General features: G+C 37.1%; 6 protein-coding genes and 1 long non-coding RNA gene across 13 annotated transcripts; 6 read left to right on the top strand and 1 right to left on the bottom strand.

The window, feature by feature from the left end:
- The first annotated feature begins 915 nt into the window (after nucleotides 1-915).
- LOC132279001 (uncharacterized) lies at nucleotides 916-3,793 on the top strand. The gene is made up of 2 exons (XR_009471194.1): nucleotides 916-1,144; nucleotides 3,622-3,793. It is a non-coding gene; the product is annotated as an uncharacterized LOC132279001 (long non-coding RNA).
- A 12,284-nt stretch (nucleotides 3,794-16,077) lies between these two features.
- LOC132275862 (protein ECERIFERUM 2) lies at nucleotides 16,078-20,303 on the bottom strand. Its single transcript, XM_059777030.1, has 2 exons — nucleotides 19,706-20,303; nucleotides 16,078-17,428 (listed from the first exon to the last, which is right to left on the bottom strand). Exons 1-2 carry the CDS (start codon nucleotides 20,132-20,134, stop codon nucleotides 16,559-16,561), a joined length of 1,299 nt encoding a protein of 432 aa, XP_059633013.1. The 5' UTR covers nucleotides 20,135-20,303; the 3' UTR covers nucleotides 16,078-16,558.
- Nucleotides 20,304-26,887: 6,584 nt separating this feature from the next.
- On the top strand, nucleotides 26,888-32,475 carry LOC132276886 (VIN3-like protein 2). Of its 2 annotated transcripts, XM_059778521.1 has the most exons (5): nucleotides 26,889-27,265; nucleotides 29,239-29,391; nucleotides 29,509-29,902; nucleotides 30,697-31,016; nucleotides 31,227-32,475. In XM_059778521.1, the coding sequence occupies exons 1-5, from the start codon at nucleotides 27,217-27,219 to the stop codon at nucleotides 32,165-32,167; spliced, it is 1,857 nt and encodes a 618-aa protein (XP_059634504.1). In that variant the 5' UTR covers nucleotides 26,889-27,216; the 3' UTR covers nucleotides 32,168-32,475. The 2 variants fall into 2 exon arrangements, with proteins under 2 accessions (XP_059634503.1, XP_059634504.1); XM_059778520.1 differs by having other exon boundaries at nucleotides 26,888-27,265; nucleotides 29,239-29,902.
- A 13,731-nt stretch (nucleotides 32,476-46,206) lies between these two features.
- LOC132278652 (double-stranded RNA-binding protein 1-like) lies at nucleotides 46,207-53,420 on the top strand. The gene is made up of 3 exons (XM_059780496.1): nucleotides 46,207-46,397; nucleotides 47,998-48,260; nucleotides 52,108-53,420. The coding sequence occupies exons 1-3, from the start codon at nucleotides 46,373-46,375 to the stop codon at nucleotides 52,918-52,920; spliced, it is 1,101 nt and encodes a 366-aa protein (XP_059636479.1). The 5' UTR covers nucleotides 46,207-46,372; the 3' UTR covers nucleotides 52,921-53,420.
- A 1,224-nt stretch (nucleotides 53,421-54,644) lies between these two features.
- On the top strand, nucleotides 54,645-63,354 carry LOC132276284 (geranylgeranyl transferase type-2 subunit alpha 1). Its single transcript, XM_059777637.1, has 8 exons — nucleotides 54,645-54,891; nucleotides 55,005-55,173; nucleotides 55,482-55,642; nucleotides 55,722-55,826; nucleotides 59,118-59,915; nucleotides 60,010-60,202; nucleotides 62,228-62,414; nucleotides 62,703-63,354. The coding sequence occupies exons 1-8, from the start codon at nucleotides 54,776-54,778 to the stop codon at nucleotides 63,086-63,088; spliced, it is 2,115 nt and encodes a 704-aa protein (XP_059633620.1). The 5' UTR covers nucleotides 54,645-54,775; the 3' UTR covers nucleotides 63,089-63,354.
- Nucleotides 63,355-103,675: 40,321 nt separating this feature from the next.
- On the top strand, nucleotides 103,676-250,321 carry LOC132279629 (BEACH domain-containing protein B). Of its 5 annotated transcripts, none has more exons than XM_059781656.1 (41): nucleotides 103,676-103,952; nucleotides 104,354-104,620; nucleotides 113,138-113,201; nucleotides 115,027-115,261; nucleotides 121,873-122,049; nucleotides 125,584-125,910; nucleotides 127,711-127,933; nucleotides 140,046-140,114; nucleotides 140,532-140,990; nucleotides 141,165-141,492; nucleotides 145,598-146,056; nucleotides 146,163-146,321; nucleotides 146,449-146,598; nucleotides 161,876-162,031; nucleotides 162,219-162,260; nucleotides 162,432-162,776; nucleotides 172,293-172,466; nucleotides 172,680-172,840; nucleotides 172,955-173,270; nucleotides 173,361-173,787; nucleotides 173,922-174,258; nucleotides 174,400-174,588; nucleotides 192,509-192,770; nucleotides 192,945-193,136; nucleotides 193,212-193,430; nucleotides 193,525-193,701; nucleotides 208,832-208,947; nucleotides 223,372-223,836; nucleotides 223,972-224,185; nucleotides 225,006-225,227; nucleotides 225,361-225,837; nucleotides 225,915-226,253; nucleotides 226,374-226,823; nucleotides 227,135-227,181; nucleotides 227,293-227,386; nucleotides 227,678-227,884; nucleotides 230,079-230,204; nucleotides 230,298-230,669; nucleotides 230,753-230,984; nucleotides 232,905-233,671; nucleotides 249,446-250,321. In XM_059781656.1, exons 2-40 carry the CDS (start codon nucleotides 104,499-104,501, stop codon nucleotides 233,603-233,605), a joined length of 9,831 nt encoding a protein of 3,276 aa, XP_059637639.1. In that variant the 5' UTR covers nucleotides 103,676-103,952; nucleotides 104,354-104,498; the 3' UTR covers nucleotides 233,606-233,671; nucleotides 249,446-250,321. The 5 variants fall into 5 exon arrangements, with proteins under 5 accessions (XP_059637639.1, XP_059637638.1, XP_059637636.1 ...); XM_059781655.1 differs by having other exon boundaries at nucleotides 103,677-103,952; nucleotides 104,404-104,620; nucleotides 249,462-250,321; XM_059781653.1 differs by having other exon boundaries at nucleotides 103,677-103,952; nucleotides 104,401-104,620; nucleotides 249,462-250,321.
- A 9,170-nt stretch (nucleotides 250,322-259,491) lies between these two features.
- LOC132278640 (GATA transcription factor 25-like) lies at nucleotides 259,492-277,413 on the top strand. Of its 2 annotated transcripts, none has more exons than XM_059780478.1 (7): nucleotides 259,492-259,998; nucleotides 260,543-260,626; nucleotides 260,707-260,837; nucleotides 264,288-264,386; nucleotides 264,674-264,779; nucleotides 276,971-277,030; nucleotides 277,156-277,413. In XM_059780478.1, the coding sequence occupies exons 1-7, from the start codon at nucleotides 259,678-259,680 to the stop codon at nucleotides 277,210-277,212; spliced, it is 858 nt and encodes a 285-aa protein (XP_059636461.1). In that variant the 5' UTR covers nucleotides 259,492-259,677; the 3' UTR covers nucleotides 277,213-277,413. The 2 variants fall into 2 exon arrangements, with proteins under 2 accessions (XP_059636461.1, XP_059636462.1); XM_059780479.1 differs by having other exon boundaries at nucleotides 276,971-277,054.
- The last annotated feature ends 10,945 nt before the right edge of the window (nucleotides 277,414-288,358 follow it).

The following is a 288,358-nucleotide window of genomic DNA, read 5'->3' as shown; positions in this document are numbered from 1 at the left end:
GTTGAGCAATGATCAAACGTTTCGAGGGAGGTTTTTGTAGGTACTAATATACATCATTATGTGGGCCACCTCAATGTAATGACCCGGTCATTTTCTTCCTTTTCCATTTTTCTTCAAATTTTGCTGATAAATTTTTTTTTTCATTATCTTTTCCTTTTCAGGTTCGATTTCCCGCCTCTTAGTGTCGTCTCGAGTGCTCGGAAATGGTTTCTGAAACTCTTTCATTTGGATTGACAACTTCCTTTGAGAACCGAGTCATTTCCACATTTTTTTTGTTTTTTGACACTATTCATTTTTCGTCTTTTCCTTATTTTGTCATCTTCTCGTTTTTCACTTTTACTTGCATAACCTCATTTTTTGTGCTTGGATTTGATTCCGGTTTTGCATACGTTCATGATATTTAAATTCCATGACATCTACATTTTTACTTTTGTAAAAATGCATATTAAATGCTTACTTTTTTTGTAAAAGTCATGAAAACAAGACTTTTTGCAATTATTCATAACTTGAGGGGCTTTTGGGTAATTAATTAAAGTAATTATTTTTCGTCTTAGGGACCATTTTACAAATTAAATTGAAAGATATTTTCAAAAAGGACATTTTTGTAATTTTCAGAAAATGTGACAAGTGTCACATTCCTATGGTGCCACTTGTTGATTTTGTGGTGGAATCACTTGGAGGCTTAATCTCATGACACGTGGAGGTTGGAGATTCACCCACTTGTTGTCCTAGGATTGGTGCACTTGTTGGCTTGGATGGTTGACAAGTGTAGGTGTGGGATTAAGCCTAGGAAGGAGCCATGGATTGGTGACAAGTGTAGGACTCACCTTTAGTCTTGTATTAGTGTGTGTGTGTGTGAGGTAGTGCAAGAGCACCTAGTGAGTGGAGAAGCCCACCAATTTATCTTAGGGTTTACACATTTTAATTCATTCATTACTTTCCTCTTAAGAACCCTAAGGAAGCCACCATTGGAGAAAAGCTTGACTAGTAGCTTTGACTTCATTTTTTGTGCCCTTTCACTCACCTTAGAACTTTGAATTTGGAATACTCTTTGTTCCTCTTATCCTCCTTTTCAAAACCCTTGAAGGATCTAGCCTAACTCCTAGTTTTGCTTTGGTATCTAGAGATTCAATTCTCTAGTGAGGTATTGATCTATTATTTTGAAGTATTTTTATGTCATTATTGAGTGTTTTACATGCATGGAAGAGAATGACTTGTATTTTACCCTTAAACTGTTTTAACTTGAAATTAATCTTGTCAAACTAAATATAGAATATGAAAATATACTCAATTATCTTTCATTTAGTTTTGGTTTCATGTAATTTGGATTTAAAATGAATTAGTTATGAATTTTTGAAGTTGCAAGCTAGTTGCTGGAAATTTGAAACTTTTCCTTTTTTGTCCAGAAATGAATTTTTATATGGAGATGTGTTACTTCAATTGGCATGAAATTTTTACTGGAACTTTCCTCATGGGTTTTACACTACTCAAATTTTTTTCACAATTTTAGAGCATTTCTAAATTTTTTTAAAAATCTGAAACTATCTGCTGTCCATGTTTTTATTGCAGTTGGAAAACATATTTTTAGATGATTTATTTCACTAACCTTTTGACATTAGATCATGGCTTAAATTTCCATTTTTATACTCTCATATGTTTACTTCCAAAATAAATTAGGTTTTCCCAATTTGGATCTCAAATGAATTTTTCATAAATTTTCAAAGTTGGAAGCTACAGGCTGAAAATGTGTTTTCTGGGCAGAATTTGTTTCAAAGTTGTGGGGAAAAACTATTTCAATTGGGAAAATATTTTGTTAAACTAAATTGATATTATCAAATTACAGTGTTTAAGATTTCATTGGGCTTTGGATTCATTCAATTTTGGTTAGAATTGAATTTTTTATGAATTTTACAAGTTGAAGGTAGCAAGTTGAAAAATTTGTTTTGCGGACCGAAAATTTGGGGCGATTTCATTTCGGTGGTAATTGGGATTTTCATTTCAATTGAGGTAGGGAATGTTTTAGGATTATTTGTGTGTTGTATTGTGTGTTTGCCATGATTATACAACATATATGTATGCCTTGTATCAAATTTAGAAAGTTAGTAATTTTTATTTCTTTGTATAAGATTTAAAATTTATGATGATGTATAACTTTGATTTGAATTGTAACATGTTAGGAAATTATACTTAGATATGTTGGTTAACATATATTAAATTTGGATCATTTGATTAAGAATTACAACTTTTATTTAATATTTATCTTTAATGAAAGTTTAATTCACATGGTTGTATCAAACATTAAATCAAGTTGTAATGTGGTATTTAAATAGGCCTTGGCATGTTCTCTAACATAGATTAAATTGAGGGCATTTAGAATTGTTTAAAAATCTAGAGGAAATTAATTAATTAGCTTGATTAATTTGGTTTTAAGTGTTTTAATCACTTAACTTGTCATTTGATGTTATATATATGATGACCATGATATGTCTTTCAATATATATTAAATTGAGGTTATTTGGATTAACTTGGAATTTAGAGAATTTAATTATTTATGTTTAATTAAATTCTACTTTATTACTCCATGGATTTAATTGCATTTTGGAAGTTGTTTCTATATTTAAATCATGGATTTGGATTTGATGTATATTCACTTGATTACTTTTGAGTATTGGATAACATAGTTGTTACTTTTATATTCATGAGAATATGTTTTTCCTTATTGAATATATTGTTGCTATGTGTAAGGAATTGCACACTTTGTATTTGACATCTTACATGCCATAGTAGTTGTGAATTTTGAGCATGTATTGTATAAGTTTCCAAAATTTGGATTGTGCTTGGTAAATAGTTAATATCTTGTATATACATGTTGATATATATACGTTGTTGCACAATTTGTAGATTTTGGAAATTTGGGGATGTCGTTGTTTGGTTACGGCTAGGACTTGGTTCTAGTACGGGGGATTATCCCTCTATATAGTCTAGTGCGCACATAGGGAGGTTATCCATGGGCTAGTAACCCTAAAGTAACTATGTTGTCGGTCTGATCCGGTGTGACGTCCGAGTATCCACTTTGTTTGATTTCGTATTTCATTTCAAGTTGATAACTAGATGATATCGTAACTTGTTTTTCCTTATTTAATTTCCTATTTTGAGCTTAAGATGTAGCTTTGTGAAAGCATGCTTCATGCGTTGTATTGGAAGTTCTATTGTTGGTTAAATTGCATCGATATCATAATTTGTGTTTTGATGTTCAAATATAGTTTAGGAATGACCTTATAGATTCATTTTGAACATAAACGTTAGGTGGCATGAGCCACACTTGTTGTTTTCGTAATTTTGGATTTCAAGTTGAAGACTTTGAAAATCTATATTTTGTTGTCTTGTATAACATGTTTCCATGTTGTTTGAATTGCATGAACAATGTGATATGATAGAAATGATCTAGGTAGCTTAGGATGCTCCCTGGGTCTCATCTTGATATAGACGTTAGGTGGCATGAGCTCCTTTAACATGTTTCACCATAAGGTGATAAAATTGTAAAATGCTAGGTCGATGCATGCTCATCTTCTACGAGTAGCTTTATGTTACTCACCCCTACGATACTGGGGCATATTTCAGGTACAGGACTCAGGATTTGAAGATTCCATTGCTCCTTGGATGGCTTACAGTTTCTAAGTTCTATTTTATGCAAGTGTTAGCATAAGATGCCTCTTTATAGCCCTATCTGTTTAAACTTGTATTCGTTGATTCGTATATGTAAAGTGTACGTAAGTGCACTCTTTTCAATGTATTTAACATATATGAGATGAGGCCGGAGGCCAATGACATGTATCTCGTTTTCTATGCACTTTTGTTTTCAAAGTTTATTATGAAAATATTGGAAAATGTTAAGTCATTGCTTCAGAACTTTCGCATCGGGTGTTGAAATTTCATATCTTTTCTGCTCGGACTCAGAATCAAACGATTCTTGAGTCTAATTTTGTTCATTTTTCGTTTCCTTCCAATGGTGTGCACGGTGGCACCCTTTTCAGTGAGAAATGACCATTTTGCCCTTAGTTCATCTCTTTTCGGGTTAGGCATTCTTGCTTCATTTGCTTGGCTCATTTGAGTTCCGTGGCTTCATGGAGAGTCATTTTGGGGCCTTAGGGATGACGTATATCTCTTGAGGTCATTTGACTTCTTTCGCTTCCGCATTTCGGGTCAACTTCCGGTTCATCACTAAAGCACCGGGTTAAGAAATCCGGGTTGTTACACTCAACACCTTGAAAGCAACTCAAAAAGCACAAACCAAGTTTTCACTAGCAGGTTCATTAGGAATGCAATTAATTCCAATACAACCTACTGCCACTTATTTTGGGTATGCCACAAAGCTGCCGCCGTTCATCAATTCTCCAGAGTCATTTCTTCAATGCTATGAGAAATTAGTGTGTTGCGTTAGTAACAATATGTTGACTAAGGTTCACTGGGGAGGCAGGTGGGCCACAAATAATACTAGTTTCAAAGTGTGCATTTTTCAGTATTGCGATTGAAGAAGCTTCTTATGAGGCATCAAGTCAGTGGCACATAATGTTGTCCATGCTCATATATTATCAACCCGAAGTGAAACACGAGGGAGTTTTCTTAAAATAGAGAGAACTGATGTAGAACATATTTTAGTAATTTTTTAAATTAGGTTTACTTATTTATTTTTATTTTATATTTTTAGAGAGTTTTTAGTTTTAGGTAATTTTCTTATATTAGATTTTCTTATATTTTTAGTTTACTTAAATAATTAGTTTCTTTTATGTTATTAGTTTCTTTTATGTTATTAGTTTCTTTTACAGTTGTAGGGTTTTATTTATTATAAATATGATGTACTGCGAGAGCAGAAGATTCAATTAACTTTATCAATAATATTTCAGAATTTTGTACGGATTTTCTTCTAGTTTGTGGATTCAAACTACACACCCCACCTTGTGGAATTAAGGTAACCCCCGTTCTATGTGAACATTTTAACGATTCTATAGATCTGAAATACTTACATAAAAAAAAAAATAAAAAAAAAATGTAAATGTAATATATATTTGGTTCCATATGGATATGCCTAATGTATATTTTGGTATAAAATAAGTTTATGTATAAATAAAAGAACATTATAGAAAGTAATGTATTTTTCATTAAGTGCATAAAATGAGAAGAAAAATGGTAGAGGTTGAATTTGGGTTTGAGACTTCCCTCCAATGTGGACTTTCAATAGTAGAGTGTAAAATAACTCAAATTAAGGTTCTTACAAAACGTTAAGAAGACATATATTAATTTTTCTTTAGTGCCTTCAAGTTCACTATTTAAAGGTTGTACACAATTTCGACCACACAATTTTTTTTTTTTTCCTTTTAGCTTTACAAGCTTGCCAATATTTTTTGAAAATATTTTCTCAGATCTTTCCGTGAAGATAAAATTGCATACACATGATTTTTTTAGACCTTACTAAGACAGATTCTCCAAAGTTGATTTTTTTAAATTCAGCAAATATTTACAGAGACAATAAGTATTATAGGATTGAAAATAACTAACTAATCAATTAGCCCAAATAAGGTTCAATAGTACAATTAGAACTAATTTTTCTCCTTTTCACAAATTTGGTTACCAAAGTACAATTTTCACTGGCCACCAATTCAACAATACCATACCCTTTATTGCCAAATTTTGGGGTCACAATGTTACATACATATTAATAATTATTAATAATTTTAAATGTTTTAACTGTTATTACTTAGAAATGCTATCATTAGAAACCTCTCATGACCATCTCTTTTTATCTAACCAACGAATTAAAAATTTTATTAAATAATTTATTTGAATTTTCACACATCTGAAAAGACTGTCTCAATCAAGTGATTAAATAATGAGAGTTTATACCTCATGTCATGAAAGGGCTCTCATGATATCATTACTCTTTTCTATTTTTATCTTTTTTGTTTTTTTTTTTTAATATATATATAAATTAAACAAAAGATAAAAATAAAAAAGAAAGAAATTTTATTTCATTTTTCTTTTTAAAATTATTTATTTATTTTATTTCTTTTTTGAGAGGGGACCGCGATACATGGACCCATTATCCGTGTGACGGCACTGGTTTCTTAAGCCAGTGCGTTTTGTGATGAATCGAAATTTGACTCGATAACGGATCTGAATGCAAAAGCGAAAACAGAAATCAAGTCTCTAGAGATGCAATGCATCTCTAAGACGCCAAAGTGACCTTCCTTGAGGCCACGGAACTCAACGAGAACAACGCGAAATAAAAAGATTGGAAAAAGACCAAATAAACTCTCAAGGTCAAAATGGTCTTTTTACATAGAAACAACGTCTCTAAAAGTGTACATCATCCTTAAGACACAATCATGACTTCTCATGAAGCCATGGAAACAAAAGGAAAACAAGCGGAAAAGACGTTTTAAAAACTGACAAGTTTAGCCTCAAAGGCAAAATGGTAATTTTCAGCAAAATTTGGGTGCTACCGAGCACACCATTGGAAAAAAAAAAGAAATATTAATCAAGTTAGACTAAAAAATCACTTAATTCGGAGTCCGGATAAAAGAGAAAAGTGAAAACAAAGTTTTGACGTTGCCGCAGCCATGAATAGTGTTTTGACAACAATGAATAGTGTTTTGACGGCAGTGAATAGTGACCTGGGCAAAATGTTGAAATCGTGTGTCGTTTTGAGGTACTAAACGGCGTTTTTTGGAAAAACACGAAGAAAAAACCCTCCTCAAAATAATTTTTCCAAGCTAACCATGTCGAAAGAAAATTTTATTTTGACCTGAAATCCCCAAAATGCCCTTTCAATAGACTTTTTCAAAAAATACATGTGCGCACAGAAAATCAGATTTGACACGGGGTTTTCTAGACCAGGATGGCATTTTCTGAAAAAATGTTGTGAAGAAACCCACCCTAAAATCACGTTTTCGATTTGACCATATCAAAGCCGAAATTTATTTTTCAAAAAAAATTTTCAAAATGCCCCTAGATCAGGATATGTCAAAAATGATGAAAAAAAATAAACAACTTTGTACCAAGTGTTCATTTAACCCTAAATGGTGTTGTGTGCTAAAACGATCATACACGCAAATGTAAATAGTGATTTTAAGCGCGCGGGAATGGTCCGCGGCTACCAAAAATGCCCGATGCAAAATACGACCCATCCGAACCTCAAAATGCAAAGAAAATGCTTTAAATGGAAAACTTGAGACTAACAAGCATCCATTTCATACAAATGTGATATTTTATGTAAGGTGAGTATTCACGCAAACGTAATATACATATTTACACGCGTTCCAATGGCCTACGGCCTCAATGGTTGTTAAATACAAAATATCATATATTAAACCTCAAATTTTGCCAAAAATGACTTTTAAAAGAGAAACTTGAAACTAAAATTATCAAATGGTCTCAAAAGTCTGTTTGGCCCTTAGCCACACTTCATACATAATTAAAGGGAACCTATGGAAGTGCTAAAGTCCACTTCCCACCACCCATACAAATGCAATGAAGTTAAAGTATGCTATTTTTCTATTTTTCGACAATATAGTTTGAAGATAAAAGTACTTATGATACAAAATAAAAGTCCTTGGCCCATGGCCTCGTTTTATACATATCAAATATTTCACAAAAGGTGTACTTATGTATACATTATATATTTAGAACCAATTATACAAGTTTTGACATATAAAACTACAAATAGCATTTTATGGTAACATTTGCATGAATTGAATACTTCAAGTCTACGAAACTTCCAAGGCATAGTGTAAATCCTGAATCTTGATTCCTGTACCTAAAAAATGTCCCCACTACGTGGCTGAGTAACATAAAGTTACTTGTAGGAGATGAGCATGCATATACCTAACATTTTATAGTTTATTAAATTGATATAAATCAATATATAAGGTCCACGCCATCTAACGTCTATGTCCAAGATGAGACTCAAGGAGCGTCATAAGTTACCTTAAAGCATTTCTAACATAAACCACATCATTCATGTAATTTAAACAACATAGAAGCATGCAGTACACGCAACAAGATATTCAATATACAAGTATACATACACAAGTATACAATCAATATAAAAATACACGTAAGACAAATATACAAGCCACAAGTATACTAAGTTATCTACCTTACTAAATCATCAATATGCAAGTGCACACACCAAGTACGCCAATCAATATTGAAATGGAAATGCAACATATATACAAGTACATATTCACACATATACTAAGCATTTTTGATATACAAGGCATACAAGTATACAAATCCAAGTATATTAAGTAAAAATAAAATATCATACACTAAAGCACAAGTTAAAAGTAATCCACGATTACAACTAGGAATTAAATGTGAAACCAATGGCGGAAAGACAAAGGACATAAAGTCTCAATGACCAAGCAAGTGGTTTCGGGTTACTAACCCGTAAATTACTACCTAGTGCGCACTAAACCTGGAATAAAACCGTTATATTGGTGTTTTTGGGTTACTAACCCTCAGGGTACCACTCAGTGTGCACTATATGAAATAGAAGGAACTCTCATCCCACGTACTACAGCCTTACCCTAGCTATAACAATTTTCAATATCCATACAAGCTTTCTAAAAATCATCAAGTTGTGCAAAATGTGAATATTTACAAGTTGAATCATAACTTCAACTCATGGAATACTATCATATAATCATATAACAATTTCCAAACCACAAATTAAGCAAGAATACAACATCAATGCCTAATTACCTCAATGGGAGCATCAAAGAGAATTTAATTAACTTAAGTAATTAAATTCTCAAGATTACAAAGTAACTCCAAAAATTCTACAAATCATATATGTCAAAGGTCATATCAAGGCCTATTTTAATTTCATGATACGAGTTAATTCTACACTAGGCATCACTAGGTAATTTAAATTTCATGCAAGATATTAATTAAATATAGTATTCAAGACTCATTCAATTATTCTCAATTTAAAGTTTGTTAATGAACTTATCAATGCATAATTTAAAACCACATTACAAGTTAATTATACACTAGTTACAACTAGGTAAATTAAACTCAATGCCAAGAAAATAATTAAATAAAGTTGTCAAAACTTATCCAAATATTTTCAATTTAATATATATGATAGAACATTCCAAGTTCATCAACAATATCAAGTTAAAAATCCATTCAAGTGAATAGAACACTTAAAATAAAATTAATTAATTTTCTCAATCTAATTAATTAATTTTCTCTAGATTTTAAAACAACTCAAAATGCTCTCAATTTAACATAGGTTAAAGAACATATCAAGGCCTTTTTTAATATCACATTACAAGTTGATTTCATGCTAGTTACAATCATGTGAATTAAATTTTCATTTAATAAAATAATTAAATAAAAGTTTTATTACTTATTCAAATAATTCCAATTTAATATATGTAAACAAACATATCAATGCCTAATTTAATAGCATGTCACAATTTAATTCCAAGTTATATACAACCATGTAAATTAAACCTTATACAAGAAAATAATTAAATTAAATTCTAGAATTAATACAAAGTTGTATATGCTTATAAAACCATCAATACAACATACATATAAACCTAAAACATCCCCTACCTCACTTTAAGATGAAATCTCAAATTCCCACCGGAAGAAAACCGCTCCGAATCCAACAATACTTGTAGGTTTTCTCGGAAACAACGAGGGAAGCAACAATAACCCTTGAGGCACCATGAAAATCCAAACACAAACTCAAAACCCGAACTCAAAAATGGTCGGAATTGGCTTCTAATAAGGGGAAAGAACCGCCTCGCCAAGGCCTAAGATAAACACTAAGGTACTATGGCATTTTATTTAAAGGAAAAAGGTTGATTTGGGAAAAGAAGGGTAACAGCCATGGAAGGGCAAGGAATCTGATCTGCAGCAGTGTAGAAGAAGGGGAAAATGAAATGTTTTAATTTTTTAAACCCCCTATTTATAGAAAATCCCAAAAAGTGCCTTAAACAGGTCTCGCCGGGTCCGAAAAAGTGGAATTTGCGCAAACGCACTCAAACAGTAAAACACCATGAACAAAAAAGAACCGAAATGAAAAAAAAATGAACAACTAAAGAAACGGCGTCAAAAACTGAGTCCCGTACATAAAGATATGCCCCAAACAAGTTCGGCGCTAACTAGGGCCGAAAATCCTAAAATTGGAAAAAATGATCAGAAGGAAATTCTAAGAGTACACGACTCGACGAAATGTGAAAATGAATCCCGTATGAGGATCCAGGCTCAAAATGAGACATTTTGCAATAACTTTCGTTAATTGCACAATGGCCCTTACAAAAAGGGATAACTATAAAACTGCCCAGAATGAAAATATCTTCCAAAAGATATTTTCTTAAAAACCCCTAATCAAAATATATCGAAAAGATATTTACGAAAAATACCCCAAGAAAAATTAATGTTTCCGAAGAATCCTTTTATCCACGCCCCTACGGGAGAAAGAAACAACCGGCGAGGTTTTCTCCAAAACTAAAGCTACGCGTTTTGAGAGAATCAACTGGAATGAAAACTTATGAAATCAAAACTCAACTCTGAACACGGAAAGTGAGGTTGTGCCAACAAAGTGACAAACGGGGAAAACGACGAAAAGTGAATAGTGTTGAAAAAATGAAAATGTGGAAATGACTCGATCATTTAAGGAAGTTGTCAATCCAAAGGAAAGAGTCTCAGAAATCATTTCCGAGCACTCGAGATGACACTAAGCGACGAGAAACCAAACTCAGAAAAGAAAAGTCAACGGAAATTTTTTTTTCCGTAAAATCTGAGAAAAATGAAAGGAAGAAAAATGACTGAGTCATTACAATCCATAAACACCTAACTTTGGGTGGTAATAGGTTGTTAAGCAAGACTTAATGAGCACCTAGTTAGTTAATTCGCGTATGATACGCGAATTAAATGCCTACGTACGAATTTTGGAAAAATATTTTCGTTTGCCAATCAGAGTTGAAAGGTACAGTAAAATACGTGTTTTTTTCCATCACCCCGTATTTAACGCGTTTATTCGTTTTGATCACTCCTTTTAATTTGTAACCTATTTTTTTTTTTTGGTTCACGAACTTCATGTTTCTAATAGCATATTTTTCTGAAGCACAAATTACCGTCTTTTCTACCCTCTTTTGCTTGGTATAGCCATTATCTTTCATGCCATCAAAATAATATTAATTATTTGTTATACAATCTTGGGGAAGGTTGTGACCACTCTCTTACTCATTTGTTCTGCATTCAAGGTATCACTTTTTTTTTTTTTTAATCTCTTATTGCTGTCACTCCAATGTATGATCTTTAATCAAGGTAATGAAAGATATATATATATATATATATATATATATATATATATATATATATATATATATATTTGGAACACTATAATCTTGAAGAGTCATAAGTTTTTATTGATATTTGTAGATATTTATAGATTTTTTGTTTTGTTGTGAGATGTTTTAAATTTTGTTAGTATCTTTATTATTATTATTTTAGAAGTTTGTAGATCACCATACTCCCTAGATGTTTTAGTAAAGTATCACATTATATACTTATGAATTTATTATAAATATATAGGCTATCAAGGAAAGATGGGAAAAAAAAGAGATGCATTTTGGGATCATGTTGAATAATTACAAGGTTGTTTCATGTGTAAGTATTGTAACTTTAACTATCTTGGAGGTATTTTAAGAGTCAAATCACACTTATATGGGGTAAAAGGTAGAGACGTTGAAATTTGTTCAAAAGTACCTCAAGAGATTCAAGCAGCTGCATTTTTAGCAATTGGTGGTTCGAACAAAAAAATTAAGACTACAGTTACTCCAATTGATGTTGAGCAAGGTGGGTCTGTTAATTTTTCCTCTTCATCTTCAAAGGGCTTACAACAATCTACCATGCCAGAAACAATTAAGAAGATGGATAAGAGTGATGTGGATAAAAAAATTGCCAAACATATTATTTTGAATAATATTTCATTTAATGTCATTCAAACTCAATGTTTTATAGATTTCTTGAGAAGTGTTGCTGAATTTGGGTCAACATACAAATTACCTAGTTACTCAACTTTACGCACAAAGCTAATACCAAATTCTAGGACAGAAGTAGATGCATACATTCGGAATGTGAAGAAAACTTGGGTTGATAAAGGTTTCACACTAATGTTAGATATATGGAGTAATATGAAGTAACGTGCCTTTATCAACATAATTGCATATTCACCTGGTGGGGCAATATTTATGAATTCATTTGAAATTTCAAATGATAAAAAATTAGGTGTTTATCTAAAAGATATTATGTCATCAGTAATTGAAGATATTTGACCTAATCACATTGTGCAGCTCATTACTGATAATGCATCAAATTTTGAATTAGTTGGTGACATGCTTATTGGTAAATACCCTCACATGTATAAAACATGATATGCTGCTCATGGGATTCAGCTACTATTAAAAGATATTTATTCTAAAGTTTTGTGGATACATGATCTTATTGATGATGCAAAATTAATTGTGACATATTTGTACAAGCACATTATTATTTTGTCATTAATGAGAGAGCACACAAATCATAAGGAACTCAAACATCCTTGTGCGACTAGATTTGCCTCCAAATTTTTTATGGTTCAATCAATTTTAGAAGTTGAAGATGGATTGCGATTACTTGTGGCTTCTTTTGAATTGAGGGAGTTGGATTACAACAAAAGAGGGATGGGACTAAAGGTTGCTAGTATTATTATAAGTGTTGAGTTTTGGAGTAAAGGGAAATAAGTAATACAAACTCTGAAGCCTTTAGTTAGAGTTCTTTGTTTGGTTGATGGAGATGGTTCAACTGCAAGATATTTGTATGAGGCGATGAAAAGGGCAAACAAAACTATTAAACAACGTTATTGTATTAATCAAGCTAATTACATGCAGATATGGGTATTATTTGAAAAACGGAGAAATGAAAATGTAATCCACCCAATACATGTAGCAGCTGCATTTTTAAATCCTGCCTTTATGCATAGCGAGGACTTCAGAGAAAATTGTGAAATGAAAGACGGTATAGATTTTATGTTAGGAAATTTTATTGTTGAAGAAGAAAATTAAGATTTTATTCGAGAACTGCAATTTCACCATATGAAAACCACAACTTTATTCACAAATACAGCAAAGACAATGTTGAAAACATCTCATCCTCGTAAGTTTTTATTTTAATTTTTTAAAGTATCTTGTTAAAATTATAATAAGCTTTATATATTTAGTTTTTTATTATTATTAATTTTTTTATTGCGCGTAGGAGTTTGGTGGGATTATTGTGGGGATTGTCTTCCTGTGCTACAAAGGTATGCCATTCGTATATTGAGTCAGCCTTGCAGTTCTTCTTCATGTGAGTGAAATTGGAGTGTTTGGGAAGCTGCGCAAACAAAGAAAAGGAATAGGTTGGCACCTACAATGTTGGACAACCTTGTATACGTAAGGATGAACACAATGATGATGGAAAAATTCAAGACACTAGAAGCACAAGATTTGGAGCCAATTAATCTCGACAAACTTAGTGAAAATCTTGAATATGTTGATCACGCAGAATTGGAGGATTATTCCTTAGAGACAACAGATGACGTTTCTAGTGATATAGTCACCAATGATGAAGATCTTTCTTGTTTAAATGGTGTTATCTAAATTTAGAACAATTTTTTATTTTTATTTTCGGCAACATAGTTGATTATTTGAATTAGAATTTTTTCATTAATTTTGTGATGAAATTGATCATGTTATGGACATATGGTTATTGCTTCATTATATTTAGATAGTTTATTATTATTTTTTTTATGATTATTGTGATAGTGTCAATTGTAATATATTTATTTTATTATTTGTTACATATTCTTTATTGTCTTTACAAATATATGATATATAAGAAAGTAATAAGATGTGTATAACCAAATTTTTTATCCCAAATTCTTAGTGTATATAACATATTATACACGTACGTATTCGTCTTTGTATTTTTATGTTTTCGTATTTTTTTGTCTAATTTTTTAAACGTATTTAAAAAAAATATATCGAATTATACTTGTACGTTTTCGTACCCAGTATTTTTTCCGTACCGTATTTTATTAACTATGAATGAGTATTTGAAGTCATTAATCAGTCGAGCACATTGGAGTATTGCAAGAAACACTTTGAACTATTGGGTATTGAAAAAAAATTCCCCTGAGTTATAAAAAAAATTCATGAACTATTGTCTTGTTGCAATTTATCTAGTAGCTCATCGGATGTAGTTTTAATCCTTAGAGCATTTTCAGCAATATGTTTAAAATATCATTTTGTGTAAAATATACACAGTCACGTATGATATATAAATTATTTTTATCTCCAGCAGTTTGTTAAGATACACTATCACATCATCAATGTGTAAAATTGTTATGTATTTTATGCAACTTTTTTACAAAGCCACGTTAACATATTTTCTTTTTCCTCCCTCTTTTTCATTCCAAATATGCATATTTTAATAATTTAATTACAACTTTAATAGTTTAAGAAATTTACTTGTTAATTCTTCAATAATTCAGATTTTATTTTATTATTTTACCCTATTTAGTATTGAAATAATAATCATGTTTGTCAAAAAATCATAGTCAGTTATGAGGTGCATTATGAGTGATAATAGTTCCTTGTGAGATCCGGTATTGGTGATGGTGATGGGATCCATTATGAGTGATGGTGATGTGTTACACATGATGTGTTGCCACAATATTGAAAACCATTCGATCATATTATAAACAAGTCCAAGTCTTTAGTTAAAGATACAGAGCTCACTTATAGGTTATAATATATAAAAATATCATTTTAATTTTATAAGACTCCGAATTTTTTTTTTAAATATAATTTTTTGTGTTTTATGTTGTTGAAAATACAATACTCATTAGTTCCAAGTAATGAGTTGTCAACTAAAAATAATTGTGTTATACGTACAATATTACACGGTGCATTTGCAGTTTAAAATGTGTAGAATTATTTATAAAAAATATATATATTTTTAGTATTTAATTGTCGTAAAATATTTACGAAAAAAAAAATTATTAAAACTTAACAAAAATAACTTACTTATTAATTTTCGACAAATTATTTTATATGTCCTGATGGACTCGACCAATATCTTTATCAAACACCAAAAAAATAAAAACAAAGAAAATATTTTACCTAAAAAAAGAAAACAAAATTACCACAAAAATATTTTACGTCCAAACAAACGGACCGTAAAGATAAAAAGAATTAAAATATAAATTAACGCATGATTTAAAATATCACTCGCAACCGAATTGGCTTGCCTCAGCGAGCTAGGTATAATTGGCTTTTAATTTAATAATAAGAACAAGTGGTATATTTAATAAAAACGGTATATAAAATGATTTAATGTCAATTATAGAGTGGTTAAGCCAGAAAAATGAATGATTATTTTTGGTATTGAATCAGATTAATACAATAACGACTATATTATTACATTTGTTCTTACGGGTTAACGTTTTAGGCAATGTAATGTTAATTTTGTGGATGCTTTATTTAATTTATAATATATATATATATATATATATATTCATTTTATTCTTGAAATTTCTAAATTTTCATAATTCTTGTTTATTTTTTAAGCCTTGTACATAATGCCAAAACCCTTTTTTTCAATCTCAGGTCAATGGTTGATATGATGATTAAAAACATGATTCTATTGACAGAGGCATCATATTTAGGGTCGTTTGGCATGGCGTTTTGTTTTTTTTTTTTTTTTTGGTAAAATTGTGTTTTTGCTATACGAGTGTTTCGAAAAAAAAATATCAAAAGGATGTTTGGAGACGATATTTTATTGTAAAATTGTCAGAAACAAAAATATGAATAATTATGATTTTGGGCCATAAATAATTGTTAAAATAAAAAAAATAATAATTTTTTGGTATTTTAGTTTTGAATCACTATTCATGAAGTATTTTAATGCTGTGTAAAATAAAACAAGATCGCATCAAATATGTTTTTGTTACCACAACCCACACCATCCAAAATGTATACAATTCTCGGCAAGCCATCCAATATTTCAAAGCAAATAAATTCTTACACACGCGTCCTGTACCATTACAGTGAACAAGACAACAATATTAGCTTATCCCCACTTGAACCAAGCTGAACCAGCTTGGTGGTTGACTGCTAATAAGATTTTGTCAATTCATAAAGAAGCTATGTTGTAACAATACACTGTTATACATGTGGCTCATTTCATATAAGATCTTGGTGATCGATATGATTTATTTAGGCCAACTCTTATTTTACTAGCTAGCAGCCTAGCATACTAAAATCAAAATAATTAATCACACCCCCAATTGTCTTATTTAGTGATTTAGTTGATAAAGTGTCCAACTCTTCCGATACTTAAGTCCTCCATCTTTTAGTTTGCCAGAAAAAGAAAAGACCCCGACCAGAAACTCGCGCACTCGACTAATCCTTTTTACAACAAGTCAAAATAATAATTTAATCAAATGCTATTGATTTCAAATAATACTCCACTCTTCTCTGAGCTCATTTTTCAACTCCAACATTTGATTTTCCGGCAGGATCACGGTTATCGTTCTCCCTTCTTGACATCCCGTTTCGAGATTTTTCGGCCCTGGAAGCACCAAAACAACCCCTTTGTTGCCGACCCCAGAAATCGTATAATTTACAAAAACCGGGGCATGCCCATTCATTTTCAGCCCGTACATATTTGCCTCTTCCAAATTTACAAATGTTAGGTTTGCCCCGTATACTAAAAAGTCCGATTTTCCATTCTCCATTTCCACCAATTCCTCAATCATTTTTCCCTCGTCCATCCTTTCTTCGTCAATCAGCTTCATCAATTCGGATAAATTGGCATCCTCAATGTAGAAATCCGCTCTAACAATGCTAATCACTTGGCCATTGCTAGGGTTTTCATTCTCCCTCCTGTGAGAATTATTGTTGCAAATTGTCACAATCCTCGGAACCGAATTCCCCCCAACTTTGGCAAAAGATTTCCACATCAAGGCTGAAAGGAGTTCGAAATGTGGGGCTTTGGCAACTTGGTTTAATCCACAAGCCTTAACGAATACGTGGTTGAGCTGTTTTGGGGTCACATGAAAAGAATGTGTTTCCATCTTGCAGTTACTGGCACTGAGCCAATAATCCCCAACAGGGTCCACCTTTTCCACGGAAAATGGTTTCTTGGCAAGGGGAGAAGGGAATTGGGGTTTTCCATCGTTTGGCATGTCGAGGGACTGAGTTGGGGAATTACCTGCCAAGATCTGGCCCCACATGTTGATGAAGTCTGAGGCTGATAAAATATCCCCAAGGATGTGGGCCCAGCTGAGTCCCACCGAGAGTCCTCCACACTTGAACCATGTTAACTGAATGCAGTTGGATACAAAAATTCTTGTTTCAGATCAATGGAAATGGAAAGTTGCAAGGGAAAATCAGAGGAAAGAAATGGGAAATTTTGTGGTATATTACTATGTGTTATTGTTCGCAATGTTCTGTATTATATTTCAAGTGTCTTGTTATCGGAGTAATTGGGTGGACAAGAATCCTCTCCAGTGCAGGAGAGGTCCTGCACAGAATTTAGTGATTGAAATTAAATTGATAAATAAGGTTCATTAGTGATCATGCAATCTCAACTACTGAATTCTTGTAGGACCTTTCCTGCGCTAGAGAGAATCCTTGATCGTAGTTGAATTGCTCCATTTGTTGAGAATCCGTGTTTAGAGTCTTTCTTCATTACTCCCTCTTTTAACAACTAAATCATTAACCCCAAACAATCTTTTCGTTAAAATCGTTAAAAATAAATAAATGCAATACAAGTTTTTTCAGCTTTCTCAACCCTTTGTTTCATGAAGAGACTAAAGAGGTGCCAATTTGACTAAAATTGTGGCCACCAGTGTGCAGTGAATTCAATCTAATGTTTTTTTCTGAATGGTTGGCCATCAATTACATTTATTTGCCCTAATTAACACTGCATTATTTTACTGGAAAACTAGATAAAAAGTTTGCAAGTTGGGACCTGTCACTAAAGTCCTTTTAATGCCAACTAAATGAAATAGCTATCATGGGACATGTGTGAAAAGACTTTATGATAAACACGTTCTTTCAACGTCTCTCCATTCAATTTCAATAATCATCTCTCCTCTTTAAAAGGAGTATTAGTGTGTTGGAGCTCCGCCGGAGTTTGTGAGCTTGTTTAGTTCAGTTTTATAAAAATAATTTTTTATTTTTAAAAAATTAAACACGAAAAAATTATACAAAAATTTAATTTAGTTCACTTTAAAAAATTAAACACGAAAAAATTATACAAAAATTTAATTTAGTTCACTTTTTTAAAAATTATTTTGTAAAAAAATTTGGATCTGTTCGATTTGTAATTATGTTTAGTTCAGTTTTATAAAAATAGCTTTTTATTTTTAAAAAATTAAAAACTAAAAAATTATACAAAAATTTAATTTAGTTCACTTTTTTAAAAATTATTTTCTAAAAAAATTTGGGTCTGTTCGATTTGTAATTATGAAAACATTTTTCTATTCTCAGAGAATTGAAAACAAAAAATTTGTCCAAAATTGATTCAATTTTTAAAAAATTATTTTCTAAAAGTTACAATTATAAAAATGCATGCTTTCAAATAACTATAAAATATTATTTTCTGAGAACAATTTACTAAATTATTGAGATTCAGAAAATTGTTTTCACAGTTATAAACCAAATACTCTGAAAACAATATGTTTGATTTGTAACTCTCAAAACAGTTCTTAAGAATTCAAAAAATAAAAAATTATTCTTAAAGAGAAGTATGTTTTATACTCCTCTAAAAACAAATATTTTTATAACTGAGCTTTCAGAAAATCGTACAATAGAGAGTTTTTTTTTTTTTAGTTTTCAATTTTCTGGTAACAGAAAATGTTTCATAGTTAATTATAAAAATGCCAATTTTTAAATAATTATATAAAAAAATTATTTTATGAGTTCTTGTTAATCATAGTTGGAAAATTGAATTAATCAGACCCATATTTCTAACCAGGTCCAATATTGTCGGTGTGTATAACTTTTAAGAAGAAAAAAAAAGAAAAGAAAAAGACACGAGTTAAGAGGATGCTCATGATGACTAGCAAGTCCTACAAAATATATTCAAACTAGAAAAGATTTAGGAAAAATTACATAAAAATGGAGTTAAAGTTCCATATTTACTTAGAGGCTGAGTCAAAGTTTCATATTTCTCTAAAATGGATTGCTGAGGTGGCACATAGTTTTTTACTGTTTAGAAATTGTGGTGCCTAAAATACCCTTCCGCGAAGGTACTACTTTTTCTTCGAAGGTACTACTTTTTTGAACTGAAGGTACTACTTTTTGGTGTCCAGGTACCATGTTTTTTAAACACTCGCGAAGGTACTACTTTTTCTTCGAAGGTATTATTTTTTTGAACTGAAGGTACTACTTTTTTGAACCGAAGGTACTACTTTTTTGTTAGGGAAGGGCATTTTAGGCACCAAAATTTTCTAAACAGTAAAAAACCATGTGCCACCTCAGCAATCCATTTTAGAGAAATATGGAACTTTGACTCAGTCTCTAAGTAAATATGGAACTTTAACTCCATTTATATGTAATTTTCCCAAAGATTTAACCAATCATATATATATTACCTGAATGAAAACAAGAGGCGAGAAATTGAGATCAGGACCAAGGGCATGGTTGTAAACAAGTTGATCATCAAGACAACGATCCTTCATGCCAAGCCATTCCTCAAGGGTTCTGCTACACTTTGCTTCGACGATCCGTACACCGCCGTCGTTGCACTTGATGAACGGCCGTCCTTTCTCCGGCAGCCGGATCCTCCCGGAGATGGGGGAGTACAGAACTAGCCAAGGAAACATTGCCTCCTTCAACTTAAAGATGTCCGTCCCATCCATTGCTTCACTCTTGAAGAAGTAGAGCCCTTTAATGTAGTGAAGCTTCATTGCCAAGTCCATGTTTGTGAGCTCATGCACCTTGTCCTCTCCGGTAACCCTACCCGGCACCACCGACGATAGCAGAATGTCAGAAACAGTGTTTTCGATATGAGTTGACGCCATGGTAGGGAGAGAGTTGTTTACTGTGAATTTTATGAGAGGTAACGAATATGAGAAGAGATAGGTTGGAAATTTAATTATATATACAAAAGAACTCCTCTCGCATATATACAAATATATAGAGAGAGATATATATATTGCAAGGCTTGCAAGAAAGTCCTGTGATGGAAGCAAATGATACAATATCTGTTATCTACACAAATTAATTAGGGTTGCTACAGAGTGTTGTCAGGTCAGGACTGGTGTGAGTTTAATTAATTAGGGTTGCTATAGAGTGTTGTCAGGGCTGGTGCGAGTTTAATGAAAATCGTGCCGTACTTGAATTTAATTAATAAATCAATGTATTATTGTAATGTCAAAATATGCTGTAAATTGATAATAGACCTAAGAGAAAATTAAATGTATAATAAAATCTTCTTTTTTTTTTTTTTTTTTTTTTTTTTTGGAGAGGTTGGTTTTTCAAGACATTTAGCACCAATAATAATTTATTTTTAATTTTTCAATTGCCATTCTAATTAGATTTTTAATAATTTAAAAAACAATAATAAAGTTGATTATTAAATAAATAAATATTCATACAATATATAACAATGGGAAAAGAAAGTAAAAATAAAAAACATGTTTGTAGCAGTTCAGTCCTCTGGTGGAGGAAGCTCCCATCGACGTAGTGGCTGCTGCCTGAGAATTGCGCCCAGTCAATTTAACCTTCAGTTTCTTTCTTAATTTCATGCGAAATTTTTTCCCTCTTCCAATCCAATTTTATTTATTTTAAATTATAATTTTAATTAATTTTCTGTTTCAACAATATTATTTCCTTACATGTATAAAATTATATATACACAGAAGCAAACTAAATAGATACCCTGTGCAAAATAAGGGCCGTTGAGCAACCACAGTTGCTTTATGTTTTTGTTTTGACTGGAAATAGAAGTAATGTTTCCGCTTTAGAGTGTATTCAACACTATTTCGAAACTTGTTTGGTAAGGTAAATTTATTGTAATATTTTTGAAAGCAAAAACATAAGATCATGTTTAGTAAAAAGTGTTGCAAGTTTGAAATTTTGAATGGTTAGTTAAAAATATTAATTTTGATTTTTTTTTTAACAGTACTTTGCTACAGTGCAGAAGCAAACAAATGCATCTAATTTTGGTCTCAATTTTGAAAGTGCTTCAGTATTATTCAAATGATAGAAAACATTACCAACATGCTTCGTACTTTTTCTTTGCTGCAATATACTAACAAAAACAAAAAACACAAAGCAAAAACTAAATGGTCACATCATTTTCTTTTTTCTTTCCCTTAACCTCTTTTCCTTGTCTATTATTACAATTACTTTTTTAAAAATTTATTCTTTTTAATATAATTATGTAGGCTTAAACCTAGTAGTGCGGAAAGCATAGATGCTTATATATATATATATATATGCGCAGGGACGGATCTAAGAATTTATATGAGGGGAGGCAAATTTATATAGAGGGATTTTTTCATAATTTCAGTAGGAGTAATTTAAATTTTTTTTGAATATAAATGCAAAAAATATAAATTTAAGAATATAAAATGTAATAATAAAAAAATTTAGTTAGGACGCGTGCCCACATTGAACCCTTCACATATCCGTGCCGGGTTTGAAGCTGCTTGTATCAAATTAATCAAAGGGTTCTGCAATTATTATTACTGTTTATTTATATAACTGAAAAGGAAGGCGCGCTGGATATATATGTATTTTTATTTTGTTGTGTTATGCCAAGGACTTGAAATTTGGCATATGCGAGAACATTCTTGTGAAATCAATAAATTTTCAATTTATTTTTTATTTTTTATTTTTTATAATAGTTTTCCATATTCATTTTTTTGGTTCTCTGTTTGAAACAGAGAATACAGTTGCAGAATTAAAATAAAAAATTAAAAAAAATACGTATTTAGGACTAGAGGGAGAGAGAAGAGGTGTAAAAGAATGAGGGTTAATAAACAACATGTGAGGGGTAAAAGGGGAAGATAAAAGAGTAAAATCGGATTTTCAAATTTATTTTTAATCAAAAAAGTAGTAATGGATTATTTATACTCTTTTTAAATATTATGAATTGAAATACATATTTAAAAAAAAAAAACCTTATTGCACACATAATTTATATTACAATGAAATTTTCTGCCCTTAACCTTTGTTTAAAATCATTTTATTTGTTACGAATTATGTACTTTTTAATAATTAGAAATTACATATTTTTGTCGAGCAGTAAAAAATTGAACCACATGTTTGCTTGTTAATCATTAGTGTCAGCATCATCACCTTTAATTCTTGGTTTTTATTTATTTTATATATATATAAACTATATAATTGGAGATAACCCTATTTACTATATATATATATATATATATTTATATTTTCCCATATTTTCCCATGTACATATATATATATATTTATATATTCACTTTTGGCACTTTAACCTGTACAGCAAATGTTTTTTTTTTGTAGCTGACCCTATTTACTATATATAACTGTTGCAATTAACCCACAGTTATCACGAAAAAAATAAAAATAAAAATGTAGGTGATTTTTAAGACGCAAAGAGAAGGATGCTTTTACCATGAACAGTACTCGTGTTTTTGTCGGACACTTTCCTAACAACCGATACTTTTTAACATTTTTAGTACGAGTTTATTTGGTAATTTTAAAAATAATATAAATAAATTTTAAAGTATTTAATTTTTTTCTTTAAAAATAATTTACATTATGTTTGATCACACATTATAAAATTATATTTGTTCATTTAAGACAAAATTGATGACAATGTATATGATATAAAAATCATTACAATAATAATATAATTTTATTTCCTAAATTATTTCAAAACAACTCTTAATATAGAAATTAGAATTGAATCAAAATTTTATAATACTATTAATATTCAATAAATGTATATAAATAAAAATTTATATTTTATATATAAACATCATACCTATGTCTTACTTTTTCAAATTTTGATGTGTAATGTCAGTGTCCCAAGTTCATGTCGGGTACTTATAGAAAATTACTTTTTATATTTGAATATGTATCATCTCATTTCTCAATGACTGGATTCAAAATTTTAAGATAGTAACAAGTGACTACCTTTTTACATGAAAAATACTTTAAAAGTCGGATAATTTTGGCTTAAAATCATTGATCGAATAGTGCTGGTCATAGGTAAGATATTATACATAAGGTTTGTTTGTTTGGATGAAAAATATTTTTTAATTTTTTTTCTTTTAGGTAAATATATATATATATTTTTATATTTAACAAAAATTTAGGTCAAAGTTAAAATCGAATCCATTAAACAGAACAAATAAAATAACTTGTTAAAAATTAACGCCGTAAATTATTTTTATTAGATATTAATATTTTTTTCTTTTAAATATTTTATAACAATTAAATCTTATAAAATAAAAAATATATTTTACATCCCACAAAATGTCACTGCTTATCCAAAGATTTCTTTGCAAATTTCCACTCATTCAAAATTAGTTGGGATGTATCCTAATTAATGACTTGTTTGGTTGGCTGTTACGTGACATTATTAGAGTACGATGACCAGAAGTTAGAAGTGCATGCCACGTGTCTGTCTTTTTCCAGTATTATAGTTTTGCCTTTGGGCGATGCAACGTCCCATTCTGATCACGCATTTATATGACTTGTCGAGTGAAATATCACGGAAAATATCATGGTTTAATTGTCGATCGAGATATATATATATACACCTAGGTTTTGTGAATCACAACTTTTAAAGGTGCAGCGATTAATCACGAACCTGAAGAAAAAAAAAAACAAAGAGAAAAAGAGGAAGGTGATCGTAAAAAAAGAATACGGGAAAGCTCAGCAATCTCTAAAACTAGAGAAAATTTATTTTTATCCTATTTTTTTATTGTACCGATTGAATTACTGCTGGAGAAGAAAACTTATTCAAAACCCCAGATAGAGAGAAAAAGCCAATCCCGAATCAAATAGTGATGTTGTGAATACTCCCGAATTTTTGTACGTGATTCGAATACAAGATGATCATATAATTCTTAAAATCAGATAATTGAATCATACGTAAATCTATTGAGAAATTTGTAGAAAAAAATATTTAAATATTTATGATATATTACTAACATATATGTAATTGTGTGTGTATATATTTCTATTGGTATATACCCATTTTCTTCCGGTCATCTTCACAGTATTTATCTAACGTGCCAAGCCACGTTAGATTCGATCGTTTTTTCGGGGTTATTCTTCGGCCCCCTTATCATTTTTCTTTTTAAAGTACTCAATTATTTTAGTATAGAGAAAGTATATATAAATATCAAAAAGACTAAATAAATAATTTTTTTAACAAATAACCACCAAAAAAACAGTTTAAATAAAAACATGTCGATCTAAAATAGAGTTTGGTAACTTGGTCCCATTGTCATCCCTCCAAATATGGGCCAAAGACCTAAAATAAAAAATAAAAAAATGGTTATTATAAATGTTTTTAAATTACAATTTTTTTTTTTTTTTTTAGTTTTATAATTAGTACATTCTCTTTCTTCTTCTTTTTTTTCTTTTTTTTTTTTTCTTTCTACAGTAGTACTCCATAACAAACAAAATAATGTATTGTCATATTCTCTTATCTTCCATCAAAACAAATAAAAAGAGGAAATGACACAATTTCTTTTCTAAAATGTTTTATTTATCAATTCTTCTCTCCCTTCCATCTAAATTTATTCCATCCTACCAAATCGAGCTTAGTGTGACAATGTGAAATCTCAACACGAATTCAATCCAAACAAAAAACTTTAAGAATGGATTGGGCTTGGATCATTTAGCTTAGACTGGAGGTTCGATTGGGTGGAGTTAAGATGGGTTAGAGTTCAACGTTTCATATGTACCTTCAGTCCGAGAGTACTTATTTATAAAGAAAACGACTGGGCTATACCACCTTCACAATGGCCCAAATTTTTATTTAATGCCTCCTACAACATCATTTGTTTAGATTTAAATATTTTTCAGAAAATATATATATATTTTTATTTTCTAGTGTTTAATTGTCTTTAAAATATATATAAAGAAAAAAATATTAAAATCTAACAAAAATAACTTACCCATTATTTTTTGACAAGTTATTTTACAAGCCCCACCTGATAGACTCGACTTTAATCTCTAACTAAACCTTTGTCAAATACTAAAAAATATATTTTACCTGAAAAATAGAAATCTCTTTTGCCAAATACCAAAAAAATATAAATAAAAAATATATTTTACCTAAAAAATAGAAATACTTTTGAAGATAAATATTTTACGTCAAAACAAATGCAATCGTAGTGCCTCTATATATAAAATAAATAAATAAATTTGTCCCATACTACTAAAACATCACTTTATGTGCGAACTCTGTTTTGAAATTTTCCAAGTCTTATCATCAAATTTATTAATATGGTATAAAGAAAAAAATATAAAAAATACCAACTCTTATCATCGTATATAGTATTACTATATATCTATAATCAAAATGTGATGTGTCAAGTGCTTCTCTAAGGTTGTGTTTGGTGGGAAGGAAGAAAAAAAATATAGAGAGAAAAATAAGAAGGAATGAAGGAACTCTCTTTGTTCTTAGAGATGATACATGGAAATAAATTTTTTTTCATCCAAAAATGGGCCAAAAAAAGGAGGGAAGATAAGATGACTATTATAGAAATATTAAATTAAAGGAATATCCGCACTCTACTTTTCAAGATTTCCGCTGCAATCCTAAATGAAATGGCAATTATAACATTTAATTTTACAAATAAATAATTATTAGAGTCCATTCATATTTTTTCTCCTTATTTCTAATCTTTAATATTTTAAGTATATTTTGACAACACAAATAAAATAAAATAAATTTTGAATAAATTTTTTTAAGGGAACAAAATAAAACAAAATTTTGTTATGTTGAATAAATTGCCTCTTTTGACCGTATCAGAAAAATAAAAGTAACCATTTAAAAAATTATCTCTTCTCACCTAAAAAAAAAAATCCTAAAAAATATATTTATTGAAAAAATTATATTTGTTGTCAAGATCCCAAAATAATAATAATAATAATAATAAGTACAAAAGGAAGATGATTAAAAAAAATTATTTTTTTTGATAAGACCCAAAAATATAAAAAATTTATATTTTTATTGAATAAATTATTTCTTTTGATAAGACCCATAAAAAATTACCAAAAAATAAAGTTACCTCTTTTGACATAATTGAAAAAAAGTTAATTTTGTTGAATAAATATCTTTTTTGATTGTACAAAAAAAAAATACTATGGAATAAATTATCCCTTTTGACTGCAAAAAATAAATTTATTAGTATAGAAAAAATTATTTTCTTTGGCAGGATCTCCGAAAAAAAAAAATTCTTTGGAAAAGATTTAAGATTTTTTTTTTCAAATAAAATATTTTTTATTTTTATTTTTCGATATTTGGCAAAAATCTAGGTTTAGATTGAAACCGGGTAACTCGAGTCACATGACGTATAAAATAACTTGTCAAAAATTAATGAATAAATTAATTTTATTAAATTTTAATTTTTTTTTTACAAAATATATTTCATTAATGGTTTGATGAATAGAGGGTGGTCATGAAACCTAGTAATGAAAAAAAAAAAAAAAAAACAAACAAACAAAAAAAACCTAGTAAGGAATACCCGACCCGACCTGAATTAGGTATGGAACCATATGTCACACCGAGCGCGTGATCTTTACATGGCAGAAGTAAGCCTATGCGTCAGTTTAGCCTTTCGAATCGCGTCTGAGTTTCTGATCCTCAAATCAACCATATCTGACATTCATGGCAACAAATATTATATTATTATTTTAAAATTCTTATTTTTTATATTACTTTCATTCCACTTTTTATTATTTATTTATTTTCACTTTTCTCTCTCTCTCTCTCTCTTTCCTCGATGAAATCACGAAACTCTCTTCTTCGTTCTGTACAAATACTAGTTTTGATTCCATTTATTTCGTGAATCTTTTTTATTTTCTTTTTATGCTCACATAAATTTTTTTATTTTAAAAAAGTTCTTTTTAGCTTTTTAGTGTTTGGGTAATGAGAAAACCAGAGGGTAGATTTTCTGGGATGGACTCTGGACTCTCAGGTAAGTTTCAAACTCTCTCTCTCTCTCTCTCTGGTGGATTTATAGCCAATGCTGATGATTGATGGTTCTTTAAGTACTCTAAGATGTTGATATTTACTCTTGGGTTGTAATTTTTTGGACCTGTTTTACAATATTTGTTACTATCTTTAGCAATTTTTATTGCTTTGTTATTGACAATGCAGGTTAGGTAGTTCAGGGTTAGTACAATTTTCTTGTGGTTCTGTTTTTTACATGGAAAATAGCTCCTAAGAAAACTTTCTGGGAATTTTTTCTTTTGAGTCCCCTTTTGTCTTTTTGATGGATTTTCAATTATGAACTTTGGTAAACATTATCATGTCACCTAGATTATCTCCAGGACATACATCTTCTTAGGCTAGAATATATATATGTATATATACATATTTCTTTTTCTTTTCGTTTTTTTTTTTCTTGGGATTTTTTTTCCTAAACTAAATTTTCGGTCCAACCAAATACTGTGGTTGTATGTGGTTGTATGGGGTTGAGATAAACTTTTAATTTTTGCAGAATATCTATGCAAAATAAATAAATGAGGGTTGAGATAGAACTCTAACATTGATGCAATATAAGTAAATAAATTAACAAAGAATGTGTTTTTTCCCAGTTGTATCTCATAATTAATATTTGTAGTTGTGAATGAAAAATGTTTTTAAGTTGCACCTATCAAATTAACTTTTTTTTTTTTTTTGACACATCAAAAAAAATATTAACCTTTTTTTTCGGTACTAGAGATTTTATTCTAGGATGGTGACTGTAGAAGGATGGAATTAGTAGCCTCTAAGATGAATTGAAGGTGAACTATATGGGTGAGGGGAAGCCTTTATAAAACAGTAACAGTAAGAATTTTCTATATTGTAAGAGAAATTTTTTTATATTTTATTTTTCTTTTTTGATAAGTAAGATTGTCCTCAGAAGCTACATTGGGCCAAATAGGGTCTCTAAATTCTCAAAGAGTCCAAAAAAAAAAAAAACTACCTCCCCTATGAAATTACAATTTCTCCTTAGAACCCTACAAAAAAAGAGTACAATAATGGAGAACTTTAGCGTACCAATAGGAGTCGTCTTTCCTTCAAATGATCTTCTTTTTCATTCAAGCCATAAACACCAGCAGATGCACAAAAGCGCAACCCTCCAGAAATCACAAAATAACTTCAATGGAGGAGGCTAAAGTCAACCTTAAAACAATTGAAAAAAACTGTGGCCTATGATTTTCACAATGCAAATGATCATGACAGAAACAACAATTGCAATAATACATGACATAGTTGAGTTTTATTGACGTAAATAAATTCGCGCATTCTTTTGACACTTCTCTGGTTATCTACTCATATGCGAAACTCAAACAGTAATGCTCTTATTTGATGTCACTTATTTTGACCCTTCTCTGTCTACACTAATGAATTATATATTGAAATTTGCAAAAACAAACATTGAGACACTAATTGAAAATTCAACATGCTATTACATGCATCAGTTAGGAACCGTGAATGTCAGTGATGACCGATGAGTCTTAGTTGATTTTGTTTATTTATTTATTTATATATATTTTTTTGTAACTTATGGCAAAGCCCCACCTTTTTCTTTACATGCAGACGGCCAGGGGAATATTCTGAAACTAATTTGATGACTATCTAAATCATTTGTTGTATGATATGACAAAAGAGTTGAAGATAAAGAAGTTTTTTCTTTCTTTTTTGGATCACTAATGCCGATTCTATTTATACGAGTCTTTTATTTTGGACTTTGATAGATATTTGTTAGCTGATTATAACCTAACCATGCTAGTAGATTGATTATATAGATGGGAATAATTTCATAATATAACTTTGAAGAGCTATGAATGGAAATTTTTCTTGAATCTGGAAGACAATAGTTCTGCATTCATGCTCGACTTTATTTGCGTGTCCAACTGAAATTTGAATTTAAGTTTCAAACGTGTATTCTCCATTTCTCAGGCTCTGTAAATGTTCCTGCAAAATGTAGTCAGCTGAGTTTGGGAGAGAGAAGGGAACTAGTTCACAAAATTGCTCAATGGTCAGAAGATGCCCCAAAGGTTCTTACTTCATTTACCCGAGGAGAGCTTCGTGAAATCATCTGTGCTGAAATGGGTAAAGAGAGGAAGTACACTGGATTTACAAAATTTAGAATGATAGAGCACCTTCTGAAGTTAATTGCTGGTAAGTCCAAGAAGAAATGTATAAATAATTCTCTTGATCTTTCTGCAGCAAAAACTGAAAAAAGATTTAAAAGACAAAGGAAGAAAGACAATCCATCTCCATTACCTACTGAGTTGGATCATTCTCACTGTGGGAGCTTTAAAGAAAATTTAAGAATCTTGATATGTCAGAATCTTGCATGCAGAGCTACTTTGAGTCCAGAAGATGTTTTTTGCAAGAGGTGTTCTTGCTGTATTTGCCATTGTTATGATGATAACAAGGATCCTACTCTATGGTTAACATGTGAATCTGATCCTCCTGATGAGGGTGAGTCTTGTGGAATGTCATGCCATCTGAGATGTGCTTTCCGGCATGAAAAGGCTGGGTTGAATGATGGTTGCTCTACAAAGTTGGATGGAAGTTTCTGTTGTGTTTCTTGTGGAAAAATTAACGGAATAATGAGGTAGTAAGCTCTTCTTCTACACATCAAAAAGTTTCACACACACACACACACACACACACACAAATGCACACACTTGACATTGAGAACTTTACTTGCTGCAGCATGGTACCATTAGGTGCATAAAAAAATCATCATTCCATTGGTTCCTTTGAATCAAGAGTGTTGAGGGCACAGACCCAACATGGTTGCACAAGGTGATTACCCCTTGGGTAGAACTGTGTCTTTATGTTTGGAAATCCAAGCTTTTACCACATCACCAAGCAGTGATCTCTACCTTGCAGATGCATGTTTACACATTAAGTAGTGATTTGGGAATTCATAATAACGACAACGACACAAGTGTTGGTGTTCCTGTCCTACATGACATGGGGTGTCTGATTTGGCAACTTCAGCATATAGATTAACAGTTTTTGACACCGTGTTTTATAGCACTGTAAAAACCGACAAGGGAGTTCTCTTTGTACTTTTGTTGCTTGGTTGAGATGGACTGTTGTTCGGGTAAGGTTTGAAAAATCAGGCAACATGATCTAGCATGTAAACAAACTATAGACACATAAACAAACATGTGTGTTATATGTTTTTATGCTATAATATAGTGGATCACATATCATAGAGACAGTTATGTGAGTAGAACAGTCCATAGAGCAACTCTGTATAATCCGACACCTGTGGAGGATCATTTCATCCACTAGCACAGAAAATGACCAATCAAAATTTGATTTGCTCAGTAGTAAGGAAATGCGAAACATAATTAAAGGCTTTACTTGATTAATATAATGTTTAATGTCCTTCAGAGCCTGGAGAAGACAGTTGTTGGTTGCCAAGGTGGCAAGAAGAGTTGATGCACTGTGTCTGCGAGTCTCCCTGTGCCACAAAATTCTAGAAGGAACTGAGCAGTACAAAGAACTGCTCAAGATTGTAGGAACTGCTGCAAAGACCCTTGAGAATGAAGTGGGTCCTCTTGATCTGGCATGCATGAAGATGGATCGTGGCATTGTCAACAGGCTCTCATGTGGTGCCGAGGTCCAGAAAATGTGCAGTTCTGCAGTGGAAACTTTTGATTCCATGTTTTCCAACCCAGACTCTGGTTATATAAAGCATAAAGATTCACCAAGTAAGTTTCCTTGTTTGATTCATGGTTTAGAGTACTATAATGGCGTTTCAATATACAATGCAGGATTGATCGAACTTTGGTATATGACATTTGAACACTAGTGTTGTATCAAATGAGATTATCATGGATTTGACTAATAGTCTATTACTAATCTACTACTAGAGAGAGATTTAGAAGCATACTTGTTTCCTTGTTATTGGTTGTTGGCAGCATGCAGGATCCACTTTGAAGAATCGTCTGCAACCACAGTAATCGTTGTCCTAGAATACGAAGATTGTCTGCTGGAGGAATTCTTGGGTTGCAGGGTGTGGCACCGGAAATCTACCATGAAGGATTACCCAGAAGAAGCCAGTTACATTGTACTAAAGCCGGAAAAGAGATTCAAGTTGATTGATCTTGATCCCTCAACTGAGTATTTCTGCAAGGTCTCTCTCTTTAGTAACACGGGAACTTTGGGTACTTGGGAAGCAAAATGGCTCACACCTGTGTCAAATGGAAGCTCTGTCCCAATTTTACATGACCATGGAGAGGAAAAAGATGCCTTAATAGTTGATGCTCAGCTATCAAAGGATTTAATGAATTGTAGCAACACTAAGTTAGCATTGGGCAACCATTTTGCAGAGCTTCAATCATTGAATGACATCAAGAAGAACAAGAATGATGGCTCTCTTGTGCTGCATAGCAAAATAAAGTTGGGTGACCGTTTTGCAAAGCTTCAATCATTGAATGACATCAACAACAACAACAATGATGGTTCCCTCGCCCTGCATCCATACACGATGAAGGTTTCATTGGCAAGTCCTACTTTCAATTCTCCTTCTACTCCGTGTAGGTCTGATAAAATAACAGAACTATCAGGCCTGGGTAGCAAGAAGCACTTAAAGGAGAGCGATTATGAGTATTCCGTGAGAGTAATTAGATGGCTAGAAAATGAAGGGCACATAGATACAGATTTCAGAGTGAAGTTCCTCACTTGGTTCAGCTTGAAAGCCACAATGCAACAGAGAAGGGTCGTGAGCGTTTTCATAGACACTTTTGTTGATGACCCTCCAAGCTTGGCTGGGCAGCTTATTGACACCTTCACGGATGAGATTTGCAATGAGCAGAAATTAGTTCTCCAACCCGGATTCTGCATGAGATTATGGCATTAAATATTGAACAGAACATGCCATTTTCTGCTTTAAATAGCCTTTGGTGGAAAACAGTACAGTATAGTTATCAATTTTAGAGTACTAAAGCAAACAGGTATGAATATCCTTGATAATGGGACCATATAGTTTGGTTAGATGACAGGTTGAGATGCATTTTTCTTTTGCAGAACAGAATAGAGCAGTGAATTCTGTTGATATTGCACCACATGAGAGCATTATTCTGCTAAGTGTCTCGGAATATTTTTTACAAATTTTTAAATCTTTTTTCTATTATTCGATCACAGAAGTCGCAAGCATCCATTTCTCAAGCATTTTTTCTCATGGATGATTAATTAATACCTCGACGAGGGATATGCTTTTCTGTCATGTTTAATGTTTTCCATTCTCAATTAAAGCATCTAAGATAATACAATCCATTGTAACATCAAACAAGAACATAATTTTAGAATAAGTTTCAGGAGACGAAATTATGAATGTAAGTTTCCAAAGCATGCCATTCTGCATTTTTTAGTGCCCCTTTGTGGAGTAATTAGGCCAAGGCCAGTGTGTATGCAAACAAGAATATTAAAACATGCAGTAACCTAAATGTCATGACGCGCCCTAACTAGTGTAGATATTGTTAAACCGCGTAGATATTGTCCGCTTTACACTCTCCTCATTTCGTGTTCATAGTTTTGCTCGGAATGCTTCTTTAAAGAAGCTGTCTATTGTTCTCGAGGGATGTAGCTGTCATATGTTACTTTCTTTTCTCTGTTTCTTTTGTTTTCTGATTTCATGAGCTGTACAAATTTTTTTCAGAAGGAAAATCAAAAGTTGTTTTATCGAAGCATCATGATCCATAATTGCCCTTTTCACTCTCCTTGTCTGGAAATTTAAGAGTTAAAAAATATGCATTAGTTCTCTGCAATTTTCTTGGCAACCATGTTGCTCCCCAATTTATTTTGTCATCACCCTAGAAGTTATTGTTGAAAAACCAGGAACCATACATTGAACTAAATAGGCCATAAGAAACAGAAACAATTTTCAGAAAACTGGCGGCTATTGTTTAATATTTTTTCTGTTCTCAAGAAATATAAAAACATATATATTAAAAAGTGGACCAAGTAGTGTCACGACCAGGAAAAATTATTAGTCAATCTTGAACCATTGATACTTGGTAGACTAATCCAAAGAAAATTAATTTAATTTTTTTTTATAAATATTAATACATTTTTATGGGGCCATTTTTTCAATCTTCAATCGGGCGTTTGAATTGAATTAGCTCAACAAGTGTCAATTGTTCAAGATTATTTAATAATTTCTCCAAGACACAATTAGGAAATATCTATGCATGAAAGTCTTAACAACCTCTCCCCCTAAGCAAAACAATGTGAGACGAAACAAATACGCAAGCATTTTCTTGTTTTTCAAAATATAAGTAATAGTATCTTACCATTTTCTTATAAATAATTTAGTTTAACAGAAAAAATCAAATTTGAAAAGTCTTCTTGGTTTATAAATTTGAAAATAGCTTTTTATTTTTAGATTATTGAAAATCAAAAAATTGTATAAAAACTTTGTTTGATTTAATTTTTTAAAAACTCTTATAAAAAGCTTGCTTTTAGAGGATAGTCCCTTAATAGTTATCTAAAAACAGTTTTTTATTTTTAAAATTTTTATTACTGTTTTCAGAGTTACCTTTTGATTAGTAATAGGTTAAGTTGAGCTTCTTGTTGTATACTTTAGGAAAAGCCCAACCAAAGACATCCCCGTGATTTGAAAAACATAGACACCATGTGAGATTTGCCTTAATTACAACAATATACAAGTTAGCCACTTTTTAAACAATGACACCCTCTTAAGGTTTGATAAAATTAACAAAGAAATTCCTGCCGTCACTTGCCACTTCTGACATAAGCTAAAATGAAATTATTGGCCAATGACTTGTGAATTACCTTTTTTTTTTTTTTTTGGGTTGTAATATTTCTCACTTTAATGGACCAATTTAACCCTCACTACCCTATGATTGTTCGCATATATACACATATATTATGTATTACACGCGCATGCACACACCTATTAAGCACCACCCACAACCAGCATCCATTATTTTCTCTCTCTTTAACAACCCCAACCACCAAAATTCAAAAATCCTAACTTCAAAATCTAACCACCCTTTAGAACCCTATCACTCCCTCAACCATCCATTCACCACATTTTCCCACTCATATATAATACACAACAAAATTTGAGCATTAGTTTGCAAAAGATTAGAGTTTTTTATATTGTTTCGAGATAATCTTTCGGGGCATATTGAGTTCCAAAACAAACTTAAGAATAAAACCCAGTTTTGTAATCTACCTAAGCATGTAAACTAAAGAGAACAAAGAATATAGGTCAAATTATGCATAAGAAAAGAAAACCCCACAGCATGCATTGTAATAAATGTATATAACTAAAGAAATATTGTTAGGGTTCTAGACCCTAAAGTGATCTATTGGAGATCAGGCACCAATAATCCTTTGAATTGGGGATTAGCCACCAAAATTCATAACTTTCATTCAATTTAATACCCTAATTCTATTACAATAACATCCTCATATAGGATAATTAAGAAGACAAATAATGAAATAACATAATACGTAAATAAACTAAATACTATTTAGAAAGAAGACTAAATTATATAAACTACTAATAATATTGGTATTGGTTTCCTAACATTACACCTCCTTGAATCACTACTTATCCTCAAGACGAAAAATCTAGCATTATGGGTTATTGTTGCAATAATTGGGTCTTCCTGACAAAGTGCTAATTCAAATGCTTGGGTTGCGAAGCAAGCGAACACCAGTTCTTAATATCAATGCAGCAAGTCACTCAAACTTAGTAACAAATTCACAAACAATGCTTGTTTGAAAGAGTTTGGCTAGTGAACCACAAGGGTCAATATGCTGTCGAGACCCAAAATGAGTATATATTGCACGAGAAAATTGTTACCAATTAAAAATGCCTAGGGATTGTTTAATCCAATGATACCAAGAAATACCATCTCATTGAAGATGCACTGCAGCTAATGGAACCATCTGCTCATCTAAAATACAATTGAGTTGTTGATATTATTCAGTTTGAAACAACCACCCTTCAGGATCGGTACTGTCAAATTTTGGAAAATTGATTCGGAGAGTCCGAACTTGAATAATCGTACCAACCCGTTGATCAACATCGTCGTCGTTTGACATTGTTTCGAGAACACAATCGTCACGTTAAGGATGATCAAGAATAAGTTGAGGATCTTGCCTATTCCGCAACATCATTTGGATTTGTTGAAGAATGACATTGGTGGTTTGTGCATGAACTCTTCGAAATTGATAGGCAACACAGTCCACCCTAGTAGTATGAGGGTCTGCCCTAGTAGCAAGAGTGTCAACCCTAGTAGTAAGAATGACAAATTTTTTTTCGAGTTCTTTGACCGTCATGAGAACATTAAAACAAAGATAATAGAGAAGAAAAATAAAAAATAAAAATAAGGGGTCTCAGATCGAATGTTCTGATACCTTATTGGAGAGCAGCAACTAATAATCCTCTGAATTAGGGATTGGCCACCAACATTCTTAACTTTCATTCAATTCAATACTCTAATTCTATTATAATAACATCATTATAGAAGAGAAGTAAGAAAACAAATAAGGAAATAACATAATACCTAAATAAACTAAATACTAATTAGAAAGAAGACGTAATAATATAAATTACTAATAATATTGGTATTGTTGTTGGGAAACGTGCAAGTTTTTAATTTTTTTAAGGGATTTTGATACATAGATCTTGATTCATCACATAGAGACAAGTTTTATGCAAAAATAAAATATAATGTATCATTCAATTAATAGATTGAATACTTACATCAAAGGTTTAAGTAAACTTTTAAATCTTTCCTCTAAAGTAAATGTTCTCACTTATTGTTGATCCCTTAGTAAGATCATTTCTTCTTCTTCTTAATAGTAATCTTCCCTTTAGGAATCACCAATATACCTCGATGAATGACCTTGGAGGCAAGGCTTGTGGTAGCCTCCTTTAGAAGAGCAAGCAAACCTTAAAAAACTAGAGAGAGAAAATATATTCTTTCTTTTCTTCCAAAAGTCTCCCTTAAAATATACATGGACCCATGTATATATAGGTAACATAAAGATACGGAAAAGAAATAATAAATCCTTCTCAATCTCTAATTCACATATCTCAATTCTAATAGGACTCCAATATTAACTTGGGTTATGGGTGAAAATCCTTTGGGCTTACTATTTTCTTGACAACTATAAATTAATAATTAGTCTGGTCCATTAAACCATGGACCCAATTCAATTAATTTATAAATTAATTTCTACTCCACTAAAAGAAATTAATTGTACTCCAATTAAATAGTAAATAACCTCTAAGTCAATATTGCACTTTGACCCCTCTATGCATAATTATTTATCGGATTATAAAACCATCAATCCGACAACATAATTAATATAATTATTTTGTTACCTTTGATTATTTCCGGCTTGATTACAATAAAAATTTGTTTAACAAAAAATAATAATTTACTAAATAAATATATACAAAACATTTTGTTTAAAACATATGAAGACCTTTGAATTTAATTTTTGATCAACCATAATCAATACAAAATAAATACAACTTGCATTGAAACAAATATCGAGAATATAACCCCCTAACTTTTAATTACATAACTACCCAAAGTGTCGGTCTAAGGATCCCGAAATATCCGCCGAGCAAATCAAAGTAATTATTAATTAATAAAAGAATCTATACTTCTCTCATGCTTGAGAGTCAAAAGCCATGACTGTGATAGAGAGCAATTGCATATGACGGCTCTCGCAATATATCCCAACCTATCATGGACTCGGTTCAAGTCTTAGTTAATTAAATGTCCATCCATAATTACTGACAATGAACAATTTATGATTACTATTTATATTCATGTATCGATCGTCATCACATACATATATAAATATCTCTTGTAATCAAGTGGATACTATTAATTCCATAATGAATCGAAACATAATATATTAAATTCACCAATTATATAAATCATAAATATTTCAGATATATCAGGAACATATGTCACTATAATCCAAATAAGAATTTGCTATGCCAGGGCATATAAATCCCAACAGCTCACACTTGCCCTCATAGCCAATTCAAATTGTATCTAACTCCAATGTTATCCATGTGACGATCAAAACTATTGATCGATGACACCTTTGTTAATGGATCAATAAAGTTATATTCCAATGCAATGTTCTAACCATGAGTACATTTTCTTGCCAAACAATATCATGTAAGACATGATACTTCCTCTCAATGTACCTTATTCCTCTATGGAGCCTTGGGTCATTGGTTTGGACTACTTCTGCATTATTGTCGCAATATAGCTCGATAGGTAAACTAATATGCTCCACAACCTCTAAATCAGTGAGATCAAACCAAAAGGCTTCCTTTGCTGCCTTTAAGGCTACAATGTACCCACCTTCAGGTTTGAGTCAGCAGTTGAAATCTACTTAACAATCTACCAACTGATTTCCCTTTCATTGAGTGAATGCACACTAAGTCATGAACCTCGTAGTATCTACATCTGATTTAAAATCAAAACTAGCATATCCGACTGGAACCACATCATCACATCCAAAAATGAATATGAGATCATTGGTTCTCCTAAGGTACTTTATGATATTTTTCACAACAAACCAGTTATCAAGTCCGGGATTATACTGATATCAACTGACTATCCCTACAATGTAGTGGATGCCCTGTTTGGGATAGACCATGGCATATATGAGACTCCCATATGCCGAAGCATATTATTCCAGTCTCATTTGCTCAATCTCCTCTGCTAATCTTGGGAAACTACTTACTAGAAAGCAATCCATGTCAGTAAAGTAAGAACTCGTTCTTTGAGTCTTGCATGCCAAACTTGGTCAATACTTTATCAATGTAGGATTGTTAAGATAAACCTATTTTCCTTTTAACTCAATCTTGCAAAAACTTAATCCTAGGAATATAGCTTACATCTTGAAAATCCTTCATTCAAAAGTAATTGAACAACTATCTCTTTAAAAATGACAAAACTTTCAATTCATTCTAAATGAGTAGGATGTCATCAATATATATAGAATTAGAAAAATAATGACATTACTCTATACACAGATGGTTCATTCACTAAGAAACCTTTTAGTATCCTCTTGTAGATTAACTTGCCTTCCATAGGTATCACCCTACTAGAAAGTTCTACAAGATCTTAGATTAGAATACATAGATTCTAACTCTGATCTCATAGCAACTTGCCAAAACAATCTGTATCCATATCGGTTCACGCTTCCGTGTAGCTTACTGGGTTCAACTCATGTTTAACGGGGATATATAGAAAGGTCTCACCTAAAAACATGATTTTGTCAGATTGGATGATAATCCTCCCACTACATCAATGTACCGATGCAGGAATCTGTGTACTGAATGATGCTAACGCATCAATAGAGAATTCATATATAATTCTTAATCTCTATAATAAGTGTGTTCATCTGTGGTACAACTGGTACTAATACCATATTCTCTAACATTATGTTACTAGGTGTGTGATTCATAATATGATCCTCCTATAGATAAACAGTGGGTGTAAACAATCAAATTTTATCATTGAGATCATAAAATAATCCATCATAGTGCTTTTAGAGTAGCTATAAAATTAAGCAAGTTTATGATCTGCTTCCAACTTATTTGTCCATTTCAAGTGCACATGTGCAAGACTATCCCATTTGTGCATGTGATTTAAACTAAGATTTAGTCAAAAAAACATAGCTCAAAAGGTATCCTTGAGACAGACTAAGATGGAATGCAGTTCATAATGTGCATTGATATTGTTAAGGCTAAACTTTAAAACGAAAGAGATAATGTAGCATAACTGATCATAGATTTAACCATGTTAAGTAAAATTCTGTTATTCCTATTTGAAACCTCAATTCATTGAGCATCAATTACGAAAAACTGATACACAACACCCTCATTGGCCATGTAGTCTTTTGCACTGTCCCAAGAAATACTCACATCCACGATCAGATCGAAGTGTTTTGATAAGTTTACCTAATTTGTGCTCCACATCAATCTTGACACTCTCGGAATATACCAAAAGTTTAAGACTTGTGTCGCATCAGGTAAATGTATCCAAAATTGAGTAGTCTTGCTTGGATGTTCATAAAACCACACATGTTAGTGTGTACCTACTCCAATTGTTCTTTATGTCTATTTTATTTGGCTCATTAAAGCCTTTCGGGTTATCTATCATTCAAAACAGGATTCACAAGTTGATTTAGGCTCCCCTGCCTCACTAGGTAATAAACCTTCTTTGACCACTCTTTGAATTCCATTTTGACTGATTATAACCCAATAATAGACACTAAAAATACAATGAGTCAAGAGTAACAAATATTCTCTTAACATTCAATCTAGATGATACAACATTAGTTTCTACATCCTGCAAATATTAAGAGCTTGTGGTTATAGTATATTAACCATCTTTCAATACATTAGAAGCAATCGCACATCTATTCAATTTTATAAAATTTTTTTTACCAAAAGTAACAACACAATTTTTCTAAACCAAAAGTGAAACAAGAATGAGATTGCGTCTAATATCTGTGCATAAAGATAGTTCTCTAATACTAATATCCTCATACTCTCTAATTTCAGATGTAATACTTCCACTGACTTAGCTAAAACCTTGACATTAGGTCAAAAGACAAATATATATCCATATCATCGAGGCTTCTGGATTCCTGAAATCCTTGCAATGAATTGCAAACATATTTAGTGGCTCCAGAATCTATCCATCAGGAATTAATAGATACAACCACATAACATGGCTTAATGATTAAATATACATTTTCCAATGCCACGTCGTTGCTTAGACAGTTCGTCCTTTAGTGTCTTAGTTAGCCGCAAAAAAATAGTTTCCTTCGCCCTCAACTTACACTGCCTTACTTCCTTTAACCTTTTAGATACCCATGTTTTGTGTTAGCCTAGTCCTATTATTATCCTTCTTTTTTCCTTTGCCTTTTCACTTGGGCCTAGAAGAAGATGGTATCGACTAGGTTAGATTGATAGGAACACTCATACTTTTGATTATCCCTTCATATGTTACCAATTCTATAAGAATGTCAGCGAGTGTGAACTTAAACTAGTTTCTTATTTAATTCACTCTAAAAGAGTTGAATGAGTTTGGTAACAAGGCAATAACCATGTCAACTTAAAACTTACCACCTAAGTCAGCCCTATTGACCTCCAGTTCAATTTTTAAATAATAAACAATTATTTTTCAAAATTTGATTTTTTACTGTAGATCCTTAGGCTATCTTGATAGTATTTAAATCTGACATAGTACTTAGGCATATGCTCTATCTAATCTCACCTAAACATCTCATTGACAATTAACATGATGCTCGAAGAAAATAAAATAATGTAAACGTTAGCTTTAGAGCGTATTTGAGATAAATTATAGAATATTGCACCAAGTCATATCATTTGCCTTATTTCACTTATTAAAAGTATTAATGTTCTCTTGGGTATCTTAAAGGAAAAAGATTAGGTATAGGAGTAGTAAATACATTTTGTACCCTTACGTTGTAAATAAAATATCTAAGTTCCTTTTCCAATCTGTATTAAAAGAGGTCCAATTGCATTGAATATGTTAGCAAGCAGATTAGACATAATTAATCTGAATATAAATGCATTCATACAATATGTAAGGTGAATTATTAATACTATTATGCATATTTAAAATTAAAATGAGTTTGTCAACCACATAGTATAATAAATCCCAATAGCATAGGAATTCATTATCACTATTGGTAAACAATCCCTTTTAATTAATGTGGGTCCCTCAACTTCGTAACATAATAAATTACACAATCAATACGTCAATAACTTATCCTGATGGAGGAGTTCAATATTACTATTATTGAGATTCATTTGTCATTAGGTGAGTACTTCTATTAAAATAATAATATGTGGGTCTCTTAACCATTGCGCATGAAAAATTGGATAACCAATACACCAATAACTTATTCGGTTGGCGAAGTTCATTATTGCTATTGGCGGGCAAATTCCATCATTTCAATATCTCTTAAGGCAATTCCTTGTCTATATATATGAAATGATTCTCGATTTTGTTCAGCCTTTCTAAAATCACTTAGTGTAGACCACTCCGTTGGAGAGCTAACACTATTGATTTTAGATTGAGTGTATAACGTTATTAATGCTCCAACGAAAAATAAAATATTAAATATCTTGTCATTATAATTTAGACTTTTTAAATCATGCGTAGGGCCTTATTTTTAAAGATCTAATTACAATAAACATTTAATATTTTTATTTTCATGAGACAACCATTCTTGTAATTTTTAGACTCTTCAAATCATGTGTGGTGCCTTATTTTTGAATATCTAATTACAATGGTTATAATAACGAAGGCCGTGGGATAATGTATAAAAATCCCCACTCCCACTCAATTTTTAATTATTTATAATTAGGATTTTCTATTCATGATATAATGCATGCAAAACGCCTTAATTTAATCCAATTAAATTTAGAAAATATCTGAACTTTTAAATGATTTACTAATATTTAATTTGAGGCACACTTTAAAAATAATTTACAAATTTTTTTTTTCGTTTTCCAATAAGTGCCCTCTAATTAATTAGTAATCAAACCCAATTAATTTTCATAATTTAATTACTATAAATCAAGTCATTTAGATAAAAATTATGGATCCAATGCATGAACAATAATAATCAGCAATTAATTATTCCATGCACCACATAAATAATTAAATAACAGACAAAAGCAAATAAAATGGCCAATGGAATCAGCTTTTAACATTTAAATACTATTTTTGTTGTACGGGCGTCCACTAACGGCTTGTTAACACCTGTAGGGAGCTGGTACGTGTCTGGAGAAGCAAACTAGCGCTTGGAACGCGCCCGGAAGACCCTGCATGCGCTGGCAGGCGCTTAGGGGGCACGGCAGCGCGTGGCAAGCGCCTCCACGTACAGGTACGTGCTTAGAAGGCGCGTTAGTAAAGTGCAGCGCGTGTTCCCATGCGCCTGTCCTTTTGGTGCGCTGAGTGTACCATGTTGTGCCGCATGGGATTATTCCCTTCAGTTGAGGGTCAATCCTATGGTCCTGGATCTGAGCGCACGTTACTATGATGTACCGGATCTCAAGCCTTCCTCCGGGGCTGTCCTTGCAGCCGGTGAATCTCCGGTTACCAGAATTTACAGAAAATTCGGAAAAAATTAAATAAAACCCTAAAAATTCTGGAAAAAATCTAGAAAAATCCAAAAAAATTCCAAAAAATTCCAGGGACCTTATTTAATACTCTTAGACCTTCTTGAAGCTTCATAGTACCCATTGATAAAGATTAAATGGCTCTGAAATTAATTATACATATGAAATATAATGAAAAAATAATTAAATTAGATCATTGAATTTTCTAATGGCTAAATCAAAGCCTTAATTACATTTATCCAAAAATAAAATTACGTTAAACCTATAAGCTTCATCCATGACCCAAAAATAAATCATCATTCATTCACAATTATACATACATATCATCTTGTATCAATATATATCAACATACATCAATAAATATATATATATATATGCATATATAATTTGGATCCATGAATAATGATTTTCATAAAAACATGATCTCTAGTAATGAATCAAACCATGCTCTGATACCACTGTTAGGAAACGTGAAAGTTTTAAAAACTTTTTGAGGGATTTTGATACATAGATCTTAATTCATCGCGTATAGACAAATTTTATGCAAAAATAAAATATGATGTATCATTCAATTAATAGATTGAATACTTACATCAAAGGTTTGAGTAAACTTTTAAATCTTTCATCTAAAGTGAATGTTCTCACTTATTGTAGATCCCTTAGCAAGATCTTTTCTCCTTCTTTTTGATAGTAATCTCCCCTTTAGGAATCACCAATATACCTCGATGAATGACCTTGGATGCAAGGCTTGTGGTGGCCTTCTTTAGAAAAGAAAGCAAACCTTAAAAAACTAGAGAGAGAAAATATATTATTTCTTTTCTTCCAAAAGTCTCCCTTAAAATATACATGGACCCATGTATATATAAGCAACATAAAGATAAGGAAAAGAAATAATAAATCATTCTCAATCTCTAATTCACATATCTCAATTATAATATGACTCCAATATCAACTTGGGTTATGGGTGAGAATCCTTTGGGCTCACTATTTTCTTGGCTATTATAAATTAATAATTGGTCTGATCCATTAAACTATGAACTCAATTCAATTAATTCATAAATTAATTTCTACTCTACTAAAAGAAATTAATTGCATTCTAATTAAATAGTAAATAACTTCTAAATCAATGTTGCACTTTGACCCCTCTATGCATAATTATTTATCGGATTATAAAGCCATCAATACAACAAAATAATTAATATAATTATTTTGTTACTTTTGATTATTTCTGACTTGATCACAATAAAAAGTTTATTTAACAAAAAGTAATAATTTACTAAATAAATATATAGAAAACATTTTGTCTAAAACATACGAAGGCCTTCAAATTTAATTAGTGATCAACTATAACCAATACAAAATAAATATAAGTAGTATTGATACAAATATTGAGAATATAACATTCTAACTATTAATTACATAACAACCCAAAGTGTCGGTTTAAGGATTCCGAAGTATCCGCCGAATAAATCAAAGTAATTATTAATTAATAAAAGAGTCTATACTTCTCTTATATTTAAGAGTCAAAAGTTATGACTGTGATAGAGAGCAATTGCATACGACGGCTTTCGCAATATATCTCAACCTATCATGAACTCGGTTCAAGTCTTAGTTAATTAAATGTCCATCCATAATTACTGACTATGAACAATTTATGATTACTATTTATATTTATGTATCGATTGCCATCACATACATATATAAATATCTCTTGTAATCAAGTGGACACTATCAATTCCATAATGAATCGAAACATAATACATTGAATTCACCAATTATATAAATTATAAATATTTCAGATATATCAGGAACATATGCCACTATAATCCAAATAAGAATTTGCTATGCCAGGGCATATAAATCCCAACAGGTTTCCTAACAAATATAGTACCTAATGTTCCAGAAAAATTGCATGCCCAGCTTCACCAAATAAAAATGTACAAAGATTGAACAAAAATAGGTAAAGAACCTACAATACCCCCCAATTAGCCAAAATTGAACAAAAATTGTAATGATCGTCAATTTTTATTATATTTCCAAATTAGCAATTCCATAATTAGGTAAAGAACTTATCTTGATACAAGTACTCAAAAACCACCAATTGGTGAACTTATCCTGGTCAAGAAGAAGTGAGGATTTATTACACAGACATTAGAGGAAAATTGTGGTTTGTATAAGGCTGTGTGACCTTAAAGGGCATGGTGTAGCCAATGTTAGTGTTTATAAAGGAATTGGGTATGCAAAGTTATGTCTATACTAGTAAACATAACCCTCATCTCCTTCTTTGGCATTGATGAAAATACAAAAGTGTCTAACTTCATTGTCAACAATTCTTAGAGCTTCCCACCCGCATTACTCTCTGTAATCCCAGAGCTACTCTCTCTTCAACAACATGTTCCATTCAGGAAGGACAAGTTGATTTAGACTGTGTCCCCTTTTGATTCTTTTAGCTTAAAGCACACAATTTTCCACCTCTCACAGCATAGATCTTTAGTTCCTTGGCATAACCTTGTGTGACATACAACAACCATCCCAAGAATGAAATTTAACATGTGGTTGGCTGTTCAATGCAGGTTCCCCACCCTTAATTATAGAGCTATGGATCACCATGATAACATTTATGCCCTTTATAGTGTCAAAAATGAATCCCACTCTCACCTCTTCTTTAGGTGTACCTTTTCATCCCCTCTTTGGAAGTTTATCCAAGATAGATGCAGATTCTACAAATATTTTCACAGTTGGGAAGAAATGATTATGCGGATCAGTGTTCGATGGAGGTCTAGCTCTCTAATCAACATCTTTAGGAAATTTTGTCTATCAGCACTAGTGTATCACACCTGGGAAGAAAGGAACAGTCGCATTTTCAGAGGGAATCCATCTCGCAGAGCAGGGTTCTACCAAAAGTCTGTAATTCAATCACTTCATTCCTCCGTCTGGGTTGTCTAAAGGATTGCACGGCTTCTAGATCGATTTTGAGTAACTAGAATCTCTCTCCCTCTTGTTGCAGACCGCCTTCGAGACCACCGGACTAAGAGTTGGAGATTATCTATCCGTCGCCGTAGGGTTTGCTCACCGGATCTGTTCTTAAGAACTTCCAAGTAGGCTACAACTGCTAATTTAAGTTATTGTTGCTCTTTGGGTAGCTTTTGGGTTGGCTCTTGGTAGCTTCGGGTTGGGTTGCCTATGGGCTTTGTCTGCCCTTTTGGGGGCTGTTTTGTCCGAAGGCTTTTTTTTTGGTATCTTTTTTCATTTTAATACAATTTGCTTAAAATAAAAAAATAAAAATGTCTATATCAATAGTATAATGGCTCTGAAAGTACCATGTGCAATAATATACAATAGATAACCCCTTTTGTGTTCCATAGAGGGGGAGATTAACCAAATAAGGGAAGCTAAAATAGGCCATTCTAGCCACAAAAGCTTGAAGAATTATGAATTTGTCTGTCAAATAAATACATATACAAATTACATTTATTTAACATAATCAAGTAAGAAGAGAATAAATACCAGTTCCATTCCCCGCATTTGCTTGAAAGCTATCCCCTTTGCTATTGGTCCAACACTGAAGGGTAAATTGGTCTTTCAATATTCTTAAAATTCTACCAGTGGAGAATTAAAATATTGAAGGGCAAATCGTACATGATTGTTATTATGGCAAACTTCAGGGTGTCATCGTAAATTATGCAAAAAACTTAAATCGATGGAATCTGCGGATCCGGATCCTCGACTCTATGGATTTTCATGCTGGTGAGTACCAGATGAGTATCGAGCCCATCATGGTACCAAGCAACTCATTCAGTGTGATTCGAGAACTGAAAAACGAAGAACCATCATCGTATCAGACCTTATTCTGTGCCTAATCTTCATCGAAAAACCGTCGAAGACATGTCAACCAACGATGGTTCCCAAGGTCTCTCTCTCTTTCTCTATCTATATATATATATGTGTGTGTGTGCGCGCGCGCACGCACACATACATAACCTATTATATGTTATTGGGGTTTTGCAAAGAATATTTCATATTATTGTGGATATGTGCACGGTCCACAAAAAATGACACATAAAAAAATTTAAGCTTCGATTATTAAATTTTCTCCTTTTTAAGGAATTTTGGTCTTACATTATTCGTGATTTTCTGTTAGAAACTAGATACACCAACTCGTTGTTAATTTATGAAAAAATTGGTGATTGTAGGTCAATAAATACATGGATTATGAAATTAAGGTTGATACTTCTATTTAAAAACGAAGATTTTAACTGTCATGGATATTTCTTTTATATTTGGATACTCATATATAACCCTTATATATATGTGCGTGTTTGTGTATAGGCAGAAAAATGAATTATGGACTTCAATATTGAAAATTTCAGACATCAGCATAGTAGTGTTGATTCTCTGAACGCTTATTTTTTGCCAGTTGTTCTTCGTCAAATGTTTAATTCCTGGTATTTTGTTAAATTTTGAGAAGGCTGCAAGCAAAAAAGAGTAGAAAAACGATAATTCTTCCAATTAGAAATGGAAAAAAAGAAGAAGAGAGAAACTTAATAGGGATTTGTAGCCTCTTAATCCCACTACAAGATGAGTCTCATTTGACTTGAGCATAGACAGCAGCCCCTGGCTTGGTTTATTTTTTTCTTTCTTTGGATGGAATTAAAACCATGTTTCAATCGAACGGGATTTGGATTCCAATGTTGATGTTACACTTTTTAACTTATTGGAAAATCATGCCTTTTGATTGTGTTTTGGGAAATTATAAGCAATGTATAGACTTGTGTTCCCTAATTGCGGAGAGCAACTGAAATTTGCTTTGTACAAGTCGGCCCTAGTTCATTAAATTATTCTGAAAACCGAGAGATTTTTACTTGAGTTCTGTGTTTGTAGGTCAAAATAAATTTCTCTATAAGGATCAGTATGACAGTTAAGTCATGAAAGAATGATCTGATGGCCAAATTTATTTTAGTGAATGGAGAATTTGATGGAAGTACATTGGCAATCTACTCTAAGAATTACCTAAAAAAATGACTTCCACGTGGTTATCTTGCTCTATTTGACAATATGATGCGGTGAAGTAGTTAAAATTTGGCTTTTAATATCACAGCACGGAAAAATGCTTATCTGATGATTTGGTGATACATATTGTGTGACTGTTGAGAGAGTGATATTGGAGCCCAAACTTCCAAGAAAGATACAATAGCTCGCAGTTTGGGAAAGGAGGAGATTGGAGGGGGGAGAGAGACACCCAGGGGTGGAGATTGGAGAGAGAAAGAGAGCGAAATGTGCCGCTGCCAATGCCCTCTTTGGTTGTTCTGAAATTGAAGTCATGAAAACTGTTTTTAAATGAATTGCACCCATGTTTAATTTTTTATACGAATACTTAGTATATTAGTATTGATCAACATAGAGTCAGAGACATCTATTAACTTGGTATATCTTTCACGATATTTGTGTTTGTTTTGATATAAAACCATTTATAGTGATTCATTTTCACGTTTTTCATTTTCACTTTGCAGGTGTCTCAAATTGCTATGTATTCAAGAGTCAGTTACAGGAGTATGCTCAGAAAGTAGGACTTTCAACACCTGTCTATGATACTATTAAGGAAGGCCCTTCACACGAGCCTTCCTTTAGGTCAACTGTGATTGTAAACGATGTTAGATATGATTCTCTGCCTGGATTTTTCAATCGTAAGGCAGCGGAACAGTCAGCTGCTGAAGTTGCTCTTCTGGAGTTAGCTAACTCTGGCAACATGAGTGAATCCATTTCTCAGCCAGTGGTATTCTTATTAAATTATGTTGGAAAGTTCCATTTATTGTTGCTCCATGCATTTTTAATTTCCCTTTTGATATATATATATATATATATATATTATAGTAAATTGTCATTTCAAATCCGCTCAAAGGGGAGTGAACCCAAGTAACAACTGTACAAAGAAAACATCTCTGTATCTCTACAATCTGAAACTATCGAAAAAATTAATAAAATCCTCCAAAGATATACAAGATCTCCCTGTAATCCAAAAAGAGCAAGCTCAAAATATGATTCTTTAGTACCCATGTCAGCGCCTCAACACCCTCAAAAGACCCATTTCTTTCACGCCAAACCCCCAGCAAATACATAGGGTTCTGGTCTTCGAACCTTCTCAAGCTTGGCCTCTCACCGTACACCCCTTCCATATGTTAGAATTATGGTCGTAGACTCCATTACAATCTAATGTACTCCAAATATAAAAAGAACATAACCCAGACATCTCTAGCCAATGGGCAATGTAAGAGAAGACTTGTGGGTTTTATGTGTTTTATTAGCTATTATGATATTATATCTCGTGCGTTGAAATTTTCTACTTCTCTTTGGTGATTTCATAAACCTCATTTTCCCCCTCCTTTATGGAATTTTTTTTTTTTATTTGTCTGATTTTTAAATTTTTAATAATAGTTACAAAAAAATAAAAGCATATGCATGCAGCACATACTAACCCTGGAGATAGAACCACGACCATTATCCAATCTGTTTCTCATTGGAGTCAATCATCCTTTCAGTCATTAAAAGAGTGTCAAAGTCCGTGAGCTTCCACAAGAATTTGCCTAGGGTCAAATGCCTAGACGTGCCAATTTCAAAGGATTTGCTGAGTGGATTAACTTAGGATGAAGAAATCTTAAGAAAGCAATCCTTTCATTGTTGCAAAGGAGTTTCAAACTACAAATCGTAACAGGCTGAAACTAACAGATGTTTGATTCATAATTAGAATGGTTAATTTAAGGGTTTTTATTTTAAGTTTATAGTTATTGCGGTGCTTTGGCACATCTGACTCTCCCTAGGCCCTGCCATGGTGGGAGCCTCGTGCACTGGGCTAGCCTTTTTTAGTTGTTGTGGTGCTTAGGTGTTAATTGCCTGTGTCCATGTTGAGGATTTTATGGTGCTTACGAATTGTTTGTGGAGTGTTAATTGCTGGGCATTCCCAATTTTGCTGTCTTGGCAACCACTATTCCCTCCTCCAATCAAATATCTCCCAGGCAGCCAAAACTTAAAATATGAAAAGATTAAACTTTTGCCACTCTCGTTGTGAGTTTCTCCTCATAGAGAACGAAATATGACTCAAAACGTATCTGCACGTAATTTGTCTTGACTATTGGAGATGAGCAAATAAAGATAAAATTAGGGATTTGATGTAATTAGGGCTAAATATATTTTTATTATTATTTCAGTAATGTTTTAGAGGCATTGTTGTAGTTGTATTTTCATATTTTAGGGTTTGCTTATGATTTTTCCTATATAAAGGCATGTAACCAAACAATTCAGAACTTGATTATTGGGATCATCGAGCTTTCAAAAATTACTCTCTGATCTTCTTCCATCATTCTTACTCTTCTTAACCCCTCAGTCTCAATTTTCTCACCCTCTTCTTATATCCTTTTCCCTCATTTCTTCTAGGGTCATCATCTTCTTATGCTCATCACCTTCTTTCTTTCTTGTCCTACATTAGTTGGCATTAGAGCAAAAGATGCAAAGTCATCTATCCAAGCATATTTTTGTTACCTTTCTGCCCAACCCAACATACCTGACCAAACCACCAAATCCCACTGTCGGAAAACCCAGAACCACCCCCACCGCTGCATCCACTTCAACAGAAATCCACCGTCGCTGGAACCCAAACCCAAACAACCGAAACCCTTACACAACCCATGCCCATCAGCTTTTCTCTCCCAACCAACCAACCAACCGAGACCCAACCATCACAACTAGCACCAACACCTGCAAGACTGCGACAGCCAACAGAGCCTTACCTTCCACCATTACCGGATACTTTGCTGAAGCAGTTTTTGTTTCTCTCTTTATTTCAAAGCCTTTTAAAATCTCTGGCTCCTTTGTGCATAGTTGTGGAGATTTATAGTTACTGTTAACAACCATCTACTCCAAAAGCTTAAGCTATTAGAGAGGGTATAACTTTTAATAATTAAATCCTTCAACATGCCCCCTCGCGTGTGGCTCTCTTTTGGTCCAACACGTGTTTCAATTTTAATAATCAGGGTGGCGGTAAGGTTTGAACTCAAGACCTTTTGGCTTTGATACCATGTTAACAATCATCTACTCCAAAAGCTTAAGCTATTAGAGAGGGTGCAACTTTAATATTTAAATCCTTCAACAGTTACAAACAGGTGATGGATATTACTTGTTTTAAACTTAATCGAAGTCATAAAAGCCCAAGACCACTCTTTTTGCTGATAAATCTTGTTAGATTGTCAATAATACTAATGATTTCAAGAACTAAGAGAAAGTTATTAGTTATCACAGATAATCATGATATGTATGGGTCTAGTGAATTACAAATGGAAATTAGTAATGCTTGTTTGAAGAAAATGTATGTTGCTCTTTTTGCCTTGAATTATGTATGTATTTGGAATATATGTTGGTGATCTTTGAATTGTAATATTGAGGTGAAATCAGGGTCCTCTTCCCTTAACTACAAAGTTTCCTACAATCCATTACTGCCAAAAACTTCAAGCATATGATGCAATGCTTGCTTTACATGCTATGATATCTTCATATTCTAGCATGCTATCCCATCACTGCTCTATTGTCAACTGTTCTGTAAATCGGTTTACTCTTAATATCGAATACTGGATTTTCAAAGTCTGGTGGCCCATTGCCCAAATTTTCTAGGGAGATATAATTACTAAACCACATTTGTTTCGAAGAAATCAGTGTGATATGGAACAAATCCTAGCAATTTTTTGAAGTTGTACTTGCGAATGGTGGTGAATTGATAGTAATGAGTTGAACTTTTGAAGTAGACACAAATGATGTGGGTAATGTGATCCTTGTGACGAAAGATGCTTACAGCTACCAGAGATGAAAATGGAACAAATGACAGGCTATGGTTGGAAAATGGTAGTTGTGATGTTGCATCCACTTTAAAGTCATTGTCACCTTGATATCTGTTTGTGTTGCATAGCATTGCCTGTTTTTCTCCCGGATCACATGTGCCCACACCCACACCTTCATGCACAAACTAAAATGTTGAATGTGGTTGATAGAACCGTCTCATGATGCATCTATGACTGAACTGCAAAGTCTTGTGCCTACTTGGGCAGATAAAAATTTTAGTTCCCTTCCCTTGTTTCAGTTCATATTTTTTATTGAATAATGCCAGCAGCACATTTGGTGAGATTCATATGCACAGCCATAATTACCACTGTGGAGACATAGACCTAGGCAATGAGCTGAACATCTTGCAAACAAACTTTACAATATCTGAAATAAAAAAATAAAATAAAATAAAGTTTTTTTTTTTTTTTTCCTGAATTCATTTTTCTGGAAAATTAGCTCTACGTACATGCTTTGCCATTACCATAATATTGTTTGGTTGCTGCCATCATAGTCGTGCATTTTTATCCCTCCCTGCTGATTTTGGTTCCTATTTAACAAATGCTATGCACTTATTGCAAAGTGCTTATTTAACGTGGTATTTTAAGTCGGTTAGTTAAATTAGTAGGGCATGTCACTCTTGATGGTTCTCTGATTCCCCCCCTCTTTTGCATTTTGTTTCAGCTTGTAGCCTTTGGTATGCTAGAAGAGTCTTTCAAGTACTGTATCTGACACTGGTTTATGGGTTTGTTTTGCAGCAGGAAACAGGCTTATGCAAAAATTTACTTCAAGAATATGCACAGAAGATGAATTATGCAATTCCATCATACACGTGTCGGAAGGAAGAAAAACCAGGCAAGGTGCCTCTTTTTTCTTGTACCGTGGAGATTGGGGGTTTGAAGTACATCGGAGCTGCTGCAAGAACAAAGAAAGAAGCAGAGATCAAAGCTGCTAGAACTGCTCTATTAGCTATCCAGTCTAGTGCGTCTACATCAGATGAGAAAGATGCTGGCAACACTCGCTACACAGTTATTCCATGCAAAAAGAAATCAGCGGATGTGAGTATTAATCAGGAAACTGCAGCAGCTCTCAAACCAAAGAAAGGTCGTTTCAAAAGGAAACCCAATAAGAAGAGACATGCTGTAGCAGAAGTGGATCAGATTGGGACATCAGGGGGCCAAGCAGCAGTTTCTGGACTTCTGGCCACGATAGAGATGATGAATTCCCAAGATGAGACATCAAACTTTGATGGAAAGGAGAGAGAAGTATCCACTTCGGAAGGGACTTTGTTTTCTAATGATAATGGTGATTCAAAAATCGAGCAATCAAGAGCTTTGAATTCTGAACAAACTGAGCTGCATACTTCCAATATAGGAATCGCCTCAATGTTCTCTGGGGATGATTTAAATGCTTTGGTCAGGGAGGTGAACAAGGTTGCTGCAGTTGAGCAGGTGCCTTCAATGGTAAATAATTTTACCACATGCCAGGGAGAAGTACCAAGTTCCATGGATGGCTTGAAGCAAATGGCGTGCAGCGGAAATGCAGGCTCGAATCAAGGCCACGGGGCTTAGTTGGTGACTGATTTTGTCAGATTGATTTTCACTTCGGGAGTCGTGCGCACGCTAGGGATGAGGAAATGAGATGATTTCTGCATTTTAAGTTAACTATTTGATTAGGGTGTTTTGGGCCATTATTTATAGTTAATTTATGCTATTAGAAAACCACGTCTGCTCTTTTGTCTGTTGCATCAGCTTGTGCTTCCATATATTGAGAATGTTGGAGCATGGGTTATACAAAATACAATTGTTATGAGGTTCATATTGTTAAATTGTACTCGTAATTCAGATTGGTTGTGGATAAACTCTCATTTTGCTGCATTTCTTTAAGTCTATTAGGTTCTTAATTCTTTTCAGGAGCATTTTTTAGTTTTGTGATACTATGTGCCTTTTAGGGTTTTGATTCAATTGAGGGTTTATTCAAGTGTCTAGTTAGGTAAATGGAGTACTTGATTATAAACTTTGATGAGATATTTATTTTGTGAAAACTTATATGCATTGTCTTTTTATTATTATATATTTAGAATGATTTTGTATAATATTATTAGCATTTTTTTTTTTTAAATTATATTATTGAAAATCATCATGGTAACTTGTTCTATTTTATTTCATTTCTAGCATTTGTAACTTCTCAAATCCTGGCTTTGAGGGGCTCATTTTCTTTGTATTGTTGTATCCTCTTAACTGTGATCTATCAGCTTCCTATAATTTTGTTTTAATTAAATTATAAATGAAGTGATCACGCTTTTTGAGCATATAGCTGTAATGAAACCCTATTTTGATTGAGGTTGTGAAGTTCCAATCCAAAAATATTCAAAGTAAAAAGTACTTCAAAGATAGTTGTACATGTATTAATAAAATATTTATTTTATTCTGTTATTTTTTAACTATTTATTTTGTCATTTATAATAATGTCCAATCTTTATATAACAATAATATTATAATGGAATAGGCTTATAAACAATCTTACTAAAAGGAAAGAACAAAAAATATCTTTTGGCTAAGAGCAAAAAATATTTTATTTATTTATTTTTGTCAGTTGCAAGAAATTAACACACATCACTCGCACACTCACTTTGCTACTCCAATCCTCACAGGAATAATTTCTCATATTCGCTCAAACTACATACAACAAAACAATTGCATGTAATAAACTAAAAAAATGTAATGAGCTCAGTAAAAGAATAAGAATAATACTCCCAATTCAACAAATACTCAAATATTATTATTATTATAATTATTCACATAAATATACAAAATATAAATCTCATTTTATACACCGACAGAAATCAACTGGACAAGCAAAAGTTGTAAATATATCATGCAATTTTTTCTCTATTTCAAATTACTATGCCAGGGTGGCACACCCGGATCCGGCTAGGCGCCTGGTGTGATACTAGATTAAGAATTGAGTTTTTATTATGATACCAACTAGTGTTTTGCGATCCAATTCAAAATTTAAAATGATTAGATACGACTAACACACAACTCATGTTTACCAATTTACTTTTTAATCTGTATCTAACATGAGACCTTGCTGAATCTTAATTCCATTTATATTTATAATTAACTTTTTTCTCGTTGGGTTTATTTTCGTGAAATTTTGACTTATTGTATATTAATTAATTCTTTTAAAAAATTGATTTCTCAGGCATGCAATGTATTTTTGGGTAAAAATCGGAACCTCGGTAATGAAAAATTGTTTTGAAAATTTCGAATTTTTAGTAACTGTTCTAACCTGGAGGCCATAGGCGTATGGACTCCGGCTCCAATATCCCTCTCCAAGTAACCTTGACCAGCATCCATATGTAACAGCGTCTCTCTCTCTCTCTCTCTCACACACACACACACTCACACACAAACAAGAAAAATGCACGGTCAACCTCGCAAACCATCTACGCCAGAAGATGAAAAAGCTTCAGCTCTCAAGGCTGCTAAATTACGATCCTTGCAATCTCAATTCCTCCAAAATCATCACAACAAAATGTGACTTCTCTCTCTATATAGTTTCAATTTGAAATTTCTTCTCCGTTCAATTTCTGAGATCGAAACACTGATCTTTTGTGTGTATATATGTGTGTGTATTTTGTAATTGTCAGTTTCACGAAAGAAGCCCTAGAGATCAGTGCGAAGCTTCTCGTGGCCAATCCAGAGTTCTATACCGCTTGGAATTACCGAAAAGTCGCAGTCGAACACAATCTTAATCAATCTGAAACTGAGACTGATCCAGACTCCATCAAATCAATTCTCAACGAAGAACTCAGTCTCGTAAGTTTCTAAAATTTCTCTTTTGCAGTGCTTAATTTCTGTAGGTCCTGTTTGTTTGCTGAGAGACTGTAGATAAAGAAAAAGAACTTCAAAGGTAAATTGAGCATAGGACAACTACTTGGTTCAGTTGGGTATGCTTGAATTTGTACTATTTTTGGAAATTAAAACAATAAGGAATTTGACACACGGATTCAGAATTTATGCCATCTCTTACTCAGCATTCTCAGCGGCCAAACTAAATTTGACTGATATTTTGTTTGGCTATAATTGTTTTTGAAATTTGATACACAGATTAAATATATGTGCAGGCAGAGAGTGCACTAAAAACGAATTTTAAATCATATGGAGCTTGGCATCATCGAAAATGGGTGCTAAGCAAGGGGTACTCATCTGCAGATCGGGAAATGCAGCTTCTGGAAGTGTTCCAGAAGAGAGATGGCCGGAATTTCCATGCCTGGAATTACCGGAGGTGAAGAATTCAATTTGGGTTAAGTTATAGGATATTGCAGGTTGCATTTTGATGCGGTCTCATATGGTTGTGCTTTCAGATTTGTCGCGGCTTTGAAGAACAGATCAGAAGCAGAAGAACTGCAATTCACAACGGATATGATAAATACAAACTTCAGCAATTATTCTGCATGGCATAATCGTAGGTATGCCTGTTAACATGTTAATATTGATTTTTATGTCATTTTTCATTTGATATGATTATTATTATATTTATTGGAGTCATGATGACTGTGAGAGATTTTGGAGAACAGTCTTTAAGTATGAAAAAATTGGCATCTAAGGATAGTTGAATGTGATTAGCAAGGAAAAATATCCCTCTCATATCATTGATAAAACGAAAAATAATTGATGTATATTGTTATTATAACAGTACTATGAATATGTCCAAGCCATGGGGGTGCAAGTAGAGAGAAGGAAATGGACTAATGGAGTCATGATGACTGTGAGAGATTTTGGAGAACAGTCTTTAAATATGAAAAAATTGGCATCTTATGTTCCGCGTGTGGGAGGGGTACCAAGAGCACCAATATAACAGTAGGAGAAAGAGGTAAGATGGAACAGACAATGTCTAGAAATCCTTAAAACAAGAGTTAGAAGGATACTCAGCTATCCCCCTATTTCCAGTATAGTTAAATATGCTGTCTTAGTAGATACAAATAGCCGTATAAGCCATTTACCTCATACAAGAGAGGATAGCAACTACTACTGCTACTGCTTGATAGAAAGTTTGGCCCTTACTCCAGGGTCTTATCATGGTTTTGTTCTAATCTTTTATTTACTTCCTGTCTGGTGCTTCTGCATCATGTTGACTGTGGTGGCAATGTTCCTTGTCAACAACATATCCTGCCCCACTTTTGGTCTATTCCTTGTCTGGTGTATGTGAAACATACATCTGAACTATGCAACTAGTTTGCAATATTTTTTGGTTTGTCCAATACAATTAGTAAGGCAATGACATAGTTGGTTGTTACGTCAAATACTGACAACCAAGAACAAAACAAGAATCACGACATAAAAGTAAACATGCCACACACAAAGATTTACGTGTTTCGACACAAGATTTGCCTACGTCCATGGTGAAGATCCAGCGAAAGATTTCACTATGCTAAAATCAGGAGTTTCTGCCCCCAATCTCTTAATGCCCTTATAAATTGGATTACTAGAAAACCACGACCCGCAAGCAAAAAAACTGGTCAAACATTTTCCTCGAGACAAAACGGGTTGCAACGCCCGAGCTGAAACAAAATTCGGGCCACAACATCACATTGGTGATTGATTTTTTTCCTTTCTTCTTTCTACCAGTCTCGAACCCCTGATATGGGAATTGGGAGTTGAGACCCAAAGCCACCAAGCCAATGGTAGACCGGTGTTGGTGATTGATTTGCTTATTCTAGTCTTTTCTGTCAGATTGTGACGTTTTTTTTTAGATTTTTTTGTCCAATGATGCTCTGCCAGGATGGGTTTTGAGAACTGGGGATGCATATTTATCATTTTATCAAGGGGGTTTCTGTGTTGTGGCAGTATAGTGACTTCTCAATAGGTAAAAAATGACATGCTAATATTTCTTAGTGATACTTTTGACTCACATTGTGTCACTGTGCTAACAAGATATACTGTTTGTGATAATTCTTGCTGCATTATGCTTATTAAGTAAAATCATCCTTTCTCATATACAACATTAGAGAACTGATATAAATTAGTAAATTTCTTTGCTTCTTGATTTACGAGGATTCGAACTTTAAAGGACAAGCCTAGTAAGTATTATTCAACGATGTTGTATTTCTTAGAGAATGTTCACATGTTCTATTATTATATTATTTTTCTTTCTTTCTTTATCTTTTTTTGGTAATAGCATAGACAGTACGGAGCAAATCCTTAGAGCATCTGGCCCTGATTTTTTTTCTGGATTTTGTTACTCAATACAACCTGACCTCTAACTGGGATGCCCTTTTCACCATTGTTGAGTTGTGAGAGACCCTATATCTATTAAATACAATATTCCTGCTTTGTAATGATCTTAGTAGTATCAAAAATGATTTGCTCGTCATTGGGCATCTGACCTGACCGGTATAAATAACTCACAGTGGAAGAGAGGTGCTGTTGGACTTACTGATGACACAGATATATATATTTTTAAATAATTGTAATAAAATGCTACAGATTTTAACATATGTGGAAATCAGTGATTTGGATTAATTGCTTGTGGTGCAAGGTTGACTACCACACTTTTGATAACAATCTTATCTATTGTGTAATTGCAGTTAATGAAATATAAAGCTCAAAGTCGAACCAATTTAACATTTAAAGTATTGGGGATTCTTGCCGGTAAATGAACAGAATACCTTTTGCAATTGCATTTTTAGGTTGCTTGGTGAGGGTTGGGTACGGGAGGGATGGGTGGTAATATGTGTAACTGTGATGTTGAGGCCCGAACTTTAATTCGGACTGGGTCGTGTTGTGACCTGTTTGGCCTGAAAAGTGAGCTTTGTGTGGGCCCAAGGCATTTTGATTCCTTTTTTTTCCACTTGTGGGTCATGGACCCAATTTAGTACTCTCTTGTAGCCCACTATGTAAGTGCTTGTAGTGTTTGAAGTGGGATAACTAGAGACACTGAAAATCGCAGGTAAAGAGAGTGAGAGCTAGAGCTAGGGTCGAGGGGCTGAAACATGTAATATCTTGATTTTCACATAGGGAAACCTTTCACCGGATCTTCACCGTGGTTGTAGGCACAACTTGTGTCGAGCCGTGTAAATCTTTGTGCGTGGCGTGTTTACTTTTCTGTCGTGATTCGTGATTTGTTCTTGGTTTGCTGCGTTTGTTAGAACAACAACTTTTATGTGCTTTTATAAACATTGGATAAGTCCTTCAAGGTGTTTGCCACTTTCTTGTGGTCATTAAAATTATAGATTCCAAATAAGCAACAATGGATGTTCAATCTAGGTCCGTCTTCATTATGTCATTTTTAGTGTTTGTATTCCTTGTTTTCACCATGGTCTTGTATGTAGTTGAGTTCAAATATGGCACGTGTGTGTGGATGTCAACAATGGGGAATTTCTCATCTAGCCTGTATGAAATTGTTCACTGATGTAACCTCTAAATTTGGTATTGAGTTGCTTTTGTAGTATGACTACATGTTCTCGTTTCTGCAATATGAATACCATTCCATGGATAATTTAGTGTTAATTGTATAATACAATTCTTCATGTAACCTTTTTGGAATTCTGTCTGCTCTAGGAGTGTATTGTAAGTGAAATTTCCTGTTCCACGGTGCTTGGCATTATTTTATTCAGTTGAACTCGTATTGTATTATTTAGATATTTACAGCATTTGCGGACAAACCTATTTCTTTGAATGCATGTTTTGCCTTACAACATCCCTATCTCTTTCGTCATCTATTTTTTGTTAATATTTTCCTTACTGAGGGGCTTCTGCAGTGTACTTTTATCTCATTTACTGGAAAAAAGGGCTGAAGGATTTTTCCCGAAGGAAAAGGTTTTGACAGATGAATATGACCTTGTACATCAAGCTATTTTTACTGACCCAGATGATCAAAGTGGTTGGTTTTATCATCTTTGGCTTCTTGATCAAACAGTTAAAGTGGACACTCCCCTGTTGGTTTCTTCTTGGCCATCTCATGGTGCTGATCTTAATGTACTGGTAGATAGTGGCCTTGATGGTTGTACTTTGTCTCCTTTCACAAGTTTCCATCCTAGTAGTGGAACATTTCCTCTCATTCTTTATTTTAATGAAGCGGTTGAAGGTGTTAACTCATCCACAGTAACTGTTGAATCTGCATATGATGCAAATAAAGATCTGATTTGGCGACCACTTTCAATGAATACATATCGGAGTGCCCAAGCTTGGGTAACAAATCTAAGTATTCCTGTTGAGAAGTCCGATTCTTTAAAATCTTATACAGTAAAAGTTAGCCTTGGACATTCTCAGGGCATCATTTCTTCAAGTGGTTGTCGTTGTGCACAACCTTCTTGTTTTACATTTACAGTGTGTGTACAGCCTCACGACATGAAGCATGCTGAAAGGAAAAGTGTTGAGATAATTTATTGGAGAGATGAAAATTTTCATCATGACGAAACACACTTTCAGCAATTAAGCCCAATTAAATCTTTTAATCAGCTAAAAATTGATGAGGAGCCAACAACTTCTAAGTGGAATTTGGAGACCATAGCTAAAGAGATTGATCTGTTCCGTGAATTGTTGTCCGAGATAGATTGGTAAGTCTGATAAGTTTTCGAGTAACTTAACACCCTCAAAGTAGTTTTGTTGTTGGTCAAATGTATTCTTAATGTCTCTTTCTTGTTATTGTAGTAAAATTGGAAAGCTTTCACTTGCAAGATTATTGACGGCACATGATGCTATGATGTTGAACAACAGAAATCCAGATGAGTACAAGATGTTCCATTCTGAAGAAGTTTTAGAATTATATAGTGATTTAATGAAGTTGGACCGACTACACTATCAATACTACAAGGATGAATACAGTTTAGTCTTATTGCAGCAGGTGAATTTTATCCTCTCTTTAGTATTATCTATATAGGAAAGGAAAGAGTAGTTCCTTTAACTTTTTTTTTATTTTTTATTTTTTCTGAATCTTTATCCTTGTTGCTAATGCTGCATTTACAAGTAGTTATTCTTCGATGTTTCTTTGTTCTTATCTGTGGCTACAGTATAAGATCCTCACATTTATGGGTGTGGATGATCTGAACTGCGTTGAGCTTGAGCAATATAGAGTACTGAGGTTTTTGGGGCCTGAGAGGTAAGAGGCAGTGCTCCAGCATGGTTCGAGCACAGTGAATGTGTTTGAGCTATGCTTGGCAAGATTGATGAACTTAACTGGCTGTAATAATTTATGTGGACGACATTAAATGGAATCCTAGGCTAGTTGTGATGATTTATTTATAAAATACTAGTAAGTTAAAATAGTTGTGATGACTTCATGAACCAGTTTACATCTCTTACCTGAAATAATATTTTTATGATAAGTTCGTGAGCCAGTACACATCTCTTGCCTGTAAAATTATGTCCTGGAAACTCTTAATAAATATGCAAAGCCAACAAAAAGACGAGCCTTTTAATATAAAGGGTGGTGCTTATAGGTCATCATGCTTTCAAGGAATAAAACAATCAAAATTGGATGCCCTTGGGATTTCGCAAGTAAATTTTCTTGCTTGATGTAAAGTGATAATGGATTCATGAGCTTAGGGTTCATGTCTCTACTAGGGTTGAGATGAGCAGGCAACTCTCACAATTTTGAGAAATGGCCTTCGAGTGCATGGATGAATTTAGGCAAACTAACAGGGAAGCGATTGGAGATTAGACAATTTCTGGAGACAAGTGCAAATACTTGCTTAGCTAGTTCTCTGAAGTCCACATACTTGAATAATGACCACTATTTACAGTTGTTGTCGAACCGTTCAGAACTTTGAATGCATTCAGGGTTTCACATGTCCTCTCCTGACTCAAGATGCAATCTGTGGCACAATATGTACGTACCTCAGGAACAAGTTCCCATGAGTACAACATAACTGGATTGAGGTCACACCTCAACTAGCCATTTACTTGAACTACCAAGTTTATAAAGCACAAGTTATCCCAAGGAGTGCTTCTATATAGCACACTTTAGCAACATGATAACTGTGGTTACCTTACTGTGGGGAAAAAAAAAAGTGTTGGGATCACAGGTTGTTGCATGGATCACACCGTGATTACGAGTGTCATAACATCTTCTGTTCTCACAATATAACTTTGGGGATGTACCACAAAGAGGTACATTGTAGTCACACGATTGCGATATGATGCTAAATGTCACACCTCAGTTGCTTACCGAGGTAAAGGAGCTCTTTTGAGTAATGCCCCCAAATGCAGGCAAATGTCGGGACACTTGATTGTTTTAATGGAGTCGAGGAGATCCTCAAGTCGCTGATTTTGAGTTAATGTTGGTTGCTGTTGCGGTGGACTTGGAGGTTGACTGCAGGGGCCAAGCTAAGTGCATACATGTCAAGGAGGATGAGATGCGACGTGTAATAATTTCTACATGGCTCATGGGGCCCACATACCTCCAGTCACAAGCTAATTGTGCCGCTTAGAGGGCTGCCTGGGCTCGGCTTGGAAAAAGAAAAAAAATATCTCATAAGAGTGGCTTGAGCTGGCCTGTTTTGCTTCGCTCTTCTCCTATTGCAGTCCTACTAACATTATATGATACCTTTCTTTTTATGTTAACCGGATTTAAAGTAAAATTCACATTGTTTACTTGTTAGTATTGTTTCTGCTGGGTATTTGTTCACTGGCATTTTGTCAATTTCTTAATTATGGATCTTCAGTAAGGACCACCATGTCATTGCACCCAGATATAATAAAGTTTATTTAGCTTATGGCTTCACATTTGTGGTGTGCTCTTCCCATAATTGCTATTGGATGATCTCAACTGTGATGACATGATTTCGCGCAGAAATTTTGTTTTAAATCTTGAAATAGATACTAAATTTCTTTGGAAGTCTCAGAGTCTCACGTTTTTGTGATTTTGCAGGTGACATCCAGTAGGGGGTCTTTGCTGAGACACTGCTGTCATTATAAAGAATCAACTTCTTCAACCATCGATAATAATATCTGTCTCCGGTTGAGTAATTTATCGTTATCACGAATCGGGTCTATTGAGAAGTTATTGTGGGTCCAAATGCTAGACCTCAGTCACAACCAACTTCATTCGATTGAAGGTAAAACTACTTGCATTAGTACATACTTAATTAACATGTAATTTAAACTAAGTTCTCTCTGATCTTAGTTTATGAGCTCCTTTTTCTGTTGGGTTCTCTCTAGTCTATATGGACCTTATTTGTGCCTCAATGACTCGAACATATATTTGAACTTAAAATAGTCCAGTCAACGAAGACATGCATTAGAATTCTGTAGGATTTTTGTCTTTCGGTGTCATTACATTTTTTAAGGCATTTCTAATAATCCAATATTAAAATGAAAGAAACTAAATTGGGCTTTTGTGACAGGATTGGAGGCTATGCAGCTTCTTTCTTGGTTGAATCTAAGTAACAATAAACTAGGTAGTTTTACTGCTCTGGAGCCTTTGAGACTGCTCACGTCATTAAAAGTGCTGGATATTTCACACAACGAGATTGGTGCTCACTCTGTTGACACAAGAAGATATTTGTGCTCATCTCCCCTGTCGCATACAGCAGGTAGTGATTGGAATTCTGACGAATTTGTGATCAGCGCTGCCAAGATGCCAAATTACTGGGAAGCTTTTTTCATTTTTAAAAGTTCAAAGTTGTCTCAATTAGCTATTGCTGGGAATGCCATCTCTGATGAAAAGTTCAAGTCATTTTTGTTCAAGTTACTGCCTTCACTCAAGTGGGTCGATGGTGAATCACATTGATCCTTTGTTCTTTCAAATGGTTAGGCTTCTTATTCTCTAATTTACTTTTCATACGGTTTGGTGTACCATATATTTTATCGGAAGAGGTTTTTTTTTCTCTGTTCAAGACATTGGAGGATCTTCTTACACTCACACTTGTTAAGGATTGTATTATAATAGTTTCATATTTCTACAAAAGGTCCTAAAATGTTGCAGAAAACAGAAATTGTGAAGCCAATGGTATAAGCGTCAAGCTATTGAAAATGTTCCCCAAGCTTTGTTTTGTAGATGTATACTGGATACTCTCTTTTTTTTTCCAATAACCGGGGTATCCGGGACTTTGCCCTGACTAATCCCCTGAGACACCGCTCAAAGCAATTGAATGAAGTTTTCTGAATGAGTTTACAAGGAGGGATTGAACAATGGAAAATCAATAATACAAAGAAGAGATTGATGTAGTCAATGCCACCCAAAAGAGCATGGATGTATTAGCAGGTACGGGTTGCAGTGGCGACGAGTGTCTGAATTGTAAACTTTTTGCAATGCAGAAATTGAGGAATTTGATTGCCAAAGTGATGAAACCATCTTGAATATTTCTTCTTGTAGATTGAACTGCACATTCAGATTTTAAAATGTCAATATAGTTAGGAGAACAATAACAATATTAACTGACCATTCCTATGAAATGTCCAAGGTGAGGCATGATATTAAATGGGTTAACTATGAGAATTTGTTAGACGAAAAGATAATGGGGGGAGAGAGAGAGAGCTATAATTATTATTATTTTTGTATATGCATGCAAGAAAGAAAACCTAACTCACCAAAATTGATCTCAAAGTGGCTTCTCATTTATCTCTCCAAATGATTTAGACGCCCATTCAAAGTAACACTTGCAATAATCCCCAAGAGGGCATACACACAAGAACCTGCTGGTCCTCCTTACTCTTTGTATGTCTAGTGTTTTAAACCCTCCCAACAAGGATTTGACACTCACACTCCTCATTTCCATCTGTGTGTGTGTGTGTGTTCGTCTGTGTGTGTGTGGCTTCTCTTTCTGCCAACCAGTTCAACTTTCACTTGAATCAATGCAATGCAGAAGTGCACATGCAAGAAGCATATTTATAGGTGTTAAGAGCAGAGTCAACATGCTAAGTCTTGCTCAGCACTCCCATGATTAAGGGTTGGAAGGTTCTGTGATTAGGTTCTTCTACACTCTCTGGTCTCTCTTGCTTCAGAATAATACATATAAACCAATAAACAATAAGCCAAATCACCCAAAATAATACCCAGAAAAATAAAAAATAAAATGAAAATAATCTGAATCTGTTGACTATCTATGATCTATAGAATAATACCGCCCTTTCTTGAACATTTTAATCTTATATTTAGGATCGGTTGGTTGCTAGTCTTGCGCAGCAAGTTGTCAACCCAGGGATCATATGATAAACTAATTACAAATTTGGCGACGACGTGTCAACCCATGCCCTAGGTATGCTTCGTCCTAACTTTCCTTTTTATTTTTATATTTTTATTTATAAATTATGAGAATAGCTTAATGTCACGGGCCTAGAGATTTGGCGCAGCGGCACGGCCCGTGCGGCACCAAGGCGTTGCTTCAGCTCGGGCAAGCGCCCTGGTCAACCACCACGACCTGCCCTCCCAAGGATACATGCTGACTGGTTTCGGCCTGCCATGGCCTCGTCAGGGGAACGGCTCCAGCTCCCGACCAGTTTGTGCAGGGATGGCCAACTCCCTTCTTCATAGTCAAGTCCAAGACTAGCGACAAGCACCTCGAACTGAACCGAGTCGACCTGCCTGAACTCTGAAGAGGTACCATCCTGTGGTCCTGCACGCCCCTTCCCTGGAACCATTCCCAGTCAATGAATGTTCTTAGCCAACCAGCATGCGTATCTTCTATGCTCATGGCGTCGTTAGGAATCGGATCGTGACATTCTCCCCCACCCAAATCCTGCGACGCCCTCGTCGCAGTGCGGCGCTGACTCCGCTGCGTCCAACATTCCAAAGCCTGTCTCCTCCAAGTGGTATGCTCGCCTGCCCACCATCGCTTCCTTGTACAACCCCTGGCTGCATTCGCCCAATGATAGGGTTTCGGGCTAAAGGGACGCCCACTTCTTCGGGACGCAACCCCACGTTATGCCGCCTCCGCGACACCCCGAGCAAACAAGCGCCCTCCGACTGACTTGATACCCGCCCTTCACAACGGTTTGCACGTCTCTTGAACTTGCAAGAACTTTGGTGCGCGCGGCCCTCCGGCCATCCGATACGCGCGGCCCTCCGGCTTAAAGGACGCATCTTCATGGGGAGATGGAGGCTCTCCTCCAACAGCATTGATTACCCACCGACGCTTTTTCAGTGCACCCTCTTCATTCTCAAGACCCCCGGATCGACAAGAGGGCACACCTCTGTGCTTTTCCCCAAGTCCTGCTCTGATACCATTTGTCACAGGCCTAGAGATTTGGCGCAGCGGCACGGCCCGTGCAGCACCAAGGCGTTGCTTCAGCTCGCGCAAGCGCCCTGTTCAGCCACCACGACCTGCCCTCCCAAGGATACATGCTGACTGGTTTCGGCCTGCCATGGCCTCGTCAGGGGAACGGCTCCAACTCCGGACCAGTTTGTGCAGGGATGGCCAACTCCCTTCTTCATAGTCAAGTCCAAGACTAGCGACAAGCACCTCGAACTGAACCGAGTCGACCTGCCTGAACTCTGAAGAGGTACCATCCTGTGGTCCTGCATGCCCCTTCCCTGGAACCATTCCCAGTCAATCAATGTTCTTAGCCAACCAGCATGCGTATCTTCTATGCTCATGGCGTCGTTAGGAATCGGATCGTGACATTAAACTCTTTCAAGTTAGATTAATCATGTGTTTAGTTAAACCCAATGTATTTGACTGACGGTTTTTAGAAAACTACTTTTTCAAAAAACTCAGGCTAAAAAAATGTTTGTTGTTAGAAAATGGTTCTCTAAAAATATTTTTTATTTTTTTTCCCAATGATGGTGGTGCGGGGCTCTCTTAGAGCACACTATAATTCATCATAAGGCACGTGTATTCCCTCCGTCTCACATGTACTAAGCAATTATTAGAAAAATTCTCTAGAGTGGCCTGAAGGGGATTCGAACTCTCAACCTCGAAGTTCTGAGTTCACAAGAACTATTTTGAAAACTCTCATTTTTTCTTACTTCTGAAAGGATAATGCAAAATCATTAAAATGTCAAAACATTTCTTATTTATGATGAAATGTCACTCAATACTGGTTCGTGGAAAGTTCGAGGTCATTAGGCGTGGTGGTGTTGCCCGAGTGATAAAGGATCAGACCTTAAGTGCCCCATCATATACTCCTAAGTTCGAATTCCCTTCCCCCTAACCCTTCCATTAACTCCTAAATCTCTAATCATTGTTAGGTAAAAAAAAAAAAAAAAAAAATACCAGTACTATATTGCTCCCACTGAACAACAAACACGTTAATGGATTCAAATTATTCTAATTCATATACTGTCGTCTGATGGATTCACGAATACCTGTTTAGTAACCATTTATTTAATTGTTTATGTTTTTAGCAACGTTTTTGTTATAGAGTGTGTTTAATAGTGATTAGAAGCATATTTGGTAATTTAAAATTTGTTGCAAAATTTTTTGAAGTAAAAACATGTATGGTATAAAACTTTTGCAATATTGAGAAAGAAAATGGCTGCTTAAAAAAGGCCAACTAGATTTTTTATTTTTATTTTCACCACTATAGTGTTTTTACTGCAGTGGGAAAATATTAGGAATTTGGTGTTTATAATTTGGGACTCTTTTCAGCAACAAACACTATACTATTCAAATTGCAACAAAAGTTGCCAGACGTGTTTCAGTATTTTGTTCCGCAACAGTACACCACCCGCACAAAAGAACGGAACAAAAATGATTGCCAAATAGCTTGAGCAGGCTTTTAGTTAAAACTTGCACCAAAGGCCAAAAATAAAAATTAAAAAAAGAAGAAGAAAGGATTGGAAGTAAAAATAAATTGTTATTTCTTTAGTGCCTGTTTGGTTGACGTTTTTGTTTCTATGTTTTGTTATGGGCCGGTTATGGTGGCAATTTTTTGGCCGCAATGTGTTCGGTAAATAATGTTTTATTTTGTACAATGCGAAATGCTTGGTAAATAGTGGTCCAAAGTCGAAACATCCAATTTGAAAAACTTTGAAATTGCCTTTTAAAACTAGTCATTATGTATTTCAAACTTGCAACACTTATTTTTCAAAACATGCTTTCATCTTTTTGCTTCAAAAAATCTTGCAACAAATAGACGTTACCAAATATGCTTTCGATTACTATTCAAAACACTTTACAACAAAAACATTGTTTCTATTTTGGGAATAAAAAAAAATGCAAAACGTTCTCTATTACCAAACAGGCCTTTAAAGAGTAATTTATACGGATGTTATGTTTCCTTTTGGGAAACAAAACAAAAACTCCACTTTTATATACTTTATTTTATTTTTATTTTTGCAGTTATCCAGTGAATTAGTGTCTTACGTGGACTTTGGAGTGCCAGGTTTCGACCCTCTACATCTACTAATATAACATTTAACACTTATTTCCTTCAAAAATATATATATATATATTTTTTAAAGTGCCAAAAAAATCAGCTATATAAAAAATGTGCTAGAAACACCCTTACTATTTAGTATGTAAATATAAATTCTTGTAATTTGAATATTTGTAGCAAATTGACCCATGTTCGTCAATTATGACTAATTTTATTTTATAAGCATCCTAAAATGCCCTTAATAACCAACAGGCTAATGACTTAGCAGTATGAGACCCTTACCTCCCAAAGGTAGGTCAGAGGTTCAAGTCTCAGTATGGAGGCATGTGTGTGTGAGTACCAATTAGGGAAAAAAAAAAAAAAAAAAAACCTTTAATAAAAATTGTGCATACAAGTGGTTTTTTTATATTGCTTTAAGGGCATTTTTTATTTTCCAATCTTCAAATTGAGAAAATGTCCTTATTTGCTTAATTTGAAAAATGTAGGTTTTTTTTTTTTTTAACACTAGGGTGTGTGTTTATTTTTATTTTTTTTTGCACATTCGGTATATAATTGGATTTTTATTTATTTATTTTTATTATTTTTTAAAAAGGTGTCAACTTTGGAGAAAATTAGTTTAAACTTTGTTGTCAAACATAATACCAAAGAAGGACTAAATTTATAAAACCATAATCGATAGCTCTAATGCCCTTGGGTTGTCTAGTTAGAATCTATGTTTGAGTTTGTACTTGAATCACATTATCCCATGCAATTTTGAGATCAAAGATAAAATCTTTTTGCTTTTGAATAATGCGGTACATTTGAACGAAATTTTGTGGTGTTTGAGGTTAAATTTTATTTGTTGCTCTTAGAACTTGTATGTAATGACCTGAATTTAGGGATCTATCATTAACTGGGTCCATACCCGAACCCGAGGACATGCAAGGGTACTATAGTCATTTCAACTTAAATTAATACTTTAAGGCCCAACAAGAGCAAATGGTCATTGAGCACAATTATAAAGGTTATAGGGTTCATGGGGGCATTTCGGTCATTGAGCATGGTTAATCATGGTTGGAGACCCAAAAAGGGTAAAATAGCCATTTACTAAGGTCATTCAATTATTAGGATGAAGTTCAAGGGTAATTAGGTAATTATACTAAAGTCTGGGTCAAAGTACAAATGCTAGTTCAACTAACCGGTTACATTGAATCATCTAACTGGTTAGATGGTTTAGTCCAGTGAACATGCATACTGCCAAGACCAACTGATTCGTTAGATGTCTCATCTAACCAGTTACATAACTCATCTAACCGGTTACTTTGCTTTGCCAGTGAACGCGCAAATCTGAAAAATTGAACTAATCGATTACTTAACTCATTTAACCGGTTACATGAGATCATCTAACCGGTTACTTAACTTACACCAGAAAATTTGTGAATTCCATAAAATCATTTAGATCACCCATCTACTCCATTTTTAACATAGTCCAAGTTGATATAAAGCTAAACACAAGATCGTAGACATTTTATATTACAATATTTACATAAAATCATCAACAATAAGCCGTTTATACATCATTTGAGAATCAAAATCATGTAAGTCCACCATATACAAATCCAAAGAGTTCTATTACATAAATGAGGTAGCCATAGCCGTGATTACATAGCTTTACACAAATGGTAATCCTAACTACGGCTAAGTTTGTGGATGCACATCTCTTGCCATATCATTTCTGAAACCCTAAAAATTTTAATAATAGGGTGAGCTCAGCAGCTCAGTAAAGTAAGCCTAAAATACATTCCTAAAAATCTCGTGAGCCACAACCAAAGAAAGGGAAAACGAGAAGAGGGGATCATGGGGATATCAATGATATCATCATACATAAACTGTAACGACCTATACCCGTGGGTCCGGACTGTTAACCGGGTCCTTTCCCAAACCCGAGGTCAATTAGGTCAAACTGTCAACTTCCCGTGTCCTTATCTGCCATACAAGTTAATATGGGGTCTCAAATTAACTAAGAACATAACCTCACAATAATGGTCAAACATTACAGGTCAAAAAGGAATGATCAGTTGGCTGATGGGCCTTCATCGGCTGACTGACCTACAGGGTCGGTCGGCTAAAATGATGGGGAAAAATGAATGCTCTCGGGACTTTGACTGTACAAGCATCAGTCGGCTGATGAAAAGGGTTCAATCGGCCGAACCTAGGGTTTCGGTCGGCTGATGGTGAGGGTCAGCTGGCCAATAGGCCCTGCGATGCTGCTACCTGCTGTCTCAAACATCAAAATGTTAAGTCCCTTTGCAAGCCAACTTATGTGGAAAACATGATTCGCAACAAGTCCGAATTCACTGCAAAAGAATGAACAATAATTCAAGACTTTTAAACATACATAGCTTGCCCCATTTATCATGAAATGTTTACATAGTCTCAAACTTACATCAAAATTCCATTGAGAATTACAATTACAATACATAGTCAAGGTTTGCAAAAATGGATGCATTTTACTACAGTTTTGAGACTTTACAAAAGAACGGGAAATATACAAAAGGTATTAAAATAGATTTCTAGTCCTCTTCATGCTTGTGGAAGGTCGGCATCCACTACTTCTTTCCCCGCCCCTGAAAAATGTTAAATAATGCGGTGATCAATTTGCTCAGTATGTGATGCCTAAGACACACCTCTTGTGGCCCCGTGAATCCAAACAATGAATAGGGATAGAGAATTAGGGGTTATGCCTTACCGAGAGAAAATACAACATCTAGTTCCAACTCAAAAATAAACAATGCCATGCCATGATGGGTGATGATATGTATGTTGCTCCCCATGCTTCAAATCACTTCCATTCTTCACTTTTCAAACCATTAATGTAACCCGTCCCTCAGTACCCCCTTGGCAACACGAGTGAAGGATTGGCTATTGTCTCTGACCCTTGGTAACCCCGCGGCGTCATTTGGGGCCCAAATAACTCAACCACGCTAGGGCGATCTCCCTAATTCCCTCTAGGCTATACTAACGCCACGGACCCTCAGTACCCCCTTGGCGTCCGGGTTTTCACAAGATTCTTTTATCAAAACTTTTTTCCCCAAAAACCCCTTTCTTTCCATTTTCAAAATAATTTTCTCATTTTCCTTACCCAATGTTATGCATGAATGCATCATGCTATTCCATGTCATGTCATTATCCATTATCATACACCAAATTCAAGTTCATATTACATAGCAAAATTTCATAAGAAATCCCAAGAGAACATCATACTTGAAACTTGGCAAATTCTAAGAATAATAGGCTGGAAGTAATACCACTTGAGCATGTTAATTTGCATAACATCAACTACACACAAAATCATATACTTTATATACACAAATCAATCACTTTAGGGCAAAATAAACACAAATTAGCATGTTAGATCACTAATCAAGTAAGATTAACTCACAAAGGTGCAAGATTGTATGATTTAGAGATCCTTACCTGTAAATTGATGAAAACCCCCAATTCACCTCAAACCCTAGGATTTAGAGATCCCTCAAATGGTGGTCAAACAGAGATTGGCTCCGATCAACTCATATATCTCGTCGTGAGCTTTAATTTGCTGCAAACGGCACTTAAAAACACCAAGTAATGAAGGAGAAATCAAGATCTAAAGATTTAAGGCCAAAGGAAAAAGAAAAAATCAAGAGAAAGAGGGTGAGAGAGAGGGTTACGAGAATGAGAGAGAGATGAGACCATATGTGGTATTTAATTCATTTTAAAAGGCTAAGGTGGGTCCCACTAATTTCTTTTATAATTTTCCTTTTTTTTCTTATTAATTCCCACCAAAAACATATATATGCACCAACTATACAAAAACCACACATAACACATTAATTAAAATGATTATGATGCAAATGGATCCAACTAAAGTCTTCGTACTCGATAATTCCGGTAATGGGTCCCATACGGGACCGTCCGGCCCGAAAAGCTGAAAAAATGTAAAAATGACCACCCTTGCATTTCAAAGAGTTTTGGACTCAATGAAATGCCTCAAACAACTCTAGGACACAACCGGCACAGTCCACAGTGTCCGGCACGTAAAACGACAAAAGACGAGAATGCCCTTGCAACGACAAAAATTTCAAAAAAATGAAAAATGCCAAAAATTGGAAACATCACAATATCCGCAACTTAAAAGGATATCATCCCCAAAATTAAGCCACACCTAGGGAAGAGAACAACTCTGGACCGAACCTCTTGCTCAGGCTCCCAAGTAGCCTCTTCAACTCTATGGTGTCTTCAAGGCACTTTCACTAACGGTATCGTCTTATCCCTTAGCACCTTCTGCTGTGTGTCAAGGATCTGAACTGGTCCCTCTTCATAGGAGACATCCTCATCAGTATCTACATCAACCCAATTCAAAACGTGTGATGGATCCGGTTTATACTTCCGTAGCATCGACACATGAAAAATATTGTGAACTCTGTCTATCTGCAGTGGCAAAGCAAGTCTATAGGCAACCTCTCCTACGCGATTTAAGATCTCAAAAGGTCCAATGAATCGTGGCGATAGCTTGCCACTTTTCCCAAATCTCATTAATCCCTTCCGTGGAGAAACTCGTAGAAAAACATGGTCTCTCACCTCAAAAGATAGCGGCCGTCTTCGCTTATCCGCATAACTCTTTTGTTGACTCTGAGCTATGAGCAATCTCTGCCTGATTAGCTTAATCTTCTCTGTAGTCTTGAGTACAATATCGGGTCTTAAGGCGGCTGTCTTGCCTACCTCAGTCTAACAGACTAGAGACCTACAAGGTCTGCCATACAACGCCTCAAATGGAGCCATCTCAATGCTCGCCTGATAACTGTTGTTATGGGCAAACTCAATAAATGGTAGATGATCTTCCCAACTACCACCTAAGTCAAGCACGCATGCCCGAAGCATATCCTCCAAGATCTGGATGGCATGCTCCAACTGGCCGTGGATGGAATGTCGTACTCAGGTGCAACGCTGAGCCAAACGTTGCTTGAAGTCCTTCCCAGAACTTCGAAGTGAACTTGGCATCCCTATCTGAAACAATGGTTATAAGAACTCCGTGTAACCTTACAATCTCTTTCACATACAGTTCACCAAGTGTTTCTGCGTCATCTGTTGCCTTAATAGGCAAGAAGTAAGCGGTCTTGGTCAGTCTGTCAATGATGACCCATATGGTTTCATTACCCCTTCGGGACTTAGGAAGACCTGTCACAAAATCCACAGCGATCTGCTCCCATTTTCACTGCGCTACAGGCAATAGTTGCAACAAACCGGCTGGTCTCTTATGCTCGGCCTTCACCTGTTGACAGGTAAGGCACCTAGCTACAAACTGTGCAACATCTTTCTTCATCCCGTTCCACCAATACTGGCGTCTCAAATTGTGATACATCTTAGTACCACCTAGATGAACTGCAAAGCGGGAAGTGTGAAACTCCCGTAGAATGTCCTCACGACAAACAGTGGAAAAAACCAACAAATCTTTGAACCGTAAACCTCCATCTGCATGCAAGGTCCAATCTTTCACCGTCTTACCACTGGAGATCAGAGTGTGAATAACATCCAAATCCGGATCCTGTCTATATGACTCAATCATTCATCCAACAAGAGTAGGCTGAGCCATAAAACTAAATAAGAATGCCAACTCACTATAAACATCGTCATCATAACACTGCAACCCCATCTCTGCCAGATCCTTAAGCATCTTCCATTTCTGAATAGCCAAACTGGCCAAAATTTCACGAGATTTCCGGCTTAAGGCATCAGCTACTACATTTGCCTTGCCCGGATGATACTGCAAATCAAAATTATAATCCTCCAAGAATTCAACTCGTCTTTTCTGTCTGTTATTCAAGTCCTTTTAGGAGAAAAAGGTACTTGAGACTTTTGTGATCCAAGAACACCTCGAATCTCTCACCATACAAGTAGTGTCTTGAATACTTCAAAGTAAACACAACTGCCACTAATTCCAGATAATGAGTAGGGTAGTTGTACTCATGAGTCTTTAACTGTCGAGACCCATAAGCCACTACTCTACCATCCTGCATCAGTATACATCCCAAACCATCACGTGAAGTGTCACAATAGATCACATATCCCAAGCCATGTTCGGGTATCACCAACACTGGAGCTGTAGTTAACATTGTCTTCAACTCCTGAAAGGATAACTCACAGGCTTCATTCCACACAAACTTGATTCCTTTCTGGGTCAAGCGGGTCATAGGCGCTACCAAACGGGAGAAATCTTTCACAAATCTCCGATAGTAACCCGCTAGGTCGAGGAAACTCCGGATCTTAAAAACATGCTTGGGTTATTCCCAAGTTAAAACCGCTTTTATCTTCGATGAATCCACTGACACTCCAGCTTCCGAAACAACATGTCCCAAAAACTTTACCTCTTGTAGCCAAAACTCACATTTCTCATATTTGGCATACAATCGGTGCTGACGCAAAATCTGTAATATAGTACTCAAATGGACCTTATGCTCCTCCTGAGTCCGTGAGTACGCAAGAATATCATCTACGAAAACTACCACAAACTGGTCCAAGTAATCGTGAAAGACACGGTTCATTATGTCCATGAATGCCGCTGGTGCATTAGTCAAGCCAAAAGGCATAAAAAGGAACTCGTAGTGTCCATACCGTGTACAGAATGCTATCTTCGGGATATCCTCATCCCTAACCGGCATCTGATAATAGCCTGATCTCAAGTTAATTTTTGAGAAACAACTAGCTCCCCTCAATTGATCAAACAAATCATCTATCATTGGCAAATGATACTTATTCTTGATGGTGGCATGATTCAACTTCCGGTAATCGATGCATAACCTCAAAGAACCATCATTCTTCTTAGCAAATAAGACCGGTGCACCCCACGGTGATACACTCGGTCAGATGAAACCTTTCATCCTTAAATTATCAAGTTATTTCTTCAATTCTTCCAATTCAACTGGTGCAATAGAAATCGGCGCGGTACCGGGCATCAAATCAATAGTAAACTCCACTTCTTGGTGTGGAGGCAACTCTGTCAAATCTTCCGAAAATACATCCAGAAAGTCATGAACAACTGTTGGATAATCCCTTTCTACAACACCATCTTCTTCATCTAAAAGGCTAACCAAGAAGTAATCACCACGCCTCTATCTACGAATCCCATACGATGCTGAAGGTTGGGAATCACTTCGATCTCCTATGAAAAAGAAACAAGATGCACCAGAGTCAAAGAGAACACGAGCCCAAGAACCAAACACTGGAAAGATACCTCGGAGAACTGATGGGCCAGAAGATGCATCAGTCGATGCAAGTACAAAGACACGTCCCTGGGATGCATGTGCTTGAGAACTACCAACCTAAACACCAGACTGCTGCACTGATGCAGCAGGAGTGTCCCTCCTAGCTGGTCGTGAACCCTGAGAAGATATAACAGGCTGTGGTGGTGGCGGTGGTCTGAAACCTGACTGAACTATAGCCAACTGCGATGGCCTCTATCGTGACCCTCTGCCACTACCGGTGCCTGCTCCTTGATTCGGACAATCTTAAATCAAATGGCCCTGCTGGCCACACCCATAACAAGCTCTCGATGGCGTGGAAACTGTGGTCGAGTTAATAGGACATCTGGACTTGTAGTGTCCAGGCTATTGATACTAATAACAAACAACTCCACTCTTATCAGATCCAGCTGGCATACGAGTAGTATGAGCGGATCATGCAGACTGTTGCCCCTGAAACTGAGATGAACCACCCTTGTTCCTCTTCCATGAAGGTCCCTCTGAAGATGACCCTGCATTCCTCTTCTGTCTCCACAGTTCCTTTCCTGCATTTCTGTCTTTGGCCTCCGCTTCCAACATCAATGCCCTTTCCACTACTTCCGAATAAACCTTGATGTACTGTGCCGTTATCAACGGCCTCATTTTGTAGTCAAGCCCGAAGATAAACTTCCGAACCTTGTCAACTTCGTTGCTCACCATCTTTGGAGCAAAACGAGAGAGTAAGATGAACTTGTTCACATACTCTGTCACCGACATATTGCTTTGGATGAGGCCATTAAACTGGTCCTTTAGCTCCCATCTCTTGGTGACTGAAAAGTACTTCTCATAGAATAGTTCCTTGAACATATCCCAGCTCATCTCCTCCACCTTATGCCGATTGGTGACTGACTTCCACCAAAGCTTAACATCCTTGGTAAACTTGTAAGTGGCTAGGATGATTTTCACATAATCATCCACCACATCCATAGAGGTCAATTGAGTTTCCACTTGATCCATGTAGTCATCCACCACCATGGGATCTGTACCACCTTCAAACATTACTGACATTAACTAAGAAAACCCTGAAATTAACTTGAGACACTTCTGTGCCGGCGTCTCCTTAACTTGAACTACCGGTTAAGGTACCCGTTGCGGTACAGTGGCAATTGTTGCCCTCAAGGCATTCTGAAGCAAACGGTTCAATGGCAATTCTGCCAGGCCTTCACCCTCTTCAACGAGTGCTTCAACATCATCACTCCTTGTGGGAACACCTCTAGGGGTAATCAAGTCCCTAAGAAGTGTATCTTCCTCATTTTGCTCCGCTGGATTGAATCTTAAACTTTCACAAACATCACCTCTTGTTGGCATAGAGCCAACACCTCTGGGTTCCCTTCGTGGCGGCATCGTACTATAAAACAAGAAAACGGCTCAATAACATGACGCTAAGGTCCACTGTGGATGACTCAACATAAAATGATGCCACACCAACACTTATCATGCAAAACTATGCAATAAACAACTTAACATGAACATGTAAGCACATAAGCATATAAGCAGTAAACATGCTTTTCCAAATAATAAACAAGTAGTAATTAATCACGTAAACAATGCAAACAACTTCCCCTACAGCCCTAATTAGGCCTCTACCCGTCGTCCTAATGGTTTTCAAACCACAGCTCTTATACCAATTTTGTAATGACCCTAACCCGTGGGTCCGGACCGTTAACCGGGTCTTTTCCCAAACCCGAGGTCAACTAGGTTAAACCGTCAACTTCCCGTTACAAGTTAATTTGGGGTCTCAAATTAACCAAGAACATAACCTCACAATAATGGTCAAACATTACAGGTCAAAAGGGAATGATTAGCCGGCTGATGGGCCTTCATCGGTCGGCTAACAAAGCAGGATCAACCGACTGACCTACAGGGTCGGTTGGCTGAAACGATAGGGAAAAATGAATGCTCTCGGAACTTTCACTGTACAAGCATCGGTCGGCTGATGATAGGGGTTTGATCGGCTAATGGTGACAGCCGGCCGACAGGCCTGGGATGCTGCTACCTGCTCTCTCAAACATCAAAATGTTAAGTCCCTTTGTAAGCCAACTTATGCAGAAAACCTGATTCGCAACAAATCCGAATTCACGGCAAAAGAATGAACAATAATCCAAGATTTTTAAACATACATAGCTTGCCCTATTTATCATGAAATGTTTACATAGTTTCAAACTTACATCAAAATTCCATTGAGAATTACAATTACAATACATAGTTAAGGTTTGCAAAAATGGATGCATTTTACTACAGTTTTGAGACTTTACAAAAGAACGGGAAATATACAAAAGGTATCAAAATAGATTTATAGTCCTCTTCATGCTTGTGAAAGGTAAGCATCCACTACTTCTTTCCCCGCCCCTGAAAAATGTTAAATAATGGGGGGAGCAATTTGCTCAGTAGGTGATGCTTAAGACACACCTCGTGTAGCCCCGTGAATCCAAACAATGAATAGGGATAGAGAATTAGGGGTCATGCCTTACGAGGAAAAAATACAACATCTAGTTCCAACTCAAAAATAAACAATGCCATGTCATGATGTGTGATGATATGTATGTCGCTCCTAATGCTTCAAATCACTTCCATTCTTCACTTTTTAAACTGTTAATGTAACCCGTCTCTCGGTACCCCCTTGGCGACACGAAAGAAGGATTGGCTACTATCCCTGACCCTTGGTAACCCCGAGGCGTCATTTGGGTCCAGATAGCTCAACCACACTATGGCGATCTCCCTAGTTCCCTCTAGGCTACATTAACGCCATGGACCCTCGGTGGCGTTCGGGTTTTCATAAGATCCTTTTATCAAAACTTTTTCCCCAAAAACTCATTTATTTCCATTTTCAAAACAACTTTCCCACTTTCCTTACCCAATGCTATACATGAATGCATCATGCTATTCCATGTCATGTCATTATCCATTATCCATTATCATACACCAAATTCAAGTTCATATTACATAGCAAAATTTCATAAGAAATCCCAGGAGAACATCATGCTTAAAACTTGGCAAATTCTAAGAATAATAAGCAGGAAGTAATCCCAATTGAGCATGTTAATTTGCATAACATCAACTACACACAAAATCATATACTTTATATAGACAAATCAATCACTTTGGGGCAAAATAAACACAAATTAGCATGTTAGATCACTAATCAAGTAAGATTAACTCATGCAAGATTGTATGAATTAGAGATTTTTACCTCTAAATTGATGAAAAGCCCCAATTCACCTCAAACCCTAGGATTTAGAGATCCCTCAAATGGTGGTCAAATGGAGATTGGCTTCGATCAACTCGTAGATCTCGTCGTGAGCTTAAATTTGCCGCAAACGGCACTTAAAAACACCAAGTAATGAAGGAGAAATCAAGATCTAAAGATTTAAGGCCAAAGGAAAAAGAAAAAATCAAGAAAAATAGGGTGAGAGAGAGGGTTACGGGAGTGAGAGAGAGGTGAGACCATATGTGGTCTCTAATTCATTTTAAAAGGCTAAGGTGGGTCCCACTAATTTCTTTTATAATTTTTCTTTTTTTTTTCTTATTAATTCCTACCAAATACATATATATGCACCAACTATACAAAAACCACACATAACACATTCATTAAAATGATTATGATGCAAATGGATCCAACTAAAGCCTCCGTACTTGACAATTCTGGTAGTGGGTCCCACACGAGACCGTCCGGCCCGAAAAGCTAAAAAAAATGCAAAAATAACCACTCTTGCATTTCAAAGAGTTCTGGACTCAATGAAATGCCCTAAACAACTCTAGGACACAACCGGCACACTCCACAGTCTCCGGCACCCAAAACGACAAAAGATGATAATGCCCTTGCAACGACAAAAATTCAAAAAAAAATAAAAAATGCCGAAAATTGGAAACATCACATAAACTCACAACGATCTCAATATAAATGAAATCCAATTCCCTCTTCTTCCTTTCTAACCCAATTCACACCACAATATTCACATACCTCAATCCAACTTACACCACAACCTTCACCTCACTTCTCATTCACCTTTCCCACATTATGACTTCAATTTCTCAAACTCACCCTATGATAAGTATATGAATATCATGCAACTTCTTATCAAAATATCATCCATGAAATACATCATAAGCATCACATCATGATATCCAAAATATGAAATCAATCATATAAATTATACTTCAACAATTAAAGATAGAGATTGGCATGCTTTGACACAAATAGATTGCAATCCTTTTACCCACATCATGGATCAAATAATCATGCTCGCAACATCTCAATCAACAATTCATTAAAGACTAAGCATGCTAAAGTAAACATGTAACAATTCAACAAGATTCCATGTAGGAAACACATAAAAATTCACAAAAATCATAAGACTTGTTGTTTAGACTCCCCTACCTCAAGAAAGCAACCAAAACTCTAAGATCTCCAAACTCAAAATCCACCAAAAGCTTGCAAAACTGGTATCAAAACGAAGCCCTTGAAATGATCTATAACTTTGCTAACTCCGATATAGGTCAAATCTTCCTCTAGCTTGAGGAAATCAAGAGAGAATAAAGAGGAATATAGAGAGAGAAAGAGAAGTGTAAAGAGAGGGAGTGTGGTCCAAAAATGAGAAGGAAAAAATGGGTGAACCAAAATGAAGCCAAGCCTTTTGGCTTCTAGAGTGCTCAAAATCAAAAGTAAAGAAGCCTAAAATGTCTAAAATGCCCACCAATGATCATCACATCCACTATAATGCCACAAAATATCTCTTCAACACTTAACCACACTAATAACCACATAACCACCACATAACTATAATTCTTAATTAAAATAAATAAATAAATGGAATAATGTAAAGGAAAATATTGGAACCCTCATGGCGCATAAATTGAAACGCATCAAAATAAAAAAATAGAAATAACGAAAAAATCCAAAAAAAATACGAAACGTTACATCGTCATTCAATTTTTAGTGGAATAAATAAAATTGAAATGTCTAAGATATTCACACTTCACTTTTTTTTCACTTGTACTCTGCTAAAAAAAAATTAGTAATTAAATAACAAAATTATCTCTCAAAAGTGAATTGCAATTTTATTTTATTTATTATTTGGAAAATGATTTAGGGCCTATTTGGCGTGGCTTCTTGGGGGCTGAAACAGGCTTTCAAACCCAAAAAAGTCCGTTCTAAAAAAAATTGAGTCTTTGACGTATAATGAAAAATGGACTTCTAAAAAAAGTAGAAGTCCTAGAAAGTCCGTTCTGGGGAAGCTTACAAAACTTACTTTTTAAATTCACGTTTCGGAAGCCAAGTGGTTCATTTTATCTAAAATACTACATTATCGATTTTGCCCCCATTTATTTCCTAAAGTAGTTGATCTTCTCTCACTAGTAGAACGAAGAGTTGCAGAGAACGAACCATGTTTTTCCATCTTAAGTTCACATTTTCTAATAGAATATTTTCTTAATCACTCATTGACGTAGATTAGTTTATATATTGTGATCTTGACTTTGTTTTTCCAGTTCTTACTTTCTGGTATAATATATTTTCAAATGCTCATTGATTTAGCAGAAGTCTTTCTGAGTCACATCGATACCCAACAACCCACAAGACGATTGCCGAAAAATATAGCATAGACATCATTGAAAACGCCAGAAGTTTAATCAATAATTGACCGCGCATCGATTCTAGTATCGGGGAAGCATGGAAGTTGCCGGGAAACGATGCCGGAGAGCTCCATGTTCGGTAATTTTCGATGAAGATTGGGACCCATATCAAATTACACCAAAACTGACTAAGTCTCACCCTTATTCCGCCATCACTACTACTCTCTCTCCACAATATTGAAATAATTCTTATGAGTCAGGCAGAAAATTATGCAAAGTTATGGTTGTGAAATTGGGGGAAAAACACACAGAGATTACACTCGGCTATCCTCGAATTATATATATTAAGAATGAATGAATTTGAGCTTTGCTACACTTGTATTATTCTTCATCCAATTCCATCACTGCACTATTTTTTTTTTTTTTCTTAGTTAACCACTATTTGCCTCTTCTATATAGTTGAAGACTCCAATCTGGATCGTGTTTCAGAATGTTCATCTTAATCTTGAATTTTGTGGACCAATGAAGAGATTTGTAGAGTAGAAATTCACTCATATTCAACAAATATCTTAGCAATTTCAATTTTAATGGGATTATAATTCTCTAAACATGTTATTCATATATATTTTTACATTCAATTTACATTAAATAGTCTACTATCAATGGGGTTATATCTGAATTTTAGAGATAGTTATTGCTGTTAAAGATTGATTTTCATAAGTATTTAAAACTGATAGTATTGTTGTGTAATAATTAATTGCTTATTTGAAATTAGTTTTAAAAGTGCTGGGCATGTTTACATTATATGTCATTTAAAATTTATTTTCTTTTTAAAATAATAATTAATAATTTATTATACACTTTTTAGTCCACTAATTACAGTTTTTTTGTTTTTGTTTTTTGTTTTATTACTATATTGTTGTTGATATGATTCAATATTGTATCAAATGTAATAATGTAGGTAAATATTATAAAGGTATTCATGTCAATTTGTAGTTATTTAACAACAAAAGGACTGATAAGCGCCGAATATTGCATATTCAAGCGCCCTTAATTGCATTAGTTAAGTCCATTATTCGTTTAATTATGTAGATTACTTTCATTTGTATGTTTTTGTGCATTTTCAGGTTTAATTACAATAAAGGAGCAAGAAGGGTGTTTTGTAGAGTTTTTGAATATCAATGTGCCAATTCTGAAATTCTGGCAGCAGTGAAGCCTGAACTTTCTTCACCATTTTGACCTACCAAACTTGAGAACTGGACTTCCCTCATAACATGAAAGATTTAGAGCTCTGAATCAGCTTTCCAAATCTTCAAGCGGTTTGCCATTTGGAGTTCGGAGCAGAGAGTTATGATCTTCTTATTAGAGGTGCTCGGAACTGCCTGGCCGCAATGAAAGTCTGCATTTTTCTTCAATTTTGACCAACTAGACTTGAGAATTGGATCTCCACCAAAACATAAAGTTTTTAGATCTCTGAATTAGCTTTCCAAATCTTCAAACGGTTTGTCATTCGGAGTTCGGAGCACAGAGTTATAGCCATTTTACCAAAGTAGGTCCGGGCGAAGCAAAGCAAGCATGGAGCAATTTGCTCCAATTTTGAGTGCTCGAGGCCTTGCTTTGAGTGCTCGAAATTCAGGCAGAATTGCCTTCGGGAATTCTCAGTTTGGCAGCCACTTGTGCATTGGTTTCCTCATTTCTACTTACTTTTTTATGAGGTGGTCGGGGATGTTTTTGGAAGGGAGAGAGAGGCCTTACCTATACAAAAGAAGAGAAGGGAGGCCACACATGATCAATCTCATTTTTGGAGAAGATTAGAGGAGATAGAAGAGAGCAAAGAGGGTGGTGTTCTTGAGTGCTACAGTAGGAGCTCAAAAATGGAGATGGATTCTTCTTCTTCTTCTTCTATTTTTGTATCAATAGAGAGCTAAACCTCCATCTAGGGAGGTGATGAAGCCTCCATTTTGTTCATGTTCTAGATTAGGTTCTATTTTGGGGATTATAATGTATAAACTTTGGTCTTTTCATAGTTTAAGAGCTTATTACTTCTTGTAATGAATATTCATGTTTAAATGATTGATGTAAGTTATTTAGCTTGTCTTGATGATTCTTACATTAGTCTTATTGCTTTTATTTTCATAGTGACAATGAAGATATTAACTATGAATGGTTTTCAAGGCATGTTGATTTTGAAACTTGATATTCCATTGCTTAGGTACCTCCTTTGATGGACTATGCTTGATTCTTACCTTCATGTGCTTCATCATTTGATTGAATGCTTGATGGTCTTTTGCTTAAGTTAATGTATTTGATACTAAACCCTAGTCTAGGTAGTTCAAATGTGTTGTCTTTTGATAGACCATTCTTGTTTTAATTTCATGAACTTTTTATTGGTTATGAAACAACTATGTGTTGCTACATAATTCTTGATCATTACTTATATAGTGTTTATCCCCAATTTAGTCTTGATTTAGCATGTATTTAGGGCGTAGGTGGATTCACTTCCCTAGTTTCCCCTTTTATTATCTCTAACTCTCATTTACTAGCATTCTTGTTTTATGCACACTTCAATTACTAGCTTAGTGACAAACCAATCAACAACTCCTTATTACACCTTATCATTCTAAAATGACTCTAGATACTTAGGTTGCCATAGACTAGCGCAGTTCCAGTGGTTCGACTTACCCGACCAATAGTCCTATTTTACAATAATTCGTGCTATTGCGAAGGTTGATGTATAGTTGATCAACCGATCAATTTTTGGCGCCGTTGCCGGGGACTGTAAACGATTTAGTGACCAAAGTTTTAGGGTTAATTTTAGTTTGATTGTGAATATTGTGTCTTATGAATATTCCTTGTGTGTTTTAACCATTTTTGTGTTTTAAGTGTTGTATGATTCTAGGGACTCGAAGCTCGCCTTGGGAATGCTAGCAAATTGTAAGTCTAGAGGACCCCAGGTAAGTCTCGTGACTTCTAGTTTTGAGTTATGAATATTGTGCATGTGTTAAATTTAGTTTTAGTTTAGTTGTGAAGCCCTTGTTGAGGCTCTTATCCTGTTTAAATTTTGTGTTCAAGCATCGGTCCTTGTCGTGGCCAATTTAATTTTTGTCTTGATAATTGAGGAGAGAGGGAATATCATATGTGGAGGTTATGGTGATGAAGTGTTGTGTTGATTGCTTTGTGTGTTGTTGAATTACTCCTAGATGGAGAATAATTATCTCCCAACTCAATTCTACACACCACATGTGTTTTATGCTTTTTGCTCTAGTAATACACATCATACAAGAGATTGTCTTCCAACGAGACAATTCTCGGATTTCTATCAAGAGCAACCAAATGCAAATTTCTTTGAACCGGGTAGTGATCCATACTTCAATGGTTATAACTCGGGTTCAGGAGATCATCAAAACTTCTTGTGACTTGACATAGGAAATTCCGCCCCACAATCTCTTGGGCAACATTTTCACTCCAATTTTCAACCCAATGATCATTATTTCCAGCCCTCTTCTTCTCCTTTTCTACTGTCTCCATTGGATGAGTTAATAGCTGCCAACGAACAAATGATAGAGTCTATGCATACGCAAATGATGGAGTCCAACAAGCAAATGTTGGATGACATTGTTAGCATGCAATCCACCGCCTATTCTCATTCCCAATCTAGAGGTAATTTAGATGACCAAATAGACCAAATTCAACAAATGGTTGATGTTCTAAATCAGGAAAAGGAAGAAGAATGTCCAATTGAACTTGTGGTCAATCCAAAAGAGAATTCTATGAATGATGAGTTTACTTCTAGTAATTTTCATCACGAGAATGTTCAAGTGGTTACCGCATGTGAAAATGAAGAAATAGTGGGTGAAGATCAAATTGTAGCCACACAAAAAATTGAAGAATTTGTGGTTCAAAATGAGGAAATTAATGATGATGAGATTGTATCCTATAAAAATCCAGCACAGCCCCTACATAATCCCTTGCTTGATGCATCTCCTTTAATGGAGGATCCTCTAAAAGCTTGCTTAGCTCATTTCAATTATGAGGATTTTGATGTTGACAATTCTATTCTGGAGGTAAATTCTTTGTTTGAAATTCCTCCACCTATTCATTCTCTTCCTTGGGCAACATCAAATGCACCCCTCTCTTGGGAGCTTGTATCTCATCCCATTCCCTCACTTGAGTTATCTCAGGCTGTTGAGCCTGAACCGCCGGATAAGTGCGAGGAGGATGTTGAAAGTCTGAAGGATAACTTGTCGAGCATTCCCGTGCTCAATATGACACTTCATCAGTCTTTGCTTGGTGCACCCTCACCTAATCCATCTTCCCATAATCCAAAGAAGCCCCATAATCCAAAGTTCTTCATTGAGGATGAAGAGTGGGTTGAGGTCTTTCCGTTACCTCTTTTCCACTTTTGTCTTCAAGCTCTTCCTCCTCCGCTTTTAAAAGAATTATCCTATTTGGGGAAACATGACTCTCTAGAGAGACATGGTATAGGGTGATAAGGACTAACCTGATCTCGGTGCGTCTAGCTATCGACGTTAACTTTAGCACTCATGGGAAGCAATTCTTTCAATTTCCAAGCTTCCCTCCTTTCAATTGCCTGAGCCTTGAAATTTTCTGGGAAATGGTTTCGAAAAGCCAAAAATTGATTTTTTTGGAATGCTCTTCAGTTGTGTTCAACAATTTTAGACCGGCTTCTTAAACCTTCTCAACTCTTGTTTTCATTCCCGGAAGTTTCCGACTTTATCAGGCAATTTTCTCGGACTTTCGACATGGCACTCACATGCATAACCTCTCATCTTCAATGCATTGTTGAAATGTTCTTAATCTCATTCATGCATTGAAGAGATGTTCCAAAGCTTGAAAATTTTCTCAAAATCATCCATGCACTGTGTGAGGTTTCAAAAGTTGGGAAATCTTCTTGAAATCATCCATGCACTCATTGAAAAAAAAAAAAAAAAAAAAAAAAATTTTGCACAATTTGAAAAATTTTCTAAATTTTCCATGCATTGCAATGAAGTGTAGAGTTTGACAATTTTCCCTCCTTGCATTAAAATGGATTGAAGTTCAAAAGTTGAAAGTTCATCCATGCAATATTGTATTTTTGCATGCATAGACACCTTGCTTGCATGCATTCCATTCATTTCTATGTTGCATGCATTTTTTTTTTTTATGTTGTATGCATTTCTATGTTGCATGCATTCCATGCATTTCTTTGTTGCAATCTTACATGGTGGATGGATGGTTGGAAGCACCATGCATGGCAATCCATCAAATGCATTCATCCATGCACTCAAAATGCAGCCATGCAATCCATCCATGCAAGATCATCCATGCATTCAAGTTGGCTGAAACATTTCATCTCCATGTGCCAATTCATTTACAAGCTACTGAGCCAATTTCGTGCACTCCAAATTCCAATTTGAGTGCTCCAAATTCTTCAACCCACAATGCTGAGCCTACTGTCTTCATTTAGAGCACTCTAGCTACCATTTGGATTGCTCCAAACTTCTCCACCATCATTCCGAGGTTGCTGCTTGTATTTAGAGCACTCTAATTCCATTTTAGAGTGCTCTAAATGTGAACCAATCTTGCATGCACCACTGCCCAATTTTAGAGCACTCTAAATTCCATTTGGATTGCTCCAAATTTTCAGCCCAACTTCCCAACCCACTGCCTCATTTTCGAGCACTCTCAATTCCTGTTAGAGTGCTCGAATTTCCTGCACTAACCATGCCGAGCCCACTGCCTTAAATTCGAGTGCTCGCAGGCTCAGTTCAAGCACTTGAATCTACTTCCTCACTCTCTTGTCCACCACTTCCATGCATGCTCACCACAACCCAAACCAACAACCCAGCTCTCGGCATCCCTCACTTCACTACCCTAACTCCTTTCAACCTCATCAACCTCAACACCAACCATCTCACCTCCACTCCCTGCAAACCAACATCCTCACAACCCACAGCAACCAACCTCACCCCATGCACATCCCAACCCTCCATTCTCACCTCACACACACCATTCCCATAAACCACCACCCTCTCACCATCTCCCACCCCACAACCTCATCTCCATGCAACCCACTCCCATGCATGCCCCTTCCCTCACCACCATGCAAACATACTTCAACCTCACCACCCACACCAAACCACCTCACCCCCCCCCCCCCCAAAACAACCAACCACCCCCTCATGCATGCATTGCATGTCACCCACCACCCACCCAGCCGAGCACCAACTCTCCCCATGCATTGCTCAACCTCACACCTCAACCAACCCCATGCGAGCTCACTTCTAGTGCTCGCTGCAGCAACTCTCTCTCTCGGCTTCTCTCTCTCTCACTAACCAATTCACCATCATTGCTTCCTCTACCACCCTTCGCTGCACCAAGCAACCCCACCATCCCAACCCTCTCCAACACCCTAAACCCATCTTGGCTTCAACCTCCAAAACCCACCACCCATCCAACCTTCTTGCATTCTCTTAAAAAAATAAAAAATAAAAAATAAAAAAATTATTATAGATTTCTATCTTTTATTACAATTCCTGTTAGTCCTATTTTTTGTCTGTTCTCGTTCTCTTTACGAGACCAATGCTTTTACCTGTATATTTTAGTTGTGTTTTGATAGGTCTTCATATCCAAGTTTGGGGACGCCGTTGCGCACTCACATGGCTGAACATCTACGTCATCATCACTCGACTTGGTATTATTGTTCCTTAACCCTCTCTGTTCTTATTTTCATTTACTTGTCTTCTCACATTGAGGACAATGTGACATTCAAGTTTGGGGGTGCATTTATGCATTTTTGGTTTCATAATTTTTACTAAGTAATGATAGTATAACTTAACACTAGTTGGAGATGAAGCATATGTTTAATACTTTGTGTATAGAAGCAATTGACATTTTTGAAAATAAAGAAAAATTTGAAATGAAATGATCATGTGGATTCAAATTAGTCTATATAAATGTCTCAATTAGATTCTCACTGGATTTGACACTCTTTTAAGCTTCATAATGCACAGATGCACATTGGAAACTTAACTGTGAGGCATGCAACTTGATCAACCTTGACCTTGGCCTAGTTAATCTGATTTGATGAACCAGATAGATGAATATCTTTGGCATGATTTAAGTTGTCTAAAAAAAAAAAAAAAAAAAAACTGAGAAAGAAAGAAAATAATGATTAGTTGACATTTGTAGCCTTTCTAACTCGAGCTATTAAGCCCTAGGAGTGTCTCTACACTTAGCACCCTAAAACCGTCTGGTTTGGGAGTTGTTGGCCTAACGCTTGCTATATGGGTTGGTTAGAAAGCTTAAAGGACTTAAACATTGCACGGTCATTCAAAAAAATTTGTAATAAACATGGTTCGTTGGAGTTCGTAGCCTTTCCAACTTGAGCTATTAAGCCCTATGGAGTGTCTTTATACTTAGCACCCTAAAGCCGTCTGGTTTGGGAGTTGTTGGCCTAACGCTTGCTACATAGGTTGGTTAGAAAGCTTAAGGGACTTCAGCATTGCATAACCATTCTATGTTTCACTTATGAGTTACAATAAATTGTCAACAAGTAACAAAAGTTGTCTTGTAAATAAAATCATGCCTTAGGGACCTCATTTAAAGGGGAATTCAATTATTTGAAAACCTGTGCTTGGAAATTGGAAAAGAAAGTAAAAGCCGCATATTGAGAATGCAATTCACTTTCACTAAAGCTAGAGTTGATTTCCATTTAAGAGATGATAATTGAGTTATTTATATAGTCTATGATGTTGATACATGCATGTTGAAATGTGTTTTGTATCAATGCTTCATATATACAAGGTAGTCTTTCCAATGACCCCATTTCCAGCTCTTTTTCTGTTTCAAGTTATTTTTGAGCTATGTATATATCTCATTTTACCATGGATGATATTTTTGTAGTAGCATGCCCATGGTTGTCTTTTCATTAAGTTTTTCATTGTAGTTTTGCTAAGGGACTAGCAAAATGTAAGTTTAGGGGTGTGATAAGCGCCGAATATTGCATATTCAAGCGCCCTTAATTGCGTTAGTTAAGTCTATTGTTCGTTTAATTATGTAGATTACTTTCATTTGTATGTTTTTGTGCATTTTCAGGTTTAATTGCAATAAAGGAGCAAGAAGGGTGTTTTGTAGAGTTTTTGAATATCAAGATGCCAATTCTGAAATTCTGGCAGCAGTGAAGCCCAAACTTTGTTTGCCATTTTGACCTACCAAAATTAAGAACTGGACTTCCCTCATAACATGAAAGATTTAGAGATCTGAATCAGCTTTCTAAATCTTCAAGCAGTTCATCATTCGGAGTTCGGAGCAGAGAGTTATGATCTTCTTATTAGAGGTGCTCAGAACTGCCTGGCAGCAATGAAAGTCTGCCTTGTTCTTCAATTTCGACCAACTAGACTTGAGAATTGGATCTCCACCAAAACATAAAGTTTTTAGATCTCTGAATTAGCTTTCCAAATATTCAAACAGTTTGTCATTCGGAATTCGGAGCACAAAGTTATAGCCATTTTACCAAAGTAGGTCCGGGCGAAGCAAAGCAAGCATGGAGCAATCTGCTCCAATTTTGAGTGCTCGAGGCCTTGCTTCGAGTGCTCGAAATTCAGGCAGAATTGCCTTCGGGAATTCTCAGTTTGGCAGACACTTGTGCATTGGTTTCCTCATTTCTACTTACTTCTTTATGAGGTGGTCGGGGATGTTTTTGGAAGGGAGAGAGGGGCCTTACCTATACAAAAGAAGAGAAGGGAGGCCACACATGATCAATCTCATTTTTGGAGAAGATTAGAGGAGAGAGAAGAGAGCAAAGAGGGTGGTGTTCTTGAGTGCTACAGTAGGAGCTCGAAAATGGAGATGGATTCTTCTTTTTCTTCTTCTATTTTTGTATCAATGGAGAGCTAAACCTCCATCTAGGGAGGTGATGAAGCCTCCCCTTTTGTTCATGTTCTAGATTAGGTTCTATTTTGGGGATTATAATGTATAAACTTTGGTCTTTTCATAGTTTAAGAGCTTATTACTTCTTGTAATGAATATTCATGTTTAAATGATTGATGTGAGTTATTTAGCTTGTCTTGATGATTCTTACATTAGTCTTATTGATTTTATTTTCATAGTGACAATGAAGATATTAACTATGAATGGTTTTCAGGGCATGTTGATTTTGAAACTTGATATTCCATTGCTTAGGTACCTCCTTTGATGGACTATGCTTGATTCTTACCTTCATGTGCTTCATCATTTGATTGAATGTTTGATGGTCTTTTGCTTAAGTTAATGTATTTGATACTACACCCTAGTCTAGGTAGTTCAAATGTGTTGTCTTTTGATAGACCATTCTTGTTTTAATTTCATGAATTTTTTATTGGTTATGAAGTAACTATGTGTTGCTACATAATTCTTGATCATTACTTATATAGTGTTTATCCCCAATTTAGTCTTGATTTAGCATGTATTTAGGGCGTAGGTGGATTCACGTCCCTAGTTTCCCCTTTTATTATCTCTAACTCTCATTTACTAGCATTCTTGTTTTATGCACACTTCAATTACTAACTTAGTGACAAACCAATCAACAACTCCTTATTACACCTTATCATTCTAAAATGACTCTAGATACTTAGGTTGCCATAGACTAGCGCAGTCCCAGTGGTTCGACTTACCCGACCAATAGTCCTATTTTACAGTGATTCGTGCTATTGCGAAGGTTGATGTATAGTTGATCAACCGATCAAGGACCTTGTAACCAAACGCATATTATGCGAGTAAAATGACTTTGTTTAATAAAAAGACTTTTTAAAATTAATGTAACCAAACACCTTTTTATTCCCAAATTCCATTATACAAAGTGATTTTTGTAAGCCCGTTACAGTGAAAGGACTTTCACATCAGGAAGTTCCTCTAAACAGGGCCTCAAGGGCAGGCTAGTTTGGCTTATTTGTTAATGGAGCTGATATTAACACTGAGATATTATACGTTCTTACTTTTTGTTTGCACCCTTAAATTATATTTTTCTATTCGGCTATGTGTAACATAATACAGAGTATATATATTTGATTTGTTATATATTGCCATGTAATTAATGATTCATATTTTAAATACTTAGTGATGAGGTGACAATCATATAAGTAAATAATTCTTTGGAGATAGTTTGTTGAGGGTCACGTATTGGCAAACTAATTTTCATGAAGATAAGATAAGACTGACAGAGTTTTCTTTGGAATTGAATTTAAAATCAAGAGTTTGACTTTAAAACAAAAGTTGGCCTCAATTGACAGGTAACTGTCAGTAACAATTTTGAGGATTATAAAAGTGACAAAAGAAGTTTTTATAGAGGTCCAAGACCACAAAACTTGTAAGTTTCATATTGTTCTTTAGTGCATTGTATTTTATTTTTCAGTATTTTCTTTCCTTGTATTTGCTTTAAGAGTAGTTTCCTAGTTTGTATCAAATTCCTTACTTGTTATTCTTGTAATGGAATTTTGCTTATGAAATAAAATTAGGACGGTTGACATAGTTCCCTCCTTATTTTGTTTCGTGAGTTTATTTTTTCAAGTTGTTGAATGTCGCTTGTGCAATTTGCTCCCTTTATCAATTTTATTCTCTATTTTAAGAGTCTTCTGCATTGAGGCATTGAAAAACCCAAAAACGGAAAGTAGTAATCCTTGTTTTCTAAATAGTCACCTGAATTTCTTTAAAGACCGATTTCAAGGTTGATTATAATTAAGGATAGGTATGGCTATTCTCTATTTGAGTCATTAGACTCTGGCACACCGCAAAAATTTATAGCCAAACAATTGGCAAGTGATCACTTCACAAACTTTTAATATTTATAAAACCTAACACTTTAAGATATATTCAGCAATGTGATAGAGGGTAGCAGCAAACAATCTCAAGTTTAAGTATCCTATTATAACTACATAGAGTAGTGTGAGTAAGGGTCAAACACAAGGACTATAGGCTTGAATTAAATTCAACAACAATGAACATAGTATTGTAACAGTGGTGACATGTTTGAATTGGTTAATATAGAATTGAACTAAATATATTTTGCAATTAAAATGGTGTAAGCTAAATATAATAGAATCAAAAGAGAAAAGGACTTAGGGCGTGGATACCAGCGCTAAACTCATGTAACTACACAAACGACTTCAATTAATAGGGGATATTGCATTGTATAAGAGAAACATGGTTACAAGCACACATCATCATCAAAGAGTAATGCTACACATGCAATCAATAAGTATGAATTATCAACCTTAAGAATGGATTATCCACCTAGCTACTAAAGGTTATGGTATAATTCGTCAAGAATGAGCATAATCCATCAAATTAAATAACAAGTGTATCCAAATTAATACTAATGCATGGCCATCCTTAAACACAATTACAAAGAGAATTCAAGGTAGAAATCAATAGCAATTCATTCAAATATAAAACAATATGAAGAGAATTAAAATGACTATCATTGTTTAGTACAACCAACGAATAATTCTCTAGGCCTAGCAATTACACAATTATAATTTCCTTAAAACTGAAGTCATGAGATATAGTTATACAAACTTAAGGTTCATCCAAACCCTAAGCATGGAGAGCTAGCCGGCCATGGAGAGAAGGAAGACAATCTTTAAGGTGAGTATAATCAGCTCCATCTCTTTCTTCTTCTTCTTATGAGTTGAAACCCTAGATAGAGAAAGTGTATAGAAAGCCCCTAATTTTGATTCCAATAGTGTATATATGAAAATGTGCTTCAATCTCTATTTATAGTTGACTCCCATTGCCCAAAATAAGTCCGACCACATACACAAATATTAGCTAACTCGTGCACTGCAGCTTGGTTCGCAAATCGAAGGCCGAAATAGTTTTTAGAAATCTCAGCCCGACTCACGATCGATCGTGAATCTGGTTCGATCGATCGTCGATGATCGATCGCGGCTCGTTGAGGACCAGTCGTGGAAGATCGATCGTGCCCTACTTGTGATTTGTCATGGATGATGGATCGAGGCTCTGCTTCTTTGACTTCTTCACTTGCTATTTTTTTGTTGCAGTTTGGACGACCTTCTCAAGAGCCTCAAGGGGATTGAAATGACTCTTATTATCTCTGACAATATAAAAATGACAATAAAGTAAATAAATACTAAAAAGGCAGATAAAGATTGCTAGCAAATGCAAGATTAAGAGCTCAAAAGTGCAACTTTCGGCTCTTATCACACCCCCAAACTTACATATTTCTAGTCCCTTAGCAATAAAATAGAAGAAACTAGAAATATGAACAACTAACTATTAAAAACAACAACAAGGTAACATTTTTTTTCCGTAAGGAACACAGCTACATTTAGCACATGTAACAAGCCTTTTAAACCCCTAAGTTACTCCTAGTGGACGAGTGAATTCTCATGAGGGCTTCTATAATTAATACCCACAAACATCAAAGGCTTATTATCACTAATGAAGCATGAAAACACCTTTCAACAATCATTAAAAGGAAATTACCTCAAGTACGCAATTTTAATCCATTTCTCAGTTATTCTCAAAGTTTCAACATCATGCAAGCAAATATAGTCTCCATATATCAAACAAGTCAACCATGCCTATCAAAATCAATTTTAGCATCCTTATTGAGTGAACTGGTATCCTAATATGTTGATATCTTAGGATAATTAATGTAAAGATCACAATCCGGCCTCAAGCTAGCTCACATCTCAAATGTCGGTCATCAAGACCATAAATGAACCTTTTCTTATTTTTATTTTTAAGTTGGGATCAAAGATAAGAACATAGTACAATGTGAGGATCTTATAAGATTTCTAGAACACTCGTGTAACGAGCATTGGGCCAATGGCTCCCAAACTGGACGGCTTTAGGGCATTTGATGTTAAGACACCCCTAAGGACTTAATGTCTCAAGTCAACTAGGCTAAAAGAAAGACAACTCCCATCTCTCATTTCCTAACTCTTCACCTTTTGGTGTGAGTGTTTATTATTTTATTTGGTCCCTTCAGTTTTTGACACGAGAATTCAATACTTAATGATGTAAAAATCCCAATTACTTTGCAAAATAAGGTTATTATTTAATATGCAAGCTTATTATGTTAAGAATGATGACTTCTCAAAGCCTCCTAGCTCAACAGGGATACAACCAAAATAATGATCATTTAAGTATGTACCCCACAATTCGAATGCTAGTGTACGCTTGTGCAAATGTAGTACTCTAGAATTAATCCTCAAAACATGTTCAACAAGCAAGACTATGTGGACCACAAAACAAGCATGATATCAAAAATTTAACATTTACCTCTAAATGACATCCAAAGGCATATAAGAAGTAATAAACTCTCTATGCTAGCAATCCAAGGCCTTTAAACTTCAAAAGATCAAAATCATAGCCATAATCGTCTCAATTTTTCGACATGTAATTTAAGCTTACACAGATGAATATAATGTAACAAAGCTAGCTTACCCCCAAACTTAATCCACGTAACATTGTCTTCAATGTGCAATGAGAACAATAGAAGAAATGAAAAGATTATACCAGTGTGGCAAAGCCAATAAGACCTGATAAAGGAAGGATCCAGTTGGTAAGAAGAAGTACCCCAAACTTTGATTCAACAACCTGCCTGAAAATAACACACTAGCAATGATCCTATCAAATAAACAAATAATGGGGTGCGGGGCTATGCAAGCTAAGGCAATTGAAGCATTTCAGAAAAAAATCTAAGTGTAAATCACGATCGATCGTAAGCTGGGTCACAATCGATCAAAGGCATGTTTTTTTTTTTTTTTTGGAAGCAAATGAGAGCATGAATCATGGAACTAAATGCAAAAGATAAAAGAAAAACAAGGAAGCAAAATACAAGTAAACTAAACTATGGAAATGAAAATGCTTATGAAAACCTACAAAATCTAAGTCATAAAAGAGACACGATGTGTCTCGTGGGTAAGGCTGCAAATGAACCGAGCCTATTCATGAACAGCTTGAGCTCGGCTAGCTAAGGGCTCGGCTCGGGCTCGTTCGTTAAGCAAACGAGCAGTGCTCGAGCCCAATTTTTAGGCTCGTAAATATGAGCTCATTTAGGCTCGTTAATGTTCGTGAACAAAGCTCGTATAAGGCTCGTTATATTTATATACATAATATATAATGTATATTATATATACATGCTTTTATTATAGCATAAGTACCCAAAATAAAAAAGAATAAATTACAAACTTACTGGCTTTTGCACACCTGTTAGTTGCTCAAAAGTCACTTTATCTCTTGGAAATCTTATCTCTTTGGAAATCTCCACGAAGCCTCTTATTATTCTTATCTCTTGAGTCTCAACTCTATCTCCTAAAATCAAATTACCTTATTCATCTATCTAAGAGTCCAAGTCTCAAACGAAGACAATTTATCTATCTGAAACTCCAAGTCTCCAATGAAGAGAATTTATTGTGAGGCCGTTTCTTTAGTTCTTCAGTTCTGTCTTTTGGAGTGAGGGTTAACTCATGAAATTGTGAGGCCTCTTCTTCTAAAGTCCTTTAGGGCTAATTGGTTGCATTGCCTAAAATGTGGCTGTAAGTTTTTATGTATGTTTGCCTGGGATATTAGTTTTCAGTCTTGTTTACGATGTTTCTAGTGGTTGGGTTCTCAATTTGGATGAATTTTTACTTTCCTAGTTTGTTCGGTCGGATCATTTGTAGATATAGTCTGTACTTTGTAGCCTTTCTCTCTAGTAAACACAACGAATATTGTAATGACACAAATATAGCAATTTGCTGTTATTATTATTATTATTATTTTGCATGATAGTGTGTTGTCTCACCGTTATGGCATAATACTAATTAATTTTGAATTTTTTTTTGGTTAAACGAGCTGAGCCCGAGCTCGAACTCAATTTTTTGAGCTCGTCATGAGCCGAGCCCAAGTTGATCCTATAAATAAACGAGCCGAGCTCGAACAGCCTAAAGCTCGGTTCGGCTCGGTTCATTTGCAGTCCTACTCGTGGATACTAAGTTTAACGTCTCTAGTAAGACAGAATGCTACTTTCTACTCTGGATCCAACAACTCGACTACCTTTTTCCTCACCATGGCTTGTATGTGTCCTTGAAATCCACTCAACGGACTACTTCGTTAGAAAGTTGTTAGATTTGAAGCAATGGGAACCGGTAGAGTACCATCGACACCCACAAAATCATATTTAAGCTTATCTACTGGCTTAAGCTCAAGTTTATAAGTAAAATCAAGAGGAGGAAGAATGAGAGCACTTGAGATCAAATGAGGAGGTTATTTTGTTGGAAGAATGGAGTGTGAATCCTCAACCAATTCATCAATTCGTTAATGACATTCACACGAAATTACTTAACTTTATCGGGAGGATGCGGAGTGGTATAGTAGATGTTCAACTTAACTTTCATGTGCCCAAAAAAGATCTTCATATACTCGTCCTACAAGTGATGTTTGCATTTGCGATAACCAGAAAGGGACAGCCTAGAATGACGGGTATATGCTCTTAAGGCTGTGGACCGGTTCCGTATCAAGCACTATAAAGTCTATCGGGAAGTAGAACCTATCCACTTTAATAAGAATATCTTTGATGATCCCACGCGGTTTCTTAATGGACCTATCAACAAGTTGTAAGACAAGCGATGTGGGTTTTAACTCACCCACACCTAATTAGAAATACACCGAGTAAGGAAGAAGATTGACACTGGCTCCTAAGTCCAAAAAAGACTTTTGAATTTCTTGGTCACCAATGGTGCAAGAGAGTGTAGGGGCGCCGGGATCCTTGAACTTTGGAGGAGTGTTGTATTGAATGATTGAGCTTACTTACTCGGTGAGAATAACTTTCTTAGGAACTTGACTCATAGATTTCCTTTTTTGAGTACATAAGTCCTTCAAGAATTTGATATACAGAGGAATTTGCCTAATTGCATTAATGTAATACCCCTAAATTCAAAAGGATAATTCTGATATATTTATTAATTATTTTATTGCATTTTTAAATTGTTTAAGTGTGTATTTTCATTAATTGGTATATTATTTGATTTTATCTGAATTTATTTGAACTACTTGATATTGTTTAATTTAATTGTTATTAGTTGATTTTATTTGAATTAAATGTTTTATTTTTAGTTTTAATTTAATTGTTTTAATTGTTTATTTATTTATTTATGTTAATTGGTTTAATGTGTTTTAAATGCATTAATTGTAACTTAGGATTTTAGGTTTTATCATAGCCGACATTGTTATAACCTAGAATTACCTATGGGCCGAGTGATATCTGTATGGACTTAGGGTTTCTGTAGAGTCTATATATATATATATTGTTTATACGTTGATTTAGGGTTACAAATAAAAACCATATTCACCATAATCACGTATACAGTGTGATAGAGAGAAAACAGAGAGAAAGATTGAGAGGAAATACATAGTGAACTTGAGTGATTCAAGCAGGAGTTCAGGACTGAATTAGGAGCAGCAGAGGCTGTTTGATACAACCAAGGTAGCCAAAGAAGATAGAGACAACAGTTGGGGGTTTTTTAACCAAAGTCTCAAGGCAAGTTCTGTTCTATTCTATCCCTTTAGTCTGTGTTCTGTGCATGCTTAGGAAGACTCCAGGGATTAAACTAAGGCTTAATTATATCTATTATGCATGTTTAATCAGTAATTAAATTGATGGTATTAATCTGTTCTTGGTTGCTTTAAGAAAATTAACTTGTAACCTTGCTGTCGCTGTGAATCAACTTGTGTTTCAATTTAAGTTTTGATTGTATATCATTGTTTGTTGACTAATCTGGTACTGAATTGGAACTCCAGAACAAGTTTAAAATAGAATTTAATTGCACCAAATTTATCTGAATTAAATCTGTTGCAACTTGCTTAGGATTTGCTAACAGAGGTTTTGTAAACGGGGCTTTAAAACTTGTGTTCCTACACATGTTAGGATTAGAACTCAGTGGTTTAAACTTATTTAGTACTAAGATTGAACCTAGAATAAGAATTAGAACACATTACAGAGGCTCTGTAATCACCGGAGTTGAAGAAGATGAAGATAGAACGGACGTAGACTGCAACGGAGAAAGAGCAGGCTTTAAAATCACCTTAGAGCCGGCTCAAAGAGGATGGAGCCGGCTCTATTAGGAAGATGGAGCCGGCTCAATGCTGAAAGAGCCGGCTCTAACCTAAATTTAGAGCAGGCTCAATGTTTTAATTGAGCCTCCTCTTTCTTGAATTGCCCAGAAACGAGTTTTAGGGGCTGTTTGGCTGTACAGTGTTTTCTAAGGCTGTTTAAATGATACTGTGAGATGTAATTAAATGTTAGGGACTTAAATAAATGTTGAAAATATTTAATACAATAATGGTTTAAGGGAAGGAGCAATGAACAGTTCAAATAATAGCTATACGTTGCACTGTTTTTGCTAGGTTTATATAACTGGAACTTGGCAAAGTTTTGTATATAATTCAATTATATATAACTCTATATTTTTACTGTGTTATAAGTATGGTAAATTAATTATATTTATCTATACTTAGTTGGATTTAAATTAATATTTAATTTGTTTAATTTGTATCAATTTATTGGCCGTTTTGGAGGATTTAATTGCTATGTCTTATTCTAGCTATTTAAACTGTTGGAGCATGATATTTAGGTTCTGTAGTGAATACCTAATATTGATATATGTATGAATTTATACAAATGCATATACTGGAGGATGGTTGTTGATTATTCCTAAATCTTATTTTGGATGCATTAATTTGCCATATACATGTTGGACTATATTTATGCTAAATTCTGGAGTGTAGTTGATATATATTTATACTATTTTGTCAACTACGTGTGTATGGAGGTTTGTATGCACCGGTATGGGACGGTGACATACTAGGGACGGCTTAGTTCAAAACATTAAGACCTACCTATGCTAGGGACGGATTAGTATAAAATACTAAGTCCTACCTATTCTGAAATAAGTTGGATTAACTATAAAAGTTAAGTCCTACTTATCTGGATGTATATCCACCGGTATGGGACGGTGGCATATTAGGGATGGCTTAGTTCAAACACTAAGACCTACCTACTTTAGGGATGGATTAGTTCTAAACACTAAGTCCTACCTATTTTGAAATAAGATGGATTAACTACAAAAGTTAAGTCCTACTTATAACTATGTGTCAGGTCAATAAACTTTTTGAATGACACACCTTGCACGGACTTTATACATTTATTATATGTGCCATGGTATGAGCTTGAGTCTCAGGACCATGGTTAGGGTGCGTATATTGCCTAGGATGGATAGCTAGACAGAGGTGTTGTTCCCTGGTAGGTCTAGATACACATGACCACAGTATGTGCGATTTGCATGGTATCTCTATTCAGGCTGAGACAGATCTTTTTGGACTAGTGAGCGTCCTATAGTGTGTACTTATACATATATGGACTACTCTAGATATTGTTGAGTCTTTCTAGTATGTATCTGCGTATCGGATTCCTGTTAGTTTGTAGTAGATCAGGACTTGCATGTGGGCCTGACCCACCCTTATATTTTTCAGGTACTCATCAGTTCCAGGGTTAAAGTTTGTTCGTGCAGAGCAGATACAGACTTCTATTCTACCGATAACGTAGGACTTCTTTCCAGATATTAGATTTGGATTTTATCTTCAGTTTTACTTCCATGCATTTTGGGATTTTATTAGGAGTCCACTAGAGATGGATTCCCAAGTTGTAAACTTGTGGAGTTTGGATTGTCAAGATTTAAATATTTATATTTGAGGATTTATTTTAGTTTCTTTCCGCTCATTATATTATTTCTTTAATCACTTTGTATTCCGTGTTCATTTTAACATATTAATTGTTTGATATCCATCGGGTTTGGGCCTAGGCCTGATCAACCCGTGTCTCGGATCCGAGGGGTATCACAATTAAGAAGAGGAAGATTTATTTTGACTTGTTTGAAGACTTCCTTTATGTCATCAATTTTTCCTTGTTGTCTCCTAAAAGGGGACGTATCTTTTAAAGCTTGAGGAAACGGAGCCTTGGGCTCATATGGTTTCTCTAACGGACGGGGAAAAGATGATTATGGACTTCCATTCCTATCATGCTCACTCTTTTTAGATGGAGTAAAATTAATTGGGGAGTGGGGAATGGACAATCATCTGATTTCACCGAGTCACTCTCTTCACTTAGTTTCTCTTGGACTTTATTATCAATGGCTCTTCCACTTCTCAAGGTAGTGATGGCGTGCACTTGTTCATGGTGGGAAGGTCTCGATGAGGGATTGGCTTCCCTTATGTAATGAGATTTTGGGTTTGGCTTGGGTTAACTCGGAAGTTTCCCTTTATCATTTGCACTCAATGTATTTGCAATTTGCTTAACTTGGGATTCAAGCTTTGCAATGGATTGTGAATGCGAATAAAGCAATTGTGTATTTGCCTCGAGATTACCCAAAGCGGCCAACACCTTGTCCTCAAAAGCGGCATTCCTTTGAGGTGCTTGAGATGAAAATGGATTGAAAACGAGAGTTTGATGATATGAATTTGAAGAAAAGTGACTGAAATTTTGATGATTAGAAAATTGAGGTGGATGTTATGATTGAGATTGAGAATTTTGTCGAAAAGGGGGCATATATTTTCCTTGAGAAGGATTCGCAATTGCCTTTTGATTTCTTCATAAGAAATTTGGATGATCTCGTCACCTGGGATTATAGGTGTTTGAGTATGAATTATTGCCCGGGCGAGAAAATGTGACATTGAGCTCTTGAGGTTCATGTGGGATTGGTTGTCTATTGGGACATTCTCGAGTAATATGATAAGGATTAGAGCAAACCATGCAAGCTTCAGTTGAATTTGAATTAGTAGAGGATGATGGAAGTGCCGGAGATTGGCTTAACAAAAATTGGTCAAACCTTTGAGTAAGAGTTTTAACTTAAGTGGCAACCTTCAAAGAGTTATCAGTTTGATAAAGATTTTTAGATTTCTTTCCCCCAAATGAAGGCATCCAGCCCGACCAAACAGAAGAAGCACGGTGCATTGAATTCTCACTTAAATTTTCAAAGAGTGTCCAAATTTCATCTTCATGTTTAAGCAACACCGTACCTCCACATGAAGCATCTACCATTTGCCTATTTTTGTCGGATAAACTCTCGTAAAAGCATTGAATAAGTTATCATTTTGAAAGTTCATGATGAGGACATTTCCTTAATAAATCATTCAATATTTCCCATGCCTTATGAAATTGTTCCCCATCACTTTGAGCAAATCCCATGATAACCGTTCTCATGTGGTTGTCTTACTTACAGGGAAATGTTTCTTAAGAAACTCTTATTGCATGTGAGTACAAGAAGTGATGGTATTTTGCCCTAGAGTATTAAACCAATGTTTAGTTTTTTCCTTAAAAGAAAAAGGGAAAAAGTTTTATTTTTAAAGCTTCATCCAGTAAACTGGTGATTTTGACGGTAGAGCACACTTCCAATAATTCATCCAAATGCTTATAAGGATCCTTATGTGGAAGGCCGTAAAAGAGAGGTAGCATTCTGATGATTGCAGGCTTGATTTTATAATGATTTGAGAAAAAATTGGACAATTGATAACAAAGTGGAAAATTTTATGTATTTGGAGTGTAATGGTCTCTCAAGACTATTGGAGGATTATGTAATGGGTGCGGTTCGTGATGAGGTGGTTTGGCATGAGGTTGAGGAATGTCATTATTTGCCATTTGATTAAATGAGTGATTGCTAAAGAAGGGAGGCTTCTTGTCATGTCTTTTAAATTCCCTAAGAGTATATTCGATTTCGAAGTCGATAGGAACAAGTGGATTATTAAGAGATCTTCTACCAAGCATACACCACGACAAAACTTATTATCATAATAATTCCAACAACTTCAGCACCAAAACATCCATATACGATAATCCCGTTCTCCTCAATTCAACAATATCATAATGCAAAATTAAAATAGCCACGACAAGGACCAATGCTTGAACAAGAAATTAAACAAAGATAGCCTCAACAAGGGTTATGAAACAACTAAGTTGGTAGAGATACGCTCACAAAAGGTCCTAAACTTATGTGTGACAAGTCCAAAGTGTGCTTCTCCCTTGCTCAAGTACCTAATTGCACATGGAAATGAACAATATGAGAAAATGAGATGTACGGAATCCTAAACACTAGCAATCAAGTACACACCAATCTTAAATTCAATTCAATTAAATCGTAGTCCCCAACAACAGCGCCAAAAATTTGATCGCTTCACAAACTTTTAATATTTATAAAACCTAACACTTTGAGATATATTTAGCAATGTGATAGAGGGTAGCGGAAAACAATCGCAAGTTTAAGTATCATACTACAACTACGTAGAGTAATGTGAGTATGGGTCGAACACAAGGACTATCTTGAATTAAATTCAACATTAGTGAGCATATTATTGTGACAATGGTGATATGTTTGAATTGGTTAATTTAGAATTGAACTAAATATATTTACACTTAAAATGGTGCAAGCTAAGTGTAATATAATCAAAAGAGAGAGGGACTTAGGGCGTGGATATTACTGCTAAGCTCATGTTACTATACAAACGACTTCAATTAATGGGGGTATTGCATTGCATAAGAGAGACATGGCTACAAGCACACATCATCATCAAAGAGTAATGTTACACATGCAATCAATAAGTATGAATTATCAACCTCAAGAGTGACAGAGATGTAACATTGGTGAATTGGTAAGCTTAACATTTTGAAGTAGAAGAAAAAATAAAATATATTTGAAGAGAAAGTTTGATGATGCAATGAATGTGAAAGAGTGTTGATGAGAGAGGGATTCAGGCGTTGTTCGGTCAAGAAGGAGAAGATAGAGCGTGTGGTAAAGAAAATGGAAGAATTTTAGGTTAACATAGAGGAACGAACAAGACATTACAAATATTTTGGGTGAATTTGGGAATTTTTTATACTTTTGTTTTAGAAAAATTGAAGAGTGGATCGCCAAAAGGAGTTAGAGGTGCTTATATATCATTATTATTTGTGAAAGTGAATTAATTAGATCAATGATGAGTGGGATCTCATTTTAGACATAAAATCACACCTAAGATAGTACCATAATTAATTTACTTGGACAAATAGAGCATTTATTTTGACAAATAAAGCCACTGCTCCGCCTTTAAATCAAGGGAAAATTATAATTTTGTGACCAAACCAACACAAAATTGCTGTAAAGTGACCTTAAAGTCGAGAAAAGAGAAATAGTAACCAATTTTGAAACTTAATTACTAATAAATGACCATTTGATAGTTTATTACATAAATATCCTTATTGTAATATATATATATATTTTTAATTGAACAAATTTATTCTCAACATTAAACTTTTGTTGTCTGACAATTAGAGGATAAGATGAAGAGGGAAGGGAATGGAGGTGTATTTGAATGGTGTTGTGATTTTTAGATGTATATATATATAATTCCATCAAACTTGAAAGTATATAAATCAATATAAATTATAACTATGGATATAATATTCTTAGTTCCGTGTTTAGCATGTTGTTCGATCATGGCGGAGAAAAAAAAAGTTAATAAAGAAATTCTAAATTTAAGATATATACATATTATATAAAAAGTTATTAAAGAAATTCGAATTTTTTAATTGGTAATTTACAAACTAAAAAGGGAAAAATAGAACAAGAAAGAGAGAGGAGAATGAATCCACAATTTTGTCATTTAAAATTTATTTTTAAAAATTTTTATAAACAAGGAAGTATTTTTTGACCAAATTATCTTCAAATGATCACTTATTAACAATTAAAGTTTTAAAAATAAATCACTAACCATCTTTTTTTGACTTTAAAATCACCTTTTTTACGTTTGGCCACCAATATTTAATTTCCCCGATCAATATCAATGATTCTTATTTTTTTAAATGATTATAGAGTTTAAATTTCTTATTGAAGTATGACTATGACCATTATGAAACTATTTGGCAAACAAACTAAGCCGGTAACCAATCTTGCCGCTCGTGCAATTGGTACTGCTCCAGCACTCGCAAACCAAACCAATCTGACGGCACCGAACCCTTCTCGAAGTCTTAACCTATCACTTTCTCTCTCTAGATCTCTCTCTATATGTGTGTGTATATATATAATCCATAAAATATATATATATAGATATATATTCTCTTTCCCCGAACTTAGGGTGAGAGACACTGAGACAAGATAAACAGTAAACGATATACATTTACGTCTGTGATACGACGCCGTAACAGGCTGCAATATACCTAGAAAAGCTTTCGAGTCACCGACGCCATATAGTCCTCGCGGGTGGTTCTGGATATTATACGAATTTCGGAGGTCTCCCTTGCAATACAAAAATATTCTCCTGCGACGATTTTCCCCTCTCTCTCTATACTGATCTTACGCCATTAGAGCTTCAAAAGTTGGAGGAGAATCCGAGTTTCAGATCCTGCGTCGCTAAACCCTAGAAATCGAATTGTGCGATCAGACATTTGGATCCGATCAGGTACGAATCACTCCTGTGGCACTCGAATTTTTTCATTTCAATTAATTCAAAAGAACTTCTAATAATTAACCTCCGACGAGTTTTATCAATTCATCATTTTCAAACTAATACGAGAACTTGTAGTGTGTGTATATATATATTAAAATCAATCCTACTAAATTCATATACGTTTTCCTTACGAGTTCGAATCTTCGGAACAAGTTTCATATTGTTTCGTGAAATTTGTGTGAATAAGTATACATATAGGTTTTAGACAAATTTTACGGGTCAGTGATCTGCACTTACTGAAATGTATTTTCCCCCCCAAAAAAATATCTGCTGTTATTATTTTGAGCTTCAATTTATACACTATATAGCTGTAAAACATTTGGTTTGTTTGAATGGTGTCTGCTATTTTGAAGTGTGGGCACTAATGGCAACTTCACAGTGGTTTTACATATGGAAATAGAAGATTGAGTTCGGCTGGAGTGATGAGCTGGAATTATATTTCATGCATCGATTGTTCACTTCTGTAGCCTTGAATGTTTTATAAGTCAGCGTGGAATCATGAACATTGTAAAGGGTGTCGCTGACCTCATTCGGAGGACATCCACTACCAACAATGTAGATTCTGGTTTAGGATCACGGTCGGAGAGGTTCTCTGCTCCTGCTCCTAGAATCCGCTTCAGGTACATATGCTTTCTGATTGCCATTTTTGGTTATGCCTTGCATTTTGAAACTTATGATATCTTAAGAACCTTTAATGTTCAAGCTTAAACTATTGATTGGAAAATATATATGGTAATTGCTGAACAAAGCAAAAGATAGTTGTGAAGACTATTATATCGTTCTATTGGCCATCATACAATTGGACCAGATTTGAACTGGTAAATAACCCATTATTTAAGCAATTCTCGTCCCGACACTCAAATCATCTAAACAAAGAAAACCCAATTGAAATTTAATGCACTTTATCTTCCTATCAGAATCAATATTTCTCTGCCCCCTCTCTCTACTGCTGCTGACTAGAATTCAGGTTTTTAAAGAATAATCTTTATCTAGTTGATCTTGTCACTTGTATGCTGTTTCTCAACGACTGCACTTGAGAATGAGTAGTCTCCAATCGTGTTGTGTTTTTGTACTGTCATCCCTGACTAAATTGGAATTGTTGAAATTGATTGATTAGAATGTGTTATAATTGTAATAATTGTTGGCTTACAGCAGTTTGTTCCATGATACTCATCATATGTTTACCAATGCAACTGTCATATAAAAATGAAAATATAATGCGCACCCATTGAGGGGGTCTATCCATTAGTTTTGCAAACCCAACTAATCTATTAGGCTACAATCTGTTTGTGGGTTTATCTTAAAAGAATGTGTTCAAGATGCAATGAAAAATTAGGATTTTAATGGAAGAAGACAACAATGCTCATTGTGTGAATCTATAAGAACAAAAGCTAATCACAACCACGATGGCTAACCTCTTTCATTTCGGAAGAGAAAAATTCAAATTTTTTCGTCGAGAGAGAGAGAGAGTTACTGATCGCAATACAAATCATTCCACACCCAAGGTCTGTCACAATCAATAGGAATCCACTGGGGCCACCATAGTCTTTGAATCCCTTTCTCCACCCTCCTCAAAATCAGCAATGTCTCCGCCTACAACATAGCCTACCGCCATAGTTCACAAAAATCTTCATTTCTATATTCCTCTTTCACAACATTTTTTTTTTTTTTTTGATAATTAAGCAAATTCATTCAAAAAGGGTTCAAAAGGGAAACACGTCCCAGAATCAAAAACATAAAGATTTAATAAAGGCTGACTTAAGAACAACAATCGAGGATTCCTTTCCTTTAAAGGATCTATTATTCCGCTCCCTCCACCACCATAAACACAAGGGCGCCATCCTCCAAAACCCACGAGCATGACCTCCCACATAGCACCCTCTCCAAGCCTCCATCAATCCTCTTGCAGATCTAGGCATTACCCACGAAACCCCAAACATTCCTAATAAAAGGCACCAACAGTCCAAAGCCACTGGACAATGCAAAAGAAGATGATCCACCGATTCTCTATTGCACTTACACATACAACACCAGTTAACTGTGATTTGTTTTCGCCTCAGCAAATTGTCGAGCGTCAAGATCTTGTCCCACACCATTGTCCAACTAAAGAACGCCACTTTGAGTGGCACCTTAGATCTACACACTGTTTTCCACGGAAACGTAATCCCTGTAGTATCTGAGAGGCATCAGAAAAATGATCTCACTTCAAACTTTCCCCGAGAAGCAGGCACCCAAACAAGCTAATCTCTATCTCTGCCACGAGTCTCATGCCGATACAAACGATCTAACAACCCACAAATGTTGTCCAACTCCCAATCCTGAAAAGCTCTCACAAACCGCACATCCCAAGTCAACCTCCTGCTATCAAGCTGATAGCAGTCAGCAACCGAGGCATGCCTATCAACAACAATCCTAAACAGTTTGGGAAATGAACAAGCAAAGGTACAATCACCACACCAAAGATCCTCCCAAAACCGCACGTCCCTACCATCCTGAACCCTGAATCTAATGTGTTTGGAGAACTCATTCCATCATTTCCTAATCAAGGAGGGCCCTTTTAAATGGCACCAACCTCCTTATCCCTAGGCCTCCAGCATGAATCGGCCTACAAACCTGGTCCCATCGGACAAGGTGATACTTAAATTTTCCTTGTAAGCCACCCCATAGAAAGTTCCTCTGAAGCCTCTCAATCGAAATAGCAACCACGGATGGAATCTGGAAGAGGGATAAAATAAGTAGGGAGGCTTGAGAGCATGCTTGTCAAAAGAGTGACCTTCCCACCTTTCGATAAGTACTGCTTCTTCCACCCTGCAAGTCTCCTTTGAACCCTCTTAACCACCGGTTCCCAAACACCCACAGTCCTCGAAGAAACTCCCAAAGGTAGCCCCAAGTACGTAATCAGAAGCTAACTCACCAATATTCTGCACCTCCCCCACGGGAATCAAGGCACTCTTCCCTACATTTACTTTCAAGCCTGAAACCGCCTGAAAACAAGTCAACACTGATCTCGGGTACCTCATCTGGGACACCTCAGCCTCACAAAACACCAAAGTGTCGTCCGCAAACAATAAGTGAGATATCTCCATATGATGAGCATCATCCCCACCCACCATGAACCCCTTGATAAAACCCAACTTCACCACCCTCCCCATCAACCTACTAAGAGCCTCCATAACAATGATGAACAGGACAAGAGACAATGGATCCCCCTGGCGCAAACCTTGCGAGCTACCAAAAAAACCAGTCGGAGACCCATTAAACATCACCGAAAATTTGGCTGAATATATGCAGGCCTCAATCCAAGTCCTCCATTTATCCACAGAACCCATTATCTCCATCAAGTACAACAAGAACGTTCTAGCTCACATGATCATGAGCTTTCTCAACATCAAGCTTGCAAAGAACCCCTGGGACACCACTCCTCAACCTCGTGTCCACACATTCACTAGCAATAAGAGCTGAATCCAGAATCTAACGCCCACCAATAAAGGCATTTTGAGACTCCAAAATGATATCATCTAGAACAACCCTCAACCTTAATGCTAGAACTTTAGCTATTAATTTATAGATGCAGCCTAACAAACTAATAGGTCTAAAGTCCTTAATATCCGAAGCTCCCCCCTTCTTTGGAACAAGTGCAATGAACGATGCATTCAAGGAACTCTCAAACCTCCCTTGAATATGGAAGGCATGAAACGTAGCCATCACCTCTCCCCTTACCACACCCCAACTCTCCAAAAGAAACCTCATAGTAAAATCATCCGACCCCGGAGCTTTGTCCCCGTTACAACTCCTTAACGCCTTCAACACTTCCTCTTTAGAGAACGGAATCTCCAAACCATCTCTATTAATCTCAGAAATGGAATCAAAGTGCAGATCATCAAGTTGGGGTCTCAATAAATAAGGCTCTGTAAACAAATCATGATAAAAAGAGACAATCCCCTGCAAACATCCTCCTCCCTAACTAGAACCTCCCCATCAATAGTAATCCTCTCAATGTGATTGCCTCTCCTATGAGCATTTGCAAGTTGATGGAAAAACTTACTATTCTTGTCGCCTTCTTTAAGCCATAAGGCTCTAGATTGACGAAAAAAAGAAGCCTATTTCTATGCTTAAGTTCTCTGTTATTTCTACTCTTTTTTGTTGGGTTTCAGGGAGAGATTATAGATCCATGGAGGAAATTATTGTTTTCTTGGCCTCTCTGAAGGTCTAAGGCGCCCTTTGGCCCTTTTGTTTCCATTTGTTTCTTTGGGCTTCACTCCCCTTTTGAGCGTTTTTAATAAAATCTTACTTATAAAAAAAAAGAAGCAGCCATAAGGCTCTAGATTTCTGCCTCCAAGAGATTTCTTTCGACACTGCAGTCTCAGCAATCTCCTTCTGGCACGCATCCCTCCTACTTTTCTGACCCTCATCAATGCGCCCGTACCTTCCCGCCTATCAATCTCGTCAATCTCCGCAAAGGCCCTTTTCTTCCTCCACTCTAGGTTCCCAAACACCTCCTTATTCCACCTTTTAATCTCATGTTTCAATCCCTTAAGCTTTTTCACAAGAATAAAGCTCGGGTTACCATCCACCCTGATACCCTCCCACCAAGACCTCACACATCCCTGGAAATCCTCTGCCCGTAGCCACATATTTTCAAAGCGAAAGGGAGTACTCCTCGTCCTCAATCCAGCACAGTCTAATACCACAGGAATATGATCAGATGTCGGTCTAGTCAAAGCTGCCTGAACCATGTCCGGAAACTTCTCTTCCCAATCTCCCGAGAGAAGAAAACGATCCAATCATGACAAAGTGGGAGACTCTCTACCACTCCCCCATGTAAACTTAGCTCCCTCCAGCAGTAAATCATGCAGGTGGTAACCATCAATGAACTCAAAAAACTGCTCCATGGCTGATGTCCACCTTCTTCCTGTTGATCTCTCCATAGGGGATCTGACAACATTGAAATCTCTCCCCCCACCCCCCCCCAAACACCACACACACACCACTGAAGACACCATTGATCCTTCACTGCCCTCAACTCCTCCCACAAAATGTGCCTCTCCCCATCTCAACTGGGCCATACACACCAGAAAACATCCAACAGAACCCATCCTCCTCCATGGAAAAGAGCACACGAGATAGAAAACCTCCCTCTCTGCACCTCCGTCTTTGAAACCTATCTCCTATCCCACATCAGCAAAATACCCCTAGACACCCCCAAGGCATCTAAAGCCTCCCACTCAATAAACCTCCCCCACCTCAATCTCCAAGTCCATGCCTTTTCATCTTTCTTTGCTTCAGAAAGACACACACACAAAGAAATGAGTTGTAAACGTAAAGTACGGGTTATTCTTAACTGGAAAATTTGTGGGTGGTTTACCTCTACCTTTACTTATCAAAAAAAAAAAAAAAAAATCTTGGGTGGGTATATTTCTTATTTATTTATTTATTTATTTATTTTTCCAATTAAAAAATTATAGACACGTGGAATAATTTTATTAGACTAGCAGATTCAGGGACAGACCCAGAAAATAAGGTGTGTGGGGGGGGGGGGGGGGGGTGTGGGGTTTGTAATAATGAATTTTTTTAGTATTTTTTGCATCGTTGTTAACGGACATTTCAACTGGTGCCCTGATTTACAATTTTTTGATAGTTTAGCGGGTTTTACGCTGGGCGTATCTGCAAAGCTGTGGTAGACAGCATCTAAAATGAATTCCATGTGAAATTCCTGAATTCTTATTTTTTGTTCTGCATCAATATGAGAAAGGAACAAAATATAGAGCTGTTACTTTTGTTATATGAAAGTCTTGAAATATTAAGCGTGTACATGTCGAAAGTTCTGAAGGAAATAGTGAGTGAGATTAAATTTAACAAGCTTGACGATCTTTATACAAAATTGGGTCAAATGTTGGGTGAAAAACATATTCAAGTCTCTAAGTTGTGAGAAAAGAAAATGGAGGTCTTAATCATGTTAAAGGAGACGAGTCAAGGTAGGAGGGTTTTGGGAAGGATAGAAATAACAAGATTTGGAAGAGCTTCTTGTAGAAGTTTTTAAAGGAAAAAGAAGGGGGGATGGGCTTCATTTTAGAATAATTTTGCAACCCTTATGAAGATCAAAGAAAAAATACTGTTAAAAAAAAAAATTTGGGGTCTTCGAGGGTCAGAGATGTTATGAGAAAGATGAAGATGAAAGGGATTTAGGAGTAGATGACATTCTAATTGGGACGTGGGAGTGTATGGTGGTTGATGGCATGCCTTAATTTATGAAATGTTCAATTAGGTTAAGAAGACCAATAAAATGGTTGTATTGGCAACGTTTAAGAGTAAATAAGATGATCAAAGTCAATATCTATTGTGTTATCAAACTATTGTGTCATACACTTGTACTGAGAAACTTTGAACGAGAATGATTAGCAAAGAATATTGCTTGAAATAGTAGTATCAACAAATTAGTTTGGATTTATGAAGAGGACTTTAAAAATGGAAGTTGTCTTCTTACTCAAGTGACCTATGAAAAGGTCTAAGAAGAAGAAGGGAAACCCCTTTATATATTTCTAAGTTTTTTTTTTTTTGATAAGTAAGATTTCATAAAAGGCGTTCAAGAGGGGAGCGTTCCCAAAAGAATACAAATGGAGCCCAATAATTTCAAGCTATCCACAAAATCCAAAAGATGCCCCAAAGATTTACAATTCCTCCCATTGACCCAAAATAATAAAGTAGGCGGTATATTGTATTTGAGAGACCAAATAAGGGATTCCTTTCCATCGAAGGATCTCTTATTCCTCTCGCGCCACAAACCCCATCATAAACAAGGGGAGTGGCTCTCCAAGCATATCTGGCTCGGCTGTCCACTATACACTCTCTCCAAGCTTCTAACAACTCCACCGTGGAAGCGGGAGACACCCAAAACATGCCAAACGCAACCAAGGACATAGACCAAACATCCCACGCCACTGGGCAATGAAGAAGGAGATGGTTTATAGATTCCAGATTCCTCCGTCTTCTTACACATGCAACACTAGTTCACCACTGTATGTTGTCACCTCCTGAGGTTGTCGAGAATGAGAATGCTTCTGAGGGCAGCTGAACAAGCAAAAAAACCCACCTTTAAGGAGGCTTTTGTTCTCCAAATCGCCTTCCAAGGGAAGGTCGGGCCTGGGGCCTCCGTCAGGCTCTAGTAGAAAGACCTAACTTGAAATACCGCTCTTGGGGTACCCACCCACACCATCTCATCCATATAATTCTAAGTTTTAAGAAAGAAAATGGCTTCAAAGAGTTGAATTGGGATGTTGAAAGTCTGTATCATTTTTAAATGACTGTATCGTGAAGCTGTATTATAATAAGATTAGTTCAAACAAAATAGTTCTTTGGCGGAACGGAATAGACATGTGGGTACTGGGTCATGGAGTTAGAGTTGTGTGGTAGGTGATTCCTTTGTGCTTGTGATGGAGCACCTGGTGTAACGTATATATTCTTTATTTCTTTTTATGGATTGGATGGCCTATTTTTAAAATCATAGCACATTGAGCTCCTTATTAAACCTAGAGATCTTTCATTTGGATTGGGATAGATTTTTTATTTATTTTTGGTTCTGTTTTTGGTTGAGTTCAACTTTTGCATCCTTCGAACGTGCATGCGTACACCCTCATTGGGTGCTTTTTAATGATACTTTTATTTATAAAGAATGAACAGTTGATACATGGAATATGAGCCACAAAAGTTGAAAAAGAACCGAGGAAGTGGTGAAGATTGACTGAGGTTTTAATTCAAGTATTTGCTGACATGTGCTTCATTGAATGACCAAGGGAATCGTTTTATAGATAGCTGGGTAGCTAAGAAACGACATATTCTTAGAGTGAGAGAGCTGAGAGATTAATGTTGGATTGATATGTGGAGAAAGAAAGGTCAAAATTAGAAGTGGAACATATGTGAGAAGTAGGGTGTAATTCTTATTGGTGAGAAGATGACACGAAACCTATTTGGAGGGTGGCACCCTTGTGTGTTTCGTGGTGCCTGTGGAAGGAATGAAATAGGAGATCTTTTGAAGGCGTGGAGACTCCTTTTGGGATGCTAAAATTCTCCATTATTAGTTATCTTCTTTGTTGGGTCACTGGGAGGAATTGTAAATCAATGGGGGAAATTGTTCATATTTTGGATATACTGAGAGTTTAGGACCCTATTTGGTCTTGTGTAGCTTTTGCGGGGGCCATGTTTCCCTTTTGAACACTTTCTAATACAACTTTACTTATAAAAAAAAAAAAGAAAAAAGAAAAGAAAAGAAAAGGTTTTTGACCTTGTGCAACAATAAATTGATAACTAATAAGTAGTGGGACAAAGCCACATGGTTTAGATTGAGGCTGCTAGCTTGCTGCTAGGATGAAGAAGGACAAAAATTCACATGGATTGAAGTGGTAACACAAGTTATAATGACATATGGACCAAAGCAATGGCTCTAGATTGAGCAAAAGGCAAAGTAATATTCATGAATTGGCCAAGACTAGTTAGGATAAGGCTTTATTTAGTGGAGTTGGAAATTAATAATGACATTGTGTAGCTTGTATTACTTTTGTATAAGGAGGTTAATAATGAAGTTGGCTCATATTTAGATTTATGATTGTCATTATAAATTTGAAGATAGTATGAACTTAATATGAAACATCTACTATTATTGGAAACCACAAATTAGTGATATGATTTACAATCATTTGTAATGTTGTATTAAGGGCTCCTAGTGTGGTGCAACATTTAAAGTTTGGGCTGCCAGGCGTGAAGACATATGTCCAGTTTATTGTGCAATAATGTTTTGCTGTTTAGCTCTTGCATCATAACTAGCTTATATTTGATTGTTGGTAGTCTCTTCTGCACAGTCGACATGAATCTAACTATGCAAGGTTTTGTATATCACATAAATGACGGTTGCATGAATTGGAACTTTAAAACATAGATTAGTTGTTTAATTATTTTTTTCCCTCCCGATTTTGCTCTTTAATGGGTCTTGGACTTGTTGAAGCTATATCAAAGAAGTTTTTATCATTTGTAATTTAAGTTTCTTTTCTGGGTTGTACATATAGCTTTGCTGAATCCATTGCCGATGGGCTTATTTTTGATCACTCTATGTTTATACTTGCTTGGCCTTCTCCTTTTCTTTTCAGCAATGTTGGTGATGAGGCCATTCTAAATGCACTTTGGGCAAGATATGATGATGCCTTCGATAAGGTATGTTTGGGAATACTTTTCATGTGGTTGGTTCATCTCTTGTTTTTTTCTTGTTGAGTGAATGCTCCTAAAACTTCGCACTAAATTTCCAATAGGCATATTTTATTGCCACATGTTATTGTGGCTTTATTCGTTATACACATCGTTTTTGGTGGTTTTCTTATGGTTTCATTGTCTTTTGGTTTGGGCGAACATTCTTCCCCTACTTGGGGGAGGGGAAATCCAGAGAACTTTATTTATTTATTTTTTATTTATTTTATTTTTTATTATTATTATTTTTCTTTTAAAATTTAAATTATACTATACTTTCCTAGTTTTTGTGTACTAGAAACAACAAAAGATGTTAGCTATGTAGATGAATTAATACGTAGAGAGATACTCAAATCTCGAAAACAGATTAGCGTCAAAGCAAAGGTGCTTCTATGTCATCACAAGATCGTCATCGTCATCGTCATCGTCATCGTCATCGTCATCCTGAGGTTGGCTACATTGGTTCTCTTTTCTATCATAAGCCATTTTTGATTATTCTATCATAAGCCATTTCTCCTACCAGAGTTACTTTTTGAAAATAATTTCTTATCACCTAATTCCATGTTAGATTTGGTCGATTTCTTTTGTCTGGTACCTTCATACCACCCAAGTCTACTCTCTTATTTTCTCACTAATAAGCGCCACACTTAACATCTCCCTGATATTTGATTATTAATCTTTCAATTTAGCTATTCCTAACATCCATCTTAACAATCACATTTCCCCCCATGGACGTGTTGTTTGTGTTTCTTTTTTAATGCCCAACACACTGCTCCATATAAAATATCTAGTCTAATGGACTGTTCTATATACTTTCCCTTTTAACTTATTTAGTATTATTTTAGTACATAAAACCCCATAAGCGTTCCTCCACTTTGTCCAACCTTTTCCAATTCTACTAATATCATCATCCTCCGCTCCGTCTTTTCATATCATTGATCTTAAGTATCGAAAATAATTACATTGAGTTATGCTTTGATCTTGAATTGTTATCACTAAATTATCATTTCCTATAGCATTACTAAATGTTGATTTAAGGCACACAAGGATTGGAGGTTGGAGACATCATCATGCATTCATGTTTCCCTTTTTCTTTTAGTACAAGGTTTGATATTACACTGTGGACTCAGACTTGGCTGAGTTCTCTATAGTTAATTAATCATTTGGCCTTTCATATGTAACATCCAAGATTTCCCATTTTTTTCGGGATAAAGCATCCAAAGTGTTTGGATGTTTATCGTGAAGTGGGTTGTATTTAATCTTGGTACCTAGTGATGATTTCATCTATTAAATAATAAGAATTTTTTAGTAAATCTCTTAAATCTCTGTTGCGGATTTTGCAGGCTGTTAAGTTTGATCTGGCTCTTTTTATTACTCCGTTTATTATATTATATTTTTATTTTTTTATCATTTCTTTTATCCTGGAGTATGTTTAAGAAATTATTCTTCTGTATAAGTCTAGTGTCTGAATCAGTTGATATGGCATACAAATATTATGCCAATAAAATTGTGAACTTGAACTTGGATTCATTGTAGGTCATGTAGTTTGACCACAAGAACACAATAAACAAGGGCCAGGCAATGAAGTTCCTTTGAGAATTTTGGGCATGGTTTTCATTTTCTGCCAAACCCGACATGCCCATGCCCATGCCCATGCCCATTTTCCCATCCCTTTTATTAATAATAAATTGTGAGATGCTGTGGTAGTTGGTTGGAGTATGTGCTTGTGTTACTCTTCATCATTCATAATTCTTCTAATTCTAACAAAATTTTCATGTATTTTTTAAAATTTCAGGTTGAAAAGCGAAAGTTATTTCATATTTTCCTTAAGCAATTCCTAATTATATTCAAGAACTGGGAACCTCTTGATTCTGTTCAATCTCCTGATGCTGCTTCAACTGCTGGTCCACCTGTGGAGCATTCACAAAATTCTGATGATTTAGTGATTGGCTGCTCTGCAGGACATCCTGCTGAAATTATTCTAATTCTAGTTGAAGAAGTCACACATATAACTGCTTTGGTCACTGAATGTAAGTGGATCTTATATGTACCATATAACAGATTGTTTCTTAGAAATTGTGTGGTCAGTATTTATGCTTCTGCTGAACTATCTGGAACTGATGTTTACTCGGTATTTTGTTTGTCCTCTCTTGGATTTTACATCTTACTTATGGTTCAGTTTTCTGCTAGGGGTCCCATGGACCGAACTGAACCAAACTGTTAATGAAATATATGCATTTAATGAGTTTCCTAAAACCTAACACAGTGATATATTATATATATAATAATATATAAAAAATATATATATAGTATATATTTTACTTGAGCCAGTGACGTACAGATGTTGAATTAGGTTGAGAACAAAGTAGAAGATAAATTTAATAATTCAAATTATCTTAAAGGTTAGAATCGTATAACTAAACTGCACCAAACCGTATAACTAAACTAAAAGGTTTTGGTTTGGTTCCAATGGTTCATACGTTTCGGTTTGGTTCTAATTTTCATGGAACCATTGGTACCAGTTTGGTATTGGTTCATGATAGAACCTGTCCAAACTGGACCATGTGCACCACTAGAATTAATCTTTAATAAAACGATGGTTTGCTGTATCTTTGAGTTGATACTTGCTAGCCATGACTACATGTTTAACCATCTCACTGAGTCACTTACCATATGATATCTATTTAACAAAGTCATGTCAACATCTACGGGATCTTTAACTATCTCGTTCACTATGTGATTTCCATTTAACAAAGTCATGCTAAGATCAACGTCAACCAAGATAGAAAATAACTTGGAAGTTGTTAGGGTCTGGAACCCATTTATGATGGAAAATTCCTTTCACAGAGAGATACAAAGAGTTAAAAAATTGATTTTTTTGGGCCTAGGATTTTCCAACTGAGGGCACTAATAGTTATTGATTCTTATATAACAATATAATAGCCTGCACAAAGAAAATGGTAAAAGACTAGGACTGAAGAATGTGTCAAATTTTGCCCTACAACCCAGTGAGCATGGACACTTTTAGGAAGGTGCCCAGGACACTTCTGGACACGTGTTCAACATTTTCAAAGACGTGGAATTTTTTTTTAACTCTTTTTCATTATTCTGGACACTTAAACTGACACATCTCTGCGCTTGGGCTACACATCCTATACAATTGGCTGACACATCTTTGATGCTCTAGAACATAAGTCTTGTATAGTCTGAACGTATCCAAGAGTAGCCTTGTCTAATAATCTTGAAAGGGCACCTCAAATTGTACATTTTTTTTTCTTTCAAAAAATTTGGCATTATATACTTGATTCATTGAAGGTCAAACATGCAATGACATTTCTGAAGTAGGACAAAAATATAATTTTAGTGACAAAGTAAGAATAGTAGCAAATATAATTTAATAAACTTTACAATATTTGCATTACTTTATCTTCTAAATTATGTAACTCGTAGTGTGGAAATACAAGAAAAAAGGGGGTTCTATAATTGTCTTTTTCTATATATTTATAAATGAAGCCTTATATTTATATACAGTAGTATCGATGCCGTGTTTTTGTCCTATTTTTTTAGGATTTGCCATGTGGGAGTATCCGTGCTACTACGTCGACAACCCATTGGGACCATAGTAAACCTTCTTGTTTCTGCAATCGTTGTCTTCATTGGTACTGATTAAGTAGATTTTATTCTGTTGGCAGGAAAGTCTGCTTCGCCTTAAATTTCTCACAATTTGCTTCAGATGACCATTTTGCTACTCCATGTAGTTTCACTCCACTGCTAGGTTGTCTTCTTCTTTGAGATGCTTCTTACTCTGCTCCAGAAGCCTTATTGGTGACTAGAACGAGAATCGCGAACCTTGTCAGATACCTAATATTACCAACTTAAGCAATTTGCCAATGGGCCTTGTCCAATACCTAGAACTTTTTCCTTTTTGGGGGAGCCAAGTTGAGGGGTGGGGTGGACGGAGTTGAAGGAAGATATGTTATTATGTTGTATTTTGTGATATTTATATCATTTGATTGTGTTCAACATCGAGTGAGTTGAGTTCAGTCTTCCTACTATCAGACTCCAAGATTTCTATAGAGGTTAATCCTGCCAGGGTTATGTCGACTTTCAAGTTTTGATGCCTTTATGAATCTCACAATTTTCTGTTGTTTAAATTGTTCTAAGCAAAGTCTCTCCTTACCCTTCAATTGAATTGTGCACATGCTGTAAGAGTAGCCTTAAGTGTTCAACTCTAATATAATGATTCGTAGAGGTGCATCATACCCATCAATATATCGTCTACTAGTGACCATTTCTTATCTTATTTTTTAGCAAGTAATAGGATTGATCGTTCTCCTAGCAGTTCTCATTTTGTGGAAGCACTTGGTGTTTCTTGTTGCTCAAGGAGGGGGATAGAAACACGAAATTCTTTCGTCGGCTTGGGAATGCCCATAGAAGGGGTAATCACATAGGGAGGATTGTGCTGGATGGGGTGCGTTTTTCCAAGGAGGAGGAGGTTTGTAGGGAGAGAGCCTCTTTTTATCAGAAGTTGTTCACAGAAACATCAAGTTGGTGTCCTTTGCTTGGTGGTCTTAAGTTCAATTCATTTTCAGGGGCGTTTTGAGAAGAACCTGAATGCTACATTCATTGCTCTCATCCCAAAGAAGGGAGGCGCTTTAGATGTTAAGGGCTTTAGGCCTACTAGTTTGGTGGGGTGCATATATAAACTAATTGCTAAGATCTTGGCTCAGAGATTGAGAGAGATTTTGGATGGGATCATTTCGGAATCTCAAAATGCCTTTGTTGGCGATCGCCAAATTCTTGATTCAGTCCTCATTGCAGGAGAGTGCAATGATTCTAGAATGAGGAGTGCGGTTCCAGATGTTTTGTGCAAGTTGGACATTGAGAAGGCATACAATCATGTTAGTTGGAGCTTTCTTTTGTATTCATTGGAAAGAAAGGGGTTTGGTGAGAATGGAGGAAATGGATCGAATTCCGCATCTCGAGCGCTCATTTCACGGCCCTTGTGAGTGGAACCACGATGTTTTTTTTTTTGGTAGTTCGAGGGGATTGAGATAGGGGGACCCACTTTCTCCTTTTCTATTTCTTTTGGTTATGAAGCTCTTAGCAGAATGATTTGAAGGGCTGTGGACTTGGGTTTTTTGAGAGGTTTCAGGGTGGGCAGGGATTTTGCCAGTCAGATGGAGATTTCTCATTTGATGTTTGCGGATGACACGTTTTTTTGTGATGCGGATGCAGCGCAGATGAGATTCCTGAGATGCGTTCTGATTTGGTTTCAAGTCGTCTCTGGCTTGAAGGTAAATGTGGGTAAGAGTGTTCTGGTTTCCCTCTAACATATCCTCTTTACCTCAGATTTTGGGATGTAGCACTGGCGCCCCTCCCATTTCTTATCTTGGGCTGCTTTTGGGGATTTCGTCTAAGCGGGTGGGAAGTTGAGATCCTGTGGTAGAGATCCGAAAAGAGGTTGGCTGGTTGGAAGAAACAGTACCTTTCTAAAGGGGGGAGGGTCACTCTTATGAAGAGCACTTGGTCGAGCCTTCCTACATATTTTCTTTCCATTTTTCAGATTCATGCTTTAGTGGTTGAGAGAATGAGAGGTTGCAACAGAATTTTTTGTGGGGTGGTTTGGGGGAGGAATTTAAGTATCATTTTGTGTGCTGGGAGTAAGTTTATTCTTCGATTCGGAAGGGAGGTTGGGTATGAGAGGATAGGAGCCTTTCAACAAGGCTCTTTTGGGGAAGTGGCTATGGAGGTTTGGGGTGGAGAGGCATAGGCTTTGGAGAAGGGTGATTGCAAGCAAATTTGGGAAGGATAGAGAAGGGTGGTGTTCGGCGGAGGTGAGACTTCTTAGCTGCGTTGGGGCTTGGAAATTTATTCGGAAGGGTGGGATGAATTCTCCAAACATACTAGATTTCGAGTTAGAGATGGAAGAAATATACTCCTTTGGGATGATGTTCGGTGTGGTGACCTTTCTCTTGCTGTCACTTTTCCTAGACTTTTCCGGATTGCTATAGATAGACATGCCTTGGTAGATTGGTATGGGATGTGCGCTTTTCTAGACATTTTCAGGATAGGGAGATTGAGGATGCAATTGGTTTTTTGGAGTTGCTTTATAGTCAGGAGATTGTAGAAGACATTTATGATTTTTGGGTGTGGACTCCCTCCTCACATGGTTGCTTCGAAGTCAGGTCTTCCTAGAGGTGTCTTTCGGACGACCCACGGCCACCCTTCCCTTGGAAGGCTATTTGGTGCTCGAAGGCTGCTCCCAAAGTGGTTTTTTTTTTGCTTGGACATCCATTTTGGGGAAGATCTTGACTCAGGATAACCTCAGAAGGAGAGGACAGATTGTGGTTAATGATTCAATTGGTGCTGCATGTGTTAGAATGATGAGGAAATGGTTGATCATCTACTTTTGCATTGTTCGTGGCTCAAGATTGCTGGACTTTGTTGTGTCTTCCAGAGGCTTGGTTGGGGAGAGGTTGTATAGTGGGGGCCCAACCTCGTGACTTTAGGAGGGGTACACCTTTGTGCGTCTAGTGGTGTATTTGGCGTTGAAAGAAATAGAAGATCCTTCGAAGGAAAGGAGAATCCTATTGGGTCGTTGAAATACTCTATTCTATATTTCTATGTACCCTTTTTTGTTGGGTTCTAGGGAGAAATTGTAAATCCTTGGAGGAACTTGTTGACTCTTTGGGCTCCTTGAGGCTCTAAAGGCCTTATTTGGTCTTGTGAAGCTTTTGAGGGATACGCTCTCCTTTTGAACGCTTTTAATTCAATACTTAATAATAATAAAAAAGTATCCCTTGCCATCCCAAAAAGGGGAGGTGCGTGGTTCAAGTCCTGGTTGGGAACTTTTTTCCTTGACCATATCTTTCAAATTTTTTCCTTCATGTCACTGACTCCTTACAACTCCATAACATCTTTGAATTGTTTGGGATTATTTGATGCATGGTCAGCTTTCTTCAACTGCTGTATTATGGTCTTCACTTTTAAAAGTGCATTTTGTGGGTTCCTTCCACCCATGGTAGATTTGGTGTTCGGTCTATGTTCCTTTGTTTGTCCAATTTCATTAATCATGATTTCCCATGGAAGATTGTTTGGCGTTCTAAGGCTCCACTTAGAGTCGCTTTCTTTGTTTGGACTGTCGTTTGGGGCAAGATTTTGATGTTGGACAATTTGAGGACGAGAGGCAACACTATTGTTAATTGGTGGTCTATGCAAAATAGATGGCGAGTCTGTGGATCACACATTCTTATGCACTGTCCTGTGGTGTATGATTGTTGGAACCTCATCTTCGGCATTTTTGGCATACATTGGGTAATGCCCCAATCCTCCATAGGATTGGTTAACGCATGGAGAAGATGCCCAGTGAAAAGCCACGCTCGTGACTATTGGAGGTTAGTCCCACACTGTGTTTGGTGGTGTAAATGGAGAGAGAAATAGCAGAAGTTTTGAAGTAAAGGAAACGTTTGTGGCGACTTTGAAAATGCATATTCTTCGTTCTATTTTTTTGTTATGTGAAAGGAAGCGATTGCTCCTCGACTGTTGATTTAGTTGATCTTTTGGACTCTATTGGTCCTTAGGTTCAACCTTCGTGTTTTGTATTAGGGATGCGTTCTCCTTTTGAACGCTTTTTTAATCGAATTTTACTTATCAAAAATAAAAAAAAAAGTGTTCTGTAGAGGTCCTTTATTCCATTTTAGTTTATTATATGTTTTACACAATTTTTTTTCTTTTTCTTTTTTACTTTTCATCATATTTCTGCAAAAATTTACATTCTGTGCATCTTTACTTTGAATAGTTAAAACGAATTATTTTCACTTTTCTTTTTATTTATTTTTTCCAGAATTTCAAGCCAAAGCTGTTGTAGTACAGTGGAAAGTGTTAGTGTAGCATCTAATAGAGGAATATGATTAAGGATTTGTGATGTAGTGGCCCGGATTTTGTTTTGGCATTGGTCAAAACTTTGACCAGTTTTTCTCTTGCGAGTCTTGGACCCTGTTTAGGACTCTCTTGCAGCCCAGTATATAAGGGCTTTTAGGGTTTGGAGTGGGATATGAGAGAACACTGAAACTGCTAGAAAGAGAGAGAGAGAGAGAGAGAGCTAGGATTTGGGGGGCTGAAACTTGTAACCTCTTGATTTTGGCATAGGGAATTCTTTTGCTGGAGTGTGGATGTAGGCTTTACGCTGAACCACGTAAATCTTTGTGTTCTTTGTGTGTGGCATGTTTACTTTTCTGCTTGATTCTTGATTTGTTCTAGCATTTGTCGGAACAGGATTCAATTGTATATCACAGAAATTCTCATCAAAAGTTAACAAAATAAAATACTTAAAATAGTAATTGATGCATGTGGAGTTGGGTTTAATTCTTAAGTTCTAAATTGCACCCCCTCCCACTTCCACTCCCCTGCTCCTCTTAGCAAATCTCAATTTGAGTGTAACAAATCAGTGGAAACTTGATTACCACCTCATGTCTCAAGGAAAGAATTCAATAACCTCCTAAAACTCGTTGAATGTGGAAACTTGGCACTTTTCTTACAATGCATTCATGTTTTCCATATTGGTCGATTTTGACTTTTGGAAGTTGTTAAAACTTTAAATATGTATTCTAATTCTACTTTGTCTTCCTGTTAATTTTAGTAAACACTGGCGGAGCGCAATCAAGAACAGATCAATTAGGGACTTCTATGAACTTGACTATCACTTCAGAGGGGTTACCTGTCTTGGATGCTTTGACTATTGTGACTCGGTCAATGCATAATTGCAGAGTTTTTGGATACTATGGGGGGATTCAAAAACTTACAGCACTAATGAAAGGTATATCTATAATTTTCTGCTCATATAATTTGTTTCTACTTCCATCTGACTTATTTTAGACATTTATTCATGGTGCTTTAGTTCCATTGTTGTACGTGATTGGGTTTGGGTTAGGGAGTTGAAGATGGAACTTCCCGTGACATTAAATTTATCAATTCACAGCTGTTTATGATGATCTTGTTTTTCTGTCAGTTTTCAAATTATATGTCATAAATGCTAGAGTAGTTGAGATATCTTTCTCAGTTTCATTTTCCATTTTGTTGGTTTTGCATGGTATCCTGTCTGGGAGGGAGGGAGTAATGGAAGGTAGGAGATGAAGGTGGTTTTTATGACAGCCTTTATTTGTTCTTCACTTTTTGATGATACTTCAATTTATATATATTTACATAATCTTTACACTTTTTATTTGTGTGCGTGGGTTTTTGGTTGTTGGGGAGGGGGTAGGTGCTGCTGCAATAGAATAAATGGGGATTAGCTTGTTTTTTTGAACATCCTCATGGATTTCTTTCATGCTGCATTCATCCTTACCTATATACATATTAACAACCATCTACTCTAAAAGGTTAAGCTGTTAGAGAGGGTGCAACTTTAATATTTAAAATTTTTAACACGGCTGCTCACGCGTAGCCTTCTTTTGGTCCAAAACGTATTTCATTTTTAATTATCAAGGTGAAGGTGAGGTTTGGAATCAGGACCTTGTCTACTCTTCTACCATGTCAACAACCATCTACTCTAAAAGCTTAAGATGTTAGAGAGGATATAATTTTAATATTTAAATCATCTAACAACATACACATATACAAGAAATTGCATGCTTGTCTAGCAGAAGTTAGTATTATATTTGTGCTGTTCATATGCCTATGCCTAGAAGCACATGTGTTTTATTATTTATTATTCTAGGATTTACTTAAAGTGTGTGATATTTGACATTTATTTTATATATCTAGAGGGATTAACTATAATTTTTTAGGCTAAAAGGACAAGGTTCTTCTACTTGCTTAGCTGGCAATTCCAAAGCAGTTATGACACCTAAGTTCTGATTCATAAGGAAAGATTAAATGTAAACATGTATTTTGTGGTGAGAACACTTGGATTTTCGGGATGAATTTGTCTATAATCACTTATTTAGGAGTTGTTTATCGCTTAAAATTTGTGAAGGCCAAACAAATCTTAGGGTTTGCAGATGGAAGCAACTGGAGTAGATGAGGACTAACAGCTATAAGTTGTTTTGTTTCCAGAAAGTGGCTTGCTGTGACTCCTGGACAGCAATGGGAATAACTAAAATAAGAACTATTTAAAAAAGATTGCTGAAAAGGAACTTGATGAACAGTAAACAATTTTCATTAATTAAGCTCTTCAATTCAATCTCCGTTCACTCTGGTCTTGTTTGGCACTAATCAGTTAGCCTCTTTAAATTCAACCTCTGTTTGTTCCAATCTTATTAGCTACTATAGTAACTATACAGCTTTATATAATGTGAAAACTTGATAGCCGAGGAAAAAACCTTTTGTGGACCAATCGTATTTGTTCCAATCTTCTTCTTCTATCCTCAACCCCCCGAAAGGAAATTCTTCTGTAAAGAAGTGTCACCATTTTAATAATGGAGTATAACTCAAATTTTAAATTAGAAATTTTTATAGATCTATGGAGGAAATTATTGTTTTCTTGGCCTCTCTGAAGGTCTAAGGCGCCCTGTGGCCCTTTTGTTTCTTTGGGCTTCGCTCCCCCTTTGAGCGTTTTTAATAAAATCTTACTTATCAAAAAAAAAAAAAAAATTAATTCCCTTGATACATCTGATGTAAACAAGAATTAAAAATCCCAACCAGACTACAACCGAAAGACCACTAACCTAGGTACTAGACAATCCTAATCTTTAATGTCATGATAATAGCCTCACATAGATTGTCATCATTCAAGTGGACCGGATCGAGTTGACGATCTTTTAGCATTATATTCATTTACTGAATAAGACAATAAGTTGGCTTCAAAACCTAGTGGTGGGATTTGATTGCTAAAACTTCTTTTTAGTGTTTTAATTCTCAAGACAGACTTCATATATCGATATGAGATTTTCACTTTTTCCCTTTAAAGAATTAAGGAAATATTTGAAACATTGATAGACCAGGAGATTTATAACAAGATCTATGAAGTAATATGTTAGATGCTACTAAAAACAATATATGTTAGATCTAGGTGAAAAGCAGGAAAAGAAGCAAACAAAAACAGAAAAACTATAATCTTAAAAATTATTTGCAAGGTTGGAATGCTTTTTATCAAATATTTGCAACTAATCTTATGTTCTTCTAATCTTATAATTAAGTTGTTTGATGTGCTTGAGGTTTGTTCAATGGCTGAGAATGAACAGAGATGCGAAAAATTGGGAAAAGGGCATGTTTCTATAGTTGGGTAGCAAAACTGAACTCTTGCGGCCATTTTGTGGCTGAGTCTGGCTATGTTGTGGCCATCGTGGTCAAGTCTTGCTAAGACGGATGTGAAACCTTGTGTCACCAAGATCTCGGCTTGACTTGGTGTTTACCCTGCTCGAGTCTGATATGAGTCGGATCAGACTGAGTTTCAAAGCTTTGCTGGTAGATGGATGTGGTGTTGGAAAAATGCCGTGAGTGATTACGAATTTTCTTGTGGAGCGCATTGTCACGCTTGTCCCACATTCCAGATGGGAAGGGTCTTGGGCAATGGGCGTATGGGGGCGGGTTTTAGCACTACCTAATAGCTTAAGCTTTTGGGTCAGATTGCAAGTGTCAGGCTCATGACAAATGGTATCAGCGTTGGCCCAATCCTTGATCCAGTGTCACGCCATGCGCCCACAAGGAGGTGTCCAGGTCGTTACTGGTCCCCCGCAGTTAGGGTGGATGGGTAGGCAGGGGGGACCAAGCGCAAGAAGGGTGTTGCGGGTTTGGGTGGGGGAGAATGTCATGGGTTCTTGTCCCGCATCGGATCTGGGTGGGGAGGGTCTTGGGCATTATAAGCATGTTAGCTTCACCTAATAGCTTAAGCTTTTGGGTCAGATCCCAAGCGCCCACCATGACAGCATGCTAACTTAAGTTACTAGTACTTTTGAGGAGAGCTCAGTCATGGATGTTGACAATGGCAGTTTCTAATTTTTACCCAACAATAATGGTACTTTAACATTTAAGATACTGCACCTATTACTTATGAAGTTGTCATTCCTTTTCTTTAGCTATGGTGTAGTTACTCGTAGTAATGTGATTGATTGCTTTATGCAGACTGCACCCCATCTTTTTATGTATTTTAAAAACCTTTTAGGGGAACCGTAGTTTATTTTACAATCTTTTCTTTGTTTAGCTTAATTTTTACCTTTGTAACTGTATTGAATGGTTGTGTAAATTGTATTAGCACACATTTTCCCTTGTTGTATTTCATTTTCATGCACTTCTATCCCTGCACTTCTCCCCCTAATTAGCTGGCACAAATGCAAGGTTTGGTAATAAATTTTTGAAAGATTTATTAATTTGAAATTTTTTATTTTTATATCACGAATTTTGTTTATTTCAGCTGCTGTTATCCAACTCAAAACAATTACCGGGGCTCTTTCTGCTGATGAAGGTTTATCAAATTTTATTGTAGAGAAGACTGCAATTTTGCAAAAGATACTTCTACATGTGGTGTCAATAATTTGCAGCTTCACTGATTTAAGTTCAAATATATATGGAAAGGCTCATTTGTACAGCAATGGTTTAAAATTTTCTGTTCCAAAAGGTGGCACAACTTCAAATGATTCTTCTATTAGTTCAGATGCTTCCTTTTCTGAAGCAAGGCTATCTTGGCATCTGAAAGCGGTCGTGTCGGTGATGGAGGCTGGTGGCCTTAATTGGTTAGTAGGTAAGGCATTTTCAGTTTTTGTTAGTCTGGTATTGACTTGTTAATTTTGTACTAGTCACATCAGAAATTTTTTAATGTATAGTGGCTGGGATAGTCATGGATATGACCATTAGTGTGCCTGTTAGGTAAGATTATCATGGCATCAGTTTTGAGGTGTGTATTGGATAAGATATTTCATCTTCACGGTAGAATGTTTGACTGTTAAAATATGATATGTATGCTATATGTTCTTTTCTCATTGGGTTCCGTTCAGTCACTAATAACGTCTGATTCAACTATGACATGGGCCTGCTAACTGCTAAGCCTGATGCACTGTTGCACTCCTTTTAGAATCACAATTTCATCTTGAATCTAAGCCTATACAACTGCTGAAACTGGAATTTCCCCTGCAAGTAGCATTGGAAAGGTACATAGTGGTTTTAACATTAGAATACCAGATATGGCACATTCCCCAGTTCTGGTCCCACTACAGCAACATCCTGGGGAGGAAGGTCTTGAGACAGGCCTAACTTTTGATATTTAATAAAATTGTCTGCTTTAAGGCTCGAACTCGTACCAATGGCATGGATGTTCAAGCATTAAACAGCTGAACCAGGCAACGGCCTTCACTAGAATACTAGATATCTAATAAATTAACAGATTTCTCTCTCATGTTTGATGTTGTGAACATAAAAAATTTACAGTTCACCACAATGTACAGAATTTCTCTTGATTATTCTTCATATTGACTTTCATGTTTAATATTTGTGGAACTTTTCTCTTAATTACTTCAAAAGTCATCGATATCTTTATAAATAAAAGAAAAATTCTGATTTTAATATTTTGTTATGTCTTTTCTCCAATGTTTTTTTCAATCCATTGTGTTGCATTGGTGGTGTTGCGTGATTGGAATATATAATTTTATTTTTGTTGATACTTTGTTTTTGGATGATCTCTTTTATGCTCTCTTTTCAGATATTATGCTTTTCTCCTTTTCGAAGCCTTTTTGTCCTCTGTGCTGCTGTTTCTGTTAAGAAATGGTTGTGCATAAAAAAATCACTAGAGTAATTGCATAGTGTGGCAGAAGAAGGAAGAGGTATAAAAGAAAAAGAAAGAGAGCCGTCATCCATGGGCCAAGTGATGAGGAATTTGATAGGGTTGAGTTATAAGTGTAATGCTTTAATTTCCTTAGACTAAGACAACTATTGTTTGTAGGCCAAGGGTTGTGAAAATGTTGGATGTTTGAGTAAAAAATGGAATGCTTCAACTCCCCAAGACTAAAATGGGCCAGATGCTTTGGAAATGGACTGTCATTAGTTGGATTTGCATATTTTTCTCTATGTTCCAAATTTTTTTTTTTTTTTTTCTTAAGGAAAGTTTGTTTCTCCGCCCACTCTGTAAAGAAGCTTTCATGAGCACAAAAAATATGCTGATCTGTCCTTATGTTTTGTGCACCTGTGACAGATTGAACAAAGTAATGATACTGAATTTCTTCCTTGCTTTGTAACTTTATTTGTTTGGCTACCATAAATTCTTAATGAAATTTAGGAACGCAAACTTTGGCTTATATAAAATTGCAAGTATCTGATATGTCCATGGTTGATATTACTCCGAGGGGAAAATTTTTACAGCTGGCCTTAGAGTAGGTGTATCATAGAAGAGAGTTGAGTCAAGTTAAGTTTAATCTTTTATAGCATATAGGTTAATTTTGCATCCTACTACTTTTTTTTTTTTTTTGATAAGTGCATCCTACTACTTCTTTTATATCATGTTTTGTCTTTCAATTCATTCTTTTGTCCAAACAATTTGATTATGTTTCAGAGCTATTGCGCGTCACAAGAAGGTTGAGCATGAAAGAACAATGGCCAGATATATCACTTCTGTATTTGACTTTGAGAACTCTTAGATCAGCATTACTTGACAATCCACGTGGTCAAAATCATTTTAGAAGCATTGGAGGACTTGAAGTTCTGCTAGATGGACTAAGACTTCCATCAAATCATTCTTTGAGATCAAAGAATTCCTCTTATTCCAATAAAGAAAGGTAATTTATTAAAGTGGATTTAGGCCTTTGTCTTTGTTTCTTATTGTTAGATACTATTACATTACACACATCTTTTCTCTTATATATTAAGATGAGCAAAAGTACACAAATACCCTGACTATTACACTAATAGCCTCTTAACACTTATATTTACCCTCTTTTTTCATTCACATTGATCATAAAGCTTGCCAAGCATATATCAAGAGCATGCAATTTTACCAGTTGAGCATTTTAATTGAATAACAAACATTATTGTATTCTCTACATTTTTTCGGAGGAATACGAATGACAAAATCTAAGGCTTGGCTTGGATCTAGTAAAGAACTGGGAAAGGAAAGAAAACAGCTTCCTTTTTACAGCATTTTTGTAGCATTCTCCTCTCCATTTTCTTGCTCTTTCCACCATTTAAATGAAGAGTAAGAGAAACAGATCAAACTAATGCTGCGGAGTATTTTCTGATCAAGCTGAAATTTCTCTTTAAAATTTATATTCACTTTTTTTCATGGTGTTTCTCTTTTAGGTTATTAAGTTGGTCAAGCATGTTAGTGGCATATTTTTCTTTTTCGTCGTTGATTAATTTTCTTACCCCATAATCTTTAGATTTGGGAGTAGTCTGCTTAGATATACGTTACCTGGAATCGATCTTTGTGGTACTTGAAATGTGAGCACACCCGAGAGGGTATGTGGTGCATTGTTTACCACAAACCGTGGTGTGACCAGTGGTTAGGCTTGTATAGCTAAATGGATTGCCATGTACAACTTAGAATGGGATGAGGTATTTCATTATTATTATTTTTCTTCTCAGTAAGTTTAATGAGAGATGATATGTGAAAATTTTCTTTGAACTGCATTAGTTTTGTGTTGAATTTCAATAGCATGTTGATTTCTATGAACTAGGTAAGGGCATAATGCTACTTAACTACTATTTGCACTGTGCTCTTGATTTCTTATGGCCTTTGCCTCTTTGTCCCAAACTTTTGTACTTCATGTCATATTATATTTTTGTTGTTATTTATTAATTTTGCCTTGAAAGAAGTGAAACATGGGGGAACAATAAAGAGAGTTTTTGGTTTGCAAAACTTCCATATTTTGGATCATGCTAATTGCATCACAAATTGATGAGGTTATAGCTGATTCTAGTACCACTGTGTTTGGTGCAGGCTAAGTTATTTAGTGGTTTTCAGTTGCTTCTGTAAATGATACTTTCTCTTTGTTTGTCTAAACCCTATCAACTTTCTCATATAGTGAACATGTAAAAGGCCACGCCAATCCCACTTTTGATATAATTATTGATTCGTCACTGAAAGATGGTTTAGAAAAGATTGTCACATGGATATTTGATCCGAATGGAACCTGTTTAGGGGTATTTTCTGCTTACATTCTATTTTCCTGTTTGACTAGAGACAGAAACTACTTGTAATACTATTATTTGTTTTCTAGTTATTATGTCACCAAATAAGAATTAAATAGATATAGACCGGCTTTGTGGATGCTCAAAACTGGGAGGGCATTACACAAGGCATTCTAGCGTTATGTCAAGTGGCTGTCTTTGTGAGTGTTTTGGTGGGCATTTTTATCTTGTTTTTGAAATAATTGATTACCCCCTTAGTTTGTAACTGTATAAATAATTATTCATGACACAACCTTTAAGAGGTTTTAATAAGAGTTAAATCAGAAGGGATCAGAGAGATCTACTGGTGGGAGATGGTCCGTGTTCTCGGATTTCATTAGTGGCCATCGTCTTTTTGACTTAATGTTGGAGGGCACGGTCTTCACTTGGTCTAGCAGCACGGTTCACGCACTCTCTCCTGACTGGACAGATTCTTGGTTTTTGGGGATTGGGAGGAGAAATTTCCGGATGTTGTTCAGGCGGCTTTGGCTAGGCTGACCTTTGACCACATCCTGTTGGTCCTAGATTGTGAGGGCTTGAGACCTCGTAGCACCCCGTTTAGATTTGAGAACATGTGGCTTAGAGTGGAGTACTTTCATGGGAGAGTGTGGTCTTGGTGGGAGGAGGCTACTGTGGTAGGCACTGAGAATTTTGTTTTGGCTGGGAAGCTTCGTCTTTTGAAGTCCGAGCTGAAATAAGGAGGTGTTCGGAAACCTGGTGTGGAGGAAGAACATGGCTCTCGTGAATGTTGCTGAGATTGATCGGTTGCAAGGGGCGGGTGTTACTGTGGAGTTTCAGTGCATTCGGAGATCAGATTGCGAGGTGGAGATTGCTATTATGGAGGAGATTTCGTGGCGTCAGAAATCCCGGGCTTTGTGGTGTCAGAAATTCTTTCATAGGCTTGCAAACGCCCACCAGAGGGGCAACCATATTGGACGGATTGGCGTGGATGGGGTGGATTGTGACATTGTGTAGGGAGGGGGAGGTGTGCAGGGGATTGTTTTCTACTATCAAAGGCTCTACTCTGAGACTTATGGTTGGAGACCCAGGCGTGGTGGTCTTCACTTTGACTCAATTCCAGCGTTGGATAGGTATGAGCTTGAGATTCCTTTTACCGAGGAGGAAGTGTTGAAGGCGTTGACGAGCTGTAATGGTGACAAAGCCCTAGGTCCGAATGAATTTACCATGAGATTTTTGATGGAGGGCTGGGATGTGGTTTGGAGTGAGGTGATGGGCACTTTTGAGGAGTTCCATTCTCATGGTCGGTTTGAGAAGTCGCTGAACGCATCTTTCATTGCCCTCATTCCTAAGAAGGGTGGAGCTTCCAAGGACTTTAGACCAATAAGTCTTGTGTGGTGCATTTCTAAGTTTATTGCTAAAGTCTTCGCTCTGAGATTGAGGAGGCTGTTGGATGGTGTCATTTTAGAATCTCAAAACGCTTTCGTTGGTGGTCAGCAGATAGTGGATTCAGCTCTCATTGCTAGCGAGTGTGTGGATTACAGGGTGAGCAGTGGTGTTCTTGGAGTTCTGTGTAAGCTCGATATCGAGAAAGCTTATGATCATGTTAGAGGCTAGGAGTCGAAGAGAGTTTGGAGGAGATGGATTTAGGTTTGTATTTCCTCCATCAGATTTTCCGTTCTCGTGAATGGGTCCCCTACCATTTTTTGGGGAGCTCTCGGGGCTTGAGACAGGGTTTCTGTTGACTTTAATGCTATGTTTGGTTGGAGGGAAGGATTGAGGGGGGATGGATGAGAGGAGGGATGGATAAATATTTTCGTGTTTGGTTGGAGAGAAGGGAAGAAAGGGAGGAAATAAGGAGGGATGCTTCATCCCTCCTTCCTATAAAGGAAGGCATAACTACCTATAAATTTATAATTTACAATTTTAACCTTTTCAAAAATTTTGAAATAAATATATACCTTTTATAATTTTATATAAAAGGGTTTATTGGTAAAAATAATATAAGAACTCTCCTTCCCTTCCTTCCAACCAAATAAGAAAAAAGTATCACTCCATTCATCTTTTCTACTATCCATTCCATTCAACTAAACATAAAATGGGAAAGAAACCATCCCTTTCCTAGGGATATCTCATCCATCCCTCCCCTATCTCTTCCATCCATTTTTCCATCCGTCCAACCAAACGAAGCATAAGAGATAGTCAAATCAAGAGTAAAGTATAAGAATAAGAAGAAGAAGAAGAAGAAAATAAAGAGAAGAAAGAGGATGAGAGGAAAAGAGATAGAGATGGGGAAAGAGAGATAGAATGAAAGAGTACTTTCATCCTTCCACCACATTCTATTTATACTAACAAGTTTTAAAAATTACACATAAGCCCCAACATTATATAAATAATAACAAATAAGCCCCTGACAACACTCCCCCTCAAGCTTGTGCAAAGATATCTTTCATGCCTAGCTTAACTAACATATTTTGCAAGTAAGTCTTCTTCACACCCTTAGTTAAAACATCAGTAACCTAATGCTGTGTGTAGACGTATAGAGTACAAATCAGCCCAAGACGAAGCTTTTCCTTGATGAAGTGTCGATCGACTTCAATGTGCTTTGTCCTGTCATGTTGATTTGGATTTTGGGCAATGTTAATAGCAACATTTTGTCACAATACAATTTCATTGACTCACGAACAAGATAACCTAACTCACCCAACATCATTCGTATCCATAACAACTCACAAATTTCATGTGCCACGAATCTGAACTCACCGTCTGCACTAGATCTTGCTACTACGGATTGTTTCTTGCTTCGCTATGAAACAACATTACCTCCAACAAATGTGCAATATCTTGATGTAGATCGTTGATCTGTCACGGACCCTGCCCAATCAATATCAGTATAGGCTTCGACATGCAAGTGGCAATGATGGCCAAACAATATCCCCTTACCAGTTGAACCCTTGAGGTAGTGAAGAACATGATGAATTGCCTCAAGGTGAGTTGTACGTGGAGCGTTCATAAACTGACTAATCACACTAACAGCGCAGGCAATATTTGGGCGCGTGAGAGATAGGTAAATCAGTCTCCCAACCAATCGCTGAAATCTTGCCACATCATCTAATGGGTCTCCATCTACATCATTCGGCTTATGGTTCTGCTCAATGGGAATATTAATAGGTCTTGCTCCAAGCCTACCTATTTCAACCAACAAATCTAACACATACTTCTATTGAGAAATGAACACCGCTTTCTTTGATCTGCACACCAGGATGCCAAGAAAGTATCTCAATGATCCAAGGTCTTTAACCTCGAACTTTGTCCCCAAGAATGACTTCATTCGATGAATCTCTTTTGGATCATTTCCAGTAATAACAATATCATCAACATATACAATAAGGGCAGTGGTGCAGCCCTAGTGCTTCTTAATGAAGAGAGTATGATTTGCCTGACTGTGCTTATCCTACTCTTTTCAGATCAGTGCTGAATCTCTCAAACCAAGTACGTGGCGACTGCTTTAACCCATACAAGGCTTTATTTGGCTTGCACACTAAATTCTGACCATTGGCAAACTTAAACCCGGGTGACATAGTCATATACACCTCTTCCTCCAAGTCACCATGAAAGAAAGCATTATTTACATCCAGCTGATGTAAATGCCAATTGAAATTATCTGCCAAAGAAAGGACACGTATAGAGTTCATCTTGGTAACCGGAGCAAATGTTTCCAGATAATCAATCCTATTGGTCTAAGTGAAGCCCTTTGCAAATAACTAGACTTTATATCTCTCAATTGTTCCATCTGCATGATACTTTATTGTATGGACCCATTTGCAGCCTATTGGTTTCTTACCCTTAGGTAATGGAACAATATCCCAAGTACCATTCTTCTCAAGGGCCTTCATCTCTTCAAGCATGGCTTCCTTCCATGGAGTTTGATTGAGAGCATCTGAAATGCTAGAAGGAACGGATACAAAGGAGATACACGAAGTGAAAGCACGATACGCTGGAGATAAGGCATCATAGGATACAAACTGAGATATGGGATGTTTTGTAAAACTACGAACACCCTTAGGATAGGCAATAGGGACATCAAGATCAATATGAATGCTATTAGGAAAATAATCAGGAGTATCAATATCAACTGAGGAATTACCTGGATAGAGGGAGACTTCTTGGTCCTGGGGTGAGTCAATGATTTGTTTTGCCCTCCTAGTGTAGACAATTGGTTGCTTTCCTGCTATAAATCTTTAGTGTTAAGAGGACTAGACATAGGCACCTCAGTAAGAAGTTTCCCTTGAATGGGAACATGCAAAGGAAGGGGGCATTCCCTTCGAATGGACGACGGATTTTCTACCTGTATAGTAGTCTCCCCCTGTAGAGAATCCCGAGCAGTGGAAAAAAAAAAGGAATAGACTCAAAGAATGTAGCATCCATGGAGACAAAGCGACGGTGAGTTGTAGGGTTATAACACCGATACCCTTTTTGAGTGGCGGAGTATCCAAGAACGACACATCGGATTGCCTTAGGGTCCATTTTGTCCTTGTGATGGTGAATATGAACATAACAAACACAACCAAACACTTTCGGAGGACAATAAACAAGGCAGTGTGATGGTGTAAGACATAGAAGGGGGATTGATAGCCAAGAACCTTAGAAGGCATGCGATTGATAAGGTATGTAGGTGTTAAGGTTGCGTCAACTCAATAACTTTTAGGTACTCCTATCCCAATTAGAAGAGAACAGGTCACCTCCGTAATATGAAGGTGTTTTCTTTCGGCTACACCGTTCTGTTTTGGCATATCAGCACAGGAGGTTTGATGGACAATCCTATTATCAACAAAAAAAGAGGCAAGACCACCATACATAAACTCTCCTCCATTATTAGATTGAAAGATCTTGAGGGGACAACCAAACTGATTACATATCATCTTATGAAAGGTTTTAAAAATGGAATGCACTTTATCTTTGGTTTTCATAAGATAAAGCCAAGTATATCGACTAAAGTCATCAAGAAATACAACAAAGTAACGAAAACCATGTAACAAAGTAGTAGATTCAGGGCCCCACACATCAGAATGAACAAGCTGCAAAGGAGCTATACTTTTATTAATACTAGTAGGATAAGAAACACGACATTGTTTAGCAAGAACGCATGTTTCACAATTTAACTCAAAAGATTCAATAGAAGCAAAGAAGCAATCTGGGGAAGCACATGCTTCAAAACAGATCTAGTCTATTATGCCATCGCATTAACAGATCTTTATTGACATTACTATCCCTAACACTAGATTGATTTGCAACATAATAAGAAGTTGGCCTTGCGTTCAACAAATACAAACCATTGCCCTCATATCCACTTCCAATTGTCTTCCCCGTGTCCAAGTCCCGAAACACACAGGGAGATGGAAAAAAGGATACACTACAATTTAAGCCTTTTGTAATGTGAGTGTCAGAAAGGGGGTTATTGGTAAACTTTGGGACATGAAGTACAGAGGATGAGGTTAGATTAGGAGAGGCAAAAATAGTGCCCTTCCTCGCAATGGAGGTGAATGTGCTATCAGCCACTCTAACCTTATCCTTACTAGAACATAAAATGTATGAAGAAAAATACCATACCAGTCATGTGATCATTGTCTCCTGAATCAATGATCCAGGATGGCCCACCAGATAATGTGGAAACCTGATGTGCCGAATGAGAGGTACCTGTCTGAGTGAAGTTAGGCATTTTGATTTATCAAAAAAAAAAAAAAAATAGAGCCATTTTGAGCTTGTAGATGTCGAAGAGCATCAAGTTCATCCCAGACGAAGAACTCGGTGGCCCTGAGGAGGCATGACCAGTAGAAGCAGTCTCACGCTTTGCAGTATGTGCCGTAGATAACCCCTAAATGGACCAGGCCTTGGCCTAGCATTCGCATGAGTAGGAGCTGGAGTAGGGCAACCGTGTAGATTCTAACATGTTTCCCTAGTGTGGCGCATACGCCCACAATGATCACACCTCAACTTGCTCTCGTCATCCTGCTTCCCTCCTATTGAAGGATTGGGTTTGTTCCATTGTTTTGTGGCAAGAGCAGACCTCTCAGACAATGGTACTTCTAGCTCAGGCTTAGGCTTAGTGTATGCAGGTGTAGACCTAGTCTTCATTCTACTCTCCTCAACCTGGATATATGAAAACACATCTCTAACAGAAGTAGGGGCTAGATACCTGCCTAACACTTGTACCTTTGCATGCTCGTATCTTGGATGTAGACCACCCAAGAACTTGTACTTCTAGCTCAGGCTTAGGCTTAGGCTTAGTGTATGCAGGTGTAGACATAATCTTCATTCTACTCTCCTCAACCTGGATATATGAAAACACATCTCTAACAGAAGTAGGGGCTGGATACCTTCCTAACACTTGTACCTTTGCATGCTTGTATCTTGGATGCAGACCACCCAAGAACTTATAGATTCGATTTCTTTCTACCATAGCACGAAATGCTTTAACATCAGCTGCACACATAGGTATGTAGTCTTGGTAGTGATCTAACTCATCCCATTTACCACGAGAGTGTGGTAATATGTAGCAAAAGTTTGGTCTTCCTCCTTGAATATTGAAATATGTTGTTGGAGTTCATACAGTTTTGCAAAATTACCTACCGAGGAATATGTCTCTTCCATAACTCTTTAGTTGTTTTCATAAACAGAAACCCTTTGCTGATCTGTGGCTGCATTGACTGCAACAACTAGGTCATAACTAGTGCATTATTTGCCCTCCATTCTTTGAATTCAGGATCACTCTTGGAGGAATACACGACAATCCCTTTGATATGGTCGTAATTTGAATTCAGGATCACTCTTGGAGGAATACACGACAATCCCTTTGATATGGTCGTCATCCTACGACCAGTGATTTGCACGCGAGCAGATTGAGCCCACTCCATTTAGTTTGTCTCATCCAGCCTAATAGACATAATACAAGGGCCTGGATGGTGATCACTACTACCTCCCAATACTGGAGTCAGACTAGGAGAAAACCCAACTTCTTTTGAAGTCACCTCTGAGTTAGACATTTTGTTAAATAATTTCTGGGTATTCAATCCTCAGAAACAAAAAATAGCGACCAAATACGTAAAGAACCACCTCTCTAACACACAAACAACTGCAACTAGAAAGATTACCGTCTTTTGAGATGCATAAAAAAGTGACCACACAAACCTTAGAAAGCGACAAAGTAGACCATACCAGAATCGCGTACGATGAAGAAAAAGCTGATGTTGTAGAGCCAAGAGAACACGAAAAAAACACCAGTCGAGACTGTAATCGATCAAAAACAGTTGGATCCGCGGTAGGTGTGGATGTGATTAACAATACTTCCTTGCAAACAAGTCCCATCTTGGAATCTCTTCAAAACCCTTCACACCCACTAGGGTTTACACAAACTTGGCCTAGGGTTTTAACTACACACCCAGGGCTTTACAAAAACCATGCTCTGATACCATGTTGACTTTAAGAGAGAATCAAATCAAGAGTAAAGTATAAGAATAAGAAGTAGAAGAAAAATAGAAGAAAGAGGATGAGAGGAAAAGAGAGAGAGATGGGGAAAGAGAGAGAGAGAATGAAATAATACTTTCATCCTTCCACCACATTCTATTTATGCTAACAAGTTTCAGAAATTACACATAAGCCCCAACATTATATAAGTAATAACAAATAAGCCCTGACAACAATTTCTTCATTCCTGTTTATCATTTTTATGGAAGCGCTTAGTAGGTTTTGACGAGGACAGTGGATCTAGGGTTTATCAGGGCTTCTGGTGGGCAGAGATTTGGTTCATCATATAGAGATATCTCATTTAGTGTTTGTGGATGATACCTTGGTCTTTTGTGATGCGGATGGGTCCCAGTTGAGATATTTGAGATGTGTTTTGGTTTGATTTGAGGCAGTTTCTGGTCTGAAAGTTAATATGGGAAAGACCGTTCTTGTTCCTGTAGGGGCGGTTTAGGATCTTGGTTCTCTTGTCGTGGTTCTTAGGTGTGGGGTGAGCTCCTTTCCCGTTTCTTATTTGGGCTTGCCTTTGGGTGCTCTGTTGAGGATGGGATCCTGTGATCGAGCAGTTTGATAGAAGACTGGCCGGATGGAAGAAGCAGTTTACTCTCTTGAAGATTACGTCGAGTTTTCCCACACACTTACTCTCTCTTTTAGATTGCCTCCTTTGTAGTGGAAGTATTGAAAGACTTAAACAGAATTTCCTTTGGGGTGGTCGGTGGGAAGAGTTCAAGTATCATCTTATCCATTTTGAACAAGTGTATAGGCCTATTTTAGTTGAGTGGCCTTGGTGTTAGGAGGCTTGTCCCTTTCAATAGGGCTCTCCTCGGTAAGTGGTTTTGGGGTTTCAGAATCGAACGACATCGTCTTTGGAGGAGGGTTATTGTGTGTCGTTTTTGGGGTGGAGAGAGGTGGGTGGTCCTCGGACCCGGTTAGACACATTGGAGGTTTGCGTATTTGGAAATTCATTTGGAAGGGTTGGAATGCATTTTCTAAGCACATCAAATTCAGAGTTCGGGACGGCAAGGGCGTTCGGTTTTGAGAGGATTTATAGTGTGGCAATCGCCCGTTGTCTTGTTCTTTTCCTAGACTTTTTAGGATTGCCGTTAATAGACATGCACTGGTTGTCAACTGTTATCGGCTTGATAGCGGTAGGTTGATATGGGATGTGCAATTTCGGTGTTCCTTCCATGATTGGTAGTTAGATGATGTTTGTGCGTTGCTAGATCTTTTGTACAGACTGGAGGTTGACGGTAGAGGCACATACTCTTTATTTTGGGTGCCATTTCTTCATATGAGGTTTGAGGTCCGTTCCTTGTTTTTTGGTCTTTCTGACTTCTATGGGTCTGATTTCCCTTGGAAGATGGTTTGGTGCCCGAAGGCTCCTTTCAGAGTGGCCTTCTTCGTTTGGATTGCAGTTTGGGTTAAGATTTTGACCATGGATAATCTGTGAAAGAGAAGACACATTACTGTTAACTCGTGTTGCTTGTGTAAGAGGGATGATGTTTGTGGATCACCTTTTCTGCATTGCCTTGTGGCTTATGACTGCTGGAGCCTTATTTTTGGTTTATTCGGTGTCCAATGGGTTATGCCTCGGTCTTTGAGGGATTTGATCGACGCTTGGAGAGGCTGCAGTGTGGGGCCATGCCCTTGATTTTTGGAGGGCGGTTCCCCTGTGTTTGGTGGTGTTTATGGATGGAGTGGAATAGAAGATTTTTTGATGGGGAGGAATCTTCAATTGGGGCTTTGAAATTTCTTATTATTAGTTCTCTTTTTAGTTGGGTGATGGGGAGATATTGTAAATCTATAGAGGAAATTGTTGATTTTTTGGGATCCTTGGGGCCTTAGGTCCTTTCCTTTGGCTTCGGCCCTTGTATAGCCAGCGGGATGCGTTCCCCTCTTGAATGCTTTCTAATATGTTCTTTGTTATCAAAGAAGAAAAAAAAAAATTACATATACACACACACACACACAAAGGGATGGAGAGAGGTTTTACTGGAAGAGTAATAAGAGGTATGGCACCGTGATTCTGTTCCTGAGAGAGAGAGTGAGGAAGAGACGGAGCAGATGAAGGAGAGAGCTACAATGCCGTGAAAGAAAGAGGGAGAGGATAAGATAATATTTGATTACAAGGATAAAAGGTTGTGCCTTTTGGACATATATATATATATATATATATATTTTACAGTATTTATATTTTAATAAAATTTGGGCCTATTGAACATTTTGTTTTTCAAATATAATATGGGTTGGGCCTAATTTAAATGGGCTATGTGGAATACTATAAATTAGAAATTAAGAAAAATAAAATTTTATATAAAATTAAATATTGTATTATTATATTGCCGTATCCTTGCCGTTTTCATGTCATATTTTTTTGAAATTTGCCGTATCGGCGTGTCCATGTCATGTCATACTCATGTCACGTGTCCGTGCTTCATAGACGATATCTCAAATATTTATCACCTATATTGGATCGTGTTTCTATATTCAACAAAATTCATTAAAAAGTTGTATAAACTAAAAATTTATTGATTCTTGGTGTTAAAACAACTGTGCCATTACATTTCAGGGTGTTGCATTACTAAAGATTCAGGGTCCGTAGCATTCATGTCCATTATGTAATACACATTGGAATTAAATGGCTTGTTCTCATTGAATGGATGCTCTCTCATAATCAGTGGACAATCATATGTTTTTGTAACATTCTGCTGTAACAGTGGGAAACCTATTTTCACACTAAAATTGGGGACTTGAAAATTGAAATAAAAAGCATTAAAGATGCTGCACATCTTGAAACAGTAAAACGTAGTTGACATGATATCTGTAGTTGTTAGAGTTGGCGATGATAAGATATTAGACTTCAATCTCCAAATCCTGTTGTTCTTCCTTCTTTAGTTTGTGCTGTGACCATTATTTAGTTTCTAGTTTATGTTTTTGGTAGTGAGGCAGAATTTTTCTTGCTCATACCGAGGAATTTTATATTTGCTTTTCTTCTTTTCCTTTTTGACAGTATGTGCTAAAAAAATTTGCTAGGTGTTAAGTGTACTTGCTTCAACACGGTGGAAGTTGGAATAAGCTATTTTTTGTGTGTTTGTTTTTCCATATCTTCATAGGATATTACTCCAAAATTGAAAATTTGAATGTCTCCAACTCAGTTAGCTATTGTTATTGATTGATTTCCTTGTGCCATTTAACTATACATTCTAATTGCCTCTAACATATTGGTTCAATTACCTGTTGCAGAGATGAAAATCCTTTTCTGGGTATTTTTCAGCTCCATGTTCTTTTGTTGGAGGTTCTTAGGGAGGCTGTGTATCCTTCATACCACCTACTTATGCATATTTGGGTTCATATAAGCTCTAATAAGACCATTGGAACTCCTCCGTTGCAAGCATGCTATTTAACACATATAAGGACTTTGCCTACTGAATTGGATGCCCTTTGATCTTTTCAAAAGAATCTCTCTTGTTGCAAGGATGACACATTTCTGCTTTACTCTATTCTACTGTACATCTGAAATGGCAAATTTGGCTTCAAATTCACCACTAATCAATTGTATTTGTGTGGGATTTTCATTTATTATTGTTGTTGTTATATATTTGGTGTGTTTGGGGGGGGGGGGGGGGGGGGGGGGGGGGTGGGTGGGGTAATATTTCAGTGGCCTGAACTTGTTTCTTCTTCTTGTTGTTTATGCACTAACCATTATCTATGTCCTTAACCAGTATCTAGATTTGGGAATTTGAACAACATGCAATTTCTATGTGAGAATGGAAGAGTACATAAATTTGCAAATAACCTTTGTTCGCCTGCGTTCATGCTTCAAGAATACAAGCATCAAAGCAGGGATTTGTCTGGGTGTGATGATTTTCAAATGCTTGTTTCCGACTCTAGAAATATGGATAATTTTAAAATTCATGATGTGGAGTCTTCTGCTCCAATTTCAGCCAATTCTTCTTATTCTCTACATTGGAATGAGTATGTTGCCAATTTGGGTAGTGTCCTTTCTTCTTTCCTTCTTGTAGTGGAAGATACTCATTCTCATCATTCCCAACTATCAGCTGGTATTACCATGCCAACTTCTTCAGTTTATGTTGAACTTTCTATAAAATGGGTCATGAGGGTTCTTCTTACAGTGTTTCCATACGTTAAGGCTTGTTCGGATCAAAATGAGCTGCCAGGACACTTGAGGTGAATGATACTAGTTTATGGAGTTTTCATTTTTAATTTAGTATTGGAAGGCAGAGGATTTACTCTGCTATTTTGTTTCACCTTAATTTATTGTTTTACCTGTTTCTTATGGCTCTTTCACCTTCTATCTTTGTTTTCTTACTATTTTTTCCAATTGTTTATCCATATCTGCAGGATCTTTGTCTATACACTTCAACATTACGTTCTCTCTGCATTCAGGAAAGTTCTTGGTTTTTCACCTGCATTACTTGATGTATTTCGGGCAGAGGGAATATGGGACCTTATCTTCTCTGAGAACTTTTTCTATTTTGGGCCATCTTTAACAGCATTATCTGAAGAGTATCGTACATATAATGAAGTTCACTCTGGGAACTCTGAAATAGGTTGCAGTTCTAGTTGCATTAACAGTCAAGTAAATGCTAGTGGGGTTGAAGGACTTCAAATTGAAGTAATCTCCTTTGTGGAACTTGCAGCTACTTTAAATGGGAGTTCGCATAACTTGGTGGGTTCTTCTTCTTTCTTTATCTTCTGGTATTCCCTGTCTGAGCATTTGAACTTTATTTGTTTTGTCAAAGTTGACTAAGGAGTTTTTATCCACTATATATTCATGGGGTCTATATAAAACTACAATGTGATACTACAGTGTTGCTAGATCAACAAGACAAGGTGTCCTTGTTCTTTAGGTTCGTCAAGACAAGGCTACTCAATCACTATAACTTCTGGCTTGGATCTTCATTGTTTTAGGCGTTTCCGTTTGTTGACTTGGTAGCATGTGTTGACATTCCAATTGATTGAATAGATCTAAATCTAACAAGAAATCCCAATAAGGTAGAATCCCTATAGTATTGCTTCTAATTTTGGCGATCCTACTACACACAACCAGAGAATGTTAATTTTATGTTCCTTTTTGGTAGTTAGTGCACATGACCCAAGTAACAAAATAAAATGAAAGTCACAACACACTTAAATGTCCTTAATACGATAATTAATTCTCTAGAAATATTCATCTCACTTTAACTCTACAACAAATCTTCTCGTCTTCCTCAAGCTAGTCAACTACTTTGCAGCTGATTTAGGCAATTCAATACTAATTTTGACAAGCACGAGTTCACTCCTTTTTTTTTTTTTTATGGCTTGTTACTTTTTCTATAATTCTGTTAAACATGGCTAGTCAATCACTATAACTTCTGGCTTATTTCATTGTTGTTTTAGGTGTTTCTGTTTGTTGACTTGGTAGCATGTGTTGAAATCCCAATTGACTGAATTGATCTAAATCTAACAAAAAATCCCAATAAGGTAGAATCCCTATAGTCTTGCTAGAATTGGAGGATTTCAATTTGACTCCAATTCTGCCGATCCTACTTTACAATCAGAGAATGTTAATTTATTGTTTCTTTTCAATAATTAGCGCCAAAGTCCCAAGTAACAAAATAAAATGAAAATCACGACCCCCTTAAATGCCCTTAATAAGATAGTTAATTCTCAAAAATTCTTCTCACTTTAACTCTGCAACAATTCTTCTAGTCTTCCTCAAAAGTAGTCAACTATTTTGCAACGGATTTAGGTAATTTGATACTTATTTTGACAAATATCAGTTCTTTCCTTATTTTGTCTTTTGGCTTGATACTTTTTATATTGAATTATTTCTTTCAAAAACTAATTCAAGCCATTGACTTCGTTCTCGATAACTCAAAAATGTTTGTTCAAACGAATCAGCCATTTATTCTTTAAGTAGCTTGAGTATCTTTAATTTTTTTCCCTTCGTGTTTGCTTGGAGACTTTCATGCAATGTTTGGTTATAGTTAAATGATGGCTCATGACTCTTTTAATCTTATGTTTTGTATTTAATGTTGTAACGTGCTATTATTATTAATGCTATGTAAATAATAATGTTACCCAAATTGTTAGGAAAAGCCCTTGGAAGTCTTAATTCATATATTTTTAAGGTTTGTTCATGTTATACTATTCAATAATTTGTAAAATGCACAAATTTTATTTTATATTATATATTATTATTATTATTAGTAAAAATGTATTAGAAAGCATTCAAAAGGAAAACACATCCCTAATGCTACACAACTGCCGAAGCCAAGAGGGGCCCCCAAGGAACCCAAAAAATCAACTTTCTCCTCCATATATTTACAATTTCTCCCCATAACCCAACAAAAAAGAGAGCTAAGAGTAGAAAATTTTAAAGCCCGAATAGAAGAATCCTCTCCACCAAAGGTCTTCTATTCCTCTCCTTCCAAATGCACCACCAAACGCAAAAGGGAGCCACCCTCCAAAAATGGGTGTGGGATCCCACATGACATCTCTCCAAGCCTCAATCAAGCTTCTCACAAATCGAGGCATGATCCACTGAACACCAAACATGCCAAAAATAAGACTCCCAGAGTCGGGCAATGCAAAAGGAGGTGATCAACTCACTCTCCACCCCTCTTGCATATAGTATTAATAAATATATTATTATTTATCTTCCTTATAGAATCTTACGATTCTCGACCTCCCAGTCTATCCAAATGAGATCAATTTTTTTTTTATTTTTATTTTTTATTTTTCCAGATCCTTTTATTCAATAACCTTGCTTAGTAGTTGCTTGGCACCTTGCTTTCCTAATATCAATCATTCATTATTTCTTTCTTTCTGTCATTAAATTTTTTTAGTAGATACAAAATGAGATGTAGGGAGAAAGGAACTTGATATGCTTATGTGTGGCATCCAGACATATGCAGCTTTGACAAGAGTATTAAGTGAATGAGTGTGGGTTGGTCCATGAACAACATCTCGCTATAGCATCTGGATGCATGCGTTGTGGTAATAAGCATCCCAAAGAAGTGTTGTAGTGATAAAGGTGTTATATTTATTAGAAATTCTCCAATCTGTTACCCTATTTCTACACAGTTCAACCATTTTCTTCTCTCTCTCTCTCTCTGTCTGTCTCTCTGTATATAGATATATATTTTGATATGTAAGATATCAATTAAAAGCGCTCAAAAAGGGGAGTGAACCCAAAAGAATACAAAGGACGCTCTTAGCGACGCTAAAGTTTCAAGCTATCCACAAAATTCAAAACATCCCCATGGGTGGGCACGCCGAGAGGCGTTTTTGAGGTTAGGGTTTTTTTTTATCATAGTCTTGTGTAGATTCCAGGCCACTCTTTCCGTGGAAGGCGATTTGGAGGTCAAAAGCCCCTTTGAAGGTGGTGTTTTCGTGTGGTGTTCCGCTCATGGTAGCATTCTCACACTCGACAATCTTAGGAAGAGACGACGGATCGTTGTTAATTGGTGTTGTATGTGCAAGAGGTCGGAGGAAATTGTGAACCCTCTTCTTCTTCTCTGCCCAGTGGCGAGGGATATCTGGGCTATGTTTTTGGTTGCACTTGGTAGATGTATACAAATAAAATCTTATGTTTATCCATAGCCATGTTCACTATCCAACCAGAAGAGGAATGGGTGGCACCAGAACTGCATCGGATATCTTGATGTAATGAGGCCCAATTTCATTATCCATGTCCAATAAACCCTTTTTTTTTTTACCCTTCCTAATTTGAATGGGATTTATGTTGGCTTCGTCGGGGGCTCGCATGGTTTGTTATGTCGGCCGTGTCTGTGTACTAGTTTTTGACGCGTCGGCATATTTGTATGTATCATATACGTGTCTTTGCCACTTCAAGAGACAAGTTTATCATCACCTCTAAGGTTAGGGAGGTTAGCTTTCCCCATAATATTATACTGCTCTGTACTTTTCAATTATCATAACTATTAAATTTTTTTTTTTTTTTGATAAGTAAGATTTTATTAAAAACGCTCAAAAAGGGGAGCGAAGCCCAAAGAAACAGAAGGAACAAAAGGGCCAAAGGGCTCCTTAGACCTTCAGAGAGGCCAAAAAAACAATAATTTCCTCCATAGATCTATAATCTCTCCCTGAAACCCAACAAAAAAGAGTAGAAATAACAGAGAACTTAAGCATAGAAACAGGCTTCTTTTTCCCATCAAAATATCTCCTATTTCTCTCAAGCCAAATACACCACCAGATACAAAGCAGCGTAGCCCTCCAAGCATCCCTAATGCCAGCCCCAACAGAGACGCCTCTCCAAGCCTCAATCAACCCTCTAGAGGAATAAGGCATGGCCCAATGTACCCCAAATAACTATTAATTTTTATTTATTTTAATGTAATTTTGTTCTAAAATTCATATTATATACTTCATTTGTGGCTTCTCAGTGAGTTGTTGTGACATTTTTAAATTGAAGGTTCAGTTTGAGTAGCATGAATTATAAAGAACACAAAAGAAACTATTTAATTGGAAAATGGCCTTCTTTTCTAGTGTGCCATATAAGGAGAAAGGGTAACAGTATGTTAAAGAAAAAAAAAATTTCTATTCACTGAACATCTTTTATGTTTTGAATTTCTTTTAAAGAAGTTCTATCTGCCAAGTCTTACCAATTTAGGACTTTTGGTGCTAGGAAGCTCCCCAAGACAACACGATCTTTGAGAAATTTGGTTATTAAGAAGATTCCATTGAACTGCTCCATTTGTGCTTCCAAGTTTTCTGTGTTAGTATTTCTTGAAACTTCTGCTTATCTTTATTTGTTCATGTTATGGCAGCCTGAATGTTCTGTTTTATTAGATGCCCTCGAACAATCTGCTTGTACTCCTGAGATTGCTGGTGTTCTTGGAAAGAGCCTGCTTCGTATATTAAAGTGTTCAGTTGAGAAAACTATTTCTTCTTTCAAGTCACTTGATGCATTTCCTCGGGTACTCAAAGTTGTGTGCATTCAAGCTCAAGAATATAGAAGACTGGGAAATATGAGCCTTTGTCTTGAAAATAATATTGTGGAAGTGGCTTCTCAGAGTTGTGACAGATCTAAATCATCCGAGACAATCCAAAGTTGGTACAAAAGCATGGAAACATCCATGGAGCTCTTCGCTGAGTATTTCTCTGTAACAGATGATGCTAAAAGTTTGGTTTTGCATAGTTCTACTTGTGTTGATTGTTTGTTTGAGTTATTCTGGGAAGAAGGTTTGAGAAATCATGTGCTTGCTTATATTCTTGACCTAATGAAGGTATTCGATCGCTTTCTTCTTTGTTTCACGTGTTATGGATATTGTCACAGTTGGGCAATTCAGTTGATATCTCTCTTCTATGGGGTGGGATTTCGTACTTTTGCAGGTTACTCCACTGTCTGAGGAAGACGAAAAGGCAAAGCTGCAGTTATGTTCAAATTATTTAGAAACATTTACTCATGTAAAGGAACAGGAAAAAAATTTCGCTGAACTGTCAATCAATCTATTGGTTGGGATGAGAGATATGCTTCTAAACAATCAAGTGGTAAATTCTTCTGAGTGATGGATTTGTTAACTTAAATATGGCAATACTTTGAATATGTATGTTTTTTCTTTCCCCAAGTTCTTGATGTTGACAAATTGGCTTTTGTTTTTTCTCCCCATGATTACAGTACTATCAATCTTTGTTTCGCGATGGTGAATGCTTTTTGCATGTTGTATCTTTGTTGAATGGGAACCTTGATGAGGTGAATGGTGAGAAGTTGGTCTTGAATGTCCTCCAAACTCTTACCTGCCTTCTTGCGAGTAATGATGCCTCAAAGGTACTCTCCTTGCTCTTTCCTTGGGTTTTTTACATTTGTGAAATTTACTGTGCTATGTAAAATGTTCCATTAACTTTCTGTTTATTGAGTGCAATTAAGTTGTTGAATTGGTTTCTGGCATATGGTTAATCAGTTCTCTTTGGTTGTTATTCTGACTATTTAATATAATGCGACAACCACCTTAGATCTCTTGCTGCATTACTTTTTTCTATTTGAGTCAATTCAGATCGCTTTCAAGTGAGTTTCTGAACTCCTTCCTCATTAATGTACACAAAGTGCTTTTTTGTATATGCACTCATAAGTACATATATGGTTGTGATTTGAGAGTGTAATTATTCTAGGGACAATGTGAACCAATTTCATCTTACTAGATTTTGGGTAGCTATATGGTAATGCACGAAGAAGAGCATGCAATTTATACTTGGTTTATGTGGTCATTCAGTAAACAAATATCTTTTATGTCCAGAGTCCTCCCTTTAAACTACAATTAATGTTGTCACCATCTGAAAAATACATTTATTAAATTTGGAAAAAAATTATGAAAGATATTTTTTGGAAGTGGAACCAGATCTAAAACACTGTTCGGATCCTGTCCATAAACAATCTGAAAAGGACTCATCTTAGTTGTTCAATTTCTGGATCTGTTAAAGCAAATTCTGCATGAGAGAAAACTTGGTCCCACCGATTCAAATTATTCCCAACATGACTTTGAATCAGATTTTCCAAACTCCTGTTGACGACTTAGGTCTGCCCATCGGATTGAGGATGATAGGCCGAACTGAAGTTCCTATCAGACCCTACTTTCTTCCAGAGATTCCTCCAAAAATGGCTGATAAACTTCCTATCTCGAAGTGATGGACTTTGGCACACCATGTAAACGAACAATTTCTTTGAAATACAAATTAGCAATTTGAGAAGCATCCATACTTTTCCTGCTTTGTATGAAATGTGCTATTTTAGAAAATCTATAAATAATAACTAAGACAGAATCCATTTGCCTTTGTGTTCGAGGAAGTCTGAGCACAAAATCCGTGCTAACATCTGTCCATGGGGAAGTCGGAGTCGGCAAAGGCATGTATAATCCAGCATTAGTAGCTCCACCTTTTGACACTTGACAAATTTTTTTTTTTTGATAAGTAAATTGTATTAAAAGCGTTCAAAAAGGGGAACGCGACCCAAACTATACAAAGACAAAACGGAACCTATGAATTCAAAGAACTCATAAAGTCAACAATCTCCTCAAGAGAGGAGTAGTCTCTCCCCTGACCCCAACAAAACAAGTTACAAATGATAGAAAATTTTAACACCCCAATGGAGGATTCCTTTCCTTCAAAAGATCTTTCATTACGCTCTCTCCAAAGGCTCCACCAAATACAAAAAGGGATCACCCTCCAAAAAACTCTGACCTGAGCCCCCACCCATTGGCCCCTCCACATATCTAACAACTCCCAAGATGTCCGAGGCATGACCCAATGAATACCAAACAGGCCAAACATCAAACTCCAACAATCATGAGCCGCAGGACAGTGCAACAAAAGATGATCCACCGACTCCCCATAAATCTTGCAAAGACAACACCTATTAACAATGATATGTCTTCTCTTCCTCAAGTTGTCCAACGTCAAAATCTTACTCAAAGCTGCAGTCCACACAAAAAAGGCCACCCTAAGAGGCGCCTTAGACCTCCACACCGTCTTCCATGGGAATGAGGTACCATGAAAACCAGAAAGGCACACAAAAAAGGACCGGACCTGGAACATCCCCTGAGAAGAAGGCACCCAAATCAAAGAATCTGCCCCAGACCCCTCCACCTCCTGTCCGTAAAGAAGAGCCAAAAACCCAGTGACATCATCCAGCTCCCAATCCTGAAAGGCTCGCCGGAAACGCACATCCCAAGACAACCTTCCATTATCAAGGTGATAATAGTTAGCAACCATTGCATGTTTGTCAACAGCAATCCTAAAAAGCTTGGGAAACAAAAGGGCCAAAGGCCTATCATCACACCATGGATCCTCCCAAAACCGGATAGTTTTTCCATCCCGAACTCTGAATCTAATATGTTTGGAAAAGGCATCCCACCCCTTACCAATGGCCCTCCACACCCCCACTCCGCCAACAGACCTGATTGATCCAGCTGACCACCCTCCTCTCTCCTCCCCAAAGCGACATGAGATAACCTTTCTCCATAATCTATGTCTTTCCTTACCAAATCTCCAAAGCCACTTACCCAGAAGAGCACAATTGAAAGTGGCCAATCTCCTAATTCCAAGCCCTCCCAACCGAATAGGCCTGCAAACCTGTTCCCATTTGACAAGATGATACTTGAACTCTTCTCCGTGACCCCCCCAAAGGAAATTACGTTGGAGCATTTCTATTCTTCCAACAATAGAAGCTGGAATACGAAAAAGCGAAAGAAAGTACGTTGGAAGGCTTGACAAAGTGCTCTTCACTAACGTAACTTTACCGCCCTTTGACAGAATTTGTTTTTTCCAACCCGCTAATCTTCTCTCGACCCGCTTAATCACCGGGTTCCAACTTCCCACCCTCCTAGCCGAGTCCCCCAGCGGCAAACCCAAGTACGAGATGGGAAAGCGTTGCGTCCCACATCCTAGAACAGCAGCCAGAGTGTCCACCTCCTGAACTTCCCCCACAGGAACAATCACACTCTTTCCCACATTAACTTTCAAACCAGAAACAGCCTGGAAGCAAACCAAGACACATCGCAGATACCTCAACTGGGAAATATCAGCCTCACAAAAAACAATAGTGTCATCCGCAAAAAGTAAATGAGAGATCTCCAACTACTGAACTGATTCAGGGCCAATCTTGAAGCCCCTAAGAAAACCCAAATCCACCGCCCTTCTCATCAGCCTGCTAAGGGCCTCCATAACAATAGTAAAAAGAAAAGGGGAGAGAGGGTCCCCCTGTCTCAACCCACGAGAACTACCAAAGAATCCCGAAGGAGAGCCATACACCAACACCGAAAACCTGACAGTGGAAACACAAGAAACAATCCACTTCCTCCATCTCTCACCAAAACCCATCCTCTCCAACAGGTAGAACAGGAAGTTCCAGCAAACATGATCATAGGCTTTCTCAATATCCAGCTTGCACAGAACACCAGGAGTCCCACTACGAAGTCTAGAATCCACACATTCGCTAGCAATAAGAGCGGAATCCAGAATCTGTCTACCCCCAACGAAAGCATTCTGAGACTCAGAGATAACTCCATCCAGGACCTCCCTCAATCTAAAGGCAAGGACTTTTGCAATGATCTTGTAAATGCACCCGATCAGACTAATGGGTCTAAAATCCTTGATATTAGAAGCACCACCCTTTTTAGGAATAAGGGCAATAAAAGATGCATTAAGCGATTTCTCAAATCGCCCCGTGGAATGAAACTCATGAAAAGTGCCCATAACCTCATATCGGACCACCTCCCAGCTTTCCAGCAAAAATCTCATCGTGAAACCATCTGGACCTGGAGCCTTATCACCATTGCAACTCTTTAAAGCCTTCAGCACTTCCTCCTCCGAAAAAGGATTTTCCAGCCCATCTCTCTCCAAGGCAGAAATAGAATCGAAGTGAAGACCATCTAGACTAGGTCTCCAACGAAGAGGCTCAGAATAAAGTCCTTGATAGAAAGAGACAATAGCACTTAGCACCTCCTCCTCCGAAGACAAAACTGCACCATCCACACACATCCGCCCAATATGATTACTCCTCCTATTAGCATTAGCAGTTCTGTGAAAAAACTTCGTATTACGATCCCCCTCTTTGAGCCATAATGCCCGAGATTTCTGGCGCCACGAGATTTCCTCCAAAAGAGCAATCTCCACACATTCAGCCTGGCAAGCTGCTCTTCTACTGCGTTGAGATTCCGAAATAGCACCCTCCCCTTCCAATCGATCAATCTCCGCAATATCAGCCAAAGCCCTATTCTTCCTCCACACCAAGCTCCCAAATACCTTCTTATTCCACCTTTTAAGATTTGTTTTCAAGATCCGAAGCTTTCCGGCAAGGATATGGCTCGATGTACCCACCACCAGATTCTCCTCCCACCAAGAATGGACAAGTTCCTGGAAGTTAACCGCACGAAGCCACATGTTCTCAAATCTGAAAGGAGTACTGCGAGATACCCCTCTTGACAAATTTGACTGTGATGAACCAGCCTATTGACATATCTCCTTAAATTTGGCCAAAGGTATTTTGCATCAGCTAAGCCATAAGTTTTGTCTCTGCCAAAGTGTCTCTCATTATGTAGCTGAAGTAGAATTTTTTTCTCTTAAAGAACAATCAGGAATGCATAACTTCGCTTCTTTAAAGAGAAAACCATACTGTAGGCTGTAGTCAGTCCTCTTGCTTTCCATTAGCTCTTCATGAATCCTCCCAAAAAATGGATCAACATCATATAAATCCTTGAAAGTGTCAAAACTTGCAACTTGAACTTGCATAGTGGATATTAAATGAGATCTTTGACGTAAAGCGTCAGCCACCTTATTCTGGACAGTTGACTTATGCTTTAAAGTGAAAGTATATTGCCGCAAGTATGTTGCCAATTTGCTATGTTGATGATGCCGTGAGCGGGTGCAGGAGGCACTGGCAGGCTACCACATTGGGCAAGCTACAAGTGCACAATCCCACATCGCTTGGGTGTGGAAAGGTCACGTGCTATATATGTGGGATTTGTACATTTCAATTGGTATGAGGCCTTTTGGGGGTAAAGCCTAAGAGCAAAACCGTGCGGGTTCGGGCCCAAAGTGGACAATATCATACTATGTGGTTGAGTGGGTCGTTACAAATGGTATGAGAGCTTGACCAGGAAGTGTGGCCGACGGGGACTTTGGGCCCAGAGAGAGCGCGGGGGGAGGGGGAGGGGGTTGTTGATTGTGGTGACCTTGTGGGCGGGTGCAAGAGGCATTGGCAGGCTACCACACTGGGCAAGCTACCGGTGCACAATTCCTCATCGTCTGGGTGTGGAAAGGGGAAGTGCTATATAATGCTCCCAATGGTGTATAGTCTACATAGTAGCATATAATTCCACATCATTAGTAGAGTAATTCATTCTTGCACCACTTAACTTCTCGCTAAAAAAATGCCACAGGTCTTCCTTCTTGGCTAATAAGCACTACCCCTAATCCGATCCTAGAAGCATCACAGTGAACTTCAAAGACTAGGTGCTTTAGAAAGTTTTTCCTCAAGTAATTGAAAACTTTCTTAATCTTCAGCGGTCCACTTAAATGGTCCTTTCTTCAAACAACTCATAGTTGGTGCTGCAAGTGAGCTGAAATCCTTGATAAAACGACAATAGAATGAGCCCCTCACGAGTTTCGAAAGCCGTCTTCCACTCATCCCCACGGTCCACTTAAATGGTCCTTTCTTCAAACAACTCATAGTTGGTGCTGCAAGTGAGCTGAAATCCTTGATAAAACGACAATAGAATGAGCCCCTCACGAGTTTTGAAAGCTGTCTTCCACTCATCCCCGATAGAATATGGATAGGAGCTTTAGAAAGTAATTGAAAACTTTCTTCATCTTCAGCTGTCCACTTAAATGGTCCTTTCTTCAAGCAACTCATAATTGGTGCTGCAAGTGAGCTGAAATCCTTTATAAAACGACAATAGAATGAGGCTAACCCATGAAAACTATGAACCTCATGAACATTTGTTGGACTTGGCCACTCGATGATAGCTTGCACTTTGGACTGGTCCACTTGGATTCCTTCTAAGGAGACTTCATATCCCAAAAGCAGCCTTCGATCTGCCATATAGCTGCACTTCTTTAAGTTAGGTGTTCAAGATGTTTCTATTCGGAAGTGCTATACACAAGAATATCATCAAAATATACCACAACAAACTTCCCAATATAAGGTTTCAGCACATGATTCATCACGCGCATATAAGTACTTGGTGCATTTAACAAACCAAACGGCATAACCAACCATTCATACAACCCGTCACGAGTTTTGAAAGCTGTCTTCCACTCATCCCCGGGGCGAATTCTAGCACTTTTGAGATCAATCTTTGAGTACACTTTGGCTCTTGAAAGATGATCTAGCATGTCTTCTAACCGAGGGATAGGAAATCTTGATGGCTCTACTATCAATACACATTCTCCAAGTCCCATCTTTCTTTGGAACCGATAAAGCTGGTACAACACATGGACTCATACTTTCACCATCTCCAATAACTCTAAAACGTACTTATTAAGTTCATCATACTCTTTAGGACTCATTCAATAATGTGGCTTATTAGGTAAAGTAGCTCCGGGCACTAGATCAATGTGGTGTTGGATGTCCCTCATGGGAGGAAATCCATGGGGTAAATTTTGTGGCATAACATCATCAAACTCCTCTAAAAGTGGCTGAATAGTAGCTGGACAATTTGTTCCTGCAGGCTTCTCTTTACCAATTAAATATACCACGCCACTCTCCTCCAATTCCTCCTCAAAATTGGCCATAGAGAGTAAATTAACACCCTTATGCACTTTAGGTTTAGGTGTAACTTCAGCCAGCATGGTGCACTTTATTATGAAATTGCCATGGTCGACCAAACAAGGCATGGCATTCTTCCATTGCCACAACATCACACCATACTTTATCAAAGTACCTATTACCAATAGATAAATTAACCAAGCATCGTTTAGTGACAGATACCTCATCGCCTTTCTTGAACCAGGAAAGTTTGTATGGTTGAGGATGCACTTCCTCTTTTAGCTTTAACTTCATCACTGCTTCTTAAGAGATGATGTTTTCACAGCTTCCGCTATCTATGATCAGCTTGCAAACACGACCGCCAATGGTACAAGTGGTTTGGAAAATATTACGTCGCAGCCAATCCTCAGGATCTTCCTGCCGTGGTGCTATAAAGGCCTTTCACATCACAAGAGAAAGCCCCGTGTCTCCTCTAACAATTACTTCATCACATCAGCATGATCGTAAATAGGTCCCTTTTCTTGTGGTTCTTCTTCTTCTCCACATTCTTCCATAAGAAGTTTTCCTTCCCGACTATTTGCCAGCTGATTTGTGTCTTGGTGCTCCACATTTAAATCATTTAATTCTTGCTCTGCTGGGCTGCAATTTAGCAACAGATGCTCAACCACCTGGCTGTGATTGAGGGGCTGCATTGCTGCCACTTAGAGATTGCCCCCTAGAAGTTTTAGCTCGATTAGACATGACCTTGATTATTTGGTGCCTTGTGTGTCCCTCTTGCTTGCTGAATTTCTGCGGCTTTGGCATGCTGATATTCTTGAGAAACATTCCAAATATCTTACTGGTTCAATATATCTTGTAGGTTGACTTGTAATCTGTATACCGTGCAACCTTTTGTTCCTCACTTTCATTTAACTCATTCATGAGAACTAGTGTAAAGAATTCCTCTGTGTAATCGTCAACAGTCTTGCTTCCTTGATGACTATTGTGGAACCTTTGAAACATTGACTGGGTATAGTTGAAAGGAAGAAAAGTTTCCCTTAGCTTCTTTCACATTTTTTCCCAATCAACAATCTTGGGCTTTCCTTGTCTGTGTCGTGTCATAATGAACTGATCCCACCAAGCTGATGCTCTTCGTCTTTGTTTCACTGCAACCAATTTTACCTTTTTGTCCTCTGGTAGATCCTTTAGATCAAAGATTCTTTCCACAGTGGATAACCAATCAATGAAACCTTCGCCGTTCAAATCTCCAGCAAATTCAGGAATTTCCACCTTAAAACCGCCATCCTAACGCCTTTCTTCAAATGGAAAAGGTGCTGGTTTGGGTGCTGCGTTTCTGCGAAAAGGATTAACAAATTCCTCTTCCAAATTGTCCTCAGATTCAACGCCATCTTGAGAATGGGCTGGGGTTTGCACAACGCGCAGGCCTAAAGCTTCAATCTGCGTTCTTAGATCTTCTATCACATGCAAGCACTTGTTGTTGATCAACTGCTACGTCTTGATCAGGCCGAACGGCGGGTCTGTGAGGTTGGTTACTTCTCCTTGGTGGCATGTTGCAATAAGCTATGAAAGAAAACAAATAAATCTGAAGAAGGGAAAACATAGAGCTAATTCAAGCTAAAAAATAGCGTAAACACCCACAACTCAATCCCAAAAGAAAGGGAGAGGTAAAAGCTGCTACAACAGACTGAATATATTGATAATACGTAAAAATCTACTCATTACAACTTGGAACAACCCTTTATAAGACACAAGGGATGCCCTAGCAAATATTTAATCCTAGCCCTTCAAATAAATGTAATATAAAGGTTAGTATTTTGTCCAGAAGAATAAAGAGCTTAAAAATGACAAAACAGACCTTAAACAGTCTTAAAAAGCACATTACTTATAAAATACAACCAAAATGACAATAATATCCTAAATGTGAAATAAAAACAGATTTAAGACTTATAAATGACTCATACTGAAAAAAATCACATAATCTTACTCATCATCAGCTGCCCCTATTAATGGAAACTCAGTCTCGTCTTCTTAGGATGTTCAACTTTTTGAAAATAGTCTTCTTCCTCTTGCTCTGCAGCATAACTACTAAGAGTATTATACCATCAAAGTTAAAATCATTTGTTTTCAACCTCAATTTTATTTTGTATGAATAATATGGTCTTAAAAATATAAAAAATTAAAAAATTTCTTGTATTTCGGGTACTCGGGCTAGTAAGAACTTTGCTCCCAATTCCACCCAAAACAAATTCGGGCTCTAAACTTTAAACCCATTCTGAATCTCATGATCTCAAATACCTCGGCCTTGCTTGTAAATTTTCAGGCTGGACTAGGGTTTGTCGGGTTAGGCCCACCCAAGTCCCACCATATTCTGACATTAATAAGGCTTTTCCTTCAATTTAAGAAGCCAGAAGACACTCACTCAACAAGTCAACTCTCAGTAAGGATACCCAACTGCCCCCACTAAGTCATTTTGGTAGAGAACAGTGGCAGCAGCCTTTTAAAGTATATAAAAGGCGTGGCAAGGAGGGTTCTAAGGCTCAAACCTTAATTTGGCACATGCTAGACGATGGGGGGTCGACTTGAAGTCTTGCATGATTAGGGGGTTTGGTCAAATTGCATTATTTTGATAATTGCATGAATTATGGTGAAATTTCATTGTTTTGGTAACTTGCATCAATTAGATTAAATTGAATCAATTATGTTAATTGTTACTTTATTAAGCTAGAGTCAACTTTTGATTACCTCCATTGTAGGGTAATCCAAGAGTCGTCTTTTATCATAAAAAGGATATTATGTAGTTCTGATTAGGCAGTCAATGAATGAATAACAAAATATATTTTGAGATTTCTTGTGAGTGATTTGCAAATTCTGAGGGTGTGAGGCCTTCTCTAGGTGTGATACCTAGGCCTTGTTGGAGTGATTCCAATAGGCTTTTCTTTGTTATTTTCAATTCTTCTTCTCCACTAACAACCCTTGAATCTTAGCTTTGTTTTCTGAATTTCCAGCCCACAATTCTTATTTGCTTTCTTCTATTTGAGCATGATCTTTGTCCTACATCACATGCTTTCCATGCTCGGGGATCTTTTGAGAAGATGTTAGGGATTTTCGCCTTGTTAGTTTGGTGGGGTGTATCTACAAGTTGATTGCCAAGGTGCTTGCTTCAAGGTTGAGGAAAGTTTTGGATGGCATCATTTCGGACTCTCAAAATGCTTTTATGGGAGTCCGTCAGATTTTGGATTCAGTCCTTATTGCGAGTGAGAGTGTGGATTCCAGGATGCGTAGTGGGGTCCCGGGAGTTCTTTGTAAGTTGGATATTGAGAAGGCATATGACCATGTGAGTTAGAGCTTCCTTCTTTACCTGATGGAGAGGATGGGGTTCGGGGATAGGTGGAGGAGATGGATTCACTTTTGTATTTCAAGTGCTTGCTTTTCGATTCTTGTGAATGGAGCTCCTACGGGTTTTTTCTCCAATTCGAGGGGTTTGAGATCTCACATTTAATGTTTGTTGATGACACTTTAGTTCTTTGTGATGCGAATGTGTCCCAGATTAGATATCTGAGATGCGTTCTGATTTGGTTCCAAGTTGTCTCCGGCCTTAAGGTGAATGTTGGAAAGAGTTTTGGTGCCAGTGGGGGAGGTCCCTGAGATTGAGGCTTTTGTTGACATTATTGGTTGCCGTGCTGGTTCCTTTCCCATTTCTTACTTGGGTTTGTCTCTGGGTGCTTCTTCGAGGTGTATGGGGGTTTGGGACCTAGTAGTGGATAGGTTTGAAAGGAGGTTGGCGGGATGGAAGAAGCAGTATCTATCCAAGGGAGGCAGGGTCACTCTGATTAAGAGCACTCTTTCATGCCTTCCCAGTATCTCTCTTTTTCAGATTTCCTCTTCAGTTGCGGAGAGGATTGAGAGGTTGCAGCGTAATTTTCTGTGGGGGGGTAGAGGAGAAGAGTTCAAGTTTCATCTGGTGCGTTGGGAGCAGGTTTGCACGCCAATTTGGAATGGTGGTTTGGGTCTCCGTGGATTGGTGCCTTTTAATAAGACACTGGCTTTGGAGGAGGGTTGTGGTTTGTCAATTCAGGGAGTTGAGTGGAGGTTGGAGTTCTTTGGAAGCGAGGGGTCCTCGGGGGGTAGGGGTTTGAAATTTTATTCGGAAGGGATGGGATGACTTCTCCAAACACATTCGGTTTCGACTTAGGGATGGGAGGAGGATTGGTTTTTGGGAGGATGTTTGGTGTGGAGATGTTCCTCTTGCTCTCGCTTTTCCTCAGCTTTATAGGATTGCTTCGGATAGGCAGGCCATGGTGGTCAATTGTTATCACCTTGATAGTGGGAGACTGGTATGGGATGTTTGATTCAGGTGTTTGTTTCAGGACTGGGAGATCGAGGAGGCTATTCGTTTCTTGGAGTTGTATCGCCAGAGGATTGTGGTTGAGGATTCGGATTGTTGGTCTTGGGTTGCAAACTCTCAGGGGCATTTTGAGGTGAGGTCTTTCTTTAGGTGTCTCTCGGTTGATCTTGGAGTTCGCTTTCCTTTGAAGTCTGTTTGGCGCTCCAATGCTCCTCTCAAGGTTGCTTTTTTTGCGTGGACCTCAGTTTTGGGAAGGATCTCAACCTAGGATAACCTGAGAAGGAGAAACCAGATGATGGTCAATCGTTGCTATATGTGTCTTCGTGATGAGGAAACAGTGGATCACCTTCTCATTCATTGCACGATGGCTAGAGAGTGCTGGGATTTGATGATTGGCTTATTTGGGCTTCTTTGGGTTATGCCGGGATCCGCTAGAGGGTTGATTGAGGCGTGGAGAGGTTGTCCTGTGGGGGCTCACATTCAGGATGCGTGGAGGGCTACGCCACTCTGTGTGTGGTGGTGTATTTGGCTTGAAAGGAATAGGAGAATTTTGAAGGGAAGGAGATGTCAATTTCGGTGCTTAAATTCTCGATTTTTTCCACTCTTTTTTGTTGGGTATCAGGGAGAGATCATAGATCTTTAGAGGAGATTGTTGATTTTTTGGCCTCTCTGAAGGCTTAGAGGCTCTTTGTGGTCTTTTGTATTTCCCTTGTGTTCCGCTCCCCTTTTGGGCGCTTTTATAAAATTTTATTTATCAAAAAAAAAAAAATCTTAGTCCTACATCACATGTAAAAATGATCTTGTTTATCTTTTTGCCAATGCTTTTGTGATGTTTCCAATTTTTTGCTTTTTTCATTTTTCTGGAATTTTGTTGGTGCAAGGGCACTTTCGTCATTTCACGTTTTACGCACCAGACACCGCGGGGTGTGCCGGGTGTGTCAGTGAGTTGGTTGGGACATTTCATTGAGTCCAGGACTCTTTGGAATGCAAGGTTTGTCATTTTCACATTTTTTCTGTTTTTCGGACTGGACGGTCCCGTGTGGGACCTGCTACCGGTATCGTTGTGCACGGGGATTTTAGTTGGGTCCATCTGCATTTCACATATTTTAATTTATGTGAATTAAGTGGCATTTACTTGGTGGTGCATGTATTTTTTATGTGGTGCAAATTAAAGTTGAATGAAGTAGGAAAAGTCAAAAGTGGTGGCAGGACCCACCACCCACATACTTAGTGGTCTAGAGACCACCCAAAGCCTCACAAAAATTCTCTCTCCCCGCTGGTTTTCTCTCTTGCCCTCTTTTCCTCTTCATTTTCCTTTTATCTTGCATCAAACTTTGAAGCAAGATATTTCTCTCAATACTTGGTGATTTTGAGTGCCGTTTGAGGCAAAACGGAGAGCACGACGAGCTCTACGCGCGAGTACGATCAATTTCAGCTTTGAGCCTCCCTAGGGATTTCGAATTTCTTGACCCATTTGAGGGTTTTGCACCAAATCAAGGTAGGGGTCCTTAATCCATGAAGTTCTTGTGCTTTTGTGAGTTAACTCCTTATAAATGGTTATTTAGCATGCTTAATTTGGGTAGTATCTAGCTAATTGTTTAGTTGATGTGTGTGTATTTGCTAATTGTGTAATTGTGGGTATTAAATGTTTTATGTGAAGAGCATGCCTCTGTGTTGATTCTTTATATGCCTAACAAGCTAGACTTTTATGGTATGAAAGCATGTTATAATTTTCTTGCAAATTCTTGTGAGTTATACTTTGCTAGTTAATCTGGAGCTAGATGTGGAATTATGAATGTGGACATGACGTTGATGCTTCCATGCATTAGCATTGGGCATGAAAATGGGGAGAATTGTTTTGAAATGAAAATGGGGAATTTTGGGAAAGTGTTTTGATGAAATGGTTTTATGAAAACCCGGTCGCCGCGGGGGTACCAAATGGCTGAAGGGTTAATATAGCCTAGAGGGAATTAGGGAGAATGCCCTAGCGTGGTTGAGCTAGCTGGACCAAAATGACGCCGTGGGGGTACTAAGGGTCAGGGACACTAGCCAATCCTTCTCTCGTGTCGTGCGGGGTCACCAAAGGGCTGGTTATATTAACCGTTTGAAAGTGATGGTTTTGAATGTTGAAAATGGGAGTGACATCGGCATACATTGCATTCCATGGCATGTCATTATTTATATTGAGATTAACTGTTATGTTGAGCTTCCCTGACATAGTATGACCCCGAATCCTATTGTTCTATTCATTGGTTGGATTCACGGGGACACAAGAAGCTTGTCTTAAGTGCCACCTGCTGAGCTTTTGCTCACCCCACTATACTTATCATTTTTCAGGTCATGGAAAGGAATTGGCGGATGATAATCCACCGCAAGCTTGAAAGTTGTTAGAAGACCACTTTGTTATTTTGAACTTAGGCCATTCTTTTGTATGTCTTTTGTTTTGGAAATGTAACAAATGTTATTATTCATGGCCTTGTAACTTAAGTATGAGAATTAGCTTTTATTTGATGTAAATGGAACTAATGTAAGCATTATGTTTAACGCCATATAATTGTAATGAATGATCTTGTAAGATGATTGTGTGTTAGTACTCATGTTCATGATAGTAGAATGTCTCATTTTGATGGGTTGGTTCAAGTATGAACCATTGCAAAGTCTCCTTTTTAGCCCCCCTTTCATTCCCAAAGTGCAGCACTTCAGTTTCAGGATGCAGGGCTCGAAGGAGTCATTTCGGTCGACCAAAATGGCTCTTCGGTTGACCGAACCAATTGCAGCTCTCGGGATCTCCTGTTTCGGTCGACCGAAATAGGGTTCGGTCGACCGAACCATCTTCTTTCTCTCAGTATCTCAACTTCGGTCGACCGAAGTAGAGTATCGGTCTACCGGTTCTTGGAGGTCTGCTTCGGCCGACCGAAGTGTGTACCTGTTTGGTCTTCTTTGTTCCTTCTTCCTTTGTAATCCACTCTTGACTCGGGAGAATTACCTAGAACCTTGGGAAAGCTTAATTTTTGATCTGAATGAGCATGTTTTGATACGTGAAATGATGGGTTTGACCTAGGTGACCTCGGGTTCGAGTAAGAACCCGGCTAACGGTTCGGGCCTCCGGGTTCGGGTCGTTACAGCTTTCACCTACCTCCCTATAGTGGTTTGACCTCAAGGAACCACTGATCATTATCATACTACTGTTCTTTCCCTATCCCTTGAGCTTGCCTTGGGCCACTTTGGATTGTTATCACATATTGAGGAATTCCTACACCACTCTGATCATCATATCAAACCCACATTATGGAACTTTCATGGTGTCTTGAATAATATTGTTCTGACCATCACTTTGAACCCACAAGAGTCTTAGTTGACCTAATGATTTTGACACTCTGAAATGTGTTGAGACATGGAACGTAATATATGGAATGCATTATTTAGAGGTAAAACCAATCAAGGACAAAAGCTGAGAGATTCAGGTATGGTGGTTCGTTTATTTACTATAAACACTGATGGCCACTGGCTACAAATAATATTTGGCACAAATTGCTTTTGTTATTACTTGAGTGGATGGTCAAATATGGAAATTCAGGCTGCAAGGAGAGATTGGCAAACCTTTTGAGTTTATTGCTGATATGTTACCAATAGGTCTGAAAGAAAAACAGGCTTATGTAGCTATCCGTTGTAGTTGGGGTCGTTGGATGCCGTTGAGTTTCTCAAATAGGGTTAGTGTTGCATAGTCAATGTTGTGTCACCCTAAGCGAGGGTTTACTTTTCATTATATTTTGCTTTGTAATTCAAGCTTTTGTAAGTGCGAGGTGGGTTGGGCTTCAGTTTTAGTTTGAATTGATTCAATTGTAATGTAATAAACTTTTAATCTGGTTTGGTAGACTTTTTTTGTCCATTCATTCAATCTTTTCTTTCTTTCTTGTTCTCCCTCTTTCTTTGTTGTTATTTGTTTTTCTTTTTGCCTTCTACATTGAATTTTTTTGTATCAATTGCTGTTATTTTTATGTATATATAGGTAATTTTTCTGTTTCTCTCTGTCATAAATAGATTCATTTCAATCCAAGGTGAGTTTCTTGGATCATCTTGCATAGGTGGTGTTTTCTGATCCGCAAATGATCTCTTGTAAAATTTATTTATATATTTATTATTATATTATAAGAATTGTAATATAGTAGTTGTTATTATCATCAAATTTTTATCTGCTATCATGATTCTTGTCATAGCGGTGCAGTGGATAATTTATATTTGTTGGCTACCTTTTCTCCTGAATGTGTTCTGTGATTCTCAAGAAGGCATGTGTGAGTATGTGGGCTTGCATGTAGTTGCGTAGATAGGTGTGTTGCATGCACATGGTCTATATATGTGGTTTTACCTTTTCTTTACTGTGATGATTTCGTGCAAATCTCACTTTTTTAATTGATTAATTATATTAAATTTTTTTCACTGAAAAGGTAGTTATATCAACTTCTAATTATTTGTAACTGGAAATTGATTACTTTAATGCAGGCTGCATTTAGAGCTCTTGTAGGCAAGGGTTATCAGACGTTGCAAAGTTTGCTGTTGGACGTTTGTCATAAACAGCCGAGTGAAGGGCTTTTGAATGCTCTGCTTGATATGCTTGTTGATGGAAAGTTTGATATCAAAGCTAACCCTGTAATAAAGGTGAATTGACAATACGAACCTTTTCTAGAAAATGGGTGATCCACTCTTTAGGTTCTTTGCCCGCTGAAGCCCTCTTTTATCTTTTTAAATTCTATTTTTAGGCTGAATATGCAGCAATACGGTTATATAATTGTTTGCTAATGTTCGCTTCTCATATAGTTGGTTTTCGTGTTTTCTTTTCTCTCAGAATGAAGATGTGATCTTGCTTTATCTCAGTGTTCTGCAAAAGGTTAGTGATTTTGTCTTTTCTTTTTATTGTTATTATTATATGAGGTTCTCCAGTTCCTCCATTTCTGCGGCCACCCTTCTTTCTTTGTTAAACAGTGCTGATTTCATTTCCTTCAACAATTTGATATGATATCATTCTGATTCAATACTTTTCCATTTAATAACTGGGCAGAGCAGTGACTCTTTGCGGCATTATGGGCTTAATGTTTTTCTTCAGCTGCTCAGAGATTCCATATCTAATCGAGCTTCATGTGTCAGAGCAGGAATGCTTAACTTTCTTCTTGATTGGTTTTCTCAAGAAGATAATGATAATGTAATCCTGAAAATTGCCCAACTAATTCAGGTCACCGGTGGACATAGTATTTCTGGAAAGGATATCCGTAAAATCTTCGCTCTACTTCGGAGTGATAAAGTTGGGACTCGGCAACAGTATTGCTCATTATTGCTAACAAGCATGTCATCGATGCTAAATGAGAAGGGACCCACTGCCTTTTTTGATCTCAATGGAAATGATTCTGTAAGTGCAACAGTGTATTTGGAAGCCACTTTAAAGAAGGGTTTCAGCAGAATGATTACACTTAGTTTAGATACTACTGTTAATGAAAACGTTTGAATTTTTGAACCATGCTAACCTATAATGTTACACCTGATGCAGTAATGAGGAATAAGAAAATCAATCAATATCTCTTTTTAGAAACCTTATGAGAATAAATATGTTCTAGAGTATTTTTCACCTCCTTATAAATCTGGAGAATTGATTTAATGTTTCTTAATGGTAAAGCCGTAAATGATTGATTCTCAAGTGTTGGAGGGTGGGGGGAGCGAGAAAGAGGGTGGGTGGTAATGTTTAGTTATTGAGACAAGGTTGAGGGATACATTTTTGTCCTCTTTTCCAATTTTTTTTTTTAATTTTCGTCGCTCTCCTCGCTATTGACATCGGAGTCTTCTACTCCAGCACCTAATCTGATTTTTTTCGTTTCTGTTATTTGCTTACGCTTTCATAGATGATTTGGTCTAGATCATCATTTTTTTGAGGGATCATGCCCACAAGTGGTTTGCAGAAGTTGCAAGGATAGCTAGCATTCCACGCAATGGAAAATTGAAATCCTCTGTTTTGAGAAGAGGCATTGGCTTCTTTCTGGATGACCAAGGAACTTGGAAAAGGTTTGAAGATTTACAGAGTTGCTTGCTCGGAAAATTTGTCTGGAGGTCGGTGACTGTACGAAGGTTGAGAACTGGGCCGCTAGGGCTTGGAATGTGTTGACAGGAGTTTCTGTGTCTCCTTTACCAGATACTTTGCTTCTGTTTCGCTGTCCTTCATCTGCGGAAGCTTTTAGGGTTTTGTTGATTGGAAAGAGGACTTGGGGTGATACTGAGCTGCGGTTGGATGAGTGGTCGTTCAGAGTAGGATGTTTGGGGATATGGAGGATAGAAAGGAGAGGAGGGTGGTGTTGCATGCCTTGCCCCTGTATTTGTGGTGCAGTGTCTTGTTCATCACCTTCCGAAACACTTGTGGAGGCGGTTGTTAAAGTTGAGGCTGATGAAAGAGTTGATGCAATTAAAGTTGTAATCACATTGATTGAAGGGGGAGGGATCCCAATGTCAATTCTCGTCAACGATGAGAGGTTGTGCTTTAGGGTCTTCTTGTTGGGGGAGAAGCTACCGGAGCTTGTTCCAAAGACGGTGAACCTCAATGGCAAAGACGAGAACACCTTTATTAAGGAGGATGACAGGTTGAGAATGCAACGTAGGGGGATTAAGCTGAGAAAGGCAAGCGATTGTGAGGACTTTGGCTCTGGTTCTTCTCTTTTCTCACAGGCGAGCGTTATGGCAAGAGAAGGAAGTAGAAGTGGATCTCACACGCAGTTCACGCTTGTGCGAAGGGGAGAACATGTGGAGTCACATGCCATGCAGGAAAAGGGTGTTAGCATCGAATGGAAGACAGCTGATCAGTCACGTTTTTGGGGGGGTGGGGGGGGGGGGGGGGGGGGGGAACTGTTGATGATTCGAGAACGATTCTCTGCTATGGTGGGTTAAGGACATACATCGACCAGCATTTGAAGCCCAATTTTTTGAATCAGCCTGGCCTTGATGTAAGTAACAGATTTCCCTTTATGATGATCTAAGTCATGCACAGAATGTGGATTCAGGTTCGGGAGGAGTGCGCTAGCATTTGAAGTCCAAGTTTATGAATCAACATGGACTTGTTTGAAGTAACAAATTTGGCCCCTTTAAATCATGCAGAGAAGGTGGGATTGGTTACGGGACGAGTGGGTTGTGAGTTATTTGGCCCAAGGTGGAGTGGGGGTGGTTGACCGTAAGGAGAAGGCCTTGTTTAAAGGCAGGCTTGAAAGAAATAGGGGAGAAGAAAAAGTGGGTTTTAGATGACAAGCCCAAAGTCGTCCCAGCATGAAGAAATGGTCCAGAGCTGCAAAACAAAAGTGGGTCCCAAGACAAAAGATTTCAAAAGCCAAGAGAAGACTTGTACATCTTCGTTCTCACAGAGGGTGGGTTGTGCAGAAAATTCGACTTCAAAAAGGGTTACACGCAGTTCACGCTTGTGCAAAGGGGAGAGCATGTGGAGTCGCATGTTATGCAGGAAAAAGGGTGTTAGCATCGAATGGAAGACAGCTGCTAAGTCACGTTTTTTTTTTTTTTTTTTTTTTTGGGGAAGGGTTCTCTGCAATGGTCAACATTTGAAGCCTAATTTTTTGAATCAGCCTGGCCTTGGTGTAACTAACAAATTTCCCTTTATGATGGTCTAAGTCATGCAGAGAATGTGGATCAGGTTCGGGAGGAGTGCGCCAGCATTTGAAGTCCAAGTTTATGAATCAACATGGACTTGTTTTAAGTAACAAATTTGGCCCCTTTAAATCATGCAGAGAAGGTGGACTCGATTACGGGACGAGAGGGTCGTGACTTCTTTGGCCAAGGTGGAATGGGGGTGGGTGACCGTAAGGAGAAGGCCTTGTTTAAAGGCAGGCCTGAAAGAAGAAAAAGTGGGTTTTAGATGATGAGCCCAAAGTCGTCCCAGCATGAAGAAATGGTCCAGAGCTGCAAAACAAAAGTTGGTCCCAAGACAAAAGATTCAAAAGCCCAGAGAAGACTTGTACATCTTCGTTCTCACAGAGGGTGGGTTGTGCACAAAATTCGACTTCAAAAAGGGTGGGGTTTGTAATCCTTTCGCCTTTTTCTTTCTCTTTTTCTGGTGGATTGGTGAGAAAGGACATGGAGGCCTTGACAAGATCCATGATGTTGGTCATGGGGAGTGGAGGGGCAGGCTATCGCCGATGGTAGATGACGATTCTGAATTCTGCTTGGTGAAGGAAGATGTTAGGGATGACAACAACAATATGCCAAAAATGGAACAATGTGCTCTGACTGAGATTCAGCATTTCTCCAATGAGGACAACAAGGTAGTTGTTTGCGTGGGGAAGGAAATTCGAGTTTGCTTGACTGACGAGTCGGCTACTGTCTTGCTGAGTTACAGAAGCATAAGGCTTTGAAGGAGCAGTTTATGGGGATGGATTTTGGGCTGCCAACGGAATGGGATGGGCTTACTGAGGGTCATGGATCTCCATCGGTTTGTTGTAGTAGACGATCGGAAGCCGATTCTGATGTGGGTGAGGGCTGAATGATGATCCATTTGTGGGGTGGGAGATTTGTCTAGTCGGATGCCGTGGGTTTCTCAAGAGGCGTTCTTTTGATGTGGGCATGAGGTGGGTGTCCAAGGTGTATGTGTTGGCAGGGAGATTTTGTGTCTCTTGTTGTTTTGCTATGGAGGAGGATGGTTTCCATTGGGTGTTCTTGGGTGTTTATGACCGCTTTGAGGACGGTGAGCAGCACTTGTTGTGGGAGGAGCTTTGTTTGGTTCGGAGGAGATGGCTGTTTCCATGGTGTCTTGGTGGGGATTTCAATGTGATCTAGTTCCGAATGGAGAAGTTGGGGGGGGGGCAGACCGCTGAAGTGGGCGTTGTTCACTTGGTCCAGTGGCAGACTGTTTCCTACCCTCTCTTGGTTAGATAGATTCCTCCTTTTCGGAGATTGGGAGAAATATCCAGATGTGACTCAAAGGGCTTTGGCTAGACCAACTTCAGATCACATCTTATTGGTGTTGGATTGTGGGTGCATTCGGCGGAGGAGTTCTCTCTTTCGATTTGAGAACATGTGGCTTCAAGCAGAGAGATTCAAGGAAAAGGTGAGAAGTTGGTGAGAGGATACAGAGTGAGGGTTTCTCCAAGCTTCGTTCTTGTTGGAAAACTCCGCTCCTTCAAGGAAGACATTAAGAGGTGGAATAAGGAGGTTTATGAAAATCTAGAATGGAGGAAGAACAGGGCTTTGGCTGAGATTGCCGAGATTGATTGTTTAGAGGGCCTTGGAGAGTTGGAGGAGATGATGACGTGAAACAGAGAGGAATGTTAGGCAGAGATTGCCATTTCGGAGGAGATTTTGTGACGCCAGAACTCTCGGGCTTTATGGCTCAAGGAGGGTGAGAAAAACATGCGGTTCTTCCATAGACTTGCCAAAGCTCAACTTAGGGGCAATTATATTGGGAGGATTCAGATTGTTGGGGAGGTGCTTTATATGGAGGAGGAGGTGTGTAGAGGGATTGCTTCCTACTACCATGGGTTGTTCTCAGGGAGTGACAAACGGCAACCTCCGCGTGGGGGCTGCATTTTGACACTATCTAGGATAGTGATTGGATTGAGAGGCCTTTTTGTGTGGAGGAAGTTTTGGCAGCAGTGAAGAGTTGTTATGGGACAAAACTCCGGGACTGGATGGATTTACCATAAGAGTCCTCCTGGAGAGTTGGGTTGTGGTAGGAGAGGAAGTGATGAGTGCCTGTCACACTTATTTTTTGCAGGGGAGATTCGAGAAATGCTTGAATGGCTCTTTTATTGCCCTCATCCCCAAGAACACTTATTTTTTGCTGGGGAGATTCGAGAAATGCTTGAATGGCTCTTTTATTGCCCTCATCCCCAAGAAGGAAGAAGGAAGGAAAGAGGGGAGGAGAGGGGGGGGCGGGGGGGGGGGGGGGGGGGGGGGGTGTGGGGGGGGATTAGAGGGTCAAGTTTGTTGGGTTGTTAAGATAAGATTAGTTGATATGAGTTCTATCTTGTTAGAGTCTTTTTAAGTTTTTGGGATTTATCTGTTTTGAGTTGTTATGAGTCTTCCTATCATTTTGGGATTTCACGTTGTATGAGTCGTTATTTAAGTACATGATTGAACAAAGAAAAGGCGGCTGGTTTATATCTACACTAATGTGTATGCACCGGAGGTCTTAGGTTCCCTCGAAGTACCATTTGTTTTCTTTGATTGGCATACATTTTTTCTTGTTCCAAAATAGGTAAGAGCAAGAGTAACTTGCTTGTCCAGTTTTGGATTGTCTCATTTTGGATTCCCAAAACGCATTTGTTGGTGGCTGGCAGATCTTGGATTCCGCCCTTTTTGCTAGTGAGTGTGTGGATTCTAGACTGAGCAGTGGGGTTCCAGGATTGATTCGTAAGCTTGACTTTGAGAAGGCTTATGACCGTGTGAGCTAGAGCTTCTTGCTTTGTTTGTTGGAGAGGATGGGGTTTTGGGAGAAGTGGAGGAAGTGGATTGAGTTTTGCATCTCTTTAGTGACGTTCTCAGTCCTAGTTAACGGGTCTCTAACTGAGTCCTTTTGCAGTTTGAGGGGCTTGAGATAGGGGATCCTCTCTCTCCCTTCTTACTCATTATTATGATGGAAACTCTGAGTAGATTGATGTGAAGAGCACATAACTGGGCTTTATTGCAGACTTCAGGGTGGGTAGAAATCTTGCTAGCTAGTTGGCTAAGAAGCACGGACACGGATACGGGACACGGATACGACACGACACGGACACGGCGACACGGCAAATCCAAAAAAATTAGGACATGGACATGGCGAATAGTGTATATATATGTATATCAGCATTAATAATTTAAAAAAAAAAACACTGATATGTTTAGGTTGGAATATATATATATCACTAATATGTTAGTATATATATATATCAGCATCTTTAGGACACGGACACGGCGAATTGTGGCATCTTTAGGTTAGTATATATATATATCAGCATCTTTAGGGTAGTACAAAACAAAAAATAGAACATATCAGCATTAAAAATTTAAAAATAAAAAATAAAAAATAACATATCAGCATTAAAAATAAAAAAAATAAAAAAAAAATTCCAGAAAAGTGTGTCCGAGTTGTCTGAGCCGTGTCCAAGCTGTTTGAGCCGTGTCCGAGCCGTGTCCGAAAATTAAAAAAAATAAAAAAATTCTGGACACGTTTTTTGGCATGTCCGACACGTGTCGGGGCGTGTCCGACACGTGTCGGTATCCGACACGTGTCAGACACGGATTCTTCGTCCATTTTGGAGTGTCCGTGCTTCCTAGCTAGTTGGAGATCTCCCTTCTTCTATTTGCTGACAGCACATTTGTTTTTTGTGATGCAGACGTCTCTCATATGAGATATTTGAGGTGTGTTCTAATTTGGTTTCAGGTAAACTCTGGCTTGAAAATCAATGTGAGGAAAAGCGAAGAGTCTGTTGTTCTGATAGGGAAGGTTGCGGAGATCTCAATTCTTGCGGATGTCTGTGGGTTTAGAGTTGGATCCTTCCCTATTTCATACTTGGGATTGCCCTTGGGGGCACCTTCGAGGAGAGTTGGCGGATGGTACCCGGTGATTGAGAGGTTTGAGTGGAGGCTCGCGAGGTGAAAGTAGCAGTATCTTTCTATGGGCGGTAGAGTTACCCTTATGAAGAGTACTTTGTCGAGTCTTCCCACTTATTTCCTCCTCTTGTTCAAATCCTTGTTTCTGTGGCTTAATAGCTAAGGAATTTTTTATAGGGTGGCATGGGGGATGAATTTAAATACCATCTTGTTTGTTGGGAGTAGGTTTGTAGGTCAATTTAATCTGTTGGTTTGGGTATTCGAGAGTAATGCCATTCAACAAGGCCCTTATAGGGAAGTGGTTATGGAGATTTGGTGTGGTGGGTCATTGCTAACAGATTTGGGGAGGAGAGGGTAGGGGAGGGGAGGCTAGTTTTCCCTCGAGGTGAGAATTCCTAGAGGGGTATCAGATTCAGGGTCAGGGTAGGGGCATCAGCTTTTGGGAGGACTCTTGATGCGGTGACCGTTCGTTGGCATGCTCTTTTTCTAGACTTTTCCGGATTGCATTGGATAGGCGTGTGCCTTGGTGGTTGACTGTTATCGGCTTGATAGCTGGAGGACATGGGATGTGCGATTTTCGAGGCATTTTTGGGACTGGGAGGTGGATGATTTTCTAAGTCTTTTGGAGATGTTGTATCTCGAGGAGGTGGTGGGTGGTGTTGCTGATAACAGTGTGGGTGTTATCTCCTCAGGGGAGGTTTGATGCGCCCTCATTTTATAGGCCCCTCTTAGATGGGCCGAGGATTGTTTTTTCATAGAAAGCCATTTGGCGCATGAAGGCTCCTCTTAAGTTGGCCTTCTTTGCTTGGAGAGCTGTCCTGGGGAGGATTCTGACTTTGGACAATCTGAGGAGGAGGAGACATACTGTGGTGAATTGGTGCTGCATGTGCAAGAGGAATGAAGAGTCGTTTGATCATCTTCTGTTGCATTACCCTCTGGCTAGGGATACCTGGGGACTGATCCTGGCTTTGTTTGGAGTTTAGTGGGTTATGCCTGGATCCTGGCTCAACATGATTGAGGCTTGGAGAGGGTGTACTATGGGTTCCTATGGCCGTGACTTTTGGAGGGTGGCGCCTTTATGCGTGTGGTGGTGCCTATGGAAGGAAAGGAATAAGAAATCCTTTAATGGTGAGGAGACTTCTATTGGAAACGGAAATTCTTTTTCATTTCTTCTCTTTTTTGTTGGGTCTATGGGAGGAATTGTCAATCTTTGGGGGAGATTAGGGGCCCTATTTGGTCCTTTGCTTGATTTTGTGCTCTTCTTTCCCTGTTTGAACGCTCTTTTATACCTGGGGATTGATCCTGGCTTTGTTTGGAGTTTAGTAGGTTATGCCTGGATCCTGGCTCAACATGATTGAGGCTTGGAGAGGGTGTACTATGGGTTCCTATGGCCGTGACTTTTGGAGGGTGGCGCCTTTATGCGTGTGGTAGTGCCTATGGAAGGAAAGGAATAAGAAATCCTTTAATGGTGAGGAGACTCCTATTGGAAACGGAAATTCTTTTTCATTTCTTCTCTTTTTTGTTGGGTCTATGGGAGGAATTGTCAATCTTTGGGGGAGATTAGGGGCCCTATTTGGTCCTTTGCTTGATTTTGTGCTCTTCTTTCCCTGTTTGAACGCTCTTTTATGCAATCTTACTTATAAAAAAAAAAATGTTCTGGGGAATTGATGAAAGGGAAAAGCAGCTAATACCTGTTTTTTGGAGTGTTCATTTTTGTTGGGGCAAAGGGCTAAAAGAAAAGTGTTCTGCTCTGCCATATGACCAAACTCTGCTATTCCTTTTGAAATATTCATGTGAATCTGATTGTCGGTATAGCTATCATTTATGTAATTTCTTCATAAGAAGTTGCTTTCTCTACTCACCCCTGCTGACTAATGTTTTCCTTTAATAGAGTATTTGTGGTTTATTCTTAGCATGTATGTAATGTATCTTTCTCTAATATTTTTTCGTTATGTGGGCTGGCAATGATTTTATGGTCTTCTTTTTTAATTTCCCCGGCCAGTCTGTAATACTGCATACTGCAGATACCCAAAGACTTGAAATCAGCAGGCACCTTTGTGAATCTGATTAAAAGATTTATTGGTTGGAGAGCAACACCTGGGGATTTTCAGTGAACTATTTCTAATCAAACTAATTGGAGAGAGGCCTGGGAGAATGAAAATGTCAATTATCCTGCAATTTAGTATGGATTGTTGGAATTTCTCCATTTTGAGCGCCTTTTTCTGTCTTGCAACAACCTTTGTGCCTAAACTTGAAACAAAGATTTGTGTACTGATATGGAACTTGAGATAGGAACAGGGGAAGGGGGACAGATGCTTTGAAGGAGAGAAAGGTAGTTATTGTCTGATATTTTTGCTGCTCTTGGAGGCGTTGCCTGATGTAGAATGTGTCGATTTTCCATAAACTGTGACTTCACACCGGAAATGGCATTTCAGACCTAAAACTATAGGAAAATGTCTTTTGTATTCTTGGATCCTTTCATTATTGGTTTGTGACACCCATTATCAGCAGTCATGGTTTAACTTATGACATTGTTTAAACAAATAAAATACTTCTGTTTCCTATCAGTTTTGATTGGTATGAATTACTTGTTGTATGTAGCAGCCACTTTCTCTAGATCCATAACCATGTTGGACATGACCGTTATTTGAAATTAAACCGTGCGTTAGATATGCACCAGACTTTTTGTATTAGTGGGGGACATGTTAGGAGTTGGAACATATCAGTGCAGACTGCAGAGGATAAATAGTCAGTAGAGAGCTAAGTGCAATAGTAACTCAAATGAACAAGTATTATTCTATTAAAACTTTTAAGATAATAGACTACTTGGACAGGTTGGAGATGACAATGAGGAGGCATGGAAATGGAAAATGATTTGTAGAATCACTAGTATGATTAGTATCTTTTTGCATCTGTAGAAAATTCTAAAAGAAAGAAATTTTCAGAATGACAGATGAACATTTTTAGAGAAGATAAGATCTTACAGTTTTCATGGTGATTATTCTAATTCTCTCTGCAGTTTGATCATAACACTATAACTTTATGCTTCTATGTTTGAGTATGTCACTATATCGTCATCACATCTAGGACTGATTGTCCATTGCTTTTTTTTTTTACCCTGTTATTTATAATGGAGAATTTCGCAGCAATAGGGGGAGTTTTCTAAAAATGTGATTTAAAGGATCATTTATTTGGGCAAAAAAAGAAAAAAGAAAATTCTCTAAGTTCATATTTTTATTTTTTATATGCTGGAAATCTTTATGATATCTTCTTAGAATGCGTTTACCAAGTTTAATTTGTTACCCTGACTTGAACATAATTTGTTTGTCTTTCTTCTTTCCTGTCATTGCAGGGTATTATAATTAAGACGCCAGTACAGTGGCCTTTGTATAAGGGGTTTTCTTTTTCCTGTTGGCTCAGGATAGAAAATTTCCCTAGAACTGGAACAATGAGCCTTTTCAGTTTTCTCACAGAAAATGGAAGGGGGTGCTTGGCTGTCCTTGCGAAGGACAAGCTGACTTATGAGGTAAAAGTAATGTTTGTCTGGGAATTTTTTCCTGATTTTATTGTGTCTTCTGTACGTGAATGCAGCAGTTCCAAAATACTATCTACTTGCAGATTTCAATTTTTGCGTTATGCATACTAGCTCTTTATTCTCTGTGTTGTTTAGCTTATGACTAATGGCTTTACCATTCCACACCATTAATGCCATTTTTCTTCCTTTTTCTTGTTTTTGCAGTCTATTAATCAGAAGCGACAATGTGTTTCACTGCATGTTACCCTTCTTAGAAAGAAATGGCATTTTCTTTGTATTACTCATAGCATTGGTAGAGCATTTTCTGGGGGTAGCTTATTGAGATGTTATATGGACGGATTTCTTGTTTCATCTGAAAAATGCAGGTGCTATGCCACTTCCAAAATAAATCTTGTTTGCTTTTAAAATAACTTGTAAAATTCTCTGCTTTCTCCTGAAATGAAAATATTCCCCCTGACTTTCATGATTTAATGGTTCAGATATGCAAAAGTTAATGAGCCATTGACTAGTTGCACAATCGGCACAAGAATAAATTTGCCACCATGTGATGAAGAAAATGCTATTTACACCATCAAAGATTCTTCTCCTTTTCTTGGTCAGATTGGTCCAGTTTATATGTTTAGCGATGCTCTTACTTGTGATCAAGTACAGGGTATCTATTCCTTAGGACCAAGCTATATGTATTCGTTCCTTGATAATGAAATGGCAGTTTATTCGGAGAACCCATTGCCTGGTGGAATTCTTGATGCCAAAGACGGCCTTGCGTCCAAAATCATTTTTGGACTTAATGCACAGGTTCTCTTTCTTTTCATGAAAATATGTATTTTATTAAGCTTGCTTTGGTCTCGCCTTCAGAGATTTATGGAAATTGATTTCCTTTTACAGGCTAGTAATGGTAGGACTTTATTTAATGTTTCGCCAATGCTGGAGCATGCACTGGATAAGAGTACATTTGAAGCAGCTGTGATGGTTGGAACACAACTTTGTTCCAGAAGCTTGCTGCAACAGATTATTTATTGTGTTGGGGGTGTATATGTGTTTTTTCCTCTTTTAACACAGTCTGATTTGTATGAAAAGGAAGAAAGTGGACAAGATACTTTGCTTACACCAATCACAAAAGAGCGTCTAACTGCTGAAGTTATTGAACTTATAGCTTCTGTACTAGATGAGAATTTAGCTAATCAGCAACAAATGCTTCTCCTTTCTGGATTTTCAATACTGGGATTCTTACTGCAGTCAGTTCCACCGCAGCAACTTAATCTGGAAACACTTTCAGCTTTGAAACATATGTACAACGTTGTTGCAAATTGTGGTATATTTGATAAATTCTTTTTCTTTTGAAGTGTTAAATGTTTGTTTGAATTAATTTGCTTGAAATTTGGTTCTTAACCGCAGTTGGCTAAAGTCATGTGGTGTATATATTAATATTCTTTGGTTCCCATCCAGGCTTGTTCGAGCTGCTCGTGAAAGAAGCTATATCTAATATATTTCTTAATCCGCTTATTTGGGTCTATACTGTCTACAAGGTGCAACGTGAGCTGTACATGTTTCTCATCCAGCAATTTGATAATGATCCGAGGTTGCTTAAGAGTCTGTGCAGGCTCCCTCGTGTTCTTGATATAATACGCCAATTTTACTGGGATAATCCAAAATGTCGGTATGCTACTGGAGGCAGGCCTCTTGTGCATCCCATAACCAAACAAGTTATTGGAGAGAGACCTTGTGAAGAAGAAGTACATAAAATTCGCCTCCTCCTACTTAGTCTTGGTGAAATGAGTCTCAGGTATGTTAGTTCTGCTATCAGCTGCATGCATTTCTTAATTTGTTTTGCCACCCTTTTTAGTGATATTTATGCTGACATTGCAGATTTATCTTTATGTTCACTTTTTCAAATCTTTACTCAGAATATGTTGGTGATATGCAGGGAGCACATTGCAGTGTCAGATATAAAAGCTCTTATTGCTTTTTTTGAGACAAGTCAGGATATGGCATGTATTGAAGATGTTTTACATGTTGTTATTCGTGCTGTTTCCCAAAAACCACTGCTTGCTTCTTTCCTAGAGCAAGTCAATTCAGTTGGTGGCTGTCACATTTTTGTTAATCTTCTTCAAAGGTATGTATTTAACAATATTAAGTATAAGTGAATTTTTATCTGATGAAGAATTCCTGTTTTAACATTGAGAGATGAAACTATTCCGTCATTAGGACATTGCTTCTCATTCTCACAACTATTGTGGCTATTCTTTCTTCCAAGTACTTCTCCTAAGGTGTCACGAAGGCAAATGAATTGGACAGAGAATTCCTTAGATATGAGGAATGATTCCATGTTGATGTGTATTGGCAATAATTGCATTTGTTTAATGTTTTAAAAACTGTATCAGACAAGATGATTGTACAGTCACCCAACCAACTTCATAGGTCATATAACTTCAAAACCATCCCAAAAGAAACTTGTCAATTTTCAAACCACTAATTTGACTGGCAACCCGTGTGATCCATTATTGCTTTTGGTAGACCAGGTTTATTCCTGATATAATTGAAAATTAGCTCTCAAATCTCATTCAGAAAACCTTTGAATCCTGAGGAGTGTATTCAATTTCACTCTCTGCTTTCTTTGAGAGAGGCAAACAGGCTCAAATCAATCTCTCTCTCTCTCTCTCTCTCTCTGTGTATGTGTGTCTGGAACCATTAAAGAACACCGAATAATTTATTGGCACCTGTTCGAAGTATTTCAAATATGGGAAAGAAATTCCATTCACGTAATATTTCCAAAGAGGTTGCAAATGGATCTGCTGGTTCACCAATCATTGATGGTTCTAGAACTGGAAGCCTATGTTACATGTGTGTTTGTGTGTGTGTGTGTTTGGTCACCGGGGGGGAGCCAATGGATCAGTTATGCCATTATGGTATCTCCAACGACCAGAGGAATATGCTCTATACCACTAAATATGCACGAATTAAGAGAAAGGCGGGGCGGGGCGGAACTCTACCCACCAAGACAAAACTTAATCATTCATCTTTTGGAACTACTGACCTGGGGAATACACAACTCCATCGAAAAAATGAAAAAGAAAAAGAAAAATGATATATCTGTGTTAATGACTATGTCCTTGTCAAAACCTTCCAAAAGATAACGCATGTGACTGTTGAAGGGAATGTCCCATTAACAGTACCCAATAACACCTACGGGTCAATGGCCCAATGGTATCAGGCCCCTACTTCGCAAAGGTAGGTCAGGGGTGCAAGCCTCAATGGAGGCTTGGGTGTGTGAGTACCAACTAAGAAAAAAAAAACCCAATAACTGTTTTTTGGAATGACCAAACTTCAAAGCTGCACCCATCAAAGGCCCGTGGTCACCACGTTCTCCCACCTACTATGCTGGCTACTTGTATGCAAACTCCAGCAGCTCTCTATTTCTACTGAACCTTGGACTGTACTTCTAAATGTAATATTCCACGGGACTCCATTCTCCCAATTCCTGTATAATCATCGACCAAACCTCCCCCATCCATTCTAATCTTATTAAGTCTAGAAAAATAATTTGAAGAGCTCCATTCCACACGAAAGGGAAAGATGCGTGTCTAATTCCCAGTTGGGATGTGGGGTAGTTGTATGTGTTTCATACTTTATGAAAAAAGTGATCTTTGTTTCTCTGTTTTCAGTTTCTCTTTGGGGATATATGATTTTGGTAAAGATGTAACCTAATTTATACAACAACAAGAAACGAAGCCTTTTCCAGCTATTTGGGGTCGACTACATGAATCATATTTTTCATTTCGCTTTATATAAAGCCATAGTCTCACTGAAATCACATATTATAATATCTTTCTTTCCTAACTCTACCCATGTTAACTTTGGTTTTCTATTTCCTAGCTTTACACTCATTGTAACCATGTCACTCTTTGTAGCTGGTGCACTGAAAGGTCTTCTATGCACATGTCCAAACCATGCTAACCGAATTTCTCATTTTGATGGTACTTCAACCATCTCATGAATGTGTTTTATTCCAATTCTATCCTTTCTTGTCTTGCTGCACATCCATCTCAACACTCGCATTTCCGCCAGACTCACCTTATGCATATGTTGTTTTCTAACTACCCAACATTCTGCCACATTGAGTGTGGCTGGCCTAGTAGTTCTATATAATTTTTCTTTAAATTTTGGCTGGTTACACTATCACACAATATACTAGATGCACTCCTCCATTTAACCATCTTGTGTTGATCCTATGACTAACATCATCTCCAATTTTCCCTTCATATGGATAATTGAGCCTAAATAACAAAAATGTTCACTCTCTTGTACCTCTTGATTCTCAATCATCACCACATCCTCATTTGTATTTTTTTGATTTACTAAAGTTACACTTAATATATTCAGCTTTATTTTAAATCCTTTTAATTCTTGTGCTTTCCTTCAAATCTCCAATTTGACATTCGCTCCTTCTCGTCTCATTAATGAACACAATATCATTTGCAAGTAACATATACCATGGAATCTCATCTGCAAGTGTCTTGTTAGCTCTTCCATAACTGAGGTGAAAAGGTACGTGCTTAATGTTGACCTTTGAGGGAAGAAGCCTTGAGTAATTGTAAATTCACTTGTTTCCCCCACAGTCGTTAGCTATAGTTACACATCCATCATGGACATCCTTTATTTTGTTAATATATCCCTTTGCGACTTCTTTATTTTCTAAGACCCTCCATATTAGATCTCTAGGTTCTCTATCTTAGGCTCTCTCATAATTAGTAAAGAGTAAAGACCATATGGAGGTCTTTCTTCTTCTCTTTATATCTTCCCATTAGTCTCCTTAATATGTAAATAGTCTCCCATCTTTTACCTCCCCATTATGAATCCAAGTTGAATTTCCTACATTTCTTTTTTATTTTTTATTTTATTTTATCAAAAGCAAGACTTTATGGAAGCAAATTTTGGGATCACCCCTTACATCACCAGCCACATTGTCTTGAATACATAGAGGAATAGCACACACAAAAACTCTCTCTAATCTACCTCTTAAGCCCCCAGCCAACCGATGAACCACCCCATTGGCACCACGGGGCACGAAGCAAACCGAGAAATCTCTATGCTCTTCAAGGCAGGCTTGAATATCCTCGATCACTGCAGCAATACTCATCGGCACCATACTGGAGAAATTAACTGCCTTCATTACTGCTTCTGCATCTCCCTCAAAAATAACTCTTTCAAAGCCCCATTCTATAATGATAGAAATTGCCTTTCTCAACCTTAAGGCTCCAGCAAGGGAAGGATCAGTCACTGAAGAATGGAAGAAAGTGGCCACTCGTAACACAAACCCGGCCTGATCGCGCAACTCCAACTCCACAGTTGCCCGTTGCCAACACCCCCCCCCCCCCCCCCCCCCCCCCCCCCCCAAAAAAAAAAAAAAATACTTTGATGACTTTGAACATAACGCAGCATCAACATTTACTTTAACAAACTCCACTGGAGGGACTCTCCACACCACACTCGAGATCAGATTACCTGGAATTCCATTCTCTTGAGCAACAAAATTCTGAACACCAGAAAATTTTTACCCATAAATATCTCAGCAAACTCCCAAAACATGGCCTCTGCTGAAGTCACAATGTCCCTTTCACTCCATCATTTGTTAAGAAAAATCCAATCATTTCTAGCTCTCCATAATTGCCAACAAATAGAAGCTGCCACACTTTTTAATACCCAAGTATTAGGACATGTATCCCACTGCTCAACCTGTGACCTCCACCATTGACCATGTACCACTTGAACTTCTGCAATTCTTAGAACTGATATCTTCCACACAACACTAGCTCTGTGGCACCTACCCAATAAATGCGCTACAGATTCTGGCTCAATTCCACAAACTGGACAAGTCATCGACTGGCATACTCTCTTCCGGTACTTCAGTCTCCCATCTTAGTCGTTGATGAATCCCTCTCCTGAAGTTTCATAATATGACTCGTTAATTTAATACAAAGAAATCATTACAACTTTGTATGCCCTGTCCTGAAGTTTCATAATATGACTCATTTATATATATATGTGTATTAATATACTTTTGCACCACTCATCAAGCATTCTCTTGGTTATTCTCTTATTAAACAATTTCGCTAACCAAGAGAATCCCCTAAACTCTAAACCAAAACTGGAATTCCATCCAGGCCTAAAACTGTTTTTAATTTCATGTTCCTTAATACGTTTTTAATCTCACAATCCTTGATCCTACGGAAATCATGGTATCCATAAAGTTACTATCTTTCTAAGCCTAAAATACCTAGCTGATTTTCATTTGAACAGTTTCTCAAAATACCTTTTCCATTATTCTTTACTTTCATCATCTTTTACTAAAATCCTTAAATCTTCGCTCTTGATGCATTTAATATGGATAAAATTTATAGTTTTTCTTTCCCTTAGTTTAGCATGTTTATATTTTGAAGCAAACAGAAAGAAATACAGAGTCTGCTCACAACAGTAAGAAAGAGTATATTGATAAAGGCATGGTTACCACAGATATATAGAGCGCTGTCCCTTTTATAATGAAACTATTAAAGACACTTCACTTCTGTAGACTGACTTTTTGGCTGCCCGTGGAGCATTAATAACAGCTTCTACTATTTCCATGACATTTTCATACTCTACGCCATAATTACTACTTAATAAACTTTGACTAGACATTTTTCAAGAAAATATTGACTGCATCACTTCCCAAAACAGCATAAATTATTTGCATCGAACCCTCCTACTTGAAGAAAACTTGCCCTCGAGTTTGAATCTATTTACCATGATGTATTGAACACCCAAACCTGGTACTCCATCCTCTGTTTCTTCGTTCCCGAACTCGAAAAAAACACACTTGTCTTCTTTTCCGTATCCTGAAACTTCACCTGTGTGGGACCAAAATTCAGACTCTTGGGCATGATTCACCATTGCTGTCCAAGTATTCTTTTGGTGGTTTAACTGATGTGGCAGCACCCAATTTTGCACTTTTGAACTGTATATGCTACTGACTTCTTTCTCTAGGAGGCTGTTCAGTCCAATTTTCACTTTTGTACTGCTTATGCTGCCGAATTTTTTCCTTTTGTCTCCTACTGTCTAGATTAAGAGGAGAAATGTTTCCATTTTGTTCTAAAATTGTGCTCAATCGAGAAATTCGATGTTGCAGATTTTGAAAGTCTTCTTTTGTGGCTATCTTGATTCCTTGTCTAGTCATAGATCTACAGTAATCACAGATCTTACTGGAAAGGTTCTGATACCACTTGAAACAAACAGAGATGAACGCAAAAGTCTTCTTACAGCAGTAAGAAAGACTAGGGTTACTCCAATCAACGTTGGAGCCTTGATTTCTAAAGGGAAATCTAGGAAAAGGCTTAAGAGAAATTTGTAATCTGAAATAACTCAAAATGATATTGATTAAGTCTTGGTTACCACAGATGCATAGAGGGCTGTCCCTTTTATAATAAAACTATTAATGACACTTCTTTTCTCTAGACTGACTTTTAAGCTACCCACAAAGCATTAATAATAGCTTCTTCTACTTTAGATTCCCACACCGTAATTACTACTTAATACATTTTGAACGTATCAACTTTCTGAAACACCAAAAATTATTTGCAACATATATATTATTCTCTCCACCTTTTGGACCTAGATTAGAATAAAGATCATCATATTCTCTAAAGTTATCTTCGCTTACGCCTTAGTACTTTTTAAACTTCCTTATTGACATTTTGTAATTTTCAAAGGTTTCTCTATTTCTGTTTTTTTTTTTTGCCAAGTTTTTAGGGCATTCCCGTTTTGTTTTTATGATGTTTTGGACTTGTTCATGCCACCACGAACTTCCCTTAGATAGTGACCCTACTCCTTTTGATTCACCTAGGGCATTTTTTGTTACTCTTTTAAAACGTGCAATCATCTTATTCCACATTAAATTTGCTTCATCTTCTACCATCTTTATTGCTTCATTTTACATCCTATTCTTAAATAATTCTACTTTTTCCATCTTAAACTCATCACCTAATTCTGGGGTTTATAATTATATTTCTCCTTTTAGAGTGTCCTTTTTTATACACACTCTTAAACAAGTAGTCTATATTGTCTAGTTGGACTCTAACCCCATGCGTATTAATTTGGCAATTTCTCAACTTGGCGGCTGTCTTTGTGACCAACTCTTATTTTTATTTTGTATTTTGTTTTCGTTTTTGTTTTTGGCTTTTTTTTTTTCTTTTTTTTTTCTCCTCTTCTTGATGCTTGCATTACTGACCGAATTCAGGCTCCTGGTAACCTGTTCCTCTGTCTCCCTTCATCTCAATACCTCTCTCTCTAGACTTCTTTCTATGAGAAGTACCATTGTTCTCACTTCATTTTTATATGTTTTTGTTTGTATGGTTTTGTACATATAATTCCCCTTGGAAAAAGAAGAAAATCATTAATATGCTTTCTGATATCTTTGTTTAATACAGTAAGACAAATAATCCAATTTGAATTGCCAAAGAGTGGCGTTATACATTACTATAATGTTATATTTTAATAGAAATTGTTTAAATTTGTTACTGAGTGGAAAGAAATTGCAGAATTTTTTTTTGTTTTTTGGTTCTGAAGTATATTATTTTATTATTAAAAATTGATACCTAACTAGTATGTTTAACAGTGTGATGATGTCATAATTTACATGTAGTGGACCAGATGTAAAACCACAAAATCCTAAACTGATTCTTTTCTATTTCATGGTTAGTAATATTTGACTTTTGCTTCTTGCGTTGATAAGGCTTTTGAGATGGCACAAAAAGTTTAGGAGGCATGATTTGTTGCAATATAATGGAGAACTGATAGGACCTCAATATACCAAACAATCCCTCCCCCCTCCCTTCTCTCTTCTTTGCAAAATTACAGTTACCTTATATATTAATAAAAACAATGTAACAGCACTGGACACAATGGAATGACAAGATTATGGGTTGCACTAGTTGAAACTGTCATAATTATGTTATATCTTGAAATAAAAGTCCATGTATGGGATTCTCAAAATATAGTAAAATAGGAGGTAGATCTCACAATCTGGCAAACGGGACTCTTGGCGGTTCACGTTTTGGAGAAAGCTAACAAGGAGAACTGAGCCATTAGAGGTAGGACAAAGTTTAGAATTGGCACTTGCTATATTGTGGATCTCCATGGTTACTGGCTTAGTAATAGTTTTATTTGCTTTTCTTAAATTCGTTTTAGTTTTAGAAAATTTGTATGCTTAGATGATATATTCCAAAGTAGAGGCATCACAATTTTGCACTTGGATATATCTACTTATGCTCTATATATTTTTCCTCCTGAATGTGAAATTGGTATATATTACAAATAAACAATGTAGTACAGATTATAATAGTGAAGGCATACCTTCACTTTAAGACTTCGGAAATGAAAAAGACCGATTCCAGTAAAGTGTTAAACCAAAAAGATACATTGTGCAATCCTCATGTCTATAAAATGGAGTTTGGGTCTTCCAGCCTTAGCCTAATACTGTTCAAGCCTTCCCAAACAGAGTTCAAAGCAATCTCAAAAGATGTATTCATATTCCCATCTAGGAGCCTTGAATTCTTCTCCATTCTAAGTTTCCAAAGAGCAGCAGCAAAAACACACTGAACAAGTTTTGACTTGGTAGAATTCGCAGTAATTAATTGCAAATTTAAACTAGTTTACTGCTGAAAAGAATTCAACTCCACAGTCCAGCTGCAATTAAACAGATCCATACACCATTTATAAGTAGCAGAAGCAAGAGGGGACGGCAAAAACAAATACTCAACAAAATCTTCACCATCGTAGCAGTTATGACAGATAGAAGGAAGGAGAATAATTTTTTCCTCCAAAACACAAATGGATAAACTAAACTGTGTAAAATCAAGCAAGAAGAGAAAATTTGATTTGTATAATTGTGAAACCTTTAAATTTTTTAGTGTACTATACAACTCATATTATCATGAATCTAGTATTTTGTGAAATCTTTTTTTATTTTTTTATTTTACGTACAGTGGATCTCCACACCTCAAAGGGTATATAGTTAGTAGAAATATAAAAAGAAGAAAAAGGAGAGAATTGTGTAATGCTTGAATGAGATGAATCACGAATCCACAGCTCTAGTATTTATAGATAAAAAGAGCACATGCTCATATTACAAGAAAGGAAACTAAATCAAATCACAACATATTCTAAAACATATTCTATGGCGTATTCTATAGCATAATCAAATCACTGCTAATATGGTAAGTCATTCCAAAAATCGTAGCTATCATACATGCCAACATATGCATAGTCAAATCTCTACTATTATGGTAAGTCATTCCATAAATCGTGGATATCATATATGCTAACACTCCCCCTCAAGTTGATGCGTGGATATCTGAAACGCTTAACTTGGATAATGCATTCTCAACGCCCTTTATAAGAATGTCTGCAAGTTGTTGAGAGCTTGTGACAAATGGAGTGCAAATTTGATCAAATATGATCTTCTCTCGAATGAAGTGACAGTCCACCTCTATATGCTTAGTCTTGTCATGCTGAACGGGATTTGCTGCTATGCTAATGGCAGACTTATTGTTGCAGTAGAGTGAGAATGGAAGCGATACTGGAAGGCACAAGTCTGTCATCAAGGTTTTCAGCCATAGCAACTCACATACCCCAAGAGCCATAACCCTATATTCTGCCTCTGCACTAGATTGAGAGATAACATCCTGCTTCTTACTGCCTAACCAGCTCGACGGTGAAGCTTCTCGCTGGCGATTCTCTCCGGCCAACGAAGGACGAGCCACCAACAACTGATATCTGCAAGGGAATTCTGTTATGCATCGACCCTATCTCAGTGTCGCGACCTTACCTCGTCTCAACTTCCGTGGAGATATCAAAAGCTGTTCTATAGGCGATGATTTGGTTTTCAAGGTTGATCATCAAAGCATTAAGGAGCGTGAATCTGTTCTGCGATCATGTCTGGTAGCTCGTTTCAATAGAGATGTGGGGTGTATTGAAGGGATTAAAGCGTGGGCGACGAAAGTTTGGAAGGTTTCGAGCGGGGTGAAAGTTTCTTCCCTTCCCGACGATCTATTTATGTTCAGGTTTTCGTCGGAGGTTAAGGCTTTAAGGGTTTTGGATGAAGGAAGGAAGAGATGGGGCGAAGCATTGTTATCCATCGACATCTGGTACTTCGCGGTTGGATGTTCTGCAGTGAGAGATCGTAACATACGAAGGGTGATGATGTTTGGCTTGTCCCTTCATCTTTGGTGCCATAAGTTATTTGAAGCAATTGGAAATTTATGTGGTGGATTTAAAGGCGTAGAGGCTGACGTTTCGGCGAGTGGAGAGAGAATCCTTCTCTACGTCTCCGCCGGAAAAATGATGCCGTAGTATGTTTTTGTTGAGGATCAAAGAGGGGCCTTTAAGGTCAATTTGATTGAGGAAGTCACACCTCGCATCCTCCCGAAGTCTTACTATGGCGTTGGGGAGAGCCCTCACATCCTACATGTTGCAACGATAATCAAAGGAGGTCGGCGGAATTTACAGTTTCGTCAGGGCCTCAAAGGAAAGAGCCAACTGCATGACCATGCGCCTGAAGCAAGTAGAAAAGGCAGATTTAGGAGCCGTGTCAATCATGCCCTTGATCAATGCCCAACTTCTCGTTTTGACCGCTTCAAAGATCACTAACCACGTGGCCGAGATCGTGGCATTAATGGAGTCACTCGTGCAATAGCCGCTGCTAGGCCTAAGTATGGGCCCGAAGCACATTCTGGGCTTTCTTTGTCTAATGGGCTAACTCATCACGTCCCTCAGAAGATTAAAAGGGTTGTTAATTGGGGGCCAGCAACCAATTATCAATCTCTTTCCTGAATGAGAAGTCCAGCTCACATAATTTGGCAAAGCCCAACCATGAAGCTGAGAGGTTACATAATGGGCCACATCTGAGCAATCCAAAGAGACAGGTTACGCGGGGGCCCATTTCTTTTCTTAATTCAAAGCCCAGCCCACCTTTCTCTCATTATATTAGCACCTCGCAGAGTCCACGTTTAACTGGCATCCCTGGAACTGTTTGGAACTCGCTGGAGAAGAGGAGATGGATAAATCTCTCTGCTGCCGCGGCTGGTGAAAGACCTGTCGAGAAGGGGTCTCGTCATTCTCAGTGTTGTGCCGACATTTCTTCTACATTCTTTTCTGATAATTCACAGCCAATGGGAAGTACTAGATTTCCGTCTCTGGACTCTCACAGTAATCATCATGGAGTTCGATGGTCATGAAAAGAAAAGCAGAAATGGGTTCCTACTAACGGCTCAGGTATGTCTTTAGATCTTTGGAGCCCCTTTACTGTTCCACCCACTTCTTCTACCCCTTCTTGTGAAGTGTTGCGGGGTGACGCAGATGTTATGGAGAAGAGGGGTAGGTTGCTAGTTCTAAATTCTGAACATAATGTTGGGTTGAATGGAAAGGAAGTTTGCGAGTTTGCTTTTCCTGGGAAGTTGGATATCGTTGACAGTGCAGTCAAGGATCTGTCTGAAGAAGTTACGGTCTGTGTGGGAAGAGATCTGCAGTTTCTGCTGTCCGGTGGTGAGGCCGTGGCTTTGTTCAGAAAGCTTCGATTAAATGTTGCGTTGAAAGGTCTTAAATGCATGCCTTTTGCAATGGATGAGGAGAATGAGGTTGGTAGTTTTGTCGGATTGAGAGACTTTGTTACAGATTCAGATTCTGTTTATAAGTATGACAAAAAGATTGAAGAGGAGATGGCTGATGACTTGGGGTCTATCCAACAGGTCTGCTCTAATGATCTTGCACCTTGGTTGGAGAATGACTCTAACATCTTAGTGGAGGAACCCCTAGCAGTGGTGCGACCTGATGGTGAGGTTACTGATTTGGGGAGAGATTCGGTGGTTGACAACATTGGAGCTAGTAGTGATTTGTTGGGAGTATCTTCAGAGGGTAATGATGATCAAACTTTATCTATTTTTCATGCAATTGTGAAAGGAAATGAAATAGCAGTCACTAATGAAGTCATAAACACGAAGCCCATATCGTCTCGGAAAGGGATTCAGGAGATCAAGAATCTCATCTCTGATGTCAATTACAATAAGAAGAAAGGCGTGGTGATGGAAAGGGGTAGGACTAGGAGTAGGAGCTTAAAGAAGGGGGGAGGGGAGTTAATCTTATCTGGTTTTTAATGAAGTTACAAATCATTATTTGGAATGTTCGTGGTCTCATTGACCGAATAAAAGGAGGGTGGTGAAGGTAGCTTTAAGGAAATGGGGGGCCCAGGTTGTTTGTTTGCAAGAAACCAAGATGGCATCCATTACGGGGTGGTTAGAAGTTTGTGGGGAGGAAGGTTTGTGGAATGGGAGGCCTTGGATGCTACTGGTTCTTCGGGTGGAATTTTAGTTATGTGGGACAGCAGATGGTTGTCTAGAATGGATGTGTTGAAGGGGAGATTTTCTGTTTCCTGTGAGTTTAAGATGGAAGAGGATAATTTCAGATGGGTCTTTTCTGGGGCCTATGGACCGGTTGTTGATAATGAGAGACCTATTTTATGGGAGGAGCTAAGTCATGTTCAAGGACTGTGTTCTCTACCCTGGTGCTTGGGTGGGGATTTTAATTCAGTCAGGTTCCCGTCAGAAAGGTCTGCTGGGGGAAGAAGGTCCATAGACATGGATCAGTTTTCCGACTTCATTGATGAGCACCTTCTCATTGATCTACCAATGGAAGGTGCAACCTATACTTGGTCTAATGGTAGGGACCCAATTACTCTCTTAAGACCGGACAGATTCTTGATCTCTGGGAGTGGGAAGAAAATTTCCGATGTTGTTCAGGCGGTATTAGAAAGGGTTACCTCTGATCATGTTCCTTTAGTATTGGACTGTGGGGGTTTGTGTTCTCGAAGAACCCCATTCTGTTTTGAGAATATGTGGCTGAGAGTGGAGGACTTCCAAGGGAAAGTTCGATCTTGGTGGGAAGGTGCGATTGTTACATGTGCGCCCAGCTTCATATTAATACAGAAATTAAGAGCTCTCAAAGTCGCTCTTAAGCAATGGAATAAGGATGTTTTTAGGAACCTTGAATGAGGAAGAATAGAGTCTTTGCTGAATTTTCTGAGATTGATCGACTTGAGGAGGCGAGCGGGAATGTGGAGTCTCTTTGTACTAGGAGAGCTTCCTGTCAGGCAGTTCTTGCTGAGATTACTAGTATGGAGGAGATTTCATGGCAACAAAAATCCCGGGCTCTTTGGTTGAAAGAGGGAGATCGTAATACAAAATTTTTCCACAGACTTGCTAATGCTTATAGAAGGAGTAATCACATAGGACGTATACGGGTGGAAGGTATGGAGTTGTGGAGGGAGGAAGAGGTGTGTAGTGGGATCGTTTCTTTTTATCAGAAGCTTTACACATAACCTTTAGGTTGGAGACCTAAGCTTGATGGACTCCCTTTTGAGGCTATTTTTGAGTTAGAGAGAGATGGGCTTGAGCTTCCTTTTACCAAAGAAGAAATTCTAAAGGCCTTATCCAGTTGTAATGGGGATAAAGTTCTGGGGCCTAACGGGTTTATTATGCGCTTTCTGATGGAAAGTTGGGCGGTTGTGAGAAATGAAGTGATGAGTACCTTTTAGGAGTTTCATTCTACTTTTGTCTTTGAGAAGTCGCTTAATGCATCATTTATTGCCCTCATCCCCATGAAGGGAAGCGCTTCTGATATTAAGGATTTCCGCTCTATTAGCTTAGTGGGTTGTATTTACAAACTCATAGCTAAGGTGTTTGGTCAAAGAAAGAGAGAAGTTATGGATGACATTATTTCAGACTCCCAAAATGCCTTTGTTGGAGGACAGCAAATTCTTGATTCAGTTCTTATTGCTGGTGAATGTGTGGATTCAAGGTTGCGCAGTAGTGTTCTTAGTGTTCTATGCAAACTTGATTTTGAGAAAGCTTTTGATTATGTAAATTGGAATTTTCTACTCTATTTGCTTCAGAGAATGGGGTTTAGAAGTAGATGGAGGACATGGATTGAGACATGTCTTTCGTCTGTCAAATTCTCAATTCTTGTGAATGGTTCTCCTACTGGCTTTTTCGGGTGCACTTGGGGTATAAGACAAGGTAATCCATTGTCATCTTTTCTTTTTCTTATTGTTATGGAGGGCTTAAGTAGACTTATGCACAGGGCAGAGGATCTTGGTATCATTAAGGGATTCCGGGTGGGAAGAGATACTGACCATCAGGTGAAGATTTCTCATTTGCTATTTGCAAATGACACTCTGATTTTCTATGATGCAGATGTGTCTCAACTTAGATATCTGAGGTGCATCCTGGCTTGCTTTCAGGCAGTTTCCGAGCTAAAGGTAAACGTAGCTAAGAGTGTGCTTGTCCCGGTTGGGAATGTTCAGGACATCTCTTCTTTAGCTGCAGTTCTTGGGTGTAGGGTGAGTTCCTTTCCTATTCCTTATTTAGGTTTGCCCCTAGGGGCCTCTTCCAGGATTGTGGGGAGTTGGACTATGTGATTGACAGGTATGTAAAGAGGTTGGGAGGATGGAAGAAGCAATATTTTTCTAAGGGGGCCAAAGTAACTCTTATCAAGAGCACTTTATCAAGCCTTCCCATATATTTTCTTTCTATATTCCAAATTCTATGCTCTATTGCTGATAAAATTGAAAAAATTCAAAGGAACTTCCTTTGGGGCGAAAGGGGAGAAGAGTTCAAGTATCACCTTGTTAGGTGGGAGCAAGTATGCAAGCCTATAAAGTTGGGTGGTCTTGGTATTGGACGATTGATTCCTTTTAATCAAGCTCTTCAAGGCAAATGGTTGTGATACGAGAAGGAAAGACACCGCCCTTGGTGTAGATTAGTGTCTTGTCAGTATGGGGAAGACGTCGGCGGATGGACTATAGGTCCGGTTTCTATTGCGGGAGGAGTCGGGGCTTGGAAATCCATTCGGAAGGAATGGGATGCCTTTTCCTCTCATATCAGATTCAGAGTTCGTGATGGTAGTTGCATTCGTTTTTGGGAAAATCTTTGGTGTGGGGATCAGCCTTTATGTCGTACATTTCCCAGACTACACAGTATTGCAATTGATAAACATGCCATCGTAGCTGACTGTTATCAGCTTGATAATAGTGGGATTACGTGGAATGTCATTTTCGGCATTCATTTTAGAATGGACTTGGAAGAGGAGCATTTTCTTGGACCAATTGTATCGGTAGGAAGGAATTGGCAGGGGTTATGACAATTTGACATGGATTCCCTCTTCTCACGATCGCTTTGAAGTAAGATCCCTGTTCGTATGTTTGTTTAATTTTGTATCCTATGATTTCCCATGGAAGACCATATAACGCTCTATGGCTCCTACTAGGGTGGCATTCTTTGTATGGACCGCTGTTTGGGTAAGATTCTGACGATCAATAATTTGAGGAAAAGGGGAAATTGTTTTGTTAATTGGTGTTGCCTATGCAAGCAGGATGGGGAGTCAGTTGATCATCTCCTAATGCATTGCTCTGTAGCGCACGATTGCTAGAATCTTATTCTTGGCCTGTTTGGCATGTGTTGGGTAATGCCACGTTCTACTAAAGAATTGATTCATGCCTGGAGAGGTTGTCGTGTGAGTAGGACTGTTCGTGATTATTGGAGATCTGTTCCACATTGTGTTTGGTGGTGCATCTGGAAGGAGATAAATAGTCGAATGTTTGAAGGGAAAGAGTCGTCTATAGCGACACTGAAACTTTTTATTATTTGTTCTCTCTTTAGTTATGTGAAGAAGAGTTCTTGTTCCTCTTCTGATGACTTAATTACTTTTTTGGATTCTTTGGGGCCTTGGACCCCGGTTTCTCTAATGTTTATGGGACGCGTTCCCCTATTGAACGCCTTTTTTAATTCATTCTTACTTATTAAAAAAGAAACATTCTGCTTCTTATTGCGCCAAGTAACCAAGTTACCACCAATAGTGGTACAATAACCCGAAGTTAAACTCCTATCTGAAACTGATCCTGCATAATCAACATCTGTCCAAGCCTCAACACGTAAGTCACCATGATTGCCAAACAAAATACCATTGCCCGGACACCCTTTTAAGTAGCGAAGGATCCGAATAGCTTCATCAAGGTGAGGGGTATGAGAAGAATGCATGAATTGACTCACGACACTCGCGGCATAAGCAATGTCAGGTCAAGTGATGGATAAGTAGATGAGTTGCCCCACAAATCGTTGATACTGACCAACATCTGACAACAAATCCCCCTCAGAATCAGCCAACCGATGATTCTGCTCAATCGGAGTATTAGCTGGACGAGCGCTAAGCTGACCAGAAGCAGAAAGCAAGTCAAGAACATACTTGCGTTGAGAGATGAAATTGCCAGCCTTGGAGCGAGCCACCTCAATGCCCAAGAAGTACCGTAGGGGACCAAGATCCTTAATCTCAAACTGACGGCCAAGATAGCTCTTAACCTCCACAATTCCGGTAGTATCATCGCCGGTAAGAACAATATCATCGACATACACAATGAGAACAACTATCTTACCGCCTGAATGACGTAAAAATAAGGTATGATCAGCTGCACTTTGATGGAAACCAAACTTGAGCATGGCAGTGCCAAAGAGATCAGACCAAGCTCGAGGTGACTACTTGAGGCCATACAGAGAACGACGAAGACGACATACCATACCAGAATAAGCAGGAGAACGAAAGCCCAAAGGAGGAACCATGTACACCTCCTCCTAGAAATCACCATTGAGAAAGGCATTCTTGACATCTAACTGAAATAGAGGTCAAGATCGAATTGCAGCAACGGAAATTAATACACGGATGGTATTCATCTTGGCAACAGGGGCAAAAGTCTCCTGATAATCTATGCCATAAGTCTTAGCATAACCCTTGGCAACCAACCGGGCCTTGTAACGAGCAACTGACCCATCTGGATTATGCTTAACTATAAACACCCAACCATCCCAATTTACCCAACCCTAGAAGAGTAAAAAAAAAATTGTAAAACTTAAAAATACCTGTTTACGATCACTAAAGCATAGTTGTTAAAGGCTCAAGGCGCACAAAAGCGCAAATGCCTCCTGGAGCCTGAGGCGCAAGGCAAGGCGCGCGCCCGACTGAAGCAAGGCGCACGTTGAAAAAAAATAAAATAAAACTCACCCAATAAAGTATTAAAGATGCAATAATATATATAAAGATGCAAAAGTCAACTAAACGAATTAATTAAGTTCAATATTACAGTGATAAAGCTTAAGGTATCATCATGTATCCACATTAATTTTGACTGCATTGAGTCATAATAGGAGTGAGTGATTGTTAATTTCAGTGTGTTTTGTGGACCAAACCTGCAATCACGATTGGCTAAGTGAACCAGGCATGATACCTTATTCTATAATTTATTCTAAGTATGTATATGCAAGTTTTAATAAAAAAACATGACGCCTAAAATATATCACATATCAATAAGTCTTAAATAAACATATATTTATTGCTTTAGTATTTTCCAGAGAAGCCAAACAAAAATTTAGATTCAGATAACTTTGAGTAGGTCCTCCATGAAGGAAGTGTGAGAACATCTTTCACATATATCATGATAAAAGTTGTTTGAATATTTGCCTTCTGTTAAAGAAAATAATTGTGTCTCCCTCTGTTCTGAGTGGTGAAACAACATCTCTATGCACTTGCTTTTGGGGAATAATTTTAAGTCCAATAGATAAGAGCACTCTAATCATAGCACTATTTATTCAAAAAAAGGACTATCAATGTATTTGATTATAATATATGATTTTACAGGAAAGTCCGTGCAAGTATCTTCTTTGCAATGTATTTTTTTAATTTTAATTTTTTCATTTGTTCATATTATGTGGTATAAATATATGTAATTAAAGAAGGGCCTTTTAGGAAAACTATTTTCCCTGGCCGCCAATTATGGAATTAAAGAACCAAAAAAGAGACAGAAAAGAAGAAAGAGAAAAGAAAAGAATTCTGCCAGACTCGAGAGAGCCGAGAGGAGAGAAAAAAAAAAAAAAAAAAAAAAAAGAAGAAGAAGAAGAAGAAGAAGAAGAAGAAGAGGAGGAGGAGAGAAAAGAAGAGAAGAACTTACCGTGAGTCGTGAGAGAAGTCAGCAGATCCGAGACTGAGAGATCTGGCAGATTGCTTTGTAGATCCGAGATGCCTTCGCCTTCGCTGCCCAGCCTCGGTCTCTTCTTTCCTTTTGCTTCTTTTCCCATTTCATTTTCTTTCTCTTTTTTTTTTTTTTGTAATTTATAAGTTTTGTAAAGTTTATAAACAAATAAAAAAGTAATAATAAACAATATAAAAAAGTAATAATAACAAAACAATTAAAAAAAATGCCTTTTCAATCAGGTGCGCCTGTTCTGCGCCTGTTCTACAAAGGCGCGCGCCCTGTTCAACCCAAGTGCCTTAAGCCTATCCAGGCGACACACTGGTGCCTGTAGGTGCCTTGCGCCTCCGGTGCCTTTAACAACTATACACTAAACAGCAACACAGAAAAACATGTGTAAGCAACGTCATATAATGTCACAAACAGCCTATGGTGGCTGTCGCACAAGTAGCAAGGCTGCTGAATGGTGTGGGAAGGTGTTGGCTTTGATACCAAGTAGAAATATAAAAAGAAGAAAAATGAGAGAATTGTGTAAAGGCTTGAATGAGATGAATCACTCATTCACAGCTCTAGTATTTATTGATAAAAAGAGCACATGTTCATATTATAAGAAAGAAAACTAAATCAAATCACAACATATTCTAAAGCATATTCTATAGCATAATCAAATCTTTGCTATTATGGTAAGTCATTCCATAAATCGTGGATATCATGTATGCTAACAAGTTTCTTAAGAGAGATTTTTTATTTCGAGTGGTAATAAATCATATGCTGTGTTTTGAAACTTAAAAGTGCTTGATCTAGATTTGAAATTTCGACTTTCTCTGCTTATGTATGATGCTATGCTTGGTGGCTGCAAAAGTATTGTTTTTATTAAAGCTTCAACCATGCCGAATCTTCTATGATACTAATTTTTTCTCTTGCTAATTTATCATAGGGATTTTGAGCCCATCAGATTGCTTAGCTTGCAGTTCCTGGGAAGACTTTTGGTTGGTCTTCCATCTGAGAAGAAGGGATCAAAATTTTTTAATATTGCAGTTGGAAGATCCAAATCCCTCTCAGAAGGTCATAGAAAAATCAGTACAAGGATGCAACCAATTTTTTCTGCCATTTCTGATAGGCTGTTTAGATTTCAGCAGACAGATCTGCTATGTGCCACCTTGTTTGACGTCCTTCTTGGTGGTGCTAGCCCTAAACAGGTGTGTGTATAATATATGAGTTTTGCTTCCAATTTTCATCTGTTAACTCTTGAGTTTTCTTTACTGGCTTGCTGTATTGTCACTCTACTGTGTAACAGTTCAGTCATTCATTGATTTATTTAAAATCTGTTTAAGTTATCATTGAAGTAACAATTTTCAAATTGTTGTCTGCAGGTCTTGCAGAAACATTACCAGCTTGACAGACAGAGAAGTGGGGGAATTAATTCCCAGTTCTTTCTTCCTCAGATCTTGATTCTCATTTTCAGATTCTTGTCTGGCTGTGAGGACGCCTCAGCAAGAATGAAAATAATTAGAGACTTACTTGAACTTCTTGATTCAAATCCTTCAAATATTGAAGCTTTAATGGTAAATTTTGGCGATTGTACTTAACAATTTCTTTGCTAAGCAAATGTCCTCTATTAACTTGAATATATCAAACAGGAAAATGGATGGAATGCCTGGTTAATGGCTACTGCGAGACTTGATGTGTTGAAAAACTACAAAGTGGAGTCACAAGTTCATGGTGACAATGAGATGAGTGAGCAAAATTTTGTGAGGAATTTATTCTGTGTTGTTCTTTGTTACCATATGCATTCGGTAAAAGGTGGCTGGCAACATTTAGAAGAGACAGTGAATTTTCTTCTTATGCAATGTGAACAAGTATGTTTCAATCCTCCTCTGGTATAACATAATCATTTGTGTATTTTGATTTGTACTTGGTCAAATTTGTTTCAGCAAGTTTTTGTTTTTGCAGGGTGGCAACTCATTTCGATACCTGCTTCGTGATATATATGAGGACTTAATTCGGAAGCTTGTAGACTTATCTCTGGAGGACAATATTTTTGTCTCGCAGCCATGTCGAGACAATACATTATACCTTCTGAGGCTGGTGGATGAAATGCTCATCTCTGAAACTGATCATAGACTTCCGGTATTTTCTTACCTGAGAATTTTTTTCAGTTTTCTTCTTTTCCCCCCTTTTATTTCATTTGCTTTAAATACAGTGAGATTTGTCACTTAGTCATGGGTGAAACTTCTCATGTTGTCTAAATATTTTGTTACCACAAACAACCGTGAACCAAGAAACAATCACAAAACATGACAAAAACATGCACCACACAAGACACAAAGATTTAGCGTTGTTCGACACAAGTTGTGTCTATGTCCACAGTTGACAAAAGGTTTTACTATGCGAAAATTGAGGAGATTATAAGTTTCAGCTCCAAACCCTAGTTCTTGCTCACCCTCTTTTCTGCAATTTCAGTGTCCCATTATCCCACTCCAAACCCCAAGTGCCCTTATATACCTGGCTACAAGAGAGTACTAAATAGGTCCACGACCCGCAAGCAAAAACGGGTCAAAACTTTTCATCGGTATGTTGGGTTGAAACCCAGTCACAACATGATCCAGAACTGAATTCGGGCCACAACATCGCATATTTTTTGTAGTTTTCCTCCCCGAAAAATACTAAATATGTCAATAGATAGTGTGTCAAATATATATATATTTATATAAATGAACAACAAAGAATGAAAATATTTTTGTATATATGCAATGAATAACATCATTCAGGTGACTCAGAATGCTATTTTTTGTTTATGCTTTTCTAATCCCCAGTTCACTCTTAAGTTAATTAATGCCCCAGCTCAAGTTGTGAGACCTAGAATTTCCTGGGGCATTGTTGAAAGCTTGAGGATGGTACGTTGGAATCGGTTGGATGATAGGAATAACTAGAAGAGATAAGATTTATAATGAATGTGTGTGGGGAACACTAGGTACAACACCTATAAATGATTAAAATATAGAAAGTAGACTTAGCCGGTATGGCCATATTTAGCATGGACCTGATGATGCACCTGTTAAAAGAGGAAAAGTAGTTTATCTAGAAGGTAAGCAACAAAGAGGATGAACAAAACTTACATGGGATGAAATGATAAAAATTGACTTTAAAAATTTATATCGAAGAGAAGACGTGGTAAATGATAAGAAAGAACGGAAAAAGGGAATTCATGTGGCCTACCCCTTTAATGTGGGATAGATTCAAGGATGATAATGGTGATGATGATGATATTTTTGGAAGTTTGATATAAATCCTTATGTTTGATTCGTTTGTCACTCTCTCGCATTTCCCTGGAAATTGACCCCCCTTTGAATCGTCAATGTTGCAAAGTGATTGAGATGAATGAAAGGTTTTAAAGTTTTAAAAATTCCATTTGTACTTGCATTAAATTATGGTTTGTTTGTCTCAAGAATTTTAAGTTTTAGCTAAGCTGATTTTCATGCTATAAGAAACTTGAGAGTTATGGTTCCTTCAATTAAGTCTCACATTGCATGTCAAATGCTTAAAAGAAAAGTGGTCAACACCTTCCTGTCTCAAGTTACTTGATTTATGATGGATGTTGCTTGGGTCTATGTCACCTTGAGTCAGGTATGTGTGTCGGGTGTGGCTATATTTTCAGGTATCAAATGTATCACATCTTTAAATTGAAGGGTGAATAGTGGATAGCAGAGATGCTTGGACGGCCACTCCCCTTTGTTCATGGTGGGGCTTGTGGCACGAGAATAGGAAATCCTTTGATGGAGAAGAGACTCCGATTTGGTCGCTTAAGTTCATCATTCTTAGTTCTCTATTCTTTTGGGTAAATGGGTGGAATTGTAAATCTTTGGGGAATATTGTGGATTTTGTTGATAGCTTGAAGCTATAGTTGGCCCCTTGTGGATTTTTGTGTATTCTCTTGGTAGCACTCCCTCTTGGGCTTTCTTATTTGTTTATTCTTTTGAATAAAAGTTCCTTCTCACATACACTTAGTGGTTTCATATATGCTAACAAGTAGAAATATAAAAAGAAGAAAAAAGAGAGAATTGTGTAAAGGCTTGAATAAGATGAATTAGTCATTCATAACTCTAGTATTTATTATTAAAAAATGCACATGCTCATATTACAAGAAAAGAAACTAAATCAAATCGCAACCTATTCTAAAGCATATTCTATAGCATAGTCAAATCTTTGCTATTATGGTAAGTCATTCCATAAATCGTAGTATCATATATGTTAACACTCCCCCTCAAGTTGGTGCGTGAATATCTGAAACGCCCAACTTGGACAATGCATTCTCAAACACAATCTTGCTGACGCACTTTGTAAGAATGTCTGTAAGCTGCTGAGAGCTTGTGACAAATGGAGTGCAAATTTGACCAGAGATGATCTTCTCTCGAATGAAGTGATGGTCCACCTCTATATGCTTTGTCCTATCATCCTGAACGGGATTTGCTGTTATGCTAATGGCAAACTTCTTGTTGCAGTAAAGTGAGAATGGAAGCGACACTGGAAGGCACAAGTCTGTCATCAAGGTTTTCAGCCATACCACAACTCACATAGCCCAAGAGCTATAGCTATACTCTACCTCTACACTAGATCGAGAGACAACATCCTACTTCTTACTGCGCCAAGTAACCAAGTTACCACCAGTAGTGGTACAATAACTAGAAGTTGACCTCCTATCTGAAATTGATCTTGCATAATGAGCATTTGTCCAAGCCTAAACATGTAAGTGACCATGATTGGCAAACAAAATACCACGGCTTGGACACCTTTTTAAGTAGCGAAGGATCCGAATAGCTGCATCAAGGTGAGGGACACGAGGAGAGTGCATGAATTGACTCACGACACTAACAGCATAAGCAATGTCAGGTCGAGTTATAGATAAATAGATGAGCTTCCCCACAAGTTGTTGATACTGACCAACGTCTAACAACAACTCCCCCTCAGAATCAGCCAACCGATGATTCTGCTCAATCGGAGTATCAGCAGGATGAGTGCCAAGCTCAAAAGCAGAAAGCAAGTCAAGAACATACTTGCGTTGAGAGTTGAAAATGCCAGCCTTGGAGCGAGCCATCTCAATGCCTAAGAAGTATCATAGGGGACCAAGATCCTTAATCTCAAACTGAATGCCAAGATAGCTCTTACCCTCAGCAATTCCGGTAGTATCATCGCAGGTAAGAACAATAACATCGACATACACAATGAGAGCAACTGTCTTACCGCCTGAATTACGTAAAAACAAGGTATGATCAGCTGTACTTTGATGGAAACCAAACTTGAGCATGGCAGTGCCAAAGCGATCAGACCACGCTCGAGGAGACTACTTAAGGCCATACAGAGAACGACGAAAACGACATACCATACTAAAATGAGTAGGAGAATGAAAGCCCGGAGAAGGAACCATGTACACCTCCTCCTACAAATCACCATTGAGAAAGACATTCTTGACGTCTAACTGAAATAGAGGCCAAGATCGAATCGCAACAACAGAAAATAATGCACGGATGGTATTCATCTTGGCAACAGGGGCAAAAGTCTCCTGATAATCTATGCTATAAGTCTGAGCATAACTCTTGGCAACCAACCAAACTTGTAACGAGCAACTGACCCGTCTGGATTATGGTTAACTATAAACACCCAACGACAACCCACAACCTTTCGTCCAATAGGAAGCGGAACTATGTCCTAAGTCTGATTTTTCTCGGGTGCTTGTAGTTCTTCTGTCATAGCATCACGCCATTGAAGTTATGTTAGTGTATCTGCAACACTAGAAGGAAGAGGAACATAGGCAACATAAACTAGAAAACTCCAATAGGAGGGTGAGAGAGCACAATTAGAAACAAAATTAGAAATATGGTAAGTACAAGAACGTTTACCCTTCCGAAGAGAAATGGGGTGATCATCAAGCGAAACAATAGCTTGAGAAGGCCGAGATGGTGCCGAAGGAACAAGACAGTCGATCATGGGAGTAAAAGCTTGTACCTGTTGTCTCCGACTATAAACATGTGGAAAAGGAACAATTCCCCTTGCTGGAGTGATATTAGGAGGAGGAATAATTGAAGATGAAATAGGCAAAGGAAGAGGAGTTGATGACGGAAGAAGGTGATCATCAATTGTGTTCAATGGGAACCATTTACTTTGAGAACCAATTGAACCACTATAGTATGGTGTATGCTCAAAGAAAGAAACATCCATGGATATAAACCGCCGACGACTAGGAGAATGGTAACACCTATAACCTTTTTGAGAGTGAGAATAGCCCAAAAACACACATTTCAAAGCCTTGGGGTGAATCTTTGTATGAGTCTGCCCCAACTGCTGAACAAAGCACACACACCCGAAGACTCACGGAAGAATAAAAAAAAGAGATGAATTGGGATGTAAGATTGAGAGTGGGGCTGCAAAGTTAAGAACCCTAGAAGGAGTCCTATTAATGATGTAAACAACTGTAAGAACTGCATCTCCCCAAAATGACTGGGTAACATTCATGCCAATGCTGATTGCTCTGGCTAAGTCAAGGATGTGGCGATTCTTTCTCTCAGAATGACCATTCTATTGAGGAGTTTTAACATTAGCCATCTGATGCTCAATCCCAAATTCTGTACATAACCGTTGTACCTCCCCATAAGTGTACTCCGTACCCTGGTCAGATCTGAATTTTTTAATGGTACGACTATATTGAGTCTGAACCATTGTCATAAAATTTTTAAAAATTGGGTATACGTCATTTTTGGTTTTCATAAGATAAACTCATATAACACGACTATGATCATCAATGAACAACACGAAATATTGAAATCCAAGACTAGAAATAACTGGGCAAGGACCCCAAAATATGAATGAATAAGATCAAAAGGTGTTAAAGCAGATTTATTACTACTAGTAGGATAATTGGAATGAACATGTTTAGCCATATGACATGTCGCACATGATAAATCTGACACTGCCATGTTACAAAATAAGGAAGGAAATAAATGTTTTAAATAACCGAAAGAAGTATGTCCTAAACGCATGTGTCAATGCATAAGTTGGGCTTTATTAGATGAAACAATATTTGAAAATGAAGCTGAATGTGCTTGAGGTGACAAAGGAGCATCCAACAAGTATAAACCGTCCACTTCACGCCCACTGCCAATCGTCCGTTTCGACACTAGGTCCTAAAAAATATAGTAAGAGGGAAAGAACATTACCCTACAATTTAATTGTTTGGTAACGCTACTAACAGAAATAAGATTTGTAGTAAACTTTGGAACATGAAGTGTATTTGACAAAGTTAGTGAAAAAGCAACTGATATGTGACCCTTCCTAGCAATGGAAGATGGAGAGCCATAAGCAAGGCGGACCTTGCGATGGCCAAAGCAGATACTATAAGATTGGAAGAGTGAGGACATACCAGTCATATTGTCTGAAGCACCAGAATCAATGATCCATGGTGTCGAAGATGTAGATACACTATGTGCAGAAGCAATAGTACCTAAGTGGGCATAAGTGCAGGTTGGCTGAGATGATGCCTCCATTTGGTTAAAAAATTGCTTGAACTTGTCCAAATCAACTTGAGTCAAGGTAACCGTGGCAGAAGATGTAGAGGCAGAGTTGTCAGGAGCCGAGTTGACAACGAGACTGGTTGTGTAACAGAATGTGCAGAGGATCGAGGTTGTTGTTTCTGTTGCGATGGGCGTCCATGTAGAGCATAACAACGACATTTGATGTGACCAATTTTTCTGCAATGGTCACACCATCTACATTGTCGTCCTAGAAGAGGACCAGTGGTAGAGCTCTGAACTAACTGGGATGGTGCAGTTCTTGAAAGGTTGGAAACCGGAACTGTCATCGCAGAACGATCAACAAAAGCAACACCTAATGGATGAGTCCGGTGGCTCTCATCTAACAACACATAGGAGTATGCATCCTTAAGAGTAGGGAATGAAGATAAGCCCAATAAATGAACATGAGCATACTCAAACTCGTCGTTCAACCCGGCAAGAAACTGAAACACTCGATTCTTCTCCACAATCCCTACATATAAAATTGCATCATCTGGATCCTTCCAAGAGTGTAAGGAATCATAATATGACATCTCCTCCCAAATAGCACGAAACTTGGCGATGTAACCTGAAACTGTCAAGTCAACCTGAGAAATCCTGGTGATATCTCACCCCAGCTGGAAAATTCATGCATTATTCTACCTCTGAGAATAAGTGCGTTGAACTGAATCCCAACTTTGCTTAGCTGTTTTCATATACATATAGCCAACAACTATGTTTGGTTGCATCGAATTGACTAGCTAAGACATAACCATAGCGTTATCTGCAAACCACTGTGGATATGCCTTATATGACTCAGCTGGCTCTTTCTCAGTGCAGTAATATAGCCAATCTTGTCTTTGCCACCAACGAACATCTTGGTAGACTGTGCCTAAATCAAATAGTTGGAACCATCCAACTTCACTGTGGTGATTTGAAGTCCTGTTTTTTCTGATGAGTTGGTGTAAAAAATGGCACCACCACCCGCAGAACTTGAGCCAAGAGAATTAACAATTAAGGACCCTGAATCTGCCATAATCTGTCACACGACAATAAAAAATTCCAGAAACACCACAAATTCTGTTAATAAATCAAAGGGTCTTCTTCACGCCTTTCAGGCGCGTGGGAGGGGGTGGTTTCCTGATCGTCCACGTGGTTGGCGCTCAGGCCCTATACGTTCCCAGTGGAGAACAGCTGGTCCCACGATCATTTCAAATTCTAACTCTGCTGGGCTGAATGGTGGGCTTGTTCCAGGGCTTTTGTTTCTTCAAATGTTTTGCCTAAGCCTGTTGGACTCCTTAGTGGGCCTAAAAGACCTCCTTCAGTTTATAAGAGGCCTATTTCTGGTTTTGTGGATGGCGGGCCGTGTCCCATTTACTCTAAAGAGTTGTCTGTTGGTGGACAGCGTACCCAATCTTCTAAAGAAGCTATTGTTGGTGGGCCGAGCGTCCATTCTCCTAAAGTTTTTTCTGTTAGTGGGCCCAGCGTCCACTTTTCTAAAGAAACTTATGTTGATGAGCATTTGGGGGTTAAGGTTGGACAGAACTGTGGATCTGGGTTGGGGTCTAATAGTTTCGAGCCCTTGTCTTCATTAGGAGATGTCTCAGGAGATGCCTTGGCTCCTTGTGCAACTGGTTTGATGAGAGCGAGAATCAAGGGAGATCGGAGAGTGAAGGAGCAGGTGCTAAGACATCGTTTGCCTAAGAAAAAGGTTATCCTTCCTGCTCTTCGCAAAAAGTGGTCTCGAAAGGAAAAGCAAAAATGGGTGGCGTCTTCGTAGATGGGTTTTGACTCCGGTATGTTTTCAGTTCCTTCAGGTTCTCCCTCCTAAGATGTGTTCTCCTTTCTTGGGGGGGTCGACCACTTCTTTGGGACTGGAGTTGGGTGGTTCTACTAATGTTTCTCACTCTTTAGCTTCGGTGGGCGAGAGAGAATCTGTTTTGACCGACAAGCCGGATGGTGTTGCTGGGAATCAACTTGGCTTTTCTTGGAGATGTGATGGCTTGTGTGAGGGGGTTACAGTTTGTGTAGGTCGGGATGTAAAGTTGAAACTTGATGATGATACGGCCTCAATTCTGCTGAAGGAGTTACGTAACCATTTGGCTTCGAAAGGTTTTTTCTGTGATTCAGGAGGAGTTTTGACTGAGGAGGAGCCTGTTTCGCAGTTTTGTTCACATTCTTCTTCTGTTCTCGATGATTGGGAGGAAGCTGCAGGTTCTTCTTTTGATGGGGATTCGGGCATGATTCCATGGGAAGACTTGGAACAAGCAGTGAATTTGGCTGTGCCTTTGGCTGTTGTCCCCTCCGGAGGGAATTGGACCAGTGCCTCGACAAATGTTGGGGTGAATGACACTGAGGAGGAGTGGGTGAGGGAGAAGGGTCTAGAAGTGGGCCCTCTGTTGGGTGTTTCTTTTGAGGGCAGGGTGGATGAGGCGATGTGTTTGTTTAATGATGTTCTCAAATCTCATTTTCAGAAAAAGGAGGGTGATAAGGTGGGGTTGCAAGAGGAGAAAGGGGAAACAGTGATGCAAAGTCCAAATGACCTTATCACGTATGAGAGGAGAAATCGGGGGTCCAGATCAGGTGGGAAAGGTGGAGGAAGGGGAGGAGGGTTGGTTATTCCAAGTGTTTCCCAATGAAGCTACAAATTCTTTCATGGAATGTTCGGGGTCTCAATGACCCGGTTAGGAGGAAAGTAGTGAAGTCGGTTATTCGTAAAGGTGGGGGCCATGTGGTGTGCCTCCAAGAGACTAAGCTTGCTTCGATGTCTGACAGGATTGTGAGGAGTCTTTGGGGTGGGAGATTTGTGGAGTGGATTGCTTTGGATGCTGTTAGTTCCTCGAGGGGCATCTTAATTATGTGGGAAAACAGATGGGTGTCTAAAGTGGATGCTCAGGTTGGGCGTTTCTCTGTTTTATGTGTTCTTGCTTTGGCTGAGGATGGGGTTCAATGGGTTTTTTCGGGTGTCTACGGTCCTTCGGAGGATGGTTTGCACCATTTACTTTGGGAGGAGTTGGGAGAGATTAGAAGTCGTTGGTGTTTGCCTTGGTGTATTGGTGGGGACTTTAATGTTGTTCGTTCTCCGTTTGAGAGGTCAACGGGAGGTAGGTGGACATCTGATATGGAGGCTTTCTCGGAGTTTATTGATGAGTTTGGATTGATTGATTTGCCTTTGCTTGGAGGGCCATTTACTTGGTCCAGTGGCCGATCTCCTCCTACCCTTTATCGGATTGACAGATTCTTTGTGTCCGGGGAGTGGGAGGAGAGGTTCTCTGATGTTGTTCTCGTCCTATCTCTGACCATGTTCCGTTGATGTTGGATTGTGGCGGTTTGTGCAGTAGGCGCTCTCCTTTCAGATTCGAGAACATGTGGTTGCGGGCTGAGGGCTTTCTGGAGAGGGTCCGTCTCTGGTGGGAAAGGTATGGTGTTGGCACCCCTAGTCATGTGCTAGCAGGCAGATTGCGTCTTTTAAAGGATAATCTTAAAACTTGGAATAAAGAGGTTTTTGGGAACCTTGAATGGAGGAAAAATCGGGTTCTTGTTGAAATAGCGGCTATTGATCAGATGGAGGGTCAAGGGGATTTGGTGGATTCTTTGGAGGCTAGGAGGGCGGAATGTAAGGCGGAGTTTACTGCGATTGCTGTCTTGGAGGAGATCTCGTGGAGGCAAAAATCTCGAGCTTTGTGGCTTAAGGAGGGGGATCGAAACACTAAATTTTTCTACAGATTGGCTAATGCTCATAGAATAGGCAATCATATAGGGAGGATTCGAGTCGAGGGGGTCATTTTTTGTAAGGAGGAGGAGATTCGCAAAGGATTGTCATAATTTTTTGAGAATTTGTTCAACGAGTCTGTTGAGTGGAGACCTTTGCTCGAAGGGTTGCAGTTTGACTCCATTTCTGAGGAGGAGTGTTTGGGCTTGGAGTTGCCTTTTTCTGAGGAGGAAGTTCTGTTTGCTTTGAAGAGTTGCAATGGGGATAAGGCCCCAGGTCCAGATGGTTTTACTATGAGATTTCTTCTTGAATGTTGGGAAGTGGTTAAAGGAGAGGTGATGGACACTTTCCATGCTTTCCATTCTCTAGAATCTTTTGAGAAAAGCTTGAATGCCACGTTCATTGCTCTCATTCCAAAAAAGGGAGGTGCTTTGGATGTTAGAGATTTTCGCCCTATTAGCCTGGTGGGTTGCATCTACAAGTTGATTGCCAAGGTACTTGCTTCAAGGTTGAGGAAAGTGTTGGATGGCATCATTTCGGACTCTCAAAACGCTTTTGTAGGAGGCCATCAAATTTTGGATTCAGTCCTTATTGCAAGTGAGTGTGTGGACTCCAGATTGCGCAGTGGAACCCCGGGTGTTCTTTGTAAGTTGGACATTGAGAAGGCGTATGACCATGTAAGTTGGAGCTTTCTTCTGTACCTGATGGGGAGGATGGGGTTCGGCAATAGATGGAGGAGATGGATTCATTTTTGTATTTCCAGTGCTCGCTTTTCGATCCTTGTTAATGGTGCTCCTACTGGTTTTTTCTCTAGTTCAAGGGGCTTAAGACAGGGAGATCCCCTTTCCCCCTTCTTGTTCTTGTTTGTGATGGAGGCCCTTAGTAGATTGATAAGAAGGGCTACCAAGTTGGGTCTTTTGAGAGGTTTTCGGGTGGGCAGGGAGGCAGATTCTCAGTTGGAAATCTCTCATTTGATGTTTGCTGATGACACTTTAGTTCTTTGTGATGCGAACGTTTCTCAGATTAGATATTTGAGATGTGTTTTGATTTGGTTTCAAGTTGTTTTCGGCCTTAAAGTGAATGTGGGAAAAAGTGTTTTGGTGCCGATTGGGGAGGTCCCTGAGATTAAGACTTTTGCTGATATTCTTGGCTGTCGTACTGGTTCATTTCCCATTTCTTACTTAGGGTTGCCTTTGGGAGCTCCTTCGAGGTGTGTGGGGATTTGGGATCCAGTGGTGGACAGATTTGAGAGAAGGTTGGCGGGTTGGAAGAAGCAGTATCTCTCCAAGGGCGGTAGGGTCACGCTGATTAAGAGCACTCTCTCTTGTCTTCCCACGTATTTTATCTCTCTTTTCCAAATTCCCTCTTCAGTTGCGGAAAGGATAGAGAGGTTGCAGCGTAATTTTCTGTGGGGAGGTGGAGGTGAAGAGTTTAAGTTTCATTTGGTGAGATGGGACCAAGTTTGCAGTCCAATTCGCAATGGTGGGTTAGGTCTCCGTAAATTGGTGCACTTTAATAAGGCCCTCCTTGGGAAATGGTTGTAGAGGTTCGGGGTGGAGAGACATCGGCTTTGGAGGAGGGTTGTGGCATGTCGTTTTGGGGAAATGAGAGGAGGGTGGAGTTCTTTGGAAGTTAGAGATCCTCGGGGGGTGGGGGTTTGTAAATTTATTCGGAAGGGTTGGGATGATTTGTCCAAGCACATTCAGTTTCGTCTCAGATATGGGAGGAGGATTCGCTTCTGGGAGGATGTGTGGTGTGGAGATATGCCTCTTGCCCTCGCCTTTCCTCAGCTTTACAGGATTGCTATGGATAAGCAGGCCATGGTGGTTAACTGTTATCATCTTGATAATGGAAGACTGGTTTGGGATGTTCGATTCAGGCGTTCCTTTCAGGATTGGGAGATCGAGGAGGTCATTCGTTTCTTGGAGTTGTTATATCGCCAAAGGATTGTGGAGGAGGATTCAGACTGTTGGTCTTGGATTGCAAACTCTCAGGGGCGCTTTGAGGTGAGGTCTTTCTTCAAGTGCCTCTCTTTTGTTCCTGGAGTTCGTTTCCCTTGGAAGTCTGTTTGGCGATCCAAGGCTCCTCTGAGAAGGAGAAGCCAGGTGGTGGTCAACCGTTGCTCTATGTGTCTTAGTGATGAGGAGTCTGTGAATCACCTTCTTATTCATTGCCCTTTGGCTAGAGAGTGTTGGGTTTTGATGCTTGGCTTATTTGGTGTTTCTTGGGTTATGCCTGGATCTGCTAGAGGGTTGATTGAGGCGTGGAGAGGTTGCCCTGTGGGGGCTCTCAATCAGGATGCGTGGAGGGCTACGCCACTTTGTGTGTGGTGGTGTTTATGGCTTGAAAGGAATAGGAGATTCTTTGAAGGAAAGGCTTTGTCGATTTCGGTGCTTAAATTCTCGATTATTTCTACTCTTTTTTGTTGGGTTTCAGGAAGAGATCATTGTTATTTGGAGGAAGTAGTTGATTTTTTAGCCTCTTTGAAGGCTTGAGGCCTTTGTGGTCTTTTGTATTTGCATGGCTTTCGCTCCCCTTCTGAGCGTTTTTTTTATAAAATTTTTACTTATCAAAAAAAAAAAAAAAAAAAAAAAACAATGTCTCCTCACACCATTCCCGAAAAATCCAAATACATACCTTTTTTAAGGAGCGCTGCCCGCTTACATATAGCCAGATAGCTCCCTTCTTAATATCCGGATCCTCTTTGTAGACTTTTTTTTTTTTACCCAAGCCCTTCTAGGTGTGGGAGACCAACTATCCCAATTTACCCAACCCCAGAAGAGTAAAAAAGAAATTGTAAAACTTAAAAATACCTATTTTCGATCACAAAACAACAATACAGAAAAACATGTGTAGGCAAGGTCACACGATGTCACAAACAACCTAAGGTGGCTGTTGCACAAGTAGCAAGGCTGCTGAAAGGTGTGGAAAGGTGTTGGCTCTAATACCAAGTAGAAATATAAAAAGAAGAGAAAGGAGAGAATTGCGTAAAGGCTTGAATGAGATGAATTACTCATTCACAGCTCTAGTATTTATAGATAAAAAGAGTACATGCTCATATTACAAGAAATGAAACTTAATCAAATCTAAATCAAATCACAACCTAATCTAAAGCATATTTTATTGCATATTCTATAGCATAGTCAAATCTCTGCTATTATGGTAAGTCATTCCATAAATCGTGGTATCATATATGCTAGCACTTGGGCTTTCTTTTTTGTTTGTTAAGTTGCCAAAAGTACCCTTTTTGGCTTAAGAAATAGAATAATCATTTAAAAAAAGAAAAAGTGGGCGCTTGACAAATAGGACAAGGCGCAACCGAGGTGAGCGCCTAGTAAACATCAGTGCACCTGGGATGACAATAGGCGCTAGACCTGTGCCTCGAGCCTAGGCGCGCCTTTAACAACACTGGTTTCAAGTCCTTTTTAGGTTGAAAGTGAACATGTGGAAAAGTGTTATGGTTTCAGTTAGGGAGGTGCTCGATATCTCACATTCTTGGGTGCAGCGTCGGCTCCTTTCCCATCTCCTATTTTGGTTTCCCTTTGGGGGCGCCTTCAAGTAGAGTGGATGGGTGGGATTCAATGGTGGAAAAGTTTGAGAGGAGGTCGTCAAGGTGGAAGAAGCAATATCTCAGTTTGATGAACAGCACCTTGTTGAGCTTTCCTACATATTTCCTTTCTCTCTTTCCTACATTGAGATGTTGCTGCATAATTTCCTATGGGAAGGTTTGGGGGAGGAATTCAAGTATCACCTGGTTGAATGGGATCAAGTTTGGAACCCGATTCAATTGGGAGTTTTTGGGAATCAAAAGATTGGGGCCTTTCAAAAAGGTTTTTTTTTGGGGAAGTGGTTATGGAGATTTGGTGTGGAGAGGCTCAGGCTCTGGAGGAGGGTGATCGCTTGTAAATTTGAGGAGAGAGGAGGCTAGTGCTCTCATGAGGTGAGAATCGAAGGTGGAGTTGGGTTTTGGAAATTCATCCAGAAGGGGTGGGATAAATTTTCTAAACGCATTAGCTTCCGAGTCCGGGATGGTAGGGGGACCTGATTTTGGAACTGTTGTACCGCTAAGAAGTCGTGGAAAATGGTCTCAACTTTTGAGTTTGGGTTCCCTCTGCCCTGTGACGTTTTGATGTTCGGTCTCTTTATAGGTGCCTTTCGGGTTTTACAGCGTATCCCTTCCCGTGGAAGGCCGTTAGGCATTCTATGGCCCCCCTCAACGTGGCTTTTTTTGCGTGGAGAGCAGTGCTAGGGAAGATTCTTACTTTTTATAATTTCTGGAGGAGGAGACAAGGTGCTGCATGTGTAAGAGAGATGAGGAAAAATGTTGACCCCCTTCTATTGCATTTCCTAGTGGCATGGGACAGCTGGGGTTTATTATTGGGTTTATATGGGATTCAGTGGGTAATGCCAGGTCATTGACTGGTTTGGTGGGGGCTTGGAGAGGATGTATGGTGGGGGCCCAAGCCCCGTGATTTCTGGAGGGTAGTACCTTAGTGCATTTGGTGATGTTTATGGCTTGAAAGGAACGGGAGATCCTTTGAAGGAAAGGAAACTCCTATTGGGGTTATGAAGTGAAGTTCTCCCCATTATTAGTACTCTTTTTGAAGGTTTACAGGGAGAAATTGTAAATCCATGGAGGAGATAGTTGTTTTATTTTTGGGACTCTTTGAGAGTTTTGAAGCCCTATTTGGTCTTGTGTAGCTTTTGAGGGATGCATTTCCCTTTTAAACGCTTTCCATTACAATCTTGCTTATTAAAAAAAATAATAAATAAATAAAATAAATTTGTATGCATGTGCCTCAATCCTGCATAAATGAGTAGATTAATGAGAATTTGTAATTAATTTTTAAAAAAATTCACTTGTCATGGTAGATTGTCCAGACAATCATTTAGTAGTTCTCTTTTGTGGGTCATCACTACCACCCCTGTTGTTGAATTTATTCATTTTCTGCATCAATTTCGAAAAGGGTGTTCTGTTAAAAGATGTAATTGCATGTGAATCAGAACCTGAAATTCAGAAGCCTACTAACATCTAAGAATTTAATGTATAGGTTATGCAATCTAAATCATTCAAGGAACTAAAATCCTCCTTACAGAATGGTCCTCACTCCTCTATGCATGTTTGGATATTTGGCTTATGATGGTTACTGAAAGGAAAATCTGTTTTTTTTTTTTTTTTTTTTTTTCAAGATGTAATCATGAAAATGCTCTTTATGCAGTCTCCTCTATATATGTTTGGATATTTGGCTTATGATGGTTTAAAGTTCATTTGCCCTGAAAATTCATTGTCCTTTGGGTGAATTCTTGTATATCTCAGAAACTATATTAGGCAAATTGATAACTCATACTATTATTTAAATTTATTTTTATAGAAATCATAAAATAAAAATCATAATAATAAAAGGTATAGTGGGGGCCTTGGGGCCGAAAAGTGTTTGCTTGGCTAAACTCTAGAATGAAAAAATATTTGCATTTAGCCATTGCGATAATTTACCATTTAAGACTTTAAGGTGGCCATTGCTGAATGGTAAAACTCGTCCGGCGCTTGGGAATGTAGGTTTGAGTTTGATGGTGTCCCCTTACTTATAAAAAAATATAAAATAAAAAATAAATAAATATATTATTTTGCTTATCAAAAAAGTTTATTGTAGCCCCTTTGTGCAAATAATGGCAAATGTCAAAACAATATTTGATCCACCCTCCCAGCACCCCATATTAGCGGGACCACACTAGGTGTCGGCTTTTTAAAAGTTATTTGATTGTTTTGTCTAATTCGCATATTAGTGTACGAAGAAGAAAACTAGCTAAGTTTTCCTGTAAGTATCCATTTTCATGATGTTTCTATAATTCTAAGTTTTATTGTCATCTCATGATGCTCAAATGCTACTTTCTATTACTGTGATATTAAATTGGTGGTTTTAGTTGGCAGTGGTATCAATGATGCAATCTTTTTCTTTTCTTTTCTTTTCTTTTCTTTTTTTTTTTTGGGGGGGGTTGCCAACAGTTTCCTATAAGTACTTCAGATTTTCCTCCTGATTTCCAAGAAATAGAAAGTCTAAAGGATCTTAGCTCTGGTTTATGTGAGGCGTTGCAAGGAGAATCTAATGATGACATATCCAGGTACTGGCAATTTGTTTTTTAATTTTAGTTTCTAAAAGAGTTTACTTGAGACTACCATGTCATTGTGTATTAGCTTTATGTTTGTTTTTAGGTTCTGAGATGTGATGACTTAATGTTTGTTTTATACTTGGACAAGATTGTTTGTGCAGTCATTACATAATATAACAAAATTTATCTGCTGGATCAATTGATTGTTACTTGTTTTTTTCTTTGCTTTCTCTTTGGTATTCAATATTTATTATTGTTAGCAGATATGATAGCCATGATTTATGGAATGACTTACCGTATTAGCAGAGATTTGATTATGCTATAGAATATGCCATAGAATATTCTGTGATTTGATTTAGATTTGATTTCATTTCTTTTCTTGTAATATGAGCATGTGCTTTTTTTACCTATAAATACTAGAGCTGTGAATGGATAAAAATAATCATTCAAGCCTTTGCACAATTCTCTCCTTTTTCTTCTTTTTATATTTCTACTATTATTAAGATGTACTCCCAAGTCTAGATAGAGTGGTTGGATCCCATCCCAATTTTATTCAAGATAAATAATTCTCAGCCAATCCTATTTCTTGGAAATTGTGTCTCAAATTGCTATTACAATTAGGTTTCTATTTTAGAGTTGTATTATGTTAAGAAATTTCTTGTTAGGCAAGTCTTAGTCTCCAAGGAATTGTAATCCTTGTCCATCAAGGATTTGAGTTTGGAAGGTACCTAGGTTGAGTGAAGACTAGTGAGATTGAAAGAGATATAGTCTCATGAGGGAGTTGATGGGCAGAGGTAGTTTACAGGTTAGTAGAGTAGGAAAAACACCGGTGACACTAGTAACGAGGAGATAGGCTCGTGGAGTAGTACATGGTGAAAAGGCATGTGGTGTTGGTACACTATTGCTATAATATCTCTACGAATCATAGTGGGATCTCTTTCTCATCCGTGGATTTAGTTTCGGCTCAAACCACATTATATCTTGTGTTTGTGTGTGATTGCTTTGTTGGCTTTCATTGGATCTCAATGGTTTGCACGTTTCCACTGCCCCAACACTATTTGTGTTAGTAACCTATGTCACGTGAGTGCCGTGTATAATGGAAAGTGTGATAATATGGACAGTGTGAATATGGAAGGTGTTGCTCATGCGCGTAGCTGTATGGACAGCTTATAATTAACTATCTCAATACTCACCCTCAAGCTGGAGAGTAGGTGTCAATGACTCCCATCTTTCTATGTATAGAACCAATGGTATGCTTTGGAGGTGCCTTTGTGAAGATGTCTGCTAGCTGACTTCCAGAGGGAACAAATGGAGTAACTATCTCATTCAAATTGATTTTGGAGTGTATGAAATGACAATCAGCTTTGATATGCTTGGTTCTTTCATGAAAGACTGGATTGCTAGCAATATATATGGCTTCTTGATTATCACAGTAGAGGGGAATTGGGTACTGTTTCTTGCTCCTCTAAGTCAATAGATTCCCTCCTGTAAAGGTACAATAACCAGTGGTATAACTTCCTTGATCTGAAGGAGATTCTGCCCATTCCGCATTTGTGTAACCCTAAATGCGAAGATGCCCAGAAGAGCAATAAAGCAAACCATGACCTGGAGCACCCTCGAGATGCTTCAAAATCCGTAGAACAGCCTCCATGTGTGGAACCCTCGGTCTGGTCATAAACTGATTATAACACCAACGGCATAGGAGATGTCTGGGCGGTTGATCGTTAGGTAAACGAGTTTACCTACGAGTCTCATATACATCTCTGGGTCATCAAGTGGGTCACGGTCATCCATTTTAAGTTTCAAATTAGTTTCCATGGGTGTAGCTACAGGTTTCGAACCAGGGTAACCTGTATCTTGTAATATATGAAGAGTGTATTTCCGCTGAGAGAGACTAATTCCTTGCTTCGATTGTGCCACCTCAATCCCCAAAGAATACAGAAGTTTTCCCAAATTCTTAGTGTGAAAACTAGAACTCAAGTTAGTGGTTATAATCTGAATGTCATCCCTATCAATGCCGTTGATGCAATATCATCCACATAAACAAGTAGTATCACAATACCAAGCTTTGTCTTCTTAAAGAAGTAAGAAGACAGAATGATCAGAAATCAGTCATACCATGAGCCACTACTGCTTTACCAAACTTATCAACCACGCATTGGGGACTGTTTAAGTTCATGAATAGACTTCTTGAGATGACAGACACACTCCCTCATGGACTCAAGCCCCTGGTTGAGCCATAGAAACTGTCTCAGTAAGATCACCGTGCAATAAGACATTTTTAACATCAAGTTGATAAAGTGGCCATTCTAGATTCACAGCAAGAGAAATAGTCACACGAACCGAGTTCATCTTGGCCACGAGAGAATGTCTCAGTATAATCAAGGCCATAGGTCTGAGTATAGCCTTTAGCAACCGAACGGGCCTTTAGCCGATCTAGTGCCACATCTGGATTCTGTTTAACAGTGAAAACGCAACGACAACCACTAACCTGTGCACCTACAAGCTTAGGAACAAGGTCCCAACTATGATTCAAGTGTAGATCATGCATTTCATCTTCCATTGTTTTTCTCCACCTAGGATGAGAAAGTCTCCCTGTAGGACTTAGGGAGAGCAAATTAGCAATAGTTGACAAAGATAAAGAAAAAGCTTGAAAGGACGAAGATAATTTACTGTATGATACAAAATGTGAGATATGATGATTGGTGCAGGACCGTTTACCGTTTCGGACAGCAATAGGATGATCAAGATCAGAGGCAGAATATGTGGGTGGATCTGCGCAGGCATCGAAGAGAGTGGAGGCAAAATGGAGGGATCTGCTGCTTCAGTCACAGGCACAGGAGCAACATCTCTTTCGTCGTCAAGCATATACCCAAAGAATTACTGATAAAGAAGGACTCTGACTTTTCTTCAAGGCACTTTCTAAGGCATCATTGATGCCTCAGCTCCATGAAAAAGAAGATTCATTTCTAACCAAATTATACAAGGAAACTTTTTCGGATGTACTTTCTATGGAACCCCTTACCATTGGAAATTCAATGGTTTTATCTTCAAATTTTTCCTCTATCTGTCGACAAACATAAGTTCTGAAATTTTTGCAACTTTGGAATCTTGAAATATGTACTTTAATTTCTTCAACAGTTCCCACTTTCTCACCAAAATCCACGATATGCAGATTGAATAATGATGGCTGCTTTATCTTCTGCCATGTTGCTGGCTGGTTCTTTAGACTTCTCCTCTTCCTCCTTTTATTCCTCATATTCCTCTTCATTGTTGTCAAATTCTTGAAGTGATGAAGTTGAATGTACCCCCATGATCTCATCTTCTTCATCTACACTATCAAAAGATTCATCAAAAGTTGAGTAGGTGTCAACATAAATCCCAAGATCTTCCTCATTAAAGAATTGTTTTTCATAAATGTCGTGGTTGTTTACATCTCTTGGGAACTTGGCAGACTTGTATCTTGAACCTTTACAAGTGTAGGACCAAAATTCAGGCTCTTTGGCATGGTTCACCGCTGCGGCCCAAGTGTTTTGTGGCTGTTCTGTCCAATATTCGCATTGATATGCATCCATTTGTCTCCTACTGTCCAGATTAAGAGGAGAAATGATTCCGTGTTGTTCGAAGATAGTGCTCAGTCGAGAAAGTTGCTGCATTTGCTGCTGCATTTATTGCTGCAGGTTCTCCAAATCTTCTTTTGTAGTCACATTACCAGCATTTAGTGCTTGAGATGTTTCTGTATTGCCCACTTGGTTGTTTCCTTGTTCAGCCATAGATCCACAATAATCACAGATCTTAGAGGAAAGACTGTGATACCACTTGAAGCAAACAGAAAAAGAAAGAAGTCTTCTTACAACAGTAAGAAAGACTAGGTTACTCCATGCACCGTCAGAGCCTAGATTTCTAAAGGGAAATCTGGGGAAAGTCTTAGAGAAGTAGAAAATCTGATAATGTCTCAAAATATATTGATAAAGACTTGATTACAGCAGATATAGAGGTCTAACCCTTTTATAATTGATGTGTTTCAACAATAAAAGACCACTCGCCGTGTTGGAATTGTTTAGTGTAAAATTAATCCTAATTTAATTCAAGATGAAAGATGATTTTGAGATTTTCTAAGTCTAAATTGCAATTATGAGATTTTCTAAGTCTAAATTGCAATAGAAAATGAAAATAAACTAAGTTAACAATGAATCAAGAGAGGGGAAACTTAGGGATTAACTTCACCATTAGCCTCACAACATGGTCAGTTGTCTCAACTATGGGGACTTGATACTTGTGTATATTCGGGAATCAAGTGGCTACAAGCACACTCTAATTCAATTACAAGGATATGTATGAATAAACACTAAGCTATCATAACTCATCTTCGGTTGGCACGAATTGTTTACCTAACTACCCTAATCCAGGGTGTAGTATAACTCGTTTTCCCTAGGAATGACTTATCAAAACATTCACTCATACATTTGTTAAGCACCATTGCATGATCACTACTCCTATAATCACAGAAAATAAGAGAAGTTTGATATCAATTAAAACGACATCAATAGATAATGATTTCATTAAAACTCCAATTGCTTGGTACAACCAAATCAATTGCTCACAATCATGCAATCAATATACATAAATGCATAAAAATCCCCAAAGTTAAGAACAATCAAATCACGCTACTTGGCTAAGGTTACATCAATGCCCTAAGAGATGATTTAGCTACTCGTGGAGTAATCTTCTCCAAGGACCGCAATTCCTCTTGGGATCTTTTTCTTCAATCTTCAATGAGAACTCCAAAACCCTAAGCCGCTAAGAAACTTTTCTTTGTGTCTTCTCTTCTTCTTTTATAATGGAGATCAAGTCCTAATCCCCCTTGGATGCAGCTTATTTTAGAGAGAATTAAGCCCATAAGGAAACAAAGAAGAGAAGTTTTTTAACTTTCTCATAACTTTTGGAAACTGTTTGGTGTTCAGTGCTCGAGCTTTCTGAAGGAGAGCTCAAGCTTTACCTTTGTGCTCGAGCATTTTCTTCAATGCTCGAGCTCTTTCACATGACTACATGGCCCTGAGAGTCTCCCAAATATCCTTGGCAGATTCGGGAAATGATACATTATTGAAGATGTCGAGAAAGTCTTTCGCTTATCAAATTAGTTAGTATGTACAAGTTTGAATAAGCATTAAATTATATTTTAATAATGATTTAGTTTTGGTACGATTTACATTTATGCCTTTACTTTATAGGTTTAGGTGGTATACGGGTTTGGGGAGAGTGGGTCTTAGCGCAACGATAAGGTTGTTTCATTGTAACCTAGAGGTCACAATTTCAAATCAGAAATAACCTCTTGGTAGAGAACAGTGGCAGCAACGTTTTAAAATGTATAAAAGGCGTGGGAAAGAGGATTCTAGAGCTCAAACCTTGAATTGGCACCTGTTGGGTGAAGTGGGGTCCACTTGCAGTGTTGCATAATTGGGGGGATTAGGTTGAATTGCATAATTTTGGTAAATTGCATCAAGTATGGTGAAATTGCATTATTGTGGTAAATTGCATCAATTAGATCAAATTGCATCAATTAAGCTATTTGTTACTTTTATTATGCTAGGGTCAACTTTTGATTACTTCAATTGTAGGGAAATCCAAGGGTGTGTTATAAAAAGGATACTATGTAACTCTGATTACTCAGTCAATGAATGAATAAAAATATCTCTGAGATTTCTTTGTGAGTGATTCACAAATTCTGAGGGTGTGAGGCATTCTCTAGGTGTGATACCTAGGCCCTGTTGGAGTGATTCCAATAGGTTTTTTTTTTTTTTGTTATTTTCAATTCTTCTTCCCTACTAACGGAACAATAGCTCTGTTTATCTAAATTTCCAGCCAACTCCTCTTATTTGCTTTCTTCTATTGTAGTCTATTCTTGTCCTGCATCAATTTTTGGTATCAGAGCCTAAGTAGACATTATGTTTACACAATCCGAAAACAAAAGATTGGATAATCATCAAGAGATTGAGTTGCTGTCACAGATTTTGGAACAACTTAAACGGCTGAATACTCGATGCAGTGAGATAGGTGCTCGAATTATTCAGCCTTTAAACAAATCAGTAGCCCTTGGACAAGAAACGATGGCAGAAAGTGGCAGCAGCAACGGCCTTTAAACCCTCAGCAATGGTGTAGTTTGAAGGCTGATCCATCACTACATCCCATGATGGAGTTTCCAAGAAATACTTCAGAGGTGAATCATCATGAGCCACATGATGCCGCTGGAGATATTCCAAATATGTCAAGTGATGGAACGTGCAGCACACTGACAACAACAATGCTGCCAAATGGTGGATCAAATGCATCTTTCTATAACATGGCTCATTCTGAAGGAAAGAGTACGATGGCTAGCAAGGATCTTGAGAACCTGCTTGATGATGAGATTTGCAACACTGATCATTTGAAGGAAGTTGGAGAGAATGTTTCCTCCATCTCCATTGTGACGCGCATCCTTGAAGACCCTAAAGTTGGTGGCAAAGATGGGCAGCAGGCATCTAATTTTCAGTTGCAAGTTCGTCGTGGAAATGGCGGAAGTTGCATGAATGTTGTGTCCGCAGCCACAGTTGAGTGCCTCAAGCCTTCGATCCAACCACGTTCACAACCATTCAAAGTGGCTTGGATGGATGGTACTACTATTCTGAATCTGCCAAAAGATGCGGCTATTGGAGTAGATACTTGGTGTATATTAGTGGGCACTGCAAAGAAATGGGAGCATGCTTGTGCCAAGAAGCAACAGAAGCTGGTTCAAACATCCACCAACTTGATAGATGAAGTCTGGAAAAACCAACTGCCAGAAGAAACTAATCCTGTAAGTGATAAGCTAGAGGGATCTCACGCATCAAAAGAGCATTTTAGAGCGTTAAGTTTTCGTACTATTTCCTCAGTTTTTCCCAATGCAGCAATTATGCATTATAAACTAGAGGAGAAAACATGTTTCGGACTTGATCTAAACAACATTTGTCTATTCAATTCAGGAGCACAGTAACTAGATGGAACCAACTGGGTTGCTCTTTATGTTCTTGCTCGAATACATTCGTCGAAGGATAGCCTTGATTTTCGACATGGAACTGGCCATGGAGTTGGCATCAGAGATGATGGGTCACTTGCTGATTTTGTTCTGGGGTTGCCTAGAACTAGTCGAGGACATGATGCTATAATCATTGTTCTGGTTCGTTTTTCGAAAAAGGCGCATTTCCTTCTATGTTTTAAGACCTCCAATACTATGCACAATGCCAAACCTTTTTTTCAAACAGTTGTCCGACTTCATGGGTTGCACAACACTATTGTTTCTAATCGAGTTCTGAAGTTTATGCGTTGTTTTTGGTGCAAATTATGGAAATTGCTGAAACAAGGCTGATATTTTCTTGCTCTTTTCACACTTATGAGCAATTTCATCCCTTTAAGTCATCAAACCGAGTTTTTCCAAGCCAGAGAGAATTGGTAGAGAATAGTGGCAGTAACGTTTTAAAATGTATAAAAGGCTTGGGAAAGAGTATTCTAGAGCTCAAGTGCCTTGATTTGGCACATGTTAGGTGAAGTGGGGTCCACTTGCAATGTTGCATAATTGGGGGGATTGGGTCAAATTGCATAATTTTGGTAAATTGCATTAATTATGGTGAAATTGCATCAATTAAGTTATTTGTTACTTTTATTATGCTAGGGCCTTTTGATTAACTCAATTGTAGGGTAATCAAAGGGTCATCATTTGTTATAAAAAGGATACCATGTAACTCTGTTTACTCAGTAAATGAATGAATAAAAATATCTTTGAGATTTCTTTGTGAGTGATTCACAAATTCTGAGGGTGTAGTGCCTTCTTTAGGTCTGATACCTAGGCCCTGTTGGAGTGATTCCAATAGTATTTTTTTTTTTTTTTGGTTATTTTCAATCATTCTTCTTTAGTAACGACTCTAGAACAATAGCTCTGTTTATCTTAATTTCTAGTCAACAACTCTTACTTGCTTTCTTCTATTTGAGTTTGCTCTTGTCCTACATCACCTCTTGAAGTCCTAAAAGGAAGGTGCAAGGTACAAGTCGTGGTAGAGGGACATGGAATTCTTGGTTTGGGAGGGGTAACCGTTTCTGGCCTATGGGTAGAGAGGGCTATCCCCTACAACAAAATACACCATTAGTTAACTTTATGGCTTTCAACAAATTTATATGGGTGTGAACGGGGCCTTCGCCTTCTATTTTGTTCTTTTCTTATTTCTTTTGGGTGGGGTTGGGTAATTGGTTCAAGTAATATCCCATTCATGCTTTGATATATTACATGATTGACTATTATACTATTGAGCTATGATTACTACAAAATCTGTTGATTTGATTTTTATTTTGTAAAAGTATGTTTTTATTCTTCTGTAACAGAAGAAATATAAAAGGAGAGAATTGTGTAAAGGCTTGTATGAGATAAATCACTTATTCACGGCTCTAGTATATATAGATAAAAAGAGCACATTCTCATATTACAAGAAATGAAATTAAATCAAATCACAACATATTATATGGCATATTCTATAGCATAATCAAATCTTTGCTAATATGGTAAGTCATTCCATAAATCATGGCTATCATATCTGCTAATACTCCCCCTCAAGTTGGTGCATGGATATCTGAAACGCCCAACTTGGACAATGCATTCTCAAACCAAATCTTGCTGACGCCCTTTATAAGTATGTCTGCTAGCTGCTATGAGCTTGTGACAAATGGAGTGCAAATTTGACCAGATATAATCTTCTCTCGAATGAAGTGGTTGTCTATCTCTATATGCTTAGTCCTGTCGCTGAACGGGATTTGTTGCTATGTTAATGGCAGACTTGTTGTCACAGTAAAGTGAGAATGGAAGCGGTTTGTCATCAAAGTTTTCAGCCATGGTAACTCACATACACCAAGAGCCATGGCCCTATACTATGCCTCTGCACTAGATTGAGAGACAACATCTTGCTTCTTACTGCGCTAAGTAACCAAATTGCCACCAATAGTGGTACAATAGCCCAAAGTGGACCTCCTATCTGAAACTGATCCTGTATAATCAATCTGTCCAAGCCTCAACACGTAAGTGACCATGATTGGAAAACAAAATACCACGGCCCAGACACCCCTTTAAGTAGCGAAGGATCCGAATAGCTGCATTAAGGTGAAGGGTACGAGGAGAGTGCATGAATTGACTCACGACACTCATGGCATAAGCAATGTCAAATGATATTGACCAACATCCAATGACAACTCCCCCCCAGAATCAGCCAACCGATGATCATGCTCAATCGGAGTATGAGCAGGTCGAGCGCCAAGCTAACCAGATGCAGTAAGCAAGTCAAGAACATACTTGCATTGAGAGATGAAAATGCCAGCCTTGGAGCGAGCCACCTCAATGCCCAAGAAGTACCGTAGGGGACCAAGATCCTTAATCTCAAACCGACAGCCAAGATAGCTCTTAACCTCAGCAATTCCGGTAGTATCATCGCCGGTAAGAACAATATCATCGACATACACAATGAGAGCAACTGTCTTACCGCCTGAATGACGTAAAAACAAGGTATGATCAGCTGCACTTTGATGGAAACCAAACTTGAGCATGGCAATGCCAAAGCGATCAGACCAAGCTCAAGGAGACTGTTGGAGGGCCATACAGAGAACGACGAAGATGACATACCATACCAGAATGAGCAGGAGAATGAAAGCCCGAAGGAGGAACTATATACATCTCCTGCAAATCACCATTGAGAAAGGCATTCTTGGCATATAACTGAAATAGAGGCCAAGATCTAATCGCAGCAACAGAAAATAATACACGGATGGTATTCATCTTGGCAACAGGAGCAAAAGTTTCCTCATAATCTATGCCATAAGTCTGAGCATAACCCTTCGCAACCAATCGGGCCTTGTAACGAGCAACTGACAAATCTGGATTATGGTTAACTACAAACACCCATCGACAACCCACAACCTTTCGTCCAATAGGAAGCGGAACTATGTCCTAAGTCTGATTTTTCTCAGGTGCTTGTAGTTCTTCTGTCATAGCATCACGCCATTGAAGTTATGCTAGTGTATCTGCAACACTAGAAGGAAGAGAAACCGAGGCAACACAAACAAGAAAACTCCGATAAGAGGGTGAGAGAGCACAATCAGAAACAAAATTAGAAATAAGGTAAGTACAAGAACGTTTATCCTTCCGAAGAGCAATGGGCTGATCAACAAGCGAAACAATAGCTTGAGAAGGCCGAGATGGTGTCGAAGGAACAAGGCAATCGATCGTGGGAGTAGAAGCTTGTACCTGTTGTCTCTGACTATAAACCTGTGGAAAAGGAACAATTCCCCTTGCTGGAGGGATATTACGAGGAGGAATAATAGAAGATGAAACAAGCAAAGGTAGAGAAGTTGATGACGGAAGAAGGTGATCATCAATTGTGTTCAATGGGAACCATTTACTTTGAGAACCAATTGAACCACTATAGTATGGTGTATGCTAAAAGAAAGAAACATCCATGGATATAAACCGCTGACCACTGGGAGGATGGTAACACCTATTACCTTTTTGAGAGTGAGAATATCCCAAAAACACACTTCAAGCCTTGGGGTCAAGCTTTGTAGGAGTCTGCCCAACTGCTGAACAAAAAAAACACACCCGAAGACTCGCAAAGGAATAGAAAAAAGAGATGAATTGGGATGTAAGATTGAGAGTGGGGCTGCAAAGTTAAGAACCATGGAAGCAGTCCTATTAATGATGTAGACAGCTGTAAGAACTGCATCTCCCTAAAATGACTGGGAAAGATTCATGCCAATGCAGATTACTCTGGCTAAGTCAAGGATGTGGTGATTCTTTCTCACAGAACGGCCATTCTGTTGAGGGGTTTTAACATTAGACATTTGATTCTCAATGCCAAATTCTGTACATAACCATTGTACTTCCCCACAAGTGTACTCCATACCCTAGTCAAATCTAAATTTTTTAGTGTTACGACCATATTGAGTCTGAACCATTGTCATAAAAGTTTTTAAACTGGCGTACACCTTATTTTTTATTTTCATAAGATAAACCCATGTAACACGAGTATGATCATCAATGAACAACACAAAATATCGAAATCCATGACTATAATTAACTGGGCAAGGACCCCACACATCTGAATGAACAAGATCAAAAGGTGTTAAAGCAGATTTATTACTACTAGCAAGATAATTGGAACGAACATGTTTAGCCAGGTGACACGTCTCACAGGATAAATCTGAGACTGCCAAGTTACAAATAAGGAAGGAAACAAATGTTTTAAATAACCGAAAGAAATATGTCATAAACGCATATGCCAACGCATATGCCAACGCATATGCTAGGCTTTATTAGATGAAACATTATTAGAAAAAGAAACTAAATGTGCTTGAGGTGACAAAGGAGCATCTAACAGGTATAGGCCGTCTACTTCATGCCCACTGCCCATCGTCCATTTCGACACCAGATCCTGAAAAATACAGTGAGAGGGAAAGAATGTTATAGTTCAATTTAATTGTTTTGTAACGTTACTAACTGAAGTATGATTTGTAGTCAACCATGGAAGATGATGTGTATCGGACAAAGTTACCCTTCCCAGCAATGGAAGATGGAGAGCCATTCGCAAGGCGTACCTTGTGATAGTCAAAGCAGATACTATAAGATTGGAAGAACGAGTGCATACTAGTCATATTGTATGAAGCACCAGAATCAATGATCCATGGTGTCGAAGATGTAGATGTGTTATGTGCAAACGCAATAGTACCTGAGTGGGCATAAGTGGAGGTTGGCTGAGATGATGCCTCCATTTGATTGAAGAATCGTTTGAACTTGTCCAAATTAGCTTGAGTTAAGGTAACTGTGGCAGAAGAGGAAGAGGCAGAGTTGTCAGGAGTCGACAACGAGACTGGTTGTGTAACAAAATGTGCAGAGGATTGAGGTTGTGTTTCTGTTGCGGTGGGCGTTTATGTAGTGCATAACAACGAGACTTGATGTGACCAATTTTCTCGCAATGGTCACACTGCCCACATTGTCGTCCCAGGAGAGGACTAGTGGTAGAACTCTAAGCTGGCTGAGGACTAGTGGTAGAACTCTAAGCTGGCTGGGATGGTGCAGTTCTTGAAAGGTTGGGAACACGAACTACCATAGCAGAACGATCATCTGAAGTAACACCTAATGGATGACTCCGACGGCTCTCATCTGACAACACATAGGAATATGCATCCTCAAGAGTAGGTAATGGAGATAAGCCCAATAAATGAACACGAGCATACTCAAACTCGTCATTTAACCCGACAAGAAACTGAAACACTCGATTTTTCTCCACAATCCCTACATATAAAACTGCATCATTTCGATCCTTCCAAGAGTGGAAGGAATCATAATATGACACCACCTACCAAATAGCACGAAGCTTGGCGATGTAACCTGAAACTGTCAAGTCACCCTGATAAATCCTAGTGATATCTCACCCCAACTGGAAAATTCGTGCATTATTCTACCTCTGAGAATAAGTGTGTTGAACTGAATCCTAAATCTGCTTAGCAGTCTTCATAAACATATAGCCAACGGCTATGTGTGGCTACATCGAATTGACTAGCCAAGACATAACCATAACGTTATCTGCAAACCACTGTGGATATGCCTTCTCAGACTCAGCTGACTCCTTCTCAGAACCAGTAATATAGTCAATCTTGCCTTTGCCACCAATGAACATCTTGGCAGACTGTGCCCAAATCAAATAGTTGGAGCCATCCAACTTCACTGTAGTGATTTGAAGTTCTGGATTTTCTAATGAGTTAGTGGGGAAAATGGCACCACTACCCACAAAACTTAAGCCAAGAGAATTAACAGTCGAGGACCCTAATTCTACCATAATCTGTCACCCGACAATAAACAACTCCAAAAACACCACAAATTCTGTTAATAAATCAAAGGGTCTCCTCAGACCATACATAGTAACAATGTCTCCTCAGACCATTCCCGAAAAGTCCAACTACAGACTTTTTCAAAGAGCGTTGCTTGCTTACATATGGCCAGACAGCCTCCTTCTCAATATCCGGAACCTCTCTGTAGCTAAAAAAAAAATGTACCCAAGCCCTTCTCAGTGTTATAGACCAACTATCCCAATTTACCCAACCCTAGAAGAGTTAAAAAGAAATTGTAAAGCTTAAAAATACCTGTTTTCGATCACAAAATAGCAACACAGAAAATCATGTGTAGGCAATATCACACGATGTCGCAAATAGCCTAACGTGGCTGTCGCACAAGTAGCAAGGCTGCTGAAAGGTGTGGAAAGGTGTTGGCTCTGATGCCAAGAAGAAATATAAAAGAAGGAGAGAATTGTGTAAAGACTTGAATGAGATAAATCACTCATTTACAGTTATAGTATTTATATATAAAAGGAGCACATACTCATATTACAAGAAAGAAAATTAAATCAAATCACAGCATGTTCCGCATAAACAAATCTCTTCTAATATGGTAAGTCATTTCATAAATCGTGACTATCATATCTGCTAATAGTAACATCAATAAAGTACAAATAATATGCTTTAAACCTTTCTACTCTAAATTTTATTTTTTTATATCATATCCCTCGATAACAAAAAAGGTGGTTCTAGAAGTACCTGTTGGCGTTAAAAGAAACGGGGTCAATTACTAGATATTCAACATGACTTGGGTGCGATTTGATAAAATTGAAAATGTTCAACTACTTAATTTCAATGTGTTACAGGAAAAAAACAGGGGAGGGGGGGGGGGGGGGGGGGGGGGGTTAAAAGTGTTCGTTGGGAAATTGACAACATTTTTTTTAACTTGTATAAATTTTGCGTTATCAAACTCAAGACTAAAGGCAAAACGAGTGCATGAGGCTCCAGCCGTAGCAGGTTCAGGATGGGGTGGGAGATATATGTTGCCTTACCTCTGCATGTGTAGAGGTTGTTTCCCTATTTAGAACCTGTGACCTCCAAGTCGCAGCCGAGTAACCTTACCGTTACACCAAGATTGAAAACTACTCTCTTCAATTTTAAGTGAAACTTATTCCCTTAAGTCATATCTGAACTAAATTATTAAATTTACTTGGTGCTGTCCGAATCCCTCATTCAGATTTGTCAAAATACCGGAAATTGAATTTCTTCTCTTTTCCCTTGCCTACAGGAGGGGTTATATTATTTTCACTCTTCCCCCTCTCCCCATGCGCACCTAGTTCATGTTTTTAACAGAGCTTCAGCAAAGGGGTGAAACGTCTATTTTGAGTACTATTACATGCAGGGTAGCAACTTCTTGTAGAAGCACATAAGTTTACATTTTGATAATTAATTTGTATTACTTCCTTGTGTCTTGAATCTTTCTTGCTGCAGTTTACCACTTGTTTAATAATGCATGGAGATTTTTTATACATTATCATGGTTTAATTATTTTCTTTCTAGAAATCCTTGGGTTCAGAAGCAGTCTATCACAAATGAAGAAGAGAGAATCAATGACGAGTGGTGGAATTTATATGACAACCTATGGATCATAATTAGTGAGATGAATGGGAAAGGACCAAGCAAAATGTTACCGAAGTCTTCATCTGCAGTAGGACCATCTTTTGGCCAAAGAGCACGTGGCTTAGTAGAATCGCTGAATATTCCTGCTGCAGAAATGGCCGCAGTTGTTGTATCTGGCGGGATTAGCAGTGCGCTGGGTGTAAAACCAAGTAAAAATGTTGATAAAGCTATGCTATTAAGAGGGGAGAAGTGCCCAAGAATTGTCTTTCGACTTGTAATCCTTTATCTCTGTAATTCTTCCCTAGAAAGAGCGTCTCGTTGTGTCCAACAGGTCATTCCCCTTCTGCCCTGTCTTCTGGCCACTGATGATGAGCAAAGCAAGAGCAGATTGCAGCTTTTCATTTGGTATTGTGAATTTGTCATTTTAAGACGATTGTTATGAAAAGTTTGTTAATTTTTACAATATATCATTTAAGGTTCTTCATGGAAATTTAGGATGGGTAAATAAGCCCTTTGACACCATTCTCAATATGTGTGCAGGGCCTTGCTTGTTGTTAGATCACAGTATGGAATGCTGGATGATGGTGCTAGGATTCATGTTATTTCACACTTGATTCGAGAAACAATCAACTGTGGAAAATCAATGCTTGCTAACAGTATTGTGGGAAGAGATGATTTATCAGATTCCAGCAGCAATCCAAAAGAAACAGGCACCATTCACAATCTAATTCAGAATGATCGAGTGATTGCTGCAGTGCGTCCCTAAGTTCATTCTAATGTTGTCTTATTTCTTCATGTTGTGTTGCTGTCCTAAAGAGATTATAGTGCTCTTTTGCTGCGACAATATATATTTATCAATTCTGGCTATCATAGCAACTGTATCTAGTGTTTTGCTCCATCTGCAATTACTTACCCATTTAATTTATCTGCACTCTATCGTGTCTGTTTGCCTCTCTGTGTAGGAGGGTCTCAGATAGTCACATGTTAGGGAGGGTGCTAGAGCTTGATATATGTTGTTCATTCCAATCCATAATAGTTCAAGCTTTTGGCACAAGTGGTAGTCATAACAGTTCCATCAAAATTGTATCTGTTAAAAGTCAAAGCTAGTAAAGGGTGGTAACTAGCACGTGCAATGAACAGATAAATAATCTAACCTCGTATAGATAAGGTTATATGAAAGTCATACTATAAATTGATTGATATTTTAAATTGTTGCCAATTTATGTGTTCAATGAGGATGAATATTTGCTAAATCCTGTTAGACAATCAAGTTAGTAGTGAAACCACCTCCTTAGTAACCCATAAACCATTGAACTCTTGCAAAGGCACCCTTTACAATCTCAGCAATCGCCGCTTCCTTTTTCTCTCTTATAAAGTAACATTGGGATCAACAAGGCGCATTGCATGTAGCATTGCTCCAAGTTTTTACAGTACATGCCTCTTTATATGTATTAAAGATGGTGTCTGATGAGGCCAAGTTATGGCATTCTGTAGAACTTTATCTATCCTGTCATCTTTACTTTCTGTGTATTATTTTGATTCCTTCTGTTTGATTGTCTTGCTTTACTCTTCAGGTCGCCGATGAGGTAAAATATATAAAGACTTCAAAAAATGATCGCACCAGACAGTTGCATGAGCTTCGCACTAGGATGGATGAAAATATATCTGCAGATTCAAACCAAAGGAAAGCTTTTGAAGATGAGATACAGAGTAGCTTAAAACTCATTCTTGCTTCGGATGATAGTAGAAGAGCTTCCTTCCAGCTTTCTCTTGATGAAGAGCAGCAAATTGTTGCTGTAAGTGTACAACTTTTGATTGATGTTATACCAAGTATTTTCTTGTGTTGTTGTCAGCTTCTTTTTCTTGTTTTCATCTGTATTTGTTGTGATTTTTCATTTGCATTCACATTTATCATTGCTGCATCAACAGGAAAAATGGATACACATGTTTCGCATTCTGATTGATGAGAGAGGTCCATGGTCAGCAAATCCTTTTCCAAATAGTACCATAACTCATTGGAAACTTGACAAGAATGAAGATGCATGGCGGCGCAGGCCGAAATTAAGAAAGAATTATCACTTTGATGAAAGGCTTTGTCATCCACCTTCCACAGTGGCTAACAACGAGGCTCTTCTTCCTGTCAATGAAAACAAATCTGGTTTTGGGGGGCATATTCCTGAGCAAATGAAGCAGTTCTTACTGAAAGGAATTCGCAGGATCACTGATGAGGGGTCCTCAGAACCCACTGAAAGTGATGCTGAATCTAGTGGGCAAAAGACCTTGGTCGCTGAGGATCCTTCAGACAGACAGTGTCCTGAGGTTGTAAAAGACTGCAATGATCAGAAGGATATTGTTCCGGACAGAAGAGATTCTTCCTCTACATCAACAGAGCCAGAAACTCGTGAGGTATATATTACAAAATGAGCATTTGACAGGGGTAAAATATGTAATTGTATCTCTAACGTCTGGATTTTTATTTTTAGGTTCTCTTGTCTGTCCCGTGTGTACTAGTAACACCAAAGAGAAAATTAGCTGGACGTTTGGCAGTAATGAAACATGTCTTGCATTTCTTTGGTGAATTTTTAGTGGAAGGTACAGGAGGGTCATCTGTTTTCAATAAATTTCATACTTCAAACAATTATGACTCGAGCAAGCATGATCAATTGGGAGGAGTTCAAAGGCAGAAGTTTTATAAATGGCCCATTAATTTAGATATGGATTCAGATAAAGGGAAAGCCGTTGATAACACAGGAGTTCATCAAATTCTTTTGCAAAAGCAACCTAAAAATATAAAGCGCCATAGAAGGTGGAATGTTTGCAAGGTACCGGAACTTTAAAATTTTCTTTTTTTTTATTTTTTTTAGTTTTTTTTTATTTGTGGCCTTTAAAGATGTATATCTGCCCTACAATCTGATTTCTCTCTTCTTTATTGATGCTCATAGATAAAGGCAGTCCATTGGACTCGGTATTTGCTTAGGTACACTGCAATAGAGATTTTTTTCATTGATTCTGTTGCTCCTATATTTTTGAATTTCGCGTCACAAAAGGATGCAAAAGATGCTGGAACATTGATAGTTGCTACCAGAAATGAATCTATGTTTCCAAAGGGATACAGGGACAAGACTGGAGTTATTTCCTTTGTTGATAGGCGTGTGGCACTGGAGATGGCAGAATCTGCCAGAGAGAGCTGGAGGAGAAGGGATATGACAAACTTTGAATATCTAATGATTCTCAATACGCTTGCTGGAAGATCTTATAATGATTTAACGCAGTATCCTGTGTTTCCTTGGGTGCTGGCTGATTATTCCTCGGATATTCTTGATTTCAACAAGTCATCAACCTTTAGGGATCTTTCAAAACCTATTGGGGCACTGGATTCAAAACGGTTTGAGGTTAGTTCACTTCATTTCCCGTTTGTTGAGTTTATCCTCTCTATATAAGAAAATTTTAAACTTTTATTTATTATGGGAAACCACTTTTATAGAAATAAAGCTTCAGGTACAAAGGTGGACGAGTTGTTCAACCATGGAAGAGAAACAAACCATAATATGACTTTTTTTTTTTTTTTCAGAAACAACTACTTGGTTGAAGAGAAACAAACCATAATATGACTACTACCTTTTTATCAGAAACCACTACTTTTGTTTAAATAAGATTCTAGTGTAGGATTCTTATAATTTAGTGTGCTATTCCACTTATACAGGTTTTTGAAGATAGATATCGTAACTTCTGTGATCCTGATATACCGAGGTAATCTTTGAGTCCTGCTTCAGCATACTCTGTGGCTTTTTTAGGTTTGCAAGATTGCACTCTGACTAAGATGTCTCATATGCAGTGATAATTTTGTTTTTCCTTTTGCAGTTTCTATTATGGATCTCATTACTCAAGCATGGGAATTGTGCTTTTTTACCTTCTTAGGTTGGAGCCATTTACATCTCTCCACCGTACGCTGCAGGTAATTTAATAATGGCATGTTTACTAGGCATCAATATCAATAATGTATCACCTAAATAAGAATTTGATGTAATCCCGGCATTATGATTTCCTAGAAACAATATAGTTTATTTAAATCAGTTTTTCATTCAAGATGATATTTCTACACTGATTCAACTGGATATCAAGTCCAGTATACTCTCTTGGGTGTTAATTTGCCACCTTTTTTTTTTCCCTTCTTTGTATTTTTTTTTTTTACTTTATTTTATTTTTTGTCTGCACTCATAGCTTCACTAACACATTTTTTGGTTAGGGTGGTAAATTTGACCATGCAGACCGCCTTTTCCAAAGCATTGAGAGCACATATCGGAATTGTCTTTCTAATACAAGTGATGTGAAGGAATTGATTCCCGAATTCTTTTACATGCCAGAGCTTCTTGTTAATTCAAATTCTTATCATTTTGGAGTAAAACAAGATGGTGAACCATTACGTGATGTTTGCCTCCCTCCTTGGGCCAAGGTATGTGAATCGCCTGTGATTTTAGTAGTGGAGCCACTTACCTACTCTTTTGGTTTAGTAGATGCCTGTTTCATCTAGCCAAAAATAGAAGTGACTCACCTGTGAGTGTTGATTACTGCAGAGAGAAGTTTGGACCTTCTAGTTTTCTAGGTTGCCGTGGGGATGGGGGTAGCCATGGTTTGACAAATGTCTGGTCAATGATGAGAAGGATTCATTTAATTTCATATTATTTGGGCTTAATGCTATCTAATTCCATATTAGCTGGTTAAGGCTATCCTTCCTCCTAATGAAAAATCAAAAGAATTGTATTACCTCATGTGGTGGTTTTTTTTAGTATATAAAAGATAAAGAAAAATTAAATAATATCCTAGCCTGATGAGGAAATTGTTGACATGTATTCTAAATTTTATATTCATTTGCATATTTATACTTTTATTTGTTGTAGAAATGCTGCACATATATTACTGCTTACTCATGTATGAAACGAGAGTCCGAATCTTGACAAATAGTGTCAAAGGTTAGGTCTGTATCAAGTGCATCCCTCCGAGCATGCTCGATTAGTGAGGACCACACTGGGTAGTTACTGTTATTTTTTTAAATGTAAAACCATAAAACATCATTTTTGGATGTTTGTTTGATTGTAATTTGTGTTAAATAATTTTTTTAGTGGGAAAAATAGCTTGCCTAACTTAAAAATGATCTAGCATTTTTATTTTCCATAAGTTGTCCTAGTCATGGTTTAGGACTCGCTGTAACTTGGCTGGCTAAGTGAGCACATCAGACTCATCTGTAACTATGACCAAATCAGCCGAGGTCATGGTGAGACTAAAAATCACAACTAACTTGGAGCGGCTCAGCTGCGACAGTACTGTTTGGGCACAGAACTACATAGACCTCCTTTTTTTTTGTCCAGTTCTCATTTCTCTCTTTCAAACGAGTCTCAACATCCAAACATGTCAAACAACTTGAATCTACAAATTCAAAATGCAAACAAAACACAAGATTTAATTGTAAATCCTCGATCCAAGCTCTCCGATCTTGTAAAAAATAAGTAGGATTATAAGTGTTTTTCCTTTTCTTTTTTTTCTAGATCTAGCATGACAACTATTGTTTAATGTTAGATATAACATACTTATTCATGGATCTTGCTACAAACTTCCCATCTGTCTATTTTTTGAATATTTCCTTATGTTTTATAAAAGGAAGCAAGTAATTTTCGAGCCGAATTAAATTTTATGTCTTAATTAGTTTAAAATGTAATTATATATTATATACTGTATACTGTATATGTATTAGTCTAGATTAATCTTTTTAAATGGAAAAAGAAACGGTAAATAACTAAGTGAATTTAAGAATTGTTAAAAATTGACAACAAAAAAAAAAAACAAAGTTGTAAACAATTTAAAATAAGTAAATACTTTATACTACAGATTTTCTAGTCTGCATAAATTGTTTTGAAAAATAAAAAATCAGAAATGTTGTACATATATTAATATTTGTTACAGATATTGTTGAACTTTTATTACTAACAGCGCCTTAAAACTAAATTTATAGGCTTTTACTCTTATCAAAACAACTTTAAGTATACAGTAAAGTAGAATAAAAAATCACTAAAAACATGTTTTTATTGAATTCTATATTTAAAAGTTGTGGAGAAGATTTTTTATCGACATGTAATGGTGAAAAAATTTTGCGACTGCCACTATGACAGTGATTGTGACTGCGTCTGTGGCCAACGGTGACTTAAACCCTTGGTCATAATACACACCATGTACATACGTATGCATGCAAATTCAGTCACCTGGCACATATATATTTGTCTATATGCATGTGTATATAAGAACTTATATATGAGCAGATGTATGAACTCACATGCATATGTGCTTATGTACTCCGATATATTCATGCCTATACTACATAGATATTCATTTTACGTATATGCATATATTTTCATAAATACCTATATATATGTTTATATACATCTGAACCTTCATACTGTACAACATGCTTATACCTTCCAATAAGTATCATATATGAATATATGTGTGAAGTGCCTATATTCATGCTTATATTTACTTTTTTAAATATACATGAAGCGTAAGCTTTTTAAAGTTCTTTTTTGGTACTTGGAGAAAGAAAAAAAATGGAAAACAAGAACACATGTAAAGAATTTCTTTTGAAATTAATTTTTCAGGGCTCTCCTGAAGAATTCATATGCAAAAATCGAGAGGCCCTTGAAAGTGAATATGTCAGTTCAAATCTCCATCACTGGATTGATTTGGTGTTTGGTTACAAGCAACGTGGAAAACCAGCAGTGGAGGTATTCTTAGTTTGAGAAGAAGATTTTGAATTTAGAGAATTTGTGGCTTTGCTTTTAAAATTTACTAATCTCTTCGTAAACATTGAATTACAGGCAGCAAATATCTTTTATTATTTAACTTATGAAGGTGCTGTTGATCTGGAAACTATGGAAGATGAATTGCAAAGGTCTGCAATTGAAGACCAGATTGCAAATTTTGGCCAGACACCAATTCAGATTTTCCGTAAGAAACACCCTAGAAGAGGGCCACCAATTCCAATTGCCCATCCTCTACATTTTGCTCCTGGTTCTATTAAATTGACTTCCATCATCTCTAGTACAAGTAATTCACCGTCTGCTGTCATATACATCAATATATTCGACTTGAACATTGTGCTTGTGAACCAGGGCCTCACCATGTCAGTTAAGTTGTGGTTGACAACACAACTGCAATCTGGTGGAAACTTTACGTTCTCTGGATCACAGGTACGATTATTGATCTTCATTAAAATCACTGAATTTATTATACACCCTTTCAATCAAGATGTTGATGGCCCATGTTGATGCAGGATCCATTTTTCGGGATTGGTTCTGATGTCCTATCTCCCCGTAAATTTGGGAGTTCATTGGCTGAAAATATTGAACTTGGTGCACAATTTTTTGCAACATTGCAGACACCATCAGAAAATTTTTTGATTTCATGTGGCAACTGGGAAAATAGCTTTCAGGTCATATCCATGAGTGATGGAAGAATGGTTCAGAGCATCCGACAGCATAAAGATGTGGTTAGCTGTGTTGCAGGTACCTTCTATTACTTGCATATGTTGATTCAACCAATAACAGGTGTACTAAAATTTATGGGCGATTGAATTGATATATGGTGTAATCGTTTCTCGTCATTGCAACAAGATGAAACAAAGCATGATTTGGCTCCATGAAATGTCCAATCGGAATCTGAGACATGGATTATAAACAAACTATGATTTGTAGAAACTGTCTAGTGTCAAGACGGCAACCTTAATGATCAAAACACTAGGACATGACATGACCATATACATATAAAGGGCTAGCCCAGTGCACGAGACTTCCGCCATTGCTGGTCCAAGGAGGGTTAGATGTATGCACCTTTACCTCCGCATGCGGAGAGGCTGTTTTCCGTTCCAAACCTATAATCTCCAGGTGACAATGGAGCAACATTATCGTTGCACCAAAGCCCGCCCTTACATGACCACACACATATGTGATTGTAAATTCTAAGACATACATATGACCATATGCTTATGATAGTACACAAGCAGCATAGAAGAATCTTTGTCAGGGCCATATGAACATGAATCTGAAGAAAATCCGAGCAGATGTTGGAGCATTCCCTTAAGCAATATGTAGCACCAGCTTTTTGATATTTCAGAAAATTGGCAAGGAACGTGCAATGTTGTTAAAGGCGTGCCCAGGCGCGAAGGCTCAAGGCTCAAGTTTAGCACCTGTTGTCATCCCAGGCTCACTGATGTTTACTAGGCGCGCGCCTCGGTTGCACCTCGTCCTGTTTGTGAGGCGCGCCACTAATATTTGTTTAAAAAAATACGATTGTTCTATTTCTTAAGCCAAAAAGGGTACTTTTGGCAACTTAATAAACAAAAAAGAAAGCCCAATTATACGATAGAAGGAATTTTGTACAAAAGAATAAAAAATAAGAAAGCCTAAGAGTCAAAGTGTTAACTGAAAAACGATAAAATGAGATTGTGAGACGAAGACGAAGCCCTAGTTGCAGAGATGAACGACGAAGCCACGTCAGTTCTTTCTTTCTTTTTTTCTCTCTTCTCCTCTAGATCTCCCCTCTTCTTATCTTTGTTTGCATCTCTCTCTTCCTCTAGTTCTCTTCTCTCTGTCTTTTTTTATTTTTGGCTCTGTTTTTTCTTTTCTTTTTTTTTCTTGTTAACAATTTTTTTTTTTTTTTTTTTTTTTTGTTAACGTATTTATTTTTTTTTGTGCTTTGTTTTGCCGATCAAAAAAACACATTTTACTTTGCCTTTCAAGAAAACAAATTTGTGCTATGTTTTATGGTTGTTGGATGCTTGTATAGGTGATGGATTTACTTTTTTATATTTGATATTAGTTTTTAGAATATTGAGTACACAACACAGCAACCCGCCTCTTTCTGGACTTAGGACTAACTGTGTAGAGTATGAAACTCTAACACAAACAAAGAAGTGATTAGATTTGAATAGCTATATGGAATTTTCAAAACTACCATATTACTGTGTAGAGTACACAACACAGCAACCCGCCTCTTTCTGGACTTAGGACTAACTGTGTAGAGTATGAAACTCTTAACACAAACAAAGAAGTGATTAGATTTGAATAGCTATATGGAATATTCAAAACTACCATATTAAGTTCCTATTTGTTAATATCATGTAATCTATTTCGCTATTTTTTTCATTGTAACTCAATCTGCATGTTTTATGTTATAAATAAATGAGGGGCGAATATGAGAGGAGTTACTGATGAATAATTTGGATGGAGTGAAGCACTTTATAGTTAAATCTTATGAACAACTCGTGAGCAATGCAGAATTTCCATTAAAAGTCGTGAATATAAATTCCATTTCTGTTCATATTTTTCATCTGCAGACGTTATTATCTTAGCATTTCTTTATCTACTGTTGATGTTCTTGTAAGATTTTCACATTCTCACTGAAGATTTGTACCGGAATTGTTGCAGTGACATCTGATGGGAGCATTGTTGCTACTGGGAGTTATGACACAACAATCATGGTGTGGGAAGTTTTTCGTGTTAAAACCCCTGAAAAGAGAGTTCGAAATACACCAACAGAGATGCCCCGTAAAGACTATGTCATTGCTGAAACTCCATCCCATATTCTGTGTGGACATGATGATATAATTACATGCTTATATGTGAGTGTAGAGCTTGATATAGTTATAAGTGGGTCAAAAGATGGAACTTGTGTTTTCCATACCCTGAGGGAAGGAAGATATGTAAGATCTCTTCAGCATCCATCTAGCAGTGCATTATCAAAGCTTGTTGCATCTCGTCATGGACGGATAGTACTCTACTCTGATGACGATCTCGGCTTGCACCTGTATTCTATTAATGGAAAACACATTGCAACTTCTGATTCCAATGGTCGCCTTAATTGTGTTGAACTGAGCAGTTGTGGCGAGTTCTTGGTTTGTGCGGGAGACCAAGGACAAATTGTTGTACGTTCTATGAAATCACTTGAGATTGTGAGGAGGTATGATGGATTTGGAAAGATAATAACTTCACTAACTGTGACCCCAGAAGAATGCTTCTTAGCCGGCACCAAAGATGGAAGCCTTCTTGTGTACTCTATAGAAAATCCTCAACTTCGCAGAACTAGCCTTCCTCGAAACTTGAAATCTAAATCTTCTGCAATGGGATAGATTCACAATTTAGAACTGCAGTAATGGATTGTTGATGATTGGTGCTGATCAGTGATGTTAGCTGAGGTATGCTTCTTTCATCAATATTTTGCTGGTTCCTGCTTTACTTTCATATTACATTAAAGAACAGTGTCCATTTTATGTTCATGAATGTTCATCATTGACCGCTTTTAATATAATGGTATACAGTAATCTTGTTTGGAATATCTTGCATTAGTATTTGTATTCTTTTTTCTTTTATGAATACAAAATAGTTTTGGTGAACGTTTTAGTTCATTTCTCATCCATTTCATCCAGTTAAAGTGTTGTACTCATAAACTCAAACAGTTCAGATTATGAAAGCCCATTAGCGGCAGATTTGGAGCTAGAAATCATCATAGCCGTGGGATGTTGTGGTAAAGGATAGCTAAGGCTTAAGGCTCTAATTGAGAGTCGCAAGGTCAACTGATCTAGACCTAGAGGGGAGTGAACAGGTCTTGTAGAACCAATTAAATGTTTCAACTAAGTATTATTTAAAAAGGGGATGAACGGAAGTTTAAACCAATAGTAAAACGTATGCAATCCGTCGCAATTTAAAGCAATAAACAGTAGACACTAGATTTTACAAGAAAATCAATAGGTAAAACTGCGGGACCTAGTCTAGGTAAACCAAATTCACTGTCAAGAAAGAATGTTTACAACCTAAGTGTTAGCAGATATGATAACCATGATTTATTTGACTTACCATTTAGCAGAGATTTGATAGCCACGAATCATGGATTTTGACTTTATCTACGCACATGTCTGGCCATAGAATATGGCAGTCATATGTTGTGATTTGATTTAATTTCCTTTCTTGTAATATAAGCATGTGCTCTTTTTATCTATAAATACTAGAGATGTGAATGAGTAATTCATCTCATTCAAACCTTTTACATATTTCTCTTTTCTTTCTTCTATATTGTATTTCTTCTTGGTATCAAAAGAAGAAGTTTTGGGTTTTGACCTCAAACCGAGAGTCGAGAGCTATATTTATATACAAGAATAGGGTACAAAGAAAGAAAACCAAATCAAATAAAAACAGAAAATATGCCAAAATAGATGTGATCCAATGATTATGGGGATCTTATCTACGTGATCCTATGATAATAGGGATCTTACATAAAACACCTAATAAAAGGCTGAAAACTGCTAATAAAAATAAAAATAATAATAATATAGATATTTCAACACTCCCCCTCAAGCTGGAGTGAAGATATCAATCAAGCCTAGCTTGGTAATCGAGGAATGAAGCAAAGATGGACTAACGGATTTGGTGAACACATCTGCCAACAGATTAGAGGACTGAACAAAGCACGGCTTAATAATACCCGAACGAACCTTCTCTCTGATAAAATGAATGTCCTCCTCTATATGTTTAGTCCTCTCATGAAGAACAGAATCTAAAGCAAGCATGATGGCTGACTTATTATCACAAAATAAGTTTGAGGGCTGTTTTTCACTTAGCCCTAGTTCCTCCAAGAAAGATCGAAGCCAGAGAATCTCACAATTACCCTAGGCTATGGCATGATACTCAGCCTCTGCTTAAGATCTTGAAACTACATGTTGCTTCTTACTTTTCCACAATATAAGATGATCTCCATAGAAAGTGCAAAAGCCAGATGTGGAATGTCTGTCGACCCAACATAGTTTGCATCACTAAAATAGGATAGCCCAACCTGCCTGCTAGAAGAATAGAATAATCCATGTCCAGGGCAAGACTTAAGATATCGAAAAATATGATATACCGCATCCATATGAGCTGTATGAGGAGCATGCATAAACTAACTCACAACACTAACAGCAAAAGCCAAATCAAGACGAGTGTTAGTAAAATAAATCAATCTTAAGCGCTGATACTGCGAGGGATCAGAAAGGAGATCTCCAGACTCAACCGAGATCTTTATATTAGGATCCATAGGAGTGGAAGCAGGTTTACACCCAAGCATAACTCTGTCTCGAAGAAGATCCAAGACATACTTCCTTTGCGATAAAGAGATACCCTGCTTAGATCTAGCAACCTCAATTCCCAAGAAATATCTGAGCTGCCCAAGGTCTTTCAAATCAAAAGCTTTAGCCTTTAGCCAATTGAAGCTTTACTTGAGCAATATTAGGGAGTCATTGCCAGTAATGCTGATATCATCAACATAGACAAGAAGAATGATACATCGACTAGTGGAGGAATGGTGGATAAAACATGTATGGTCAGAATGGCATCTAACAAACTCCATGGATAGAATTACATCACTAAAGCAGCTAAACCAAGCTCTGGGAAATTGTTTTAACCTATACAAAGACTTCCGCAATCGACAAACCTTTCCAGCGTACTCCCCCTCAACCCAAAAACCGGATGGAGGATCCATATAAATAGTCTCAAGAAGATCACCGTTAAGGAAAGCATTCTTAACATCAAGCTGATGAAGAGGCCAAACGAAAGGATTCCTCACATCAAGCTGATGAAGAGGCCAAACGAAAGCATTCTTCACATCAAGCTGATGAAGAGGCCAATTATAAGAGGCAACCAGGGAGACAAGCAAAGGAACTGAAGTCAATTTAGCCACTGGAGCGAAGGTATCATTAAAGTCTTTACTAGGAATCTGAATAAACCCTTTGGCCACTAAACGGGCCTTATACCGATCAATAGAGTCATCGGCCAGATATTTAACACTAAATACCCATTTGAAACCAACAGTCTTTTCACCAGGAGAGAGAGATGCAAGCTCCCATGTTTCATTTTGCTGGAAAGCATCCATTTCTACCATCATAGCAGACATCCAATTGGGATTCCGGAGAGCCTCACAGACATTTTTGGGAATGGAAATGGAATCAAGTTTGCCTAGAAAGGCTCGGTAAGACCCTAAAAGACCATCACAAGAGATATACTGCGAAATAGGATGATCAGTACTACAAGCGAATCCAAATCGAGCAGGGGGTTTGCGGTCCCGAGTAGGATGCCGAGACTCAGGAATAAGGTCAGAGAAATGTAAAGGGGAGAGAGGAGATGTACCTGAACGTGTATCTGAGGAAGATGAAGGCAGTGGAGGCGGAGCACAAGGGCGGCGAGAATAGACCTGCAAAGGGGGTGAGGAAACCACAAGAGAAGACTCTTGTTGAAAAATAAGAAGAGGACGAGCAAGAGGAGAAGCCTCTTGATCTAGAGTAGAAGTTTCTTGCACGATAGTGTTAGAACCATAAAAGGGGTATGCTCATTAAAGGTGACATCAAGAGAGTGATACATGTGTTTGTTTACAGGATCATAACACCGGTAACCTTTTGACATTGAAGAGTATCCTAAAAAGATACATTTAATGGCCTCATCATCAAGTTTAGTACGAGAAGGGCTACGATTCTGAAAAAAAACTTGTACATCCAAACACCCGAGGTATGATGGAAGAAAGAATAATATCAGGCTGAAGCACTTGCAAGGGGGCCTTACCATTTAATACTCTACTAGGGGTACCGCCATGCACTAGTATGACTTTGGCACATTCATATCACTTAAAAGACATCGAACAACTGACGTTAGTTGGTGGTTTTTATGCTCTGCCACAGCAATCTGTTCGGGGGTATATGGACAAGTAAGTTGATGAAGAATACCTTGTTGGTTAAGTTGAGACCGAAACTCATTGGAAACATATTCACGACCTAATATTCCTGACAACTGTTTTATATTGAGTTTTGATCATTTGGAGGAATTGAGTGAACAAGGGAAAAACTTTAGATTTCTTTTCAAGTAAATGTACCTATGTGCAGCGGGAATAATCATCAATGAATGTGACATAATAACGATGCCCCGAAAAAGCAGTAACGGGAGATGGACCCCACACATCAAAATGTATGAGATCAAACATACTAGGTGCACAATGCATATGAGAAATATAACTGGTTCTAGTATGTTTAGAAAGTTCACAAATCTCACATTGAAACTTATTATCCTTACAAGCCGTTATTAATGAAGGAAAAAGCAACATAAATACTGAAAGTTTACATGCCCAAGGCGAGCATGCCATAGATTTAAAGTCTGAAAAGAAAAATCATAAGATCTAGAAACTGGAAGAACAGAGGCTTGAAGCAAGTGGAGGAGGTGTCGGTGGAGGATCCCTAAAGTGGTAGAGGCCATCGTGCTCATATCCCCTGCCAAAAATCCTCTTCAAACCCAAGTCCTATAAAACACAGTAATGAGGAAAGAAAATCACTACACAATAATGAGGAAAGAAAATCTCTTTTACTACGAATAAGGACAACTCACCAGTCATGTGATCATTGGCTGCGGAATCCAGAACCTAGGTAGGTTTTCCCGCTTTAACATGAAAAGCAGGAGGAGTACCTGTAGCTATTGTAGCCGTAGTAATAGAAGAATCAGCCCTGGTAGATAAAGCTCCAAACTACTCCTGAAGCTGACCAATCTGGGACTGTAATTGATTGAAGTCCTAAAAAGATGGTCTGGGAGAAGTTGAAGAAGGAGGGACAACAATCTGTGGAGTAGTATACCCACCAATAGTATCGGCTATTGTGGCAGTGCGGCCACAGCCAGAAGTACGATTGCAAGAAAATTTTTGCTTTAGCCCGGGATGAAGCTTAAAGCAATGATCCTTTACATGACCCGTGGCTCCACAATGTTAACAAATAACCTTTCCCTCTGAAAGTCTAGAATTAGCAGCACTAGTCTCTAGAAAAGCTACTGGCTGAGAGATCTGACGTTTATGCTCCTCATAGTCAACAGTAGCGAAGGCATCATATAAATTAGGCGTAGGAGAGGTGTTTATGATCTGAGTTCTAAGTGTTAACTTTAAGAATTAATCAAATCAAAAATAAGTGATAAAGAAGAAGAAGAAGAAAAAGAAGAAAAAGAGAAGAAAGCGGATGAGAGAAAAAGAGAAAGAGATGGGGAAAGAGAGAAAGAATGAAAGAATACTTTCATCCTTCCACCACATTTTATTTATAATAACAAGTTTCAGAAATTACATAAGATCCAACATTATATAAGTAATAACAAATAAGCCCTTGACAACACTCCCCTCAAGCTGATGCAAAGATATCTATCATGCCCAGCTTGACTAACATATTTTACAAGCAAGTCTTACTCGCTCCATTAGTCAAAACATCAACAACCTAATCATGTGTATTGACGTGTGGAGTACAAATCATCCCAAGACGAAGCTTTTCCTTGATGAAGTGTCGATCGACTTAAATGTGCTTTGTCCTGTCATGTTGAACTAGATTATGGGCAATGCTAATAGCAGCCTTGTTGTCACAATACAACTTCATTGACTCGCGAACAGGATAACCCAACTCACCCAACATCTTACGTAGCCATAACAACTGACAAACTCTATATGCCATGGATTTAAACTCAGCCTCTGCACTAGATCTAGCGACTACAGACTGTTTCTTGCTTCGCCATGAAACAAGATTACCTCCAACAAATGTGCAATATCCTAAAGTAGATCGTCGATCTGTTACAAACTCTGCCCAATCAGCATTAGTATAGGCTTCAACATGCAAGTGGCTATGACTGCCAAACAATATCCCCTTACCAGGTGAACCCTTCAGGTAGCGAAGAACATGATGAGTTGCCTCAAGGTGAGGTGTACGTGGAGCATGCATAAACTGACTTATCACACTAATAACGTAGGCAATATCCGGGCGCGTGAAAGATAAGTAATCAGTCTCCCAACCAATCGCTGAAATCTTCCCACATCATCTAATAGGTCTCCATCTACATCATTAAGCTTATGGTTATGCTCAATGGGAATATCAATCGATCTAGCTCCAAGCCTTCCTGTTTCAGCCAACAAATCTAACATATACCTCCGTTGAGAAATGAACACGCCTTTCTTCGATCTGCACACCTCGATCCCAAGAAAGTATCTCAATGATCCGAGGTCTTTAACCTCGAGCTCTGTCCCCAAGAATGACTTCATTCGACGAATCTCTTCTAGATCATTTCTAGTGATAACAATATCATCAACATATACAATAAGGGCAGTGGTGCAGCCCTGGTGCTTCTTGATGAAGAGAGTATGATCTGTCTGACTCTGTGTGTACCCTACTCTTTTCACAACAGTGCTGAACCTCTCAAACCAAGCACGTGGCGACTGCTTTAACCCATACAAAGCTTTATTTAGCTTGCACACTGAATTCTGACCATTAACAAGCTTAAACCGTGGTGGCATAGTCATGTACACCTCTTCCTCCAAGTCACCATGAAGGAAAGCATTTCTTTACATCCAACTGTTGTAAGGGCTAATTCAAATTAGCTGCCAAAGAAAGAACGCGTATAGAGTTCATCTTGGCAACTAGAGCAAATGTTTCCAGATAATCAATTCCATAGGTCTGAGTGAATGCCTTTGCAACTAACTGAGCTTTATATCTCTCAATTGTTCCGTTTGCATGATACTTTAATGTGTAGACCCATTTGCAACCTACTGGTTTCTTACCCCTACGTAATAGAACAATATCCCAAGTACCATTCTTTTCTAGGGCCTTCATTTCTTCAAGCATAGCTTTCTTCCATGGAGTTTGACTAAAAGCATCTGAAACACTAGAAGGAACAGATACAGAGGAGATACACGAAATGAAAGCACGATATGTTGGAGATAAGGCATTATAGGATACAAACTGAGATATGGGATGCTTTGTACAACTACGAACACCCTTACGATAGGCAATAGGGACATCAAGATCAACAGGAATGCTATTAGGAAAAGAATCAAGAATATCAATGTCAACTAAGGAATTACCTAGATTAAGGGAGACTTCTTGATCCTGGGGTGAGTCAATAACTTGTTTTACCCTCCTAATGTAGACAATTGGCTGCTTTCCCTGCTGCAAATCATTAGTATAAGGAGGACTAGACATAGGCACCTCAGTAAGAAGCTCCCCCTGAATGGGAATAGGCAAAGGAAGGGGGCATTCCCTCTGAATGGACAACGAATTCTCTACCTGTATAGTAGTCTCCTCTTGTAGAGAATCCCGAGCAGTGGAAAAAAAAGGAACAGACTCAAACAATGTAACATCCATGGAGACAAAGCAACAACGTGTGGTGGGGTTATAATACCCATACCCTTTTTGAGTGGTGGAGTATCCAAGAAAGACACTTCGGATTACCTTAGGGTCCATTTTGTCCTTGCGATGATGAATGTGAACATAACAAACACAACCAAACACTTTCGGAGGGATAGTAAACAAGGCAGTGTCATGGTGTAAGACAGAGAAGGAGGATTGATAGCCCCTAGAAGGCATGCGATTGATAAGGTATGTAGCTGTTAAGGTTGCATCAGCCCAATAACTTTTAGGCACTCCCATCGCAATTAGAAAAGAACGGGTCACCTCCGTAATATGACGGTGTTTTCTTTCAACTACACCATTCTGTTGTGGTGTATCGACACAAGGTTTGATGGACAATCCCGTTATTAGCAAAAAAGAAGGCAAGGCCACCATACATAAACTCTCCTCCATTATCAGTTCGAAGGATTTTGAGGGGACAACCAAACTGAGTACATACCATCCTATGAAAGGTTTTAAAAATGGAATGAACTTCATCTTTGGTTTTCATAAGATAAAGCCAAGTATATCGACTAAAGTCATCAACAAACACAGCAAAGTAACGAAAACCAAGTAAGGAAGTAGTAGATTCAGGACCCCACACAGCAGAATGAACAAGCTGCAAAGGAGCTATATTTTTATTAATACTAGTAGGATAAGAAACATGACATTGTTTGGCAAGAACGCATGTTTCATAATTTAACTCGAAAGATTCAACAGAACCAAACTAGGGAAGCACATGCTTCAAAACAGGAAGAGGTAAATGACCAAGTCTATTATGCCATCGCATTAACAGATCTTTATTGACATTACTATTCCTAACACTAGATTGATTTGCAACATAATAAAAAGTTGGCCTCGCGTTCAGCAAATACAAGTGATTGTCCTCACGTCCACTTCCAATCGTCTTCCCCTGTGGTCAAGTCCTGAAACACACGGTGAGATGGAAAAAAAGGTTACACTACAATTCAAGCCTTTTGTAATGTGACTGACAGAAAGGAGGTTAATGGTAAACTTTGGGACATGAAGAACAAAGGATAAGTTAAGATTAGGAGAGGCAAAAACAGTGCCCTTCCCTGCAATGGAGACGAAGGTGCCATCAGCCACTCTAACCTTATCCTTATCATAACATAAACTATACGAAGAAAAATCAGATGCCCCAGTCATGCGATCAGTGGCTCCTAAATCAATGATCTAGGGTGTTCCACCAGATAATGTGGAAACCTGATGTGCCGAATGAGAGGTACCTGTCTAAGCGAAATTAGAGGTGGAAACGGAGGAATGTTGTGCTAGTAGATGTCGGAGAGCATCAAGTTCAACCCCGGACAAAGAACTCAGAGACCCTGAGAAGGCATGACCAGTAGAAGCAGTCTCACACTCTGCAGTATGTGCCGCAAATAACCCCCTAAATGGACAAGGCCTTGGCCTAGCATTCGCATTAGTAGGAGCTGGAGTAGGGCGACCGTGTAGATCCCAGCATGTTTCCCTAGTGTGGCGCATACGCCCACACTGATCACACCTCAACTTGCTTTTGGCATCTTGTTTCCCTCCTTTTGGAGGATTGGGCTTGTTCCATTGTTGTGTGGCAAGAGCAGACCTCGTAGACAATGGTACTTCTGGCTCAGGCTTAGTGTATACAAGTGTAGACATAGCCTTCATTCTACTCTCCTCAACCTGGATATACGAAAACACATCTCTAACAGAAGTAGGGGCTGGATACCTTCCTAACACTTATACCCTGGCATGCTCGTATCTAGACCACCCAAGAACTCATAGATTCGATTCCTTTCTACCATAACATGAAATGCTTTAACATCAGTTGCACACACACAGTTATGTAGTCTTGGTAGTGATCTAACTCTTCCCATTTACCACGTAGAGAGTGGTAATATGTAGCTAGAGTTTGGTCTTCTCGCTTGAATCTTGAAATTTGTTGTTGGAGTTCATACAGTTTTGCTAAATTACCAACCGAGGAATACGTCTCTTCCACAACCGTCCATAGCTCTTTAGCTGTTTTCACAAACAGAAACCCTTTGTTGATATGTGGCTGCATGGACTGCAACAACCACGTCATAACTAGTGCATTATTTGCACTCCGCTCTTTAAATTCAGGATCGCTCTTGGAGGGATACGTGACAGTCCCTTCAATATGGTCGATCATCCTACAACCAGTGATATGCATACGAGCAGATTGAGCCCACTCCATATTGTTCGTCTCATCCAGCCTAACAATTGTAATACAAAGGCCTGGATGGTGATCACTACTACGTCCCAATACTGGACTCGAACTAGGAGAAGACCCAGCTTCTTTTGAAGTCACCTCTGAGCCAGACATTTTATCAAACAAGTTCTGGGTATACAACAACAAAATACGTAGAGAACCACCTCTCTAACACACAAACTTCAACTAAAAAGATTACTGGCTTCTGAGATGCATAAAAAAGTGACCACACACTCCCCACACAAATCCTAGAAAGCAACAAAGTAGACAATACCAGAATCACGAACGACAAAGAAAAAGCCGTTGTTGCAGAACCCCGCGAACACAAAAAAAAAACACGACTTGTGGATGTGATTAACTCTACTTCCTTGCAAACAAATCCCATCTTGGAATCTCTTCAAAACCCTTCACACCCACTAGGGTTTACACAAAGTTGCCTAAGGGTTTCAACTACAAACCTAGAGCTTTACAAACCATGCTCTGATACCATGTTGACTTCAAGATATAATCAAATCAAAAGTAAGTGATAAAGAAGAAGAAGAAAAAGAGAAGAAAGCGGATGAGAGAAAAAAAGAAAGAGATGTGCAAAGAGAGAGAGAATGAAAGGATACTTTCACCACATTATATTTATAATAACAAGTTTCAAAAATTACACATAAGCCCCAACATTATATAATTAATAACAAATAAGCCCTTGACAACACTAAGAGCATCATACTCAGATCGTAAACCCATCAAAAACTGGTAGGTATACTGGCAGTCTAGTCTCTTGACCAAAAGAGTTGTAGCTTCTTCAGAGAAATCGGAGAGAGGTTCATACTGTGCTAATCTTCCCACCTAGACTGGAGGTACCCAAAATACCCTGATATTGACAGCTTGAGTGTCTCCTAAGATGCATGAGCAATCTCCCGATAAAGTTCAAAGATACGAGCGTCATTGCGGGAATGGGCATGCATCTTGTTAAGGGCTTGCCACTGACGAAAAATAGAAGTGTGAAACATGAACATATTATAGATACGCTCCTCCATTGAGTTGAAGATCCAACCCAGAATAGTGCACCTGTCCATGTCCCATGCAATATATTTAGTATCCGTCTTTTCTGGTTCCTTAACCAAACCCAAAAGCCAACCAGTTTTCCCTTTCCCTCCAATATAGAGTTGAAGAGAACGAGACCAAGATACGAAGTTGCGCCCATTTAAGAGCACACTAGTAACCTGTTGTGCCGGAGTATGATGTGCCGAAGATAAAGTATGTTGGACCAAGGATAAAGTGTCCTTTTGGCTACTAGAATCAGTCATAGTACCAAAATAAGGCTGGTCCACACGTTAAAGCAGGAGGAAAGAGAAAAAAACAAGGCCAGAAAAATCGGCACTTTCCTCCAAATATGCTGCTGAACAAACACCGGCAGCCCACAAAGAAAAAAAATACCAGAAGGGCCCTTAGGTCATAAAAAACCTAAAGGAATTCTCCAAAAAAGGGAGTAAAAAACAGAGAGTTACCCAAGGGGTCACCTAAAGGTTTTTGTTTTGCTCTGATACCAAAAAGTAGTATTTTTGGGTTTTAGCTTACTCAAACTGAGAGCCAAGAGCTATATTTATATACAAGAATAGGATATAAAGAAAGAAACCAAATCAAAGAAAAATAGGAAATATGCCAAAATCTGCGTGATCCCATGATTATGGGGATCTTATCTACGTGATCCCATGATAATAGGGATCTTACATAAAACACCTAATAAAAGGTTGAAAACAACTAATAAAAATAATAATAATAATAATAATACAGATATTTCAACAATATCAGAGCCAGGGTGGTCTGAATGCAATGAGGGCATTGCAAGTTCAGTACCATTCATTCGAGAATAGTCTAAGGAGATATCGCCCATCCGGGTGGTCTGGCCTCAATGAGGGCATTGTGAGTTCAGCACCACCCATTTCGGAAATGGTTTGAGGAGACATGGTTGCTTTTTATGGTCTAAGGAGACATTGTTAAGTCTTTCATCTACATTGTTTAAGCATATGTATGAAGGGGAATGGTCTAAGGAGACATTGTTGATTCTTTTATCTACATATTTTAAAAATATGTGTGAAGGGAAATGGTCCGAGGAGACATTGTTTGTTGTTTGTGGTCTGGGGAGACACCTTGATTTGTTGATTGGCACTTCATTTTAGAGAAAATCATCGCTAGTCAAATTTTGCACTCCTCACCTTGCAGACATTCTTATAAAAGGCATCAACAAGATTCTGTTTGAGAATACATTGTCCAAGTTAGGCGTTTCAAATATCCACACACCAACTTGAGGGGGAGTATTTGCAGATATGATAGCCATGATTTATGGAATGACTTACCATATTAGCAGAGATTTGATAGCCACGAATCATAGAGTTTGACTTTAATTACGCATATGTCTAGCCATAGAATATGTTGTGATTTGATTTAATTTTCTTTCTTGTAATATGAGCATGTGCTCTTTTATCTATAAATACTAGAGTTGTGAATGAGTGATTCATCTCATTCATACCTTTTACATATTTCTCTTCTCTTTCTTCTATGTCATATTTCTTCTCTAAGTTAACAAGCCTTACTTCGAAAATCTCCTAGTTAACTCCTTGACACAGAAGAGTCCAAACTTTCCCTCTAATAAGTCTCTGGCAGCTCTTCCGCCCATCAATAGTGGTTGGTCCTTATGAATCTGCTTCTCTAGTGGAATTCGGTCTTAGCCACTAGTCGTCCAAGTGTCAATCTGGTTGTGGATTAAATTGTATTGTTGAACTAATCTTTTTAGTATGCAACAATGGATTTCAACACATATGAAGTCACTCACCAAATAATGCAGATGATAAATGTGAGAGAGAGAGTGATGCACTCTAAAACTCACAGAAATCTGCTCCCAATATGATGTATATAATGTTCTTCTTCTTGTATATTAATCTGCCCTAGTGTTAGGTATTTATAGGCGGCCAAGTAGTAAAGACGGATTAAGTTTTTAGCAGAGTTTGAAACAAACTTGGAAACTGCTGGTTTGAACAGCTCAATTTATTAAATTTGATGTTGATCCATCGACATCTCTTGAGAAGTCTTTGATCAATACCTCAATCCTTCAAATGCTTCTGCAGGTTATACTTTGAAATTTTTCAAAATAGTAGTTTCCAGAACATGTCATGCATGTTTAAAACATTTTAGGGAATCAAAATAAGATTGAACTCGGAAGAAACCCTAATTATGCTGTGTATGAACCCTAAATGGTGAGTGCATCAGTTTGTCGAATTACCTTTATACCCTTGTCAACGAATGTTAACCTAGATTCCCTTGAATGTAGCATGAATTCAACCTTCTACCTTTTTTAGGTAACTAATAGTAATCAAGTTTTGAACAATTTAACTAAGTTAAAAATTAAAACAAAATTACCAACTCGAATTTGTTTTACGAAATTTGTCAACATAAGTCTTACTTACCTAAAAGGCCCAAACTTAGGTTTATTTATTGGCTTTGGGGAACTACGATTTAAATCAATTTCGTATTTTGAAACTCACTTTTGATAAGGGACCCATTTATTAGGGTTTTTCAAAAGTTTGGGAGGTGGAATGCACCCCTAGTCCCCATGTAATTCCACCCATTATTTTCGCAAAAAAATAAAAATAAAAATAAAAATAAAAAATAGCTTCAAATGGTAAAATATCTCTTTGCATTTGATATAACTAGTGTGTATTTATGTTGAGCAAAGATACAACAAAAAGAGGGACAATAAGTGTTTGGCCCCAAATAGTTTTAGATTGGTGAATAGATTGACAATAACTGATTTGCAAATCATCTTAGTTATAGCTTGAACGCAGCAATAATTATCAGTTAGGTATAGAGAGCATAAACAAATAAATCATGCAACTACAGCAGAGCGCACGATTTTTACGTGAAAAACTCAAAAACCCAACCTAGGTTAATAGATTGTACTCCATGAATCCCCTAGTTACCCTCTGACACAGAATAATCCAAACTTTTCCCTAAAAGTCTTCAGGCACTCTATCTACTAGTCAACTGCATTCCCGTTCACAATTCTGCTTCTCTGGTGATTTCATTCTGAGCCACTAGTCGTCTAGGTTGTGTTATTTCAGTGTCAATGACGATGTAAAATCCACAAGATGATAATTAACACTTTAATAATAACTCGTCATCTAATACAAGATGTAGATGATGAAAAGAGAAATGTTTTCTAAATATTTATATGATCTCTTAATAGCGTGTGTTTAGAGTTTATTTTTGTATTTATTGTTTATGTTTTCATGAGAGAACCTTGAGGTCTTTATGTGATGTTGTGGCCCGAATTTGGTTTCGGATCGCGTTGAGTGAGCTGTGACCCGGTTTTTTTGCTTGCGGGTCATTGACCCTATTTAATACTCTCTTGTAGCCCGATATATAAGGGCACTTAGGGTTTTAGAGTGGAATTATTGAGACTGAAAATCGCAAAGAGAGAGAGAGAGCAAGAGCTAGGGTTTGGGGGGCTGAAACTTTTAATTTCTTATTTTTCACATAGTGAAAACTTTCGCCAAATCTCCACCGTGGATATAGGCTTTGCCGAACCACACTAAATCTTTGTGTTCTTTATGTGTGGTGTTTACTTTTCTACTACGTTTCTTGATTTGTTCTTGGATTCACTACGTTTGTCATAACACTCTTTATATACAGGGACGGAGAGAGTTCAGGCCTGGGAGGCACGTCCTCCCTAGCCCCTTTTTTTCTTTGATTTAGGAATTTTATTTAATCCTTCTTTATTTTGATACAACTGTGTCTATTATTTTCTACTTGTGTTAGTTATGCTAATATGTTTTATTTGATTGGTATGTTAAGGGTATAAATATTAAAGTTACACCCTCTCTAAGGGTTTAAGGTTTTAGAGTAGATGTAGTTAACATGGTATGAGAGCCAAATGTCTCAAGTTCAAACCTCACCGTCACCCTAATAATTAAAAATTGAAACACGTGTTGGATCAAAAAGAATACCACACATGAGGGGTGTTGAAGGATTTAAATATTAAAGTTACACCCTCTCTAAGAGCTTAAAAGCACTGATGTTAAGGCTCGGGTATCTGTCACCCTACCCTGGAGCAAGAGTTTGTGTACACGATCTGGTGTTCAATATTCTCTTTCGTTGTAATATCTTTACGTGATTATAGTACCATCTCCTCATTCGTTGACGTAGCCCTAAGTTTAGGTGAACCACGTATATCTTTTGTTTTTTGTGATTGTTTTATTTCTTTGTCTTGTATTGCTTCCGCTGTGCCCAACAGTCTGCTATTCTTTATCACCCTAAAATGTTAATCTAATTTCCTCATCAATTCAATGCCCATAAAACGTTTGAGTAGCTGAAAGCTGTATGGTGTCTCCTGACCAACATTGACCCAGTTGCATGGTTGGCTGAAACTTGCTTGGTATGAGAGGTCCAAAAATTTTGCACCGGTCAATATGCCCTTCAGTTATGGATTAGTATGTGTTGCGAGTTAACATAAAATTGATCTTTTAATATAATGTACAATAGAGGTTCTCAATAACAGAGAAAATATTCCTTGACTATGCAATCCTCTTTCATATAGAGGTTTTGCCATCATTATAAGATCCTTATTCTTAACCCCTCTTAGCCGGTTTCTCTCAACCTAGAACTTGCCTAAGTGATCATTTACCAACTTCCTTCTAGATATTAGTTGTCATCTCACATGTTTAAAATGATCTGTTCATGTGGAAAAATATTGTTTTTTCGAACTTCAATAAATTATTTTTCGTTTAGATGATCATTCATTATCCACAATCAGCATCAAGCAATTAAGTAAAGAGACTCAAATTTATGTGGAAATTGCAATGAAAAAACCCTCAAGGAGACGGTCCTAACACTTAAAATCCAATTTAAAATCCTATGTTCCATACTCTTACGTAAGAATCACCTATGTTGTGTTACCTCCAATGTAGACTTATCACTACCCTTGTCATTACAAGTCTAGTAATGTCGGTGAATGAATCCTTCTCCATCTGATTGTTAATATGATTTTTATGGCCTAATTGGAGTTTATTTAAATAAATAATAATAATCAAATCGCCGAAAATTGTTTTTACCTCATTGCGACCTTAGTGATCTACCTTGTCACTCCTGCCAGGAAGCATATGTTTCCTGCTCTCTGAGCAAACAATTGTATCGTTAACTGGTTTCATGACAACCAAGCAACTTGAGAACAGATTGATTATACCTGACAGAAACAATTATTCCTTTGGGACACTTCAGCTAATCTGGATATCAATCATCCTAGAAGCATAGTCAAATTCAACTAAGCTTTCCTACACATTTTATTTAAAGAAAAATAGTGAATTATTTTGCATTGGCAATAATGATATCTTATGTATTATAGAATCCAAATTTAAGCCATAGTTATTTAGGTGTCTGTATTTGTTCTTTATTCTTGAATGAAGTATACGTGCCATGGCATAATGCAAAATGCAGTTCACTGTATGATGCTTTCAGTAAATGCCTGGAATTTTCTCACTGTTCTGTATTTTTCTTTTTCTTACATGGAGTCTGCTAAAAATGCAGAATATTAATTTGTGCCATCACATCTGGAGATGTTGTTTAGACCCTCAATCTCCTTTCTGTCGAGACGTCAGCTCTGACATGCTTTGTGAATGACGACAATTAAAAGATACAAACAGCTCCATCGGCGGCACTTCAGAAAGACGAAACATACTTAAAACTTCTTCAAATGGCAGTATATACCATCCAGAACATGTTTGCAGGTGCTTTTTCTCCCAGAAAAGTCGGGATAAAGATCGGAGAAATGCCACCATTCAAATTCACTTTTCTCAACAGCATTGAGGTTGGCTGTTGGGGGAACCAGACGTCACTAGATTCATGTACATTACATTCTTGTAAGGTTAGATCAGAAATGTTGTGCATTATCTAGGCTGTATTTCAGCTTCTCTTTGCCTTTCTTAATAGTGAGATTAACCACCCACCTCCCTCCCAACCAAATAGAAGAAGAAGAAAATAAAAAAGAACATTGTATAGATGGAACACCTCCTGTATTGAATAGAAATTTTTTCATCCAAAGATCTGTAATGATCGTTCTGATCTTCAAAAAAAATCATGTTCTTTGCATATGGGGTATTGAATGAGTTATTTCCTCTCTTTCTTGCCCTTCCTTTGTTGTTTGTAGATTGGAAATGATATTCTGATCATTAGAGTTGAACAGATTTATCGGTTTTGATTGAGGGCGGTGACTTTGAAAACTGCGTTATTGTGTTGAACTGTCTATTTGTAAGATCTTTCTGTCAGAGTAGCACAACCTGTGGCAGTTTTATATTTGGTTCGGTTCAGCTACAGCGTGCAGATTGCTTCACTTGAGACTGCAGATTTCATTGACTCATTATAATGTATTTATTTTCATTTTCACTTTTTGTAAGTGGACTTGGAAGTTAAATTTTATGATGCTTACATATTGTAGTTTATAATGTTACAGATGTCTACGCTTTCAAATAATTGATCGTGCCATAGTGGTGGTGTTCGCTATAATTGGATCAATATGTCATGAATGCCTATCCACGGGAATTAGATCATTAAAGCTTCATCCTGAAGTGTGTGTGCAAGGCGGCTATCTAGGGATTTTTTTTTTTTTTTTTGGTCATGATGGTGTTGGGTTTTTTAGAGCACCCAGTAATTTACCACCGGACACATGAAGTCCCATTCCACATCCACCAGATAATTACTGGTAAAATTCCCTAGGGGACGGCTATCTAGTTCAGGGGTGTAATATGACAGTTTCTACAAAGTTGAAAGAGTTATTTGGAACCAAAAAAATAAAAATAAAAATAAAAATAAAAAGTTTAGGGTTTGGGTAGTTAAGGTTGGTTTACTGCAATTCAGGCGTTGAACTTGTCTATAACTTGACAACCCATTCTAAACCTGGTAAATCTAAATAGGACTGATGTGGTGGAGAGCAACTACTTCAACATAAATCTGGACTTTCAACCAATGCTGAGTATCATCTATCTATACAGTTAAACCAAACACTGCAAACGTTCTCTGATTCACGTAAATTCGTTTACATTTGATGGAATAGTTGTGAAGGGTCTACACTGTCGTGGATACATGACACAAAAAATATGGGTCGGACTTATAATTTATTTTCAAAAAGAGTAATATTATAACGACAGACTCTCTCTAGATTTAACCTATGAATTAAGAGATTTATTAAATAAATTATTTAACTTTTTACAAATTTTAAAAAAATATTGTTTCAATTCAATAGTTAAATAAGGAGAGTTCATATCTCTTGTTATGAAAGGGTTCTCATTATAGTATTACTCTTTTAAAATTTTCTCCATTGAGACTGGTTAACATGTATAACGAAATACCATAGGAAGGAAGAAAGGGAGAGGAAATGGAGAATTGTTTGATTGTTTTGTTATATGGGAGAGGGAGAAGGAATGGGAGAGAGATGGGATTGGAAAATTATTATATCGTCTCGGTTAGCCACAACCTAACACACAAACAAATGTGTCAACTTTATTTAGTTTTTTACTTGCATGTCGGGTTGTGATTAATGGAAACCATATAGTCTTGGACCATATAAAAAAATTCAATGCTAAGACATTATTTTGGGTCCGCAAATTTGCTTGTGATCTAAAACTAGAACAAAAGGAGAAATGTTTATTAAAGATACGTGAACCATTTATTAGACATTAGTGTTGGACGATGTTTATAAAATGTTATCATAAATTTTTTTTTTTTTTTTTTTTAACCTAGCAAGAAAAGCGCCATACGGCATCTATAGGCAAGGATCAAACTACAACATCCATACAAGAACCACATACAACAGCAAAAAACAAAAACTAGCTACAGAAACTAACACCCATGCCAAGATCACAGTCTTGACAATAACAAGGGTTAAAAGGTGTCAGTAACTGTGGGAGTACTAGCCCCCACAAGTAATGCTAGCTGATTAGCAAAAGACTGAGAAGATTATTAATTATATGACTCTGTCAGGTGAGCCCCAGACTTTCCAGAGGATTCAGATTTCAACCCAACCTCACCACCAACAACATTCATGGCCACTGTCTGTTCCACTGTATTGGCAACCACAGCCTTAAGTTTTTTTTCACCTCGCCCATGCGCCAAAGATGGATTGGCGGCGTTTGCGACCTTTTCTAGCCGGGGAAGAACCTTGGCTCTGAAAAGTGGCAGAGGAATCAGAAGTAGACCCAAACACTGGTTTGACACGGCTTTTAGCTTTCTTCCAGCCTTTAGATAATTTATCCCACCTTTGCAAAGGAAGGATCCGACCTTTAATAGGAGAAGGGACTGGATCCGAAGCCAAAAACTCCTCATTTTGCACTAACACCACGTGACTCTGCGACGAGGAGACTGGAATAATACCACCATCCAGTTGCAAGACAGGAAAACCAAAAGACCCACCAACTTCACCCTTCCCAACATCCTGATCCCATAACACAACTCCGATTGGACCACCTAAAAATTCTCTAAGACCATTACCTCCAACCAGGCATGACTGTCCACTGACACTTGAAAGAGCAACCACCTCATTACCTGATTTCTCCCCCAAAATAAAACCCAGACCACTAGCATGCAAACCAAATTGATAACCTTCCCAAGTAGGAATCTAACGAAACAGAGAAGAAGATTTAGACCCTGCAAGACCATCCTCATGATCAGTATCCCCGTCTTCCAGATACAACCAATTTTTTCGAGACCCATCACTAACCGACTCCACCCCATCTCTATCCATACTCCAAAGGTCTTTCCCCAAGAAATCATCCACCCCCAACCAAGTCCCACACTCCTTAAGATCCTCAGGACCCACAGAAAGCCCATTCGGACAAGATTTTCATTGATAACTTATAATCCCACATGCAAAACAAAAAAAGGGCAACTTTTCATAGTGAACTTGCACCTGTGACTCCTCACCCATTGGACTGGTAAGAAGGATATGACGCCTAAAAGGCTGCGTAATATCCATCTCCACCCTAAGCCAAAGGACTCGACTATCAGTTCCCACCAACTCCTTCCCTTCAGTCACCCTTTTATCCCGCAATTCGACTTTTATACAGCGACCAAAGGAAGAAGCGATTTAGTGCCCAACTTTCTCTGACAGAAGATTAGCATGCACATCAAAGAGTTAGATCCAGAAAGGAGATACTTGAAATGGAACATCAGACCGTAATAAACCTTCCTCCCACTCTTTAATCACCACCAAATGTCCATCAAAAAGCCATGGACATCTATCCAAGATACGCTATCGAATAGAAGCATCCGAGATACTCAGCTGAAATAAATTTCGCGCCACCTTAAAAATTTGTAACCTTTTGGCAATAGGCTCCTACTACTTATCTTTTGGCCATAATTTATTAAATAGTTTACCAAAGGTAAACTTAGCCGCTGCCAAAGTGGTAGTTTTAGAGGCCCACAACTTCGCAAATAAACTCGATCGACACATCTGATCACTTTGGGCAATATCATCCACCAACAGCTGAATAGGCTCATGTTCCTTCTGGGTCAACGTCATACCACGAAATTGGGCCAGAATATTGGCTTCCATCACCATCCTAAAAACAAGATTCCAACAAAAGAACACAATGGAACCCACAACCCCCCATGGAAGTCTTCCCACCCAGTTAAAAACAAACAGAAAAGAAACTAAAAAGGAAGACAAAAAGAAAAGGAAAGACCCAAGGAAGAAAAGAACCCAAGAGCAGAAAGAAAGTGGAACACAGATAGCAACATAAAAATGATATATAAGACCTAAAGCGGCCATAACAAAGGCGTAGCCATTACGCCAAACAATCTGAACCATACATGTCATACAAAGACAGAATAGATAAGAATGATCAATAGCAAAAGCCATACCTAAAGAAAATAGGTGCAGCACCACCTTATACAACCATAGAGCTAAGTCAAGAGTCGGGCCCCACAGCAAGCCAAACAGATCAGCAATGACATCAGTTGTAGCACTGCCTTAAGAACGAAATCAATATGCAGGCCCTATAGCAATCCAAACAAATCATCCAGAAAATCTTGGCAAAACGGCATCCATGACATCAGCTGAAAGTCGGCCCACCAAGGAGGAAACAACCCAAAAAGCCGACAAGTCGACATAGTAACAGGCAAACCATGCGTCCCACCGGTGATCATGGTGCAACAAACAAACCAAAAAGAAAGTAAACGAAACCATCATCGATCGCAACACCAAGCTCGACAATGCAACAGTTTCGAAATGGGATCGCCAATCCAAAGCTAGTTCCAATTGAGACCAAAGATTGGAAGAAACGGACCCAAATAGAACAGCACTCAATGTCGATCACATCCCAGGTGAAAGGCTCTCCAACGCGTAGATACAATAACCATCGGCATCCAAAAAAACAAGAAACAACCCAAAGCAGACCACCAGTTGAACCAGCCACGAGAAGGAACAAATCAAACGAGAAAAGACAGAAGAATGAAATAGAGCACTACCAAATTTTCCACATAACTAAAAGTTTGCTAATAGTAAGTCAAAATCTAGAATAACACCCAAATGAAGACATATCAAAGAGAGGTGAGCTCAATACCCAATCGACACACCCAAATCGCGAACAACAGAACACCAAATTTTAGAGAATGAAAAGAGAAACAGACAACAAGGAACGCAGAGACATAATCCCAACCTATCCCCACAAAAAGGAAAAGGAAAAACAAAGACTAGAAAAGAAGGTAAGAACCAACCGAAAGAGCAACCACAACAGATCGGATGAGCCGATCTCACAACACTCGATGGATACAAGAAAACACTGGCACGAAAAAAACCTCGAAGGCGGCAAGGAAACCCTAAACCTGTTAGGAAACCCTAATGATAGGGAACTCTTCCTCACTGATATTGGAGGGAAAATAAATGTTATCTTAAATTACATGCTAATATCCATATGTGAGCCTTTAGAACACTGAGAAGATGAAAAGGCTAAATTAGTATAGTACGAAAATGGCAAAAATTGCCAATAACAACTATGATAAAATATATGCTAATATTTTTATTTTTTAGTAGAGACTTTTTAAATGATAAATTTTACAAGTACTCCACGAGTTATTAAAAGTTTAAAAATAAATAAATAAATAAATGCTTCTCTGTATTGTTCGTAATAATTGTGATTTTATTTAGTTAAAAGGGTGTATTTCTCTATTTTAATCAGTCGTCATTCGTCAAGGGAATAATGATATATCTATCTTTCCCAAATTGAAATCAAATTGTTAAAGGAAAATTAATTGTTTAACAATATTTTTCATTTTTCTTTTTCTTTCTTCTTCTTTTATTTTTTATTTTTTATTCGTGTGTCCAAGCAAAGTTCCATCTCTATTTATTTTGGTTGTATTTTTCTAATTATTTGAATTATATTTTTCTCAATAAATATAATAAGACTAAATATTATAAACAAATTATATTACGATTGATTTATAAATTTTTGAGTTTTTAAGTACATAGTTCAAATAATCCGTCAATCTATTAAACCGAACCGATCCGATCCGTGCGGATCAGTTTGGTTTTCTAGTGTCGTGCTTCGATGATGGATTGAAAAATTAGTAATTTGTAGTGATCGGATCGGTTAACAGATTGGGTGCTGAAAAAACCGAACCGATCCGTAAACTGATCCGTGGCCAATCTGTAGAACTAATATACATATATTATATAACATATATAGTATACAATATATGCTAAATACATTATTGATGTTTTTGTTTTCTTTAATCATTAAGTTTTCAAAAGTTTTATTGTTTTACGAACCCAGATGCTTTACTACTTTGTGGCTTAGTGTTTTACACTTTTTAGTTTTTATATTCATTTCATTTGCATGCGTCTCTGGCCTCTCATCAAGTCTCATCTGATCCCACAAGCCCACTCTTCTCGGGTTACCCAATACTCTCGGTCTCTTATGGAACCCACACAAGTAAGCATCTCTAATTTACACCGGCCGATTATTTCCTTTTCATCTAAATTTAATTTCCAGTGAGTTCATAAGTTTTTCATTATTTTCTTCTATGAATTTTTGTTCTTCTCTTTCTGGAAAAAAATCTTGATTGCTCCATCTCGTCACTTAGTTTCAGTTCTACTTTGTCATTTTCATAGCCCATTTATTAATATGTATATTCTTTAGAAATTCATGCATGACTCAAACAAAAATCAGTATTTCGAAACAGAGTTAACAATAACAGATCCTCTTTTTCCCTTTAAATTCATGCATGACTAAGACAATAAAAGTATTTTGCCTCTAATTTCAGTTTTCTAAGTTGTGTCAGACCCAATCCGTGAGAACCGAACCGAACCAATCTATTATTTTACGGATCGGTTTGGTTCGGAATGAGAATCCCCACGGATCAGCTCGGTTTCAGATTTAGCCAATCCGTGAAGATCGAATTGGTTTGAATTTTACCCAAAACCGAACCGATCCAATCCGTGCCCAGTCCTAAGTTCTAGTTTGGACCTCCAAAAGCAAAATTTCTTCCAACTCCCCTTTCTTAAATAGCATCTTTCTGGAATGTGCTACTCAACAGTAGAAAGTTCAATTTATTTGCAAACCTAATTGCTAATGAAGTAATCTCTAAATACCCTATTTCTTTTATTATTATTATTATTATTTTCAATAACATGTGTTTTACATGCGCAACTAGTACTCCTCAAATTTTATTCCAAAACATGAGAGAAAAAATAATAATTAGAATCATATCATGCAAATCAAATTTAATCATCAAAGTGTTTTTTTTGGTATACTGTTATTTGATGCAATGATAGGAGTTAACTAGGAATTATAAGGATGAAAATCATAAATTATATTTGCAATTTATTGCATAATTTTATAAATGTTTAGACATAATTTTATATTTGCTATGTCTAAACATTTATGGGTTAGAACTTTCGATTAGATTATTCAATTGCAATATAAGTAATTAAAATATAAATATTATAAACTTTCTTGGATTTTCATTTACTCTGATTAGAAAGCTTAGGGCTTGCTTGGTTTGCTATTCAAAATAATTCTCTAATAACTTTGAAAAAAAAAAAAATTGTTTTGAAAACTCTAATAGATGGTTCTATGAAAACATATGTTGTTTTAAATTGAATTTTCAAAAAAAAAATAATAATTTTCAAAAATTGACAATTAAACATTTTTTTGTACATTTTTTTTTTTCAGTACTCAAAAATTAAAAAATTATTCTCTGATAACTAAACCAAACTGACCTAAATCTCTTTAAACTCAATTTCAATATGTGTCCTTTCAATTACTTTATCTTTATTTTTATTTTTTTTTGCAAAATTTTTGGAGCACTCTACCAAAACTTTCCATTAGGTGTGCAAGTGGTTCAATTTGTTACAGTTCCAAGCCAAATTATTAAAAACAGATCTCAACGGTTTCTAAAAAAATTGATATTAAAATTAAAATAGTTGAACATTGGAATCCAACTAAAAAAGATTGATTCGGTTCGATTCCGAAGCGCGATTATGAAACCTCGTAACAAAAACAATGTAATAAAATAATATTAAAGATCTCCCCAAGCCACTCCTATTAAAATAGGATTAAAGGTTTCTCTAAGCTACTAGAGTTATTAAGTTTTACCCATGGTTGAACCGGAAATTTTTCGACGAATAGACCGGGAGGGTCGATCATTGATTTCTTCTCCTGCTACACCACACCCAAATAAACACGCCAGTTAGTTCATTTATGTCAATAAAGATACTAAAAATATATTTAATGATTTTTCTTTTGGAAAACCATGTATGATTTTTACATATTGACCAGTTACTTGAAAAACATACCCTCTAACAAAATACTACAAGCTACTTTTATATGTTTAATTAATAATTATAAACTTTAACATTAATATGTATTAATTTATTTTAGAATGTTAAAAGCATGGAAGAGTTCCTTTGACTTGTATTATATATATTTTTAATGTATTTTATTTATTCTTTTAACCTTCATTCTTAAATCTATGAGTAATTATTTTATTATATATATATATTTTTACCTGCCAATAAAAAAACAGCATTCGGCATCTAAAAGACAGTATACGAAAAAGACATACAAATCATGAAACAAAATAAGAAAAATAAAGACCAAGCTCCAAATTTGTTGAGAAAAACAACGGAAACCACCAAGGGAGAATAGCAGTAACGGGAGTGACCCAAAGGTCAGGCCATCATCAAGGCAACAGTTTCAAAATTACATTCACAAGTCGATGATAACAAAAATCAACATAAATCTGAGATCTAGCCGGAGAGAAAACAACCGATCCACTTGGACTAGCCGGAAATAAGCCAAACAGGTATAGATCTAGTAAAATAATAGTAAAAACGGTGTGAAAACTATCCATAAAGCGAACTTATTATTACATGTAGATTTTAACGGCACCTCCCCACTCCCATGAAAGGGAGCAGGAAGAAAATCAATTGGGGAAGACGAAGTTGAAAGCGGCAAAAAGGGTAGAAAGAAAAGAGAGAAAAAGTAGAGAGAGTTATTCAATGGAGTAGTTATTGATTTAGTAAAAATATAAAATTACTCAACTCTTTTTAATCAAATCAATGACTTAGAATTTATAAATAAATCATTACTCATGCTAAATGGTCTTATAACATTTAATAAAATTCACTAAAAAAAAAAAAATCATCTTCATCAAATTATGTTATACAAAATTGCAATTGGATCCATTTCTGGCGTTGTGTGCAAGATAAAAAAAATTTCACGATTATGATAACCGTGGATCAATAATATGGCTGGTGTAGCTGTCATTTTTTATAATGAGAATATAAAACAAGTCTTTCCACGACTCACACTTACTTTTTATAATGTTATATATATATATATATATATATATATATATATTAGTGGTTCCAAAAATTTTTTATTTTTATTTTTTAGTTAATTTCACTAACACATGATCAGGTTTGGTCAAATATCACCTTCAAACATCTTTTAAAAATAACTATTAGTGGTATTACAAATTTTTGTTTCATTTTTCACTCACACCCCAATCGTTACTTGCATAATTTTGACACAATGTAAAATGATTTAAATATTTTTTAATTTTGTCAAAATAACTCTTTAACTTAAATAATTAGATTAAAAGATTAAAATATCACTAAATATTTTATAAATTTACAAATCATATTATATATCTTTATTGTTTCTTATGTTATATATATATATATATATATATATATATATATATATATTATATTATATACGTTATTTTTTCATCGTATTCGTGTATTGGCGGGTATACAGGTGGTGGTGATACGTGGTTTTAATAATAAGGGTATAATAGGTATTTAAGTAACTTGATATTTAGGAATAAATAGAATTAAAAAATTAAGAACAAAATTGTCTTTTAATGGAAATGTGACGGAAGAATAAAAATAAATTTAAATGATAGTTATTTTTAAAAAATATTTGAAGGCGATAAAGATGTCATTTAAATTAACCTTCTATGTTTTGCACCCTCTAAATGACAAAATGTCTTCTCTTCCATTGACCTAGAGGGTAAACCTCGTAAATACCGTCCCTTTTAAGGGTCAATCTCTTCCTTCCACAAGCAACTCCTGTCTTGAGCTGTCCTTCACTCTCTACTCGGAAACCCCCAAACTCTCCAGGAGTATTCTGGACAACCGTTTCACCGAGCAATTACACACACGTATACATACATAACACACAACAATTGTCAATTGTTCCACGATACAACTGGTAAAGGTTAGGGTTTTTTTTTGGGTTCTTATATGCTCTGTAATGCTTCCTTCGAGGCCATTGAACCGACCTCAAAACCACCAATGTACGGGCACTCTCAACCCCTGAACGTCCACGACCAGTTCGTCGGCGGCGACGGAGACGATGCCAACGCCGGTGGCGACTCCATGGACAGCCCGCATGTTCCATACGAAGCTCAAGGTCTGGAAGACGGCGGTGGAATAGACGCCTCTGACGCCGTCTATGCCGACGGCGGCTCTGATCTGTCCGTTCAACAGAACGACAGTGCAAACCAGCTCACGCTGTCGTTCCGTGGTCAGGTCTATGTGTTCGACTCTGTAACAACAGATAAGGTAAATTTATATATTTTTTAATATTTTTTTTTCTGTAAACTAGGGTTTTTCTTTGCATTGATAGTTTTTGCTGTTTGTTTGGTGAGAATGGAGAAAAGGAAACTAACTGGAGGTTTTTGTTGATGAGAACTCTGGGTTAGGGCCGAACCTGAGCTTTTCTCTTGCTTTTTGCGGTGGCTAAATGGAGGAAAAGAAGGAAAAAGTATCAATTTTAGATTTTTCATAAGATAGGAGTTGAGAAAACATTATTTTCTCACACTGAAAGAAGAAGAAAAACTAATTTTGCATTAAAAAAATGCAAAATTAGTTGGTTTAGAGTAAGTGGGCAATCTTCGAAAATTAAAAGACCATTTATATATATATATATATGATTCAAAATTGTATGTCCATCGGCCTTAGTTAGGTGCTAACATTCTGCACTGTACTGGCATAAAGAAAACATTCCGTATACATGCAATGTGAACTTCTTGGTTTTAGTGATTTGCATTTGGTTGAAAAATAACATCTTGGTTTTAATGATTTGTATTTGGTTGAAAAATTTCAGGTTCAGTCAGTGCTTCTACTTTTGGGGGGATGTGAATTTTCTGCGGCCGGACAAGGTTTAGAACTAGCATATCAGAATCAGAGGGTATTTTCCTAATCATGCAAGTTTCTTTTACTTTTGATTGATTTTGGTTTCTTTATGGATTTGACTGTTTTTTGCTCTAGGGTTCAATGGACTATCCACGTTGTAGTCATCCACAGAGAGCTGCCTCGCTGAATAGGTTCCGCCAGAAGAGAAAAGAGCGGTGCTTTGATAAGAAAATTAGATATAATGTCCGCCAAGAAGTTGCACTCAGGTATGGTCATTTAATGTGTTGATCTTATGATTCTTTTTTTACTAAAACAGATAGGACTTCCTAAGCACAAGTAAAGCATTTATGAGAAGTAGTGATAGATGAATATCCCCTTTAATGTTGAGAAGAAGTTTATCATTTATCACTCTCTTCAGTACTCCATTTTAGCATGGAAATTTATAACTTTCACGTTGAAGACCTTTTCATCAGTCTTACATATAATTCCTCGCTCGTACATTAAAATTCAGAACTGATATTTTCTGATATTACTGCAAGGTTTTATAAGTTTTCAGCTCATTTTAGGATCTATTTTATGATGTTTACTGTTCTGAAGACATGCTCGCACGTAGGCTTTAACCTTACATCATTGCATGAATTTTTTTGTCACAGCTTCCCAAAGTAAGAGGCAAAGTAATCTGGCTATTATATGGAAACATAATTATGGGCTTCATTGATTTTCAAATCAAAAGTTTTCATCATTTGGTTATCAATGCATTTAATGAAAACATTATTCCAAAACTTCTACAATTTCCATGTTATGATGATCGACAATTCAACTTCTTTTACAAATATGAGTGTTTTTGTACTGCATTTGTTTGTTTCTTTTGTGGATAAGGGTTTTCCTCCTTGCATTTGTTATTTGTTTGCTTTGTTACATAAAATTCTGCATTCCCTGGAGGTATAAATTTTATTCTTAAGTGCTTTATTTGTTTATGTTTTCTTCTATCTCTATTCCCAAGTATCCAGGTAGAACCGTAGAGGCACTAGTCTTTTCCTTTATTGCTAATATTATGATAAGGATACCAACGGGCCGGCCTAGCGGTACCAAGTTCTTACTTTCCAAAGGGAGGGTAAGGGGTTTGAACCTCGGTGGAGGCATGTGTGTGTGACTACCAACTAGGAAAAAAAAAAATTTTATGATAAGGACGCAAGCTCACTGAAGGCGCCCTCATCAAAGACTTGCTCTACCTTTATTTTGGGTAACAAAAGTGTTAGTGAAGTGTGTACTTGGATTTAAATTGATCTGAGGCCCCAACAAGGAAAGCTAGAAACTATCATGGTGACAATTTGTCGTCTGCCAACTCTTGTCCACTAGACCACTTTTTGCTAATTATAGAAATCTTTTTGGATGATTCACGTGAAAACCATAAAGTGGCTAAAATGAGGACATGTACTTCTTCATGGAAATCTAAAGGATACGAGATTTATTGGAAATTTGTAGAAGCCGTCCTTTAAATGTGAACCGTAGCAAAATCCAAACATACCCAAGTCCCTCACTAGATGTTAAACTGTCAACCTCATAATTACGGACACAAGGATCCACTAATAATGGGATCCAGATTACGTAGGGGTGACATTTATAAGGTTGTTATTCGGTGTTGGTTCAATTAATGTGGGGGTGTTGACTGGGGTGGACTAGATACTCTCTTTGGTATATTTTTTCATTAAGTGGTCGTATTTAGACTCGATGGTGCTCCTTTGTGACCTGGAGGTCACGGGATCGAAACAAGAAACAGCTTCTACATGCGGAGGTGAGGCTACGTACATCTGACCATCTCCAGACCCTTCAGTGGTAGGAGCCTCATGCTCTAGGCTAGCCCCTTTTTTTAAATAATGGCCCCTGCAATGGTGACATCAGAATAGTCAATGAACCACATGGATGGGGGAGGAGGCTTGTGGTTTGATTTGTAGGATCTAGGGCTATAGATGAACTGCTCTATGCCAAGTATCAGCTTGTTTGAGATTGGTTAGGTTGAAAGGTGTTCATACTCGTCTAAGGCTTAAGATGAGCCAGGAAATAACAGTTCGAGCTCTGCTTCTTGTTATTTGACGGGCCCCCAACCTTTTTAGGTCAGGTTGGTAATATCACAATATGCAAAGTGAGTTTACAGGTTTGACATTCCATCTAACCACATGTCATAAAATGTTTAGGTTGGAGTTAACAAATCTAGGTGCAATTTGAGACAAGAATAAAATTAAACAGATGTCAGACCGCAGAACAAATATGACTAGTCCATAAAAAGTAATAAGGATGAATAGTTGGTCAATCCTCGCAGGTTTTGTCATGATTCTTTTGATACTTTTTTATGTCACGGTACATGTTTTGACAATTCAAACAAATATAATGCTAACAAATAACCATGAAAGTTCAGCAAACTACATATATACCATTAATGGCTATCCACAAGCCCCACTGAGTCAAGCTGGGCATCTTTTGGTTTGACTTGTTTATTAAGCCAGCTTGATAATTGGGTTCACGTTCTGTTCGTTAACTTTTTGAACAAGTCCAAATGCCTGAAATAAATCAAGCCATGAAGAGCCTGGTTCATTGCTGTTACCCTAGAAGGATCTCAGCGTGTTGTCGAGGCAACGTTAAGTAGTTGACGTGATATTGAGTGGAATCAGTGTCGCCAAATCCTTATGACACTCTGTCAATGCTGTGGGAGCACCAAATGGCTTTCAGATGTTGTATAACCTACTGTTTGCCAATAAGTGTTAGCAAATGGCTCCTGTATCATCCTCTGCTTTGCGGACACATTTAGCAAATGGCTCATTTACGATGGTGTTAGCCCTTCGCTAATGAATAAAGAACATTAATTGACAATATCGTCTATAAGTGACCTATTCATTCCAAGAGAAGGATCCCTTTGGCATCTCTTTGCTACCACTATGCCAATTTAAAGGCGTCTCTTTGGTCTTCTTGGTTGGACACAGGCCTCCATCAAACTTCTCCTTGTCAGATTTCTTTTCATTACCCACCTTCCACTTGCCTTAACGGCATCATCACTAAGCCTCAAGCAACAGTTCAGGTTCTTATACAGACTCGATCTCAACATGCCAATCTATACAAGATCCGTAATTGTATTAACACTTACAAATGGTGACAGTTTGGTATTTTAAAACTTGAATATGCATCAAGATTTTGTTTTGACTGTTGGTCACTTTAAAATCTCAACAAAGTGTAAACTAAATTGTGGGGTGGGGGGAAGGTTTGAGTTAGATGTTCTACTGATGATTATGTTATTTCATTTAATTCCATAAGCGAACCCTATATCCAGAATAAGAAGTTTATACGTGTACAATTGGAATTTGAAGCCATCTTGAAGGAACTTTTCAGGGGCTTTTATGGCCTGTTATATCACGCTGTGTTTTCTGACTTCTGCACAAACAGGTTACTGAGAAAGCATGCATTTTTTTTCAATACTATTTTAGTTTTGCCATTTCTTGCTGTGTACAATTGGAATTTGAATCCATCTTGAAGGAACTGTTCAGGGGCTTTTATGGCCCTGCTATATTGTGCTGTGTTTTCTGACTTCTGTACAAACAGGTCACTGAGAAAGCATGCATTTTTTTCGATACTATTTTAGTTTTGCCATTTCTTGCTGTTCCTTCCTGTTCAGGGGTGTATATTCATGCCTCCTTATTTCATATTTATATGTGTGACTACATCAGGATGCAACGTAAGAAGGGTCAATTTACTTCTTCCAAAAAGTCCGAGGAGGGCTGGAGTACTGCTGAGGATTCAGGACAAGATAGCCCACCAGAAACTTTGTGAGTGCTGTATTGTCTTCAAGAGTTATATTCTTTCCTGAAGCAGTATCACTTCTTATAGTCCTCCACTGGGCATAATTTAGTTTACGTTTTGTGTCCATATTATGAAGTATTCATTGTATTTTCTTTTTCCTTTTTTCTTTAAGAATTATATTATATGTTATTGCCCTTAAAGTATGACATTACTGTGTGCATCTTACTATTATAATTTCACAATTTTGGCTTCTCAAAAAGAAACTTCGTGATTGATTTCTTTACCATTTGGATCATTTGCCTGCTCTGTTTAGGTGCACTCATTGCGGCACTAGTTCAAAGTCCACTCCAATGATGCGGCGAGGCCCGGCTGGTCCAAGGACCCTTTGCAATGCTTGTGGTCTTTTTTGGGCAAACAAGGTTGGTACCTGCAATTAGGATTAGTAACTTGATTAGTTTCATTTTCGTTGTTGATTTTTATGCATGCGTGAACCTCTTTGCTTTTGGTGCATAACAAGGTTTTGCATGCTTTCCTTTCCAACAAACTATGTCCTGGTTCTGATGAGACTATTACCATATAATAGAGGGTGGCAATTAGAATGTGTATCTAAACTACATAACTAGACAGCTGCTTATTCATGCCATGTTACATAGGTCCTCTATCTTGATTGCACTTCTGCTATTGAATAGTTCACATGCCTGTTAAGTTGTGTCAACTATTTTCTAACTTCTCTAGCTTGGGCAGAGTATTTGGTGGAGTTAACTATGATTTGAAGCTAATTTCAGGTGCAGTTATTGTTGCCCTCCCTCCCTCTTATGCTCTTGAATGATTGACATCCTTGGGTGTGTTGCATACTTGCATGTCAGGGGCATTAAGAAATTTTGGTCTTATAATTTGATGAATTACAGTTCCATCCTGATGTAGCCCAATTTGCATACCATGATCTTTCTGCCTTCTTTTTCTCAGATGGAGAATATGGAGTTGCGACCATAGTTTTGACTTGTCCTATGCTTTAGCCTAGAGTAATTGGTGATATATTGAAGTTGTTGAACCTCGTGTTTCCTCCATTTTCAAGAAAGAAAAAACGGAAGAACTCCAGGAGTTTTCAAACCCAGGATGTTTAGTGATCCATAGCCAGTTCCACAAATTGATCCTCTGGGTTTTTTTTAATTGGGCGAATTTCATTAAACCCCTTCCCCCCACCCCCCCCCCCCCCCCCCCCCCAAAAAAAAAAAAAAAAAACCAACCACCAAGTCAAGGGGGTGTTTTATGCAATTGCCCAATTATGAAGATTCTTTTTTTTTTTTTTCTTTTTTTTTCCCCCCTGAATAATAAGATTTGAACTTCTATTTTTTGTTACATGCATCACCATACTTTTAATTAAAGAGAGAGGGGAAAAAAAAAAAATCATAGTTATGAGTGCAACTACATATAAGTTCGAATCTTTTATGTTTACTCATATTATATATTATATACTCCCTCCGTCCCAAAATACTTGTCTATCTTTCCATTTTGGGATGTCCCAAAAAACATGTCTTATTCCAAAATTGAATGTACTATTTTTTATAACATTCCCAAACTATCCTTTTAACTAAACAAGTGCACTAATTACGGAGAACTATTTTGTCTTTTAGTAAGGGCATATTTGAAACTTCACTCTTATCAATACAATAAAAAACTATTAAAACTCCACTACCATAAAAGTTGGATTCCCCATGTAGGACGTGTATTTTGGGACAGAGGGAGTATGCCATTATTATATTATTTATATTATATTTTTTATTTTATACAATGCGTATATATATAAGTATATGAGATGGACAATTAATTAAACAATTGGATCGACAAAAATGAATCTTAATTACAAAAAGTAATTGAATGGCATAAAATAGCTATTAATCTTACTCTAGTTTAACTTTATTGTACTATGTACATGTAAATATGTATATATGTGTGTGCATTTGCTCTTATGGTTGAAAAAGGAAGAATGCAAACTTTATAATAGATCATTGATGTAAAGTATTAATTTGATTAACAAGACAGACCACATGATCTTTTATAGTTTATTTTTTAATGTAGTAGGCTTTTCTCTCATGTAAATAAAAGAAATGTAGTAGCCTTTTTCCCTCAATTTGTTTGGTTGAATAGAAGAAAAAAATGAGGGGAAAGGATATTGCAGGATTTAACTATGCTAGGCAGCCGAGGCATATGCTAAAGAAATAACTACATGTAGTTGCACTCATGACTATGAATTTTAATTTTTCATTATTATTATTATTTGATTTTTTTCTTTAATTAAAAGTATGGTGATGCATGTAACAAAAAATATAAGTTCAAATATATACAAGGAAAAATAAAAAACAGAATTTTTTTAGCTAAATTCACACAATCGGGGGAATTGCATAAAACTCCCTTTGACTTGGTGGTTGGTATTTTAGTAATTGCCCCTTTAAAGTAACCTCCCTGGGGTTAATTGGAGTGAGTTTTTTGGCAAATAAAAAATTGAAGGGGGTTTAATGCAAAACATTACAAGTCAAGGTTGCTTTTTATATTTTTTTGCAATTTTCCCTTTTTAATTTAATAGGGTAGTTGTGTGATGAGTCTGATGACAAGGTGATAGTTTGACATTGAGCCTCCTGCTTTGTCCAATAGGGTCCCTGGTTAGAATCAATTACCACATAAATGGCAGACACCTTTCAGGACAAGTCATTGGAGGTAAAATTGGCCAAATTTGTTAAGAGGTAAATTGAGGTAAAATTGCCTAATTAGCTGTTAAGAGGTAAAATTGCCTAATTAGATGGTAAGAGGTAAAAGAGAGACTGGCTTGGATAGGTTGTGGGGATAATCACCTGGTTACAGTGAAAAACATATGGCAATATGATTTGCTGATGGAGATTGTTGGCATGACGTATGAAGTAGGTTTAATTCAAGACACTCCTTTGGCATAAGGCTTATTGCAGGGACGAAATTGTTCAGCTATTTGGATTTTAAATATAATTAGTTGAGAAATTACTGAGCAACTATGAAGCATGGACATGGATACGGATATGGCATGATAGAAAATATGTATTTATGTAAAAATTTAAAATGATAATTGTTTGTCATGTTATATATATGCTCCCTTTGACCCAAAATTCTTGGGGTGTTTGGGGAATCCAACTTTTTATGGTTTTGGGTTTTTAATATTTTTTTTATTGTATTGATAAGAGTGAATTTCCAAATTTATCCTTGTTAATAGACAAATGAGTACTCCATAATTGGTGCACTTGCTTAATCAAGTTAATGTCAAAATGATAGTTTGGGAATGTTATAAAAAATAATACATCCATTTTTGGAATGGGGACATGTATTTTGGGACATCCCAAAATAGAAAGATGGACAAATTTTTTGGGACAAAGGGAGTATCTAGGAAGCACGGATACTCTTCTATGAGTGTTGTGGCCGTTTCTTGGACACGGCTAGAATTGTCTTGTAATTTGACTATATTTTTTTTTGTAGTTTTGCAGTTATTATTATTGTAAAAAAAAGGGGTTCCAACGTAATTTTAAAATGTATTATGGGTTAATTAGAATATATATATATATATATATATATATATATATATATATATATATATATAACAAAAATAATATCTATCCAACTTGAAGCTGCAAATTAGTTATTACATTTCATGGTAATTTATATAAAATAAGAAAAAATATTTTTTAAATATATAATATTTTTGGCTTATTTAATTATTTTTTTGGCTTCTTTGGGGCCTTAAACCCTGGTTCCACTTTTGTATAAGGGATGCGTTCCCCTCTTGAATGCCTTTTTAATTCAATTATTACTAATAAAAAAAAAAATTATATAAAAAAAAATTGATTAACTAAGATCACTATGTGCGATTTCACCACACTAGGGCCGACTTGTGGGGCAATTTGAGTTTTGTTAGGTTGGGATGAAATCCTTTCTGGAAATTGCAAGATTACCAAGAATATCGCTTGGTGGGGGAGTGAAGTCGGCAGTTCCTCACCGAGGACCGTCGTTATATATTGACGGGGAGTCCGTCGGAGGAAGGAAGTCAGTCCTTTCCTCTTGTTTGGTCGGAAGATTTGATAAGGAAGTGGGGAGTTGTGATCGTGTGAAAGAACGGGCAGCGCGGGCTTGGAATACGACTTGTGGAATGGGGGTAACGCCGTTATCCGATTCACTGCTTCTTTTCCGGTTTCCTTCTCAGGCAGAGGCCAAACGCGTGTTGAAAGAAGGGTGACGACAGTGGGGTTCTGCAACTTTGAGGATCGACATGTGGTCCTTCCGTGTTGGGTGTTGTGGCGTTCTTAGTGATAAAGGTCTTAAGCAGATCGGGTGTGTTTGGCCTCCCTTTGCATCTCTGGTGTCATGCTTTGTTCGTCGAAGTGGGAGAGCTTTGTGGTGGATATGTGAGATCTGATGCAGATGAGACTAGGGATGCCGAAAGTGTTCGGATAACAGTGAGATCGGCTTTGAATGTCCAAAGTTCGTGTTTATTAATGACGACACCTTCTGTTACAAGGTCGCGATTTGGGAGCTTGTTCCTTCAACGGAGAGTCTTGAAGGTAGTGACGGATCTCATCTTATGTCGGAAGAGAAATGGAATGAGATTCTCAGTAAAGGAAAAGAGGGGGTTCTCGAAATTCAGCAGTGGCTGAAGGATCGCGAAATTCAGCAAGCAGTGAAGTACATAGGAGGTAGAAGACGAAGTGATCTTCATGTGCCGGCCCAACGCGTCGTTGATGAGCAGAGAAGGAGTACACGTGGAGATCGACGGGGTGCTCCTCCAGATTCGACTTTATCCTTAGATGATAAGGTAGGGAAGAATTTGCCTTTTTGGGTTGAGGATGGCAGTGTGATGGGCCAGAAGATGTCTAGACAGGCCAGGACTGGGCCCGGTCTTAATCTTGGGCTCATTCAGCCTAAACCCAATAGAGCGAATTTTGGTTTTGGGCTTTTTCGACGGGTACAGAAAGGGCCGCTTAAATTCGGGCCAAGTGGGCGGATTCAGGCTGGGCCTATTAGATCTGGGCCTAATAGGAGGGTGCGAAAAGGGCCAAACTCTTTATTTGTCTCTTTCCCAAACACTAAACCTGGCCCTAAGCCATTTAAGAAGTACAAGCCCATGCTAAGCCTTCGATTCATTTGCTGAAACCCGAGCGGAGGATGATGGATGTCGGTCGCCATGGATCTCGGTGGACTCGAAATGAAAAACAGAAATGGGTTGCACGAGCTAACACTTCATTTTCAGGTTTGAGCTCTGATCATTCTCAAAATGCTCTCTACTTCTACATCTTCTTCGGGTGGAGAGGTGAATAATAGGGATGTTGTGGAGGATGTTTCGATTCAACAGAGGGGTCTTATTGGGTCTTCAGGTTCATGGTGTGATGGGTCAGAGTTGGATGTCTCAAAAGCCACAACTGGGAGTGTGGGTTGTTTCAATGGAGTGACAGTTTACGTTGGGAAAGATCTGCACTTCAAGTTGAATAATGACTCAACTTTAGCTCTGCTTAGAGAGCTTCGCCTCTTTGCTGCGTTTGAAGGTTTGAATAGTCAATCATCTGCGAATGAGGTGATTTTGTCAACTGAACATGATGATTCGGAAACAGAGGGGAATATGCAGTTATGAGTGGTTGATGTTCCTTCTCAGCAGCACTGTTCTAAAGATTCTTTTTCCAGGACGGATTTTGATTAATCTAAAGTGGATTTAATAGAACTTCTAGCAATTGTGCGGCCAGATTGTTTGGAGATGACCACTGATCTGGGTATGGAATGGGTTGTTGCAGGAGATGGTAGTATTGAACCTAATCGTGGCACAAAAGAAATCAAAGTCAGAAATTCACATCGGAAAGGCGAACAGGAAGTGAAGAATCTGATTTCTTGTGTTAATTATGACGGGAAGAATGGGATGACCAAAGAAAGGGGGAGAACCAGAAGTGGTAAACGGGGAGGAGGAGGAGAATTGATCGCTTTTGGTTCTGCATGAAGTTACGACTTATAACATGGAATGTTCGGGGTCTAAATGATCCGAAAAGAAGAAGAGTTGTCAAGGTAGCTTTGAGGAAGTGGAGTGCTCATGTCGTTTGTTTACAGGAAACTAAGATGGCTGCTATCACCGTTGAGATTGTCAGGAGTCTTTGGGGAGGTATGTTTGTGGAATGGGAAGTGCTGAACGCAACAGGCACTTCAGGTGGTATTCTTCTCATGTGGGATCGTAGGTGGTTGTCAAGTTTGAATTGTTGGAAGGGTATTTTTTTTGTGTCTTGTTTGTTTCAGATGGAGGAAGACAATTTCAGATGGGTGTTTTCAGGTGTTTATGGGCCTGTTACTGATAGTGATAGACTAGTTATGTGGGAAGTGCTTTGCTATGTTAAGGATTTATGGTCATTGCCTTGGTGTTTAGGTGGGGATTTTAATTATGTTAGGTCCCCATTTGAGAGGTCCACAGAGGGTAGGTGGTCCTCAGAAATGACCATGTTTTCAGAATTCATTGATAGTAATTTCCTCATTGACCTACCATTGGAAGGAGCGGCCTTTACTTGGTCTAAACGGTAGGGAACCAGTTACTTTTTCCCAGTTGGATAGATTTCTGATTTCTGGGGCGTGGGAAGAGCATTTCTCGGATGTCTCTTAGGTTGTTCTGATTAGAGTCACATCTGATCACGTGCCTTTAGTTCTTGATTGTGGTGGTTTGAGTTCTAGACGCACTCCTTTCCGCTTTGAAAACATGTGGCTTAGATCCGAGGACTTTCAAGGGAAGGTTCAGTCTTGGTGGGAGGAAGCGAATTTCACAAGCTCTGCTAGTTATGTGTTTCAGTTTCTTAAAACTGAGTTAAAGAGGTGGAATAAAGAAGTGTTTGGGAATCTTGAATGGAAGAACAATAGAGTTCTTGCTAATATTGCTGAGCTCGATCGTCTTGATGAGGTGGGACAGAGTGGGGAATCATTACGCTCTAAAAGAGCCTCTTGCCAAGCAGTTTTTGTTGAGATTGCTCTTATGGAGGAGATTTCGTGGCGCCAGAAGTCTCGGGCTTTGTGGTTAAAAGATGGGGATCGTAATACAAAATTCTTTCATAGGCTTGTCAACGCTCACAGAAGATGTAATCACATTGGGCGTATCCGGGTCAATGGTTTTGAGTTATGGAGGGAGGACGAGGTGCGCGGGGGGATCGTTTCTTTTTATCAGCAGCTTTACACTGAGACTTTGGATTGGAGAGCTACTCTTGATGGTCTTCCTTTTAATTCTATTTCTGCGTTGGATAGTGATAGGATTGAGATTCCATTCATAGAGGAAGAAGTGCTTAAGGCACTTTCTAGTTGTAACAGGGACAAAGCTCTAGGGCCAGATGGGTTTATTATGCGGTTTCTTAAGGAGAGTTGGGATGTGGTGCGAGCTGAGGTGATGGGCATCTTTTAGGATTTTTATTCTCGTGGCACATTTGAGAAATCTTTGAACGCATCTTTCATTGCTCTCATTCCCAAGAAGGGCGGTGCCTCTGATATTAAGGACTTTCGGCCAATTAGCTTAATTGGATGTTTGTGTAAGCTTATTGCCAAGGTTCTTGTCTCCAAGATGAGTAATGTTTTGGATGGTCTCATTTCAGAATCACAGAATGCTTTTGTTGGTAGGAGGCAAATTTTGGATTCTGTTCTTATTGCAGGGGAATGTTTTGACTCTAGAATAAAAAGTGGGGTTCCTGGCGTTTTGTGTAAGCTTGATATCTAGAAAGCTTATGATCATGTTAATTGGAAATTTGTTCTGTATCTGCTTAGTTGGATGGGGTTTGGTGACAAGTGGATAAAATGGATTGAAACTTGTATCTCGTCAGTAATGTTTTCTGTGCTCGTGAATTGTTGTTTTTTTGCTAGCTCACGTGGTCTGTGACAAGGAGACCCGTTATCGTCTTTTCTTTTCCTTATTGTCATGGAAGGTCTGAGCAGATTAATGAGAAAAGCGGAAGATTTGGGTTACATCAGGGGGTTCAGTGTTGGCAGAGATGTTGAACATCAGATGCAAATCTCCCATTTGTTGTTCGCGAATGATACTTTGGTTTTTTGTGGTGCCAAAGTTTCTCAACTCAGATATTTGAGGTGCATTCTTGCTTGCTTCCAAGCGGTTTCTGGGTTAAAGATTAATGTTGGAAAGAGTGTACTTGTCCCAGTGGGGGATATTCGAGATATATCCTCCTTAGTTGCTGTCCTAGGGTGTGGAGTTGGTGCTTTTTCTCTTCCTCTTCCTTACTTAGGATTGCCTTTGGGAGTTTCTTCTACACGAGTTGGGAATTGGGATCCAGTGATTAGTAGATATGAGAAAAGATTAGCAGGATGGAAAAAACAGTATCTATCTGGGGGGGGGGGGTCACGCTTATTAAGAGTACTCTCTCATCCCTTCCTACCTACTTTTTATCTTTGTTTCAAATTCCATGCTCTGTTGCTGAAAGGATTGAAAAAATTCAGAGGGATTTTCTCTGGGGTGGAAGGGGAGAGGAGTTTAAGTATCATCTTGTTAATTGGGATCATGTCTGCCAACCGTTGAGGTTAGGCGGGTTAGGCATTTGAAAAATCGTTCCTTTTAATCGTGCTCTCTTGGGAAAGTGGTTATGGAGATTTGGAAAGGAACGCCATCGTCAGTGGGGAAGAGTTGTCTCGTGTCGTTTTGGTGAGGAGAGTGGGGGCTAGTCATCTCTTCCAGTCACTATTACGGGAGGCGTTGGTGTGTGGAAATTCATTCGGAAGGGCTAGGATGTTTTCTCCACACACATTAGATTCAAAGTTCATGATGGCAAACATGTCCGTTTTGGGGAGGACCTTTGGTGCGGAGATTAGTTGCTGTTTCACTCCTTTCCTAGACTTTACAATATTGCAGCCAATAAGCATGTCTACGTGATTGATTGTTATCAACTTGATAACAATGGAGTTACGTGGGATGTGCGGTTTAGGCGCCCCTTTCAGGATTGGGAAATGGAGGAAGTTTGTGTTTTTTTGGATACGCTGTATAGGTAGAAGGATATTGGCAGAGGGTGTGATGATATTTTGTGGGTTCCTTTAGCTCATGGTAGGTATGGTGTCCGATCCATGTTCTTATGTTTGTCTAATTTCGTTGGTCACGAGTTTCCTTGGAAGTATGTTTGGCGTTCTAAAGCTCCTCTTCGAATTGCATTCTTCGTTTGGACTGCCACATTGGGAAAGATTTTGATATTGGACAATTTGAGAGAGAGAGGCAACATCATTGTTAATTGGTGTTGTTTATGTAAAGCTGATAATGAATCCGCGGATCATATTTTTTTGCATTGTCCTGTGGCGTATGATTGTTGGAGCTTTATTTTTTGCATGTTTGGCAGTTTTTGGGTAATGCCTAAGCACTCCTCACAATTGATTAATGCTTGGAGAAGGTAGGCTGTTACAGAACAAGCTCGTGATTATTGGAGGATTGTTCCACATTGTGTCTGGTGGTGTTTGTGGCGTGAGAGAAATAACAAATCCTTTGAAGGAAAAGAATCGTCTTTAGCTAATTTAAAAATTCATATTCTTCGTTCTTTGTTCTTTGTTTTGTTATGTAAGAGGAAATGCATGCTCCTCGATTGATGATTTCTTTGATCTCTTGGATTCTATTGGTCCTTAGATCTTTTTTCTTCTTGTATTAGGGACGCGTTCCCCTTTTGAACCTTTTTCTAATATATTTTTACTTCAAAAAAAAAAAAAAAATCAAAAAATTATATTATTAGAGGGTGAAGTGTGAAAACACCCCTATAATATGCATATAGTCCATACAACCCCCTACTGCATTCTAAACACCCCTCATGTTCAATTTAGGTGCTAATGAGAGCCTGGCGTTAGTAAACCGAGCTTTAAAAAGACTGAAGTACCCCTCTCACTAAATTAAAAAGCAATAAAAAAATGAACCTGAGAAAAGACTAGAGTACCCGTTGTCTAAAGTTGCCCTAAATCCGTTGCATGAGCTGTCGTTTTCTCAGCCAATCAGATTTCCCGATCTTCAATTGCGTTCTTGTGACACATGATGATGTTGATGATCAAGAACATGAATCTACGCCTGATGTTACAACTCTTCGAATTCCGTTGAAGGAGCTATTCGTGGAAGATCGTGAACCTCTATCTTCATCATCATCCGAAGAAGACACGAATTGGAAAGTATAAAAAAAAAAAATTCTTATAATACACGTTCATGTATTGACAATAAAGTAAAAAAAAGGGGGTTTTCTTCCTCTTCTAGAAGTATCATCAATGCAGCTGCTACTCCAGTACTCCTCTCTAACCCCACTCTCTCTCTCTACAGTGTACCCATTACCTCATCTGTCATTCCACTACCATACGCTCTGTTTCTTTCTTCTTTACTTCGACATCTCTTTTTGATGTATCTCTGTGACTAATTTGTCAAAATTTGACTTTAACACAAGGAGGGGGGAGAGGGAATGTTTGATGGTAAGCCCGTGTTTTTAAAAAATGAGCTCTCTAAACCTCAACCTCTGGTCTGTGTTTGTGGGTTGTTTTGGGTGTATGTGTTGGGGCTGCAATTGTTCTTGTTCTGTTCTTAATTTTTCTCTGGTTCACCTCAAGACGCAACAACAACAACAACAACAACAATTCCTCCAAACACAAGTTGTCCTCACACAAACTCACAATCCCATGTGTATCTAAAGAAATTCAAGAGATCAGAATCGACCCTTCTCAGACCCAAGTTCACCCTGAAAACCGAAAGCGCCACCAAGCTCCAATTCCTGACCCATCTCCTGAATCCGACCCATTAGCCAGAGCTGAACGGGGAGGTTGCTTGGTTACTGTGCTGAAGGTCACGGGTATTTTTACAAGCGGTAACCTTGTGCCTCATTTTTTGTTCGTTCTAGAATCATGACCTTTACAAACTAGAAGATTTCTATGAATGATTCAAATAATACATTTTGTGATCATTTCATCTTTGAAAATTAACTTTAATTTGAGCATCTAATGAAGATGTGTTGATGTAATTGGTTGGGTTTTTAGGATGCTTTTTTACAAGTATGTAGATATTGGGAACTTAGAACAGTGGCTTCATGGAGATTTAGGGCCATGCAGCCCTCTTACATGGGATATTCGCATGAACACAGAGATCTGTGGGAGGTAGAGAGAGAGACAAAAGAGAGAGGGGGGCAATATATACACATATGTATAGAGAATGTGGTGACGGGTATTTTCGGTACACAGAGAGGGCATATTTGGATTTTCAGGTCTTAAAAATGTCATGTGCCAACAGGGCTCTCCTACCGTAGTCTGACAGGAGGCGCTTAGTTACAACATTTTACGATCTAGTATGGATTTATATACGCAAAATAAACGATAGGAGTGTAACGTGCCCTGCAAAATGTAAACCATAGGGGTGTTTGATTTACTTTCCATATTATATTAGGAGTATTATTTTGACGTATCTTTGGGTTAATGGGTCTAATCGTAAATCTATTTGGGATATTGTGAGTTTTGTGGATAGCTTGAGTTTAGAGGGTCATCTTTTTGTGATTATTGGCTTTTGTAAATGGGATGCTCTCCCCACTCGAGTGTTCTTTATTTGAAATCTTACTCTTCTTTTTTTTTTTTTTTTTTTTAGTATTTGAAATCTTAAAATCTATGTTGAGTCTGTGCCTATTTTTTTGAGATTTGTTTGTTGTATCACCTTGTTTGTACTATGTTGAACTTGTGTCCGGTGTCCATTCCTGTGCTTCTTAGATAGACATATATATAAAAAAATATAATATAATATTTCCTTATAAAAGAATTATGACAGACAAGTTGAGGCTGAGAGTTATATTGCATGGACATAAATTTTAGACTAAATTAGCCATGATATATTATCATTATATCTCAATATCTTTTGTGAATCTTTTTGTAACAAGTAGACTATGGTATTATACTTCAAAAAGTTAAATTTTAATGTTCAAGATTTGTTAACCATGTGGCCGAAAGTACGTGATAAGTATCAGTCAAAGTTTCCATAAAGTGTTGATACGCGTTCGAAAGGAAAAAAAAAAATTCAAATTATAGATGGGTTTAGAAAGTATTGGACACGTATTCGCAAGTATTTGAGGTGTTTCAGTATCCAATATAGACACGATACAAATATGTTCTTCATGGGTGAGAAAATGGGTTGCTGCATTAATTTGCTATTCCGTTTGATGTATGATATTATCTCTCTTTTTCTATTCTAGTTGAATAGTTTATAATATAAAACCTCTTTATGGAAACATTTAGCCTTCCACTATTATTATATCTCATGCTTACAGTTCCTGTTGGGTAGACTCTTCTTAAAAGGAAAGGTTATATATTGTTTTGGATATTATTATTAGACATTCGGCTGCCACATCTAATTCCAAAGCTTGTTTTCACCTATTGTTGTGGCAAAGGATGTCATTAACTCATCAATTTGTGTAAGCCTCGACTATATTTAGCCTTAGCATTATTTATCAAAATATATATATATTTAGCCTTCGCATTGCCTATAAATTCTACTGTGACAATGTTTGTTTTTTCAAGTCTTGAACTTGTTATGCTTTTCGCTCATCAACTGCCGAGTTATTAATATCTCACCTTTAAATAATCAAACTATCTGCAGGGTAGCTTGAGGGATCTTTCTAAGAAAATCCATGATAATGCTCTGACCATAACTGAGCAGGTATGCATCTCATGATGTATTAGGGTATGTCATGGGTGCAACTGCTAACTTTTTCTTGTTTATGTTTTCCATTTGCTCTTTCTGCAATATTAATCTGCTCTCTCTCTTTTGCTTCTCTTAAACAGGGTGAAGGTGAAGCTAACGAGTCCGATAGTGGAACTCTTATCCCCTCCACACACTAATGTTGCTACTTTACCCAAAAATCAGTTTTAGTTGCCCAGCAGTGAGTTTTAAGCTGTCACAAAGAGGCAATCCACACTAGTTTGCTCTGGCATCATTCAAATTATAGAAGGTTCTCTAGTAATTTCGTTCGGTTTGTCTTGTTAATTGTACAGATACAGGTTCATCAATATATGAGGTCACCGGCTCCTGTTTTTAGTTTCTGTGATACATCGCATAATATTAATGACTAGATATACCTTTGACATTGTACCATGATGGTTCTATATAATGCATTCCACATAGACTCATAGGATGATATGTATCCACAGTTGTGCTGCATTGCATTGTCTTTGGATTGATTGAGGTTTATGTTTATCCTATTTGTCTTCAGAGCAAAAGCCCAGATCTATTCTGATGAGGTCACGAGTCAACAAAACATGCAGCTTGGCCTAGGGTTGGTGGCTGTTTTGTGATGTCGCTAAATTGGCACGTACCTAGTTGAGTCAATTCATGTTTGTTCGTCTTTTATGGTAGTGTTACGGAAAAGTTAAAAAACTTCTTTGACTTGGAAGTATAGAAGTCAAACTTCACGAGCCTTAGTGGAGTTGTATAACTCCTATTACCAAGCTCTTGAGGTTGGTTGTGGTGGTGGTCGGACTTGTGAAGTGGTTCTGAAACCCAACAGTTAGTGTTACAAAAACTTGATAAAAGTATAATTAACTCACTTTTTATGGTTTATGCGAAATTTGTGAGTTCATCATCATAAAAATGTAGGCATTCTATGGTACGTTATTATGAAATTTTGACAGAAATCTTCTGAAGCAGTTGGATGAAATTGTTTGTCTATGTTTTCACTTTTAGACTGTTCTAGAGAAACATTTGACGGTTAAATCTGGGATGTCCAGATTTGAGCTTCTGTTGATTTTTCGGTTGTCTCGACTCTTCTTCTGTGTTGTTTTCTCAATTCCACTCTTTTTATTCTCTCTTAATGATTAGCTTTTCTTCTATGTTCATTACTTGCTAGACTCTGGCATTTGAGCTTTGACTTGATTTGCTGTAATTTGGGATATCCGTTCTATGATTCTCAATTTCAGAATTATTTATGTATTGAAAAATGATACACCCTCTGAATTTGGAGGAAGCCAACTTAGTGTTGTATGATAAGGGTCACGAGCTCCGAGTTTTCATATCATTACTAGTTTGAGTTTTCATATCATTACTAGTTTGCAAAAATACCGTGGTCAAGACCTTGGGTGATAGACTTTCTGCCCTTAACAATTGTCCGCTGGTGTATATTTTCATGAGGTGGGAATGAAATGGTGAGATGGTCATTTACAGATGAAAATGAGAGAGAAAAAGGAGGAGAAAAAAAATTGATTGGCTTTAGACATCTGAGCAAGGTATTAAAAGTTGTTAGATTAGGTAATATCCATATTTGTATGGTTTGTTTATTTATTTATTATTATTATTATTATTTTTTCATAATTATATTATTATTAAGGTAAAGTACAGAGACATCCCTTGAGATTTGGGGTAAGGTTTTGCAGATAAAAGTTCGTCTATTTTTGGACAATGACACCCTTTTAAGTTTGAAAAATAGACAAAGAGACCTTGAAGATGGTAAATTGACCTTATTACCCTTTAAAATAAAATTAACATCTCAATTGACTTAAATACATTTGGATTAAATCCTAACCCAAATCCATCTCAAACCCTAACACAAACCTGAACCTGCCTGTGTGTATATATACAGTTCATCACTATGTATATATATTTATCTATTTATGGTGGTGATGGTGGGTGGAGAGGAGAGAGAACAGAGAGAGGAAGAAGGGAGATGAGATGGATGGTGGTTATGGCTGCGATAGTGGGTGTAGAGAGAGGGGGGTTCATAGTTGAAGAGATGAGGTGAAGAGGAAGAAGATAGGAGAGATTGTGGTGATGGCTGCGACAGTGGGGGTGGCGGCGATGACTACGACAGTGGCGGCAATCATCGTGATTGCCGTCGATTATTCAGTGATCTGCGTCGATTATTCAGCCGCCATCGCCTCATCATCATACCTCAACCGCCCCCACCCCTGTCGTCTCATTATCGACGGCGGAACCACCGATCTCATCCTCAGTTGTTCACATCATCCAGATCTGACGATGGTAGAACTACCGATCTCATCCTCAAATACGCTGGCGTGGGCAATACGTCTCTGTCAATCCTTGATCCATTTCCTTCATGCCGGAAATCAGTGCTCACTATGGAATCATTCTCATCGCTGATTTGTCCGTTTCACGCCGAAAATCCATCGTCCTGTGCGCAACGCTGATTCTTGCTCACGACTCCACCTCCAGCGATCAGTCATCGCCACCTCAAAAAACTCCGGAATCCAAGTCAAACTCGGCTTGTTCGAGGTCGAGTTCGTCCGAACCGAGGCCGAGCTTCGACTAGGTTGAGGAGGTGGCGGTGGCAGAGGCAAAGCTCCTCTTTGGCATCTGCTTTAATGGGTGGTGATTATGGAGGTTGGGGGTGGTGGTGACTGTGGTTGTTTGTGTGTGTGTGTGAGTGTGTATATATATATAGGGAGAGAGATGAAAAGGGTAATTTGGTCATTTAAGTATTTTGAAATTTTATAATTAAAATTAATAAAATAGTGAAGGGTAAAGTGGACTTTTCACATGTTTTAAGTTTTGTTTGGAAGATAAATTTCACAAGGGGGTGTCATTAAAAAATAAGCAAACTTTCATTTGCATGGCCTTACCTCAAACTTCAGGGAGTGTTTGTGTGCTTGACCCTTATTATTATTATTATTATTATTACTATTATTATTATTATTATTATTATCTTGGCAAAAAAACTTATGTGCTCACTTTCTTCTCATGGGGGCTTGACTTGCTTCACATTTTTTATTTTGAAATGTGAGAAAATATCACTAGTATGACATTTATGCTGATTGGGCATGTTTCTTCAGATTCTTTAGTTAGAGTCTGATCTCCAAATATATAGTCGATAACCATATACGGTGAGATCCCCTTTACTTTTATTTGTAGGCTCTCCTAATATAAATAGTGGGTGTGATTCTAGAAGATGTTTAATTTTTAATTCTAAGGTTCATTTGATATATCTTTTGTAATGGGAAGTAGAAGCTATCAATTTTATTTTATTTATGCGTTTAAATTAGGAAAGTAGGTAATATAGAAGTAGTTAATCCGGTTATAAACTCTTTTATAAACACATATAATTAAATTTAATCCAATATGCTATATATAAAAATAATACATTGTGATTAAAAAAATAAAAAAGTTATCAATTCCATCCCCTCATTAATTCTAAGATTTATCGAATTCCTTATCCAGATTTATTTGACAATTTCATAATCCACTGCATAAATTTGAAAAATGAAATTCTATATCAGCAATAGTCTCTTTTCTTATAAAATTGTGGACACCCACCGAAGAGTTATCTATCGAAACAATACTTTTACCGATCTATTAACAACCAGTAGATCTATGCCAAGAGAATTAGTAATGTGCCAGTAGAAATTGGTACAAGAAGACGTGGATACACTTCTTGATTATAGAATTCACGGACAACCAATGAGGGACGGTCGTAATAAAGTTTACAAGTCATTTTCAGAAGTAATTGAAGGCAAAGAGGGAAGATTTCGCGAGACTCTGCTTCGTAAACGGGTCGATTATTCGGGGCGTTCTGTCATTGTTGTAGGCCCTTCACAATATAAAAAACACACATTGATTATTTAAGTTTTCTCCAATATCTTAAGGCACAATATGAAAAACATAAATTGATTATAATATATATATATAAATAACACGATAAATTAAACAATCACTTTTGCGTGATACATGAATACATATACATATAAACATGAATACATTCTTAAAAAAAAAATATTACATATAAACATAAAGACATTCGTACATATATCATTGATTATTTAAGTTTTCTCCAATATCTTAAGGCACAATATGAAAAACATAAATTGATTATAATATATATATATAAATAACACGATAAATTAAACAATCACTTTTGCGTGATACATGAATACATATATATATAAACATGAATACATTCTTAAAAAAAAAAATATTACATATAAACATAAAGACATTCGTACATATATAAAAATGGTTGTTTAATTTATCATGCTACTTAGCAACATTTAGTGAATATGTACGAATGTCTTTATGTTTATATGTAATATTTTTTTTTTAAGAATGTATTCATGTTTATATGTATATGTATTCATGTACCACACAAAAGTGATTGTTTAATTTATCGTGTTATTTATATATCATATAAAAATGGTTGTTTAATTTATCATGCTACTTAGCAACATTTAGTGAGTAGGGCGTAAATAAAAAACGGGTTAAGAAAAACAGTCATGCGCTTATATCTATCCACACTTGTGCTGCATTGCATTGTATTTGGATTGATTCAGGCTTATGTTTAACCTATATGTCTTCAAATCAAAAAGCCCCGATGAGGTCACGAGTCAACAAAGCACAGCTTGGCCTAGGGCTAGTAGTTGTTTTGAGATGTCGTTGTACCTATCAATTCGTGTTTGTTCGTCTTTTACGGTAGTATCACTTAAAACTTCAAAAACCTTTTTTTACTAGTACCATAGATGTCAAATTTCATGAGCCTGGCGGAGTTATATAACTCTTATTACCAAGCTCTTGAAGTTGGTTGTGGCGGTGCATGATCGACTTGTGAGGTGGTTCTGAAACCCAACAGTTAGGGCTAGTTTGATAGATAAGAATGAAATGAAATAAAGTGACTGTTGTTCTCTTAACTCTTTAATTTAGTTATTCTTTAAAATGACTTGGGTAAAAAAATATTTAATAATCACGACAATAAATAAATATTTTATAAATCAAGAAAAAGAGGAAAAATTATTCAAAATAATGTGTCAACCAATAAATAATTTAAGAAAAATAAATAATTAACAAAAAATTTTAAAATGAAAGAAAATGAGACAATTTTAAAAGGGAAAAAAATTGAAGTTTGATTCAAAAAGGAAAATTCGACTTTTTTTTAAAGAATATTAAACAAAGTTAAAGAGTAAATTAGAGATGAAATACAAAATTTAAGAGATAATTTTAGAAAATAAAAATTTTAGGGAGGGCATTATATGAATTTTTTAGTATATATATGTAAAAATATATAAATTTACTATATCTATTATAGTAAGGGGGTCAAGCCAGGGGCACGTGTCCCTGGACATACACTGACTCCGCTCCTGTATATAGTTAACTTGTTTAATTTATTTATACTATTGTTTGGGAGAAATATTTGACAGTCAAATCTGGGATGTCCAGATTTGAACTTATTTTTTGATTTTTCGGTTGTCTCGACTCTTCTTCTATGTTGATTTCTCAGTTACACCCTTTTTCTTCTCTCTTAATGATTAGCTTTCCGTCTATGTTCATTACTTGCTAGACTGGCATTTGAGCTTTGACTTGATTTGGGACATTGTCCTATGATTCTCTCAATTTCAGAATATTATTTATATATAGAAAAATGATACACTCCCTGAATTTAGAGATGCCTCTTTTTTTATACATAGATCAAACTATTATCGATTAATTACTTTCCTTTCGTGACATAATAAGAATCTCGCGTTGTGAGTTTTCATGTCATTACTTGTTTGCAATAATACGGTTATGTATTCAATTTATTAGAGATGCCGATTTAGTGTTGTGTGAGTGGAGATGTATCATTACTCTTTTTTATATATTAATTAATTTCACGTACTAATTAACTTATTATATAATATGGGAAAAAGTGCAATAAACCCCCTTGAACTATTGACCAATCGCAACAAGCCCCTTGAACTACAAAAAAACCTTCCTAAACTATTAATTTGTTACAAGAAACCCCCCCTAAACTATTGATTTGTTACATTCTGGTAGCTAAGTTGGACGGAAATAGTAAAAGACTAATTTATCCTTGTTTAAAACTACTTAACTTGATGACATGGCAATGATAATTTCAGACACCAATCAAATTGCAACAACAAAACAACCTTATCTTCAAAGAAACAAAAGAAAAAAAAGAAAAAGAAAAGGGAAAACAAATCCTTTTAAACCCATTTTGCCGTCAAACTTATCCTTCACCGCCATGTTCGACGGCAAAACTCACCAGATTTTCCAAAATCTCTCCAACGTTGACGATCCCACTCAAATAAACTCGACAGATCTATTCTCCATGGGAATTGTAAAACAATTCTTAAAGCAAGGCCAACCAAATTTCACTCCTAGCAACCACTTGGACTCTTGCTTCCGATCACCACCGCGTCGGTAGAATTCAAAAGCTGATTGGCATGTATAATTCACCAATTTTCAGACTGAATGGAAAAATTCAAGAGGCCCTCTATGTACCACCATGAAGGAGAGATCGACAGCGGTGGAGAGTGCAAAGATCTAATAACCAAGTCCACGAGCTTGGGAAGGTCCGCCGACAAGTTCTCCATGGCGGTGTGCTCGCTTCTGCTGCTCTCGCATAGCCAAGGACGAACCAATTAATCGCCTTCCCGAGCGCGAATCCTCTTTGCAAGCGAACAACGACTTTGACATATCTTCCACAAACCCACTGCCACCACTACACAACCACACCCAAACTAATACAAACTCAAATAATTAAGGGTAAATCACATGCTGTCAAACCCAATTGAACCACAAAACCAACTCCTGCTACCACCATCACCGTTACCTCCCTGACCTACCTTACCAACCAGGCTACCACGACCTTCTTTCCATCGATTTGGAAACATTTTAGGCTAAATCTGTTGAGGATAATTAACTCCCTCCAACCCACTCAACGGTCGGCTGTTGTTGAGAGTTAAATCCCTCCTTCATCACACACAGCGGAAGCATCATCACATCACATTAACACAAGCATATATAGCGATAACAATCATACACATCCACGCACAATACAATATTTTACATGGTTCACCCAACTCTAAGGTTACATCCATGGGAGAGAGAAATTTCACTATAATGAATTAAGGAAGAGAATATACAACCACATGTCAAAACCCCACTCACTCACTCATTATCTCTTTTGAGACTACATGTATGCACTCGGGAATTACATATACTCTCCCCTCTCCTCACAACACTCACCTTTAAATACTTTACATCTTTTCTCTCTTCTCTCTCTAAACCCCTCATACCCATCTCTATTTATAGAGTCTTCAAAACTCAATTCCTTGTTGGACAAGTATTCCTCAAATCCAATTCATTGTTGGACAAGGATCAACTTACCTACAAGGGGTTACCATATCCATCTTCAATTCTAAAATAGCAGGTATAACTTCTTTCCCAAATCTTTAGCCTTTTTCCCCAAGTCTTCTGGATTCCAAAACCAATCAGGAAACTATTTCTCGCAGCTTCCAAATCGAAAAAGGAAACTAATTTTATGGACACAAATTTTGAGCCACAAACCTAACAATCTCACCTTGGCTTAAATTTTAATCTTCACGTGCTTCTCCATAGTTCCACCTTGAACAAGGATCTCTTCATAGCTCCACCTCAACTGAAAATTTCTCCACCTCAAATAAAGCACTATGATGAACTTGAGAAACACTTTAACAATCTTCACATTTTCTCAAATTCATCATTCTTCATTTTTTCTTTTATCTTCTCTATCCACCCCATTGGTGTTCAATTGCTCACGCATGGCAACCCACTAATCTTCAACTCATCTTCATCAATTCTTTTTCTGGCCAAAGTAACAAACATCTCCTCTTCATTCTTCATACTCCCCTTTGCTCTTTATCGGGCTTAGAGCAAACCCCTTCATTCTTCATACCCCTTGCCTCATCTTGAGAACTAGCACTCACTCTTGATTTGTCCTCAAAACTTGTTCCTCGTGGGCTTCACCTCTATCACCTTTGCCCCATCTTGAAAACGAGCATCCTCTGGCTTGTCACAAACTTCGCAGCAAATTTAATTTACTAATCTTCAGGACCAATCACAGGCTCTGACCCACCATCGGCTCTGATACCAGTTGTTGGGGATAATTAACTCCCTCCAACCCACTCAACGGTCGGCTGTTGTTGAGAGTTAAATCCCTTCTTCATCACACACAGCGGAAGCATCATCACATCACATTAACACAAGCATATATAGAGATAACAATCATACACATTTACGCACAACACAATATTTTACATGGTTCACCCAACTCTAAGGTTACGTCCATGGGAGAGAGAAATTTCACTATTATGAATCAAGGAAGAGAATATACAACCACATGTCAAAACCCCACTCACTCACTCATTATCTCTTTTGAGGCTACATGTATACACTCGGGAATTACATATACTCTCCCCTCTCCTCACAACACTCACCTTTAAATACTTTACATCTTTTCTCTTTTCTCTCTATAAACCCCTCATACCCATCTCTATTTATAGAGTCTTTAAAACTCAATTCCTTGTTGGACAAGTATTCCTTAAATCCAATTTCTTGTTGGACAAGGATCAACTTACCTACAAGGAGTTACCATATCCATCTTCAACTCTAAAATAACAGGTATAACTTCTTTCCCAAATCTTTAACCTTTTTCCCCAAGTCTTCTGAATTCCAAAACCAATCAGGAAACTATTTCTTGCAGCTTCCAAATCGAAAAAGGAAATTAACTTTATGCACACAAATTTTGAGTCACAAACCCAACAAAATCATACACAAACAAACCCAATATTCGAACCCCACAAATTCATTGCCACCGCTCTTATTACTGCTTCTTCCTCTTGAGTTTTGCCTTCTCCAGCATGCAATTGTTTATTCTCCTACGCTTCCTCTGAAAAATCTTTTATTGCTCTGCAATTTACACAAACACAAGAGCTATATAGTTTTTGTAATACCCCTAATTTTAAAAGAATAGTCTCGGTATTTATTTATTTATTTTAATTGTATTTTTAATTATTTAATTGATTATTTGACCAATTGTTTATGTGTTTAATTGAATTGGTATTACTTGATTACTTGATTATGTGTCTATGTATTATTTGTATTTGTCTATGTGTTAATTGTTTAATTAGATTATGTGCTTAAATGGTGTTTTGATTAATTGTAAATTAAATGTTTTCTTTTCTTTTATTATTTTATTTTAGTTTTCTTTTATGGTTATGGTTAGTAGTAATGGGCCAACTAATTGGGTCCCATGGACTACTTGGATAGGAGGTTGGATGTGTATGGATTATTGCCCATGGATAGTTGTGCATGTATATATATAGATATATATTATATACATATACAAAAGGGAAAGTAATATATTAATTACTTTTATGGTAACTTGGGTAGTAATATTTAATCTGATGTATATGTTTTATATTTAAATAATAAAAATATACATAGATTTGATACGTATTATGTTTTAAGTTACTTTATAATATTATAGTAATTTAAGTATTATTGGATAATCCATTAATAAATAATGGAATGTGTATAATTTATTTATTTAATAAAGATATACATAAATTATATACGTAACATATTTTACTTACCTTTTTAATATATATAAAAGGGAAAGTAATTTATTAATTACTTTTATGGTAACTTGGGTAGTAATATTTTATTGATGTATATGTTTTATATTTAAATAATAAAAATATACATAAATTTGATACGTATTATGTTTTAAGTTACTTTATAATATTATGGTAACTTAACTATTATTGGATAATCCATTAATAAATAATGGGATGTGTATAATTTATTTATTTAATAAAAATATACATAAATTATATACGTAACATATTTTACTTACCTTTTTAATATATATAAAAGGAAAAGTAATTTATTAATTACTTTTATAGTAACCTGGGTAGTAATATTTTATCTGATGTACATGTTTTATATTTAAATAATAAAAATATACATAGATTTGATACGTATTATGTTTTAAGTTACTTTATAATGTTATGGTAACTTAAGTATTATTGGATAATCCATTAATAAATAATGGAATGTGTATAATTTATTTATTTAATAAAGATATACATAAGTTATATACGTAACATATTTTACTTACCTTTTTAATATTTTATTTTTTTATTTTTTTTTAAGTTGACTTGGATTGGGAAAAGGGTTAGGGTTATTTTATTTAGCTTATAAATATATAGCTATATGTTGTAAAATGGGGTTAGAAATATTCACGTGATATATGCTAGAGAGAGAGAGAGAGTTAGAGAAGGAAGGAGGAGAAAAATCCTGTAGAGAGAAGATCAAGGAAGAAGAAGTTTAACTTTCGATCCGAAAGTTTAAGGCAAGTTCTTCTTCTATCTCTTTCCCTTTGATTCGTATTTCTGTACATGCCTAGGAAATTCCAGGATTTATTAAACACATAAAATTAAATAATTATGTATGTTTAATTGGATTAGAACATAGGTTTTATGAAATTGGTTCATATCTGTTCTTGTGTTATGAATTGATAAATGCATGATTTTGATTTGATTTTCGGTGTGAATTTTTATATGTTTACATTATGTATTTTTCATATCTGTGGAATGATGGAACGTAGAAACATGCCTAGGATTCCTGAACATTAAATAGGAACTAGGTTTGGGTTTAAATAAATTTAAATAGACTCGATCATAATGATGCTTGCTATTTGAATGTTTTAAACAAACGAATGGATTTAATCTTTTAATATATTTTAGCAATTGAGATTAAATGTGTAGGATGAATTGGATATGGAGAATGTTTATTTGACGGTATAATAAAATATCATCATATGTATAAGAATCAGTTTGTGTAGGACATATGATATAGGAAACTTAAATAAATAATAAGTCATTCCTATTTTGTGATAACTTGATATCATATTTATCATAGTTATTTATGGAATGTTTGATGTATTTCCTTAATTGTTACATCAATTGTTGGATTGTGTGGTTTAATGCACCGGTATGGGACAGTGGCATTCTAAGGATGGATTAACTTATCAGTTAAGTCCTACCTATTTTATATAAGGGAATGGATTAACTAAAATGTTAAGTCCTACTTATATTTAAGTCAGGTCAGCTGAACAAGTTGAATGACTTATGGAGGATTAATTTATTATATAAGGGAATGGATTAACTAAAATGTTAAGTCCTACTTATATTCAAGTCAGGTCAGCTGAACAAGTTGAGTGACTTATGG

Source organism: Cornus florida, unplaced genomic scaffold, assembly GCF_030987335.1.
Source record: "Cornus florida cultivar Cherokee Brave unplaced genomic scaffold, ASM3098733v1 CherokeeBrave_3.0.0_Hap2_Chr10, whole genome shotgun sequence".
Lineage (NCBI taxonomy): Eukaryota > Viridiplantae > Streptophyta > Magnoliopsida > Cornales > Cornaceae > Cornus > Cornus florida.
This window is presented reverse-complemented; position numbering and strand designations above follow the sequence as displayed.

Excerpts from the sequence above, each read along its gene's own strand:
- LOC132275862 (XM_059777030.1), bottom strand. The coding sequence starts at position 20,134 with ATGGCGTCAACTCATATCGAAAACACTGTTTCTGACATTCTGCTATCG. Across the intron at positions 17,429-19,705 it reads CGCCTCTTGTTTTCATTCAG|TTAACATGGTTCAAGTGTGG; the intron begins GTAATATATATA and ends AACTGCATTCAG.
- LOC132279629 (XM_059781656.1), top strand. The coding sequence starts at position 104,499 with ATGAACATTGTAAAGGGTGTCGCTGACCTCATTCGGAGGACATCCACT. Across the intron at positions 193,702-208,831 it reads AAACTGATCATAGACTTCCG|TTTCCTATAAGTACTTCAGA; the intron begins GTATTTTCTTAC and ends GGTTGCCAACAG. Across the intron at positions 208,948-223,371 it reads TCTAATGATGACATATCCAG|AAATCCTTGGGTTCAGAAGC; the intron begins GTACTGGCAATT and ends TTTTCTTTCTAG.
- LOC132276886 (XM_059778520.1), top strand. The coding sequence starts at position 27,217 with ATGAGAAAACCAGAGGGTAGATTTTCTGGGATGGACTCTGGACTCTCA. Across the intron at positions 27,266-29,238 it reads GATGGACTCTGGACTCTCAG|GCTCTGTAAATGTTCCTGCA; the intron begins GTAAGTTTCAAA and ends TCCATTTCTCAG. Across the intron at positions 29,903-30,696 it reads AAAATTAACGGAATAATGAG|AGCCTGGAGAAGACAGTTGT; the intron begins GTAGTAAGCTCT and ends AATGTCCTTCAG.
- LOC132278640 (XM_059780478.1), top strand. The coding sequence starts at position 259,678 with ATGCTCTGTAATGCTTCCTTCGAGGCCATTGAACCGACCTCAAAACCA. Across the intron at positions 260,838-264,287 it reads CGCCAAGAAGTTGCACTCAG|GATGCAACGTAAGAAGGGTC; the intron begins GTATGGTCATTT and ends TGACTACATCAG. Across the intron at positions 264,387-264,673 it reads GATAGCCCACCAGAAACTTT|GTGCACTCATTGCGGCACTA; the intron begins GTGAGTGCTGTA and ends TGCTCTGTTTAG.
- LOC132278652 (XM_059780496.1), top strand. The coding sequence starts at position 46,373 with ATGTCAACCAACGATGGTTCCCAAG. Across the intron at positions 46,398-47,997 it reads AACCAACGATGGTTCCCAAG|GTGTCTCAAATTGCTATGTA; the intron begins GTCTCTCTCTCT and ends TTCACTTTGCAG. Across the intron at positions 48,261-52,107 it reads AATCCATTTCTCAGCCAGTG|CAGGAAACAGGCTTATGCAA; the intron begins GTATTCTTATTA and ends TTTGTTTTGCAG.
- LOC132276284 (XM_059777637.1), top strand. The coding sequence starts at position 54,776 with ATGCACGGTCAACCTCGCAAACCATCTACGCCAGAAGATGAAAAAGCT. Across the intron at positions 55,643-55,721 it reads CATGCCTGGAATTACCGGAG|ATTTGTCGCGGCTTTGAAGA; the intron begins GTGAAGAATTCA and ends TTGTGCTTTCAG. Across the intron at positions 60,203-62,227 it reads GTTTAGTCTTATTGCAGCAG|GTGACATCCAGTAGGGGGTC; the intron begins GTGAATTTTATC and ends GTGATTTTGCAG.